The following is a 288,358-nucleotide window of genomic DNA, read 5'->3' on the forward strand; positions in this document are numbered from 1 at the left end:
TTCAACGAGGAAAAGGAATGGTTTAACCCAATTTTTGTGCTGTTTCCTGTGATGAAAGAGGTAGGAATTCATCTCTTTCTATTCCCAGTCTCCACAGCTACAGTTGAGCATTCCTTTTCCTCGTTGAATAGAATTTTGTGTTCTGAAAGAAGTCACCTTCTGCCTGATCATGAGCATATCATGAAGGACTGGAAGTATCTGACACATGAGAAGCCACCAAAAATGAATGTACTGCATTCGAGAAGTTCATTAACAGGGTTGTGCAAAATTACAACAAGAAACCAAGAAGGATGTAGATATAGTGCTTCATAGTAGGCTTGTATAGCCAACTTTATTTTGTGTGATGATTTAAAAACATGAGTTAAATCTAATAAAATGGTCATGAAACATTTTTCAGTTTTTACTATGGTGCCATACAGCTCACCTTTGCCCTAACAGTCCTCCTCCCTCCCCCTGTATTTTTGAACACCTCCCCTAATCTAAATTTCTGTGGAAAACACAGCAGTGAAATATTTTTACTGTGCGATACTTGTTTATATCACATTCTGTCAACTACAGGATTCAGCATCAATTATCCTCCTAATGTAAATAGCAGGGTATGTTTGTTTATTTTTCTAGGCTGCTTCACTGGCTCATTTGTTCACGGGAGTAGCATGAACCTCTAAAGAGCTATTCACCTCACCAAAAACACCACGTCAGTTCTTCAATAGAACTCTTTGCCTCCCCATTAAGGTTTGTCTGAGTTTGAGATCCTCAGTAGCAACAATTATAATCAACCTATGTCATGTTTCATAGAGATCATGAGCACTTAACCAGCTGCAGGCTCAGTTATGGCTCTAAAGCTTGAGCAATGGCGGGGAGGAAGAGAAGGTGGTGCATTTTCCACCAATGGTGGTAGGAGCGTGTTTGTGCTGGTGGAAGTCAGGGGAAGTCCTGGGGCCACAAGGAGCACTGTGGAGTGAGGGTTGCCCTCACCAGTACAGGATATATGTAGCAGCATACACTCCACACAGTGCATGGCTCCTCTGGGGTGCTCAGTACAGCTGGCAGTGCCTTCTGCCCCTACCCGTTTGCCATCAGGGTATTTAGGCAGCAGCAACATTAGGGCTTCCACATGCATGGGAGTGTTTGGGGAAGGGAAAGGACTTTTTGGCCCTCTTCTCACCTTCACCACCACTAATGCTTCTGTGTGATGGCAGCCATATTTTGACCCTGTAAGATATGGATAGGAACTGCTTCTGCCAGGAAAAATTCCAGGTGACCATAGATGGTCCTCAGTAAGGGAAATAGGAAATCCAAAATACTTCTCTTTCCTTTCCTTTCTATCCAGCCCCCAGAGAATAAAATATAGCTTCATGAAGACAAACCCATCTGGCTCATCTTTACCTTACAGACTTCAAAATCTCTTTCTGAACAAGCCCTTTCATCTCCAATGAGATATTAACCCAGGAGCTTGCTGGAATCCACATTTGCTTTGATCAGAAACCTCTCTCAGTCAAGGCAACAGGACAAGTGCATTGCTGCCTGTGCCTGCCTGCTGAGTTCATGAACTCTAATGGTCAGAGACTGCGAACGCTAAGGAAATTAAGAGTTTAAATTATCCTCCACATGTCCCAGGTTCCACTACAATGAATCTAGGCAGGGTTGTTTAGAAGCTGAACACTTTATGCTTCCATCCCACACCACTGTCAAGTTTTAGCATATTAGGACAAGTCAGCACATAAGAACAACCATATGTATCAGTAACTGCTAATGGTAACAATTCACTACCTCTCCAGGCAACAGGTAGCAAATTCCTACAGATATAAGGTGCATGAGACTGATATCTGTAGGAATTAGCTACGTCAGAGAGCACTGCTACAGGTAGCACATTCCAACAGATATTAGTTTCTTACACTATAAGGTGTGTGAAACCGCTATCTGTAGGAATGTGCTACCTGTAGCAGCAACAGTTCCTACTTTGCTAAAAACTGCTATCTGATGTAGAAAAAAAAACGAGGAGTACTTGTGGCACCTTAGAGACTAACACATATATTTGGGTATAAGCTTTTGTGGACTAAAACCCACTTCATCGGATGCATGCAGTGGAAAATACAGTAGGAAGATATAGATATAGAGAGAGAACATGAAAAAATGGGTGTTGCCATACCAGCTGTAATGAGACCAATTAAGTAAGGTGGGCTATTATCACCAGGAGAAAAAACCCTTTTGTAGTGGTAATCAAGATGGCCCATTTCAACCAGTTGACAAGAAGGTTTGAGTAACAGTAGGGGGAAAAATTAGCATGGGGAAATAGTTTTTACTTTGTGTAATGACCCATCCACTCCCAGTCTTTATTCAAGTCTAATTTAATGGTGTCCACTTTGCAAATTAATTCCAATTCTGCAGTTGGAGACTCGTTGGAGTCTGCTTTTGAAGTTTTTTTGTTGGAGAATTGCAACTTTTAGGTCTAAAATTGAGTAACCAACAATTATTTAGCTGGGGATTGGTCCTGCTTTGAGCAGGGGGTTGGACTAGATGACCTCCTGAGGTCCCTTCCAACCCTGATATTCTATGATTCTATGACCAGGGAGGTTGAAGTGTTGAAAAATCTGACTGATTTTTGAATGTTATAATTCTTGATGTCTGATTTGTGTCCATTTATTCTTTTGCGAAGAGATTGTCTGGTTTGGCCAAATATACATGGCAGAGGTGCATTGTTGGCACATTGGTAGATGTGCAGGTGAACGAGCCTCTTTTGGTGTAGCTGATATGATTAGGTCCTATGATGGTGTCCCTTGAATAGACATGTGGACAGAGTTGGCAATGGGCTTTGTTACAAGGATAGGTTCCTGGTTTAGTGTTTTTGTTATGTGGTGTGTGGTTGCTGGTAAGTATTTGCTTCAGGTTGGGGGGCTGTCTGTAAGTGAGGACTGGCCTGTCTCCCAATATCTGTGAGAGTGAGGGATTGTCCTTCAGGATAGGTTGTAGATCCTTGATGATGCGCTGGAGAGGTTTAAGTTGGGGGCTGAAGGTGACAGCTAGTGGCATTCTGTTACTTTCTTTGATGGGCCTGTCCTGGAGTAGCTGACTTCTGGGCATTCTTCTGGCTCTGTCAATCTGTTTCTTTACTAACTCAGGAACCTATCCTTGGTCGCAATTCTCCAACAAAAAAACTTCAAAAACAGACTCCAACAAGAAACTGCAGAATTGGAATTAATTTGCAAACTAGACTGTATGGCAACAAGTACTCCTCGTTTTTTTGTTTGTTTGTTTGTTTGCTTGTTTTGCTGATACAGACTAACATGGCTTCCACTCTGATATCTGATGTAGCTAATTCCTACAGATAGCAGTTTCACACACCCAACAGTGTAAGAAACTGCTGTCTGTAGGAATTAACTACACCAGATAGCAGCTTTTAGCAAATTAGGACAAGTCAGCAAATAAGAACAGCCTTATGTTCTTGGTGATGTTGGGGGACTTCAACTACCCAGACATCTGTTGGGAAAATAACACAGCAGGGAACAGATTATCCAACAAGTTCTTGGAATGTATTGGAGACATTTTTTTATTTCAGAAGGTGGAGAAAGCTACTAGGGGAGAGGCCGTTCTAGATTTGATTTTGACAAATAGGAAGGAACTGATTAAGAATTTGAAAGAGGAAGTCAGCTTTGGTGGAAGTGATCATGAAATGATAGAGTTTGTGATTCTAGGGAATGGTAGGAGGGAGAACAGCAAAATAAAAACAATGGATTTCAAGAAGACAGACTTTAGCAAACTTAGGTAAGATCCCATGGGAAGCAAGTCTAAGGGAAAAAACAATTGAAGACTGTTGGCAGTTTTTCAAAGACAAACTATATCACTGCATAGGAAAGATAGGAAGTATGGCAAGAAACCACCCTGGCTTTGTTATGCTTATAAGAAGCAAATGGAATATTTTTCAGGGGGAAAGGCAATATGCCACATTTATTGGAAAGACAACAATTAGCATATGCATTTAATCACACTCAAACACACACACACACTGTCCAGCCAATCAGTGTTATAGTTACCAGTCCAGAGTCTGGATCAATCTAGCGGCCAGCTATGTTGAGCATGGGTAGGGAGGAGCAGGGTTCTGTCGGTCATGACATGATGCTCCAGGGAAGTCTTGGCAAGACAAATCCAAAGTTTCATGGCAAGGCACCCTGTTTATATAGTAATTTTCCTTCATTGGGACCAATGAGTTTTGCACCATCATGCTGTAATCAATCGCCGTTTGACAAGTGCTTGTTTTCTTAAATTGTTCTTCTAATCTTTTATCTTGTTCTTTCATCAAGTTTCTCAGGGAGTTACCCCATGCTGGTTTTGATTACAGCTATCTTGTCCCCATCGATAGGTGCCTGTCTCATCTTTAGAGTTGTAAATCTGCCCTTCTCCGACATTTCAATAGGGGCGTGTTGCAACCGCCTGGTGCCCTTGCCTCTGTCTTTGGTTCCTCCCTAGAGGGGAGGGATAGCTCAGTGGTTTGGCCTGCTAAACCCAGGGTTGTAAGTTCAATCCTTGAGGGGGCCATTTAGGGATCTGGGACAAAAATTGGTCCTGCTTTGAGCAGGGGGTTGGACAAGATGACCTCCTGAGGTCCCTTCCAACCCTGACATTCTATGATATGATTCTATGAACATCTGGTTCAGTGATGGCTTTCACACTTCTCTCTTAACACACACATTCTCATTCACACCCAAAACAGAATTGATTTACACAGAACATTTTGAACGGGAACATCAAGTTGCAATGCAAAAGAAAAACAATCATTGCATTCTTTTACTTATTTTAAAATGCTAAACCTACAACAAAGTGGTGACCCTGAAAGGTTTGTTACTGCCTTGAAATCAGTCCAGACACAGATTCTGGCTGATGCATCTGTACCAATGGCCCATTAGGCCACTCCTTTCTGCTATTCAAAAAGGGTGGCTGGCAGGATACGGTCAAATCATACATCAATATATTTAATACAGGCTACATTATTATTTTTTATCCTTCATTCTAAATTATACAAAATACAAACATAAAATCCTACTACTACAGCTTAACCAGGAGATCTTCAATGATCTAAAAATCAAGAAAGAGTCCTACAAAAAGTGGAAACTATGTCAAATTACAAAGGATGAATATAAACAAATAACACAAGTATGTAGGGACAAAATTAGAAAGGCCAAGGCACAAAACAAGATCAAACTAGCTAGAGACATAAAGGGTAACAAGAAAACATTCTACAAATACATTAGAAGCAAGAGGAAGACCAAGAACAGGGTAGGCCCATTACTCAACAAGGGGGAAAAACAATAACAGAAAATGTGGAAATGGAAGAGGTGCTTAATTACTTCTTTGCATCAGTTTTCACCAAGAAGGTTGATGGTGATTGGACGTCTAACATAGTGAATGCCAATGAAAATGAGGTAGGATGAGAGGCAAAAATAGGAAAAGAACAAGTTAAAAATTACTTAGACAAATTAGATGTCTTCAAGTCACCAGGGCCTGATGAAATGCATCCTAGAATACTCAAGGAGCTGACTGAAGAGATAGCTAAACCATTAGCAATTATCTTTAGTTGCCCTTTTCTAGTATCCTGAAATCTCTCCCGTCTTCCATGACTTTTTAAAGTGCCAATCTATAGAAAAGGAAATAAGGACAACCAAGGGAATTACAGACCAGTCAGTTTAACTTATGTACCCAGAAAGATAGTGGAGCAAATAATTAAGCAATCAGTTTGCAAACATCTAAAAGAAAATAAGGTGATAAGTAACAGTCAGCGTGGATTTGTCAATAACAAATTGTGTCAGACCAACCTGATAGCTTTCTTTGACAGGGTAACAAGCCTTGTGGATGAGTGGGAAGTGGTCGATGTGCATAAAATTGTGTGGCATGACCTTCTCATAAACTAGGGAAACGCAACCTAGATGGAGCTACAATAAGGTGGGTGCAAAACTGGTTGGAAAACCATTCCCAGAGAGTAGTTATCAGTGGTTCACAGTCATGCTGGAAGGGCATAACGAGTGGGGTCCTGCAGGGATCAGTTCTGGATATGTTTCTGTTCAATATCTTCATCAATTATTTAGATAATGCATAGAGAGTACACTTATAAAGTTTGCAGCGATACCAAGCTGAGAGGGATTGCAAGTGCTTTGGAGGATAGGGTTAAAATTCAAAATGATCTGGACAAACTGGAGAAATGGTCTGAAGTTAATAAGATGGAATTCAATAAGGACAAATGCAAAGTACTCCATTTAGGAAGGAACAATCAGTTGCACACATACAAAATAGGAAATGATTTCCTAGGAAGGAGTACTGTGGAAAGCGATCTGGGGGTCATAGTGGACCACAAGCTAAATATGAGTCAACAGTGTAATTCTGCTGCAAATAAAGGGAATGTCATTCTGGGCTGTATTAGCAGGAGTGTCCTAAGCAAGCCATGATTAGGCCTTAGCTGGAGTATTGTTTTCAGTTCTGGGCACCACATTTCAGGAAAGATGTGGAGAAACTGGCGAAAGTCCAGAGAAGAGCAATAAAAATGATTAAAGGTCAAGTTTTCTAGACCTTATGAGGGAAGACTGAAACATAATAACCATTTTCAAGTACATAAAAGGTTGTCACAAGGAAGAGGGAAAAGAATTGTTCCCTTTAACCTCTGAGAATAGGACAAGAAGCAATGGGCTTAAATTGCAGCAAGGGAGGTTTAAGAAAAACTTCCTGTCAGGGTGGTTAAGCACTGGAATAAATTGCCTAGGGAACGGAATCTCCATCAGTGGAGATTTTTAAGAGCAGGTTGGACAAACACGTGTCAGGGATGGTCTAGATAACTTTGTCCTGACATGAGTGCAGGGGACAACAAAAGAGTGCAGGGGACAAACTGCTATCAGATAGCAGTTTTTTTTACCATAGCAGTTTCTTACAATCCATTACGTATCAGTAACTGCTACAGTTAGCACGTTTCCTACGCTACAACTGGCTCCAGGGCAGCGCGCTCCCGTCTCAGAGCTACGCCAGGCCAGGCCCCTGCCGCGCGCTCTTGGCCCTGCCTCCTCCCCGGGTTGTGGGTGTGGCCTACGTGGCGCCGAGAGTTCCCTTGGCCGGGAGTGGGACGGCGTTTGGTTAGGCGCGTGCGCGGGGCCGGCATGGCGGAGGCGCGGACGGGCTCAGGTAGGGCTTACGCGGGTCTTGGCTGTGACGGCGCTCCCCGGGGAAGGGCTGGGGACGGGACTTCGGCTCGGGGACCTGCCTGCCTGTCTGTCTGTCGAGCCTGCCCGTTGCGGGGTCTGGGGGCAGAACCAGCCCCGCCGGCGGCGCGGGAACCCAGATTGGCCGGCACGCGGCCCTGTGCGCTGCGCGAGCTCATGGCAGGGGTGGTTTGTCCGCGCGGGCACCAGCGAAGCCGCCTCCCCAGGTCTGTGCGAGCAGCAGCCTGCTCCTGGCAGGGCTCTTCTCCCCCACCGGGCCTTGCGCCCCGGCGCCGGGAGAGAAATGTTCCTGGGAAAGCATTAGGGGATCAGTGATTTGGTCTCCTAGAGCAATTTCTACGCCTCTGAGCTCGCTTCACAGCTCCTGCCAGCAATTTTTTTCCTAATAAAAAATTGTAGTCAAGTTGAGGGAAAAGTGAGTTTTTTCAAAGTTGAATTAACTGTAATTTTGCTGTATTGCAAAATCTTATCGGTGGGCACAAAGTATGATTTCACCATGTAACATAAGCAAAGACAAACAAATGCAAAAGTTTAGGAACACAATTATAAAACTGAGTATTTCAAAGTCTGGAATCTTCAGATGTCCTTATTCTTACAGCAACCTTGGTGCATAAGACAGTCCCTCTTCGTGATGGGATAAACGTTTGTTTCTAATCTAGTAAGTAGTGAGGTATTAGTGGAGGCCACTAAAATTCATTTTTAAATATTTGTTTTATTATCTGGGAATTTTATCTATATGAGGGAGTGTATGTGTGTGAGGTGGTGGGTGGAAGGAGCAGGCCCTGGGGGGTGGGGCAGAGGTTGGGGGGCGGGGGTTGTATTGCAGAAGGAGACTGACTCATCCTTACCACACAGCAGGAGATCCTGACCCATGGGACTGGGCCTAGCTCTCCACTTTTATTCCTAGGGGGATTCTGCATGCCTGCAGAAAATGTACAACCTCCTCCCCCAAATTCCTGTGCTTCCCTGCAGAAAACAATAGGGAAGCAAAGGGAACCCGTGCTGGGGGGGGAGGGAACAACCATGGGTGCAGGTTTTTTTCAGGGGTTGCTCCCCCAACAGAGGCGAGGCATGGGGTTACATGCCACTGCCCCCCCTCATTTCTGCAAGCATAGAACTGCTAAGCTGAAAGAGGCTGCTGCTGACTCTGCAGCTGAACGCCACCTCTTAGGTCCTAGTGCCAGTGGTGCTCCCCTTTTGCATCCTGGGAGCCTTCCTGTTTTCAGTGCAACCGTGAGTGTGGGTGGTGCGGCTGGGTAAGGGGGGTGAGGGGGTAAAGGGAAGGGATGGGGAGGGGTGGAATGGGGGAGGGGAATGGAGAAGGAAAGAGGATAGGAGAATTGCACAGGGAAGCGGGAGCCCAGCATGTGGCATCTCCTAGGCAACAGCTGGGGCTCCCTCCTTCAGCAGGCCCATCGAACCCTTACCGTGACAAGCCCTACACTTGGACCCCTCCAATGAGCCCAGACCCCCCATCCCACTCATCCCCAAGCGGCTGCACCAGGACCCCCACCCCTTCAAGCCCTACTCCCCCAGCACCTGGACCCCCTACTGGGCCCCATCTCCCCACATCCAGCCACCCGCCACCTTCCCCTCCCGCGTGGCCCCCCCCGGCTAAGCCCCAACCACCTTCATCTGGATCCCATGGAGCATCCCATTGCTCCTGCACCCAGAATCCCCCAACGAGCCCCTGTACATCCAGATCTCCCACTGAGCTGCCTGCACTCAGATTGCCCCACACAGAAATCTCTCACCCCACATCTGTATCCCCCCACACTAAGCCCCTCTGCACTTGGATCCTGCTGGGCTGAGCCAGCCCAACCACTTCTGGGGCAGGCCCAGGGTGTTTCTGGGGCAGGCTCACTGCCAAGTCCCTGTACCCTGGGGCTTCTGGTGTTCTCCCACCTAAATATAGCCAGTGGCCTATGCTCCCCACTGCCATGCTGAAGCCACATTTATTTATTGACATATAAAATTTGCAGAATTTTAAAATATGGTGTGCATAATTTTTGATTTTTTGGTGCAAAATTCCCTCAGGAGTACTGCTTTGCAGCTTGGGCTTTTCGATGTGGTAGAGACGGGTGTAACAAAATCCAATGGCTGAAGTTGAAGCTAGACAACTTCAGACTGGAAATAAGATGTATATTTTTAACAGTGAGGGGAATTGTTACAATGGTTAGTGTTGATTCTCCTTCACTGACAACTTTTAAATAAAGATTGGATGCTTTTCTAAAAGATATGCTCTAGGAATTTTATCGACATTCTGTTGCCTATGTTATACCGGAGGTTAGACTAGATGATTACAATGGTTCCTTCTGGTCTTGCAACCTATGGATGTGTGGGGTGAGTTTATTTTATTTCATGTTAGGTGTTATTTTTAAGCTTTCTATGGAAGAGTTATATTGTATGTTCTGAAAATATTAGTTGTTATTTCTCTCCCTTTATGTTTTTAATATTATGTTGCACGTAAGTAGTTAGGTTGGTGTCCTACGGTCATAAAAAATGAAAGACTCTGGTGATGGAGGTAAAGCTCAAAATATTAAAATCTTTAAGCTGGACTATAAACTGGACAGAAAGCTGGCTAGATTGTCAGGCTCAACGGGTAGTGATCAATGGCTCCATGTCTACTTGACAACCGGTATCAAGCGGAGTGCCCCAAGGGTTGGTCCTGGGGCCGTTTTTGTTCAATATCATATGATAACTCCTGTCCTCTTCCTGTCAGTGAACAAAGGGATTAGCTAGTACAACTGATATTGTTCCAGTGTTGTGTTGGTCTGAAACCTGATTGGGGGTGGTCAAAAGCTCTTGTAATTTGGTATGATTGGAGATGGCTTTTAGTTAGTTTTTTTGTTAAATAATTTTTTTAACTTCTCCTATGCTCCTCTGGGGAAGAGGTCCTAGTGACTGTAGAAGGTCATCAGGTTCTGCTAGCTCTGTCTGCAAACAAATACATGAATTTGTTATGGTAATGAATTATTATGTTCAGAATTTTGAAACCTGAAATTACTACCCAGTTACCTCTTTTTGTAATCTGCTGGTTCTTATCACAAATTTATCTATGGTTGTTTCTGGATCATGGAGATTTTTTTATTCTTTTTGCTACAGGTGATATACTGTAGCTATGTGACATACATAATGTGACTGAAACACTATCATTGGCAGATAACTCTGAAACTATATAAAATAAGGAGTACTAGTGACACCTTAGAGACTAACCAGTTTATTTGAGCATAAGCTTTCGTGAGCTACAGCTTATGCTCAAATAAATTGGTTAGTCTCTAAGGTGCCACTAGTACTCCTTTTTGTGAATACAGACTAACACAGTTGCTACTCTGAAACCTATATAAAATTACGGTGATCGTGAAGGTGGATAGTCTTCAGAATCCTGTATGTTGAGGATGGATTCTCCTAAACAAAATAAGTTAATGTAGTTATTTAATTATTATTACCATACTGCTCATTTGGTATTACTCATTGTATTCGCTGACACTCAGTACTGCTTTAAAGGTGAAATTGTAAAAGGAAGATCTGCGTATTTCAGCTTTTTTTTATCACAACTGTAGCTAAAATGATAGTACCATAGAGTAACAACTATATTTTTTGCTCAAACATGAGAATTCAGGAATAGTCTAGAAGGAAGACAGGCAATCCTTGAGAAAGAAGTATGAAATAAAAAAGTTTACAAACCTGAAGATCCTGCATGTTCAGACATGTTTCTTTCCAACTCAGCTGCCTCCTGTGAAGGTACACTTCTCATGATGTTGTTTCACTCGGGCAACTAGGCCTTGCATCTCTTTGCTGCGCTGTTTTCATTTTGCACACATGCCTGTTTTTACCCATAGCAGAGGAACTTCATTAAAATACTCCCAAACTGGGTCGTCTTTACAGCCTGCTGCTATTATAGGTTTTCCCTTCTAGTTAGAGAATGGTATGGTAGATCTCAGATCAATGAAGGCTACACTCAGAAAAGACCTCAAGACTCCTGAAATATGCTGTTCAAACAGTTTCACTTTTGTTTCTAGTGCCTACTCCCTTCTCACATTTATCTCCAGACTTCTTGTCCAGATCTGTTCAGCCCCAAACAATCTTCTATTCATTGAACTTTTTGAAACTTTGCACTTTTAGAGAGAGGTAAGGGATTGACTCTGTGTACACAAATTTGCAGAGGGACAATAACGTTGTTGTTTCTCTCCTCTATGTATGTATGTATTTATTTATTTTTAAAACATTTTTGCTGTTAACAAGCATGTTATCTCTGGAGACTCAAATCCACAGTTTGAGAACTGCAAAACTGAGCATCTCTGATGGTATCTTCCAGAGTGAGCACTGAGTCCCATTGGGTAGATAGAAAGATTAACCTACATAATCTTTTCAGAAGCCCCTGAAACTCCATAAGATTGGGTCCCTAATCCATGAACTATTGGAACTCATTTACAAAACTTTTCTTAAACATTACATGAATATATTCTCATACTATAGAATTAGAATTTATAATCCCTATTCCATGATGAGACATTTTTGAACTATAATGTATGTTAATTAAAACTATTTTTAGATTGATTTTTGAGGAAAAAACCTGATTTAAATTTTAAAAAATCCCATTTTTAAAATCATTTATTTTTATCCACACTGCTAAATACACAATAACACAGACATTATCTTCCCACATGTCTTTTGAGGGTCATTTATTTTGCAGAATGTTTAACCCTTTCTAGCCATGTATAACACTAGTCTGTAGAACCAGTTCCCACTCGCACAGAGGGAAGGACTTCTACGCCAAGTTCTTCCTGATACCGAAAAAGAACGGTGGTTGGAGACCCATTCTGGATCTAAAATCACTCAAGAGATCTGTAAAGATACAAAGCTTCAAGATGGTTACTCTTGCAACAATAATCCCATCTCTGGGCCAAGGGGACTGGTTCTTGGCCCTGGACATATAAGATGCTTATGCATATCGCGATCCATCCATCCCATTGAAAGTTTCTACAGTTCGATCTGGTGCACGACCACTTTCAATACAAGATGCTCCCATTGGTCTATCATCTGCACCAAGAGTGTTCTCAAAGGTCCTTTCTGTGGTAGCCCCACACCTTTGCACAAAAGCGATTATGATATTCTCATATCTAGACAATTGCCTGCTCTAAGCACTCTCCTTCGACACTTTGAGGGCCACAAAAAAGACCATGGACTTATTCCTTCAGCTGGGACTATAGGTAAATGTCCACAAGTCCACAGTAGTGCAGGACAACATCTGGAATTCATAGGAGCCTACCTAGAAGTGGTAGCGGCCAAAGCCTGCCTTCCATCACAAAGATTCAACACCTTAGCCAACTTAATCTCAACGATCCAGGCCAGCCATAAGACCTCTGCCAGAAACAGTCTTCATCTACTGGGACATATGTCAGCAGGCACCTTTGTAATAAATCATTCAAGACTTCACATGAACTGCCTTCAAGGATGGCTCAGAACAGCATACGTACCAAGCAAACACAGCTGAAACAAACTTCTGTTGATGCCCCCATCTGTGGAAAAACTCCCTTGACTTGTGGAAAAACCCTCACAGTATCTGTGCAGGGGTTCCCTTCACTCAACCACCCCCAACATTAATACTGACAACAGATGCATCCCTATTTGGATGGGAAGCCCACATGGACACCCACGCTATTCAAGGCAAATGTTCCCCTCTCAAATTCACACTACATGTCAACTTACTAATGCCTGCTCATGTTTCTTGCCGCTCATCAGGGGCAAGCATATAGAGATAGATAGGTTTCACATAAACTGTGAGGGAGGAGCAAGATCACCTTTCCTGTGTGGCAAGGCAGTGAAACTCTGGAATTGGTGCATTTGCCACCGCATCAACATCTCAGCAGCTTACCTCCCAGGCATACAGAACGCTACAGTGGATGCTCTCCAAGGGAATTTTTCTCAGGCTCATGAATGGGAAATAGACCCTCCATTTTCCACAGCATATTTCTATGATGGGGAGTCCCAAAGATAGATTTATTCACCACAACCAAGAAAAAGGAGTGCTTCCAGTTCTGCGCCAGGGCTAGCTTGGGTCATCACTCTCTCAGAGATGCCTTTCTCCTACAATGGAGCACAAGTCTCTTCTGTGACTTTCTGCCAGTTCCTCTGATATCCAAGGTCCTGTTTAAGATAAGAAGAAAGAGCACTTATAGCTCTCATCTGGGCAAGACAAACATTTGTCCGCCAATCACTCTCCAGTTTGTTCCTCATCTCCTCTTTCAGGATGCTGGCCGGATCCATCCAATATACAGGTTCTCCGACCCAAGGCATGGCTCCTCAATGGTTTTAAATCTTGGAAATGACCTGCTCTGAGGATATAAAGATTGTGCTGTTACATAGCAGGAAACTACTCATCACACATATATTCAAAAGAAGAAGAGATTCCAGCTCTCGTGTGACTTGAGGCACATTACTCCTATATCCTCTCCACTACACTTGTGCTACATTACAGCCTACAACTAAAAATGTCAGAATTATCTCTAAGCTGCATAAAAGTGCATCTTGCAGCCATCACCGCCTTTCATCATAAGATAGATGGTTATTTTGTGTTCGCCTATCCTACAATAAGATTTCTGAAGGGTGTGAGTAACCTCTTCCCACAAATCAGATGTCCCACTGTGGCATAGCATCTCACACTTGTGCTTAGGTGCTTTATGCGGCCTCACTTCGAACCCATGGCCACAGGCTTTCTTGTACACCTCTCTATGAAATCTGCATTCCTAGTGGCCATTATGTCTGCTTGGAGAGCAGGAAAGAGAGGGGCTCTAGTGGCATACCCCTATTTACAATCTTTTTCAAATATAAGGTTACATTATAACCACACCCCAAGTTCCTACTGATTTCAGATTTCTATATAAACCAGTTTATCCACCTCCCAGCTTTTTTTTTTTCCAAAACTGCACTGGAACAAAAGGGAGGCGACACTGGATGTCAGGAGAGCCCTAGCTTTCTATTTGGGTAGAACTAAGACCTTCAGGAAATCTCCTAGACTATTTCTTCCCATTGCAGACAGATCTAAGGGATCCTCAATCTCTAAACAAAGACTCTCTAGGTGGATATCGGATTGCATTACCTATTGCTACCTCGCTCATGACCTTCATTCTTTTTCTGGACTTCAAATTCACTCCACGAGATCTCTCTCCACTTCCATAGCCTTCGTCAAGAACATTCTGGTCACAAAAATATGCAGAGCAGTGACTTGGACATCTGCTCATATATTTGCTGAACATTGTGCAGTCACCCATAACTCCGCATCCAATGCCATATTTGGCTACACTGTCTTATCCTCAATACTAGACTCGACTGAAGCTCCACCACTCCATTAGGGGTACAGAGTCACCTAGAGTGGAGTGGCCCTAGGGACTTTACTTGAAGAAGAGAGGGTTACTTACCTTGTCAGTAACTGTGGTTCTTAGATACGTGTCTCTGTTTGTGCTCCACTACCTGCCCTCCTCCCCTCTGCTTTCTAGTTCTTACCAATGAGCTCTGCAGTAAAGAAGGAACTGAGGATGGTTTGCCCATGTGGCGTTATGTAGCCCTGATGCAGGGCACAAGACTGGGAGAGAACATCTTCAGGTTGAACAAACATTGCTATCTAAAATCTTTGTTCTGAGGTGTAGGGCGTGAATACACTTAGTGTGGCGAACCCTTAGGAACACACATCTAGAAGAACCAGAGTTATTACACAAGGTGAGTAATGCTCTCTTTTGTGAACTTTAGGTACTACAAAGCAGTGACCTACAAAATGATTCTAATAATAAAATATACCCTGCAGATAAAGGAATATGTGTTTTGTGTTCTATTTGAATAATACTTTTTTCTACTTAAAAATTTAAGAAAATTCAGAAACAAAAGGTTGTTTAACTTGAGTTGTGGTTTATCTCCATCAAACTTTAAGATTCAGGAAACACAAAATTAGGGATTGAACTTCAACTGTTTTTTTCTTGTATTATATCATCACAAAAATCACACCATAGCCTTAACGTCAACCAAAATATGGAATAACTTTTGTTTTCTGTTTAATATGTATATATTGAACATTTCCTTATTACACTTGTGTTTTAACTTACAAAATGAGTTAGCAGTTTTCCTTCCAAACAGTATCAAAAGGAGTATCAGCAAAAACAAAAATTCCAAAACAACATCATTCTATGGGGAGAATGTACTTTCTGCAAGTATGTTACTGCAAATATAGAAAGTAAAACACATAACTGAATATTTCTTCATATGTGGGATACTTTGCAGGCAGTACAGATATGAAAATCAGGGAAAATAAACCTTTTTCTAGGGAAGTTTATATACAAAAATATTTTATCCAATCTTTTAAAATCTACAAGCTGAATAAAATTTTCCCATTAGGAATTTTGCATTATGAACAACTAAGATAAAACATAACTCCTTGCTGTAGGGAAGAAACTCTGCATTTTCACACCTGGCCTGATGACTTTGTCTCAATTACCATATATACTCGATCATAAGCAGGTTTGTTTATAAGCTGACACCGCCCCCCTCCCCCCAAGATGGATAAGTAAAAATGGAAAATTTTTATGACCCATTTATAAGCCGACCCTATAATTCAGGGATTGGCAAACTTTGGCTCCTGGGCCATCAGGATAAGCCGCTGGTGGGCCGAGACTGTTTGTTTACCCCGAGCATCTGCAGGCATGGAGGTAAGCCTAAGTAAACAAAGTGTCCCAGCCCACCGACGGCTTACCCTGATGGGCTGGGACAGCAACTGGTGGGGAAATTTTGGGGGGCGGAGGGAGAGAAGCTGGGGGTCGGGGAGTAACCCCTGTGACCACCCCCCACACGACCCCACCCCTAGTCCGGGACCCCCACAGTCTCCCCATCCCATCCCTTCCCACCTTAGCTGGGGCGGGCCAGGGAAGAATGTCTCTGGCCTGGCTGGAGCTGCTCTCATAGACTGGGTGGCGCAGCTGCAGCCTGCTTTGGCGGGCTGGGCTGGGCGATGCGGCCGCACTCTGCCAGCCCCAGAGCTGCAGCTGCTTCGGAAGCTGGGGGGAGAGCATCGTTGCCAGAAGCAGAGAGACTCTGGCCCCGCCTCCTCCCTTCTGCCTTTGCTGGCTGTGCTGCCTCTCCTTGCCCCTTCTGTTGGGGGGAAGGGGTGTGTCCCACCTCTCCCTCTCTATACCTGTTCATTAGCCGACCCCCTTCTCTGATGCTTCCCTTTTTTACTAAAAAAAAATTTGGTTTATGAATGAGTATATACTTTGATTAGTATCACAATTAAATTAAAAATGGCACTTCTTTTCCTTTTAATTAAATGTAATTTTTTTATTATAAGGGGTACTATAACTTTTAATAATAAAAGCAATTAACAATAGAGTATGATATGTTGTGAACATTATATATTAAAATTTTAAAGCTTGAAGTTTAATTCAAAATTTTCAATTTGTAGTTTGGAATTGGGGATGGGTGTGATTTTTATAAAGATACAAAATACGATTTGTCTTGTTTTATGAATTGTAGTTGAAGGTTAATTCTTACCTGTGTCTCCTTTATAAGGTTTGATGGGGAGGAACTGCAACTACATTAAAAAATATTTATTATTTCTGATTACCTTATGAAAAACCCAGCTGCTGAAAACTTTTATTTTTCTTTGTCCTAGAATCATAGATTCAAGCTTGAAAGGGATTATTATTATCATCATCTAATCTGAAAAATCAGTAAAAAGCATACTGGTTTGGAAGCTTTTTGTACTAGTCTACCAAGGAGTTTCTAAACCTGTAAGGTCATGAGCTATTGAACATTTAAAATGTGGTTGTCAGTGTATTAAAAGTTTGGTCATGTTGTTTTACTTTATAAAAATTGACAGTTTCACATCTCAAAAAAAAGTTACTGTCTGATGTTTGTTCTGCGCGGGTGGAAAGTTCTATTGTCCACTGAAAATAGTAAACTATGTAAAAAGTACTCATTTTAAAATAAATTGAATGTCCATCCCTTAAGATTGAAAAGATAACATTACAAATGTAATCCAAGTGTGAACTAATACAGTGCTGTATTTCTAAATCTGCATGCAAATAGCTCCAGACCCTTTGGTGCTGTGCTTAGTTTTCTTAAGTTTCCGCACTGGTGATAACTGACGGTTGTGTTGTCTGATTTCACTGCCTGCTGTTCAAAAACCTGTGCCTATCAGTGAAACTGACAGAATTCAGATAGATTTCCCCCTGCTGCTGCTTAGGTAAAGTTTGAACAGTACAATCATTCAAGCTGTTCACTGGAGAGTAGGACTCAAAAACAGAGGCTGAGTTGAATGCATTCTTTTGCAGTACTGGAAAGCTGAGGGGTGAAACAGGGCACTCCCAATCCAACTATGTAGCAGCTAGTGGGCTCTGGGATGGGAGAGAATATTCCTTCTACTTTCTAGAAGCCAAAGCTTGTGACGAGAGGCAAAGGGAGGCTTCAAATTCAGTCATCTTCTAGCCAGAGTCTAATGGAAAGATGGAGCCTGGTGAGGGTCCAGGGACATTTCCCTGGCAGAAGTCCCAGCAGTTTCATTTTGTCCCAGCAGCTTGGGAGCATGGTGGCTGGCTTATCACCTGTGCATTGCCTGTAAATCTTTCCTTCCTCCATCTTTTGTGTCATACGTTGAGTAGTAGGTTTAATGATATCTATAACTTGTCACTGTGGAATCGTTACTCAACACAGAGCTCTGGCATTTAGTGGAGGTTCACTGTTGGTGAATTAAGTCTGAATGTTGCTGGAGTACGCTTAGATCTAGGTGACAGGGCTTGAAAAGCTCACCAGTATACGAGTGGATGTTTGTGAGGTGGAAAAATGCGTGATTCGAAGAAGGAGATGTTCATAAGAATGGTGGGAGGAGATTCTGGGAGGGAGGGAAGGAAGGAAGAAAGACAGGAAATACGAGGGAGGAGGTAGAGGACACAAAGTAGGGAAAGATGAGAGTGGGAAGAAAAGAAAAATGATAGTGGAAACTGCTCAAGAAAAGATAAATCATGATCTGAAATAGGAAAGTGGAGTGAAACCAGGAAGGGAAAGAAGTTGTAAAAGAAGCAGAAAAGATGTGGTAAGTTACATTTTAAAAAAAAAAGACATTATTTGACAATATTACATTTAAGTGTGGGTACTCAAACGTGCACAACTGTTTTGCTTGAAGTGTTGGGCCACGTGATGTGGCAGCACATTTACTTTTCACATAGGTAACTAAACTTTGTCCTTGAACTGAAACATATTGTTTTTTCTCCGGTCCCCCCCCAAGTTCTGTACTGTGGTTTCATCTTACAGCTATGCCAGAGGTTTTGTCTACACTAGAGATACTTGATGTAGTAACTACAATTTGAACTCACAGTACGTCTATAACACATTTTACTTCCAGTAGTGACAGTTGTCATACCACTGCTTTGTGCAGTGGAGTTCAGAAGGATTTAGTAGGCCAGAAGACATGTACCTTTTTCTCCAACTTTGTGCTACTATCAGTAGTGCTACTCAGAGAAAACTATCATACTGGTGTACTGCCAGCTAGTCTGAAGCCAGTGTTTGGTTGCTGGTGGCCATCTGAGGAGATAAGGAGGATCAGGACCAGTTGAACTGTCACTCTCAAGACTTTAGTATATAAAAATATGATTAGCTGAGAGGCGTATTACCTTGAGCAGCACAGAGATACTTTAGAGACTTAAGGCCTACGACAATAGCAGCTCTGGCTTGAGGCTGAAAATGTATCTATTCTGTAGTAATCTACACAGAATTCTTAGTGCTTGCACTTCTAAGCTGCCCTAAATGCTACAAGATAGCACAGAGGCAACTTACGCAGTGTGAAATAGAAAAATAACTGCTCTCTTAAACTGGTGGATCAGAGGGATGAAGAGCTGCACTGCAGTGTGTCAGTGGTGTTGCTGAGATCTTCGTGGGATCCCATCATCCAGACATGGCAGTGGAGATGGCAGCTGAGATTTTGTCAGGAAGGAGGGGAATACTGACAAAACTTTCTGTACTAGATATGCAGGTTTGATTATACTATGGACAGATTGGAGCTGTTTTTTCAAGCTTTGAGGCCAGAGAGAGTTTTCTGAGTTGTTACGAATGTTGCCATTAGTGTTTTGGTAAGCAAGCGGAGTGGAAGTATCCCCTTTTGTACTTGCTTTGCCATTTCCCACTCTGCTCTGCCTTCAGTTTTCCCTACCTTCCTGACATTATCAACAGCTGCCAGGCCCAGCACTTCTAATCTGGTTGTTCTGTAATTTCCAAACTTTCATAGATTCTAAGACGAGGAGGGACCACTGTGATCATCTAGTCTGACCTGTATGATGCAGGTCACAGAACTTCCCCAAAATAATTCCTAAAGGATATCTTTTTGTTTTTTTTAAATCCATCTTGGCTTCCAAATCTTGACTTTTTCCTTAACTCTTTTCTCCCTTTTGATGCATGAGCTGCTGTTCCTAGTTAAGATTGAAGTGCCTCGGTCAGTCTACATGTTGTTTGGCTGAGCCATATGTCAGGTACAGACTCAAAATGGTGGATAAACAGGGAAGATTATTGTAGTTATACAGTAGCCACAATTTAAATTCTTCCAATTTAATGCCTACAAAACAGTCCTAGGCATATAATGGTAACAAAGGGATGACACATGAAAGTAAGGGAGAGAGAGCTATATTTCCTATCCTGATAGTTGCCAAACCCAAAGTAAAGTTTTGGAAATCTAGCAGAGATACCAATTTTAAGACTTACTTTCCACAATCCTCGGTTGGATGTCTGAAACATTTCAGAAACCAATTTTTCAAACCTTGCAGTCATATTATGGGGGAAATACATGATTTCCCTCCACAGATACATAGGAGCTCACACTACCTTGCCGTTCATGGAACTGGTCCTCATATCCATGTGAATAACTCTAGCACAGATTTATCAATCTTTGCCCTGACTCTCAAATTGCCTTTTTTCTTGCTGTGCTTTGCCCTTCACAAAGCAGTTTGTGTGCTGTCTGTGTATAGTAAGTGACCATTAGTCCAGTTACACTGACCACCCTTTTCCTCTCCACTTTGTACCCACAACAGGATTGTTGAAGGGGATATCTTTTTACATGAGTAAACTTTGACATGATTTTCTACAGAGCCTCATGGTTGACAGAGTTGAAGGCTTTGGTCAAATTGATAAAGGCCATATACAGCTCCTGGTGGTGTTGACATTTTTCCTGGATCTGCCTGGCTGCGCAAATCATGGTGGTGATGCCTCTTGATGGTCCAAGGTCACACTGGGACTCTGGAAGTACTTCCTCTGCAAGAGGGAGCAGGCGATTCAGTAAGATTCTAGCAAGAATCTTCCCAACAATGGAGAGGAGGGCAATGCCTCTATAGTTGCCACAGATGGCCCTATCTCCCGTTTTGAAAATGATGACTATGTTTACATTACGTAAGTCAGTAGGGATTTCTTTAGTGTGCCAGATTTTGAGCAGCAGCAAATGAAGCTTGTTAGTCAGTGTTTCCTCCTCATATTCTGTACTTCAGCTGGTATTCCATCAGGACCTGATGCTTTTTGGTTCTTTATTTGCTTAATTGCTTTGCGGACCTCTTCAGGTGTTGGTGGGTTGGCAAGAGTTTCCCGGATTGGGTGCTGAATGATGGAGTTGATGGTGTTGTCAGTCACAGTCTATTCTCAATTTAGAAACTTTTGATAGTGTTTCTTGCAGTGCTTTTTGATGGGTTCGTTATCTTTAAGAAAGATACTACCATCTTCAGATCTTGGTGGTGTAAGGCCACATGAGCTTGGTCTGTAAAGGTCTTTGTCTCGCCAAAAAAGCTCCGTATATCATGTCTGTCAATGAATGATTGGATTTCTTGTACTTTGTCCTCCCATCAGTCGTTTTTGATTTCTCGGGTCCTCCTTTGAACTTCAGCTTTGTGCTGATGGAAAGAGCTTTGCTTCAGACTGGATAATAGATGGTTTTGCCAGATGCAGAAAGCTTTTCTCTTCTGGTCCAAAAGGGCTGTGATCTCAATGTTCTTGGCCGCCATCAAGACTTTGATGACAAATAGCAAGGCCGATGGATTCCTCATAAGTCTCATGGATGGTCTGTTTTAGGGCTTCCCAGTCTTCTTAGACACTTGTGTTTGTCATTTCAAGGGGTGCATATAGTCAGTTTTTCACTGAGGAGTTCTTGGTAGTTCTCTTGGCACACTGTGGATTGAAGTCTTTGGACGTTGTATTGCCATATGTATGGTTTAGATTGCTTTCTATGTTTTGATGCAATCTTGATGAACATGACTGACCTCAACAGGCGGTGGTCAGTCCATTAATTGTTGGCTCCTCTCATGATGTGGGTGATTTGGACATCTCTTAGAGCCTGTGTTCTTACAATGACTTAGTCTAGGAGGTGCCATTGTTTTGAGCGGGAGTGTTGCCAAGTTGTTTTGTACTTGTTGCTTTGTCTGAAGATGGTTTTTGTGATCACAAGGTTGTGCTCTGCTCATTTGCTGATTAGAAGGATGTCATTGGAATTGGTCTTGCCCACTCTTTTTTTCATAGAGCTACTCCATACATTAGAATCTTGGCCAACTCTTGCGTTAAAGTCCCCTAAGAGGATTACCTTATCTGTTTTTGGAATAGATGACTGACAAATCTATCAAGGTCAACGTAGAAGGATTCTTTCGGTTCTTCTTCAGCATTAAATGTTGGTGCATATGCACTGATTATGGTGGCAAATGACTTATTGACCAGTTGGATACAGCGGGTCCTAAGGTGCTTGTTAATGCCAATGGGGACCCCCTGGGGGGCCACGAGCAGGTAACAGAGTGTCCGCCAAAATAAATCAGCAAGCAGGGCTGGCATTAAATTCGCTGGGACCCAGGGCAAAGAGCTGAAGCTGAAGCCCCACCTCCCGGGGATGAAGCCAAAGCCCAAGCAACTTAGCTTCTTGGGGACCTGGGAAACTGCCCTGCTTGCTACCCCCTGCCACCAGCCCTAGCTTTTAATCTGCTGGATATGCAGAAAAACAGTTGCTGTGGCACAGGTGAGTTGTGGAATTTTTATAGCATGTTGCAGTGGCCTCAGAAAGAAAAAGGTTGAGAACCCCTGGTCTAGGTCACTGTAAAAAGTATTTGTAATGATCGTCTTGTCTTTCTGAGCATGCCACTTATTTAATATATATGGTTTGAATAGCTGATTACTGCTTAAGAAATGAGCATGTTTAAAAATTATCTTTGTACTTATGCATACATAGTGTATTATTGTTGACTTAAACATATTAAGAACACAAGAATGGCCATACTGGGTCAGACCAAAGGTCCATCTAGCCCAGCGTCCTGTCCTCCAACAGTGGCTAATGCCAGGTGCACCAGAGGGAATGAACAGAACAGACAATCATCAAGTGATCCATTCCCTATTGCTCATTCCCAGCCTCTGGCAAAAAGGAATTATACTAAGGAATGCTTTTTAAAAATGAAAGGCTTGCAATTTGCTAAGTTTAAAAATATACAAGCTTATTTCATCCTAAATCATAAGAAGCTGATGTTTTCATTTTAGAGTAAAGCATGAGCTAATAACTCCTACAAATGTTACCTAACTTTAAATATTCTTAAATGTGTGTTTAAAAACAAACCCATAGGTTTATCTCTTTCACAAGGCGGGTGGGGGAATAAGTTAATATACTTCATTAGCTGAAAACTGTAGTAAGGAACTTTTTTTGCCCTTTTTTCTTTCAGATCTTTCATAAAAGAAAGTAGATTAGGCAGAGTTTGTGTATCTGAAATGTTTAAGCTGTAAATTTCTGGGACACTGGCCATTTTGATCACATGCCTCTATGTCATAGTATGTATTGCTTTTTTTTTTTTGGCGCTGGAGGGTGGATTAAAGGAAATTAAAAATCATCCTTACATGACCCTTGCTTCAACCTCAACTGTGTAGAGGTTATCTTTCCATAACAAAGTGCACACACCTGCAGAGATAGAATTGGAAGACAAGACCCACAGCTTTAGAATACACCCCTTTCTGCCACTTGTTTTGACCACTTCTCTGTTTAGCAATGGAAGGACCTCTTTTAATGTTCTAAGCTGCAATATGCTCGTGCAAATTTTTTACCCACTCTTGCTCCAGTGAATTCAATGACAAAAAATTCCATGGATTGGAAATCAGTATTTTTGCCTATTACACCCCAAACCACCCACAACAAAAATAGCTGTTAACCTTATTTAATCACAACCCGATTTCTTCAATTAATAAAGCAGCTGCATGAGTTTTCAAGGAGATACATATATGTAAATCTGGAGGGTTAAAAAAGTCAAATGACACCCAGATTTGAATTTTTTACTTTAGGCTAAATTCTAAATGACCTGTAACATTATCAAACAATTTGAGTTTTCTTCATACTTCTTAAAAACATTCCCTTTTATCTTCAGAATAATTTTAGCAATTTTCTGACTAAACCAGTCTTCTAAGCAAGAGTTAGTGTGACTGAAATATGTCTCTGATTAGGGCTGTCAATTAGTCGCAGTCAACTCATGCGATTAACACAAAAAAATTAGTTGCAGTTTTAATTGCACTGTTAAACAATAGAGTACCAATTGAAATTTATTAAAATGTATTAAATATTTTGGATGCTTTCTACATTTTCAAATATATTGATTTCAGTTACCACAGAGAATACAAAGTGTACCATATTCACTTTATATTATTTTTATTACAAATATTTGCACTGTAAAAATGATAAAAGAAATAGTATTTTTCAGTTCACCTCATACAAGTACCATAGTGCAATCTCTTTATCATGAAAGTACAACTTACAAATATAGAGTTTTGCTGTTGTTACATGACTGCACTCAAAAACAAAACCATGTAAAACTTCAGAGCCTACAAGTCCACTCAGTCTGACTTCTTGTTCAGCTAATTGCTAAGAGAAACAAATTTGTTTGCATTTACAGGAGATAATGCAGCTCGCTTCTTATTTAGTGTCACCTGAAAGTGAGAACAGAGGTTTGCATGACATTTTTGTAGCCAGCATCATAAGGTATTTACGTCCCAGATATGCTAAACATTCAAATGCCCCTTCATACTTTGGCCACCATTCCAGAGAACATGCTTCCATGCTGATGACGCTCGTTAATTAAATTTGTGACTGAACTCCTTGGGGGAGAATTGTCTGTTTCCTGCTCTGTTTTACACCTGCATTCTGCCACATATTTCATGTTATAGCAGTCTTGGATGATGACCTAGCATGTTGAATACTTTAACTGCAGGTTTGACTAAACGCATAGAAGGTACCAATGTGAGATTTCTAAAGATAGCTACAGCACTCGACCCAAGATTTAAGAATCTGAAGTGCTTTCCAAAAGCTGATCAGGATGGGGTGTGGAGCATGCTTTCAGAAGTCTTAAAAGAGCAGCACTCTCATATGGAAACTACAGAACCCAAACCACCAAAAAAGAAAATCAGCCTTCTGCTGGTGATATCTGACTAAGATGATGAAATTGAACATGTGTTGGTCTGCACTGCTTTGGATCATTATTGAGCAGAACCCATCATCAGTGTGGACACGTCCTCTGGAATGGTGGGTGAAGCATGAAGGAACATACGAATCTTTAGCACATCTGGCACATAAGTATCTTGCAACACCAGCTACCACAGTGCCATGTGAACGCATGCTTTCACTTTCAGGTGACATTGTAAACAAGAAGCTAGCAGCATTACCTCCTGCAAATATAAACAAACTTGTTTGTCTGAGTGATTGGCTGAACAAGGAGTAGGATTGAGTGCACTTGAAGCTCTAAAATTTTATATTTGTTTTGTTTTTGAGTGCATTTATATAACAAAAAAAATTACCTTTGTTAATTGCGCTTTCACGGTAAAGAGATTGCACTTCGGTACTTGTGTGAGGTCAATTGAAAAATACTATTTCTTTTATCATTTTTACAGTTCAAATATTTGTAATAAAAATAATATACAGGGAGTACTGTACACTTTATTCTGTGTTGTAATTGAAATCAATATATTTGAAAATGTGAAAAACATCCAAAAATGTTTATATAAATAGTATTCTATTATTTCACAGCGCAATTAATCGCAATTAATTTTTTTAATCGCTTGGCAGCCATATCTCTGATAGAACATGGCTGCAACTTTAACTATAGAGACACTACTATCTCTTCTTCATATAAGACAGGAGTGGCAAACGTATTGCCTGCCCAAAGGACCCACAGCTCCTGTAGAAATTAACAAAGGAATCTGCCTATAGCTCTGCCACGGTATAAAAGGGTTGGGAGGGAGTTAAAGTCAAAGTGGATGGAGTGGAAGAGTGAGATAATGACTGAGCCCCTACCCTACCTCCCTCCGCATCAGTGCCAAAATGCCCCTCAGCTTTGGCTTAGGACAGGGTCCTTCCCAGGGCTCGCTGCCCACGTGGGTCACCCCTTGTCTCTTTCCCTCACCCCACTCAATTCCTGCTGCCACCAATCTCCCAGCACTGGGATCAGAAGAACCTTCTTTCCAGACTTCTCCCTCATTGCCATTGCTGAAGGGCCTCATACTACTAAGCACAAGGAAAAGGACGTTTTTAGTACTACTACTACTACGCTCCCACCTTCATCCAGGAACCAGAACCTGGCAGGCAGAGAGGAGGAGGAAGAGTGGGGAGAAGAATCAACAAACTGGGTAGGGCAGAGGAACGAGAGGGTAGGAAAAAGGGGCTATGGTGGAAAGGAAGTTGATTAGAAGAAGAGGACACAAGGCTGGGGGGAGAATGCCAAAGTGAGGTTGGGTGGGGAGGTGTTGTGAATGTCCAAAGTGGGACAATGGGTAGGGAAAAGAGGGGACATTCACATAAAGAATGGAAGTCATGGGGTGAAGAAAGGAGGTTTCAGAAATACAAAGGGTTTCTTGTGAAAAGTCTTTAAATCTGGTATTTTACTTGGCTAGCTAAAGGATGCTGCACTCAGAAGACTGCAGAATTTTCTTCCTAGTGAAATTTTTACACTCAGCCCAAAACTGAGAAGGTGCAGAACAAATTTAACATGCCTGTAAGGCAAATAGAAAATAACTGTTTTCATATAAGCAATGAAAACTCCCTGAAAAAATCGAATTTCTGGATATTGGTCCTTATTTTGCAATTTAGTGTTTGGAGCAGCTGCACTGTTCGGCCCGTTGTGTATGCAGTAGATCTTGCTGTGGTACATCATTAGAAGAATTTTAATACTTTATGCAGTTCTGAACTTCAGTAACTCTCTTTTTTGTTTTACTTTTTAGGTGTATTAAACTTCAATCCGGATGCAGCTGATTTCATTCCAAGAGAGAGAGAGACTCCTGATGTAAATTGGAGAAGTCTGGGTAGATTGGAATCCAATAGGAATCAGAACAGAAATGATACTCTACCACTTCCTAGTCAGTCTTCTGATAGAGGCACAGACTATGTAAGCTTTTCCACAAAGCAACACAGCTTTTATAGTCCAGAAAGCCAGTACTGTAGCCAGCAAGATTTTCTCCAGCTTGCTAGTACCAGTAAACCGCATAAGAATCCTAGTTTTCAAAGCCAGCGATGGCACAGATCTAGAAGTGATAGGACATATACAAGAAACCGGATAAGGCAATCATCTGATGGTACAACCAACATGACAATTGTAGATACCACATTAATACCAAGGTGGAGAGTCAATCCTAAAGAATACAATGACTTTTGCTCTTCAGAGAGTGACAAGGAGGTATCTAGTGCAGATAATAGAGGGGCAAAGCCAAAGAAAACACACGTGATGCCTGTATCTGGAAGAGGCCTCAAAGAGAAGGGGAAGCAGTTACATGAGCGGGATAAGAGAGTGACATCTAAACAGCAGGATGGTATGTTTGAAAACATACCATCTCTGGATCTGACTCAGTCTGACTCTTCAGAAGCATCTTTTGGCAAAGCATTGTACGATGGATATGCTGGCAATAGTGATGAACAAAGAAGATATCCATTTGCGAACAAGAAATACTCCAGGAAGTCCATGTGGAGTAAACCCCAGTTAGGTAAAGAAATCCAGAAAAAACAAGATACTCACCGCAGTAAAAATACAAAAGCAGTTAAGAAGCCGCCTCTTACTTATACTCAAAAAGATAAAATTAGTGAGAGGAGCAAAGAATCAGGTGTTCACAACAATGATCAAAACTTAGGGGAATCAGTCAAATGTGGTGGAAGACCGCTTCACCTGCAGGTGGGACACACAACCTCCCTTCACTGCAATTGGACTCGGTATTGGAAAAAGCAGAGTAATGTACCAAGGAACAAGGAAACTCATACAGGTAAGTTTCCTGGACTGGTTTAGACCTTCAAATTAACGGTCTGGTCCTGTGAGATGAACAGTTTCAACAGATATTGATGTTTGTTGGTTGAAGATTGTTGGCATTTCACAGGAGTTGCTGAACACCTCACAGGGTCTGTTTCAAAGGATGCAAAGGATATTTAACATTCCTGTATTATATTTAAATGCATCTGTTTGCTATGTGTCTGGTGATTTTCCATAATTCCCACTTCATTATAGAAAGGTGGCAGCCTTTTCACAGGTTTTGTTTAAAGCTGAATTTTGCATCTTTTGTAAATCAGACTTCAAAATGGAAGTCACGTCAGGGACAAGAGTAGAATTGGGGGGAAAACGTGAAGTGATTTGAACAAGTGTTCTAAAGCTGGAGCATACTTAAATGAAATTATTGTCAAAGTTGCAAAAGTTTTCTAATGTTTTGTTGCACACAGAGAGGAGCCAATTAAGGGATGAGTAAAATGAAACTCCTATTGTTGGACTCCCCTTGTTGAGATCAAGCATATGGTACCAATAATATGTAATATTGGAAATACAAAAAAAGATATTATGCCTTAGTTTTGAAACAGTGGAGTGGAAAGGTGTGGCACTGACCATCAATAAGTAGATCACCAGCACAGTGTTCAGACTTTGTAGTGGAACTTGTGGAATGTCTTCAGTTCCAGGCTTTGGAACTCAAACAGATGTGGAGGGGACTGACTACCCTCCAAAACCACAACACTGATTTCTATTTTTCATCTAAAGAAATAGCTCCTTCACTCAGGCCTGGCCTACACTACAAAGATAGGTTGGATGTTACTGTGCATCGACTTACATGTGTGTATGTCTAAACTCAAATTTGATTGCTACCTGTGTATGCGCCCTCGTAAGGGTGACATATTAACACCCCTGCCCAAATGGCATTGAGCCATGCTTGACATACTGTGATTGATGCAGAGCGAGTGTAAATGCTGTGTGACCTATCTTGACCCTAACTGTCCTTCAGCAGCTGTCCAACAATGATCGCTCTGGTCACAATTGTGAACTCCACTGCTCAGGGGTCACAGAGACCGGAAGCCATGTCTCCCCGCCTTTTAAATCCTCATCAATTCTTTAAAATGCCTTTCGGCAGTTTTCCCTCATTGTGTACAGCTGCTCAACCGACCATGTCGACTCCATGTGTGTCTGCCTGCAGTAGACATGAGGTATTGGATCTCCTAGACGTATGGGGAGAAGAGGCTGTGTAGGCAGAGCTATGGACTAGTCATAGAGACATGGATATGTATGAAAACATTACATAGGGGATGCAGGTAGCAGCAGCAGTGCCGCAGGAAAGCAAAGATGCTGCAGCAGGTATACTACAAGGCCATGGAGGCCGACAATTGAGCTGATGCCAAGCTGCACACCTGTTGCTTTTACTACGAGTTACATGCAATACTTGGCAGAGAACCCAGCAGCATCTGCAGACCACTGTGGATACCTTAGAGGAGCCTGAGACAGAGACCCATGTGATCAACAGCGAGGTGGAGATGGGAGACGTTGTAGGGGAATCCAGCTATGCTGCGAGCCATGTACTTCCAATACTCCATCACAGACTTGCCAGTCCTGCCAGCTGAGCACAGAGAAACCTGATGAAGTTAGCCAGACGCAGGTATTGACTCTTCATTGTTTTCCTTGTATGAGACGAGGTAGCAGTATACCAACCAGATAGTTGTCTGCTTCTCAATCCCCTGTATGGTTAGGTGGTGGTGGTGGCGGCGGCGGCGGCAGTGGCATGCAGAGCAGTTCATAGGAATGCTCTCAGGAAGATACAAAGAAATCTTCATGAAGACTTCATGGATGTACTCTGCAATCCCCTCCTGGAGGATTCTAGGAGTGGCTGCCTTATTTATTCCTCAATGGTAGGTCAGTTTCCCATGCCACTCTGTAATGACTTCGCCTGGCACCGTTGCAGTTCACAGGCTAGCGGCATATAGTTCTGGGCAGCTTTGGGACATCAGTAGCAGCTGTGCTTTCCGTGCCTTTGTTACCCTCAGGAGTGAGATATCGGCTAAAATCACTACCGCCTGTGGAAAATTAGTGCCACTACTCCGTACCATTGCCCTATGGTCGTACCCATGGAAATAAAGGTTGATGTTTCATTGTTTCATATAATGGAAACGTTCCTTCCTCATTTTTTCTCCTCCCTCCTCACCCTTCCCCCCCCCCCCCACCCCAGCTTCTATGCCCTTGGTGGGACATATTCCCGATGCCTGGGACTGGAGAGCTAGGGTGTGCAGAGGGACTCCAAAGCTGAAGTGTCAACAAGCATGGTTTTATGGGATTAAGAGAATGGGGTTCTGAAATGTATCTTTCACTTTCCACTGTGACTGTAAATCCAATGATACATTGTCTGTTTTATCTGTAGCTACTGCTATTGGGGCCCAGTGGAGTACCCCTTCCACACCCATGGAATGACTGACCCTGGTGAGGACTGAAAGAAGGGGACTGTGGAGGATATGTTCATTGAGATCCTCCAAGCTAGTGCTGCATTGGACTGTGAATGGAGGGTCTGCTATGTGAATGTGGCAGATCGCATAGAAAAGCCCAGAAGTCTCAGTGGGAAAAGGAGAGGGAGATGCACCGGGACATGAGTCTTTTTAGGCAGGAAATACAAATGCAGCAGACCTTTGTTGACCCACAGGTCCAACAATCATGAGCTCACTTCCCTGCGCAGTCAGTGGAGAACTCCATTTTAGCATCTCCCTGTAGGGAGGTGGAGTGGCCTCCCACTGAGCCAGAGGGGGCGGGACCACTCTCTGAGCCCAGGTGGGTGGAGCCAGGCTGTGCCCATCCCTCCCACTGGAAGTCAGGAGGCAAAACAGAAAGTATAAAGGGCAAGTCCTGGAGCTCAGTTGTGCTGCAGCCACCGGAGGAGACAGATGCCTCCCACCCCACCCTTTCCTGATGCTGAAAACCCTACAGGAGCCCTGCTGAGCTGAGGACTGGCCAGAGCTGCTCGCTGACCCGAGGCACTGAGGATTCGGCTACTGGCAGTCCCAGCATCTACCCTGAGGAAACTGTGTACTCCCACGAATCCAGATACGCCCCAAGGGGAGGAAGTGGCCAAGGGACAGCTGACCCAGTCTGGCTGCATTGCTGCTGGAAACCTGGTCAACGTGTTGTGGCTGGATTCCCCGCTGACCCACTGGTGAAACAATCACTGGGCTGGGACCCGGTGGAGTTGAATTCCTATCCCTGTTACTTCATTCCTGGGGACAGTAAGGACAACCAGAACTTCACATATATCCCCCGTGGCGCTCTCAGGTCAGCGTACGTGTAGCTGAAATGGACAGGAATGTTTTCTACTGTTCTAATTTTAAAGTTCTGTTTTGATAATTTTAGCAGTTTGTTTTTAATTGTACTTTTTGTCTTTTTTGCATTTTTTTTGGTATGCAATAAATTTTTATTTACTGAAAATAAGTTCATCTTTATTACTTCACAGCATGTACTCCAGGATGCCTAGTCCTACTCAAAGCATCTACTACTTGTAAATGTACAGGGCCACTGAATTCATAGGTACAGTTTTTTTTTAAGTATATTAATTACAAATGTACAGCAAACATGGCAAAATTCATAGATGCATTAAAAGACCATGTGATGTTCATAAATGGTACACCAAGCAGTACACAATTTCTAGCAGCCTCTAAAACTGCGGGCCAGGGCCAGCGCTGGCCAGCACAGCACATTACTGTGAGTGACCATTAAAGTGCTCCTTCAGTGCATAGATCCTCAATGAGATCTTTAATGGCCCTTGTGTCTGCCTGTTGAAAGTAATCAGACAGCCACTCCATCTCTGCCCTCTATCCCGGTGACATTTTTCCCCTTTTACTTCACAGATATTATGCAAGACACAACAGGCAGCTATAACGAGGGGGATATTTTTCTCACTGTGATCTAATCTAGTGAGTAAACACTGCCAGTGTCCCTTCAGTCTGCTGAAAGCACGTTCAAATGTCATTCTGCACCTGCTGAGCTGGTAGTTGAAACTTTGGTATGTCAGGGTGGCCAGAGTAAGGCTTCATGAGGAAGGGGTAGGATGGGTCTCCCAGGATCACTATTGACATTTCAACATTGCCAGTGTAATATGCTGGTTGGAAAAGCATGTCCCTGCTTGCAGCTTCCTGTGAACCGTCCTGTTGTTCTTAAAGATGTGAGCATCCCATACCTTCCCTGACCAGGCCATGTTGATATCGGTGAGGCATTCCCCATGATCCACCAACATTTGCAGAACCACAGGAAAGGAGCCATTTCCATTGATGTACCCTGTCAAGATGGATTGGTGCGAAATTAGGGATGTGTGTGCCATCTATCACCCCAACACGGTTCGGGAACTCCTTTTCTGCACATCCATCCACGATGTCCTGCTTATTGCCTAGAATTGCTGTCCTGTGTAACAGGAGATGCTAAATGGCCATATACGCTGGTGTGGTAACAGCCTCTGCTGTGGATTTTCCAACTCTAAAAGATTTCCCATTGACTGGTAGCAATCCAGCTTTGCAAGATTCTACTGCGTGATTGCCACTTACTACTTAACCGTCAATGCAGCTCTTATTCTGGTATTCATGCACTGGAGGGTGAGGGCCAGAAAAATGTGCTATGTGGGTGTGGCACACTTTACCTCCAAGCAGCACCCTGGAACCCCCATATTCACCTGTTGTATAATTGATATATTTCACACAAAGCATGTCATGTAAGATACCTTATGAAGGGTCATGATCTGCTGAAACCCATTCTGTCAAACGATGTCTATTGTTAGTGTGCATCAAGTTATGAGACTTTGCTGAGTGGTTGTTACTGAAATATGCTGTAAATTTGCTAGTGACATACAAAGGATGTGATCCCAGCCTAGGAGGATGTTCCACAACCATTAATTAGCAGGGGAGTTGTAATAAAAGTTTTTTACAATTCAGTGACAGTTGCACAAGACCACACCAGGGGAATCGCTCAACCCTGTGACTCAGCAAAGCCCACGAGGACATGTTTTGGGCTAGTATTTTCCAGACACGTGGACTGAGGGTATAAAATAAGGGACAGTAGCATCATGCCTTTGTCTTTCTCCTCCCCCACCTACATTGGAAACAACAAGAATACTGGTCCCAGGTTTGAGAGAGAGAGGCCTGTGCATTAAGAACCCTAACATCCAGTGGGGTGGGAAAACTGCTTGATCTAAATACTGCCTAGTGTAATAAGGTTTGAGACTTAGATTGTGTGCTTATCTTTTATTTTCTTTGGTAACTATTTCTGACCCGTTATACCTACCACTTATTATCACTTACAATCTTTCTCAAGTTAATAAATGTTTTATATTTTACCTAAAACTGTATTTTGGTTGAGGTGCTTGGGAAAATCTCAGCTCAGGTTACAAAGGCTGGTGTATGTCCTCTCCACATTGAGGGAGGGACAGACTGGGTAATAAACTTACACTGACCAGGGCAAGACACTACAGCTCTGGGGTGCAAAGCTGGGGAGATGGGGGGAATTGTCTGGTGCCGTTTTCTGTGTGATTTGTGAGTGGCTTTGGGAGCATTCACGAAATTTAGCTGAATGTGGCGCTCAACATGCTGTTGTGCTGAGTGATAGCAGCGCCTGAGGGGTTCGCTGCTTGTCACTAGCGAAGCATTGTGAGAGATGGCCCAGGTTGGAGAGTTAAGGGGGCACAGCAGTACCCCAGTTCCAGGTTGTGCCCTAGGGATCCTGTCACAGCAGGTTTGTGGTATTTAAAAAAGGCTTAACAACTATGGAATAGGGATGGTATTATGGGATGGAGAAAGTTAAATGATGTATGCTTGACTCTTGCCCTCAGCCACCCCAATGCCCATGCAGCTTGTGTGTACCCCACAACATGTTGCAACAATTTGTCAAAAGGTATTTCACTGAAGGGTGATGCAGAGTACCCTGGGTGTACCTCTCATGTACCGAAGTTTGTGTTGGGACAGGCACTTCTGGTGAGGATGTGTAGAATCAACCCAAGCAGCCATACTGGAATTGCGGCAGCTTTATGCTGACATAACTTGAGTCGACCAAAGTTTGTAGTGTAAATGTGGCGTTGCAGCAGCAGGCTGTCCTCCTCTAAAGCAGACCCACTATTAGATGATACCCCACCATACATGAGCCAGTGTTCTATACAACCACATAAAAATACTTAAGAGGGAAGGAAGTCTTAATAAGATTGAAGCCATTGTGGTGTTTGGTGGCCCTTTTGAAAGGGATATCTCTTTCACTGTTTTCAGTGGGACTGAGCATCTTGATTCCACCATCATCCCCAAGGGCAGGATGTGACATCAGTCCCATAGAGGATTGTGGGAAATGGTCATTTTGGAAGGGAAAATTTTTTTGTGCCAGGTAACTTGACAAATAAAAGTAAAAAATAACCATTAATCCTAAATGTCTTCAAAAGCCACCCATTGGACTGGATCCCGTCATCAGATAGGCCAGAAGGAAACGTGAAAGTACCATGTATGTGTGTGCTGCTAGGGAACTCAAATTACACTAACTATTGCCCTGTCACCAACTTTTCAAACTTCCCATATTAAAATTCTGTGCATTGGCAGCATTGTAATATTTCTTTTAGGTTTAATTGTTGTTTTTGCTCATTTTTTTTATAACTTAAAAATAGTAAATTTTCCTTCAGAAGAAACCTTAAATGTGCCCTGTAATGACACAGTGCAAAACCACTCAACTATGATTAAGTATTTTAGGTTTTGTGGACTCAGATTAGATTAAATTGACTTCTAAAGATGCCCTTGATTTTTTTTTTTTCTTCTTCTCCTCTCCTACCCCTACTCCCATGGGTTAGCTATAGGGCAGAATTAAGGTTGTTTGGCTGCCCTAACTATATTTGCACACCTTAATGTATTTTCAGACTTTTCCCACTATCTGTTTTTAGTTTCTTCCAGCTGGTGTTTGAGGTGCACTTCCCTCTTTGTTTTCAGGGTAGTCTTTGATGCTAATTTGCCTACTAAAGGGGTCCCACATTATGGCAACCATCCCTTTGGGCGAGAGTAGTTGAATGTGGCTCTGTCTGGAGCCCACCACTCTGTTCCTAAAACAGCCAGTTAGAAAATGCTTCCTCTTGTGGGTGGAGTATGAAGCCTTCTGTATGTTCCCAGTACTGCATCATTCAACTGGCCTGTAAATAATGCACAGGTACAGGATTTTAACTTCATTTAGATTGAGATTTGTATAGTGATGTATATGTTGCGGTGTTCTTTTTAAATAGTAGAAAAAAGCTAAATTCTCCCACTTAAGGTAGTTAGAACAAAAGACTTGTAAAATTTTCTTTTCTGCCAAATAAGAATCACTAATAGGTTTAAAGGAAACACCTGAACAATTTATTATTGCTTTTGCCCAAATTTAAGAGACTGACACACAAGGAAAGCAGAAAATTTGCACCAAATTTTTGGATTGGAATCTTTCAGCTTTTCTAACAGAAGAAAAAGCTTTGCATTATATCCACAGGAAGAAATAAATTCTAAAATTGCATTTAAAGTGTAGCATATTTTGGTGCCATTTTTAGTGTGAATAACTTGTGCATATTGTCTTGATTAATTTAGGTGTGTTTGTATTGAATTTTTTTTCAGGTTCTCTGATAGAGCAGCTGACCACAGAGAAATATGAGTGTATGGTGTGCTGTGAGGTGATCCGAAAAATAGCCCCGGTATGGAGCTGTCAGAATTGTTATCATGTGTTTCATCTGAACTGCATTAAGAAGTGGGCAAGATCACCAGCATCACAAGCTGAAGGTAGGTATTTTCTTATCAGATGTAGAAGTTCACATTTTTCATGGTATGTGGAAGAAGACAAATTCTAGTCCTAAATTACCTGTGCATTTAAGTTGATTAGTACAACTGCCTCTGAATAAAGCAAGCTTTAAATCAGAGATGGACAAATTTTATAGTTCTTCACATTACAACGCTAATGTTATTTTCTATACCTTTGGCTGAATGAACTTCCAGGAGAGAGAGAGAGAGAGAGTGAGTGAGAAAGTATGTGAGAGAATGATAGTGGCATGCCAGTACTGCTATGGTTACAGATGCATTGAGACATCTGTTTAACTGTTACCTTTTCTAAGTTCTCTAGAATTGACGTGCTTAGTTGGATTTATTTGAAATTTGCTGTGCTTCAGGAGGGTGCAGGATAGGGTTAGTCACCCATATATTGGAGGCATTTGTATGTAGTGTTCTGGCAATATGAGCCCTGAAAAAAATAGCCATTTTTAAAGAAACTTATGGGTGGGGTTTTTTTTCCACTCAGCGTTTGAGATCAAACTGTTGATTAGTGGATCAGAATGCAGTCAATCTGCTAAGATTTACCCAACGTAGTGATGGCAGCCTGAGAAAATTAAGATGTGCATTTTCTGCACTGTGCACACACCAATACAGAAAAATAGCTAGAGGGTTTCTATTCTTGTCGTTTTATATGGTTTAAAACTCAAAGCTTGTAAGCTGTCTAAAATCTGAATGTTTAATTGGATTGCTTTAAAGTTTGCGGTGCCTGATGGGGTGCAGGGTAGTGTGTATTAGTGATCCAAATTTGAGGTCATTTGACTCTGGGATTCCTGAGTTATGGGGCCTTCCCCAACCCCTTCCCCCACCACCTTCCTTCTGCTTCCTTGTACTGTTAAATGAAGAAGTATTAATCACTGGTAGAATCACATGCCTTGTTGAATTTGATGACTGAAGTCACCATCGATGGCTTTGAATTCAGCCTTCCATTAACTAAACTAAGGTTAAATTAATCACAAGCCCTCATCTAAGACAAAAGGAGTTTTGAACTGAGTGGCTGGACATTACATTCCCGCAAATAAAACTGCCACCCTGACTCTCAAATGGTAGTAATCATACTATTTTATGTGTGGTGGGTGTGGGAAATTAGACACGGGAATGCTTCTTGGGAGGGAAGGAGTACTAGGGGGTGGAGGAGTGAGGGAATGGTGGGGGATTTTAGGGAGAAGGATAAATGGGAATGGATGTTAAGGGGAGGCGAGAGATGTTGGGGGCTTAGGTGAGGGAGGCATTGCACCTCCTCAACTCTGCCAGTGCACTTCAACCGCCCTGCATCTCCCAGTTATGCCAGTGGACCCCAAATATCCTGCACACAGAGCTGTGCCACCTACCATGCACCCCAACTCTGCCAGTGCACCCCTGCCACCCCAGTTGTCCCAACCCCCCTGCATCTCCCAGCTCAGCCCATGGACCCCAACCACCCTGCAGCCACAGAAATCTTTGGAGGGAAGAAATTAGACATGAGAATGTTTTCTTGAAGGGGAGAGGGGTTACGGGGTTGGGGGTGCAATCCACACCAGTGACCCTGTAACCTGGGGTGGCTCTCAATGCTTTGCGGCTGTATTTCCCAGCCTCGGATGCTCGCAGCCAAACTGTCAGTACGCAGGTCACAGCCTAAGTGTCTGCGGGCTAGACAGCTCTGGTTTAGAAGCTCTGGTACCAGCAGCCTGCCAGCAGCACACCAAATATGCTCTTCCCTGGTCTCCACCAGGCTTGGGTACTGCTTGCAGGGTGACCCCAACACACTCCCAATCATGAATTTTTCAAAAGCCATGTGCTCCGTAATGTCTAACTCTCTCCTGGACAGTTCAGAGAAATAATAGGGTTTGTTTGTTCCTCTAAAAGCACACAACCTGGCAGCTTTCCACATTCACTTTAATTTAAATACAGTACTGGTGGTTCAGATTAAAAGTAAAACACATTCTTTAACAAAAGAAGATAGGATTTTAAGTGAGTTCAAGTATAAGAGAGAAAGTTAGAAAGGGTAACAAGCAAATAAAAGCGAAAATACACACCTGAGTCTAAAACTTAATTTTAGCAGGGTTCAGGGTTTGTTCAAGATGGTTTCTCTCACCAATCATCATTCTTCCTAGCCATGACAGACTTTTCCTCAGTCAGAACTGTACTTAGTCGTTGGCTGCGTGTAGGTGTGTGCGTGTGTATTGTTTCTGTGTGCTGTCTCAACTCAAGTTCCCCGGATTCTCTCTCTTCCCTTTTTTAAAGATGAGCACTATATTTGCCTTTTTCCAATCGTCCAGGACCTCCCCCAATCACCACGACTTTTCAAAGATAACGGCCAATGGCTCTGCAATCACATCCGCCAATTCCCTCACTGGGTTGCCTCTCCCATTCACTAAGGGTCCCACACTTTCCCTGACCACTTTCTTGTTGCTAACATACTGTAGAAACCCTTTTGTTACTGTTCACATCCCTTGCTAGCTGCAACTCCAGTTGTGCTTTGGCCTTCCTGATTACACCTCTGCATGCTCGAACAATATTTTTATACTCCTTCCTAGTCATCTGTCCCATTTCCCACTTCTTGTAAGCTTCCTTTTTGTGTTTAAGCTCACCGACGATTTCTCTCTTAAGCCAAGCTGGTGGTCTGCCATATTTGCTATACTTTCTGCATATTGGGATGATTTGCTCCTGCACCCTCAATAAGGCTTCTTTAAAATACACTTATACCCCTCGTATTAGCCTCCCAGTGGATCTTGCCCATCAGTTCCCTGAGGGAGTCAAAGTCTGCTTTTCTGAAATCTAGGGTCCGTATTCTGCTGCTCTCCTTTCTTCCTTTTGTCAGGATCCTGAACTCGACCATGTCATGGTCACTACTGCCCAGGTTGCCACCCATTTCTACTTGCCCTACATATTCTGCCCTGTTCGTGAGAAGCAGGTCAAGAGAAGCATGGCCTGTAACAAAGTGGCCTTTGCTGGGACACTACTGAGAATTCAGGACAAATTGCTTAGAGCAGGGTAGTCACAGCCCAAAGCTGGGGGTCCTTCACGACTAAGGCACACCAAACTAGCCAAACAGAGAGGACTTCGGTTTTACCCCACTGGCTAACCAGAAGTAATACAAGCAATTCCCTCAGACACTCCAGTTTCCCAGTATCACCACCAGCGGCACTCATGGGGATGAATGGTTATGAAAACCAATACCCCAGTAAAAGAAAACAGGTTCTCCCAATCCCAAAGGACCAAGCCCCAGACCCAGGTCAATATACCAGTCAGATCTCACCCACAAATCACGCTGTTGCCAATTCTTTAGAATCTAAAATCTAAAGGTTTATTCATAAAAAGAAAGAAATATAGATGAGAGTTAAAATTGGTTAAATGGAATCAAATATGTACAACAATTGCCAAGTTCTTAGTTCAGGCTTGTTTCAGGCTTGATGGGATTACTGCTGATTTAAGCCAATCAAGTCTCTCGAGTACAAACATCCCAGATTGGAGGGGTCGTTCAGTCCTTTGTTCAGAGCTTCAGTTTCAAGCACAGTTCCTCTAGAGGTCAGAAGCAGGATTGAAGACAAAATGGAGGGGTTTCCACAGCCTTTTGTATCCCTGCCGTGTGGAAGGAAACCCCTTTGTTCTTACTGTGGGAAGTCACAGCCGCAAGATGGAGTTTGGAGTCACATGAGCAAGTCACGTATCCATGCATGCCTCAGTTAGCAGGTGGCAGCCATTGCTTACATGCTACCTTGAACATCTCCAGGAAGGTTCTCAGATGTGGATTGGAGTCTCCCAAGGTCCACTGTCAATTAAGTGTTTCTTAATTGGGCACCTAATCTGAATAATTCTTTCTCAAGAAGCTGACCAAATGCTTCACTAATGCTTCACTATGTGTTAGAATCAAACACATTGAGATACAAGTACATAGCCCATATTCATAACTTCACATACAGAAATGATACAGACAGCATAATCATAACCAGCAAATTACAACCTTTTCATAGACACCTTGCTTGGCCTCCTTTTTACAAGATTTGGTGCAATTATAGGATCTTGGTTGCAACAATGATTTATACGGTCACAGTTCATGTCAATAACATGTCACAGTCCCTAGTTGGTTCCTCCAGCACTTACACCAGGAAGTTGTCCCTCCACATTCTCCAAAAACTTCCTGGATTGTCTGTGCACTGCTATATTGCTCTCCCAGCAGATATCAGGGTGATTGAAGTCCCCCATGAAAACCAGGGCCTTGGATCTGGAAACTTCTGTTAGTTGTCCAAAGAAAGCCTAGTCTACCTCATTCTTCTGGTCTGGTGGTCTATAGCAGATGCCCACCACGACATCTCCCTTATTGCTCTCGCCTCTAAGATTAATCCAAAGACTGTCAACAGGCTTTTCTCCAGTTTCATACTGGAGCTCTGAGCAATCATACTGCTCTCTTACATACAGTGCAACTCCTCCACCTTTTCTCCCCCACCTGACCTTCCTGAACAGTTTATGCCCATCCATGACAGTGCTCCAGTCTGCCCATTTGACCTAGTTAGTTACTATCCTTTACCTTGTACATGTTGATTCGATCAGAACATCTCTATCCATCACGCTGTTGTCGTGACCTTATCTTTAGGGAGGGGTCAGTGTGTTCCTGTTATCTTTGGGGAATGAGTTTGTACCACACCTGATATCGGGGTGTTCTGTTACCACCCTTATGGACTGTGGTTGCGTGAGTGTCCTGTGCCTAGCACTTCTTAGGAATGTGTATGTGTTTGCAATACCAGCCCTGTTTTTGCCAAGTTCTCTGAACTTGCAAGCAGGCATGTTTTATAACAGGGCCTGACTTCTGCTTACAGCCTGACTTTTGATAACTTTGTTTCATATCAGCAGGGCCAAAATACTACTTTAATTCAGGCCTCATGTTTTGTGCTCTCTTTCTACTACAAGGACCTTCCCCAGAAGCACAAGGGTTTGCTTCCCTTGTTGTCTTGGGTGAAAGATCTTGGTCTAGGATTGTTTCTCATCTGTATTCAATTTCTAAATACTTCAAACCCCCCTTTAATTGAAGGACCCATTTTTTGCAGCTATTCCTTTCTATCTAATTATGGATGCAAAAAATGACTTCTGTCCTTGCTTGTCTTGCTTGTCAGTATGATTTTGAACTGAATTGGGCCCACTATGGATGCCAGCCTACTCAAGGAGCAAGTTTGTTTTTGACCACCAAGAAGTTGCTGTGATCAGGTCCTGGCTCTTGCTACAAACATTGAGGCTGGATTCTGATGAAAACTCAAGACCAATACTGCTTTTATCCATCTGTGAGTGGCAAAGATGCAGTTTGGAAGGATGGTCTGCTACCGAAACTGGCCGAAGGGATCCCCTGTGTGTGGATTCTCAGGCTGCAGAGTGCCATGCTTAGTAGCCAAAGGATGTGCTTGTACTTCGGAAATCAAACCAGCAGGCCATGCACTTAGAATAATGGGCTACCACAAGGCTCTGTACTTGCTCCAATACACCAGTGATATGCATGAAACGATAGCGCAGAAGTTTGAGTATGCTGATGACTTGCAACTCAGGCTCATAGATTTAAAGAACTTGAAGTGAACCTTACATCTGACCTTAAGATCATGGAGGAGTACTTCCAGAAGTGGCAACAGAGACCAAATCTGAGTCAATCAGTAGTCTCTACTTTCCACCTTGATAATAGAATTGCACAAAATGCTCTAACTGTGGAGTTGTGTGGCGAAACTGTGCGTTATGACCGAAAACTAACATATCTTGGTGTCATCCTTGACTGTAGACTGACCTTTCATAATTACCTCAAGAAAGTAGCCTCTAACACGAAAACTTATTTCAAAATTATTCAGAAGTTAGTGGGAACAAGCTGTGGATCTACTGCCTCGGTGCTACAAACATCAGTCTTGGCCCTAGTGTACTACTTGCAGAGTACTGTGCGCCTTTGTAGACAAGAATCTGCCGAACCCAGCTTGTGGCTGGGCAGCTGAATCAGAACATACGAATCATCACGGGAACTTTTAAAATCAACGTCTCTACCACGGCTTTCTGTATTAGCTTGAGGTTCGATGTTTGCTATCTGCTGAGATATATCCACAGGACAAGAACTTAAATGTTCCAAAGAGTACCCAGAACTTCCCATTCAGTAGGTTATGGATAACATATCCCAACAATGCCTGAAATTGCAAAATTTAATGACCACCTAATGTCTTTGGCTCCGGCCAGGGAATGGCAAAGTTCTGGATCTCATCTACCTTCCAAACAAGCACATCGTTACTGACCCAACAAGCTGCCCTCTTGGTTTTAACCTGCCACGCAGACTTTGTGCCACATTGAACAACATCTGAACAAACCGCGGAAGATGCAGCTAATTGATGCGCAAGTGGAAAATTGGACTCCCCTTTGTGTGACTGAGGTGAGACCATCCAAACCATCGAACATCACGCATCTTTAGTTTGCCAACCCCACTGTTCACATCCTTTTACAGCCCATTCACACTCACCCACAGGATTTCATCTAGCGCTGTTAAATTAGAAAAGGAAGGAAAAGGTTGGTCTTGCCATTTTCTGTTCCTCTGGAGGTGGCAACAGCTAGGGGTAATTTATTTATGTACATTCCAGGTGTAGTCAGTGTGTCAGGTGTACCTATGTGAAATGGTGAAGGCAGTAGTAGGCCCTGCTTGGTAAAGTTGTGTTGGTGATATGAGGACTTCTAGATAACTTTGAGTTGTGTGATGGAGTTGTGGTTAAATGTTTTGCACCTTCTGTGTGAGCAAAGGGAAGAGCTGCATGAGTCTTCAGGTTCTACTGTGCATCAATGTATAGTTGTGTACATTATGGAATTAGCAGGGCACAGGTGTTTTAATAGAGTGCTTTCATATCCCAGCTTGCTACCAACAATTATCTATGCATTTATTATCTGCATATATTCCAGGTAAAGTGAGTGTGGTCGATGTCAGGTGTAGCTTGTTGGTAAATTGTCTAGTAAATTGCTTAACTACATTTTGGTTCCTTATGAAATATATTCAAGAGATGAAATAACCAATGTTAGTCAGGTTTAGTGCTATAAGCCAATAATGATATAATACAGGAAAATGGTTCTGTTCAATACCAGATTCCAGGAAGTCGTCTTATGTAGTATTGATGCATTCATCTCATGCAGAAGGTGTATGTGACGGGACCTCTGAGTACAGCCTGGGACTGTGGGACTGCTATGCACCCATAACTCTCCAGCCTGGGTTGTCTCTCACAGTGCTTTGCTAGTGTCAAGCAGCAAACCCTTCTAGGTGCTGTTATTACTCAGCCGCCACCATGCAGAGGCACACCCAGCTAAATTGCATGCATGTTCTCCAAGTCACTCATGAACTATGCACAGGGAAACATCAGCAAATCTCCCAAGCCACTAACCTTGCACCCAGGTGTGCTGAAACAATTTGTATAGTGGGGTTACTGAGATCCATTGAACCAAACTGTAAACCCTGTTTATGATGGAAACCACTTCAAGTCAGGGGATTTGGCCAGCACCCCTAATTCCAGCACCTATGCTTGCACTCCAGAAATATACCATCTTACACTGCTCAAGACCTTCTCTTTAACAGTGCAAACTCATTAGTTGGCCACTTCATCAAAGGAAAGTGGATGTGCACTAGCCTTTGTAAACTGAGCAGATTCTCCAAGCACTTTAGACAAACTCACTGGTAAGGGTAAAACATTAAGTTTATTAACTACAAAAAGATAGATTTCAAGTGATTATAAGTGGTAGGCATAAAGGTTAGAGATGCTTACTTTTTCTTTTCTAAAGGTAACTATGCGTTCTAAATCCTAAATTTTTAAACTAAGCAAGAGTTTAATCAAATAGTTTTTCTCATCCCACTGAATGTAGCAGGTAGGTTATAGTTCTTAATGCACAGGCTGAATTTCCTTCTCAGTCTGGGACTAGCCTTCTCAGTTCAGTCTCTGTCTTCTCACTGTTCTTGTTGTCTTCAGCGTAAGTGGAGAGAGGTGGTCTCATGATGCCACTGTCCCTTATTTTATACTCTCATTTCATGTGTCTGGAAAAATACTGGCTCAGACATGTACTAGTGGGCCTGCTGAGTCAGAGTTGAGCAATCCTCGTGTGCTGCTTTGCACAACTGAGTCATAGAGTTTAGGGTTATATGGGGAATATAAGAGAGGGCACAAGCATCCGTATCCACTATTTCTAGGCAGATATATTCAAGAACCTTTTCAGGACTACAAAGTGTTGATAAAAGATTCCCCTTCTGTGAGGTTTCACTAAGTCAAGCATTTGGCTAGTTGCTGGCTAGAACAGCGCACAGCTTAATACAAGGAATTTGCTGTGTGTCTTTCTGCCTTTCAGTGCTCATCTTTATCAAGCACTATAAAATGGATATAGTGTTTGTCCAATGTGGCATTTGGATGAAAGGTTTTGTAGTCTTTCATTCACACCCTTCATGCTATCATGGAAGCACTCAGTCTCATACAGGGACTGAATCCTTGGGATATTTTTTCTGCTCTGTGACCTACCTACAGTTGGGTCTTATGTTCTGTGATATTGCTTACCACTCAGGGTGTTGCCCATATCACAGTCACATGACACTCCAGTCATACACTAAGCTATTGGGGATAACTGAGTTCAGAAGACCATATTGCTGCTTGTTTACCCACAAAAGCATCATTGCCCATGTATCTTTCTCAGACCAACTGAATCTAGTTATGCTTTAGCTGCTTAAGAGCTCTTTACAGTTCAGTGGTTTGTCTCTGTTTAGGTGCTTATAAAATGTTTCCAAGTAATCTGCTAACCTTTACTTCAATAAAGTGATGTATTGAACTCCATTGCTAATTATAAAGTATTTTTTCACACCACATATCCATACTTGTGGCTCTTCTCTGAACCCTCTCCTGTTTTTCAGCATCTTTTTTTTTTTTTTTTTTGAGGTTTGGACACCAGAACTGGATGCAGTTTTTCCCATAATGGTCTCACCAATACCACGTACTGGGATTATTACCTTCCTTATATACTATCCTGTTTATACATCCAGTGATCATGTTAGCTCATTTTGACACATTGCTATGTCAGGAATTCGTGTTCAATTGATTATTTACTCTGACCTCAAGTCCTCCTCAATGCTGCTTTCCAGAATAAAGGCTGTCATCCTGCAAGCATGGCCTGTAATTTGTGTTCCTAAATGTGTGACTTTGTGTTTGATTGTATTTAAAATGTATTTTGATTGGCATCCATCATAATGGTGATCCAAATCACTTGGTAATATGCAGTCCCCATTGGTATTTACCAGTCCATCAATCTTTGTTTTATCTGCAAGCTTTACTGGCAATGAGTTTATATTTTCTTCCAAGTAATTGTTAAAAATAGAGTAACATTGGGCTGAGAACTAATCCCTGCGGGACCCCGATAAGAACACTACCACTCATTGATGATCTTGAAGTAGCAATTCTGTTTTGAGATCTATCCATTCATTTTTATTTTATTTATAATGAGTGACTAATTTTTGTATAGCACTAACTTATTAAACAGAATGTGACACATTACAAAATCAGATTTCGATAATGTGGTATAGTATTACTTGAAATGGTGAAACTAGTAAAGTCTAAAAAAAGTTTTCTGTCCTGTGCCACTATTCTAAATTATTTATCATCTGTCTTAAACGTATTTTAAGTTCTTGTATATTAATTTCTTTACAGATGGCAATAGTGGCTGGAGATGTCCTGCTTGTCAAAATGCTTCAACACAAGTTCCTACTACTTACACCTGTTTTTGTGGTGAGTGTATTTCATATTTACAGTTGGTATTCTTTAATTGATAAGTTCTAATACTGTTGAAGAATCTATCCTTACATCCCCAAAAGCTCTCTTTCATGGCTACTTTGTTAATGATATTGGAAGATAACTGCCTGATTTGTGTGATGTTTCATTACTATATAAAAATTACATATAACAAATATTTAGATAAATGTTAAAATAAAACCTTTATTAGGAATGTTGTGGAATCAGTATTGATATGAAGACATTTAGTAGGAAAAAATCTAGAAAACTGCTAGCATACATCGTTTCTAAGGTACAGGTAATTACATCAATTATTTAAACCAATATAGTTAAACCAATTCAGACTCCTGTTTGGACACTCTTATTTTGGCATAAGAGTGGCTTTATTGGTTTAATTTAAATTGATTAGAAACGGGATTAAATTAAACTGAAATAAGTGTTCACACAGGAGCTTGCACTAGTTCTAATTATATCAGTTGAAGAAAAGATTTACGTTAAACAGGAGCAACTTTCCTGTGTAGATCCAGAGCCTAGATCTCTACTTTACCATATGTAGGCTGATGCACAAAACATTGCAGAATCATGAGATAAATGAATTATGAGATATCTAAAGGTATGAAGTTATGTTTGAGACTTACACTCAATTTCCAAACTTCCGAGCAGCTTCAATCAGCTTCCACTTCTTAAAATCAGCCTGTCTTGGAACAGTTGCCTCCTATATTCTAAAAAACGTGGAATATCAACTCACTAAAAGTGACACCTCAAAGTCCAAGATGGTCGCTCCCTCATCATTCTCAGCATGTTTACCTTATCTTGCCTTTAAGTTCATTTTTATATTGAAGTATACAATGCTGTTCTGCATCAGATTTTTTGTTTTTGTTTTGCTTTTTAGGTAAGGTAAACAACCCTGAATGGAATAGAAATGAAATTCCACACAGCTGTGGAGAGCTTTGTAGAAAAAGAAGACCAGGTCAGGACTGTCCACATTCTTGTAATATGTAAGTAAGAGTGTTTCAGAATGTTTTGTAGTGATCTACAAGCATTTGTGAAATCTGTGGAAACAGATATTTGGATATTTGTATTTTTCTTTCAATTTGTCGGTCACTTAATTCTTAAAACCCCTGTTTTGATGGCTGTTTAGTGAATGAACAAAAGATTTGTATGAAATTGATTACTATGGAATGTGGTTTTCTTTACCAGTATGAAAAAGTTTCAGGCTTTCCGTGACTAATACCAGCTACTATTTGTTAAACATTTTTCAGGTTCCTTTAGGAAAGTGTAAAAATTTAAACTTTTTCAATGTCTTTAATTCTGAGCATAAAATTTATTTACATTTTATACATCACCGGATTGAGTATATTTTTCAGTAGAAGCGTGGAAGTTAGTATAGTGGTGCTTGTTGTTCCTCTTCACTCTGTTTTATAGAGAGGGGAAATAATAAGTGAATTTTCAGTTCTGATCTCGTTGTAAAAGAAATAAAATTACAGTGTAACCAGATATAACAAATGATAGAAATTTTTAGAAATATTAATCTTTGTTTAAAGGCTTGTGCTTATGGCTGAAAATTTTGGATTTTAAGTGTAACAGCCCATCTTTCATAGAACTGATATGTTTTTTGTATTGGGAATGAAAAATAAAATCAAATTTTTTAGGATTGGTTAGTTTTTGGTTCAGTCTGCTGAAATAGTATCTTTAGCATTTAAGTATTGCCACCAAGATCAAAGATTGTGCACCCTGTTTTATTAAAGAAAAACAACTTAAAAATGTTGACCACTGTGTGCCCCTTTACTGTTGTAAAGATAAACTTAGTAGGTAAATCTATAATTTCCCCACTTTCTAAAACTGCTTTGAAAAAGGCATTTCTAGCTTCCTAATACAATGATCATTAGTAGCTGCAGGTTTGTTTCCCCTTAAAAAATGAGGAAAGATGGTCAGTGGGTCAGGTGCTGGACTGGACATCAAGAGACCTAGGTTCTAGTCTCACCTTGGCCACTGACTTGCTGTGTGGCTTCTCGAACAGAAGTTACGGGCTTCATGCAGAATTTACTGGGTGGCGTTCTATGGCCTATGTTGTTCAGAGGTCAAAAAACGAGATCATAATGCTTCGTTCTTGCTTTAAAATGTATGAAACTATCTATGCAAGTTAGTGTGCTATAGAGATATTGTCAAGTTGAATCTTTTTTTATATTGACTGACTTTAAAATGTTCTCCCAGAAAAACCTTTAAACAGTATTTCCTGAAACTTCTTTTTTTAAAAGGTAGGGATATTTAAAAGGGTCATTTGGGCAGGCCCAGAATGCCTGTTGCTTTTTTAGTTTTAGCTTTGCTGCTGCTGTTACTAGTAGATCTGCTCTGACTGAGCCCAAGGAAAGGCATGCACCATCATCAAAACAGTCATGTTGACTCTACATTTAGCAGCACCTTATGAATAAATAAATACACTGATTAAATAAATTTTTCTTTAGTCTGTCTTAGTTGTGGTAATCTTCAGGGTTACTTATAACAATAGTGAGTGCAAAACATCAGATGGAAATGTGATTTTCCAAAAGCATGATATCCCTTTAAGTGACCTTGGAAGTAAAACTAAAATAAAGCTCCAATAATATCAAGAACTAAAAATATATTAAATATTTCTGTTCTATATAACATTATGGTATTCATATTTTGCTTGTATTTATTTGAGAACACAATGGCTAAAACTCCTCCCCACACGCTAATATTCTTATATGTCAATACAGATGTAATATGAGATCTTCTCAGAAGGTGGAAAGGAAACCAGTTAAAAGCGTTGTGGTATTTCTGTATAATGGGAACTGATCCAGCTTGAACACATTAGTTTCAAGAACTTTCAGAGGAACACATAATGGGGAAGAAGAGAATAAAAGCAAATGTGTACCCAGTGTTGCCTCAAATATTTAAAACGTGTTAGTGATCTAATATTGTTTGTAAATTTCTGGGGCAAAGATTTTTCTTTCTACGTGTTTGTGTGGTATCTGGCACGGTGGATCCCTAATCTTATATGGGCATTTGAAGAAGTAGTAATACATAATAATGAAAACAAGGAAAATTAATATACGATTATATAGAAATACAAACTAAGTAGCTTTGTTTAGGTTTTCATTATTAAATCAAATATCTTCATTACCTTTTTAACAGTGTATACCTAGTCTTGTACAAATTCCTACCTTTGTAAGACCAGAAGGGGACCATTATGATCACCTAGCCTGACTTCCTGCATAGTACAGGTCATATGAATTCTGGGTGGAATTCTGCATCAAGCTCATATCTTGTGGAGCATGTTTTTTTGGAAAGCTGGTCTTAATTCAAAGATTTCAAGTGATGGAGAATCCACCAAATCGCTGGGTAAATTGTTCCAATAGGAAATTATCCTCATTGTTAAAATGTTGTATGTTGTTCCTAACCTCAAATTAGATTAATTTTGCTTCCACACATCAGCACTTATTATGTCTTTGTCTGCTGTATTAAAGAGCCCTGTATATCCTTATGGAGGTACTTATGACACATGATCAAGTAATGTTTTAACCTTGTATCTGGTAAACTAAATAGATAGAGCTTTTTAAGTCTTTCACTGTAAGGCAGGATTTGCAGACCTCAGATCATTCTTGTAGTTCTCTTCAGAACCCTTTCCAAACTTTCAACGTTTATGTAGTGTGGACACCAGGACTGGACATACCATTCCAGTAACGGTCTCACCACAGTTGTGTGTACAGAGGTAGTATGATAGAATCATAGAATCTCAGGGTTGGAAGGGACCTCAGGAGGTCATCTAGTCCAACCCCCGGCTCAAAGCAGGACCAATCCACAACTAAATCATCCTAGCCAGGGCTTTGTCAAGCCTGACCATAAAAATATCTAAGAAAGAGATTCCACCACCTCCCTAGGTAACGCATTCCAGTGTTCCACCACCCTCCTAGTGAAACAGTTTTTCCTAATATCCAACCTAAACCTCCCCCACTGCAACTTGAGACCATTACTCCTTGTTCTGTCATCAGCTACCACTGAGAACAGTCTAGTTCCACCCTCTTTGGAACCCCCTTTCAGGTAGTTGAAAGCAGCTATCAAATCCCCCCTCATTCTTCTTTTTCGCAGACTAAACAATCCGAGTTCCCTCAGCCTCTCCTCATAAGTTATGTGTTCCAGTCCCCTAATCATTTTTGTTTCTCTCCGCTGGACGTTTTCCAATTTTTCCACATCCTTCTTGTAGTGTGGGGCCCAAAACTGGACACAGTACTCCAGATGAGGCCTCACCAATGTCAAATAGAGGGGAATGATCACGTCCCTCTATCTGCTGGCAATGCTCCTACATATACATCCCAAAATGCCATTGGCCTTCTTGGCAACAAGGGCACACTGTTGTCTCATAGCCAGCTTCTCGTCCACTGTAACCCCTATGTCCTTTTTTGCAGAACTGGTGCCGAGCCATTCGGTCTCTAGTCTGTAGTGGTGCATGGGATTCTTCCGTCCTAAGTGCAGGACTCTGCGCTTGTCCTTGTTGAACCTCATCAGATTTCTTTTCGCCCAATCCTCAAATTTGTCTAGGTCCCTCTGTATCCTATCCCTACCCTCCAGGGTATCTATCTCTCCTCCCAGTTTAGTGTCATCTGCAAACTTGCTGAGGGTGCAATCCACACCATCCTCCAGATCATTTATGAAGATATTGAACAAAACTGGCCCGAGGACCGACCCTTGGGGTACTCCACTTGATACTGGCTGCCAACTAGACATGGAGCCATTGATCACTACCCGTTGAGACCAACAATCTAGCCAACTTTCCATCCACCTTATAGTCCATTCATCCAGCCCATACTTCTTTAACTTGCTGGCAAGAATACTGTGGAAGACCGTGTCAAAAGCTTTGCTAAAGTCAAGGAACAATATGTCCACTGCTTTCCCCTCATCCACAGAGCCAGTTATCTCGTCATAGAAGGCAATTAGATTAATCAGGCATGACTTTCCCTTGGTGAATCCATGCTGACTGTTCCTGATCACTTTCCTCTCCTCTAAGTGCTTCAGAATTGATTCCTTGAGGACCTGCTCCATGGTTTTCCAGGGCCTGAGGTGAGGCTGACTGGCCTGTAGTTCCCAGGCTCCTCCTTCTTCCCTTTTTTAAAGATGGGCCCTACATCCAGGACTTCCCCCGATTGCCATGAGTTTTCAAAGATAATGGCCAATGGCTCTTCCATCACATCCGCCAACTCCTTTAGCACTCTCGGATGCAGCGCATCCGGCCCCATCGACTTGCGCTCGTCCAGCTTTTCTAAATAGTCCCAAACCACTTCTTTCTCCACAGAGAGTTGGTCACCTCCTCCCCATGCTGTGCTGCCCAGTGCAGTAATCTGGGAGCTGACCTTGTTCATGAAGACAGAAGCAAAAAAAGCATTGAGTACATTAGCTTTTTCCACATCCTCTGTCACTAGGTTGCCTCCCTCATTCAGTAAGGGGCCCACACTTTCCTTGACTTTCTTCTTGTTGCTAACATACCTGAAGAAACCCTTCTTGTTACCCTTAACATCTCTTGCTAGCTGCAACTCCAGGTGTGATTTGGCCTTCCTGTTTTCATTCCTGCATCCCCGAGCAATATCTTTATACTCCCCCCTGGTCATTTGTCCAATCTTCCACTTCTTGTAAGCTTCTTTTTTGTGTTTAAGATCAGCAAGGATTTCACGGTTAAGCCAAGCTGGTCTCGTGCCATAATTACTATTCTTTCTACACATCGGGATGGTTTGTCCCTGTAACCTCAGTAAGGATTCTTTAAAATACAGCCAGCTCTCCTGGACTCCTTTCCCCCTCATGTTATTGTCCCAGGGGATCCTGCCCATCAGTTCCTGGAGGGAGTCAAAGTCTGCTTTTCTGAAGTCCAGGGTCCGTATTCTGCTGCTCTCCTTTCTTCCCTGTGTCAGAATCCTGAACTCGACTATCTCATGGTCACTGCCTCCCAGGTTCCCATCCACTTTAGCTTCCCCTACTTATTCTTCCCGGTTTGTGAGCAGCAGGTTGGTTCCTTCTGCCCCTAGTTGGTTCCTCCAGCACTTGCACCAGGAAATTGTCCCCTACACTTTCCAAAAACTTCCTGGATTGTCTGTGCACCGCTGTATTGCTCTCCCAGCAGATATCAGGGTGATTGAAGTCTCCCATGAGAACCAGGGCCTGCGATCTAGTAACTTCTGCGAGTTGCCAGAAGAAAGCCTCGTCCACCTCATCCCCCTGGTCCGGTGGTCTATAGCAGACTCCCACCACGACATCACCCTTGTTGCTCACACTTCTAAACTTAATCGAGAGACACTCAGGTTTTTCTGCAGTTTCATACTTGAGCTCTGAGCAGTCATACTGCCCCCTTTCATACAGTGCAACTCCCTCACCTTTTCTACCCTTCCTGTCCTTCCTGAACAGTTTATATCCATCCATGACAGTATTCTAGTCATGTGAGTTATCCCACCAAGTCTCTGTTATTCCAATCACATCATAATTCCTTGACTGTACCAGGACTTCCAGTTCTCCCTACTTGTTTCCCAGGCTTCTTGCATTTGTGTATAGGCACTTGAGATAAGTCGCTGATCGTCCCTCTTTCTCAGTATGAGGCAGGAGCCCTGCCCTCTCGTGCGCTCCTGCTCGTGCTTCCTCCCGGTATCCCACTTCCCCACTTACCTCAGGGCTTTGGTCTCCTTCCCCCACTGAACCTCGTTTAAAGCCCTCCTCACTCGGTTAGCCAGCCTGCTTGCGAAGATGCTCCTCCCTCTCTTCGTTAGGTGGAGCCCATCTCTGCCTAGCACTCCTCCTTCTTGGAACACCATCTCATGGTCAAAGAATCCAAAGCCTTCTCTCCAACACCACCTGCGTAGCCATTCATTGACTTCTATGATTCGACAGTCTCTACCCAGGCCTTTTCCTTCCATGGGGAGGATGGTTGAGAAGACCACTTGCGCCTCAAACTCCTTTATCCTTCTTCCCAGAGCCACATAGTCCGCAGTGATCCGCTCAAGGTCATTCTTGGCAGTATCATTGGTGCTCACGTGGAGAAGCAGGAAGGGGTAGCGATCCGAGGGCTTGATGAGTCTTGGCGGTCTCTCCGTCACATCGTGAATCCTAGCTCCTGGCAAGCAGCAGACTTGTGACCTCTGTGTGTGTGCGTGTGTGTGTGTGTGTGTGGGCACACACACACCACCCCTCCCAGCACTTTGGAAAGTGGAAGGAGTGGTGCGCTCCAGTGGGATAGCATGGGTTCATCATCACATTCAGTTTCCGCAGGGAATGTTTGCAGCCGCTGCCATACATCTATTGTGTCTCCTCCCTCCATTCATGCTTCCTTATCGAGTGTTAGGCTACATTAACAACATGTTAACCCTTGAGGGCTCAGCAGAGTGCTAGTTCATCATTTAGGAGCAAGACATTCCCTGGGAAGTATGCCACCCTCTTTCACAATGTCTTTTGTCTGGTAAAAAAAATGTCCCTGGAACCTAAACCCTTGCCGCGCCCCCCCCATTAATTCCTATGGGGAAATTGGATTCACTTAACATCATTTCACTTAAAGTAGCATTTTTCAGGGACATAACTACAACGTTAAGCAAGGAGTTACTGTATAATTATCCTTATCTCTATTGACAGTAGATGTTTCTTATCAGTTGCTTAGATTTCTTAACTTCTGATTTATATCCATTGTCATCCACATCCAATCTTTTCCCATTTGTTTCATAATTTAAGTTGTGAATGTTTAAATGTTTAAAGCTGTCGTTTACATGCACAACATTAGAATGAAAATTTTTTTTTTACTCTGAGGAAGCGAAGGCTTTTCTTATGTCGTTTTTGAATACTGTGAATGAAATACAGTGAGGGTTTGGATGGTTTACAGAACAGTATTCCCACAGATTTTATCTTAGATTTTTAGTAAAATGTTCTATGTTATGGTAACATTTCGCTGTATATTAACATGACTTCATCTTATAGCCTCCATTTGCTATCATGTATTTCTTGTAGGTTTTTACTGTTTTTAGAAATGCTTGATAGCTCTTTTTTTTTTTTTTTTAACATAAACTTCCAGGTGATTTGAGAGATTTTACTTATCTCTGATGAAGGACCTTGTTAAAGCTTTCTGTAATTTTTAATAAATGGTGTCAACCAGTTCTTTTTTTATCCATTATTTTACTGACATGTTTGAATAATTAGAGATTAGAGAAACACTAGTTCCTTTTGCAAAAGCTGGTTAGACCATATTATAATGTGATTTTTCCAGATGTTTTGTTCTATTTTTAATGATCATTTCAACCATTCTGCGGGGTATTAAATGTAAGGCTTACCAGTGTCCAGTTCCCCAGATCACCTCTAGAATTTTTTAAAATACAGATACATTTGCTACACTCCAGTCCTCTGAAACTGTTTTCAGAGACTATCTAGTTTTGTTAGAAGCTAAGCCACTTCACATTGAGGCATCTTCAGAACTCTTGGGTGTACACCAGCTGGCCTGGTGACTTACTGCTTTTTAAATTATCAGCTTGTTCCAGCACCTTTTCTTCTAACGTAGTCTCTGATAACACCTCTTCTTTATTACCAGAAAAGAGCGGGTCTGAGGTAGGTATCTGCCCAACCTCCTCTCCAGAGAAGAATGGTGCAAAAAAATCATTTAGCTTCTCAGCAATAACCTTCTCTTTACCTGAGAATCTCAGCTTTCATTTTAAAAGTAAATTTCTAACCTTCATGGTTGTAGAGAGGAGCATGAGAATAACTAGAATGATTCGGGACATGGAAAAACTCTCATACGAAGAGAGTGAAAAGGTTTGGGATTGTTTACCTTAGAAAGGAGACTAATAAGAGAGGACAAATGATAATATGTATAAAATAAATGATACAGAGAAGGTAGATCAGGATCTTCTGTTCTGTCCCTTTAAGAATAAGGGGACCTTCAATTAAATTAAAACGTGGCAACTTCAAAACTGATTGAAGAAATACTTTTTTACGGAGTACATAATTAGACTGGAACTTATTGCCATATGAAATTGTGGAGGCCAAGAAATTAACCATATAGATGTCCAATCTCATTTTGAATCTTGATAATTTCTTGGACTCCATCTCTAATATCCCTTTCTCTAATAGCCCTTCAACAATGTCACCTTTCATTGCAAACTAGATACCATTAGCTTGAATTTGAACATGGTTTTACAAAAGGTAGATCATGTCAAACCAACCTCATCTCCTTCTTTGAGACGGTAACAGATTTTTTTTTAGACAAAGGAAATGCAATGGGTCTAATTTACCTTGATTTCAGTAAGGCATTTGATATGGTTCCACATGGGGAATTATTAGCTAAATTGGAAAAAATGGGGATCAATATGAAAATTGAAAGGTGGATAAGGAACTGGTTAAAGGGGAGACTACAATGGGTCACACTGAAAGGTGAACTGTCAGGATAGAAGGGGGTTACTAGTGGAGTTCCTCAGGGATCGGTTTTGGGACCAATCTTATTTAATCTTTTTATTACTGACCTTGGCACAAAAAGTGGGAATGTGCTAATAAAGTTTGCGGATGATACAAAGCTGGGAGGTATTGCCAATACACAGAAGGACCGGGATAGCATACAGGAAGATCTGGATGACCTTGTAAACTAGAGTAATAGTAATAGGATGGGTTTCAGAGTAGCAGCCGTGTTAGTCTGTATCTGCAAAAAGAACAGGAGTACTTGTGGAATCTTAGAGACTAACAAATTTGAGCATAAGCTTTCATGGGCTACAGCCCACTTCATCAGATGAATAGAATGGAACATATAGTAAGAAGACAGACAGACACACACACACCATGAAAAGGTGGAAGTTGCCATACCAACTGTAAGAGGCTAATTAATTAAGATGAGCTATTATCAGCAGGAGAAAAAACAAAAACACTTTTGTAGTGATAATCAAGATGGCCCATTTCAGACAGTTGACTGAAGGTGTGAGGATACTTAACATGGGGAAATAGATTCAATTTGTGTAATGACCCAGCCACTCCCAGTCTCTATTCAAGCTAATGGTATCTAGTTTGCAAATTTAATTCCAGTTCAGCAGTTTCTTGCTGGAGTCTTTGAAGCTTTTCTGTTGCAAAATTGTCACCTTTAAGTCTGTTACTGAGTGACCAGAGAGGTTGAAGTGTTCTCCTACTGGTTTTTGAATGTTATGATTCCTGATGTCAGATTTTTGTCCATTTAGTCTTTTGCGTAAAGACTGTCCGGTTTGACCAATGTACATGGCAGACGGGCATTGCTGGCACATGATGGCATATATCACATTGGTAGATGTGCAGGTGAACGAGACCCTGATTGCATGGCTGATGTGATTAGGTCCTATGATGGTGTCACTTGAATAGATATGTGGACAGAGTTGGCATTGGGCTTTATTGCAAGGATAGGTCTCCTGGTTAGTGTTTTTGTTGTGTGGTGTGTGGTTGCTGGTGAGTATTTGCTTCAGGTTGGGGGCTTATTCCTTCACCCGCTTACTTCCATGGTCCTTCTCACATGAACAGAGAGCAACAATACCCGAAGTCCAAAGATGCAAAGAATTCGATGTTTTTTGGAGTGAACTTCGAGCAAGCATGATTCCAGTTTCCTTCCTTAGTGTCCCCCTTCCCAGCTCTGACACCACAGAGCCTTACCTGTGTCCCTGTTCCCATTCCCCCCCTTAGTAAAACATGATTCCAATTCCCCACCCCCATTCCGTTCCCCGCCCCCCACTTCCTGATTGACTGCAGACTATATAGTAAAACTTGAGTTCTGCTTAGCTATACCTTAACCAATCATTTTACTGAATTTTAACTCGCCAATCCTAACATATTGTAACATGATCATTTAACCAATTATATCCCACCACCTTAATTAGTTTACACCCAGCAAAATTAATTATATAGCAGACAGAAACAATCACAGAACCGGACAGAGACCATGCAAATAAACAATATCAAAGTGGGAACTATAATGACAAAACAATACAGAAGTGAGGATTTCACAACTACATCTATAAAGACATAAGGGTTTCCCAGCTGTGTCTATTGATAAGTGAGTTCTTACTGAACAGAAAACTATCAAACTAAACTTCCTTTTACATCCTCTAGGCTCTTCCCTTTCTCTGGAGGTGATAGATCAGATCACCTTTCTAACAGCCCCAGATTGCCTTATTTCAGTGTGACTAGTTTGGAATGTGAGGATGTGACCATATGCTTCCCAGGTTATGGCTGCCTCTGCTGCTTAGCCAGAGATCTTAGCCTAAGAACAGGGCCTCAAACTGTCACAGTAAGAGAAGGCCCTTACACCAGCAGACAGTGATTTTGATTTTCTTTCTTTTATACCTCTATAACTAGCTAAGTGATAAGAATACACCTAAATTCTTAGCGTATAGGCCTTTAGAGTCTGGCCTGAATATCTATATCTTAACAGGGTTGTCCATAAGCGAGGACTGGTCTGTCTCCCAAGATCTGTGAGAGCGAGGGATCGTCTTTCAGGATAGGTTGTAGATCTTTGATGATGCGCTGGAGAGGTTTTAATTGAGGGCTGAAGGTGACGGCTAGAGGCGTTCTGTTATTTTCTTTGTTGGGCCTGTCCTGTAATAGGTGACTTCTGGGAACTCTTCTGGCTCTGTCAATCTGTTTCTTCACTTCAGCAGGTGGGTATTATAGTTTTAAGAATGCTTGATAGAGATCTTGTAGGTGTTTGTCTCTGAGGGATTGGAGCAAATGCGGTTGTATCTTAGAGCTTGGCTGTAGACAGTGGATCGTGTGGTGTGTCCTGGATGGAAGCTGGAGGTATGTAAGTAAGTGTAGCGGTCGGTAGGTTTCCGGTATTGGGTGGTGTTTGTGACCATCGTTTATTAGCGCAGTAGTGTCCAGGAAATAGACCGCTTGTGTGGATTGGTCCAGGCTGAGGTTGATGGTGGGATGGAAATTGTTGAAATCATGGTGGAATTCCTCAAGGGCTTCTTTTCCATGGGTCCTGATGATGATGATGTCATCAATGTAGCGCAAGTAGAGTACGGGCATTGGGGGATGAGAGCTGAGGAAGCGTTGTTCTAAGTCAGCCATAAAAATGTTGGCATACTGTGAGGCCATGCGTGTACCCATATCAGTGCCGCTGACTTGAAGGTATACATTGTCCCCAAATGTGAAATAGTTGTGGGTGAGGACAAAAAGTCACAAAGGTCAGCTACCAGGTTTGCCGTGACATTATCAGGGATACTGTTCCTGATAGCTTGTAGTCCGTCTTTGTGTAGAATGTTGGTGTAGAGGGCCTCTACATCCATAGTGGCCAGGATGGTGTTTTCTGGAAGATTACCGATGGATTGTAGTTTCCTCAGGAAGTCAGTGGCATCTCGAAGATACCTCGGAGTGCTGGTAGTGTAGGGCCTGAGGAGAGAGGATGAAATTTAATAGTGAAAAGTGCAAGGTCATGCATTTAGGGATTAATAACAAGAATTTTTGTTATAAACTGGGGGCACATCACTTGGAAGTAACAGAGGAGGAGAAGGACCTCGGAGTGTTGGTTGATCACAGGATGACTATGAGCCGCCAATGTGATATGGCTGTGAAAAAAGCTAATGCAGTCTTGGGATGCATCAGACAAGGTATTTCCAGTAGAGATAAGGAGGTGTTAGTACCGTTATACAAGGTACTGGTGAGACCTCCTCTGGAATATTGTGTGCAGTTCTGGTCTCCCATGTTTGAGGGATGAATTCAAACTGGAACAGGTACAGAGAAGGGCTACTAGGATGATCCAAGGAATGGAAAACCTGTCTTATGAAAGGAAAATCTGTCTTCTGAAAGGTTTTCAGAGTAGCAGCCATGTTAGTCTGCATTCGCAAAAAGGAAAGGAGTACTTGTGGCACCTTAGAGACTAACAAATTTATCTGAGCATAAGCTTTCGTGAGCTACAGTTCACTTCATCGGATGCATTCAGTGGAAAATACAGTGGGGAGATTTATATAGAGAGAGAACATGAAACAATGGGTGTTACCATACACCCTGTAACAAGAGAGTGATCACTTAAGGTGAGCTATTACCAGCAGGAGAGTGCGGGGGGGGGGGGGGTGTACCTTTTGTAGTGATAATCAAGGTGGGCCATTTCCAGCAGTTGACAAGAAAGTCTGAGGAACAGTGGGGGGTGGGGAATAAACATGGGGAAATAGTTTTACTTTGTGTAATGACCCATCCATTCCCAGTCTCTATTAAAGCCTAAGTTAATTGTGTCCAGTTTGCAAATTAATTCCAATTCAGCAGTCTCTCGTTGGAGTCTGTTTTTGAAGTTTTTTTGTTGCAATTCTTCAACTTTTAGGTCTGTAATTGAGTGACCAAAGAGATTGAAGTGTTCTCCAACTGTTTTTGAATGTCATAATTTTTGATGTCTGATTTGTGTCCATTTATTTTTTTATGTAGAGACTGTCCAGTTTGACCAATGTACATGGCAGAGGGGCATTGCTGGCACATAGAATCATAGAATATCAGGGTTGGAAGGGACCTCAGGAGGTCATCTAGTCCAACCCCCTGCTCAAAAGCAGGACCCATACCCAATTAAATCATCCCAGCCAGGGCTTTGTCAAGCCTGACCTTAAAAATATCTAAGAAAGAGATTCCACCACCTCCCTAGGTAACGCATTCCAGTGTTTCACCGCCCTCCTAGTGAAAAAGTTTTTCCTAATATCCAACCTAAACCTCCCCCACTGCAACTTGAGACCATTACTCCTTGTCCTGTCCTCTTCTACTACTGAGAATAGTCTGGAACCACCTCTCAGGTAGTTGAAAGCAGCTATCAAATCCCCCCTCATTCTTCTCTTCTGCAGACTAAACAATCCCAGTTCCCTCAGCCTCTCCTCATAAGTCATGTGTTCCAGACCCCTAATCATTTTTGTTGCCCTTCGCTGGACTCCTTCCAATTTATCCACATCCTTCTTGTAGTGTGGGGCCCAAAACTGGACACAGTACTCCAGATGAGGCCTCACCAATGTCAAATAGAGGGGGACAATCACGTCCCTCGATCTGCTCGCTATGCCCCTACTTATACATCCCAAAATGCCATTGGCCTTCTTGGCAACAAGGGCACACTGCTGACTCATATCCAGCTTCTCGTCCACTGTCACCCCTTGGTCCTTTTCCGCAGGACTGCTGCCTAGTCATTCGGTCCCTAATCTGTAGCTGTGCATTGGGTTCTCCGTCCTAAGTGCAGGACCCTGCACTTATCCTTATTGAACCTCATCAGATTTCTTTTGGCCCAATCCTCCAATTTGTCTAGATCCCTCTGTATCCTATCCCTGCCCTCCAGCGTATCTACCACTCCTCCCAGTTTAGTATCATCCGCAAGTTTGCTGAGAGTGCAATCCATACCATCCTCCAGATCATTTATGAAGATATTGAACAAAACCGGCCCCAGGACCGACCCCTGGGGCACTCCACTTGACACTGGCTGCCAACTAGACATGGAGCCATTGATCACTGCCCGTTGAGCCCGACAATCTAGCCAACTTTCTACCCACCTTATAGTGCATTCATCCAGCCCATACTTCTTTAACTTGTTGACAAGAATATTGTGGGAGACCGTGTCAAAAGCTTTGCTAAAGTCAAGAAACAATACATCTACTGCTTTCCCTTCATCCACAGAACCAGTAATCTCATCATAGAAGGCGATTAGATTAGTCAGGCATGACCTTCCCTTGGTGAATCCATGCTGACTGTTCCTGATCACTTTTCTCTCATGTAAGTGCTTCGGGATTGATTGATTCTTTGAGGACCTGCTCCATGATTTTTCCGGGGACTGAGTTGAGGCTGACTGGCCTGTAGTTCCCAGGATCCTCCTTCTTCCCTTTTTTAAAGATTGGCACTACATTAGCCTTTTTCCAGTCATCTGGGACTTCCCCCGTTCGCCATGAGTTTTCAAAGATAATGGCCAATGGCTCTGCAATCACAGCCGCCAATTCCTTTAGCACTCTCGGATGCAACGCGTCCGGCCCCATGGACTTGTGCACGTCCAGCTTTTCTAAATAGTCCCTAACCACCTCTTTCTCCACAGAGGGCTGGCCATCTATTCCCCATGTTGTGATGCCCAGCGTAGCAGTCTGGGAGCTGTCCTTGTTAGTGAAGACAGAGGCAAAAAAGCATTGAGTACATTAGCTTTTTCCACATCCTCTGTCATTAGGTTGCCTCCCTCATTCAGTAAGGGGCCCACACTTTCCTTGGCTTTCTTCTTGTTGCCAACATACCTGAAGAAACCCTTCTTGATGATGGTATACGTCACATTGGTAGATGTGCAGGTGAACGAGCCTCTGATAGTGTAGCTGATGTGATTAGGTCCTATGATGGTGTCCCCTGAACAAATATGTGGACACAGTTGGCAACGGGCTTTGTTGCAAGGATAGGTTCCTGGGTTAGTGGTTCTTCAGCCCCCAACTAAAACCTCTCCAACGCATCATCAAGGATCTACAACCTATCCTACAGGATGACTCATCACTCTCACAGATCTTGGGAGACAGGCCAGTCCTTGCTTACAGACTGCCTTCCAACCTGAAGCAAATACTCACCAGCAACCACACACACACAACAGAACCACAGATTAACATGCGGGCACAGATTAACAGAGCGTGTCTGAGACGACTGGGTTAATCAGCACTCCCAAGCTGGAGTCCCTGGACTCAGCAGACTGGGTCAAACAGCACCTCCAAGCTGTCACTCTCATGCTATGGGCCCTGCACTGGAATAGAGCACGCCTGAGCAGGCTGGGTCGAGCAGCACTTTCAGTCTGGCCCCTCATATGCCCCTGGACTCAGCAGAGTGGGTTGAGCAGCACTTCCAAGATGCCACCCTCATATGTTCCAGGTTCAGCATGTCTCTATCCCCATTTTCACATTACAATTGTTGTGGAAGTAACCCACTTGATGAGCAAACCCCACAGGATTTTTGAGTGCTGCAGGGATCTTTAAGCTTAGGTACAAGGAGCGTTGCTGCAGAGTGAATGAAGAAACCAAAAAACACCCACGAGGGTGGCAGAGAGAGACCGAGAGAAGCAATCGGCTTAATCATGCCAGATGATAACCATGGGGAAGCCAAACAAACAAAACAGTTATAATATTAAATCTAACTTAAATTTGATTATAAAAGTCAGGTTTACAAAACTATAACTTATCACAAAAGTCAGGGTCAGAAGGCTATACTTAAAGAGAGAGCGAGATGGATTCTCACCTCTCCATGAAGCTTGTATCAATTGGAGATCCCAGGTGGTGGTGGTGGCTGAGAGTCCGGAGTGCTGGAGTCAGTCAGAGCCCCCAGCACGATTAGTGAGGAGAAGATGAAGTCCCTATGGAACTGATACAGATTTTGGATCCAGGCATCAGAACACTTATTTGAGGATAGGTAGGGGTTTTTGTAGAGAAACAACAATGGTTCAAGGGAGAACACTAGATTTGTTTATGTGTAAACAAGGGAGCATACCAAAGTTGTTGTGTTCAGGCTATACCATGGGAGCTGATCATTCCTGGTTTTGGGCGGGGTTCCTTGGAGGGAGCTCACAACGCAATTAGGGAGCTTCGCTATTTTGGATACCAGTAAAGGATTTATTACTAGAATTGGTCTGATAACTACTGAGCTGGGTGTGTGTAGGTGTGGGTTCATTAATATCTGGAGCAGAGATTGCCCATCATGCAATGCTTCCCTGCTTTTCTGGTCCCAGAGTTCCATGGGTTCTTGCCTTGGAATCTCTGTTCTCCATTCTGTATGCTACTGGAGATGCTTCCTTGCAAATGAGACTCGGGGAGTTTCTTAATCCTATCATCCTTATTCCAGGGATTTAGGTGCGTCTCCCACTGCCTTTTCATTGCTTTTTGTAAATCTTTCTTCTGATGCAGATTTGGTTCAAGCAGAAGCTGGGGGTGGGGTGGGGTGGGGGGCGGTCTTTCATGAGTCAGACAGGCTGCATACTGTGCCTTGGTTCCCCAAGAACACAGAGCTTCTAGGTAACAAGTCTCCCCGTTGATGAGGTGCTTGCGCTGAACGAGTATCCCTGTCATATCCTTACTCTGTGGTACCGGGTCTGATCTTCAATCCATTGCAGTCGCTGGATCCAGCAAACCAGTAGAACCAGACCAATTGCTAGTATAATTTGGAAACCGATCATCACCACAATGGGGTGAAGCATGATATTCAAAAGACCTGTTGCACTAGGGCTCCACCCAAGAAAAGTCTCCCACCAGGAGTGATGGCCTGTGTTTCTAACTGTAACTGCTACCCTAGAGATCTTCTGGTTGTGGTGTTGAATCTTGAGTTTGCCATTCTCCCCCAAAGTTCTAAGCTTCTGCAGCTCAGTTTGTAAGGAGGGATGAGTTAATAGTTCCTCAATGGCAGTGAGACCCATTCCCTGGGAAATGGGGGAAACCTCCTTGTAGAGCTCAGGATAAGCTTTCAAATGTTGTAAATTCCATATAGGCACAGTAAACTTAATATCACAACTAACAATAGTGGTTACATTACAGAAACCATGATTAATAAGGTACTGTACGTTGAATCCAATGTCCATTAATCAATGCAATATTACATCTTTCTTACACACACACACACGCTTTACCATCACAGATAATAAAATAACCCCTCTTCCTGGATAACATCAAAGGAACGGTGAGACTTTTTCCCAGGTTGTGGGAAGAGGCATTCATCATGTTCCTCTAATGCTTGGTCTTCTCAGATATAGCCCAAACCTTCGTTTCTCCTACACCCCCTTACATTTACTGTGTTCCACAGATTATCTTTCTTCCAGGCCCAAGTGTTAGGATCTCTGGAGTACATTACTGAGTTATCATTAATCCAGGGGTGGGCAAATGTTTTGGCCCAAGGGCCACATCTGGGAATAGAAATTGTATGGCGGGCCATGAATGCTCACAAAATTGGGGTTGGGGGTGCGGGCTCAGGGGTGGGGCCAGAAATGAGAAGTTCACGGTGTGGGAGGGAGCTCCAGGTTGGGGCGGGGGAGTGGGATGTGAGGTGAGGGGTGAGGGCTCGGGCTGGGGGTGAGGGCTCTGGGGTGGGGCTGAGGATGAGGAGCTTGGGGTGTAGGAAGGTGCTCTGGGCTGGGACTGAGGTGTTTGGAGGGCAGGACGGGGATCGGGGCTGGAGCAGGGGTTTGGGATGTGGGAAGGGGTACAGGCTTTGGCTGGGGGTGTGGGCTCTGGGGTGGGGCTGGGGATGAGGGGTGCAGGAGCATGCTCTGAGCTGGGATCGAGAGGTGTGGAGGGTGGGAGGGGATCAGGGCTGGGGCAGGGGGTTGGAGCATGTGGAAAGGCTCAAGGGTGCAGGATCTGGGTGGCACTTCCCTCAAGTGGCTCCCGTAAGCAGTGGTATGTCCCTTCTTCAGCTCCTATGCAGAGGCGTGGCCAGGCAGCTTGGCGCACTGCCCCTGCAGCTGGAGGGGGCCTTTGGAGTGGAGCCATTGGAGCACGTAGGAGCCAGAGGGAGGACATGTGGCTGCTTCCAGGAACCTTGTGAAGCAACCCCCGACCCTGTGCCCTGGCCAGAATGCCAGAGCAGGACCATGTGGCTGCTTCCAGGAGCCGCGTGGAACAATCCCCCAACCCTGCTCCCTGGTTGGAGCGCCAGAGTGGGACAAGCTCCAGACCCTGCCCCCCAGCAGGAGCTCAAGGGCCGGCTTAAAATGACTGGCAGGCTGGATCCGGCCCACGGGCCTTAGTTTGCCTACCCCTGATTAACCTGTAATCCCAGTGGGACTACTGGGTGGATTACTCTAATTTCCTTGTACCTGCCACGGTTATCAAGAATAACTGAAAGCTTTGCTGGTGGTAATTGTACAAAGCATTAACTAGTCTCCACCAGGGCCAGAGGACTAATTCTTCCTCCGTTACATGAGGCCGAATCAAGTTGATTGCCTCCATGGAAATTTGTCCTGCTCTGGCTTGCCAAATCATTCCTATGATTATATTCCGGGTAAGAGCCTGAGCTTGCTCACACGCTGAGGTCAATGTGACATTATTCTGGAGGGACTGTACACCAGACATCATTAACTCTTCATCTTTTTCTATGAGTCTTTCCCACCCAGGAAATACCTCACTTCTTAATTGCTGTTCCTCACTGAATTGTTTCAAAGATGCTATTAATGGGGTTCCCATCTTTCCTACATTTTCGGTGGCATCAGATATTTTATTAGCCAGAACGTCTATGTTTGCGGCGTCAACTAAAGAGATTCCTTTTCCTACAAGTGCAATCCAGTCACTTAATTTCCTTTTTACTCTATTTACATGGTCAGCCCCGTGCCATATTTTTACCCATTCATCCCAACCCTTATGGCTAGTTCCAATCAAGGGAGTGCATACAGGTGCTATGTGAGAGAGATTCATGCCTTTTAAGTGGATTTGAACCTCCTTTAGAGAAGTGTGAGGTTGAAGAACCAAATGGTCTTGTTGATCCAGTTTTAACACAGGGGTCCTGAAATTGGGGCTCTTAAACGTCAGAGGGGAGCGAGGTTTGTGATCAGAGGGTCAAAATTTAAAATGTTTTTTTGTTGTTGGCCCAATTCCATTCTGTACAATCCAGGCTCATGGAATCCCTCTGAAATGGCAGTGTGCCCATAGAATTTAAACCAAATTGTTGGCATGAGCTTATCACAACGTGTGCCCTTTAATGGAACTACCCAGTCTGGGGGACCTGGCTGAATCAAGTCATGTCCAGCTAAAGTTCAGTTCAGCGGTTCCCAGTTTATGAGGAACTATGTGATAATATTCTTGCCTGCTGGCAAGATCAGAGACCGCTGCAGTTCATCTCTGGGTAACAGAGGTGTCTGGGTTCTGATGACAACAATGACACATGGGGCGTGGTTGCTCCCCAAACAGCAGAGGAGACCAGGACTATCCTGCCACTTGGGAAGCTGTTACTGGTTGCGTTTGATGGTGTATGTCCCTTTCGAGACCACAGTGGCTTACAGAAGAATGGGACAGAGTCTGGTGTGGTCTTAGTTTCATAACAAAACTTGAGTGACTCCCTGGTGGCACTCTGCATACAATTGGCAACACTTTTCCAGGGGCAACCCGAGGAGCTGCTAACAGTGTAGGGGGTTGCTTCCATTCCTATAGAATCCATGCATGTGGCACAGCAATTTTACTTCCTGGGCTCCAGCTGGCAAGCACCTCCAGAGTTCAGAGGGATCACAGGTTCAGCATAGAGCCTGGACAGCATCGGACTCTAGACACTTATGAACAGCAGAGTTCTGGTGCAAAGGTGGGATGTCATGGCTCATGTTTGGGACCTGTGCGGGGAAAGAGAAGAGAGAACAAACTCCCACGCTCCTCTGGTATATACTGGGAGAGTCTGAACCAATATTGCAGGGTGAATATGAAGCAGTGACCTACGTGAGGGTGGCCATAATAAGTCGAGGACTTCTCTGGCCTTTTCCTGCCTCAACATCGGGGTAGGCACTGACAAACCCACCCGACGCGTATTTTCCAACAGCCCCAAGCCATTCCTTCTTGCTAACCAAGAAGGGAGGCTAACAAGATGGAGAAGACGGTTATAATAATCCTTGAGGGTCAAGTGGTTTACCCTTCTGCTCTTTGAGCTGTGGAATGAAACCATTTCTGCCATGGTTTCCCATTTTTTCCATTCAGGATTTCTACCTGATAAACCCTGGGGCTGGCCAGATTCACAGTAAGGCAGGGGCCATCCCAGGTGTGTGTCAAAGAGTGCTCCTTTGCTGAAAACTTCCTGTACATTACTGGTTGGCTTAATTCCCATATTAATGGAGGTTTTCCCCAGCCTAATTTTTGTCCATATTTTGCTGTATTATGTCTAGCTGTGCTGACACTCACTTGTGTAATGCAGCTCTCACCTCTACTAAGGTTTGTACCCATTCATCTGTTGCCACTCCCAATCCACCAACTTTCAGGTATGCGCATTTGCCTTCCAGTCACAACTTCAAAGGGAGTGTACCCATGTATCGCCTTAGAGCCTCTTAGCCATTAAGATGATTGGTAGTTTTTCATCCCAGTCCCTCCCTGAGCTCTTTATTTGGGGTTTTGGTTTTTTTAAAGTTTCCCTTAGTGGGTGATTGGTTTGTTCAACTTGTCCGGAGGACTCAGGGTGTCCAGCTATGTGGAAATGTTGCTTAATGCCTAAACCCTTACATAGCTCTTACATAACATCTCCCACAAAATGAAATCCCAAATCTGAATCAATTACTCTGGGAATTCCTACTCTTGAGAAAACTGTGTTAAAGAGCTGCTTAGCAGTGACTGAGGCAGTGTTGGTTTTAGTAGGGATGGCTTCCACCCATTTAGAGAAGAAATCTACTATTACTAGGCAGTATTTATTCCCTCTACTGGTGGTGGGTAAAGGGCCTATGTAATCTATCTGAATCTGGGACCAGGGACCCTCTATTCTTTGCTTCCCCAATGCATTTTTTCAAACCTGGCGATTAGCATTAACCATGGTGCACTGCAGACAGTTATCACACCACTGATTTATATTGGCTTTCATGCCTGCCTCCCACCCTGTATCTTTAACCTTATTTAAAGTATCCTGTTTTCCTTTATGCCCTTGCTCTTGCACAAACAGAATCAAGTTCCCCCGTACCTGGCTGGGGACTATCCAGTGCCTTTGACCACCTGCACCCACTGCCCACCGGACATCTCCAACCTGCTCAATCCTGTATTTTCCTGTGGGATCTTTAACTGTCTTGGCTAAGGACAGGATTTCTGTATCACCATCCTGAAGGGTACTTAAGTCCAAGGTATCTATTCCTTTGCCTAATTTTTTTCCCCAGGTAGTTACTGCCTCTATTTGTTCTACCTGGTCTGTGTCTCTAGTGTGGTTACGAGTAGCAGCAGCTTTGGCTAAGACATCAGCTCTATTGGTCCAGTGTGCTTCTTCCGAGTGATTTTTCTGATGCCCCTTTGTGTGCGTCAGCAAGGTGTCCCCAGTTCTTTCCTTGATCAGATTTGCTATGTCTCCATTTGTCTGAATGAGAAATGGAGCGCCCATCTGTGGCTATCATTTCTCTCTTCAATCAAAGGGGGAGCCACGCAGTGATTACTCTGGCTATCCAGTCAGTGTAAATAGTAACAGAAGTGTCCCAGGTTTCATAAGCTAGGACAGCTCTAACTGCCTCCACCTGGGCTGCTTGGGCAGAATGGGGGTGAACTCGTCCTTGGAGCATCTCTCCATCATTTACACAGATGGCTCCATACCCTCTTCAGGGATGACCCGTATGGTAGAAACTTGAGCCATCTGTAAACCAAATTGCAACCTCCTTCTGTTTAGCATCTGCAAGCTTCATGCCTCCCTTGACTGGTGTTTCCTTCTATAATTAGCCCACCTGGGGCTGGTGAAATGCCTTGATCTTTTTTTAAACTCGACTCCTTGGTTTACTAAGGTGAGGGTCCATTGAGCAATGCGTGGGTTAGAGACCTGGCCATCCTCTATTTTCCCCGATATGATGTAGTTGAGAGGGGACTGCACTATCTGAACAATGACCTTGACTGTCCAAGAATAAATTCCCAATGCATGAGGCTCCAGATCAATTCAAGACACTCCTTTTCACAGGGGGTAAAGCCTGGCTTTGTTTGATCAAGGAGCCTGGAGGCATATGCAATAACTCTGAGCTCTTTGCATTGCCTTTGGTTGAGAGTAGCTCCGACACTTGTTTCTGAGGAGGCCAGTTGAATCACAAAGGGCAGGGCAGAGTCAGGTTAAGCCAGGGTAGGAGCACTAGCCAAACCTTATTTCAAGGTGGCCAGGGTATCCTGTTGGTTTGGCCCCCATTCCCAAATCCTGTTTTTTTTTTTTTTTTAAATAATTGATACAGAGGTTTGGCTTTGTAAGAGAACATTTCAGTGAACTCTGTGGAAAAATTAAAAGTTCAAGAGAGCTCGTAGGGAGTGCGCGTCAGTGGGAGCAGGTAGCTTTCCTATCATTTCTATCCTTTGTTGATCGGGAGTCCGGCCATCCTCCCCAAGACACACCCCCAAGTATTTCACTTGTTGCTATACTGACTAAGCCTTTTCTCTATTTACCTTCAATCCAGTTTCCTACATTATAGTCAACACCTCCCTGGTGATTTCCTTGATCATTTTCGAAGTGGGGCGTGTGTATTAAAATGTCATCCACATATGAAATTACGCGTGAGTGGTGGTCAGGGCACAAATGGTTCCACTTTTTAGTGACATGGGCATGACAAATACTAGGGGAAGAATGGAAACCTTGGGGAGTCCAGCTGAAGGCATATTGCTGTCCCCTACAGGTAAAAGCAAAGTTATACCAATATGAAGGATGGAGGGGTATAGCCATGAAAGCATTAGCCAAATTGATCACAGAGAACCATTTTGAGTCAGCTGCTACTGCTGCTATGATTTCATTGTATTTAGCTACTACAAGAGCTGCTGCAGGGGTGACTGCATTTAATGTACGGAAGTCTATTGTCATTCCATAAGTGACCCCGTCCGCCTTAAGAACTGGCCATACTGGTGAATTGCAGATACTTTGCTTAGGCACGAGCACCCCTTGTTCCAAGAGACTGTCTTTAGTATTTGTAATGCCTTCCTCTGCTGCAGCTGGGTACTTATATTGCCTTTGAGGAGGGGGATCTTTTCCCTCAATCAAAACTTCAACATCTATTTTTGCACACTCTGCCTTATTTTTAGTCCATACCGTAGGAAATTCTTGTACCCACTAATCACTAATGGACGTTAGGGTCGCTGTGGGTGCCTTTATAGTAGCACTAAGATGCACAGCAGAGATCTCTGCAGGCCCCCATTCTAACCTCCATAACACACCATTAGCTAGATCCACAGTTAGCTGAAATGTTCAGAGGAAAGGTACATTTTAGGATTCCCTTCTCGTTTCTCTCATGAGCCCAGCATTCTACTTGCCCCTGTAGTCTGTCAATTTGCAAGGGAACATCCTGCCAGACCAGAGCTTCCTGGATTTCTCCCCCAAACCCGCTGAGCTGAACCTGTTTAGCAGTGGATCTCCCTCTGGAGAGCCACTGGGGACTTAGAATGTTTACTGATGCTCCAGTGTCCACTAGCAGTTGGGCTAATATCCCTGGGTTTTCCCACTGTAGCCTTCACAGTGGGTCTCCCCCATACATCACACTGAAGTCTTGCGATCAGCTGGGGAGGCCCAGGGGAACCAGGCACACCTACTGATCGGCCGACTCTCTCAAGAGCCTCCACTCAGAAGAGAGGGCAGGGATTTGGTTTTAACAGGGAGTGGGCGTGGGGGACGCACTCTGTACTGGGGCAGTGGGCCAAGTAGGGCTCCCTGCATTAACTCTGTTCTCTGCATGATCTGAGACTAAGCATAAATTAGAATGCTGAGGGGCTGACTATCATATTTTCCCATATCCTCCCCCAACTTCACCAGCTCCATCCAAATCATGTTCCTAAGGGCATGGCTACACTTGCAGATGTAGAGCGCTGTGAGTTAAACCAACCCTCAGAGACCGCAGAAGGGAAAGCGTTGCAGTATGTCCACACTGACAGCTGCAAGTGCACTGACATGGCGACATTTGCAGCACTTGCAGTGGCATTGGGAGCTGTGCATTGTGGGCAGCTGTCCCAAAGAGCACCTCTTTCCATTCTGGCACTGTGGCTAGTGGGAAGGGGATGTGAGGATGTGTGGCATTCTCGGTCCTGTCCCAATGTGTTGCATCAGTTCGCATCCCAGCAATCCCTGTGCTTCCATCCACACTTGGCGCCATCTTTCAACGTTTTTTGTACTGCGTGCTCTGTCTTTCCTTTTGGTCTGTGGGAATGGATCCCGAACTACTGAGGAATATGCTGATGGGTCTTGCCAGCACGTCACGAATTGCAGTCAAGTTACTCCTTAAGCTACGAACTAGCAGTGAGGAGTCCGAGGATGATGTTGACTCACATAATGCATACGACATGAGATTGCTTGTGGCATTCACGGACATGCTCACCGCTTTTGGGCTTGGGAAACAAACACTGAGTGGTGGATCACATTGTCATGCAAGTCTGGGAGGATGAGCAGTGGCTGCAGTACTTTCGGATGAGAAAAGCCACTTTCAGGGGACTGTGTGATGAGCTCACCCCCACCCTGTGGCGCAAGGACAAGAGATTGAGAGCTGCCCTACCGGTGGAGAAGCGGGTGGCTATTGCAGCCTGGAAGCTGGCAACTTCAGACAGCTACCTATCGGTCGCTAACCAGTTTGGAGTGGGAAAGTCAACCGTTGGAATTGTGTTGATGCAAGTTTGCAGGGCCATTAATCACATCCTGCTCAGAAGAACTGTGACTCTGGGTAAGTGCATGACATTGTGGATGGCTTTGCACAAATGGCTTTCCCTAACTGCGGAGGGGTGATAGATGGCGCACACATTCCAATTCTGGCACCAGCCCACCTAGCCTCCAAGCAAGTTAATCGGAAGGGGTATTTCTCCATGGTTCTCCAAGCGCTTCTGGATCACCGTGGGCGTTTCATTGACATTAACGCAGGCTGGTCCAGAAAGGTGCATGACGCACGCATCTTTTGGAACACAGGCCTGTTCAGGAAGCTGCAAGCCAGGACTTTCTTCCCAGAAAAGATCACTGTAGGGGAAGTTGAAATGCCCATTGTGATCCTTGGAGACCCCGCTTACCCTTTAATGCTGTGGCTCATGAAACCCTACACAGGGAGCCCTGAAAGCAGCAAGGAGCAGTTCAACAACAGGCTGAGTCGGTGCAGAATGACTGTGGAGTGTGCTTTTGGCCGTTTAAAGGGCCCTTGGCGCTGTCTGTATGGGAAGCTGGACCTGGCCGATGCCAACATCCCCACGGTTATATCCGCCTGCTGTACCCTCCATAACATTTGTGAAGGGATGGGTGAAAGATTCACTCAGCATGGAACTTGGAGGTTCAACACCTGGAGGCTGAATTTGAACAGAGAGCAGGGCTATTAGAGGGGCTCAGCGCAGGGCTGCAAGGATTAGGGATGCCTGAGGGAGCCATTTGAGGCTGAAAGCCACCACTAACGTTTGGTGCCCTGCACAAGAGTGAAGTGCAGTGGTTCCAATGTTAGTAGGAATCTGTGTTTGCTACGTATGATGCACTGACTTGCAGTGCCTGTTGCTTTAATGGGTTACGGTATCTTTTACTTAATGCAATAATAAAGAATGTTTTCAAAGCCAGAAAATTCATTTATTGAAAAGAAACAAAACTTCTTGGGAAACAGAAAGGGCATGACACATCTGTGCTGTGTGGGATGAGGGAAGGGGGTGCGGTGGGGAATGGGACATCACAGATTTGCATATGTTCTGTTATAATAATGAGTCTTTCTGTCTGGAGTGCCGCGCAATGAGTGCTACACTTCAGGCTGGCTAAAATGCATAGTAACGGGGGTTGAGTGGCAGTGGGTAAGGGTCGTAGTTTGCAGGGTTGGGTGGTGAAGCCACAGGTGTTGAAAGCAGCTGGTGATGATAAGAACCCGGATGTTGGGGAAAGTGGGTTGGCGGTGACATAGCAGCACAAGGGAAAGAGTTTTGGGACAAGGGCTGCATGGGGGGTGGGGGGGGGCGTGGAAGTGCTCCACCTGCATTGCTATGAGCGCCTGTATTGAGTCCGCTTGGTGTTCAGTTATGCTTATCAGCTGCTCCGTGATTTGATGCTGGCGATCCTCATTCTGCTGGCAGATCTTCCTTTCGCTCTCCTGCCACCCCTGCACTTTTTGATTTTCGTTAATGGACTGCTGCATCACTTCATGCAGCATGTCCTCTTTGGTTTTTTGAATATGCTTCCTGATTCTTTGGAGTCTTTTGGCTGTTGATAACAAAGACAGCTGGGATCTCAAGGTTGCATCTGTAAAGCCAAAATGCAACACTTAACAGAGGCAGCATTGTTCACACCAGACAGATCAATGATTCGGCCGTACTTAAAGACAAGCACAATAGCAGAAATTGCCTGTCCGAAAGCGAGCGCACATAACCCACAGGAGCCCCAAAATGGTGAGTAAGCACAGAGGCAGGGGAGACTGATGGATTGTTTCACGGTCATACTGTCCTCTGGGGTTCTGTGCCTTGGGGAGAGCCAACAGCTGCAGGGAGCCCCTATTCTGAACACTGTCCCCACAATTTCCACAGGAGTTCGTCCTGGAAGGTATCTCGCTGCTGAGAGTGACCTGGGAAGCAAGGGAAGGTTTTCTACTATAATGTGGTTTTTGTAGAGAAGAAACAATGGTTCAAGGGAGAATACTAGATATGTTTATGTGTAAACAAGGGAGTATACCAAAGTTGTTGTGTTCAGGCCATACCATGGGAGCTGATCATTCCTGGCTTTGGGCGGCGTTCCTTGGAGGGAGCTCACAATGCAATTAGGGAGCTTCACTATTTTGGATACCAGTAAAGGATTTATTACTAGAATTGGTCTGATAACTACTGAGCTGGGTGTGTGTAGGTGTGGGTTCATTAATATCTGGAGCAGAGATTGCCCATCATGCAATGCTTCCCTGCTTTTCTGGTCCCAGAATTCCATGGGATTCTTGGCTTGCAATCTCTGTTCTCCATTCTGTATGCTACTGGAGATGCCTCCTTGTCCCATCTTCGATGCAAATGAGGCTAGGGGAGTTTCCTTAATCCTGTCATCCTTGTCCCAGGGATTTAGGTGTGTCTCCTACTGCCTTTTCATTGCTTTTTGTAAGTCTTTCTTCTGATGCAGATTTGGTTCAAGCAGAGGCTGGGGGGGGGGTGTCTTTCATGACTCAGACAGGCTGGGTGCTATGCCCTGGTTCCCCAAGAACAGAGGTAACATTCTAGGGAATCCTTTAGAATCATAGAATATCAGGGTTAGAAGGGACCCCAGAAGGTCTTCTAGTGCAACCCCTTGCTCAAAGCAGGACCAATCCCCAACTAAATCATCCCAGGCAGGGCTTTTTCAAGATTGACCTTTAAAACCTCTAAGGAAGGAGATTCTACCACCTTCCTAGGTAACCCATTCCAGTGCTTCACCACCTTCCTTGTGAAAAAGGTTTTCCTAATATTTAGATATTGCTCCCTCATTTATTTGGCCTAGTCTGTCTTTTACTGTGTTGTAACCAGGTATTATGGTATCCAACTGATTTTTGACATTCCACCATATTTCCACAGTGCCAGCGAAAGATATTCTTGTTCTTTTAATTTTTGCTTTAGAGTCATGTTCATGTAGAGAAATTAATCTGTCATTTTTATTTTTTACCAAGCATCTGTTTTAACTGCCTAATCTGACAGCTTGATGATTTTACTGAAATTTCATGTGTTCTTGTCCTGTTCTTATCCTCTAGTTCAATTGTAATTTTGCTTCCTATTCTTTACTGGATATACAGATGCAGTTGTACTGTGTCCCTGTCCATCGATGTGCTCCTTAACTCCTGTTAGCTTTCCCCCACCTCATAGTTTAAACGCTTCTCCAGTATCCTATTTTACGTGCTTGCAGTCTGGTTTCATTTTAATTAAAGTGGCGCCCCCATTCCTTCTCTACAAGCTTCCCCTTCCAAAAAATCTTCCCAAGTGCCTAGTAAACTTAAACTTGTCCTCTTTACACTGAAGTTCTCTGTGCCTAGTTGGACCAGGCATGGACTTGAAAGCATTTCAGAGAAGGCTTCCATGGAGGCCTTGTATGTAAACCTTCTTCCTAGTAGTCTAAATTTAGCTTCCAGGATTTCTCAAGTAACATGACCACAGACTTCTGATGATTTAATTGGGGATGGGTCCTGCTTTTGAGCAGGGGGTTGGACTAGATGACCTCCTGAGGTCCCTTCCAACCCTGATATTCTATGATTCTCCACAACAATCATCAGAAGTCCATCTAGGTTTCTTGTGATGTCCACAGACTTCTCACAGGCAGGCAAGTTTCCCAACTGTTTTCTCAGTCACCTTATACCCAATATATTCCCATATCTCCTATGACCATGGCCTTTTTTAGTCTCCCAAGAGTTTCTCCTCCCCTGGAGAGCAGCAACCTCAGTACATGAGGAATTGTCAGTCTAAGTGGGTTCCAGTTAAGGGTGAGTGTTTAAGAGTCTAATGGCTAATCAAAAACATATATGTGCACTGGAGATCAGTTAATGTCACTGAGACATTGAGCTTTTTTGCATTTCCTTACTTTTGTGATTTTAATTTCTAATTCTAACGTTGCATTGTTATAAAACAAACTAACAAAGTTAGTTTTGACTGTTTTTAAAATATGCCATGTGACAAAATTTTTCCTACAATCTAATGCTTTAATTTGTCATACTTTTCTCTGAATACACTAGAAAAATGCCTGCTAAAGATTGCAACATGTTTTTAAACTTTAAATATAAAAGTTGTCTTGAATGTTGATATTGACATAGTGTTACTATTCAAGGTTGTCATTGTTACCGATGACATATAATGGTTAACATGGAAGTTAATGTTGACACAGTGTTGCTGAGGACACAAGCTATAATTATAACATTAGCATTATTTCCACAACGGCAGAGGGATTAGGAGAACATAGTGCACCAAGTATACTAGAGAACTTTAGAAGACGATGTTGTAACCCACCCTGACAAAGTGTAGTCTTTAGTGACCTTTAGGGACTAGATCACAATTAGTAGCTTGAGTCTGCACCTGGTTCTGTATTTCAAGCACTAGAGATTCATACTTTTAGATTCAGAGATCCCTGTTTCAATCCCTACAGACACAGGTGGGCTTGGCTGAATTTGATTTTTGTTTTTAAGCATTTTTAATTTGTATTGATTTTAAATTTTCATGGTTGTGCAAAATTATGAGTTTTAAAGCATTCTATTTTTTACTTTAAACTTTCACTGATGCAGGAAACTATAGGAGGGTCGGACAATGGGGGATGGGTCAACAACAATTATTTAATGACAGTAGGTGTTGAAATTCAAACACAAACTGTCAAGATCATATGTCAACATATATACAATAAATATTAAATCAAACAAAGTTCTCAAGCAGCATTTATTTTACTGTAAATGTCTATCAGTAAATTTCATTATTATGATGGAAATATTTTTTCATCAGTTTGTGTGAGTACAGTGAAGTCAATATTTACTGAAATTTACAGATACAAATCTAATTCTTTCATGCCTGCTTATAGGATTTAAAGTGCTATGGTCATTTGGACTTCAGAATGAGAGGTTCCCTGTCAAAGCGAGCGTACAATCTACAATGACACAGCATGGCTTTTTGACCTCCTTAGTAACTTGGCATTGTGTAATGATGCCCCTAGTCAGGACAGCTGTATGGAAAGAATCCTGGATTTCTGGATTTAAAAGAATCAGCTACTGTTCTTTGAGCTTAATGATAGAGCCTTCAAGTTAAAAACAGATTTCACAAAGGGTATGCCTACACTCCAATCAAAGGTGTGATTGCAGCTTGTGTGTAACCCACACAACTTTAGCTAGCACAGCTAAAAATAACAGTGCTGCCATGGTGGCAAGAGCTTCATTGCATGCTAGGAATGTAAGAATATAGCCAGGGTCCCAGGTGGGCTTGTACAGCCTATGCTGAAACTTGTGCTGCCATGGTTTCACTGCTATTTTTAGCCATGTTATGAGTGAGTTAGATTAAAGCTAGACTAAGTATCTTTACACAGTCTGAAATCACCTCTTCACTTCAATTTTAGTGTACACGTTACCCAGGCCTGCTTGGGTGTGGCACTCTGTCCCCGTCTAGTGGCACCTAGCCCAGCTAGAGATTGATGAGTCTGCTACAGCTTTAGCTATAGCCATCTGGCTTTTAGCTCATGCAGTAGAGGCTCATACACGAAACTTCAGAGATTCCGGGTTCAATCCCGCCTGCCTATGGTCTGTTGGCATTACACACATACCCAAAGGTAAATGTTAGTGAGAGTTAAAAACAACTGTGGAGTCTGAAATAAAATGTTATTAAAATGTATGCCAAATGTCTAAAAAGTTTAGAGGGTTGATGTCACAGAAGAGAAGATTTGAAAGGTAGGTACGCCTTTTGCTAGAGTCCAGGAGTGTATCATCAACAGTGTTGTAGTTGATGTGAAGGTGGCAAAGAATACTGGAGACCTAGCCCTTAACTTACTTCCATTCTCTCAGGGATTTGGGTGAGTGGTGTAGATCCTGAATTGTCACTAAGTTTTTTTGTTAGTGTAAATATAACTTTGTAAAACACTTTAGGAAAAATATTAATATACAAATATTCTGATAATGTACTGTTGTGTTTTAAATTTAGAAGCCTTTTGTAACGCTGCAGACTGTAGAAACTTTTTCTCTGACAAGTGAAACAAGTTTAAAAATAAAGATACCATACATTTTTTGTGACTTATTAAAATGTTTTCATTTTTAAGCCTCTGCCATCCAGGTCCTTGCCCATCATGCCCTGCCTTTATGACAAAAACATGTGAATGTGGGCAAACAAGGTGAGATTATTTTGATTATTTTTTGTACAAACAATAAGAGGGAATTTTATAAATACAAGTTGTAATAAATTTCCATTCTTTGAGGTAAAAAGAAAAGGAGTACTTGTGGCAATTTAGTTTCTAAGGTGCCAGAAGTACTCCTTTTCTTTTTACGGATACAGACTAACACGGCTGCGACTCTGAAACCATTCTTTGGGGTATACTTCCAGTCTGGGTATTGGGAATGTCCAAAGCTATTTCTTACAACTTTGGTGAAAACTAGATGCAATATATTTGAAATCTACTCTGTTCTTAAAAAATCTAAATAGGGACAGAAATAATATCTGAAATAGAGTCATCCTGGTAATTTTTCATTTTTACAATTACATTTTCATATATTTTTAAATTCTCTTCCCTTTTTTTGTATGAGATCCACAGAAACAGGGAATGGAAACTGAAATTGATATATACAGAGAAAAAATTCTAATTGTTACAGTAATCTTAAATATTATTTGTATTAGGTAAACGATTGAGATAATTTTTAGTTGATGTAAACATGTTGCTCTAAACCAGGTGTTCTCAAACTTCATTGCATTGCGACCCCCTTTTGACAACAAAAATTACTACATGACCCGCAGGAGGGGGGATCGAAGCCCGAGCCCACCCGAGCCCTGCTGCCCAGGGTAGGTGGGTGGAGGGGATCCAAAGCCTGAGCCCCACTTCTCTGGAAGGGCAAAGCTGTAGCCTCAGGCTTTGGCCCCAGGTGGTGGGGTTTGGACTTGGGCTTCGGCCCTGGGCCCTGACAAGTCTAAGCAGCCCAGGCAACCCCATTCAAACAGGGTCACAACCCACTTTGTGGTCCTGACCCACAGTTTGAGAACCACTGCTCCAAACCCTGTAAACAGTCTTTAAAATTTCAGTAGAAGCAAAAAATGTGTTGCTATTTTTAAAAAATTCAGTTAGTGCCATATTTTAACGAAATTGCATTACTAAGATCTTGTCATGACGCTCAATGTGAGAAACAAAATGTGTACAAGAGTTTTTAGGATTTTTTTTTTTTAAAAGTTTGTGTTTGTGAAGTAAGAATTAGATGTTAATATATACTCTGGCATTTCAGTAGTAAAAATCCTAATCAGAACCAAGATTTGGGCTTCTAGTTAGTTCATGACTGAAAGTTCTGTAGCTTTAGAACTCCAGAACTGTTCCACCACATCATTAGTGGACAGCATATATCTTCAGAGCAAGTACAACAACTTCCTATTGCTTCTAACTTTTTCCACCACTAATGTCAGGTGAATGCCCTTTCACAGCTGCTGCCACTGTGGAAAAGTGGATGTGTTGGGTTGTTGGCCAGACTTGCTTGATTCTTTCAGCCATACCTCTTCTAACCTTGATTTTTACTGTCGACTTTTCAAACTCTCCAGTAACTCCAGTTCTAACAGTTTTCAGAGTAGCAGCCGTATTAGTCTGTATTCGCAAAAAGAAAAGGAGTACTTGTGGCACCTTAGAGACCAATTTATGCTCAGATAAACTGGTTAGTCTCTAAGGTGCCACAAGTACTCCTTTTCTTTCAGTTCTAACAGTGTTTACTAGTACAGATCCCTGAATCCCAGCCTCAGTTTCATCTCATGCAAACTGATGAATCTGTCACCTCACAACTTTGTCTGTATTGGTGACACAGACGCTTCATCTGTAGCTGGTCAAATCACTGTCCTGGGACAAAGCCTGTCTCCTATGCTTCAAATTTGCATGGCACTTCTTGCTCCAAATCTGATTACACCCTGATGTATTTATAGAGCATAAACAGCAAGGTGGGAGAAGACCTGTTTGAGACAATGGCCAATTTGGTACAAGAAATAATGGGTATATACTGGTCATGAATACATTTAGGCTGGTAATTAGAAGGTTTCTAACCATCAGAGGAGTGTGATTCTGGAATAGCCTTTCAAAAGGAGTAGTGGGGGGCAAAGCACTTAACTGGTTTTAAGGAGGAGTTTGATAATCCCATTCATAAACTTATATGAAGGGGTTACCTCTGATCATGAGGGACTGGACTTGGTGACCCAGGAAGTCTCTTCTAGTCTATGTTCCTGTGTGCAAAGCTACAAATTAGTTTTGAAAGTCTCATCAAATTGTCATGTCAAATTGTCCCGCTTGAGACAGCTCTTATAATCACAGAATCATAGAATATTAGGGTTGGAAGAGACCTCAGGAGGTCATCTAGTCCAATCCCCTACCCAAAGCAGGACCAACACCAACTAAATCATTCCAGCCAAGGCTTTGTCAAGCTGGGCCTTAAAAACCTCTAAGGATGGAGATTCCACCACCTCCCTAGGTAACCCATTCCAGTGCTTCATCACCCTCCTAGTGAAATAGTGTTTCTTCTTCGAGTGCTTGTTCACGTCCATTCCACATTAGGTGTGCACGCAACGCATGCACAAGCATCGGAAACTTTTCCCCTTAGCAGCTCCCGTCGGGCCAGCGGAGCCCCCTGAGTGGCGCCACTGCTCCATGCACATAGACCCCTGCCACCCGACCCCGTCCAGTTCCTTCTTACCGTCCGTGGCTGCATTGGAACAACCTCTCTCTCTTGTATGAGAGCAGTCCCTTAGCCTTTCTCTTAGATAGCTGTTATAAGTTAGTTAGCATACCTTTGTTGTGGACACTTACGTGATTAGGCGCTTGGAGGCTTCCAGCATGCCGCAGGCCTACGGGTTTAAGGCTTGTGCCACAAGCCTATGCTAGTTAGTGACTTCCATGGCTCGTGACTATGTTGCCTGAGGGAAGAACATCAAACTTGACCGGTGTAAGATTTGCAAGGCGTTCAAGCCGAGAACAAAGAAAGAAAGAGACTTTCATTTGAAGCAGTTGTTGATGGAAGCCACCTTGCAGCCACCAGGCCTGGAGTGCTTGACGTTAGCTCCAGCTTCCTTGGTGCATAGTGCCGCGGAGTCGTTGGGAGACCTGGCACCGGCTAAACACCGAAAGCTGTCGGCCCCAGAGCTCCAGACTAGGCCCCGGCACCGCTCGTCCTCCCCGGTGTGGCCCACAGCACGGCCAAAAGGAAGATGCGGACATTCCCTGCACAGGAGGCCGGCATCTTCCAAGGCCCCGAGCACCGATAAGAGCGGGAAGGCCACTGTACCGGCGCTAGCACCAATGGCTGCAGCACCACAAGCCCCACTGAGCCCAGGCCTAAGTGAGCTCAGTGCAGACGATGGGCTCGAGGACTTAATGGATCAGCCCTCCACGCCTGGCACCTTTGAGGCAGCAAAGGACCTCATTGAGCTGTCGGCGACGAGCCCCCTCCTGTACAGGGAGAATCCTCCGGTACCCTTGCCACAGGTGCCGTTGAGGGGTAAGCCAGCAATGGTGTGCTGTTTGAGGACACCGTCCTGGCGTTGCTCCCGGAGCTGGTCCCAGTCAAGCTCCATGTCTGCGGACTCCCAGTTACCTGCGGCTCAAAGGAAGTCGCAGTACCGGGAGTCGTTCGGCGCGAGGAAGTAACAGAAGAGGCACAACGCTCTCTAGCACTGATTAGAGACTGGCACCGGGAGGGGTCGAGATGGCCCTTGCTGGAGGACTCCCGCAGACGCCAATCCTGGTCCCGAGAATGCCGGCGCTGATCCCAGTCCCAGGAATATCAGTGCTGGTCTTGCTCCCATTCCGTTAGGAGCCGCTCGTCAACCTCCCGCCAGCACAGATTGTTGGCACCGCCATGGCCTTTGCGATCGGTGTCGCCACAGTCCAGTGCCAACTCCAGCCGTTACAGTTACTTGCAACGTGCCCTGGACAGCAAGGACCCTCAGATGGGGTGGCACCCCCAATGGGGGCCGCCAGGTCATTGGCCCTTCTGGACTCCTTGGGCCTATCAACAGCGCCAAAGGGCCCCATCCAGGGCGAGCTACTCGGTGCAGTGGTCCTGATCCCTGCACCGACATCCAGCAGCGCTGGAAGCTACAGTATCCAGGCCTCCAGCATCCCCCGAGGATAAACTGGAGAGACCAGCACCGAGTCCGGTGCCGCCCCAAGGTTTCCCGCACCGGTCCAAGCCGGAGGCCCCTCCCATGGGAGAAGGGGAGCAGGAGGACCAGCCAGAGGGGGATGAGCAGCTGCTAACCTTCTTGTCATGCCCGGATGAGGCAGTGGCGGAAACAGCGGCATCCAGCCCTCCACCCATAGACCACAGAGCCCACCAGGAGCTACTGCGTAGGGTCACCCAGAACTTGAGGTTGCAGGCCAAGGAGATGGTTGAGCAGGAGGACCCCATGGTGGACATTTTGATCCCCGAAGGTCCATCTAGAACAGCGCTTCCAGTCATTAAGACCATCCAATCGAATTATAAGACTTTATGGCAGACCCCGGTCTCCAGTGCTCCAACGGCCAAAGGTGTGGAGTGCAAGTACTTTGCCCCGTCAAAGGACTACGAATTCTTGTTCTGCCACCCAAGTCCATGCTCCCTGGTGGTCTCTGCAGTGAACAAAAGGGAGCTCCATGGACAACAGGCCCCGGCATCTAAGGCCAAGGAGGCAAAACGCCTGGACCTTTTTGGCAGAAAGGTATCCTCATGAGGGGCTTTCAGTTGGGGATTTCTAACCAGCAGGCCATCCTCAACAGGTATAATTTTAACTTCTGGGTGGCAGTGGGAAGTTTAAGGACACCTCCCGCAAGGTTCCCAATAGGAGTTTGCGGCCCTGGTGGACGAGGGCAAGGGAGTAGCTAAGACCTCTCTCCAGGCCTCCCTGGATTCAGCAGACAATTTGGATTCGGCCAGAACAATCGCGTCGGGGTGGTTATGAGGCACTCGGCGTGGCTGCAGGAGTCTGGCCTGCCGTCTGATGTCCAGAGTACGCTTCAGGACCTCCCCTTTGAAGGGTCCGGGCTCCTTTTGGACCAGAGAGATGAGAGGCTGCATAGCCTCAAGGACTCGAGGGCTATATTTAAGTCGCTGGGTATGCACACCCCAGTGACACAAAGAAAGCCCTTTAAGCTGCAGCCTCCCCCTTAGCGCCAGTACCAGCCTCGTCATAGGCATGAGCCTTACTGTAGGCAAGGCAGGGATAACATGCAACGGCGCAATAACAACAATAATAATGTGCCGGGTCAGAACCAAGGTCAGCACAAATCCCAGCCAGGCACTAAGCCAGGCTTTTGAAGGTGCGCTCGAGGACAGCGTACCAGACCAGTCACGAGATCTGTCTCCTTGTTTCGTGAACCGCCTGTCCCGTTTCTCCTATGCATGGTCCAGCATTACATCAGACAGTTGGGTCTTATGCACGGTATGGAACGGGTACTTGCTGCAATTCTCTTCCCTCCCACACCCCTTCATGGACCCCTCTCACGAGCATCTTCTAGAGAAGGAGGTATGCTTGCTGCTAGAGGCGGGGGCTGTAGAGGCGGTGCCGTACAGCCTAAGGGGGAAAGGTTTCTACTCCTGGTACTTCCTCTTTCCCAAGGCCAAAGGGGTCCCATTTTAGACCTGCGTGGGCTCAACAAGTTCCTGGTCAAGGCCCGGTTCCGCATGGTCTCTCTGGGCACCATCATCCCTTCCTTGGATCCGGGAGGCTGGTACGCTGCCCTCAACATGAAGGACGTGTACTTTCATATTGCCATCCACCCAGCACATCGGCGGTTCATGCGCTTCACCGTGGGCCGTTACCAGTTTGCGGTTTTTCTGTTCGGTCTAGCTGCGGCCCCACGGGTGTTCACGAAATGCATGGCGGTGGTGGCGGCCTCCAGGTGTACCCGTACCTTGACGACTGGCTCCTGGCGGGTCGATCCGAAGCGGAAGTGCGGGGCCACGTGGAGGTGGCCCTCTGATTGTTCCATGAGCTAGGGCTCCTGGTCAATGTCCCCAAGTCCACCCTCGTGCCAACTCAGAGAGTGGAATTCATAGGGGCGGTCCTGGACGTGGTGCAGGCCAGGGGAAGCCTTCCAGTGTCCCGATTCCGGGCTATCCAGCAAGAGGTGGCCTCCCTGCACCAGTTTCCAAAGACAACGGCCAGGTGCTGCCTGCGGCTGCTGGGCCACATGGTAGCATGCACGCATGTGGTCAGGCATGCCAGAGTGAGACTCAGGACTCTGCAGGCGTGGCTCGCTCCGGTGTACCGCCCAGGCGGGGACCCCCTGGACTTGGTAGTGACAGCCCCAAGGGACTGCTGTGGTGGCAGTCCAAGCCTGTGGTTTGCGAAGGCATCCCCTTTGCCACCCCACAACCGGACCTGATTCTGGTGATGGACACGTCAGACCACGGATGGGGGCGCTCACCTGGGGGACCTCAGGACTCAGGGCTTGTGGTCCAGAGCGGAGCGGTCGCTCCATATCATTTTGAAGGAGCTCAGGGCGGTTCGTCTAACCTGCCAGACCTTTCACGCCACTCTGAGTGGTCACAGCGTGACAGTTCTGACAGACAACACTACTGCCATATTTTATATAAACAAGCAGGGTGGGGCCCATTCCTCGCTGCTCTGTTGCAAGGCCTCTCCTCTTTTGTATAGTCCATGCCATTCACCTCGAGGCGTGGTATCTCCCAGGGGTGCAAAATGAGCTGGCAGATTACCTCAGTAGGTCGTATCACATGCACCAGTGGACGCTCAGAGCGGATGTCGTGCTTTCGCTCTTCCGCAGGTGGGGGTTTCCCCGGGTAGACCTGTTTGCCACCGGGGCCAACGCCCAGTGCCCGCAGTTCTGCTCGTTCCAGGGCCACAGCCCAGGCTCAGTCGCAGACGCGTTTGCAATCCCGTGGGGAGGGGGCTTGATGTATGCTTTTCCCCCACTCCCCTTGGTACACAAGGTCCTGCTCAAGGTATGCAGGGACAGGGTGGCGGTGGTCCTCATCGCCCTGGCGCGGCCCCGCCAGCACTGGTACACAACACTTCTAGAGCTGTCGGTGGAGGCCCTGGTAATCCTGCCCCTACACCGGGATCTCATCATACAGGACGGCGGGCGGCTTCTCCACGCCGACCTGCAGTCACTACACCTGACGGCATGGAAGCTCTGTGGCTAAAAGCCTTAGAGAGCCAGTGCTCCCTTTCTGTGCAGCAGATTCTGCTTGGCAGTAGGAAGCCCTCTACCAAGGCTACCTATGTGGCCAAGTGGAAAAGGTTCTCGTGTTGGTGTGAGCCCCGACAGGTGCGGCCGTGCCAGGCCCCGGTGCAAGCCATCCTCGAGTACCTCCTGCACCTCAAGCAGCAGGGGCTGGCCCGTCCTTACTCAGAGTGCACCTGGCAGCCATCTCTGCCTTCCATCCAGGGTTTTTGGGGGGCTCGGTGTTTTCGGAGTGGTGGTACAGTTCCTTAAAGGATTGGAGAGGATGTTTCCATACTCACGCCCCCCAGTCCTTCCTTGGAACCTTAACTTGGTTCTCTCTAGGCTCATGGGACCTCCGTTCAAGCCCCTCGCTACCTCCTCCCTCCTCTACGTTTCCTGGAAGGTGGCATTTCTGTGGCCATTACCTCGGCCAGAAGAGTGTCTGAGCTGAGGGCTCTCACCTCTGAGCCACCGTATACAGTGTTTCACCAGGATAAGGTGCAGCTCCGACCACCCCCCAAGTTCCTCCCTAAGGTGGTCTCGCAATTCCATTTGGGCCAGGACATTTGTCTGCCGGTTTTTTTTCCAAACGTTCATACGGACCCGAGCCACCGCAGCCTACACACCTTGGATGTCCATCGAGCGCTGGCATTCTATTTGGAGCGCACCAAGTCCTTTCGTAAATCCACGTAGCTGTTCGTGGCCGTAGCCAAGAGGATGAAAGGCCTCCTGGTGTTGGCGCAGCAGATCTCGTCTTGGATTACAAGCGGCATCCGGGCGTGCTATGAGCTTGCAGGTGTTCCAGCCCCGGCAGTCACGGCCCACTCGATCAGGGCGCAAGCGACTTTCACGGCTTTCCTGGCACAGGTCCCGATCCAGGAGATCCGCAGAGCAGCCACCTGGTCCTCGGTGCACACCTTCACGACCCATTACGTGGTCAACCAGCAGGCCAGAGAGGACGCAGCAGTTGGCAGAGCGGTCCTCCAATCAGTTGTTTCATGACTCCTACCCTCCTCCAGAGGTAAACTTGTGATTCACCTAATGTGGAATGGATATGAACAAGCACTCGAAGAAGAAAAAACGGTTACTTACCTTCTCGTAACTGTTGTTCTTTGAGATGTTCACGTCCATTCCACCACCCACCCTCCTACCTCTCTGTCGGAGTTGCCGGCAAGAAGGAACAGGAGGGGGTCAGGCGGCGGGGTATATATGAACGGCGCAGTGGCGCCACTCAGAGGGCCCCGACGAGAGCTGCTAAGGGAAAACGTTTCTGACACTCATGCACGCAACACGCGCACACCTAATGTGGAATGGACGTGAACAACACATCTTGAAGAACAACAGTTACAAGAAGGTAAGTAATCATTTTTTCCTAGTATCCAACCTAGACCTCCCCCCCTGCAACTTGAGATCATGGCTTCTTGTTCTGTCATCTGCCACCACTGAGAACAGCCTAGCTCCATCCTCTTTGGAACCCCACTTCAGGTAATTGAAGGCTGCTATCAAATCCCCCCTCACTCTTCTCTTCTGCAGACTATATAACTCCAGTTCCCTCAGCCTCTCCTCATAAGTCGTGCCCCAGCCCACTAATCATTTTTGTTTCCCTCCACTGGACTCTCTCGAATTTGTCCACATCCCTTCTGTAGTAGGGGAACCAAAACTGGACACAGTACTCCAGGTGTGGCCTCACCAGTGCCAAATAGAGGGGAATAATCACTTCCCTTGATTTGCTGGAAATGCTCCTACTAATAGAGCCCACTATGCCATTGGCCTTCTTGGCAACAAGGGTACGCTGCTGACTCATATCCAGCTTCTTGTCCATTGTAATCCCCAAGTCCCTTTCTGCAGAACTGCTGCTTAGCCAGTTGGTCCCCAGCCTGTAGCGGTGCATGGGATTCTTCGTTCCTAAGTGCAGAAGTCAGCACTTGTCCTTGTTGAACCTCATCAGATTTCTTTTGGGCCCAATCCTCCAATTTGTCTAGGAATGCACTAGAATACTGCAGAATTTTTTGGGGGGGAACTACAGGAAATCCACTTCCTTCTCACAAAATGCTATTGAACCTACTCTACAGGGTGAAATATGGAAGAAATTTTATTCCAGCTTGGTACTAAAGGTTAGGAAGGATATGATCAGTCCTGGATTTCATGATACCAGGTCACTGTTTTTTTTTGTTTTTGTTCTGTTTTGTTTTTTTGCACTATTTATGTCAGCATATAAAGTCATGTAAAGTTTAGCATTCTCAGACTGTCATCTCAGCATCCAGAACACAGAGTGCATGTGCAAACATGATTTAAAAGTGATTATTTTTGAGATGGAAGAAAAGATTAAAAACAGCTACCATTCTGCGGATACAGTTGTAGTCAGGGTTTGAGGTCAGCTTGTTAGCAGGCTAACCTGGAAGGGGATGTGTAATTCACTTACATTTGCTATAGCAACATTAATTTCACTGGGGAGTTATAAACAGTATTGGAAATACTGTTTTACTCTCAGAATTCCAGATCCATTTCATTTGTTGTTCTGACACGCTGTACTCTTTCAGTATTCAAGTTGTCCAGCCTGCAGCTTGCTCCTGTGGTACTGTACCTAGCCATTTAAAAAAAAAATGTTTTGTCAGGATCCCCCTTCTCCCCCCTGCAACTCTGAACTCTGGGGTACATGAAAGACCCCTTAAGCTTATATTTTACCAGTTTAGGTACAAATTTCTCTAAGGCACTAATTCCTTAGACTGATATTGCTGCCACCACCAAGTGATTTACACAAAATATTCAGGGAAGGGTCACTTGGAATCCCTATCCCCCCAAGCCCCTTCGCCCCCTTTCCTGGGGAGGCTTGAGAATAAACTACCAACCAGTTGCCTTAGCAATGTGAGCACAGACCAGACGCTTTGTCTTCAGGACACTGAAATCAATCAGGTTCTTAAAAGAAGAACTTTATTGATAAAGAAATAAGTAAAAGAATCACACCTGCAAAATCAGGATGGAAGGTAATTTTACAGGGTAATAAAAAGATTTAAAACACAGAGGATTTCCATCTGGACTCAGCTTCACAGTTACAAAAACAGGAATGAAACTACCTCTGTAGGATAGGAAAATTCACAAGCCAAAATAAAAAATAACCTGACGCATTTCATTGCCCTACTCGCAGTTTCTGTGGTTTCAGATGGATTATTCCACATGTATTTTCAGAAGATATTGTACCTGCTTGGCTTCTCCCCCTTCTCCCCTCTTGAAAGTATCTTTTATTTCCTCATTGGTCCTTCTGGTTAGGTGCCAACTAGGTTATTTGAACTGCTTAACACTTTACAGGTAAGGCAATCCAGTACAGCTGCCAAGGATACTTAAAGGTTGCTACCCTTTCCCCTATATTCATGACAAGATTATACACATGACCATTCATCTGGACATCGGATATGGATTCAAGATGACTGTAAGCGTAAAGTCAGTTACCAAATTGTGCAAAATCAGTGCATCTAGAATTCTGTAATCAGTGGATTTTACAACTAGGACACTATAATATTAGCATTACTAACCTTTGCATGTATCCCAGACAAAAAGTTAAAGCTTAGAGAATGTATCTAATTTAAGAGAAAAAAAAATTACAGATATTGCCTGATTGATTGTGTATTAATTATATTGACTATTAAGAATTTCTAGTTAACGCTCTGAAGTTTGATAGGTTCTTGTTCCAAGATCAGGCCTAGTATTAACATTACTGTTCAGTTGGGAGCCCTGATGTGCACAATTTCAACATTCACCCGCAGGAATACCCCTCTGGGTTTGTAATAGCTTGATTAGTACAGTTCACAAAGTCACCAACACGCTGACCCAGCAAAGTTGATGGAATGTACATCTGAGCATCCATATACTTACACTATCCCTTGCAGAACAACCTGCAGTGTTAGTCATTATATTCCTCGTTACCATCACCAGTGGCTGTAATCGTGGCACCTCCCAAGGGCTACATCTCTCCCTCTCCAAGCACATAGACTGGTATACAACTTCTATAATATGCTGTGGTGACACCACTATGCCTAATGCATATTCAGTAAGGGTTTCTCTACTCTTCTTTATTTGTATTTCCTCACTTTAATAATGTGGGGTGTTCTTACTCTGTAGGTTATAATATTAATGGTTTCAGCTTATTACCATATTCGTTAAGTCATTGTCAAGACAAACTTACGGTTAAGCATTTGCCAAAATTTAATCCTAAAATATCCAAGCCTAGTATCAGTTCAATGTTCTTGCAGTTACCTGGTATCATTTTGTACGAATTTTCCCTGTAAACACACCTTTCCGAGTTCCCTCAAAACTGTCTGGTAACTTGCTCTTCCTAAGGCCATGGGCCTCAAAGCCTTATGCTAACTGCTCAAGCGAACGTCTTACAGGATGTAGATCTGTAGGCTCGTTGTTTTACTCCTTAACTTATGCCGGTGCTTTACTTAGCAAATACTTAGGCTACACAGGGATATTGTAACTATCCCAAAACCATGCATTATAAACTCAGCAAATTCAGAGTTAAGGCCACACTTAAAAGAAATTCAAATATCTTAAGGTAATGCACTGTTTTCCCCCAGAATATCAAATCAAGTGCAAAATCATATTCTGCATTTTAAATACTACACTACACCCAGTTAGTGTGATGTCGAACACCTTTCTCTATGTTGAGATGTAAGAAGAGTCTAAGGCCACAGCATTATTCCTGAACAGAATTATGTATCTGTCATTAACAAATAGAACTTGTTTACTTTGAATGTTGCAGCATATATTGTAAAGGGGTTATTTGAAGATATAAATATGTGAAATGCTTAAATCCAGCTAAAAGATACTATACTAACTACAGTATCATATTTATCTACAGTCATTCAGTTCGCTGCGGCCAGTCCAACACAATTCATTGTTCTAATGTATGTGGGAATACTTTAAATTGTGGTAGGCATAACTGTGCCCAGGTGTGCCATGTGGGAAAATGTCATCCTTGTCAGCTTACAGTACAGCAAGGTAGGTATCAGACATGTGGAAATGTACTTAGATTTGTATGTTCAGTAGAGCTGTTTTTCAATTTCTTTAAGTTAGCTAGCTGCAAGTAAACAAATAAATTAGAGTATAATAGTGAGCAAAATAACAGGTAATGATTAAGGCCAAGATTTAAAAAAAGACTACTGTAGTTGCACTTAATTTAAAACAGGTCACTAGCCCTTATTCTTAATATATGCAAGTACATCTTAAACCTTTTTATTTAGTGATTATTTCCTGAACACTGAAACAACTTAAAATTCATTTTAATATTCCCCAGGAACATGTCTCAGGTTTGTCCTTTTGCTGATGCAGCTATATAAAGAACTTATTTATTCCAGTAAAACCCAGAATTAGGCACTTCACCTGCTGGGTTTTAATCTAAAATTTGGATAGTGCATAAAGTCTCTTCCAGTATAGTGGGAGTGGTGACTGCCATAGCTTTGTAACCATTCAGTTGCTTATAACATCTTGAATTTCACCTTTTGGGATTAAATTTTTCAGGCTCAATCTTTTCCTGAAGTTAAATATTTTGGGGAAAGTTTAAGCAAAAAACGATTCAGCCACTTTTGAGAGTGGAAAAACAAAATTAAAAAACAAAACAAAAACACTGGAATATTATTTTGATTACTTTCAACAGTAAAAATGGTAGGAAGTTGAATTATAGTATAGAAATAGTTTACATTAAAGAGAAATGCCTTTGTTCCACTGAAATTTGATTTTGTGTTCCTTAAGTTATGAGCCTTTTTAAAATCACAATCTTGAATATATGCAGTACATTTTAAAGACTGGTTTTCCACGAAATTTGTAAAATGCACAGCTAAGGAAGGCAATTAGCACATACACAAACTAGTTTTCTGCATAGCGAAAAGTGTACTGATGGTGCCAAAAGGTGGAAAGAGAGCTGCTTTCATCCTCTTTAATATTGGCAGTAGGGAACTTTGCTTCAGTGCATCTTCAGAGCTCTACAGCTGGGGAAATTCAGACAGCCTGCCTTCTCCTGTTGTGGACCTCCAAAAGTATGTGGACAAGAGTGGAGCAGATAGAGCAGCCAGTGAGTGGCCAATAGTCAGTCTCCATTCTGCCCCTGCTTACATCACGGCAACTCCTGTTCCTACTTAATATTGCAGTGAAGAAGAAGGTGTGATGGTGAGTTTGGCCAGTTTTTCTTGCTGGCCCAAATTTTAGGGATGAGCACAAATGAACAAGGGGAAGGAGACAAAGGAAGTCAGCTTCCCCAGAAGATGTGGAAGGTAAAAAGGTTTTTAAATGGTACATGCATCCAACATTTTAGGGAAAATTATCTATTTGCTTAAAAGTGAGATCTTCTTTTCCCTAAGTGTATACTAATCCCCCACTGACAATCATTTTAACTCATGGGACAGGAGTTTTCTTTCTATAAATCTCAGCTCCACTCAATATTTATGCTCTAACCCATTTTGCTGTTACCTGTTTAGCTTTGTCATTCAAGTTGTTTCTATACTGTCGTTGCTTAAGTGTCCTTACTTCATTACATTGGAACCTAAAAGACATCTTCACTTTTGTTAAAGTCAAGCACAGCTTGCCTGAAGGCTATCCCCTTGACAATTTTAATGTCCTATGGAAGATTGAGTGGTTCCAAAAAAGTCAAAAGAATTTTTTGTAATGGACAGTGGCATCCTAATTATAGGGGTTGGTGCTGTGCCTCTTTTAATTAATATTGTAAAGGATTTGCTATTATGGCAAGTTCTATAAATCAGTAATTCTATAAATTATATGTACGATGAGTACAGCGAACACCTTTCCATCTGAAGGCTGAATACATCCTTATCTTTTATCAGTGAGTTTACTTCCAAAATTGAGAGAAGTCTTGCTTCAGACAGGCACTTAATTTTAATTTTTTTACTTTAAAAAAAATGCTTCTGCAAGGGTTCTATAAATCAAAACAGGTGATATACCACTGTTACAAGATATTTTAAATACTAATTTACTCTTGAATAGGAAAATATTACTTATGTGTGACCCCTAGGACTTTTTTAATCAGTAGTATTGAAAAGTAACAGAAAACCTATATAAAAGCACATTTAAAGTAGCATACTTAAATAAGCACCCACACTTTTCAAATGGCTAAAAGTATTTTACCTCTGGTCTGATAGGCCATGTGGCTCCTATGATGTCCAGATGTCTAGTACAGTATAATATTGGTACATTTCTTTGTGATATTTACAAAGAAAATGCTTGCATTTCTTTTTGATGTAAATTTTTTGAAGTTTAGTTTAAGATAAAAGTTCTCATTCAAGATTAATTTGCATTATTTTTTGATTAAGCCCTCTTTTGCAAATAGTTTGTCCTTTTAATTGCTCCTCATTTTTATTAGCAAAAGACACTAATAAAAGAAATATAGAAACTCAGCCTGTACACAGCTACAGAAATGTACACAGCTAAGTCAAGTCTAAATAGAACAACTAAAGTACACTTTTAAAGGTTGTTTTAATACATTTTGAATTTTTAAGTTCAGTTTTTCAAATTTAGTATTGTCCTGCATATAGAGTGTTGAGCGTTCCTTGTTTGTGGTAATACTGGTTTTTTTCTTTTCTTTTTCTTATTATTTGTTCTCCCTTAGTCTGCTACTGTGGGAGTACCTTTCGAGATGTATTGTGTGGAACAAATGAAGAGTTTTCTGATGGATTTGGAAAGTTCTCCTGCCAGAAGACATGTGACAAGTAAGATCCTCTTTCTCCCCAAAAACCTAAAGCAAAAATTACATTTTATTCAACACTTAGTGACTGTGATATCCTTATAATTCCTTATATATTTCTTTTTTAGAAAATTAAATTGTGGAAGGCACAGCTGTATGCAGATATGCCATCCTGAGCCCTGCCAACTTTGTCCACGACTTCCTCAAGTAGTGCACTGCTGTCCTTGTGGGCAGACTCCTCTTAGCAGATTACTAAAACTAGGATGTACTGAGCGTAAACTGTGCACGGATCCGATCCCATCGTGTGGAAAAACATGTGGCAAACCTCTACCTTGTGGGAGCCATGGTAACTAGAACTTTCTGCTTTAAACACTTACAAATGCATTCCATTATTAAAGAGGCAGGTAGTCCAGATTCATATTTCTTTAAAAAATAGATTCAGAATTAACAAAAATCCAGTATGAGTAGAAAGTGTTCATGACTGCGTGGTTGTAGTCAAGTTGAATTTATAAAAGCCTCCGTAGAATTTGCAACCCAAATCTTGAATAATTGTAATTGTACTTGAGAACCAGAAAATCCGCTGTCTAGAAACAAATGAAACTGACCAGCTTCTTTAGCATTGCCTTTGTGGATCCCCACTGTAGGTGGTACACATGTTGTGGGAGGCAAGTGCAGAAATTTCTAGAAAACAAGAGTCCAATGGGACTGCATATGAACCCTGCCTGTGTCCCCAGGTCCTTAGTGCCTCCAGATCTCTCTGGCCAGCCAGCTGAGTTCTACAGTGTGTCATTTCCCTGTCAGTCCCCTTCATCCTTTACAGAAAAGTTAACTATAGGCAAACATCTATATACAATAAAAATAAAACTTTTAAATGGCATTAGCTCTGGTGCTCTTATGGGCCTGCCGATGAGGGCCTTGCACTTTTTGCCTCGCTGCTCCCAGGGTTAGGGTCCAAGGTCCATTCTGAGATCACTTATTGAGCGTCCTTCTGTTCACCATGGATTAGGTGCGGCAGCATCTACTACTTGAGTGACTCCTTGCTGATGGGTCCCTCCAGAGATAGGTTTATTCCCTATGGATATAGTGGACTTATCTTAGATTTGTTGAGCTCCATGGGCGCAGTTGCCCATATTGCAGAAGACCCAAGGACAATTGTGCAGAAGAGGAGAGGAATAAAGGCTTATATCAGCAAGATCTCCTTTGCCTAAGAGCCTTCTCACCAGCAATTCTCTTCTCCAGCCCTCTTTATCATCAGTGTAACGGGAAGATGAAGTTCTTCGAGTGATTGCTCATGTGTATTCCACAATAGGTGTGCGTGCTCATCACGTGCACCGGTGCTGGAAGTTTTTCCTCTAGCAGTACCCGTAGGGGGGAGCGCCCCAGCAGCCCCTGGAGTGGTGCCTCCATGGTGCGGTATAAAGGGAGCAACGCGCTCCCCCAACCCTCAGTTCCTTCTTGCCGCCAGTGAAGGTGCATAGGAACTACTCTGCTCCAGCTTTGTTGTAGCTTGTCCCCAGAACTTTTTGTTCATTAAGTGTTAGTACCTGTAGTTATTCAGCTGTTCAGTTAGTTCAGTTAGTTTGAGTGCCCGGGCCGGAGCACGCCCTGCTCCCCGGGTTTTAAGTCATGCGACACTTGCAGGCAATCTATGCCAAGGAGTGATCCGCACGCAGACTGTTACGCTGTTTGGGAGAAACCCATATCAGTGATCATTGCAAGATTTGCAAGTCATTTAAACCTTGGACTGAGAGATTAGGCTCCGGGCTATTCTGATGGTGTCAGTGCTGACCCCGAATCCGGTGCACTGCTCCGAGTCAGCATTGGGCACTGCGGCATCGGTGCACAGCGACCTTCCGGCGTCTTTGACCAGTTGGCACCGCTCCCCGTCCACGGGGCACAAGGAGACAAAGAAAATGCCTTCTTTGCAGCAGCACCGAGGGAAACCAGGAACAGAGAGTAGACCCATGTCGGGCAGTCCTCGACCCCCTCCGGCCACTAGGCCTCCAACTCACATACAGCGGAGTAGCCCAGCCACTTCGGACCAAGCCTCCCTGGATGTCCGATGCCCTCCTGTGTGCTGCAACCTTCCGGTGCCTTTGACCAGTCGGTACCGCTCCCCGTCCACGGGGCACAAGAAGGCAAAGAAAATGCCTTCTTCGCAGGGGCACCAAGGAAAACCAGGGGCAGAGACTAGACCCATGTCGGGTGGTCCTCGGTCCATCCCCTCCAGCCTCTAGGCCTCCGACTCACGTGGAGTGGAGTAGCCCGGCCTCTTCGGAAACGTCGGAGGTCCTGCAGGCAGCCCGGGACGTCATATCCATTCTGGTACATGGGCAGGGTGGGATAGCTCAGTGGTTTGAGCATTGGCCTGCTAAACCCAGGGTTGTGAGTTCAATCCTAAAGGGGGCCATTTAGGGATCTGGGGCAAAAATCAGGGATTGGTCCTGCTTTGAACAGGGGGTTGGACTAGATGACTTCCTGAGGTCCCTTCCAACCCTGAGATTCTATAAATGTTCTATGAATGTAGCAGGAGTGCTGCCGAAGTCGGCACCATGCTCCAAGGGCAAGCCACCGCTGGGTTCTCCGCAGTCGCTTCCAGCTCGGCACCGGTCTTCGTCCAGGGAACATTCCCAACGCCGTTTGCCGCCAGCAACAGTTCAGCGTGTAGTCCATGCGAATCGCCCTCAACTCCCACCAGACTGTTTGGTTGGGTGCCATCCGACCGAGACTCTCAGCACCGCTCCACATCACGGAGTGAGTACTGACGGGACCGAAGCCCACCAGAGGTCCTCGTCTCATAGGGATTACCACAACCGGTCACAACATGGACGTTGACACCGTTCCCACTCGGAATCCTGCTCTAAGACTCCGCCAAGGCATCGCCTTCACAGCCCAAGGCATCGATTGCCGGCACCTCGCTGTCATGGGTCCGCCCGTCGGAGCCGATCGCGAAGCAGCAGCTACAGATGGTACCGGTCCTCCACATTGAGGTCGTGGTCCCTGGGGCAACGTCGCTTCCGGCACCGCCGTTCCTCCCAGTCCTGAGACAGCAGCAGGTTGTTTGTCAGCCCAACCTCTGCTCATAGTCGCCCTTCCATGGGACAGGCCAGCTAGGCCAAACAACCAGGCCCATTAGTGCCACAGCCAGTGCAGTGGCACTGGGCTCTGTGGCCCGCCCAATGATATCAGTGGGCACCGTTGGGGCCCACTCAGCAGCTGGAACCTCAGAGGCACCATCAGCCTCCCTCTCCAGACCTCTGAGGAGGAGGTTGGTGGGACATACATCCTCAGCACCATGCCTGGAGTCTGACCAAGTGGTGCATCCTCCGGTGCCAGCGGACACCCAGAGCACCGTGCCGGCCCCCTCCCTCTCTCCAGGTGAGGTGATAATGACCCCACCCCCCTCCGTCCCGCAGGAGAACTTTAGGGCCCATCAAGGTCTTTTAAAAAGAGTGGCATCAAGCCTCCACCTCCAGGTGGAGGAGTTGGAGGAACCCTCCTACTCCCATTTCAATGTTCTGTCGTCTTTGGCACCGGGCAGGTAGCTTTGCCCCTCCATTAAGGGGTGGCAAAATTTCAAATGTCTTGTGGCAAACACCAGCTTCGCTGGCCCCAATCTCTAAGAGGGCGGATCGCAAGTACTTTGTACCCACCAAGGGGCACGAGTACCTCTACACTGGTCGAGTCGGTCAACCACAGGGAGCGGCAGGACCAACTAGCCCCTACCCTGAAAAATAAAAGATTCACGGAGGCTGGTCTCTTTCAGGAGAAGGCTTTATTCTTCCTCGAGTTTTCAGTTTCGGGTGGCAAACCACCAGGCACCCCTGGGCAGGTATGAATTCAATTTGTGGGGTTCCCTGCCCAAGTTTGAGGATTCCCTCCAGGAGCGTGATAAGAAAGAGTTCAAGGCGCTGGTGGAGGAGGGTACACCGGCTGCCAGGCCATCCCTGTAAGTGGCTTCGGATGCGGCGGACATGGCAGCATGGTCTATGGCCTTGGCAGTGTCCATGAGAAGGGTGTTGTGGCTCCTGCTGTCCAGGCAGTCTAGTGAAGCACGGGCTGCCATGCAGGATCTCCCGTTTGACAGCAAAGCTCTATTTGTGGAACAAACGGATACAAAGCTACATGGCATGAAGGACTCCCACACGACTCTCCAGACTCTGGGTCTCTATGTCCTGGCTCCGGCCAAATCTAAGTTTAGGCCGCAGCAGGCTCCCGATCAGGCCATCCAGTCGAAGTACGAGGCTGCCTATAACAAGTCGAGGGTCTATAAAAGGCACCCTCAGAGGCAGTGGCGGCCTGCCCCACAACTTGGGTACTCCAAGGGCAAACAAGCAGGGAAAAGGCGGTTTTGATGGGACGCTTGGGGGCACCCTGCCAGTCCTCCCCAGGGTTCCCCCCTCAATGAAGCTTCCCTTCTACAATCGGTTGTGTGCTTTTTTCCCGGCGTGGTCATGGCTGAAAGGCCAAAGGAGGACTCCAGCCTCACCATGAACTGGTTTAGATCCCGCAGGTCCAGGGTGGGCGTAAGTTCCGCATGGTCTCACTGGCCTCCATCGTCCCCTCCCTGGACCCCGGCAGCTGGTACGCTGCCCTCAGTCTGCAGGACGCATACTTCCACTTTCACATTTTCGAGGGGCACAGTCGCTTCCTCCGTTTCCTGGTGGGGCAGAATCACTACCTCCTGATAGTCCTCCTGTTTGGCCTATCCACTGCCCCCAGAGTATTTACAAAATGAATATCAGTGGTAGCGGCCTACCTCAGGCACCGGGGGGTCCAGATCTTTCCTTATCTGGATGATTGACTGGTCAAGAGTGTTAGAGGGCTTATTCCTTCACCCACTTACATCCCTGGTCCTTCTCACATGAACAGAGAGCAACAATACCCGAAGTCCAAAGGTGCAAACAATTCGATGTTTATTGGGGTGAACTTCCAGCAAGCATGATTCCAGTTTCCTTCCTTAGTATCCTCCTTCCCAGCTCTGACACCACAGAGCCTTACACCTGTGTCCCTGTTCCCATTCCTACCCTTAGCCAAACATGATTCCAACTTCCTTACTCCTATTCCCTGTTCCCATCTCCCCCTTTAGCAAAACATGATTCCAATTTTCTTACTCCCATTCCCTGTTCCCATCTCACACACCCACATGCTCACCCCCACCCACACCCAGTCACTTCCTCATTGACTACAGATTATATAATAATACTTGAGTTCTGCTTAGCTATACCTTAACCAATCATTTTCCTGAAATTTAACTAACCAATCCTAACATATTGTAACATGATTATGTAACCAATTATATCCCACCACCTTAATTAGTTTACACCCAGCAAAATTAATTATACAGCAGACAGGAACAATCACAGAACCAGACAGAGATTATACAGATAAACAACAGCAAAGTGGGAACTATAATGACAAAACAATACAGAAGTGAGGATTTCACATCCCAGCTATTGATAAGTGAGTTCTTGCCAGACAGGATGCTATCAAACTAAGTTTCCTTTTACATTTTCTAAGCACTTCCCTTTCTCTGGAGGTGATAGGAACTATCGGGACAGGATTGTATTCCTAACAGCCGAATAGCACCTTATTTCAGTGTGACTAGTTTGGAATGTGAGGATGTAACTGTTTGCTTCACAGCTTATGGCTGCCTCTGCTGCTTAGCCAAAGGCCTTAGCCTAAGAACAGGGCCTCAGACTGTCACAGTAAGAGAAGGCCCTTACACCAGGAGACAGTGATTTTGATTCTTTCTTTTATACCTCTATCACTAGCCAAGTGATAAGAATACACCTAAATTCTTAGAGTACAGGCCTTTACAGACAGGCCTGAATATCTATATCCTAACAAAGAGCAGCTCCTGGTCGCAGGTGAGGGATCACTTGATGTTTCTACTGTCCACGTGCGCTGCCCTGGGCCTGTTGGTAAATGACGCCAAGTCCATGTTAGTCCTGGTCCAATGCATAGAATTTATCAGGATGCTCCTGGACAACTCGTGGGCCACAGTCTCTCTCACAGGTTCGAGACCCTGAAAGGGCTCATTGACACAGTCATAAGGTTCCCAGTGACTACAGCCAGAGCGTGCCTCCAGCTCTTGGGTCACATGTTGGGTCAACTGAGGGTGGGTCAACTGAGGGTGGTGTGCACATACATGGTCCGCAACGCCAGACTCCCAGTGAGGCCCCTTCAGCTCTGGCTGGCCTCAGAGTTCTCCCAGGCCAGGGACAGGTGGACCTGTTCGCGAGGTGGCAGAACCGGTGCTGTCGCCAGTTCCGCTCCAGGCGGGGAGTGCTGTCTCTGCCTTCCTCCTGTCCTAGTCAGGCCAGTTTCTCTGTGCCTTCCCCCAATTCCCACTGATCAGCAGGGTCCTAGAGAAAATAAAGACGGACAAGGCACGGGTCCTCCTGATTGCCCCAGTGTGGCCCAGGCAGCATTGGTACAGGACCCTCATGGGCCTGGTGGTTGCTCTGCCACAGCCGTTGCTGCTCCACCCAGACCTGCTCTCCCAGGATCGGGGTCGCCTCCACCACCCCAACCTAGCAGCTCTCCACCTCATAGTATGGTTGCTCAATGGTTAAGTAGAGTTGAAAGGACATGCTCGGAAGGGGTCCAGCGTGTCCTCCCGGAAAGCAGACACCCCTCCACATGCCGTGCCTACTTGGCAAGATGGTCCCAGTTCTCCAGATGGGCGTCCGAACAGGATGTCTCCCTGGTGGCCGCCCCAATCCATCTTATCCTGGACTACCTTCTCCACCTTAAAGCCCAGGGCCTGGCACCCTCATCAGTCAAGGTACATCTGGCGGCCATATCGGCCTTCCATCCGCCAGTGCAGGTGCACAAGTATTCCCCCATGCTATGACTGGCCGGTTCCTCAAGGGGTTATACCGTCTTTTCCCATATGCTAGGCCCCCGGTCCCGCAGTGGGACCTGATCCTGGTGGTGTCCCATCTCACAGGGCTCCCGTTTGAGCTGCTAGCCATGTGCTCCTGGTCCCACCTCTCGTGGGAGGTGGCCTTCCTGCTCGTTATCACGTCAGCAGGGTGGGTCTTGGAACTCAGGGCCCTGACCTCTGAGCCCCCGTGCACGGCTTTCATAAGGGCAAGGTTCGGCTCTGACCACACACTGTGTTCCTCCCTAAGGTGGTCTCCGCCTACCACATCAGTCAGGACTTTTTCCTGCTGGTCCTCTGCCCCAAGCCTCACGCGTCCAGTGAGGAATGCCGCCTCCACACGCTCGACGTGCAAAGGGCTCTGGCTTTGTACCTTGAGCAGACTAAGCCGTTCAGGAAGTCCTCCCAACTGTTCGTCGCCTCAGCTGAGCACATGAGGGGTCGGTCGATCTCCACTCAGTGTCTCTCAGTGTCACTTCGTGCGTTCGCACTTATGATCTGGCGGGTATTCCCCCGCCACCGATTGTGAAGGCGCACTTGACTCGAGCTCAAGCCTTGTTGGCTGCCTTCCTGGCCCACATCCCCATCCAGGACATTTGTAGGGCCTCCACATGGTCTTCAGTTTACACGTTCACCTCGCACTATGCAATCGTCTCGCAAACCAGGGATGACGCCAGGTTCGGCAGGGCTGTACTCCATCCTGAGAACTTGTGAACTCCTACCCACCTCCAACAGATATAGCTTGGAATCACCTATTGTGGAATACACATGAGCAATCACTCGAAGAAAAGAAGTTACCTTTTCCGTAATTGGTGTTCTTCGAGATGTGTTGCTCATGTCTATTTCACATCCCGCCCTCCTTCCCCTCTGTCGGAGTTGTCTGGCAAGAAGGAACTGAGGGTGGGTGGAGCACGCAGCTCCCCTTATACCACGCCATGGAGGCGCCACTCCAGGGGTTGCTGGGGCGCTCCCCTACGGGTACTGCTAGGGGAAAAACTTCTGGCACCGGTGCACATGGCAAGCATGCACACCTATTGTGGAATGGACATGAGCAACACATCTTGAAGAACACCAGTTACGCAAAAAGGTAACTGACTTATGCTACTGACAACCTTACCTTTATTGCCAAATGGTTGTCAGTGTTGGCACGCTCTTCCTCCCTGTTCTGTTCAAGGGTTTTTAAGAGTTTGTCTCCATTAGTCTCCCAATAAACCTTGAACTTTTGAAGGCCAACTTAAATTCACGTAGTATAACAGATCTGTGGAGAGTAAGTCATCAGCCTATTTGTCATTTTGAAGGCAGAACCAGTCCTGCCAGTCTCTGGCAAGAAGGTGTATGGCCCAGTCCATGAAGATCCAACCATTTTTTCTTTATTATTCTGCCTGTACCTCTGCAGGCAGTTACAGACACACTCTGCTGCTGAGGAGAAAAGGAAAGGAAAAAAAATCTTTAAACTTCAGCTGCAGAATCATTAAAACTGTGCTGTCAGTTTTGCCCTCTTACAGAGGGAAATCCCTCCTTTGTGTTTGCCTGAGACTTCAGCAGCTTGACCCCATGCTTATCTTTATGGAGCAGTATCTGATGGACGAGCCCAGGAAGAAGACAGAATACACATTACAGACCCTTTGCAAGCAGCCAGTCTGAGCAGGGGACCCTTTGACCCCCTTACCACACAAATGGTCTCAGATGTCATTAGGCTGGCAAAAAGGCATGCTAAATAAACTGCAGTGTCTGGTATTCCTGCTAAACCTCATGGTGGGTAACACAAAGAAGAATGAGCTATGAGCGGCATCAATTTCTCTGCATCCTTCAGTGGATTGATAGAGTTTTTTTTTCTTTTGCAGTCCAAAGTCCCTTCGGGGCATGTTGCCTTAGACTCACTCCTTGATACGTTGTACAGTACAGTCCCCTCCTTTAATCCTCTCTATCTTGCCGCATGGGTGGGGCAAAAGGCCTAAACGACCTAAGAAGAGCCAGAGCAATTTCAGCTCTGTGCAGTGGTGGCTTGGGGGAAGAGCGGTAGCATGCATCATGGGAGTGGTCATCTGGTCATCGTCTGACCTATTTAGAGTTCAAATTAATGTCTAGTCTTTAGCTGACCCTTGGGGTGGAGGGTGCTTCAGTCTGTAATAGGTTAATAGGAGGATTAGGTTTAGAAGTGTGAGCAACAAGGGTGATGTCGGGGTGGGAGTCTGCTACAGACCACTGGACCAGGGGGATGAGGTGGACGAAGTTTTCTTCCGGCAACTCATGGAAGTTACTAGATCGCAGGCCCTGGTTCTCATGGGAGACTTCAATCACCCTGATATCTGCTGGGAGAGCAATACAGTGGTGCACAGACAATACAGGAAGTTTTTGGAAAGTGTAGGGGACAATTTCCTGGTGCAAGTGCTGGAGGAACCAACTAGGGGCAGAGCTCTTCTTGACCTGCTGCTCACAAACCGGGAAGAATTAGTAGGGGAAGCTAAAGTGGGAGGCAGTGACCATGAGATGGTGGAGTTCAGGATCCTGACAGAAGAAAGAAAGGAGAGCAGCAGAATTCGGACCCTGGACTTCAGAAAAGCAGACTTTGACTCCCTCAGGGAACTGATGGGCAAGATCCTCTGGGAGAATAACATGAGGGGGAAAGGAGTCCAGGAGAGCTGGCTGTACTTTAAAGAATCCTTACTGAGGTTACAGGGACAAACCATCCTGATGTGTAGAAAGAATAGTAAATATGGCAGGCGACCAGCTTGGCTTAACAGTGAAATCCTTGCTGATCTTAAAGACAAAAAAGAAGCTTCCAAGAAGTGGAAGATTGGACAAATGACCGGGGGGAGTATAAAAATGTTGTTCAGGCATACAGGAGTGAAATCAGGAAGGCCAAATCACACTTGGAGTTACAGCTAGCAAGAGATGCTAAGAGTAATGAGAAGGATTTCTTCAGATACGTTAGCAACTAAGAAGAAGGTCAAGGAAAGTGTGGGCCCTTACTGAATGAGGAAGGCAACCTAGTGACAGAGGATGCGGAAAAAGCTAATGTACTCAGTGCTTTTTTTGCCTCTGTCTTCACGAACAAGGTCAGCTCCCAGACTACTGCACTGGGCAGCACAGCATGGGGAGGAGGTGACCGGCTCTCTGTGGAGAAAGAAGTGGTTCGGGATTATTTAGAAAAGCTGGATGAGCACAAGTCCATGGGGCCGAATGCGCTGCATCCGAGAGTGCTAAAGGAGTTGGCGGCTGTGATTGCAGAGCCATTGGCCATTATCTTTGAAAACTCATGGTGATCGGGGGAGGTCCCGGACAACTGGAAAAAGGCTAATGTAGTGCCCATCTTTAAAATAGGGAAGGAGGAGGATCTGGGGAACTACAGGCCAGTCAGCCAACCTCAGTCCCTGGAAAAATCATGGAGCAGGTCCTCAAGGAATCAATTCTGAAGCACTTAGAGGAGAGGAAAGGGATCAGGAATAGTCAGCATGGATTCACCAAGGGCAGGTCATGCCTGGCTAATCTAATTGCCTTCTATGATGAGATAACTGGCTCTGTGAATGAGGGGAAAGCGATGGATGTGTTATTCCTTGACTTTAGCAAAGCTTTTGATATTGTCTCCCACAGTATTCTTCCCAGCAAGTTAAAGAAGTATGGATTGGATTAATGGACTATAAAGTGGATAGAAGGCTGGCTATATCGTTGGGCTCAATGGGTAGTGATCAATGGCTCCATGTCTAGTTGGCAGCTGGTATCAAGCAGAGTGCCTCAAGGGTCGGTCCTGGGGTCGTTTTTGTTCAATATCTTCATTAATGATCTGGAGGATGGCACTGATTGCACCCTCAGCAAGTTTGCAGATCACACTAAACTAGGAGAAGAGCTAGATATGCTGGAGGGTAGGGATAGGACACAGAGGGACCTAGACAAATTAGAGGATTGGGCCAAAAAAAATCTGAAGAGGTTCAACAAGGACAAGTGCAGAGTCCTGCACTTAGGACGGAAGAATCCCATGCACTGCTACAGACTAGGGACCAAGTGGCTAGGCAGCAGTTCTGCAGAAAAGGACCTAGGGGTTACAGTGGATGAGAAGCTGGATATGAGTCAACAGTGTGCCCTTGTTGCCAAGAAGGCCAATGGCATTTTGGGATGTATAAGTAGGGACATTGCCAGCAGATCGAGGGATGTGATCGTTCCCCTCTATTCGACATTGGTGAGGCCTCATCTGGAGTACTATGTCCAGTTTTGGGCCCCACACTACAAGAAGGATGTGAAAAAATTGGAAAGCGTCCAGCAGAGGACAACGGAAATTATTAGGGGACTGGAACACATGACTTATGAGGACAGGCTGAGGGAACTGGGATTGTTTAGTCTGCGGAAGAGAAGAATGAGGGGGGATTTGATAGTTGCTTTCAACTACCTGAAAGGGGGTTCCAAAGAGGATGGATCTAGACTGTTCTCAGTGGTAGCAGATGACAGAACGAGGAGTAATGGTCTCAAGTTGCAGTGCGGGAGGTTTAGGTTGGATATTAGGAAAAAAGTTTTCACTAGGTGGGTGGTGAAGCACTAGAATGCTTTACCTAGGGAGGTGGTAGAATCTCCTTCCTTAGAGGTTTTTAAGGTCAGGCTTAACAGAGCCCTGGCTGGGATGATTTAGTTGGGGATTAGGTCCTGCTTTGAGCAGGGGGTTGGACTAGATGACCTCCTGAGGTCCCTTCCAACCCTTTTATTCTATGATTCTATGAAATCATCCCAGCCATGGCTTTGTCAAACTGGGCCTTAAAAACCTCTGAGGATGGAGATTCCACCACCTCTCTAGGTAACCCAGTCCAGTGCTTCACTGCCCTCCTGGTGAAATAGTTTGTCTTAATATCCAAACTAGACCTCCCCTACTGCAACTTAAGACTATTGCTTTGTGTTCTGTCATCTGCCACCACTGAGAACAGCCTAGCTCCATCCTCTTTGGAACCACTCTTCAGGTAATTGAAGGCTGCTATCAAATCCCCCCTCACTCTTCTCTTCTGCAGACTAAATAAGCCTAGTTCTCTCAGCCTCTCCTCATAAGTCATGTACCCCAGCCCCCTAATAATTTTCATTGCCCTCCGCAAGACTGTCTCCAATTTGTCCACATCCTTTCTGTAGTGGAGGGCCCAAAACTGGACACAGTACTCCAGATGTGGCCTCATCAATGCCAAATAGAGGGGAGTAATCACTTTCCTCGATCTGCTGGCAACGCTCCTTCTAATGCAGCCCAATATGCTAACCTTCTTGGCTACAAGGACACACTGTTGACTCATATGCAGCTTCTCGTACACTTTAATCCCAGGTCCTTTTCTGCAAAATTGCCGCTTATCCAGTTGGTCCCCAGCCTGAAGCGGTGCATGGGATTCTTCCTTTCTAGGTGCAGGACTCTGCACTTATCCTTGTTGAACCTCATCAGATTTCTTTTGGCCCAATCCTCCAGTTTGTCTAGGTCACTTTGGACCCAATCCCTACCTTCCAGCGTATCTACCTCTTCCCCCAGCTTAATGTCATCCGCAAACTTGCTGAGGGTGCAGATTACTGTAGTTAACTGTATCTAGAACTGAATGTGAAGATGATGCATAGGTTCTAGCTGGGACAGAAGGGTGTACTTGCCTGTTCTGTGGCTGAGGCTATTGTGAGCACATCAGGAACCAAATACATCCCCTGGCTCCTGGTCAGCTTTCAATGCCAATTTAAGTCATTGGCCCTAATTTTCAAAGTAATTAATGGATTGAGCCTCCGCTGTATCAAATACTTAAATTCAATCTGTGAACTTCTTGGGGCTGATGTTCTGTTGGAAACTGGGATTCACTGTATCTTTTGATTCAGCTGAGAAATTTTGAAGTTTTTGCTTAAGCTATGAGGTGCATAAATAGTTATTCTTGAAATGAATTCCATATTAGTCTTCTGACCGTTTGGTTATCTTTTGCTGTGGATTTTATTTCAAATTGGCAAGCTATTTAGGGGTGGGATCATTTCCTTCCAGTGACTGACAGGTCTGGTTTAGTCTTCAAACTGCAAATTAGGCTGGGGTCCCACTGTAATGGATCTATGGACCTTATTATCTGGAGAGAGGAAATTTTCAGATAAACTCAGATACATTTTTGTGTCTGTTCAGTATTCTTCACATGAAGCAACTTGCTCTTTAGAGCTGGGCAAACTTTTTTCTCCAGTAGATGCATCTCTCTAAAGAGCGCCAAGTTCATGCACACGAGCACTATGTCTTTCATACAGTTTGGATCCATGCAGGCAATCATTATGAAGAACCACAGATATGATGGGAAATGGCTAATTTTTGTTCTCCTTTTCCAAGCTAAATAACCTACAGAAGGTCAGTATACATAGTGAAAAATGAATTAGTTTAATTTTTCTCAGTTTAAAAAAAAAAAATCAGATTATACCAATAGGGAAATCTTGTGTTTAAAATGGTTTTTAACATAGTGCTCCTCAATTGTTCATTTTGTTAAATCACACCACATTAAATCACAAGTTTGATTCTATATATTTATATGAAAAGTGTTTAGCAAAGTGTCTATTTTTAATACTACTAGTATAAAAATTGTGGAACTGAAACTCTACAGGCCATAGATTTACTAAAATGAACAAGCACAATTTTAGCCTTTTTTTAAAATATTTCAAAGCAATACATAACTTTAAGTTGCAAATCTTATAATGCACCTAATTCTTTTATTTTTTTAACATAAAATCTGTAACACGTCCATGAGAAATATTAAGGGAGGATGATTTGAAGGCAGTGTCTTGTGCCTGCAGCTCCGAACTCATGCAGAAGCCGCGGTGTGACCACTGATGTTCATATGACATATATATAAAGTACCAATATGTTAAATTAAAAGGTTTAATTTACGAATCATTTTTACATTTTCATTTTTGATAGATTTCATTCATACATGTGAAAATCTTTGCCATGAAGGAGAATGTGGACCATGCTCTCGTACATCAAATATTTACTGTAGGTGTGCCTTCAAAACAAAGGTAAAACTTTAAACACTAATCTCTAGTAACAAGCTCTCTTAAAAATTATCTGGGGGAAGGAGGCGCTATACACTGTAGTAGCAAGTAGTACTGCTAGATTTGTAGAACCAGTGGGAAATAGCTAGCTCAACATGCGGGTCATTTACTTATATGTTTCATCAAGTTCAGGAGTGTGCTTTTCAGTTTATATGTACATGATTTTATTCATTAATTTAGCTGTGGAAAATCCATCTTCTCCCACAAAACTACTACAATTCAGTTAATGTTACTTCCACCAAAAGCATTAGAAGTTAGAAGTATGTCATGTGCATGGTGATTTGATGTGGAATTTTGGAGAGTGGTGGTTGTGCTGTGGAACGTTGCTAGTGCTGCCATATTAATGCTGCTAGGGCTGCTGCTCTTGGAGCTCTGATTTTAGCTGCACTAGAACAAAATGCAGCATATTGATTCATTAGACCTCGGTCTTATTCCTAAAGAAAGACCACATGCTCAGTTTGGTGGCAAAGACACTCAACCAGGTTTGCTGTCAACAAAGTACAGTCCTAGTGCCACATAGGCGCTCAGTCATGGAATTAAACATGTATACCCCTTACAAGGTACTAGTTCAATCAACAGAACAGGATGCTATCTCCTAAACTAGTACAAAGATGCCCTGCATGACTTCTCTTTTCATATATTGATACAGACAAGTTACATATTACATTCCATATGCTTTTCATTATAATCCTGTACCTTGTACCTGTCAGTTGGAACAAAACGTCTTCATCCATTTTCCTGTCCTTCCCTCCTTACCTTATGAGGGGTCTGTGGGTCCATGAGTGTAGCATTTCCTAGAAATGTGTTTCTGCAGTTACTTGAGAACTCTGGGCATTTCTGTATCATCCTCTCAGGTCAGGAATGTGCTTTCTAATACCTAGTGTGTTGCCATTCTGCCAAGGCCTGGCATATGCTGGTTCACAGCCTTTGGCTCACACTGTTAGTTATGCCTAGGGCTCCCGCAAGGCTTACGGGGGGAGTCATTTGTTTAGCAGTCTCCATTTCTTCCTCACTCTATACATTTGTACAGTGATCCAGCAGATTGTCAGTTTGTATATTGCCAGTAACAGGCCAATTGTTTTATTATTATTGTGTGGAACCCGATCTTTGAAGCAATTTGATAGTGTTGGAGCCTTAATGAATGTGACATCCATGTGTTCATAGTAGTATCTTTGTATATCTGATGTTTCTGTGACTTTGCCGCCAAGGTCCAATATGGTCCCTGCAAACTTGCTTTCCTGATAAATGTTTGGGTGAAAGGCCTAGGATTATCTCTTACTGCTGTGAGTTCCAGCATAGCATCTTCTAGCTTTTGCAGCTCCTCAGAGAACTCGAGATCCCGTCCTTGAAAAGTAAGAGTGGTAAATCACCAATGTGATTGAAGTCTATCATGAAATACCACATGTCCTGAAAATGGCATTTTAAGAGCCTGAGACAAGGGCCATGTCCAGACAACACTCTCAAGTCCGCAATTTGAACCTATGGAAACATGTATAACAATACCTACAGCAAAACTTCCCCCTCCTGGGGGTATTACAGCTCACTCCATGTGAGCAGAAGCTGCTTTCACATCATCCTTATCGGACGTTCTGCTGCAGAGCAGCAACTTGGAGGTCTGTCCACATGTTCATAACACACTATGCTCTAACTCAAGCTGCAACTGTATACCAGCTTCCTTGCACTCTCTGCTAGTCAACCACGTGTGGAATAAACACAAGGACAATCACTCGAAGAAGAAATAGAGGGTACTTATTGTAACTGGAGGTTCTTCAAGATGTGTGGTCCCTAACTGTATTCCCCTACCTGCCCTCCATCCCCTCTGCTTTGGATTCTGTAAAAAGAGGAACAGGAGAGGCACTGATCCATACTGCCTCTTATACCCTCAGTCAGGAGCACGAGAGAAACTGTTGCGCATGTGAGCGTTAAGAGACACTGCTTTGAAGAATTTCTGGACTTGGGCACATGGCACACGTGTACCCACTTGTGGAATACAACGGATAGGGACCACACACTTTGAAAAATCTCCAGGTACAGTAAGTAACCTCCATTTACTCACCCTTTGCAGTAACTGTGGTTCTTCGAGCTCTGTCCCCCTGTTGATGATCACTACCTACCCTCCTTCCCCTCTGCTTCAGAGTTTCCTCTATGGAAGATTGTGGTAGAGAAGGAGTTGAGGGTAGTTTGCCTGCACAGACCTCTGTGTGGGGCACAAGAATGTATGGGACAGATGCACAGGCCAAGTGGATGCTAATAAAAATTTCCAATTGAAGTTGCATGGGGCGCGCACGGACGCGTGCAAACACCCACCCACCCACCCTCTGAAGTGGAGTACCTATGGGGGGCACATCTCAAAAAAGTAGTTTTTAACTGCACAGGGTGAGTTACCTCTCCTTATGTGTGTCATCTGTTATTGGCTGTGTGTGTGTGTGCTTGCTGTGTGCTGCTTTTGCTCTGGCCAGATAGCCTGTCCAGCAGGCTCCAGTCCAAGAAGACCACAGGCTCCATTCAGTAGCGAAGGAACTTGGCCAGGTTTATTGTCCACGAAGCACTGTCCTAGAGTCCTGGCTCAATGGTTACAGGTATGTTAACACATGTATGCCCATTACAATGGATTCAGCTCTGTCAACAGCGGGACTTTCTATTCCCCCCTCGGCTAAACATAACACCCTGTCTGTGACCCCTCTTTTATACACTGATACAAATAAATTACCTATTGCCCCTCTGATGTGGTTAGTTACCACCCTTTACATTGTACTTCTTGGTTTAATCAAAGCATCTCTATCCATCATCCTATGATCCTGACCGTATCTTTAAGAGGGGTCAGTAAGTCCCTGTACCATCTTCAGGGAGTGTGTTTACACCATAACCTTGTATTGGGGTTTTCTGGCACTACCCTTCTAGAATGTGCTTACATGACTACTTAGTTCCTAGGCGTGCTTGTGTTTTTGCAACGCCAGCCCTGTTCTTGCCAAGTTCATGTATTGGACGGTGAACCCGCAAGCCGGCATCTGCTTTATAACAGGGCAGGGCTTGACTTTTGTTTGGGCCTTAGGTCTTACACCAGGCCCTTATACCAGGCCTCATGTCTCAGGCTCTCTCTTTCTACTACATTCCCCCACTTTTTGCCTTTTTATGGGGAGGATATTTTAACCATTGTCACGGAAAAAGCATAATGCATGGACTGAAGATGTCCCAGTGGGCTAAACACTGTTATAGGGCCACCTTATTTTACCTTCTCCACATTCATTCCCCATCTGTTCATTGGTCTGCACATTCCCTCGTATGACTGGTGGACAGATTTTAAGTTCCAGTTATGTCTTAGTTCCTTATGGTGGGCCTGGGAATGTTAGCTCAGGAACTTTGAGGAATGTAATTTTATGTTTGAGATTTGGGCACACACACCCATATTATATATATGGGAATATATGTATAGTATCACAGAATATCAGGGTTGGAAGGGACCTCAGCAGATCATCCTGCTCAAAGCAGGACCAATCCACAATTAAATCATCCAACCAGTTTTTGCCCCATATCCCTAAATGGCCCCCTCAAGGATTGAACTCACAACCCTGGGTTTAGCAGGCCAATGCTCAAACCACTGAGGTATCCCTCCCCCCCGTGTACATGTGACACTGCCTCATATTTGAGCATCACAATCCTTTTCTAATCTGCTGTTGTTGTCTGGCCCTTTTACTTTGGTTCTGCAGATAGCAACACACTCATATTAGGGCAATTACAGTTACCATCTGTATTATCATTAGTAGTAGGATGAGTGTTTTGGAATACTGGGATAGGCATTATTTCAGGGTGTCCCACAGTGCTATGTATATAAGAAGTAAAACAGAAGTTTGGAGTAGACACATCACAAATGAGGCCTTTATATATAAATATTTTGTAATTAGTTACTAACTACATAATACTGTACATCCATGTTACAGGTTACCCTTACTGCTGATTGTCACCCTCTATTCCTGAGGGAATTCAGCACCAAAAAACTAAAAATTTCTGTGGACACTATTTTAAAATTCTGCATATTTTATTTGTCAAAATAACATAATATAATCACATGAGTTTCAATATTTTGGTAATTTTATTTCAAAATACTTGTCAGCAAGTATGTCTGTAACAATACAGACAAAAAAGATTCAGGAAATGTGTGTTTAACAAATAGATTCCTTACTAGGCATGTTAATACAGAACTTTGAGTAATTAATTTAAACTACAAAAAAGAAACTTATTTCCTGCACCCCTCAGAAGAAGTACAAAGGCTCGGGGGTCAGAGGTAATGGAGGAACTGAGGGAGAAGGAAGGAGCCTGGGAGTGAACCAGGAGGGTTGTTGGGTGTGGATAGGAGAAGTATGGAACATTTTCTTTTTGGAGGGATTGCTAGGGAGTTGGGAAGCCCAACTATGTAGACCCTGGCTCTTCCATTCAGTCAGACACGTCTGTCCCTGTCCCTGAGTGGGCCTGCACCCACTGTTTCCCTGTGCCCCTCCATTCATCCCCTGATTCAATACTGTCACCCCACAAGCTCCTGTGCCCCTGATCCAGTCTGTCCCGCTCCCCCCACTAGCCCTTCTGAACCCCAGTCTGTGATCTCCCAGCAGCCCTGTGGGCCCCACTCTGCTTCCTAACCTGGCTCCACAGGCAGGCTGCTGTGATGAACGCAGCGGCTAGCTGTTACTGCTGGTCAGCTGGCTGTTCTGGTGCCACAGCGGCCTCTGGTGGGCGAAAGGTGGAACTGCAGCACTTTTTCAGCAGACTGTATTTTCGAGGGGGTAGGGGGGAAATTCTGCATCAGACACAAATTCTGCATGTTTGCAGTGGCATAGAATTCCCCCAGGAATAATCCTCTGATCAGCTTCTCTAGGCAGGAAACAGGAACAGCTAGTTTCTGTGTTCCATTGGTTGCATACCTCTGATACACCAGTAGTTGACGTAGATCCAGTTATTTCTTATAGATGCTGTCTTCCAGATAAACCTACTGAATGGACAGTAACCAATTTACCAAATATTGCTGTGTCAGAATTTAATTGTTAACCAGACACCGAACAAGAATGTTTTGAATAACCTGCTTCATTTAGGATGCAGTGTCACTGACCCCAAATTTTGACTGTTACTAACAGGGAATTTGTTTGCATAATTTGACATATTGCCAACTCATTACTGTTTTTGTTATACACCAGCAATGCCAATGCCAGCTAGCTGTTTGTTTCTAATGAGGTTAGGTGATTAAAAAAGGAAAATATTTCCTAATGAGTTGGTTATGGTAGTTACTATGTAACTTCCATAAACAGTACAAATAACTTCTTTGCTGGTTTGTTGTTTCCTTGCTTTGTTGTTGGCTGCCATTAGTTTAATTTTTACCTGTGTGTTGGTTAAACAGTTTAGCAATGGCGTTTACACAGTAGCTAAATTCATTCATATTTCAATGGTAAAGATTTAAAACCACCAGCACATGAACTCACTTTGCTTAATAATATACAATTTAAATGACAGTTAGACCTGGTCCAGCTAGTGGTATTTAGCTGATTGCCTACCTAATTGTCCATATATAGTAGACTGAGGTGTAGTTGGCTAGTCTGTTGTTTATAAAGCACTTCATTTTTCTTTTCTTGATGCCTGGGGGTTTCTTCACTGTGTACTGATGTCTTCTGGTGTCTTCAGTCAGTGGGATGCAACCATAAACAGCTTAAGTTGATTAACAGAATAAAGTTTTTACATTCCTCTTTTTTTCAGTAACCCAGATTTAATACACAGATTAACTTAGTGTGCATTATTAATTTTTTATATACTAAATATAGTGCTTAACTGCTGAAATAGATGTACACGATCTTCTGTGAGAGGGAGTACTGCTCTCCCCTGCTGAGCACTCTGTTTTAGCAAAGGAGTTAGTAACAGAATTTTTATCCAAGCTTTCTAGAGTTAATTTGCTTGTGATACCAATTCCACTTCTGCTAACTGTTTAGAAGCACAAACTTTAACCACCACTACTTCTCTTTAACATAACATTAAAGAAAGAGTGTAAACATTAAACCAAACTGAATTTTAAATGCTGGTCTATGAAAACACATTGAGAGTATTAAACTTTCATAACACTTAGATGTATTTGGGGAAAAAAAGGTGTTAATGTGTTGAAATTATTTGGTTAGCTTTAACATTTTGGAACATAACCAGACATAGTTTATATTGATATCTTTTTTACCATTTTTGCTATAACATTCTTATAACTATATTTTAATACTTAATAAAGGTGCAAAGAAGTTTATAAAAACCCAAACAAGAAATTGACATTTTGTTAATATTACTGTTGTTGAATTACTGGTGATGTTTCCCTTTACATTTTTTCCTTTGACTAAAAAATCCCCTTGTGATTACTAAAAGAGAATTCTTTTTGTTTGCAATTGCATTATTTGTTGAGGCAGAAATATATGTACATATATTTATAACTGAGGCCTTTTTGAGCTTTTGCAAAAAAAATTAATTGGTTAATACTGTTACGATGGTTATACCCCAACCATAATATTAAAATAATGTAGTACCATTTATATTTTTAAAAAGTATAAAAGTGACTCTTGTTGTAACAAAATAAAAGAAAAAAGTGGTCACGTGACACACAGCACAGAGCAACATACAAGATATACAGGACAAAATTACAATTAAAACTGAATGGCACCAGAATTATATTTATAACTATACAAGATAAGGCATTAAGAACCTTAGGTATTAAAGCAATGCATTATAGAAAATAAACAGGTGAGTAAAAGAGTTAAAGATCTAACTAAGCAAGTTATTACCGTTTCATTTTAAACTTTTAATAAGAATTGATAAAAATTCATATGAAGTTATTTTCCCCCTTTGTTGTATTAGATTAATAAGTTAAGGCATTTTCCATTTCTTTATATTACTTTACTTTAAAAACTCTTCTATATGGAAATGTTTCAAATATTAGTCAGTGGTTAAAATTAGAAGCAGAGTCTGCATTTCTGTTGCTTGGCAACCATATCTTCAAGAAAATTAGGAGTAATTCCAGCTGTTGATTCCTGAAGAGTGTAAATAATTAATTTACTGGATTTATTTAAAGTAAAACTTTTACCTAATTTTCTCTGTTATTTTGTTCTGTTTTCAGTTGTTTTTGTCTTTTTTAGCAATGGTGATTTTTGGAATAACTATAACTTTTAAAACAGAGAGAGAAAGCAGAAGTGAGAAGAGGCGGGGAGTGCAGGGGAAGGGAGGGATACCTGAGCCAAGAGAGATTAACTCTATCAAATTATCTTAAAGTACAGGCAGCAGCAGTGAGTTTAGCAAACTGAGAGAGGATATAAGGGAAAACTTAACTGAAGTAAAAATATTTGAGAAAGAAGATTATATTATTAGATCTGAGCTGAGGCTCCGTGGGTTAAAGCAGTTGGGAACCTGCACCCCTGGTTTTTATCCTGGCTCTGAGATGAGAGTAGGGGTCATTACTTGCTCTTGCAATATCTGAATTTGTTCCCCCAGTGTCTGTTGCTTTTGTCCTCATGCCAAATAGATTGCAAGAGTGCCCTTGCCTGCTACAGTTAACTGTTTTGGGGCAACTCTATGTATTAATGCATCAATTTTAGGTATTAAACTGCTCACTCTCAGTATTTCACTTTGAAATTCTTTTTTGTCCACTCCCCCATGATAAAGTCGCAGCTCCAGTTTCCTAATGTGCTCTGTGAACTGTTCCATTTTTTCCTTCATCTGATTTACCAATACAGTGAAAGTATTGTTTGCTACTTCTCCCTCCTGTGCACTTTTCCTGTTCTGACAAACACCAGTCTAGGACTCAGTTTAGCTTTTAGTGGAACCTGGCTTTTATCAGACAATGCAAGGGCCCGTGGCCAGTTTGGGTCATTCCCAGAGGCCCCATTGCAGCACCCATTCCAATCACTCCATGTTACATCTTTTAATTTTTCTCAGGCCACCTTTTTCCATTTCTGTTTCCATTCTTCAGGCACTATATAGGTACCCGAAACCCATTGCTGACCAATATTTATAACCGGGGATGGCACTTCTATTTTTTGAAGATTCTTTACAGCTATTTCCAACATTTTATTCTGTTCCTGTGCTTTCTGTAACGTATAATGTCTCTGAACTGCTTGCCACCCTGCTAGGAGAGCAGAAGCATTTCAGATCTCTGTTGCTTCTCTTGCTTCTTTTTTTTTTTTCTTCTGTTAGTTGCCCTGCCAATTTTGTGGCCTGTTGTGTACATTTCTTACTCTTATTATTTTCTAAGGCTATAGTCTTTGCCCAACCTTATAGATTCCATTCCATGTTTCTTCCCCCTATCTCTTTTAAATTCATATGGACCTCCTTTACTGGCAGTCCAACATGTCCATACCTTATGAAACTCATCAAAAACATTGTTGCAGGTGGTTTTGGGTACATGTCGTCAGTCGCCCCTCCCTCCGTGAAAGCAATGGCAGACAATCGTTTTGCGCCTTTTTTCTGTGCAGACACCATATCACGGCAAGCATGGAGCCTGCTCAGCTCACCGTCACCGCTGTTGTGTCCTGGGTGCTGCTGTTAGCAGACGGTGCAACTGCTAACCGCCATCATCCACCACTTCCGCTGCAACTCTACTCTCCTGCTCTTGTAAATGAGCTCAGTCTCAATAGCAAATTTCTCCATGTTGTCGACATCCACCGCTTCTGCTGCAACTCAGCTTTCCTGCAGATGCCAAACCACGGCAAGCAAGGAGCCCACTCAGTTCACCGGCACTGCTGCTGTTGTGAGCATTGTAAACACCTCATGTGTTATCCTGGAGTATATACATAACCGGGCTAAGAGACACCAGCACAAGGACGATTTTGATGAAGATATGGACACAGAAGTTCGTGAAAGGATGGGCTGTGGCAATTGGGACATCCATGGTGGCAGTAAGGCTGGTTGATACAGTGGAACGCCAATTCTGGGCCCGGGAAGCGAGCACAGACTTGTGGGACCGCGTAGTGTTGCAGGTATGGGATGATTCACAGTGGCTGTGAAACTTTCGCATGCGTAAGGCCACTTTCCTTGAACTCTGTGAGTTGCTTTTCCCCGCCCTGAAGCACAGGAATACCAAGATGAGAGCTGCCCTGACAGTTGAGAAGTGAGTGGCGATAGCCCTGTGGAAGCTTGCAATGCCAGACAGCTACCGGTCAGTCAGGAATCAATTTGGAGTGGGCAAGTCCACTGTGCAGGCTGCTGTGATCCAAGTAGCCAGTGCAATCATTGACGTTCTGTTATCAAGGGTAGTGACTCTGGGAAATGTGCAAGTCATGGTGGATGGCTTTGCTGCAGTGGGGTTCCCTAACTGTGGTGGGGTGATAGACGGAACGCATATCCCTATCTTGGCACCGGACTACCTTGCCAACCAGTACATAAACTGCAAGGGGTACTTCTCAATGGTGTTGCAAGCACTGGTGGACCACAAGGGACATTTCGCCAACATCAACATGGGATGGCCAGGAGAGGTGCATGATGCTTGCATATTTAGGAACTCCAGGCTGTTCAAGCAGCTGCAAGAAGGAACTTACTTCCCAGACCAGAAAATTACTGTTGGGGATGTTGAAATGCTAATAGTTATCCTTGGAGACCCAGCCTACTCATGAAGCCTTACACAGGCAACCTGGACAGTAGTAAGGAGCAATTCAACTATAGGCTGAGGAAGTGTAGAATGGTGGTAGAATGTGCCTTTGGACATTTAAAAACTTGCTGGTGCTGTTTGCTAACTAGGTCAGACCTCAGCACAAGCAACATTCCCATTGTTATTGCTGCTTGCTGTATGCTGCGTCATATCTGTGAGAGTAAGGGGGAGATGATTATGGCGGGGTGGGAGGTTGAGGCAAATCGTCTGGCATCCGATTTTGAGCAGCCAGACACCAGGGTGATTAGAAGAGCACAGCTAGGCGCACTGCACATCAGAGAGGCTTTGAAAACCAGTTTCATGACTGGCCAGGCTACGGGTGCAACCATTGTGTGTGTTTCTCCTTAATGCAAACCCGCTCCCCTTAGTTGATTTTAATTCCCTGTAACCAAACCACTGTCCCTCCCCCTTTCGAAATAAAGTAACTATTGTTTTGAAACCATGCATTCTTTCTTTATTAATAAAATAAAAAAGTGAGTTAACTGACAAGGTAGCCTGGGTGGGGTGGGAGGGAAGGACAAGGCCACATTGCTTTTTGTAGCCACGCTACAAATCAAACTGTTTGAATGACAGCCTTCTGTTGCTTGGGCCATCCTCTGGAGTGCAGTGGCTGGGTGCCTGGAGCCTCCCCCCACTGCGTTCTTGGGCGCCCGGTTGAGGATGATATGGAACTTAGGGAGGAGATCACGCGGTTATACAATGGATGCAGTGGGGGTCTGTGCTCCTGTTGGCTTTCCCGAAGCTCCACCAGATGCTTCATCATATCCGTTTGCTCCCCCATTAGCCTCAGCATCGCCTCCTGCCTCTGCTCTTCGTGCTCCTGCCTCTGCTCTTCATGCTCTCTTAATGCTTTCCTGGCCTCTAACACTGAATGCCTCCATGCATTAAGCTGTGCCTTATCAGTGCGGGGGGACTGCATGAGCTTGGAAGACATGTCATCATGAGCATGTGCATTTTTTTCGCTTTCTAATCTGCAGTAACCTCAGGGATGGAGATGATAGGGGGAGCATAGAAACATTTGCGCCTGGGGGTGGGGGGGAGATAAAAAGGGAGATTAAAATTTAAGATGGTACATTTCTGAGAACAAAAGGGATACTCTTTCACAGTGAATCCAGCAATTCACAGTAGACAGCACATGTGCTTTAGGTACAAGGTCACATTTTTCCTTTTATATTGAGAGCCTGCCAGTATGGTGACACATCACACACGGCTGGGCAACAGAATTCGGTTTCCAGGCAGCCATGGTGTCATAAATATAAAGGGGGAGGGGGGGAGGCGGCTTTTGTCTGTCTGTGTGATACCTTTGCTGGGAACCGGGAACAGATCAAGGATGCAAGCCCTCCAACTCCTGTAAAGTTAGTTAGTAATCTAGCTAGAAAATGCATTAGGTTTTCTTTGTTTTGGCTTGTGAAATTTGCTGTGCTGGAGGAAATGCGTATTCCTGTTTTTGTGCCTTTTTGTAACTTAAGGTTTTGCCTAGAGGGATTCTCTATGATTTGAATCTGACTGCCTGTAAGACTACCTTCCATTCTGATCTTACAGAGTTGTTCTCTTTATCTTTTTTTTTGTTCTAATAATAAAGTTCTATTTTTTAAGAACCTGATTGGGTTTTTTGGATCTTAAAAATCCAAGGCTGGTCTGTGCTCATCTTGTTTATTCTCAAGCCTCCCCAGGAAAGGGGGTGTAAGGGCTTCGGGGGGGTATTTTGGGGAAATAGGAACTCCAAGTGGTCCTTTCCCTGTTCTTCGTCTAAATCACTCGGTGGTAGTAGCATACTGTTCAAGGACAAGGCGAAATTTGTGCCTTGGGAAAGTTTTTAACCTAAGCTGGTAAAAATAAGCTTAGGGGGTCTTTCATGCGGGTCCCCACATCTGTACCCTAGAGTTCAGTGTGAGGAGGGACCCCTGTGACACATGGCTTACCTGGCGCACAGGGTACGCGGGGTTGGCTTCTTATGTATACCAAGTGGGAATGGTTTCAAACTGCAGCGCCATCCTTTCCCATAGCAAGCAATGGGTTGGGTTTCACTTTTAAAAGGAGGGGTTGCTGCTTTTGGGTGGATGTGCAGCACACACCTCCCCCCACCCCACCTCATGGCTATTCTCTGGGATGATCCCTTAACCCCTCCCCCCCGCCGCTTGGCTATTCTCCAGGATGATCCCTTTTAGCCAAGCACAAACAGCCCAGCATGAACGGGGTCCTTTTACTGTTCCCTTACAAAAATTTGCCTATTTCAGGCAGTTGACCATGAAAGATATCGCTTTCCTGAGGCTAACACAGAAAGATATAGACCAAATGTTGCTTGAATGCGACCAAAACCTAGGGCCATTCGCTGCCATGCTTTGTGCTGCAGTGATTCCAGAATACTTGCTACTGGCTTGCCTTGGTAAAGTGTCCTACTGTGGAGGATGAAATAAGGCAGCCCTTCCCAGAAACCTTCTGCAATGGCTTTCAGGGTACCTCCAGGAGAGCTTCATGGAAATGTCCCTAGAGGATTCTTGCTCCATCCCCAGACATGTGAACAGACTTTTCCAGTAGCTGTACTGACCGTGAATGCATCTCAAGTCTTCAGGGCAAATCAAACATGAAACAGTATTGCTTTTAAACCCTGTACTGTAGTTACAAATGTGTACTCACCAGAGGTGCCTTCTCCGGCTTCAGGGTCGGGGATTGGCTTCAGGGTGATGAAAAGGTCCTGGCAGCTGGGGAGAACGGATTCACCGCTTGCCTGCTGCACATTCCCCTCCTCCTCCTCTTCCTCATCCACAAAATCCTCTTCCCTGTTGCATGAAACTCCCCCCTTGCAGGTGTCCACGGACAGTGGTGGGGTAGTGGTAGGGTCCCCCCTAGAATGCCGTGCAGCTGATTATAGAAGCGACAGGTGTGGGGCTCTGACCCAGAGCACCCGTTTGCTTCCTTTGTCTTTTGGTACGCTTGCCTGAGCTCCTTAACTTTCATGTGGCACTGCTATGTGTCGCTGTTTTAGCTTCTGTTCATCATGCCCTGTGAGATTTTGGCAAATATATTGGCATTTCTTCTTTTTGATCGGAGTTCTGCCTGCACAGATGCTTCTCCCCATACACCAATCAGATCCAGTGTCTCCCTTTTGGTCCATGCTGGAGCTCATTTGCGATTGTGGGAGGACTGCATGGTCACCTGTGCTGCTGAGCTCGCCACGCTGACCAAACAGGAAATGAAATTCAAAAGCTCCTGAGGCTTTTCCTGTATACCTGGCTAGTGCATCGGAGTTCAAATTACTATCCAGAGCGGTCACATTGGAGCACTCTGGGATAGCTCCCAGAGGCCAATACCGTCTATTTGAGTCAGCACTACCCCAAATTCAACTCAGCAAGGTCGATTTTAGCGCTACTCCCCTCGCTGGGGAGGAGTGATCTTAAACACAAAAAAGAAGCTTCCAAGAAGTGAAAGATTGGACAAGTGACCGGGGGGAGTATAAAAATATTGCTCAGGCATACGGGTGTGAAATCAGGAAGGCCAAATCAGCCTTGGAGTTGCAGCTAGCAAGGGATGTTAAGCGTAACAAAAGGGTTTCTTCAGGTATGTTAGCAACAAGAAGGTCAGGGAAAAGTGTGGGCCACTTACTGAATGGGGGAGGCAACCTAGTGACAGAGGATGTGGAAAAAGCTAATGTACTCAATGCTTTTTTCGCCTCTGTCTTCATGAACAAGGTCAGCTCCCAGACTACTGCACTGGGCAGCAAAGCATGAGGAGGAGGTGACCAGCCCTCTGTGGAGAAAGAAGTGGTTCGGGACTATTTAGAAAAGCTGGACAAGCACAAGTCCATGGGGCCGAATGCGCTGCATCCGAGAGTGCTAAAGGAGTTGGCGGCTGTGATTGCAGAGCCATTGGCCATTATCTTTGAAAACTCACGGTGATCGGGCAGGTCCCGGATGACTGGAAAATGGCTAATGTAGTGCCCATCTTTAAAAAAAGGGAAGGAGGAGGATCCTGGGAACTACAGGCCGGTCAGCCTCACCTCAGTCCCTGGAAAAATCATGGAGCAGGTCCTCAAGGAATCAATCTTGAAGCACTTAGAGGAGAGGAAAGTGATCAGGAACAGTCAGCATGGATTCACCAAGGTCAAGTCATTCCTGACTAATCTAATTGCTTTCTATGATGAGATAACTGGCTCTGTGGATGAGGGGAAAGCAGTGGATGTGTTATTCCTTGACTTTAGCAAAGCTTTTGATATGGTCTCCCACAGTATTCTTGCCAGCAAGTTAAAGAAGTATGGGCTGGATGAATGGACAAAAAGGTGGATAGAAAGCTGGCTATATCGTCGGGCTTAGTGGGTAGTGATCAATGTCTCCATGTCTGGTTGGCAGCTGGTATCAAGCGAAGTGCCCCAAGGGTCGGTCCTGGAGCCGGTTTTGTTCAATATCTTCATTAATGATCTGGAGGACGGCTTGGATTGCACCCTCAGCAAGTTTGCAGATGACACTAAACTGGGAGGAGAGGTAGATATGCTGGAGGGTAGGGATAGGAAACAGAGGGACCTAGACAAATTAGAGGATTGGGCCAAAAGAAATCTTATGAGGTTCAACAAGGACAAGTGTAGAGTCCTGCACTTAGGACGGAAGAATCCCATGCACTGCTACAGACTAGGGACCGAATGGCTAGGCAGCAGTTCTGCAGAAAAGGACCTAGGGGTTACAGTGGACGAGAAGCTGGATATGAGTCAACAGTATGCCCTTGTTGCCAAGAAGACTAACGGCATTTTGGGGTGTATAAATAGGAGCATTGCCAGCAGATCGAGGGACGTGATCATTCCCCTCTACTCGGCATTGGTGAGGCCTCATTTGGAGTATTGTGTCCAGTTTTGGGCCCCACACTACAAGAAGGATGTGGAAAAATTGGAAAGAGTCCAGTGGAGGGCAACAAATTATTAGGGGACTGAACACATGACTAATGAGGAGAAGCTGAGGAAACTGGAATTATTTAGTCTGCAGAAGAGAAGAATGAGGGGGGATTTGATAGCTGCTTTTAAGTACCTGAAAGGGAGTTCCAAAGAGGATGGCTCTAGACTGTTCTCAGTGGTAGCAGATGACAGAACAAGGAGTAATGGTCTCAAGTTGCAGTGGGGGAGGTTTAGGTGGATATTAAGAAAAGCTTTTTCACTAGGAGTGTGATGAATCACTGGAATGCGTTACCTAGGGAGGTGGTGGAATCTCTTTCCTTAGAGGTTTTTAAGGTCAGGCTTGACAAGCCCTGGCTGGGATGATTTAGTTGGGGATTAGGTCCTGCTTTGAGCAGGGGGTTGGACTAGATGACCTCCTGAGGTCCTTTCCAACCCTGATATTCTATGAGTCTATCCCTTCAATAGCAGGGATACTGATCAAGTTGTTTCTTTTCTCCCATTTAAGTCTCCATTTTCTCTCATTCCAAACATCTGTTTCTTGGGATAGCAAGAATTAGAGCATCTTCTGAAAAGAGATCCCCTCTTCTCCTCATAGACAACCCAAGCCTGCTGACAGTGTGGGGACACAGCCCTGGAACACCCCCTTCCCACCCTCATGGCCGCCCTCCCCTCTCCAGGAAAGCAGCGGCCTCTCCAGGCAGCTTCCTGCCTCTGCCTCTACCTCTACCTGCCTGGCGAAGCTCAGCTGCTCCACAGGGAGGGAGGCCCACTACTCCATGTGACCGAGCAATCTCGGGGGGGGGGGGGGGTTGTATATGACCCAGCATGCCCCCTCCCCACTCGTCGCCTCTGCTTCCGATCCCTTCTTTTCTTGATAGACTGCTTGCTACTGCATCTGGCATGGCTTTCTGACTTAATATGAGAGTAGACAATTTAAAGGTGATCACAACTTAGTTGAAAGTTTTTTGACTGGACTATGATGCTTTTGTTGGGTGCATATGGGAGGTAGTTCAAGCAACGAAACTCTGACAATATTGATTGCCACTGTGGACATACGGGTGTGGTTAACCCTTCATTCATGGATTTCAGACTTGAGAATTTCTTGTTACGAGATGTCATATTTTTGGTAAGATTTAAATTGACTATTAATGGAAACTTTTGTTCTGGGATATGAAATAGGATTCCCAACAGTGCAGCAAAATGGTACTGAAGCAAAATAACCGCAACAGTTTACAGTAGAATTTTTTAAATTAGTGCATTATTTTATTATTATTAATAGATCTCCGGTGAAAGTGCAAAATATCTCTTCCATTTTCTCTCCCATTAGTTTTTTAAAAAATGGATTTGGATTTATCACTTGAATCTTTGAAAATAATAGACAAAAACAGTCAGATGTGCTGTAGCTTTTTTTTAGAAGCAGGAAAATAAAATATTCTTCTGGATAGGTAAAAGGGATGCTCTGCTAGTGTTTGCTTTGCAGTGTCTGTCTGTTCCCTTCATAGATGTTGTCACCATTAATATAGCTAATATTTCTTTGGGAATGAGGTGAGGAGGTAAAAAAACGGTGCACTACTTTACTGTTTGTGTTGAAGAACCTCTAAGAAAAAGAGTAGTTAAAAATTGGTGTGATATGTAAACATAAAATAAAATGGGTATTTTGAGGTTCTTCTTTGACTGCTTTGTCCTATGTGTATTCCACATATGGGTACACGTCCACCCCATGTGCGTGAAATTGGAGGTTTCTAGCAAGTAGTGTCCGTTGACCCGCACCTGTGCAATTGACCTGTGTTCTGAATCAAGTGCACAAATGGTGGGGTAGACTGACACCTCTCTATTTCCTTCTTACTGCCACGTGGCTTGAGTCAGAATCTGCTATATCCACAGATTTCTCAGTGCTGCTTTCTTCTTCAAACCTGTAAATATATTGTACATAGTTTTGCTTTAATATTTTAGTGTTGTTTGAGTTTTTAATCTTAGTAAATCTTAGTGTCTCCCCTGTGGGTCCAACAAGCAGCAATCATGCCTTCTGTCCTCCAGTAAAAGGATATTCCATTCTTACTGACCCAACAACAATTAGATTCTTGAAAGGTCTAGGTAAGATCTTCTCATAAGTGGTGAAAACTGCATTACAATGGGACATCAACCTTGTACAGTCAGTACTTACCAAGTCACCATTTGAATCATTAGCAACATGTTGTATGATGCACATTCCCATGAAGATCACTTTTTTAGTTGCTATCACATTGGCCAGAAGCCAGAGCCAACTGGGAGCACTTGTGGTTTTGCTATTTTCATCAGCAGGTTTCCCTTTGCCTTCACCTTCACCTGACATTCGTCCCTAAAGAAATTTCTGAGCTTTGCATCAATTGACCTATCTGCTTAATGGCATTCTTTTCAAAATTTCATACTTCCAAAGAGACGAGGAGACTTCACTCTTTGGACATCAGACAAGCTGTAGTGTTCTACTTGCAAAGGACAAAATCAATTAATAAATCACTAAGACTGTTTGGCACTATAGTGGAATGGTTGCGAGGGCAGGTATAAACTGCTCAAAGACTCTCTAACTGGATCTCTGGCTGCATCATTCTGTTTGTCCAGTTTACACACTTCTCCCCTGAATGTGGTAAGAGCCCATTCCACAAGAGCACAAGCAACCTCGACAGCATCTCTTCAAGAAGTACCTATACTGGACATCCATGGATCGGCTACCTGGAGTTCTGTGATACATTCACAATATATTAGGCCTTAGTTCAAGCATCCTCTACAAATGTAGCTGTTTGGACTGTGGTATTACAAGCATCTATACCAACTGCCTCCTCATACCCCCTCCTGTTAAACACAGCTTATCAATCACCCACAGGTAGAATACACTTAGGGACTCGTGTTCCAAGAAGAGATAGAAGTTACTGACCTGTAACTGGAGGTTCTTTAAAATATCTGGTCCTTATCTGTATTCCACTACGCAGCCTCCTTCCCCTCTGCTTCAAATTCTTCTGCTTAGTGGTAAGAGAGGAACTGGAGAGGCATTGGTCTGATGCCCCTACCATCAGTTCGGAGCATGAGGAGAAAAACTTGCAGGACCAAATGAGCACTACTTGCTAGAAATCTCTGATCACAAGCACATGGTGTGCACACCTACCCTTGTGTGGAATACAGATAGAGACCAGACCATCCTGTTACAGGTCAGTAGCCTCCATTTTTTTCCCTCCTTTTATGATCAGGTTTTTTGTCCCACTTACTGTGTATGCGAATATTTGTAGTAGCTAAAAACCAATTGCTTGACTTTTTTTTTTTTCATTTGTTATACTGTCTGTAGTTGTTCGCTTTCTAGAACATTAAGCTCTCACTACATATCATTTGCTGTGATTTAATCTTTTCCTATCTGTTTCTTAGGAAGTCCCATGTGCCCTCCTCAAAAATAAAGGTAAATAGTTGTAATATACTAACCGTGAAATAGAAGCTTTAAAAACATTCTACTCAAACTGATGTATTTTTTGTGTTTGTTACTTCATATATTGAATGAAAGTATGTGGATGAAGAGATCAGATGCCAGTGGAGGTTGTATGAAGTATAGTGTCAATTTCATCCACTACACAATACTCTGATTTCATGTGCAAAGTTGGTGGTCTTGGGTTTTACGTATTTTTGCTACCTTTTTGTACTATATTATTTGCTTTGATTGCTCTTTTTAAGTTTATTTTAGATATTTAACACTCTTGTTCACTTAAATAGGGTCAAAATCTTTAAATTCTTTGGAATCAAAGCATGGGTGTGTATATATTTATATGCTGATTCATCAAATTGGTAGAAGGATTCAAATAATAGTAAATACATCAATATACCTTTCTATGTGCTTTCAGTGTTGGAAATTTCCAATGCAAATAGTTGGTTTATTCTCCTTCTGAATAGATCTTTTATTAAATCTATACTTGTGACCTCATGGAGGGGAAGCCCGTTAGAACTTTTCAGACAAAAAAAAGTCACCACCACTTACTTAACCTTATTTACTAAAGTTTTTCCCCCTTTTTCTAGTATTTTCACCGTTGTGTCAAATGCACTTGCGCAATCTTAACCCTAAGTTTAGTGTTTTAGATCAGAATAGTTGTTTAAAATAGTTAACAAAGTGTGCAGCATAAAATGTATCTGAGTTTGTTTCTCCTCCTGAAATTCTTAATGTTTCAAGTTTCCATAAGCAATATTTTCTAATTGGATTGTAGTTCCAATCCATATTAAGCCCAAAGACTTCATATAGTCCAAAACGTTTCAGTCCTCAGCAGACTATACTGTGTCCCACAGGCATAGAACAGGAGAGACCAAGCTGCCACCAGTGGCAGAGGCCCCTGCAATGGAAGGGAATTGATTAGGTGAGATCTGCCCAGATGATCCCAGCAGGTGAACCCCATGCTACAAAGGAAGGCAAAAAAAAAACAAAAAAAACCAAGGTCCCTTGCAATCTGACCTAGAGAAAAATTCCTTCCCAACCCCAAATCTCATGATCAGTATAACACTGACCATTATGAGCAAGAGACACTAGTCAGTTTTCTAGAATGAATTCTATGTACCACCTCAGAGCACTGGTCCACCCCATCTCTAATGCTTCAGAGGAAGGCAAAAATAAAAAACCCACAGAATACGTCTAGCCAATTGCTTATTGGTAATGGGTCTACCCTTTTATTTCTACTGAATGGTCGATTTTAGACCAATAGAGCGGTTTTTAACTTTTCAATCTTTTAATCTTCTCTTTGTTTTATTAGAGGAAATTTCCTGTGTTGTTGGGGGAGGCTTTAGTCACTGGTGTTTAACCATTAGGAATAGTGAAGGCTGTTCATCTTGTGGCTCAACATTTCCCATTTCAGACACTTGTATTCAATTCTTGACATGCTTGGCATTTGCCAATTTAGTGCTGCTTTTTCTAGATTTTCATTTGTCAGAAGCATTGCATGTCCCAGCTAGGATCCACGTGATACAGGAAGCCATGAGAATTTTGAGGACAGGTTCAGAATAAGAACTGATTCCAGGCTCTTTTGCACACTTTCAACCTTAGAGACTCCAAAGTCCAGTGCTGAAAAATTCTTGGTTTTCAGGGAGTCTGGATTGTCCAGTAGGCCGCAGAGTTCTGCAGTGTTCTTACTTAGTGCCAAAGGACCATTAGAAGAAAAAAGAACGGCAGTACCACTGTTCTTCACATGCGCACAAGACTGAAATCTTTTGACCTGCACTATCCATTGGGGCTGTGCCTTTGCCCTGCATGTGTTTGTGTCCCTCAACCGAGAGGTAGAGTAGGAAATTGTAGTGCTGCTTTTCCTGCTGCTCAGGCTGATGAACTGGATTTGTGATTCTGTTTCACAACCACTCTTCTGTTGCTGGTTTTGATTTGATGAGCCTATTAGTGATTAGTGCTTCCCAGTATCCTGGACCTATTTTCTCCAGATCCTGTTTTACATTTGCATTCATTTCAATCTGGCTTCATTCAGCTTGAAGGGAGCCATTTCTCAAAGCGAGGCTTCTCCACTGTCTGGAGAGCAGCAGAATGTATGCTCTCCTGCTCTGAGCTGGAAATGCTTTGTGGCCTGATATGGCACCAAGATATTTTGGATTTGCCTCTGTTGCCATTCAAGAAATGGTTTCAAAGATGAGTGATTCATCCTGTGATCCTCAATGGAACTTGATCCTCATCCACGTCAATTTTGATGCAACCAACTCTCATGGGAGGCCTTAGGACAAAATTATTTTCTTTAAGATGGTTTTTCTTTCCAGAGTGAGTGAATGAGTTGAACTCCCATCTTCTCTCCTCCTTATCTCCCTCGTTTTCCAGAAGGATATTTTTTGGCTTTGTTCAGAATTTGTTCACAAGATGAATACCAAGTTCTATCTATTGTTATTCTCCTTTCAGTCCTAATCTAGTATTCCCCACCCATGACTAGAAGCTGCATTTATTGGATGTTAAGCATGTTGTCAACTTTAATCCTATTCTGAGAGTTTAGAAAGTCAAAGCAGGGTTACAAAGGTAATGCTGCATCTACCATAGCTTTTGCTAGGTGGATCTTATGTTGTATTCTTAAAGCATATGACCAGACTGTCAGATAAACTTGTCAGATTCCACGTAGCTAGATAAATCTTCATGAGCAGTGAACATGCTGAAGCTTTCATGAACAAGGTGTGTAAGACAGCAGCATGATCATCTCCTCACCTCCTTTATAAATTGTCATCAATTAGGTATCTCCACTTCTCAGGATACTTCCTTTGGCTGCAAGGACCTGATAGTGGCATGTTAAGGTAGTCCCACCTCCTCAGGTTACTGCTTGCTGCATCCTCTTTTTGTGCCTTAATCCAGTGTTGTAGGATAGAAGAGAAAGACACACAACAAAGGCAAAAATTACCAGTAATTCTGTCTGTCTTCTCCTCTTCTATACTATATCTCATCCACCTCCCCTTTGGGTTTGTTTTGCTGCTTGTTTTATTTCTTTCTGTCTTTCATGCTGTTTCCTTCTCTATAGATCTGGAAGTTCTCTTCCTGATGGGATGCAGTTGTGGCTGAGACTTATGGAATCAGGGGCAGGGCTTTAGAATGCTTTGCCTCAATGCTTCCAGTAGGTGTCACCATAACACTGTCTTTGAATTCAGTGTTGTAGGATGGGAGTTGAGGAGACTACAACAGTGTCACCGGTAACTAACATTCCCTACTTTATGTAGCAACATAAAGATGGTCAAGTTTTCAGATTTTTAAAATCTATTAGCTGTTTCATAAACCACTTTCTTAATATATTTAAGTAGTTCTAAGTATGTTAATGTAAACTTCCAAATTATGTTTTTATCAGTACTTGTCACTATTCTGCGGCATGCTTAGGTACTGCTGTAGGTATTTGGATGTAAACTGAAATGCACCCACTTTGGAGGTACCTCACAAGTGACTCCACTTCTCCTGTAACTTGCTGTTTACAGGGACTTTTTGCTCCGAACATTCAATCAGTATATTGTCAGTTTATAATCTGTCACCAGTTTGAATTGTCTAAGAATCAAATGGTGGTATTTTCTTACCAGGAACGTTCCCCTTAATTAAAGACTAGTGGTGGTCATTTTAATACTGACGCTATTAAGCAAGAAGCCAAAATACAACCACCAGGCTTATATCTCAAACTAATTATAAAAGACAGTTTGGTCCAGTGTCTCATTATATTAGCCTCTCTATACAGTAATTTGTGCTGCCTCTGTAAGAATGTACTCTCTTTTCTTCATTTCATCATATTATTTTTAGTGTGGTCTTGCTACACACGTTTACTTATTGCAATCGTATAATATGTAGTCAAAGGTTGAATGTTTAAATAAATATAAACACATTTTTTCTACTGGAACAGCTGATATTACATTTATGTGTGACAAGCGATGTAACAAGAAACGGTCATGTGGACGACACAAGTGTAATGAAATTTGCTGTGTGGTAAGTTCATTTATACAGTATAAGAAACGGTTCAGTGTAAAATGCTACATCTGTACCTTCTTTTTTTTTTTAAATAGTATGTGAAAAGGCTGCTGAGATGTAGATTCCCTGTTTTGTAATGTAAAATATTCATCCTTGCACTTTGTTCAAAAAGTCTTTAGGATTAATGCTGTGCACCCAAGTGTGATTGTGTAACTAAGACAGTGGTTCTCAACCCAGGGCCCGCAGGTCACATGCAGCCCAATTAGCACACCGCTGCAGCAGTGTAGAGAAGTGCTAAAGGCCCTAGGGCTCAGGTCCCGGCTGCCCAGGCCCCACAGGGCGGGCTCTCGGGTTCCAGCTGCACTGCCACCTGGCCGCTACGGGGCCGGCTCTGGGGGCCTGGCTGCTCAGCCATGGGGCTGGCGCCCGGCCCCAAGCTCAGGGTTCCACTCCTGGCCCCACTTTCTGGAGGGGTCTCTGAGTGGGGTTGCTGGGGTTAGGGGTCTGTGAAGGAGTTTGGGGGGGGGGGGGCACACTGTGGTTCTTAACCTGCAGCCCAGGTAACATATTTTAGGCTGCATATATGAAAATAGGTTGAGAACCACTGAACTAAGAGCTTGTCAACACACAAGCTGTACTACTTTAACTATGTTAGTATACTTAAAGCAGTACAACCCCTTAGTATGGATACAATTATACCAGTATAAATGTGCTTTATGCCAGTATAGCTATTCCCTTATGGGAAGCGGAGTAAACTATACTGATGTAAGACATCTATATATCAGTATAACTGTGACCATGCTAGAGGTTGTACAAAATAACTTTGTTTTTTAAAAAAAAAACACTCCCCTAACCAAATACAAATCCTATACCAGCACAAAACTTTGTGTATACTAGTCCTAGGTTGATAAAATTCCAGTTGATCAATGAGAGACTCTCATAGATCTACAGGATTGGTGCTATGACCCCAGCTTTGGAGTAGTCTCAGGGAGGATCCCTTCAGTATGCCAGACCCCCTTGGGGTCTCACTCTTCCTCCAGGGTAAGCCATGTGATTTCACTGCCTCCTTAGACTTGACCTCTGGGCCTTCATCACACCATGAGCTCCATTTTAGCGAGTCCCACTGAGACAGACCCCTGAGGGAGACTTGTACAATCTTAGGGAGCAGTGCATCTCCACCAGCATCTGCAGTGACACTCAGCCAGTGTTATCAAACTGTAGGGTTTAATAGTTGACTAGAATGCAGCATAGGAAGACCTTGGTTAGCAAAGAGAAATGAATAGGGCCCTACCAAATTCATGGTCCAATCTGGTCAATTTCACTTTTAAAAATGTTTGTATCTGAAATTTCATGGTGGTGTAGCCATGGGGATCCAGACCCAAAAGGGGGTTCTGGGGAGGTTACAAAGCTGTTGTAGGGCGGTCACGGGATTGCCATCCTCACTTCTGCAGTGCGTTCAGAGCTGGGCTCTGAAGGCAGCACCCCTGGAGCTTCCTGCAGCCACAGGAGGTTTCCGGAGGTGGAGATGGGTCTGATCTCCCCTGTGCTACTGGGAGTGCCCTAGCTGGGGGCTGCTAGCTGCTAGTCCCAGCCAGGCTAGGGAGGGATAGGACTTGCTCTTCCCCTGCACCGCTGTGCTTGCAGGGAGATCTTCACCCTCTAGCTCTTAGCTCCCATCTCACATCGCCCCGGTCCTTTGTTCCCGAACTGAGGAAATGCTGCTTGGCTTCCTGCAGACAGGTGGGACAATCTGTGGTCGTTGGTTGCCAGGTTTCAATATCCCGGTGATTTGCTGTTGTCTTTATGGTTTCTCCACTGTCACAGGGATTAAGGCCCACTTAGTCCCAGACAGCTAGGCTGCTGACAAGCAGGTTAAAAGGTTCCACTAACACCTGTCTCTTAAGTCTGCCCTGAGAGCATACAGACTCTTCTTCTCCCCCCTTTTCCCCCCCCCCCCAAAAAAAAACTAGGTAACACTGCAGTATGTGGGGAAACTGAGGTATACATAGTCTTCATAAAAATATTGGAGAAAATTCCCACTTAGTCATAGATGCTCAGCATGTGGTATGAAAAGAATCTTAATGACTGTTAATTTCTTCTATCCTTGGGTACAGTAATATGGCCCTGGCCAGTAGTGGATTTTAATCATATTTTGCCATTTTGGGGGGCATTTTATGGGGGGGAAAGCATTGATAATGTAGTAATTTTTCATAAATATTTTTCCCAGGACAAAGAACATAAGTGTCCCTTGGTTTGTGGACGCAAACTCAATTGTAGCCTTCATAGATGTGAAGAACCTTGTCACCGTGGCAACTGTCAAACATGCTGGCAGACAAGTGAGTATACTGCACTACATATGTTCATGTTTAGAAGATTAGTGCGCTGTAGACATTTTAAACTCTGATCCTTTAAGAGGTTTATTCGCTTACTAGATGTATTATTGAAAGTGCATTATTTTTCTATAATAAAAATTCAAATACTCAGTTATGGAGATGATCATGATTGTCATATTTTGCCATGGGTAACGAAGTTGTGTAATTGAATTGTATGGATTTATTTTATTAATTAGATTTAATAATTTCACTACAGAATTTATATTTAAAAAAAATTAATTTCAGTAAACTTTACTAACAGTTCAAGGCCCTGATCCTGCAGTCATTTAGGAACAAGATTTACTTCATAAAACACAAGCAGTTCTTCATAAGAATTAAGGTCCCAGTTGTGTTTCACCAGTTTCTTTTCACAAGCACTAGATTTATTTTAAAACGTGTCAAATTGAAAGTGTTGCAGACTGAAGTCTTTGTTTAGCTACAGAACCAGACTGTATAAATCATAGAATCTCAGGGTTGGAAGGGACCTCAGGAGGTCATCTAGTCCAACCCCCTGCTCAAAGTAGGATCAATCCCCAATTTTTGCCCCAGATCCCTAAATGGCCCCCTCAAGGATTGAACTCACAACCCTGGGTTTAGCAGACCAATGCTCAAACCACTGAGCTATCTCCCCCCACACACACACCATACTGGCCCAATCATGTACCTTAACCCTAGCTGAGTGGGAGCACCAGTAGGAATGGAAGTTATGTCATCTCCATGCCTCTTGAATTCTTGAACTCTCTGCTCAGATGTTGAATTATGGAAACTTCTGTGGAATCAACACCTGTCCACTGGGTACTGCACTGAGACCAATACACAGCCATCAAATAGTAACAATTTTTGGTGATTACTAAAATCCTACAGATTCAGACAGGTGTCTTGTATGTGATGGAGTTTGATGTACATTTAAAAGTTAGATCAACATAAATAAGTGTCAGTTGGGAGTGTGAAAAAACCCCACACCCATGATCGACATAGCTATGCCAACCTAACTCCCAGTGTAGATCCAGCTTCTTCCATCAATGTAACTACTGACATCCAAGGAGGTGGTGTTCCACATAGACAGAAGAACCTTTTCTGTCATTGTAGGCTGTGTCTGTTACAGGATAATGCATGAATAGCTATGCCAACATGGCTATGCTGGTGTAATCTCCATAGTGTAGCCATATCCAAGGTTTTCATCTTCTTCCTTGTCCCCATAAACCCAGTCTCCATCTTTCTGTATTTAAATGCATTTTGCTACAGAAATGACTCTTTAGTTAGTTAGGTAGTACCCATTACGCCTCCACTCCTGTCTTTTTCTGGCAAGTATTTCCCCAGCTGTCCCCCAGGTTTTTCAGCTCAGCTTCCACAGTTCTTCGTCAAGGAAAGTGTAGGCCCCTTACTGAACGAGGGAGGCAACCTAATGACAGAGGATGTGGAAAAAGCTAATGTACTCAATGCTTTTTTTGCCTCTGTCTTCACGAACAAGGTCAGCTCCCAGACTGCTGCACTGGGCAGCACAGCATGGGGAGGAGGTGACCAGCCCTCTGTGGAGAAAGAAATGGTTCGGGACTATTTAGAAAAGCTGGACGTGCACAAGTCCATGGGGCCGGATGCGTTGCATCCGAGAGTGCTAAAGGAGTTGGCGGATGTGATTGCAGAGCCATTGGCCATTATCTTTGAAAACTCATGGCGATCCGGGGAAGTCCTGCACGACTGGAAAAAGGCTAATGTAGTGCCCATCTTTAAAAAAGGGAAGGAGGAGGATCCTGGGAACTACAGGCCAATCAGCCTCACCTCATTCCCTGGAAAAATTATGGAGCAGGTCCTCAAGGAATCAATCTGAAGTACTTAGAGGAGAGGAAAGTGATCAGGAACAGTCAGCATGGATTCACCAAGGGCAAGTCGTGCCTGGCTAATCTAGTTGCCGTCTATGATGAGATAACTGGCTCTGTGGATGAAGGGAAAGCAGTGGACGTGTTGTTCCTTGACTTTAGCAAAGCTTTTGACACTGTCTTGCACAGTATTCTTGCCAGCAAGTTAAAGAAGTATGGGCTGGATGAATGGACTATAAGGTGGATAGAAAGCTGGCTAGATTGTCGGGCTCAACGGGTAGCGATCAATGGCTCCATGTCTAGTTGGCAGCCAGTATCAAGTGGAGTGCCCCAAGGGTTGGTCCTGGAGCCGGTTTTGTTCAATATCTTCATAAATGATCTGGAGGATGGTGTGGATTGCACCCTCAGCAAGTTTGCAGATGACACTAAACTGGGAGGAGAGGTAGATACGCTGGAGAGTAGGGATAGGATACAGAGGGACCTAGACAAATTAGAGGATTGGGCCAAAAGAAATCTGATGAGGTTCAACAAGGACGAGTGTAGAGTCCAGCACTTAGGACGGAAGAATCCCATGCACCACTACAGACTAGGGACCGAATGGCTAGGCAGCAGTTCTGTAGAAAAGGACCTAGGGATTACAGTGGACAAGAAGCTGGATATGAGTCAACAGTGTGCCCTTGTTGCCAAGAAAGCCAATGGCATTTTGGGATGTATAAGTAGGGGCATTGCCAGCAGATCGAGGGACGTGATCGTTCCCCTCTATTGGACACTGGTGAGGCCTCATCTGGAGTATTGTGTCCAGTTTTGGGCCCCACACTACAAGAAGGATGTGGAAAAATTAGAAAGAGTCCAGCGGAGGGCAACAAAAATGATTAGGGGACTGGAACACATGAGTTATGTGGAGAGGCTGAGGGAACTGGGGATGTTTAGTCTACGGAAGAGAAGAATGAGGGGGGATTTGATAGCTGCTTTCAACTACCTGAAAGGGGGTTCCAAAGAGGATGGCTCTAGACTGTTCTCAGTGGTAGCAGATGACAGAACAAGGAGTAATGGTCTCAAGTTGCAGTGGGGGAGTTTAGGTTGGATATTGGGAAAAACTTTTTCACTAGGAGGGTGGTGAAACACTGGAATGCGTCACCTAGGGAGGTGGTGGAATCTCCTTCCTTAGAAGTTTTTAAGGTCAAGCTTGACAAAGCCCTGGCTGGGATGATTTAATTGGGGATTGGTCCTGCTTTGAGCAGGGGGTTGGACTAGATGACCTCCTAAGGTCCCTTCCAACCCTGATATTCTATGATTCTATGTTGTTTACGGGGGACCACATTTTCTCTTGCCTTCAGGTGTATTGCTGGTGATGGAATCAGTTTCCATCCAAAGCACATGGCCGTTCCATCTCCAATGCCTCCTCATAGTGATGGTGCTCATCTTCTCTTGGCTGCATTGTGTGAAATTGTTCTGGACCAAAAGATCTTTAACTTTACCATTATTTACTTACAAATCGAAATTATAGAGGTTGGGGCAAGAGGGGAAGGATCATGCAGTTCACCTCCTTCAATTTGGCCATGTATCCTCTTACATTATACTCAGGTGAACAGGTAATCTCTTTTTAATCCTGTGTCTTCATTGATGGTGCTTTACCTACCTACTGGCAGCTATTTTATTTCTCACTTCATTTAAGTTTTTTCTTTGATCTAAAACCAAAGGACAAATTTGAGATAAGGGCATCACTTCTTTGTAAACTGTGAATATATCTTCCCTTTCCTAATAGTTTCATCTCAAATATTTTTTTAGCACAATCCTTCCCTTTCTTTCCTTATGTTAAGGTTACGATTCTGTCAAGGGTATGTTTAGTAAGTCAGGGACAGGTCACAGGCAATAAACAAAAATTCATGGAAGACCGCAACCTGTGCCTGACTTTTACTAAAAATACCCTGGTGAAGGCAGGTGGGGGTTGAGGGGAAAAGACAAAGAGGCAGGGATAGAATCCAAATCTGCAGGGCAGCATTCTCATTTGTCTAAAACACAAGACCATTATTTCTCTTCCAGCATTTCCTTCCCTTGTTCATACATACCTTTCAACTTCTGCAACAAATGATGCAGGTGAACAGCCTTATTCACTGAATAACCCCTGATTCATTCCCTGAGCACTGTAAATCCTGTGCACTATGACAGGGATCCTGTGGGGGGAAAAATAGCACCTGATCATGTAATTAAAGACTGTATCATAATACATGCACAGCAGTGGGATAAATTAATGTTCAGGCAGCATTAATTCTGGCATATCCTAACTTCTGAGTGCTTGACTTTGCAACCTTTATAATGTTCTTTTAGCGTAGGGCTTTTTGTGTGTAACTTGCTTGATTTCTTAAAAAAGAGTTTGTTTAATGTAGAGCCATACAACATGGGTTATCGGCAGAATCAGAAGAACCTATAGACCACAGGACAGACCTCTGTTACTAAGGCTATGTCTACACTAAAAACTTCGGTTGACCCAATTTATGTCGGCGTACAGCAAGAGAAGTTTGCATATCCCTCAGGCACATGCATACTTAGTTGCTTGCGCTGGCACTGGATGTACTTACCAGGAGTGCTACACATAGATGTGTAGATGCAAAGTGCAGTGCACCACAGGTAGGTATGCCAGTGCACTATGCATTGCTTTCTGGCATAATGCCTTTTGCAAAATGTGAACCATGTGTTGTGGGGTAGAAATGAGTCATGCCAGGATGTCTGGAACTTAAGGGTCAAGTCCCCAAAATGTAATTTTCTCCATCCCATAATGACATCCATGGCCTATAATTTTCATGTCTTTTTATTAAAATCCCACAAACCCACGTGACACTTTTCAGTGTCCACCCTCTGACACACAGCAACATTAGATTGCTACTGGCCAGTGGGAAATCATTTTGGAGTTGGAAAATGCACATAGGGGACATTGTCATGCAAGTGCTATGCAGGACTGTGACACTCAGCAACATGCCTCCAGACTAGAGCAGCCCCAGTGGAGTGTCTACCCACTTTGCTCCAGATCTCAGCCCAAGGACCAACGGCCAGTGCATAGCAGGGTCCCACCACCATGCTAATTGGCTCTTCTGGAGTCCATGAGGCATCCCCATATGCTCTACAGCATCCCTATTTCCTTCCTGCCCTCCCACATTGAGTAGGCACTAGAAGCATGTACAACATGGTCTCCATTCCCCCTTTGCTGGGATATGCAAGGGCAATTGCTTACTTAGGACTTCCCTCTCCAATTCTTGTTAGATGAGGATCTGCCTTAACACCCATTGGTCTTTTTCTGTTCATCACCAGATGAGGCAGTACTCTCGGAGTCTACCTCACCCCCTTCAGATGATTTCAGGGCCCACGAGGACTTAATAAAAAGGGTGGTTGCGGCTCTGCTTATCCAACCAGGGAAGGTGCAAGAAAAGTTACACAGATTGGTGGATATTTTGACCTTTGTGGGGCCCTCTAGGGTAATTCTCCCTATAAATGAGGCTATCCTAGAGCCCATCAACATCTTATGGCATATCCCATCCTCCTTTCCTCTCACTGTTAAAAGGGGGGAAAGGAGATATGTCCCTTCTTATGGATATGAATATTTTTACAACCACCTGGTTCGATGATAGTGTCTGCTGCAAACAGGGAAAGAAGCAAGAAAGCTGGACCTCTTGGTGGGAAGATTTATTTCACAAGAGAGTTACAACTGAGAATCACGAACCAGCAGGTTCTGCTGAGTCAATCTGATTTTAACTTGTGAGAAAGTTTCCTAAAGTTTGACAAGTTTCCAGATGAGGCTAAGCAGGAGTTCACCACTCTGGTAGATGAGGGCAAATTAGTGGCCAGATCACGCTGGAAACGGCTGACTCAGCGGCTTTTGTTATGGCTTCCACCATTTCCATGCAGTGTTCATCTTGGCTGCAATTGGCAGGTCTACCCCAAGAGATGCAGCAAACCATACAGGACCTCCCATTTGAATGCTCCTCGCTCTTTTCTGAGAAGACAGATGAGAGGCTTCATAGCCTTAAGGACTTAAGAGCAACACTTGGGAACCTGTATGCTGGCGGAGAAGAGCAAGCCGTTCTTCCTGCAGCAATCAGAGTGGTTCCACCATTCATTCCTCATAGTCAGGATCTGTCGAGAAGAAGGCTAGAGGTTATAAGAGATGGCCTCTGCCTTCTTCCTCCTCTGCAACTGCCAGTTCGAGACAAAACAGATCATCAAAGCAATCATTTTGACCTGTTGGTTGAAAGCAGCCTATCACTTACCAGAGTACCATCATTCCCTTTCCCTGTTTTTGCCAATCACCTATCCCACTTACTAAGTGCTTGGTCCCCTGTCACCAGTGGGTTCTAAGCACAGAGATACAGGGATACACCCTTTACTTCTGTCCCCACTTCACACACCCCTTTCCTGTTCCTCTTCAGAATCACACTCACAAGAGCATGATATTCAGTCTCTCCTCTTTGTGGGGGCCATAGAGGAAGAGGATTGTATTCCTGATACTTCCAAATCCTGAAGGCAAAGGAGGGGCTCCGGCTTACTTTAGATCTAAAATAGCTGTTCTCAGACTATGGGGTGGACTCCCCACGGTGGCAGCAGCAGTGCAGAAATGAGGGTGGCAATGCGGCACTAAGTCTGCTATGAAAAATGATGACAAATATCACTTTTCACATTCTCTCCTTTACTTCTGTGTTGCTGCATCCTTACTTCTAAGTCTGCTGTGAAAAGTGATATTGATGAATATCATTTTTCACATTGCCACCTTTACTTCTGTACTGCTGCTGGTCAGTGCTGCCTTCAAAACTGAGTGGCTCGGTATATGTACTTGGGGGAAGGAAGAGAGTTAACGACTACAGACACAGAGAAGGGGGGCCCGATCAAATAAGTTGGAGAACCACTGATCTAAAGCAACTAAACAAGTTTCTGAAGAAAACAAAATTCTTGATGGTTACTCTTTTACTTCTGATATCCCTTCCTTAGAGACTGGGGACTGGTTCGCTGCTCTTGACTTAAGGGACACTTTCTTTCATGGGGCAATTTATCACAGCACAGAAATTTCCTCAGATTCATGGTTAATGAATCCTACCACCAGCTCACAGTTCTCCCGTTTGGCCTGTCAACAGCCCCTCCCGTGTTTACAAAATGCATGGCAGTAGTGGTTGCATTCTTGTGCAAGTAAGGAATCCATGTGTTGTCTTACCTGGATGATTGGCTATTGAGAGACCAGTACAGGTCCCAGATACTCTCCAGCAAGGCCACTATCCAGTCAGCCTTCCACACACTAGGACTCCTAATCAGCGCAGAAAAATCTATCCTGACTCTACTCTCTGAACAAGAATCTATCCTCTGTACTCCTGGACACCACACTGGCCAGTGCATTCCTGCCACAAAAGAGGGTCCAAGTGTGAAGAAGTGGGGATTTTCCCTTATGTTGTATGTGAGCCTATGTGAGTCTTACTGTTTTGCATCAATGCTATGTGTGCCTCAGTTTCCCTGTGTATTGCATCAATGTCTAGGTGGTGGGATGTGTGATTTTTGCAGTGGCTGCTCCAGCTGCCTGCACAGATGCTATGGCCACCCCTTCGTAACCTGAGACCAGGGAGGGGGATGCGACCAGGTGAGTCTTGGCCCGGGAAGCGAGACAAAGGCTGGAGGAGGAGCAATGGGCAGGGCAGGGTCCAGGCAGCTGGAAGTGAGTCAGCCTCGGCTGGCTTGGGGCGCAGTGAGAGGACTGGAGCCCTGGCTCTGGGCTCCCCTCCCGCCAATATGGACTTGTCTGAAAGTCGCGGATTTCTGTGCTAACAAGTTTTGTTCTACGCTGTGTTCCTGTCAACTAATAAACCTTCTGTTTTACTGGCTGGCAGAGAGTCATGTCTGACTGTGGAGTTGGGGTGCAGGGCCCCCTGGCTTCCCCAGGAGCCCCACCCAGGCACACTTGCTGCGGGAAGCGCACGGTGTGGAAGGGGATACTGAATGCTCCGAGGTCAGACCCAAGAAGGTCAAAGCTGTGTAAGCTTCTTGCCCTGGAGACAGTATGCTCCAAGAGAGGAGGCATGTTTCCCCAGATTTCTGACTGGCTTTGTATGGAGTAGTTCCAGAGCATCACCCCGATGTCTCTGTGACACCAAAATGCAGCTCATTGTACTAGATCTAAATGCTCATCCTCTCACTACAGTTCGAAAATGCCTTAAACTTCTAGGGCACATAGTTTGGCATGCAGGACTGCACTTCAGAGAACTACAGGCTGGCTCACCTCAGTATACTCTTCAGCCCACCATCATATGGATACAGTAGTTGAGATACCTGCTTGAGTCTTGTCCTCCAATGACTGATCGATAGACCCATCAGTCGCTGGCACAGGAGTCCCCTTTGCTCCTCCTCAGCAGACACTCATTGGATCTAGGTTGGGGAGTTCGCTTAGGTCCCTGTCAAACTCTGGAGCTTTTGTCTTCCCAGGACCTAAGTCTCCATATAAATATCAGAGAACTCAGGCCAACTGTTTGGCTTTCATGGCCTTCCCCCCACATATCGTGGGGCAGAGCTTTAATACTTAATGACAGCACAACAGCCATGTTTCATGTAAATAGACAAGGATTCCAGTCGACAAAGTTATGCCAGGAGGCAGTCTTGCTTTGGAGCTTTTGCATCAGCCTCAAAGTGGCTTATCATCCAGGGGTTCAAAACATTCTGACAGACCGTGGAAGCAGATTGTTTGCAGGCCACCATGAATGGTCCCTTCATCCAGATGTGTCCGAGGCCATTTTCCAATAGTGGGGTACTCCCCTAGTGGACCTGTTCACAACAAATGAAAACAAAAAATATCTCTTTTGTTCCTGGGTGGGATAATTTCCTCCTAAACTGGTCCAAAGCCCTGCTGTATCCCTCCCCTCCAGTTCTGCTACAAGGTCTTGTCCAAGGACAAGCAAGATTGTGCTCACATTATACCAATAGCCCCAGTGTAGCCTTGACGATATTGGTTTTCATCTCTACTAGCCCAATTGGTCAGACCCCCTCTGTCGCTCCTGAGAGATGCATATGTCATCTCCCAGGACAACAGCTGCATCCTCAATCACAATCTATAGGCCTGTCAGCGTGGATGCTTCATGGCTGATTTCCTCTGAATGGTGTTGCTCTATTAAAGTAGAAGAAATTCTCCTGAATGTTAATGCTTCAACCAGGTCTACTTACCCTCCAAAATGGAAGAAATTCTCTGTTTGGCCTATGCAAAGAGGTATCCACCCAGCCCAAGCTTCAATTCCCCATATCCTGGAGTATCTCCTGTTCCTGAAGCAAGGACTTGCCTTTAATTCCATCAGAGTCCACCTGGTGGCTGTCTCAGTTTTCCACCTTCAACCCTTTTCTCTTCAAACCCTATGTCCGTTAGATTTCTAAAGGTATTGGATGCGCTATACCCACAGACCCATAGCCCAATTCTGCAGTTTAGTTCTGCAGTTTAAAGTTTAAAGATTAATGGCTCCACCCTTTGAGCCACTAGCAACATATTCCTGTTACACCTATCTATGAAAGTGGCTTTCTTGGTCATGATTACCTTGGCCAGGAGAGTAGGAGAGCTATGATCCCTGGTGTCAGAACCTCCCTACACAGTATTTTTCAAAGATAAGGTTTTCCTTCGATCTTATCCAAAGTTCCTGACTAAAGTGGTTTCTGATATTTTCACATTAGTCAAGAAATTTACTTACTACCCTTCTTTCCAAAGCCTCATTCAAGTAGGTGGGAAGAGAAACTCCATTCTCTAGATGTTAGAAGTGTTAGTCGGATCCAGGCTTTTTGTCTGGATCGGACTAGCCCATTCAGATCATCCTCACAGCTATTTGTTGTAATTTCAGAAAGAGTAATGGGCCACCCAGTGTCCACTCAGATAGTCTCCTCCTGGATTTCTGGATGTGTATGTCTATATGTATATGTCTGTGCTACCGTTCTGTGGATCCAGAACCTCTATCTGAAGTGGTGACTAGCTCAACTAGATCAGTGGCGGCTTCCACAGCCTTTCTCGCTTGGGTGCCTATCCTTGATGTTTGTAAGGTGGCATCCTGGTCTTCAATCCACACATTTACCTCCCACTATGCCATCACTCATTAGTCTAGAGACAATGCCAGATTTGGATTCGTGGTCCTGCAATCCCTGTTCAAGTAGACTCTGAACTCACCTCCAGCTTGAACTGCTTGTGAGTCCCCCACAGTGAAATGGACATGTGCAATCACTCAAAGAAAACAATGGCTACCTACCTTTCTTTACTGTTGTTCTTCGAGCTGTGTTGCATATGTCCATTCCACAACCCACCATCTTTAAGAACATAAGAAAATAAGAATGGCCATATTGGGTCAGACCAGTGGACCAAGATCTAGCACAGTATCTTGTCTTCCAACAGTGGTCAATGCCAGATTCTTCAGAGGGAATGAACAGAACAGGGCAATTGTCAAGGTTCCTTCCCCACTCTGAACTCTAGGGTACAGATGTGGGGACCTGCATGAAAGACCCCCTAAGCTTATTCTTACCAGCTTAAGTTAAAAACTTCCCCAAGGTACAGACTTTGCCTTGTCCTTGAACCGTATGCTGCCACCACCAAGTGTTTTAAACAAAGAACAGGGAAAGAGCCCACTTGGAGATGTCTTCCCCCAAAATATCCCCCCAAGCCCTACACCCCCTTTCCTGGGGAAGGCTTGATAAGAATCCTCACCAATTTGTACAGGTGAACACAGACCCAAACCCTTGGATATTAAGAACAATGAAAAAGCAATCAGGTTCTTAAAAGAAGAATTTTATTTAAAGAAAACGTAAAAGAATCACCTCTGTAAAATCAGGATGGTAAATACCTTACAGGGTAATCAGATACAAAACAGAGAATCCCTCTAGGCAAAACCTTAAATTACAAAAAGACACAAAAACAGGAATATACATTCCATCCAGCACAGCTTATTTTACCAGCTGTTAAACAAAAGGAAATCTAACACATTTCTAGCTAGATTACTTACTAACTTAACAGGAGTTGTAAGTTGCATTCCCGGCAAAAGCATCACACAGACAGACAAACCCTTTGTTCCCTCCCCTCCAGATTTGAAAGTATCTTATCCCCTCATTGGTCATTTTGGGTCAGGTGCCAGCGAGGTTATCTTAGCTTCTTAACCCTTTACAGGTGAAAGGGTTTTGCCTCTGGCAGGAGGGATTTTATAGCACTGTATACAGAAAGGTGCTTACCCTTCCCTTTATATTTATGACAGCAATTATCAAGTGATCCATCCCCTGTCATCCAGTCACAGCATCTGGTAGTTAAAGGTTTAGGGACACCCAGAGCATGGGGTTGCATTACTGACCATTTTGACTAATAGCCATTGATGGATTTATCCTCCATGAACTTATCTAATTCTTTTTTGAAACCAGTTATAGCTTTGACCTTAACATCCCCTGGCAATGACTTACACTGTTTGACTGTACGTTGTGTGAAGAAGTACTTCCTTTTGTTTGTTTTAAACCTGCCGTATATTAATTTCATTAGATGACCCCTGGTTTTTGTATTATGTGAAGGAGTAAATAACATTCCCTTATTCACTCTCTCCACGCCGTTCATGATTTTATAGACATTTATCATCTCTCCTTAGTTGCCTTTTTTCCAAACTGAAAAATTCTACCCTAGTTACAAGGAACTAAAGATAATTAGTTAGTTATCTAACTAATCTTCATAATCTCTCCTCATATGGAAGCTGCTCCATACCCCCAGTTGTTTTTGTTGCCCTTCACTGTACTTTTTCCATTTCTAATATATCTTTTTTGAGATGGAGCGACCAGAACTGCATGCAATATTCAAAGTATAACCATACCATGGATTTATATAGTGGCATTATGATATTTACTGTCTTATTACCTATCCCTTTCCTAATGATGCCTAACATTGTTAGCTTTTTTGACTGCCATTGCACATTGAGCAGATGTTTTCAGAGAACTATCCATAATGACTCTAAGACCTCTTTCTTGAGTGGTAACAGCTAATTTAGAACCCATCATTTTGTATGTATAGTTGGGATTATGCGTTCCAATGTGCATTACTTTGCATTTATCAACGTTGAATTTCGTCTGCCGTTTTGTTGCCCAGTCACCCAGTTTTATGAGATCCCTTTGTAACTATTTGCAGTCTGCTTTGGACTTAACTATCTTGAGTAGTCTTGTGTCATCTGCAAACTTTGCACCTCGCTGTTTACCCCTTTTTCCAGAACATGTGAATATATAGAACAGCACTGGTCCTAGTACAGATCCCTGGGGTACCCTGCTGTTTGCCGCTCTTTGTTGTGAAAACTGATGATTTATTCCTACCCTTTGTTTCCTGTCATAGCTTCAATTACATGTACAAATTAAACACCTGTAATGCTTTTGCTGTCAATTAGAGAGCAGGACAGTTATTCTCTGGCCCTCAGGGATGTTATGTAGCCTAGTAATCCTTTCAAAGATGGTCAAATATTCCTCAGTGCAATCAGTTTCCTTGTAACTAGGGTAGAATTTGTCCCAGTCGTGATCCTTGGAGAGGAGTGCTTGCTGCCTGAGGGTTTTGTATCCATAGCACCAGCAACCTGTGTTCATGATTTCTCCTCCCACTTCCAGTCCTCTAGTTCTGTGGCTCACTAATGTGCAGCTATTTCTGCTGCCTGTTTCTGCATCTCAGCTTCCAGGGCTCTTTGGTGTGCTGCTTCCGCTGACTCCCACTTTTCCTTTTCTGCCTACAGGGTTCTCTGGTGGGCTTCCTCTTGTGCTACCTGTTTCTCTTTGGCTGCTTACATCTGGAATTCTCGTTCCTTTGCCACCTCTAACTTGGCCAACTGTAACTTCATGGCTGTTCTGCTGATGGCTGCCTTAGGCTGATTTTCTAAGCCTTTGCCCTCAGGACCTTTTATTGCATCAGTCTGATCTTTGGACCATTTATCCTGCTGGCTCATTTTTTACTTTTAGTTCTATTTTCTTTACCCAAAATAAACTAATGGAAAATAACTAACTGTAACCTTTCATTTGTCTGTTCCCTAACCTTCTCACTTGTGAATCTCTTAGAATCTAGTTTACAAGTGCTTGGGGTCTGATCCTTAGCTAACCAGTAAACTGTGTAAATCCTGGCAATTACATCATTATGAAGGTTATTAGGGTACCCAGGACCATAAGTCACCTTGTTAATTCCCTCCTTCCAGCATGAGGATGCCTTCCTTATGCTTATCTGGGTGCTACCCCTCTAGCCCAAACACTCTCCTGATATCACCCAAACACTCTCATCTGGGCAATGTTAGCCCTTACTTTGCTTTGCAGGTTAACAATAGATGCACTCCAGTCACCCCTTATCTACTGAACACTCCCAGAAATATCAGGTCTGCTGTCTCTAAGGAATCAGTGTACACAGCAGCTTGCATGATTCAATCCATGCATGGGGACATCCTGAGCCCACCTTCAATCCCTCTTACTGGCCCTAGCCCATGGGACCCATAAGCATGATACTCCAGGTCAGAGCAGTCTAACAGGGAATCACTCTCCCTACTGCAAGAGAGTAATTAGAGCTTCCACTTGATCCCCATGAGCTGGATCCGCTAGTTCTGCCAGTACTGGCAAGGTTATCCAAGGCAGTCATCCCAGCTTCACCATTCCCTCTGGGTGACCATAAGCAATTTTGAGAGCTGCTACGTAGGGTGGCAGAGGAGCTCCAGATGTTCCTGGAGAAGGTTCAGGACACACAACTCAACACAACTCCTGGACATCCTACATCACATAGGGTCCAGGCAGAGAGTACTGGTGAATGAAGCCGGATATGTCCAGCATATATTGGCAATGTGTATCTCTACCCCCAAGAGGGCTAAGAAGCACTACTTTGTCCCAGCTAAGAGAGCAGAGTTTCCGTTTAGCCACCTTGCACCAAACTCCCTACTTGTTCAGATTGCCACAGGAAGATGTAGCCACCCACTCTGAAATTAGGGAGGCCAAGTAACTGGATCTGTTGGGAAGGAAGGTTTTTACATCATCTAGTTCAATATTCTGAACTGGAGGCTATGTAGTGCTGTTGGCCAAGTATGATTTTCTGAATTATTGACAGTTCTTGGATTTTAAGAACAAATTTCCCCAAGCAAGACATGGCTCAATTTCAGGCCCTTATTGATGAAGGCAGGTTGGTGTCCAGAACTGCATTTGCAGAGAAACTATAACACAATGGAGTATTTGCCCTTCAAGACCAACATTTTCAGCAAAAAGACTGAGGAGTCTTTGCCCTCACTATAGGACTTCAGGGCAACCCTCCATTTTCTGGGTATATATACACCTGCCCCAAAGATCCACGAACATCCTGACAAAACAAGAGCTGTGCCTCAACCATTTTGCCATCAGTGATTCTATGAACCTCTTTGTGAAGGGCAGTGTACACAAAAGCCACGATACCTACATCCTACACATCCGTCACATCAATCCAACCTTATTTCCCAGGCATAAGATACTATTGATACCATCTCCACCCAATCCTCACATATGCTTTGGTAGCTCTTTTTCTGCAACTGGAGTGCAATAACAGTGGACAAGTTGGGTGCTGAATATCATCCATTCTGGCTATACCAATACATTTCTCTTCTTACCCCCATCCAAAATGCCCTTCCCCATCCTTCTTTGAGACCATTCTCATGAGGAGATCCTTTGCCCAGAGGTAGAATCCCTCGTTAAAAATGTTTACTAGTTCCCAAAAAGAAGGGAGGGTGGAGACCCACTCTCCATCTGCACCAACTCAGTGTCTTTTTTTTTTTATTATTTGCAAACTAAAATTCCATATGGTTACACTGGCATCAATATTTTCATCCCTCAAAAGTTGCACAGCTTTCAATATGAAAGATGCATACTTTCATGTGGACATTGACCCCTTCCACACAAGATTTCTGTCAGGTTTATGGTGGGTCCTGACCAGTACCAATACAGGTTACATCCATTTGGCCTAGCAACCACACCCAGCATCTTCCTCAAATTGTTTCTAGTAGTAGCAGCACAGTTCAGATGCAGCAGCTTCTGTTTTCCTGTATTTAGACTATTGACATCTTGTTGAAAGGACACATGAAAAAGCCCTTACATGACCATCATCTCTGCTTCACCTTCTCTCATCCCTAGGAGTCTGTGTGAACATGGAAAAATCTACCCTGATTCCAACTAAGACTTCAGAATTTATAGGAGCAATCTTCATTGGCCATTGGCCATTATCTTTGAAAACTCGTGGCGAACCGGGGAAGTCCCGGATGACTGGAAAAAGGCTAATGTAGTGCCAATCTTTAAAAAAGGGAAGAAGGAGGATCCTGGGAACTACAGGCCTGTCAGCCTCACCTCAGTCCCTGGAAAAATCATGGAGCAGGTCCTCAAAGAATCAATCCTGATGCACTTGCATGAGAGGAAAGTGATCAGGAACAGCCAGCATGGATTCACCAAGGGAAGGTCATGCCTGACTAATCTAATCGCCTTTTATGATGAGATTACTGGTTCTGTGGATGAAGGGAAAGCAGTGGATGTATTGTTTCTTGACTTTAGCAAAGCTTTTGACACGGTCTCCCACAGTATTCTTGTCAGCAAGTTAAGGAAGTATGGGCTGGATGAATGCACTATAAGGTGGGTAGAAAGCTGGCTAGATTGTCGGGCTCAACGGGTAGTGATCAATGGCTCCATGTCTAGTTGGCAGCCGGTATCAAGTGGAGTGCCCCAAGGGTCGGTCCTGGGGCCGGTTTTGTTCAATATCTTCATAAATGATCTGGAGGATGGTGTGGATTGCACTCTCAGCAAATTTGCGGATGATACTAAACTGGGAGGAGTGGTAGATACGCTGGAGGGGAGGGATAGGATACAGAAGGACCTAGACAAATTGGAGGATTGGGCCAAAAGAAATCTGATGAGGTTCAATAAGGATAAGTGCAGGGTCCTGCACTTACGATGGAAGAATCCAATGCACCGCTACAGACTAGGGACCGAATGGCTAGGCAGCAGTCCTGCGGAAAAGGACCTAGGGGTGACAGTGGACGAGAAGCTGGATATGAGTCAGCAGTGTGCCCTTGTTGCCAAGAAGGCCAATGGCATTTTGGGATGTATAAGTAGGGGTATAGCGAGGAGATCGAGGGACGTGATCGTTCCCCTCTATTCAACATTGGTGAGGCCTCATCTGGAGTACTGTGTCCAGTTTTGGGCCCCACACTACAAGAAGGATGTGGATAAATTGGAGAGAGTCCAGCGAAGGGCAACAAAAATGATTAGGGGACTGGAACACATGACTTACGTGGAGAGGCTGAGGGAGCTGGGATTGTTTAGCCTGCAGAAGAGAAGAATGAGGGGGGATTTGATAGCTGCTTTCAACTACCTGAAAGGGGGTTCCAAAGAGGATGGCTCTAGACTGTTCTCAATGGTAGCAGATGACAGAATGAGGAGTAATGGTCTCAAGTTGCAGTGGGGGAGGTTTAGATTGGATATTAGGAAAAACTTTTTCACTAAGAGGGTGGTGAAACACTGGAATGCGTTACCTAGGGAGGTGGTAGAATCTCCTTCCTTAGAGGTTTTTAAGGTCAGGCTTGACAAAACCCTGGCTGGGATGATTTAACTGGGAATTGTTCCTGCTTCGAGCAGGGGTTTGGACTAGATGACCTTCAGGGGTCCCTTCCAACCCTGATATTCTATGATTCTATGATTCAACTCAGTCAGGGTGAGCGTTTATCTCCCGATGGATAGATTTCACACCATGAGTAATGTGATAGACCAGGTAATGTGTGCCTCTTGAACATAATTTCAGACTTTCCTTTCTCTCCCGGAATGCATCATGGACTTATGTCACACTATTTACCAGTCTCCACTTCCATTGCCCACAGACTTAGTTCCAAACAGTATATACACCAACCAGTCACAGCATGAACACCATAGTGACACTTTCTACCTGGATGAGGACCTCATTAATTGGTGGAAAAATCCTGAGTAAGTGTGTGTAGGTATTCCTTTCCTAGGCCCACACCTGAAAAGATGATCATTACAGATGCCTCCATGATAGGCTGGGGACCTCACGTGAACAGTCAGATGGTGCAGGGACTTGGATGTCTCGGGAGCCCAGAATGCACATCAGTCTTGTGGACTTCCGGGCAGTCCAGAAAGTTTGTGACGCCTTTCTACCGTTCATCCAGTTTCACCATAAACAGGGTTGAGTGAGATCCATCCCCCTGTGTGTAGAAGCTGTCACCTTATGGAACTGTTGGATCAAAAATCATATTACCCTATTGACAGTGTACTCTCCAGAAATCCAGAATTAATTGGAAGACAGCCTTAGCCAGTAGTGAACAGCATTTTCACTCAGTGGGGAACCCCCATTTCAGGCAGGTGAACAGGAAATGCAACATGTACTTCTCCAGGGGAGCTCAAGAAAAGCACTCCAGAGGCAATATTCTCCTTCTGATCTGGTCAGATTACTTGAGCTATGCCTACCCTCCCATCATGATACCACCTCAGGTTCTATAGAAGATTTAGCAAGACAAAGCACAAGTCATCCTCATTGCTCCCAAATGGCCCAGACAGTTCTGGTTTCTAAGCCTCCTACAAATGTCACCCCATCCAACAATCAGCATGCAATCCTTTCCAAATCTCTTGACTCATGAGAATGATAGCATCTACCATCTGAAAGCACTTCATCTCATGGCTTGGCATTTGGATGGGTGTCAAGCCTGGAAAATACCTGCTGTGAGGCCATGCAACCATTCTTAATAATAGCAGAAATGACTCCACCAGAAAATGCTACCTAGCTAAGTGGAAACATTTCTCTATCTGGGCCCAGCAAAAGCACATATCTTCAGAGACAGCAGATAGTCCCGCTGTTTTAGACTTACTATGAAGGCATCAGTTCTTTCCCTTAATTCACTGCAAGTCCACCTGGTGGCAATCAGCATGTGTCACCTGCCATCAGATCTTTACCCAGCCAGTAACCAAATTCTTGAAAGGCCTGATGAGAACCTTTCCACCAGTAAACAAACAAAATCTTCAACATGACCTTAACTTAGTACTTTTGGCACTCACTAAGTCACCCTTTGAACAACTAGCTATGTGTTCCATGTTTCACCTCTTGATGAAGGTAGCATTCCTCATTGCTATCACCTTGGCCGGAAGGGTAAGCGAACAAGGGGCACTCACAACTGATCCTTCATATGCAATATTCCATGAGGACAAATTTTTGCTGTGACTACACCCAAAATTCCCTCCTAGGTTAATTTACTTACATTGGCTAGTTCACCTACCTGTTTTTTGGGGGGGGGGGGGGGGTTGGTTTTTTTCCCCTGAAGGGTGAAGCCCCATGCTTCTGATAAGGAGAGGATTCTTCATTTCATTGATGTGTGATTTTTACCTGCTGAAAACAAAACAGATCAGAAAGCCTCCTAGGGTATGTCTACACTGAAATTAAACACCTGTTGTTGGCCCTTGTCAACTGACTCAGCTACAGGGTTGTTTAATTTGTGGTGTAGATGTTTGTGCTTGGGCTGGAACCCTGGTTCTGTGACCCTGTGAAGCGGGAGTGTCCCAGGGTTCAAGGCCGAGCCCAAACATCTACACCACAATTAGACAGTCCCATAGCCTCAGCCCAAGTCTGCTGACCAGGCCGACTGTGGGTGTTTAATTACAATGTAGACATACTCCTAGACTGTTGGTTGCCATAGCAGAACGAGTTCAAGGTCAAGCTGTATCCTTCCAGAGAATCTCTAAGTCGGTCTCTGGCTGTATTGTACTCTATAGTTGACACAACTCCCTCCCCGTATGGGGTATGGGCTCATATGCATAAGAGGCATCACTTCAAGAGGAATCCCTGCTTGATATTTGCGGTGCAGTTACATGGAGTTCCATCTACACATTCATGGGACATTATGCCTTGGTCCAAGACTGCTCCGCTGACGCATGCTTTGTGGAAGTGGTTCTACAAACATACTTGCACCCTCCTCCTCTCTAGGTACTATTTTGTCAGTCACCCACAGTAGAATATGCACTCGAAGAAGAAAGGGAAGTAACTGGAGTTCTTCAAGGTATGTGGTCCCTATCTATATGCCACTACCCACTCTCCTTCAGATGATAGAGTATCAGGGTTGGAAGGGACCTCAGGAGGTCATCTAGTCCAACCCCCTGCTCAAAGCAGTACCAATCCCCAGTTTCTGCCCCAGATCCCCTCAAGTATTGAACTCACAACCCTGGGTTTAGCAAGCCAATTCTCAAACCACTGAGCTATCCTTCCCCCCGATCATGACTGGCTTTGCCATAGACAAAGGAACAGAAGAGCCAGTTGGTCTGCCCTGCCTCATTCTTTATACCCTCAGTACAGAGCACAAGGATAGCAGGGGCTTGGGCATAGACCAACAGACACTGCTTGCAAGAATTCTCTGTTCTCAGGCACTTGTATACCTACAGTGGTATATAGATAGGGACCATGCATCTCAAAAAACTCCAGTTATAAAGGTAAGTAACTTCCCTTTGTGCATTTCTCTGGATCTCCCTCAGTCTCTCTCCTGTATCACCTTAATTCCCTTCTGGTCACAGCCAAAATCCACATATTGAATGTACTTGATGAACTTGTATCAACCAGAATTGTAGTCTTGTTTAAGATCTTGTCAAAGTAATTTGATATCACTTTTCTAAGGAAGGGGAAAAGCAAGCAGCAAGAGACTTTCTACAGAGTCAGAAGCAGGAGAGAATGTCTTAGCTTCTGTCTGTACAGAATCTTTCTTGTTTCTCTTTCTTTGCTTGACATAAACTGGATGAATGTCTTCTGATTATCCTTTCTATTTTCCACACTCTCATGTTCCCTTAAAACCAATTCATTCTCTAGTGGATCTGTGGTGGTGCTGCCCTCAGTTGTCCAGCAATTCTTCTGTCTCTCTTAGTACAGTGGGTTATCAGCTACACACCAAGACAACAGATCTTTTTCTCTAACGCAGCCATCAACTTGAACTTTATGCACAGAAAGCCTCTTCTATCAACAGGCAGGAAACAAAATGTGGCTTGTAAGGGATGTGTCATAATAACTGTTCCATCACTGGTCAGCTTGTGTAGAATTGTACCTGGAGAAAAAGCTTCTACACACTCAGGCCTAGTCTACACTGAGTGGGGTATCAATCTAAGATACGCAACTTCAGCTACGAGAATAGTGTAGCTGAACTCTACATACTTAGATCATAGAATCATAGAATATCAGGGTTGGAAGAGACCTAAGGAGGTCATCTGGTCCACCCCCCTGCTCAAAGCAGGACCAATCCCCAATTAAATCATCCCAGCCAGGGCTTTGTCAAGCCTGACCTTAAAAACTTCTAAGGAAGGAGATTCTACTACCTCCCTAGGTAACGCATTCCAGTGTTTCACCACCCTCCTAGTGAAAAAGTTTTTCCTAATATCCAACCTAAACCTCCCCCACTGCAACTTGAGACCATTACTCCTTGTCCTGTCCTCTTCTACCACTGAGAATAGTCTAGAACCATCCTCTCTGGAACCACCTCTCAGGTAGTTGAAAGCAGCTATCAAATCCCCCCTCATTCTTCTCTTCTGAAGACTAAACAATCCCAGTTCCCTCAGCCTCTCCTCATAAGTCATGTGTTCCAGACCCCTAATCATTTTTGTTGCCCTTCGCTGGACTCTTCCCAATGTATCCACATCCTTCTTATAGTGTGGGGCCCAAAACTGGACACAGTACTCCAAATGAGGCCTCACCAATGTCGAATAGAGGGGGACGATCACGTCCCTCGATCTGCTCGCTATGCCCCTACTTATACATCCCAAAATGCCATTGGCCTTCTTGGCAACAAGGGCACACCGTTGACTCATATCCAACTTCTCTTCCACTGTCACCCCTAGGTCCTTTTCCGCAGGACTGCTGCCTAGCCATTCGGTCCCTAGTCTGTAGCTGTGCATTGGGTTCTTCCGTCCTAAGTGCAGGACCCTGCACTTATCCTTATTGAATTTCATCAGATTTCTTTTGGCCCAATCCTCCAATTTGTCTAGGTCCCTCTGTATCCTATTCCTGCCCTCCAGCATATCTACCACTCCTCCTAGTTTAGTATCATCTGCAAATTTGCTGAGAGTGCAATCCATACCATCCTCCAGATCATTTACGAAGATATTGAACAAAACCGGCCCCAGGACCGACCCCTAGGGCACTCCACTTGACACCGGCTGCCAACTAGACATGGAGCCATTGATCATACCCGTTGAGCCCGACAATCTAGCCAACTTTCTACCCACCTTACAGTGCATTCATCCAGCCCATACTTCTTTAACTTGCTGACAAGAATATTGTGGGAGACCGTGTCAAAAGTTTTGCTAAACTCAAGAAACAATACATCCACTGCTTTCCCTTCATCCACAGAACCAGTAATCTCATCATAGAAGGCGATTAGATTAGTCAGGCATGACATTCCCTTGGTGAATCCATACTGACTGTTCTTGTTTCCTCTCATGTAAGTGCTTCAGGATTGATTCTTTGAGGACCTGCTCCATGATTTTTCCGGGGACTGAAGTGAGGCTGACTGGCCTGTAGTTCCCAGGATCCTCCTTCTTCCCTTTTTTAAAGATTGGCACTACATTAGCCTTTTTCCAGTCATCCGGGACTTCCCCCGTTCGCCACGAGTTTTCAAAGATAAGGGCCAACGGCTCTGCAATCACAGCTGCCAATTCCTTTAGCACTCTCGGATGCAACTCGTCCGGCCCCATGGACTTGTGCACATCTAGCTTTTCTAAATAGTCCCTAACCACCTCTTTCTCCACAGAGGGCTGGCCATCTATTCCCCATGTTGTGATGCCCAGCGCAGCAGTCTGGGAGCTGACTTTGTTAGTGAAGACAGAGGCAAAAAAAGCATTGAGTACATTAGCTTTTTCCACATCCTCTGTCACTAGGTTGCCTCCCTCATTCATTAAGGGGCCCACACTTTCCTTGGCTTTCTTCTTGTTGCCAACATACCTGAAGAAACCCTTCTTGTTACTCTTAACATCTCTCGCTAACTGCAGCTCCAGGTGCGATTTGGCCCTCCTGATTTCATTCCTACATGCCCGAGCAATATTTTTATACTCTTCCCTGGTCATATGTCCAACCTTCCACTTCTTGTAAGCTTCTTTTTTATGTTTAAGATCCGCTAGGATTTCACCGTTAAGCCAAGCTGGTCGCCTGCCATATTTACTATTCTTTCGACACATCGGGAAGGTTTGTCCCTGTAACCTCAACAGGGATTCCTTGAAATACAGCCAGCTCTCCTGCACTCCTTTCCCCTTCATGTTAGTCCCCCAGGGGATCCTACCCATCTGTTCTCTGAGGGAGTCAAAGTCTGCTTTCCTGAAGTCCAGGGTCCATATCCTGCTGCTTACCTTTCTTCCCTGTGTCAGGATCCTGAACTCAACCAACTCATGGTCACTGCCTCCCAGATTCCCATCCACTTTTGCTTCCCCTACTAATTCTTCCCGGTTTGTGAGCAGCAGGTCAAGAAAAGCTCCCCCCCAGTTGGCTCCTCTAGCACTTGCACCAGGAAATTGTCCCCTACGCTTTCCAAAAACTTCCTTGGAAACCCACTTGGAAAAGGTGGAAGCGATTCTGGACACGCTAAGACGGGCTGGCCTCACAGCCAACCCAGCCAAGTGTGCTATAGGGCTAGCCGAGGCTAAATACCTTGGCTACATTGTAGGAAGGGGCATGGTTAATCCCCAGCTAAACAAACTAGAGGCTATCCAAAATTGGCCCTGGCCTAATTGGAAAAAGCAAGTCCGGGCATTCCTGGGTGTGGTGGGGTACAACTGACGATTTATTCCCCATTTTGCTACCAGAGCGAGTCCCCTGACAGACCTGATAAAAGCCCGGGGTCCGGACATGGTGAAGTGGACAGATGCCTCAGAGAAAGCATTCATGGATATATGGACAGCCCTCTGCAGTAACCCCATGTTTATAGCCCCAGACTTCAACAAAGAATTCATTTTACAGACAGATGCATCTGAAGTAGGATTGGGAGCCATCCTATTGCAGATGGTCGGAGATGAACACCCAATCCTCTACCTCAGCAGGAAACTCCTTCCGAGAGATCAGAAGTATGCCATTGTTGAAAGACAGTGCCTAGCTGTGAAATGGGCCACGGAAACACTATGTTATTACCTTCTGGGACGACGGTTTACCCTTGTGACCAACCATGCACCCCTCCAGTGGATGCAACAAAATAAAGAGAAGAACGCAAGGGTGACCAGATGGTTCCTATCCCTACAACTTTTCCAATTCACCATACAACACCGGGCTGGAAGCCACCGTGGTAATGCAGATGGCTTGTCACGGGTACACTGCCTGACGTCCCAAGTTGCCCAATCCTGTGGTGTTGAGCAGAGGGGGGGATATGTGACAGGGTCGGGCCAGATGGCTACAGGAGAATGGTAGAAGGCAAATATATTACCCCAGGTTAAGTAGGTCCCTTTTCCTTGAGTAAGGTAACAGGGAAGGTTCCAGAACAATCAGGAACTTTCCAGAAACAATTAAGTCAGACAGCCTGATTAGAACACCTGCAGCCAATCAAGAAGCTGCTAGAATCAATTAAGGCAGGCTACTCAGGGCACCTGGGTTTAAAAAGGAGCTCATTTCAGTTTGTGGTGCACATGTGAGGAGCTGGGAGCAAGAGGCATTAGGAGCTGAGAGTGAGAAGGCATACTGCTGGAGAACTGAGGAGTACAAGCATTATCAGACATCAGGAGGAAGGTCCTGTGGTGAGAATAAAGAAGGTGTTGGGAGGAGGCCATGGGGAAGTAGCCCAGGGAGTTGTACCTGTCATGCAGCTGTTACAGGAGCCACTATAGATAGCTGCAATCCACAGGGCCCTGGGCTGGAACCTGGAGTAGAAGGCGGGTCCAGGTTCCCCCTATCCCTCCAACTCCCTACTTAATACCGGAGGAGTTGAACTGGACTGTGGGTTCCACCAGAGGGGAAGGTCTCTGGCCCGTTCCCCAATCCACTAGGTGGATCAGCAGAGACTGCGGGGATTGTTCTTCTTCCATTCCCTATGCTGGCCAGTGATGAGGCTAACTGAGTGAACAGCAGATTTGAGCCACGAAAGTGGTCAAACTGAGGGCTGCCATGAACCTCTGAGACGAGAAAATCCGCCAATAAACGCAGGACCCACCAAGGCAGAGGAGGAACTTTGTCACACAGGGAAGGATTAACAGCTCAGACTTCAATCACATAGCCTGAACAAAGGATCAAGATCCCCAGTCACATGGCCCATAGAGAGACAAACAGATCAAACATACACTCACTATGTCAAAGCAAATCGCAGGTTCTGCAGCTGCTACTCAAACTCCCCTTAGCCTCTCCCTTTTGCCTTAGGTCTTAACATGAGTACAATACTTAAAATTTTTGTTCAGGGCCTATTTTCCAGTGACCAGTTTTCAAAGATGTATTAAAAAGTTAATATTAACAGTCTGGAGAGCACCCCTACTAAAGCTTTTAAACTCTTGGGTGTAAGTTCTGCTAATTTAAAGGACCTGCAATTTTAAAAATCTTTAACTTTAGTAGCTGCTGTGTAACATGCCCTTTAGTTACTGTTGGATTAAAAAGGACGTCATCATTATATAGTATGAATACTATATATAGTATTCGACATTGGTGAGGCCTCATCTGGAGTACTGTGTCCAGTTTTGGGCCCCACACTACAAGAAGGATGTGGATAAATTGGAGAGAGTCCAGCGAAGGGCAACAAAAATTATTAGGGGTCTAGAACACATGACTTATGAGGAGAGGCTGAGGGAGCTGGAATTGTTTAGCCTGCAGAAAAGAAGAATGAGGGGGGATTTGATAGCTGCTTTCAACTACCTGAAAGGGGGTTCCAAAGAGGATGGCTCTAGACTGTTCTCAATGGTAGCAGATGACAGAACGAGGAGTAATGGTCTCAAGTTGCAGTGGGGGAGATTTAGATTGGATATTAGGAAAAACTTTTTCACTAGGAGGGTGGTGAAACACTGGAATGCGTTACCTAGGGAGGTGGTAGAATCTCCTTCCTTAGAGGTTTTTAAGGTCAGGCTTGACAAAGCCCTGGCTGGGATGATTTAACTGGGAATTGTTCCTGCTTCGAGCAGGGGGTTGGACTAGATGACCTTCAGGGGTCCCTTCCAACCCTGATATTCTATGATTCTATGAATACATTATCCAGCTTGACTCCAAATATAGAACAGAAATATTTATTGAACTTGTTTGTATTGTGTACCTCCTTATTCAGTTTTATCTTCATCTAGTAATGGATCTATATCATTCCTGACATGTTTTGTTCCTGATTTTTGTAAAACCCTTTCTTACTGATTTTTAACCATATTGGCCATAAGTATATTGATACCTTTAACTTCTAATATCAATTGCCTATATTTTTAACTGATTTGTATTAATTACAATTTTTCTCTTTTTTTCCCATTTGTTACATAATTTCTTATTTTTTTATTGTTCCTTTTACTTTCTTAAACTGGATTTTTTTTTTAACCAAGGTTATATTTTTTTTTATGATGTAGGAGTTCTGGCTTTTAGGATGCTTTATGCTAAATAGAATCTCTAATATCAACTTGTTAAAACATTTGCTTTTTTTTTTTTTTAAGCAACTCAAAACTTAATCCTACGTGACTAAACTTCAACTGTATTTATTAGTTGTTTGGTTTGTTTTGCTTTGTCAGGTTTTGATGAGCTAACTTGTTACTGTGGTGAGTCGGTAATTTATCCTCCTGTTCCTTGTGGTACTCAGCCACCAGAATGTAAAAACTCATGTACCAGACCACATGAATGTGATCATCCAGGTAAGTCATAGGTACACCCATATAACATTTTTAAATTGTCCAGTGTCTACATTTTTCTGTGTTCTCAGATTTATTGTTTGGTGTTCGAAAGATGAACCAGATTTAAACCTTTCCTTTCCATTAATATGTTACTTTTTTTCCAAGTAAAATTGTTGGGGTTTTACACACCATTCAAAGTGTCTGAAGAATTTTTTAGCCATTCAAATAAACAAATCTCATTTTAACCTTGAGTTTAAATAGCATATTCTGAAAAGTAAGCACATGGTGACCTCCCCTTCTTGTAAAAAATGAGAAGAATGTGTCTTCACTACAACTGTAATATCTCATTTTATTATTTGGGACTACTATAATTAGTAGTAGATCTGCAGCAAATTGATACAAAGCATAGTACAGAACAAATTGATCAAATTACTGACAAATGCTTTCTTATGCCATGCTCTAGAACAGTGGTTTTCAACCTTTTTTCATTTGCAGACCCTTTGGAAATCTTAGACATAGTCTGCAGACCCCCTGATGGTCCAAGGACCATAGGTTGAAAACCACGGCTCTTAAAGCTAATACTCAGAATGTCCTACCGTGCAGCACAGGAACTCCAGGAAGGAAGGAATGTCTATGCAGCTAAAGTCATCCTGATGTTAAAGAATTTAAACATAATAGAATACCACACAAACATAAATTGTGTGGTTCTGAAAGAAGAAATTAGAATATAAAAGGCTCTGTAATATAAAATGTCTGAGTGAACTAAAGTATTTAAGAATTGTTTCCTGATTTTATATTCCTATGTCTGCAGTGTACCATACGTGTCATAGTGAAGAGAAGTGCCCACCCTGTACATACCTCACTCAAAAATGGTGTATGGGCAAGCATGAAGTAAGTGTGGCTGCTATTGAACAAATTACAATGACATTTTTAATTACAAATGAGTGATAGCCTTATGTGGGCTGTTATTTCTAAACTACATGTTACTTTGTGACTTGATATTTGCTTCTCTAAGGCTACTCCCCAAGTAGCCACAAAATTGATACCCACAGAAACTACAAACTGGTGGTGTTTGTAGGTGTTTGTAAGTGTTTGTTTCATGCAGTTTAAAATGATGAGATGCACTTTTGCTTTCTTTAGACCACGTGTACAGACTTGATCCAGTATTTCCAGGTATAACATATCATATATATATATATGATACATATATACACATACATACACACACACACACACACACACTCAGGTTTGTGTTTAAAATAGATTGCAAAGAGCTTAGTGCAAAACCATAGATAATTTTCTTCTAAAAATCTATGCTCTATTAAAATATGGACATGATTAAAAGTATCTGAGAATACACACTTTACAATAACACATTCACTGTTAGTTATGATGTCTTTTTCCCTTTCCAGCTGCGGAACAATATTCCCTGTCATCTCACTGACATCTCTTGTGGTCTTCGCTGCAATCAAATGTTAAAATGTGGAATGCACAAATGTAAAAGGATTTGTCACAAAGGAGTGTGTCTCATAGATGAAGAGTGCAAACAGCCATGTACTAATCTGAGACTATACTGTAATCATCCCTGTATGGCTCCATGCCATCCGTCTTTACCTTGTCCTACAACTTCTTGCAACACAAAGGTGATGGCTCTGGAACAAAGAACGTAATTCACAGACAGACAAATTGTACACTAACAGGTTTCAGTCAATAATGAAAGATTAAAAAAAATTCAAATACTGACATTGAAACTTTCAAGATAATGCAATACTATCAGTATGCAAGTTTTGATATGAATTATTATATTAATGTGATAAAGCATTATGTATTTTATGGTTATTTTGTTTTTCAAAATTGCCACTATTAGAATGGCTAGTAGTTTGAGCAAAAGTACCTGCCAGATTTCTATCTGTTAAAATATTTGTCCCAGATCCTCAAATGTGATCCATTCACTTTTTGCTCCTGCATAAGCTAGCTCTCTATTGCTTGTGGGGATTTGGTATGGGTACGGAAATGTGGCGGAGGAGAGTTGTATCTGTCCTCGCTTGATATAAAATCGTAGTGACCTTAAGCTAGTGACATAACATAGAGCAGCCTGCTGGGGGCAACCACATAGAACAGACTCCTTCACACACCCACATCATCTGATCTTTGCTCAGAAGCAGGGAAAATCAAACTCTATATATTTCACTATAGTAGATGTGAACAAAATAACCACCCAAATCTCCCAATAAAAATGGTGGTTCTTCGAGTGCTGGTCCTTATGTGTATTCTACTGTGAGTACATGTGTTTGATGAGCCTGAGATTGGAAGATCTTGCTACTAGTGTCCATTGGTCCGTAGCTGCACTCTTGTCTCCTCGTGCTCTGAACCTACGTTGTAAGAGACCCTGCAGCCAACCACCTCTCTGTTTCCTTCTTACTGCTGCGTGGTCTGAGACGGAACACTCTAGTGTCCTCAAAAGTTCTTTCTTCAACTTTATCTGTAAATAGTTTTAAAATATTTTTTATTAGATAGTGTATTATTTTAGTATAATTAGTTAGGGAATGAGGAGCCCTTTTTCCCCTTTAGAGGCTTTCCCCCAACCCTATCTCTCCACCCTCTTCCCAGCATGAAGACTGAACTATGTTGGGAGTACTGGGATTCAAAAACTGCATCTCCTGCCCATGAGCCTTCCTGGTCAGTAAATCATCAGAGGTGTGTATGCTGTCTGGGAGAAGTATATTTCTCTACCAGGTACAGTATCTACTGCTCCTTTCCTAGCTGGACCTGCCAGGTGCAGGACTTCAGGCTCAGAGTACATTCTATGGAGCAGGCAATGAGACCTTAGTCTGATGCAGGCCAGATAGCCCTCCCATATATTGGTCAAAGCACGTCCCCAGTTACCATTATTTTTGATACCCGGGTGAATAGGAATACAGTTAAGGACTCCTCCACTCAAGAGAAGCAATCTCTATGCTTGAGAGAATACTCTTCCTCAGAGTCCCCTCCCCAGCTGTCATTTGAATCATCATGCTCTGGTTCCAAATCCCCAAAGGCCCATCATACTTATTCTGAGGCTCAGAAGACTAACACTTCTCTGGCCACTACCACTTTGCCATTGGTACTGAGCAAAGAAAAATGCCATGAGTCTCGACCTCCACTACCAAAGAATTCTAAGAGCTATATGCACTGATGGTACTGTCATGTTTGCATTTGGAATCTAAGACTTCCAAAAGACTTCCTACACCAGCTCAAGTATGAGGAGACAAGTTACCATCATCCTCCATCTGGAAAGAAGTATATCACTACCGAGCATATCACTATCTAGTCCAGTCCATATATTCTCCCATCATTTCAGCACTGGTTCTCAACAGGGAGATGTTGACAACATTGGTGCAGGATTGCTACAAGGACAGAGATCCTTCTCTGCTACCATCCACCATCAATGATACCAAGGGCACCGCCATTAGAAATGGACCCCACATTTTCATTGGAAGTGTCAAACGTTGAGCAAAGCCCATCATCACCCCCACTGAGGTAGGTTACCCCAGACACAGGATCCAGACCTCCTGGGTTTCTCCACTAGACCATAAGGTGGCATACCTCACCAGGACTATTGGTCATGCCTTCGGAACTACCACAACCCATAATGGATCCTTATCACTGTCCATAATGGGGACCATGGAACCCATGTACCCGTTATCCAGAGCCAGTGCAGTCACATAGAGAATCACATCATTCCCCCCACCCCCGTTCCACAAGAGACCAGCCTGAGCTCCTTCTAGAACCCATGGAAGAAGGGGGGAGAAGAACTGGATCTTGTGGTACTACCCATCCCATTGGGTGTATCATCTTCCTTTCCTAACAAAGTGGTCGCTGTGTCATTGTCTTCTCCATCAGAGGACCACAGATGGTTCCAGGAGCCTATTAAGGGTGGCTGAGATGATTCCCTCAGGAGGAGAGAGTTATCCCACAAACTACTGGATATTCTCCAGAGTGTTGGATGGAGTAAGATGATGAACCCAGTGAATGAGTCTATCCTAGAGACAGCCCAGGTGGTGTGGCATACTCCAACTATATGTGCACCTACATGTAAAAGGGCAGAGAAAATATATTTGTCCCATCTAATGGAGCAGAGTTCTTCTTTACTCCATCATGCCTCAAACTGCTTGTGGTGCAAGCTGCCACACAAAGGAGTAGACAACAGCAAAGCAGATCTGCCCCTTCAGAAAAGGAAGTGAAATGTCTGGACCTTTTGGAAAGGAGGGAATTTACATCAACTAGCTTGCAATTCCACATAGCCAGTATCCAAGCACTTCTGGAAAAGTATCATTTTGCCAACTATTCCAAGTTTTAGGAGTTTAGAGACAAGTGCTCTGCCTTCCTTGGGGGGGCAATTCCAGGCCCTTTATTGAATAAGGTAGACTGGTGGCTAGATCATTCCTCCAGGCAGCAGTAGACATGACTGATACAGCTTCTAGGTCAATGGCTACCAACATTGTGGTGTGAGGATAATACTGGTTTCACTCCTCAGGATTCCCCAGAAAAATCCAGGCCACTGTGGAGGACTTACAGTTGAAGGAGACAACTTATTCAGACAAAAGACTGATGAGTCATTACCCCCATTAAAAGACTTGAAGATAACCCTCTGTTCCCTGGGTTTATATAGACCAGCTCTCAGAAGGAAATATAGCAAATAATCCTACAAACCTAGACCATCAGCTCAGCCCCTGTACCATTGGAAAGGGTACAAACTGCCACAAAAGAAGCAGTATATGCAAAGACCCAAGCAGAATGCTGCTTCTTCCAGACTCCACCCTCAACTATCAGTCAAGAAATACAGGACCTCCGAGAGCAGCCAACTCATCCAGAGGCCATGTTCTCCCACCCCTGAAATTCTATTTGGTGGCTGACTGGCCCAATTTTTCCATATATGGCAAGCACAGCAGACAGAAGGGTCTTCTATGTCATCTGCTTTGATTACACAATGGTTCCTTTCCCTTCCCCCTCCAAAATGCCCTTTCCTCTCCCTTTTCAGGTACCACTCTCATGAGAGAGCACTCTTACAGAATGTACACTCTCTACTTCATCAAGGGTCCATAGAGCAGGTGCCACCTCAGCACGAGGGAAACCATTTTTATTCCAAATGTTCCATGATCCCCAAGAAAACAGGAGGATGGAGACCCAAGTTAGACCTCCATCACTTCAGTTTCTTTGTCTGAACATTAGGATTCAGAATGGTCACTCTGGCATCAATAATCCTGTCTGAACAGAAACAAATGATTCACAACTCTTGACATCAAGGGTGCCTATTTCCACATAGACATCTTTCTGTCCCACAGGAGGTTCTTCAGTGGTAGGTACGAACCACTCTCAACACAGGTTGCTTCCCTTAGAATTAGCAACACCCAGAGTATTCCTAAAAATGCTTTCAGTAGCAGCAGCACACTTCCATCCATATCCATATTCAGTAGTAGCAGAACTCAATAGCCCATCTTTCTTATGGGAAAGTCTTGTCAGAAGGCACCCTCAGTCCTCTTTAACTCCAACACAGACCATAGATTTCATCAGAGCAAATCTAGACTTACTCAGAGCCAGAGTTTATCTCCCCATGGACAGGTTCATGAACATTCTGATTAATCGGCTCAGAAAGACTCCACTGACATTGATTCAGATATGCCTCATCCTCCTGGGTCACGTGGCATCTTGCACTTTTGACCCCCTTTGCACGATTAAAACTCTGCTGCCTACAAGCCTGGCTTCAGACAGTTTACATGCCAAGTAAGCACTGCCTGGACAAGTTTTGTTATGATCCCTCACAGTGTACATGACTCTGTAGCTTGGTGGCAGGACAAAGAACAGCTGTGCATGGGAGTTCCCTCACTCCCTACTCCTCAGAAGATATTGATGGCAGATGCCTATCTCAAAGGCTGGGGCACTCATCTGAACAAACACACAGTACAAGGAATATTGACCCCTCATGAGTCAAGGATGCATATAAATCTGTTAGTCATTAAGGTGCCACCAGACTCCTCGTTTTTGTAGATACAGACTAACATGGCTGCCCCTCTGATATCAATCTCCTGGAACTGAAAGCAGTTCAGGAGGCCTGCATATGGTTCTTACCGTTTATCGTCTCCCAACATGTTCAGGTAATGGACAACATGACTGTATTCTATATCAGTGTTTCCCAAACTTGGGAAGTCGCTTCTTGAGGGACAGCCCCTGGTGGGCCGGGCCAATTTGTTTATTTGCCGTGTCCTCTGGTTCAGCCTATTGCGGCTCCCACTGGCCGCTTCCCACAGCCCTCATTGGCCTGCAGCGGCAAACCGTGGCCAGTGGAAGCCACGATCGGCCGAACCTGTGGACACGGCAGGTAAACAAACCAGCCCGGCCCTCCAGGGGCTTTTCCTGAACAAGCAGCATCCCAAGTTTGGGAAACACTGTTGTATATGAACAAGCAAAGGGCAGGGGGAGCAAGATCTGCACCCCTTTGTATAGAGATGGTCCACCAATAATTGGTGTATTCATCACCAAATTATGCTGTCAGCAGCACACTTTTCTGAAATACACAATACTCTAATAGAAAACCTTAGCTGCCACTTTTCAACAGAACACTATTGGGAGATTCATGACTCAGTGGTAGGATGCATATTCCAACAATGGGGATCCCCATTTCTAGACCTGTTTGTGTTGCAGGACAACAAACAATGTGCTGCTCAAGGGGGCGAAGGGACAGAATTCCAGAAATGATGCCCTTCTAATCTCATGGTTAGACAGTCTGATGTACGCCTTTCCCCCCATCCCACTCTTACTTCAAATTCTCAGGAAGATCTGAGAGGATGAGGCAATCATCCTCATCACTACCAGGTAGCCAAGACAATTTTGGTTTCCCGTTCTTCAGCTGTCATCCCATCCGCCAGTCAGCGTTCAACCTTTCCGAAATATCCTGAATCAGGACAAGAGCAGGCTCAGACATCCAAATCCAGGGACAGCTTGTCCGAAATCCAGGGACAGTACTCACAGTGCAGTATTTAGACAGGCATCAAACCTAGAGTAGAAATGTTGGGCAGCTGTTAGTCATTCTTAGTAACTGCTGGAAAGAGTCCACCAGCAAGTGTTTCTTCGTTAAGTGGAAAAGATTCTATGGTTGGGCCCTACACCATCTTATGTCCTAAGGGGAAATGAATATTCCTACTATTTTGGACTGTCTACTGACTGTGAAATCCTCTGGGCTTTCCATTAGCTTGCTATGCATTCATCTGGCAGTGATCAGTTCCTGCCACCCTCCAATCAGCAACTGATCCATCTTCATGCATCCAGTTACTGGTTGCTTTTTGAAAGGTTTACTCAAACCTTTCTGGTGGCCATCACTTCAGCTAGAAAGGTAAGCAAATTGGGGGCCCTCATAGCCAATCCACCTTATACCATATTCCATAAAGATAAGGTTTCCATAAGACTCCACCCTAAATTTGTCCCCAGAGTAGTCTCCAATTTCTGCATGAATCAGTCCATACGCTTACCTGTGTTTGTCCCTAAGCCTCATACCACCAATGAGGAACAGAGACTCCATTCTCTGGATGTGTCTCAGGCATTGGTATTGTATCTTCAAAGAACAAAATCCTTTAGGAGGTCACCCAGGAGGTCACCCTTTTATGTCTTCGTTGGCATTGCAGAACACATGAGAAGGCAAGCAATCTCGTTATAAAGATGAAGTGGATATCGGGGTGTACCTTGCTCTGTTACCAGTTACTGAAAACTCCTCCACTGCACAGAGTGAGGGCCCACTCCACCAGAGCAAATGCTGCTTCAGTAGCTTCATTTAAGGTCGTACCTCTTGTTGACTTATGTAAAGCAGCCACATGAAGTTCTGTTCATACCATCACAGGAGTCTGCACCCTGGTGCACACCACCTCAGCTGTTGCATCCTTTGGGACCATGGTCCTTCGAGCCTCAATACCATCTCACACACCCCTTCTTCTTGAGTACTATTTGTCAGTCACCCACAGGGAAATACACATAGGGACCAGCACTCAAAGAAAGAATGGTTACCTACCTTCTGTAACCAGAGTTCTTTGCAATATGTGGTCCCTCTCTATATTCCATTACCTGTCCTCCTTCCCCTCTGCTACAAGGCATAGACAATGTGTGGTAGAGAAGGAAGTGGAGAGATAGTTGGTCCGTACCGCCTCTTATGCCCTCGGGTCAGAGCATGAGGCAAGCAAGAGTGCAGGCACGGGCCAACAGATGCCACTAGCAAGAATCTTCAGTCTTGGTCACTTGGGGCGCATGTGTACCCACAGTGAAGTACACATAGGGACCACACATCTTGAAGAAAAACTCCAGTTACAGAAGGTAAGTAATCTTTGTTTTCTTTCTTTAGCTCATGTCTACCATAGAAACTGTATATAGAAATCAATTGAACTTTTAGTAAAAAAACAAGTTTTCAATATTAGCATTTTATTAAGTCAGTATAATGTTTTGGAAGACTAGATTTCCAATGTATTTGTTACAAATAAGGAGAAAAAATTGATTTACTGCTTTTATGGCATAACAGGTTGATCTTCAGTGTGAATGTGGCAGAAGAAAGGAGAGTATGATTTGCTCAGAAGCATCTAGTACATATCAAAGGTTTGTACTGGTTATTTTATTTTGTCCTTTTCTCGACTTACTTTCTTCTACAGTTCATCAAAGTTAGGGTTTTTGAGTTTGCCTTTTATATGGTAACCTATTGGATTCACCTGCCCTGTTATATACACTTTCCCCAAATCAAATGAGCTACCCTATAGTTCTTTTTTCCCCTCCTAGTCTTCTGAACTTATATGCTCACGAGTATATACTGAAAGATATTTCTTCTGTCATTGTTGATTGGAGGTAGAGCAGAACTTTGGTTGCATATCAGGGCTAGGATCTCCCATCCCTGGAACTGTACAGAGTTGTAGTCATCCAGAACTATTTAGATGCAGACTAGAGGTCTTCATTTATAACAACGACCTTGGCTCTAAATTACTTCTAAATTTCTTCATTCTCTTATTTATTTACATTTGGATTACACTAGAAAAAACAGGAGACTGGGGACTTTTTAAATCCTAAGGTACAATTACTGCTGGGCAGCACTCTTTTCTCTTCCTTTCAAGACTATGACAAGGCTTGAAAAATAAAGGGGTGGAAATTGTGTCTGTGTAGCTTCTTCCCTCACTGCCAGGTCAAATGCATGGGGAAGAGATCCCTAAAGTGTGTGGAAAAGCTAGATGCCTTTGTAGTCTTCAGAAAGAGGAGCATGTAGTTCCCAGTCATCATGTAGATCAAGTCTCCATGAAGCTCTTGGAACAGGCTGTGGGGCCATTCCCTGTACTTCACAATACAGTATGTGTCTCACAGACCACCAAAAAGGTGCAAGCGTGTGCCGAACATTGTTTAATTAGTCCCATTAACTTCAATGAAACTACTCATATGCTAAAGATTATGTGTTGAATCAGGTCCCCAGCTTTTTATAATGGATCACTGTCCAGAATGGTGTGTCACATGCCAGGGTCATCTGTCTTATTGATCGCAATTGCTTCCTTGAAGGATCACAGGATCATCTCCCACATGTTGTTTTTAGTTGTGGCATTGGACTAGTAGTTGGAGAGAATATAATATACAAGGAAAAGATTACACATTCCATTCTCACACTGCAAAAACTATCAGCAACTGTTACCTTTATCACCAACACTTTAATAGACAAAATAACCCATACCAAAGTCAGAACAGTGACATTATCAAAGCATGCATCAGTTTGATATGAATTGATTATTAGGGACAAGAAACTGCAACTATCTGAATATCGAGTGGTTTGTTACTGAGTGACTCCTATGAAACTGACAAAGGAATACTTTGATGATAATACACACATGCCTTTAACAGGTAAGGAGACATATAATAATACACTCTTCTCATCTGGAAAGAATATAAGAGAAAATGTACAGGTGCAAAGAGATTTATAAATCAATATATGTAAATTGGAAAGACATTTTTTAGCATACTGACAGGGTGTGAAGGAACATGCTCTCACTCTGTTGGAGAGGAGACTAACGAGCTGTTCTGGGCCTGTTCAGCATTAATGAGGCAACCTGTAAGACTTGTTCTGCCTGGAAAAGGGGGGAGCTTAAAAACAGAAATCTACCACAGGAAGAGGCAGTGAATAGGAGGGCTACTCCACCTCAGAGGTTGCTGACAACAGAGACAGGTCAGCTGAGAGGGAGACAGGCCTTACCCCTCCCAAAGCTACATGGACTAGCTACAAAGCAAGATGCCCCAAGAGGAGGAGCAGAGAGATGTGAGGCTGCGTCGCCTGAAGGTCTCTTAGGCCACCTTGCATTCACTAGGTCTTTACATGCCGCAAGCTGCAAAAAAGCAGTTCCAGCTGGCTCCTCTGCCCACGTCCTGGGGGCCCCCTTGACAGGGCACCGACAGACAGTTTCTCTGATTTGTGGTGGGCTAGCGCCATTTCCAATTCACAGCACTACTCCTCGGCCTCTCATCTGCCCCGAGAGTATTCACAAAGTGCATGGCACCAGTGGCCACTTACCTGAGGAGTCAAGGTGTACAGGTTTATCCGTATCGCAACAACTGGCTCATCACGGAAAGTTCTCAGGCCCAGATGAAAAGGAGTCTCGATCTGGTGTGCTCCACCCGTCACGATCTGGGTCTATTAATAAACCAAAAGAAATCAACTCTGATCACTGTGCAGTCTATAGAGTTCATAGGAGCAATACTCAACTCTACACAGGCCAGAGCCTTTCTCCTGGAGGCCCGTTTCCAGACTGTGTTCAACCTGATCTCTCCCATGAGGACTCACTGCCACCCGCATGTGCCTCAAGTTGTACTTACGTGGTATGGTACATGTGGCTTCATCTCAGACTCCTGCAAGCATGGCTGGCGTCGTCAGTCTACATCCCCAACAGACACAATCTGGACTGGTCAGTCATGGTACCAAATCATACCTGGTCATCCCTGGAGTGGTGGTTGGACACCAGCTCAGTGTTAGAGGGAGTTCCCCTCGTGGCCTCACCCCCATCAGTGACTCTGGCCTCCGATGCTTTGGGACTAGGTTCGGGAGCTCACCTCAGCAATTTCAGCATGCAGTGTCACTGGTCGCAAGATGATTGCTCTCTCCACATAAATGTCAGAGACCTCAGAGCAGTGCGCTTGGCCTGCCAGGCATTCCTGCCTCACCTGAGGGGCAAGGTGGTCCAAATCCTAACAGACAATATCACTGCAGTGTTTTATATCAACAAGGAAGGCAGAGCCTGTTTGTCAGACCCTTTGCAGAGAAGCAAAGTTGTGGGACTTTTGTGTTCAGGATACCATTCATCTCGTAGCCTCGCACCTGCCAGGGGCCAGGAACACGTTAGCAGATCACCTCAGCAGGACTTTCTCGTCTTGCTGCGAGTGATCACTCCATCCAGAGGTGGTAAGCGTGATCTTCTAGAGGTGGGACTCACCAGGTGGATTTATTTGCATCCAGGCAAAACAGGAAGTGCATGGCTTCTGCTCAATTCGCAGGATTGAGAGAGGCTCCCTGTCTGATGTCATCTTGCTCCTGTGGTCAGGGGCTGTGATGTATGCCTTTCCACCAGTGCCAATAATCCACAGAGTCCTCATGAAGATCAAGCAGGACAAGAATGTAGCCTTTTATTTTATTTAAAGAGAATTTTGTAATGTAGTATTACATCATCATGGGTTCGGCTCTGGCGGCTAAAGTTCCAAGCTAAAAAGGGTGAAAGTTACCTCTGCTACTTGCTTAAGAGTTAGTCTCTAGGAACACACACAGACCAAGGGTAGTGACCACACGTACATTCACAAGTACAAAGTCTAGTCTATTTTACAAGTTTTATCAAAATTAGGATCACCCAAGCATATATAAATTCTATTCAGATCTATGCACAAGTTACAAATATAGTTATACTCACATCCTTAACAATAGTGTTAGGGTCTGATGGGTCTTCCATGGCTTGATCATCAGTAGAGAGTGGTTCCTGCTGGAGTGTCCCATAGGGAGCTCAATTTTCCCTTTATGAGCATTCCCTTTTTATAATGTGATTCTGTCTATACCTGCATTCTGCATGTCCATAAAAGTGTCAACTCTCTTTTTTTCTCTTATTGGTCTGTGTGCCCTGGAAACTTAGGGGACCCAAATTTTCTATAGGCTGTGTAAGTTCCCTTGTTCTCTTTAGCACTGACGCACAACCTGTATCCCGTGGTTAAGACATGTCTGAGACAGATGTGCCTTTTTATGATCTAATATTAATTTGGGTAATTTTGCGCAATATTACTCCTTGGTGGTACTTTTCCCATAATCTTAAAGCATTGGGTTATTTCTCAGTCATTGGCTTAAGTCATCATTTCTTGTCTCCAAGGCCTAAAATAGCTAAGCTAAAGTCTTGTAGGCCTCAACCTACAGGTTCTTGCATTTCAGCTCGTCTTCCTCATGTCTAATACTTAGTTCCTTTTAATACTAATCAATCTTGCGCTTTTATAATCATACAAATTAACTCTAACATACAATGAATATATGTAATATAACATATTGATTAATTATAACATTACACAATAAATGCATAATAAACTAAAATCATTGGCTATAAGGTGAAGGTAATCCTGATAGCTCTGGCTTGACCTCTCCAGCACTGGTTTGGCACACTGCTAGAGCTCTTGGTAGCGGCTCCGCTACAACTACCACTCTGGCCAGACTTCCCAGAACCATGGCCGGCTACTGAACCCGAATCTAGTGGCTCCACAAATGATGGCTTGGTTGCTGCATGTTTGACTGCAGAGGAGCAGGCATGCTCTGCCCGCGTTCAACAGGCTTTCTCATGGGTAGCAGAAAGCCCTCCAGCAGGACAACCTACCTGGCCAAGTGGAAGCAGTTCGCATGTTGGGCCTTGGACCAAAATCTTCCGCTCAAAAAGGCCTCACTCCAGTCGATCCTGGATTACTTTTTGCACCTCAAGCTCCAGGGCCTGTCTCTTTCATCAGTCAAAGTTCACAAGGCACTGTTTCAGCCTTCCACCCTCCAGTTCAGGGCGGGTCAGCCTTTGCTCATGATATGACAGTCCAGTTTCTAAAAGGTCTGGACAGGCTCTACCCGCAAGTCCATGACTCTGTCCCACCTTGGGACCTGAACTTTGTGCTGTCAAGGCTCACGGGTCCTTGCTTTGAGCGATTGGCTTCTTGTTCCCTTCTGCTGCTCTTGTGGAAGCTCTCCTTTCTGGTGGCGATAACGTCAGCACATAGGGTCTCTGAAATTCGAACACTTATCTCAGAGCCACCCTACACAGTGTTCTATTAGGACAAGGTTCAACTGCAGCCACAACCAGCCTTTCTGCTCAAGATTGTTTCACCGTTTCATACTAACCAGGACATATTTTTACCAGTCTTCTTTCCGAAACCTCATAACTCAAATGAGGAGCATAGACTACACTCTCTGGAGGTCAGGAGAATGCTAACCTTTTAAAATGAAAGGACTAAGCCATTCCATAAGTTAATGCAGCTCTTCATCATGGTGGCAGACAGAATGAAGGGCTTTCGTGTGTCTGCTCAGAATATTTCATCATGGATCACTCGCCTGTTCATAGCAAAACCTGATGCAGGAAAAGTGCCACCGCCGGTGATCATAACCACCCATTCAGCCGGAGTGCAAGCCTCCTGGCCCAACTGCCTATTCAAGACATCTGCACGGCTGCTACTTGGTCATCCATCCATGCGTTCACGTCCCATTACATGATCATTCAGCCAGGCCTGCAATGATGTTGGCTTCGGTAGAGCAATGTTGCAAGCTGCACAACCTGCACAAAGTGAACTTTGAGCCAACCTCCAGGAATGCTGTGTCTGAGTCATCTAGAATGGAATCAACATGAGCAAGCATTCAAAGAAGAAAAAACAGTTACCTACCTTTCGTAACTGTTGTTCTTCAAGATGTGTTGCTCATGTCCTTTCCATTACCCCCCCGCTACTCCTCTGTCAGAGTTACTGGCAAGAAGAAAGTGAGAGGGCATAGGGACAATGGTGCCCCTTATACCAGTGCATGGATTGGTATAAACTGTTCAGGAAAGACAGGCGGGGGAGAAAAGGTGGAGGAGTTTCACTGTACGTAAGAGGGCCATATGATTGCTCAGAGCTCCAGTATGAAACTAGAGAAAAGCCTGTTGAGAGACTTTGGATTAATCTTAGAGGTGAGCACAACAAGGGTGTTGTCGTGGTGGGTGTCTGCTATAGACCATCAGACCAGGAAGATGAGGTAGACGAGGCTTTCTTCGGACAACTAACAGAAGTTTCCAGATCACAGGCTTGGTTCTCATGGGGGACTTCAATTGCCTGACATCTGCTGAGAGAGCAATACAGCAGTGCCCAGACAATCCAGGAAGTTTTTGGAGGGTTTTGGGGACAACTTCCTGGTGCAAGTGCTGGAGGAACCAGCTAGGAGCCATGCTTCTGTTGACCTGCTGCTCACAAACAGGGACGAATTGGTAGGGGAAGTAGAAATGGGTGGCAATCTGAGCTGCAGTGACCATGAGATATTCAAGTTCAGGATCCTGACAAAAGGAAGAAAAGAGAGTAGCAGAACATGGACCCTGGACTTCAGAAAAGCAGACTTTGACTCCCTCAGGGAACTGATGGACAGGAACCCCTGGGAGACTAATATGAGGGGGAAAGGAGTCCAGGAGAGCTGATGGTATTTTAAAGAAGTATTATTGAGGGCTTAGGAACAGACCATCCCAATGTGCAGAAAGAATAGCAAATATGGCAGGCTACCAGCTTGGCTTTACAGAGAAATCTTCGGTGAGCTTAGACACAAAAAGGAAACTTACAAGAAGTGGAAACTTGGACAGATGACTAGAGAGCAGTATAAAAATATTGCTCGAGCATGCAGGGATGTAATCAGGAAGGCCAAATCACAATTGGAGTTGCAGCTAGCAAGGGAAGTGAAGGGTAACAAGAAGGGTTTCTACAGGTATGTTAGCAACAAGAAGGTCAGAGAAAGTGTGGGACCCTTACTGAATCGGGGGAGACAACCTAGTGACAGATTATGTGGAAAAAGCTGAAGTACTCAATGCTTTCACAGACAAGGTCAGCTGCCAGACTGCTGCACTGGGCAACACAATATGGGAAGGAGCCCTCAGTGGTGAAAGAACAGGTTAAGGACTATTTGGAAAAGCTGGTATTGCAGAAGTCAGTGCATCTGAGGGTGCTGATGTGATTGCAGAGCCATTGGCCATTATCTCTGAAAACTCGTGGCGATTGGGAGAGGTCCCAGACAAGTGGAAAAAGGCAAATACAGTGCCCATCTTTAAAATAAAGGAAGAAGGAGAATCCGGGGAACTACAGCTGGTTAGCCTCACCTCAGTCCCTGGAAAAATCATGGAGCAGGTCCTCAAGGAATCCATTTTGAAGCACTTGTAGAGGAAAGTGATCAGGAACAGTCAACATTCACCAAGGACAAGTCATGCCTGACCAACCTGATTGCTTTCTATAATGAGATAACTGGCTCTGTGGATATGGGAAAAGCATATGTGGATGTGATATACCTTGACTTTAGCAACACTTTTGATACAATCTCCCACAGTATTCTTGCCAGCAAGTTAAAGAATGGACTATAAGATAGATAGAAAGCTGGTTAGATCGTCTGGCACAACAGGTAGTGATCAATGGCTTGATCTCTAGTTGGCAGCCGGTATGAAGTGGAGTGCCCCAGCTTTCGGTCCTGGGGCCGTTTTTGTTCAATATCTTCATTAAGGATCTGGATGATGGGATGGATTCACAGATGACACTAAGCTGGGAGGAGAGGTAGATACGCTAGAGGGCCCAGAGTGACCTAGACAAGTTGGAGGATTGGGCCAAAAGAAATCTGATGAGGTTGAACAAGGACAAGTGCAGAGTCCTGTACTTAGGATGAAAGAATCCCATGCACTGCTACAGGTTGGTGACCTTCTGGCTAAGAGGCAGTTCTGCAGAAAAGGGCCTGGGTACTACAGTGGTCGAGAAGTTGGATATGAGTCAACAGTGTGCCCTTGTTGCCAAGAAGGCTCATTGGATATTTGGCTGCATTAGTAGGAGCATTGCCAGCAGATCGAGGGAAGTGATTACTCCCCTCTATTCGGCACTGGTGAGGCCACATCTGGAGTATTGCATCCAATTTTGGGGCCCCCACTACAGAAAGGAAGTGGACAAATTGGAGATTAGGGGGCTGAGGCACATGATTTATGAGGAGAGGCTGTGGGAACTGGGGTTATTTAGTCTACAGAAGAGAAGAGTAAGGGGGGATTTTATGACAACCTTCAACTACCTGAAGGGGGGTTCAAAAGAGGATGGAGCTCGGCTGTTCTCAGTGGTGGCAGATGACAGAACAAGAAGTAATGGTCTCAAGTTGTAGTGGGGGAGGTTTAGGTTGTATATTAGGAAAACCTATTTCACTAGGAGGGTGGTGAAGCACTGGAATGGGTTACCTAGGGAGGTGATGGAATCAACATCCTTAGAGGATTTTAAGGCCCGGCTTGACAAAGCCCTGGCTAGGATGATTTAGCTGTGGTTGGTCCTGCTTTGAGCAGGGGGTTGGACTAGATGACCTCCTGAGGTCTCTTCCAACCTTAATCTTATAAGATTCTATGAGTATGGGATTCCAGAGGGCACCAGAGCCAGCCCTATGAATACTGCTAAGGCAAAAAATTCTGACAGCGGTGCATGTAGGCATGCACAAACCTAGAATGGAATGGACATGAGTAACACATCTCAAAGAGCAACAGTTCTTCTTTGAGTCCTTGCTCGTGTCGATTGCAATTACGTGTGTCCATGCCACGTGCACAGTAGCTGGAAGTGTTTTTCCCTCGCGGTTCCCATTGAGTCGGTTCGGTTCAGGTGTTCCGTGGAGTTGTGCCTCCATGGCGCCATATACAGGGTCCTGCCAACTCATTGCCACTTGAGTTCTTTCTTACCACCTGTAAGCTGGAACACTCATTTTCTCTTGCTTCGGCAAACCTTCTCCATAGTGGTCATAGAATCATAGAATATCAGAGTTGGAAGGGACCTCAGGAGGTCATCTATTCCAACCCCGTGCTCAAAAGCAGGACCAATCCCCAATTAAATCATCCCAGCCAGGGCTTTGTCAAGCCTGACCTTAAAAACTTCTAAGGAAGGAGATTCCACCACCTCCCTAGGCAACGCATTCCAGTGTTTCACCACCCTCCTAGTGAAAAAGTTTTTCCTAATATCCAACCTAAACCTCCCCCACTGCAACTTGAGACCATTACTCCTTGTCCTGTCCTCTTCTACCACTGAGAATAGTCTAGAACCATCCTCTCTGGAACCACCTCTCAGGTAGTTGAAAGCAGCTATCAAATCCCCCCTCATTCTTCTCTTCTGCAGACTAAACAATCCCAGCTCCCTCAGCCTCTCCTCATAAGTCATGTGTTCCAGACCCCTAATCATTTTTGTTGCCCTTCGCTGGACTCTTTCCAATTTATCCACATCCTTCTTGTAGTGTGGGGCCCAAAACTGGACACAGTACTCCAGATGAGGCCCCACCAATGTCGAATAGAGGGGAACGATCACGTCCCTCGATCTGCTCGCTATGCCCCTACTTATACATCCCAAAATGCCATTGGCCTTCTTGGCAATAAGGGCACACTGTTGACTCATATCCAGCTTCTCGTCCACTGTCACCCCTAGGTCCTTTTCCGCAGAACTGCTGCCTAGCCATTCGGTCCCTAGTCTGTAGCTGTGCATTGGGTTCTTCCGTCCTAAGTGCAGGACCCTGCACTTATCCTTATTGAACCTCATCAGAATTCTTTTGGCCCAATCCTCCAATTTGTCTAGGTCTCTCTGTATCCTATCCCTGCCCTCCAGCGTATCTACCACTCCTCCCAGTTTAGTATCATCCGCAAATTTGCTGAGAATGCAATCCACACCATCCTCCAGATCATTTATGAAGATATTGAACAAAACCGGCCCCAGGACCCTGGGGCACTCCACTTGACACCAGCTGCCAACTAGACATGGAGCCATTGATCACTACCTGTTGAGCCTGACAATCTAGCCAACTTTCTACCCACCTTATAGTGCATTCATCCAGCCTGTACTTCTTTAACTTGCTGACAAGAATACTGTGGGAGACCGTGTCAAAAGCTTTGCTAAAGTCAAAAAACAATACATCCACTGCTTTCCCTTCATCCACAGAACCAGTAATCTCATCATAGAAGGCGATTAGATTAGTCAGGCATGACCTTCCCTTGGTGAATCCATGCTGAGTGTTCCTGATCACTTTCCTCGATGTAAGTGCTTCAGGATTGATTCTTTGAGGACCTGCTCCATGATTTTTCCGGGGACTGAAGTGAGGCTGACTGGCCTGTAGTTCCCAGGATCCTCCTTCTTCCGTTTTTTAAAGATTGGCACTACATTAGTCTTTTTCCAGTCATCCGGGACTTCCCCCGTTCGCCACGAGTTTTCAAAGATAAGGGCCAATGGCTCTGCAATCACAGCCGCCAATTCCTTTAGCACTCTCGGATGCAACTCGTCCGGCCCCATGGACTTGTGCACGTCCAGCTTTTCAGACTGTGCTCTGTAAATAGTTAAATCAGTTAGTTGTAGTTAGTTTAGTCATTGTATAGTTAGAATCCCAATAAGGAATTGTTCTAGGGGTTACCCCCCGTTTTCTCTACTTTCTCCCCGGTATGAGGGTATGCCTCGGTCTCCAGGGTTTAAACCCTATGCGGCTTGTAAAAAGCCTATGCCCAGCAGTGACACTCACCTTTCCTGCTTGAAGTGTCTGGGTAAATCACATTAGGAGGACTGTTGCAAGATCTGTAGGGGATTCCGCCCCAGGACTCAAAAAGAAAGAGACCAACAGTTAAAAATCCTTATGAGGGGGGCCACCCTCTGTCCCCACTCAGAGCCAAGTTCAGCTGAACTGACACCTAGTGCCTCAACATCTGTGTGCAGTGCTCTGGCATCGATACAGGAAACTTTGGAGCCAAGAAATGACTCTGATAGAGAAACTCGGCACTGGCAGGGCTCCCTGCACAGGGGCTCCGCACATGGTAGTGCGCGGCACCACTCCACAAGAATAAGAAGCCAGACTCACCCACAATGAGTCTGGGATTGAAAGACTCAAGCATAGTGAGACCTGCATTGGGCCACTCAAGTACTGCACCACCTACCCCGGCACAATTGACTCCTGCTCTACCAAGGGGTCAGTCAAGTCTGGTTCCGCAGGACTCCCCTCCCCAGGAGAGTCACGGAGAGGCTTTGGAGGCACCCTCCACGCCTGAGACCTTCAAGGCGGAACACAAGTGGAGTTGCGTGTGAGCCTGATAAGATCAACTTTCGATAACCTTGGCCTTCTACTGAATGTGCAGAAATCAATCCTGTTCCGCACTCAGAGGGTAGAGTTCATAAAGGCAGTGTTGGACTCAAGACAGGTGAGTGTGTTCCTACCAGAGTCATGGTTTCAGACCCTTTGCAGCATCATACAAGGTATCGGACGATTTCATACCACCACGGCAAGGAATTGCCTGAAGCTCCTCGGCCATATGGCCGCCTGTATTTATGCAGTGAAACATGCCAGACTGAGGCTCTGACCCCTTCAGGCATGGCTAGCATCAGTGTATTGACCAAACCAGGACAGTCTAGACAACGTAGTTACTCTTTTCCAGCTGGTTCTCAAGTCTCTCCTATGGTGGCTCAACTTGCAAGCTGTGTGTGTAGGGATTCCCTTCTCCAGACCTCAACCACCTCTTTTCCTGGTCACGGACCCATCAGCGATGGGTGAGGAGCACATCTGGGGGAGCTCAGGACTCGGCCTCTGGTCCCGAGCAGAGCTCTCACTTCACATCAATGTCAGGTAGCTGAGGACAGTCCGTCTGGCATGCCAGACCTTCCAAACTCACCTGGAGGGGAGATGTGTGTCAGTCATGACAGACAATACAACAGCGATGTTTTATATAAACAGACAGGGGGAGCATGCTCCTCTCCCCTGTGCCAGGAAGCTCTCAAACTGTGGGACTTTTGCATAGCCCACTCGATACACTTGGAGGCATCTTATCTCCCTGGAACTCAGAATGAGTTGGCAGATCATCTCAGCAGGTCCTTTCACAACCACGAGTGGTCCATCCACCCAGACATCATGAACACCATCTTTCAACAGTGAGGAACTCCCCAGATAAACTTGTTCATGACAAGAAACAACAGGAAGTGTCCACAGTTCTGTTCCTTCCTGAATCACAGCCCGGGCTCGATCGTGGACATGTTCCTTCTCCCTTGGAAAGACCACCTCCTTTACACACTTCCACCCATTCCACTGGTTCACAAGTGCTACTCAAGGTTCGGAGGGATGAAGCCTCTGATATTGGTAGCTCCAGGCTGGCCACATCAGCACTGGTACACGTCTCTTCTGGAGCTGTCAGTAGAAACTCCTATGATGAGATGTTTGGCTGTGTGTGTGTGTGTGTTCCCTTTGTGTGCTGCCCCAGGCCTGTGCAGACAGCTAGCATGGCAGAGCTCAAGCAAACCACCCAATGATCACAAGATCCGTTAAGGGATGAAAGCACCAAGCCAGATTTATTGTCTACGAAGCATAGTACTAGTATCCCGTAGACTCTACCGAACCACTAATACATGTATGCCTGTAACAATGGACCAGCTCAGTGAACAGTGGGACTTTCCCATTCCTCCCTAGGCTAGACAAAGATACTCCCTCTGAGATACATCTTTATATCTTGATACAAGCATGTGAGTACTGCCCCTCTGACGTAGTTACAGCCTCCTCATTAGTTATCACTCATCATCTTGTACATGATGGTTTGATCAAAACATCTGCATTATGTACTGTCATCCTTGACCTTATCTTTTAGGAGGGGTCAGTGTTATCCTATTATCCTTGGGGAATGTTTTTATACCATCTTTGATATCAGGATGTTCTGGTACCACTTGATATCTGGAAATGTTTGTGTGAGTACTCTGTGACTAGCACTTCTTAGGAATGTGTATTCCTGTAATATCAGCCCTGTTCTTGCCAGATTCTGTGAGCAGGTCCTGCCTCATACCAGGCCTCTGATACAAGGGCTTATGTCTCATGCTCTCTTCCTACTACAACTCCGATCACACTGCCACTGCTCCCGGACCTGATAACCCAGGACCACAGCCGCCCTCAGCATTCCAACCTCAAATCTCTCCACCTCACGGCTTAGAAGCTCCATGGCTAAATCCGATTGAGTTTGCTTGCTCTGATCCATTTAGGGAAGTCCTCCTTGGCAATAGGAAACTGTCTACTAGGGCTACCTACCTAGCCAAATTGAGGAGATTCATGATTTGGTCATCGCAGAGAGACACGTCTCCTATGCCCTCATCAATACCTCATATCTTGGATTATCTTCTGCAGTTGAAGCAACAGGGGCTCTCTGTGTCATCAGTAAAAGTCCACTTGGCTGCCATTTTCTGCCTTTCACTCAGGCACATCTGGCCAATAGGCTGTCACCAACCCAATAGCTGGACACTTTCTTAAGGGACTTGAAAGGCTATATGACAACCAATCCCAGCCTGGGACCTTAACCTTGTTCTTTCCAGACTAATGGGGCCCCCCTTTGAACCACTAGCAACATGCTTGTTGCGCGCGCATGCTCTCTCTCTCATGGAAGGTAGCATTTCTGCTGGCAATAACCTCTACCAGCAGGGTTCCCAAGCTTAAGGTCTTAACATCTGAACCTACTTACTATAAGGACAAGGTTCAGCTTCCTCCTGAAGGTTGTCTCCCAGTTTCATGTTAATCAGGACATTTTTCTTCCAGTTTTTTTATCCTAAGACACACGCAAATAGCTGGGAGCAAAAACTCCACTCTTTGGATGTTCGCCGGGCGTTAGCTTTCTATATCGAACAGACAAAGCTGTTCTGAAAATCTAAGCAACTACTTGTCGCAGTAGTAGACAGAACGAAGGGGCTCCCAGTGTCTTCTCAAAGAATTTCATCATGAATCACATCCTATATCTGGACATGCTACAATCTGGCTAAAGTATCTGCCCCATTGCTGACAGTGCACACCACGAGGGTGCAGGCATCTTCAGCAGCATTCGCCACCCAGGTTCCAACCGAAGAAATTTTCAGGGCTGAAACGTGATCATCAATCCACACTTTTACCTCTCACTATACCATTACCCAGCAGGCTAGGGACGATGCGGCCTTCGGCAGAGCAGTGCTTCAATTAGTGAATCCATGAACTCCAACCCCACCTCCAAGTTCCTGCTTGGGTGTCACCTAATTTGAATCAACATGAGCAAGCACTCAAAAAAGAAAAAATGGTTACCTACTGTGACGATGTGACTCAGCAGGGAGGCGGGAGTGTTGACCTGGGAATGTGCCCTGGGGATGGGAGACCTGAGAGCCTGTCACCTGAGCCGGGAGGGGGAGGTAACACCTCTGCCCAGGAATGTAGACGGAGACTGCAGCAGGGAACCTGCTGTGTGGGTTTAGTTTTCAGTTTGGGGCTGGGTGGAGGAACACAGGGAACCCCAGGGCTGGGGTCTAAGCTCCCTGCTCCCCCAGAAGGACGTGATTGAGGGGTCCTGGGTGTACCCACAAGCTCTGTTTTGGACTGTGTTCCTGTTGTCCAATAAACCTTCTGTTTTACTGGCTGGCTGAGAGTCTCAGTGGATCCCAGGAAGAGGGGTGCAGGGCCTGGACTCCCCCACACTCCGTGACATCTACCTTTCATAACTATTGTTCTTCGAGATGTATTGCTCATGTCCATTCCAAGACCCACTCACCTACCCCTCTGTCGGAGCAATGCCGGCAAGAAGGAATTGAAGGACCCTATATATGGCTCCATGGAGCTCTCTAAGAGCACCTGAACCAACCCTAGGGGAAAAACCTTCCGGCTACTGTGCACACAGCACACACACACTTAATTAGAATGGACATGAGCAACATCTTGAAGAACAATAGTTATGAAAGATAGGTAACCTTTTTTTACAAAAGGTAGGTAACCGTTTTTCTGCTTCACTTCTAATTTGCCTGGAGTATTGAAAACACAGTAGTGACAGTCTCCCTGCTCTCAGTTCATGTGTCCACAGACACAGCAACACCTGGCATCTGGGAGGAGCAAGTTCATGGAAAGTCCTGCTTAGCTTTATAGCCTTGGGCTGGAGCATGCTCGTGGTAGATGCAATCTTCAGAGAATATAGACTCTGGGAATGCTCTACTGAGCGTATGAAAAGTGCCATTTTCAAATGCTTATAACTTGGTGAAATATGGGTGGATTTTCATGGTGAAAGCAAAAAGCACATCTTGGGCACCAAGGCAACTCTCTCTGCCAAATTTCAATTCTGTGCTCCCAATATTTCAATTCTATGCTCCAGGCACTGGAATTGCTCAACTAAACAGTTGTAAGAATTTTTTAACATGGACAAAATATTTTTCCCTAAACTGATTCTGAGAAATGACTGAACAGTTTTGGCTAAAATTTAAAAAAAAAAAAAAAAAAGGCAGCAGCAACCTGGGTTACATACCCACTGTGGAAAATTTCAGCCCAAACCGTTAGTTTGACAAAGTTTACAAGCAATTGAATCCAAGGTCTTATAATGGTACGTGGTGGGTAGCGTTAACTGTAGGTGACACTACCAGCTCATCTATAATAAATGCATGACCTCTTAAATGAATATTGTTATACTACTTTAGCTTAAAGCTATATATCTAGGTCTCTCAAATCTGGTATCCATTCTAATGATGAGCTTTTCTGGAGCTACCTGATGGTGGGTTCCAAAATGGGATACTACCATTGACTCTGGACTGAGATCTTTTTATACTGATTTGCTACAGTTGCAGGCTGGAAGCGAAGCAAGATTTATGCAGAGTATCCATGCATGACTAGCCCAGGAGTAAAGAAGTTTACTGTAGGAGAGGTGTGCTATTGTTTGACAAATCAGTGACAACTATATTCGCTACTCTCTTCTGAAGTAAAGATTTTGTCTTGGACAATGACCAGTGCATACTGTAGATAATGCAACTTTGTGAGGGCAGTACATTTGCTCGCTGTTTCTAGTTTGCTCAAGGTCATGTTCCTGAAGGTATTTAGCAGAGGTGCTAGACCATGCATAGTACTGACCTGTGAATCGGACCTTAGAAGACGGCCATCCAGACAAGGGTAATCACGTGTTCCTTTCACTTAAAGGGAGGGATAACATGATCTTTGTGAAATACCTGTACAAGAAGCTGAGTCTTTGTAGTGAAAAAGTTTCCTGCTGTAGCAGAAGATGAAGTGTCTGTGGAAACTCTCTTTGATCATATCTTCAGTAGACCTCCAGGAGGTTTATCTTCATATTCTGAAGTCCTGTGAGAGCAATGCAGTAATGATGAATTTCACTATTTCCATCTGGAATATTAATCCCTTTACATACTTCTTGAGAATTAGAATGGCCTGCATGTGATCTTTTCTCTTTGTTCCACAAAGAATCTTATGCACTTTCCAAAATCTCTCTCTATACAGAACTGGCTTTGTTGTTGTGATGTGTAGGAGATAGACTATATCATCCTTCATCTTCTGATGTGTCAAAGGATTTTGGTGCTGACAATATTGTTTTTGTTTATTTTAACGTTAGGGAAAGAATAAACTTGTTCTGGATTCAGTGAGTAAATTCTATAGAATATCCTTTTTCTGATCTTTTCAAGTATCAGTTTTCTTGAGGTGACTGACTATCAAGAGAGAGTGATGCTGGGGAAGATCTCCACTGATTTGGGAAATGAAAACTCAAAGTCAAGAGAGGCTTTGGGAGTTGGATGATTTTCCAGAGAAACCCAGCCTTGATTTTCCAACTTTCAGAAATCAGCCTCTTCCTAATGCATAATCGCTACACTAGCTTCTGGAGGAGCAGCAGCAGCTTCAAAAGGAAAAACCTACTGAAGCAAGGTTGTCTGAAGATTCTCTGACTGGAAGAAGAAAGGGGATATTTCCCTTGTTCACAGACGCAGTGACAGTTTTGTTTATATACTACCCAAAGATTTTACTCATAGAATATGTGGAAGGGTGTCAGTCTGCAAGTCCAGTTTCTGCAGGTGGAGCTGCAGTAGTCCCCAGGCAACTACATTAGAATTTTGAACATTCAGTAAATCTTAAGAATCAGGTGAAGCATAAATCCCAAAAGAAGCAGTTAGCAAAATCCAGTTTCAAGTAGATATTATTTAGGTTCTCATTTTTTTTCCCTGTATGCTCCCAATTGAGAATCACTCTACAAAATAAGAGGTCACAGTCAACACTCCCAGGGCTAAGGCCCCTGTATCCAACTTCTGTCTGATTAATTCTTTTATATGTGGGTTTGGCAGGATGGTATGATTGTGCTCCTTTATGAAGGAGGCTGCATTAGGCTCAACCTTAGACTGGGTGATTAAGTCCTTTTGGTCCTTCGGGTGCAAGCAGGATTCCTGAATCTTACTCACATCCTCATAAAACCAGACAGGGAAGAAAGAATTAGACAGCTCTTCTGCAACTCAACAAGAAGTTTTGTTTTCTACAACACACACAAACCTACAAAGTTAGATTCCCATCTGCGCTAAATTCTGAGAGCCTGAGGTATCTTTCTCATTTAAACGTTTCTTCCTTTCTTTAGAAGATATTTCAGGGAAGAACATCTTGTGAGGGGTTTTAAGACTTCAAGGGGAGCCCTAATGGCAAAAGGATAGCCTGATTTACAGATGGTATAGACATTTTGCTGTCCCTTTAAGAACCACTTTCCTTGGCCGGGGGATTTTGAACTCTCAATGATACATGAGTTACACATATTTTGTCAAACATGATAGTTCTTTGAACTGACCAAGACTTCATTTCCAAGGTCACCATCATCTTCCTCCTATAATAGAAAGTGGTGTTGTCACTCTGGTAGTCACTAAGGCACGGGTAGTCAATAGGTGGACTGCAGGCAAAATTTGGACCACCAGACACTTTTGAACAGACCCCAAAACCTTTTCATTTACTTATCATTGTTAGGGGTTTTTTTATTATTTTCTGTGGAGTCTGGACCTTGACCAAGAAATTTGGACATTGACAAAAAATAATTGACTGCACCTGTTCTAAGGTAATGGAAGAGCATTAAGTTGGATGTGAAAAGGCTGTCTGGGGTAAAGGTGTTTGGGTATACGCAAGGCATTCAGAGCTCCTTCCAATACTGCTTACTCTGTGGAAGGAGCAGCAATTTCATGGGTGAGGAGGTCTGTAAGGGCCATTATATGGCCTTCCATCCATACTTCCTCAAAATAGTATAATCAACATCTTTTCCTCTGCTGATGCATTTAGTAGAAGTCTGTTATGGAACATGGTGCCTCCCAGTGTCTTAATTTTTTACATAATTGACTTGTATCCTCCCCTCCCTCCCTAAGGATGATTAACTGCTTTCTGCATGCCTCTGTGAAAGCTGCCATATGAAGGAAATGAAGAAGGGAAAATTCTCTTATCTGAGTATTTTCTTTCTAGGGCCCTCCATCTCAGATAGTCTGACAGTGGCTCTCCACTGTGGAGACTGTCTGACATGAAGAGTGGCAAGAGAGAAAATTCTCAAGTAAGACAAAATTCTTCCCTTTCAAATTTATTTTAAAATTGACATGCCATATTAACTTCAATTTTTCTTTAGAAATTCACCTGTTAAGATTCACTATAAACATGAGAAATTTCAGGAAGAAAATCAATGTTGTTTTTTCTTCACAGAAAGTTAGATATTGGTGGTCAGGGTGATCAAGACTAGAATTAGAATGGAAATTGTCTCGAACTTTTACCTATAGAGTTGATACTGTTTCATTAGTGTTTGTGTAATGCTTTTCTTCCTAAAATGTTCCCAAAGTGTGGTGTTAACTGTATTTTCAGGGATTGTTATTCACAATTAAAATATAGTGTTATGAGGGTTGAAATGTGACAGTTGTTTTACACTTTTTTTTAACAGGGATATGAAGAATTTTTTTCACAAATGAAACTGTAGGGATATTAGTTAGGCAGATAGAAACATAGAATATCAGGGTTGGAAGGGACCTCAGGAGGTCATCTAGTCCAACCCCCTGCTCAAAGCAGGACCAATCCCCATTTTTTGCCCCCGATCCCTAAATGGCCCCCTCAGGGATTGAACTCACAACCCTGGGTTTAGCAGGCCAATGCTCAAACCACTGAGCTAACCCTCCCCCCAAATGATACTGACATTTGACCAGAAAGTGGGTTAACTTCTTTACTCTTCTGCAAAGTGCCATGGGGTATTTAAGTGACTCTGGTAAGAGTCTTAGTTTTACATCACGTTTTAAAGTTAACACCTCCAGTAGCATGTATTCAATAGCATGCAATCTGCCGCATCTCCCACACCACTTTCTGAACACCCGGGTTTCCTTTGATATCTTCAATCAAAGCATAAACCAGGCTTCATCCAACTTAGCTTTAGAATGTAATTGTGCAATCTTCCCAGTTGACACGTTACATTTTTACCAAGATGCAACATAAATGCATTTTGTGTAAAATCTACAAAAATGATGATTTCCCTGACATCTTTCATTCCTCGGCTTTTCTGCATGCATTCCTTGTTTGCGTCTCTCTCTCTTGGTGTTTTCTCTACAAAGGGTAGTTAGGAGTGGAGTCCTGTTCTTGTATAGCTTAGAGTCTTGCATGTCAGCCACCACTTCCCACTCCCACAAATGCCTCTGACTCTTATGCTGGTGTATGTCCCCTACTATCTCAGCTGGCCACACAGTTTAAAAAGTCTTGCCTTTTCCACACTCCATAGTAGTGGTATGGAGTACACTGGCAGGCTCCTTGAACTTATTTATTTCTCTGGTGTCTCACCTGGACTACTAGTCTGTAGTTCCATGCTATTTGACAAGTGATCTTTTTGCATACGAATTAAGTAAAATCCAATTTTTTTTCCTTCCAGAATAGCTGCTATATCCATAGCCACTAAACTAACAGACCTGCAACTTGGAGACTCCGTGGAAATTAGTAGGCTGATTACCAAAAAAGAAATGAAGCAAACAAGGTAATCATGAAGAATCAAGCATGGGAGGGATTCTAGCAGTCTATAAATGTTGAACTGAAATGTGCATGTCCTGAACTACTATTTTCTCTACCGGGGGCTGGTGACCTCCTCCCCATACTGTGCTGCCCAGTGCAGTAGTCTGGGAACTGACCTTGTTCTTGAAGACAAAGGCAGAAAAAGCATTGAGTACATTAGCTTTTTCTATTTAGAAAAGATGGATGAGCACAAGTCTATGGGGCCAGATGCACTGCATCCAAGGGTGCTAAAGGAGTTGGCAGATGTGATTGCAGAGCCATTGGCCATTATCTTTCAAAACTCATGGCAATTGGGGGAGGTCCCGGATGACTGAGAAAAGGCTAATGTAGTGCCCATCTTTAAAAATGGAAGGAGGAGGATCAGGGGAATTACAGGCCAGACAGCCTTACCTCAGTCCCTGGAAAAATCATGGAGCAGGTCCTCAATGAATCAATTTTGAAGCACTTCAAGGAGAGGAAAGTGATCAGGAACAGTCAGCATGGATTCACCAAGGGCAAGTCATGCCTGACTAATCTAATTGCGTTCTGTGCTGAGATAACTGGTTCTGTGGATGAAGGGAAAGCAGTGGACGTGTTGTTCCTTGACTTTAGCAAAGCTTTTGATATGGTCTCACACAATATTCTTGCCAGCAAGTTAAAGAAGTATGGGCTAGTTGAATGGACTATAAGATGGATAGAAAGCTGGCCCAACAGGTAGTGATCAATGGCTCCATGTCTAGTTGGCAGCTAGTATCAAGGGTCGGTCCTGGGGCCGTTTTTGTTCAATATCTTCATAAATGATCTGGAGGATGGTGTGGATTGCACCCTCAGCAAGTTTGCAGATGACACTAAACTGGGAGGAGAGGTAGATGCACTGGAGGGTAGGGATAGGATACAGAGGGACGTAGACAAGTTAGAGGATTGGTGCAAAAGAAATCTGATGAGGTTCAACAAGGACAAGTGCAGAGTCCTGCACTTAGGAAGGAAGAATCCCATGCACCACTACAGACTAGGGGCCGAATGGCTAGGCAGCAGTTCTGCAGAAAAGAACGTAGGGGTTACAGTGGACGAGAAGCTGGATGTGAGTCAACAGTGTGCCCTTGTTGCCAAGAAGGTTAATAGCATTTTGGGCTGTATAAGTAGGAGCATTGCCAGCAGATGGAGGGATGTGATCATTCCCCTCTATTCAGCATTGGTGAGGCCTCATCTGGAGTACTGTGTCCAATTTTGGGCCCCACACTACAAGAAGGATGTGGAAAAATTTTAAAGAGCCCAGCAGAGGGCAACAAAAATTATTAGGGGGCTAGAGCACATGATTTATGAGGAGAGGCTGAGGTAACTGGGATTATTTAGTCTGCAGAAGAGAAAAATGAGGGGGGATTTGATAGCTGCTTTCAACTACCTGAAAGGGGGTTCCAACGAGGATGGATCTAGACTGTTCTCAGTGGTAGCAGATGACAGAACAAGGAGTAATGGTCTCAAGTTGCAGTGGGGGAGGTTTAGGTTGGATATTAGGAAAAACTTTTTCACTAGGAGAGTGGTGAAGCACTGGAATGGGTTACCTAGGGAGGTGGTGGAATCTCCTTCCTTAGAGATTTTTAAGGCCCGGTTTGACAAAGCCCTGTCTGGGATGATTTAGTTGTGGATTGGTCCTGCTTTGAGCAGGGGGTTGGACTAGATGACCACCTGAGGTCCCTTCCAACCCTGATATTCTGATTCTGTGTTGCTGAAAAAATGTGCAGCATTATGGGTAAAGTCCCAAATAAAATCAGGAAAACTTCTAACAGCCTGTCTGTATTTAACAATACTGGTATTTTAGGATTCTCATTCAGTTTCCATAAGAATCTTCAAATCTTTTTTTGTAGGGTTTGTTCGTTTTTTGGGGGGTTTTTTACTATATAGAATGATTTCCCTACTTTATTGAATGCAGGCATGCTGCTGTCCGAATTGTATTTCAGATATGGAACAAAGGATGTGTGCTTCTGAAAATTACACATTTAACATTTCCTGTGTTGTTTTTTTTTTACACCAGACGGATAACTTTGTGGTCATCTCAAAACTGGGTTTGTCACTTAGTCATTAAAAAACCAGCCTAAGAGCACCAAAAAAAAAAGTCAGAATTTTTTTGCAGCCCAGGGCTACTAAGTGTAAGGCAATTTACACTCCTCACATGCCCCCTCACCACACCTTATTTGTACTCTCACCTATCTGGCCAGGGTGTAGGGATTGCATAAATTGTTTCTCAGCTGTGGTGCCTGCTGAGCCGCAGGGAGGCAGCCTGTCTGCTGTTTCTTTGCACAGTGAGCAGATTTTTACTGCAGCTTTGTTTGCTGACTCTTGGATTTTGACAGTCTCACTTCAGAGGCTCTCCTCTTTTGAGGAAGTCAGACAGATAGTAAAGGCTCCTTGTTATGATTCCAGGGAGGCTGGAACCGTAAATACCTTGGAAACAGAAGGGGCCCGAGTGCCATAGAGCAAGTTGTTATTGCTGGCACCAAGACACAGGCTGGTGCTCACATTGTTGCCTCTGGTTTTGCAGTGGAAGGTATTCCCCCGCATGCAAGTATACTTTGGTGCATTTATTGAATTCCCTACTGTTGCAAGGTTTGCCTCAATCTCTTACACAGCATAGGTTCTCAGATCAGTTCCTTACCTAGAACCAACAGTCTTGATTGATTAGTGATGATCCAAATGAGTCCTTTGTTTCACAGGAGGAAATTTCAGTTCACCCCAAAACCAAAGCCTATAGTTTCATTAGTTCTGAAAATTCACATACAACACCGAATGTGCGGGTTGTCCACACCTCTGACTCCTGTTCCAAAGCATCTCAACCTTTGAAAAAAAAAAAAACACTTGGTTCCTCACTCTGAATCCAGGTATTTGATGTGATTTTCATCTCCTTACCCTTACCCACTGTAAGAGCTTTTCCCCCTGCCTTACCCTTATGGAGGTGGACCTCGATGGGGTGTCTTGTCAGCATGGACCCTCCTTCATAGGAACCCCCAGACTAACTACTCTGTTATGAAAAAAGAAAAGGAGTACTTGTGGCACCTTAGAGATTAACAAATTTATTTGAGCATAAGCTTTCGTGAGCCTCAACCAATGCAAAATTTCTGAACCACAATCACTGAAAGAACCCTAGAGCAATTATACCTCTAGCACCTACAGTTCATAAATAAACCATAGTAGGTTCAGCTCCAGTGGTATTAAGAATAACATCAGTCATGGTTTCATCAGCACCTCAGGTAGAGAACACAGGATCTTCCTGTTTAGATAACAAACTGGAGCAGTGCCTGTAGGCCAGAATCCTCAGAATTCCTTCTCTTCTCCCAAGGATAGCATGATAGAGTACTCCAGTTTCTCCCTTAGAAGATTTCAAATAGTTTCAAGATATTCTGACTCTAATAGCAGAAGCATAAGGTATTGAGTAATCTACAGTCCAAGAAAAACTCCTTATCAGGGTCCCATTCTCTCACATTTTATCCTAAACTTTTTCATCTTAAAGAGATCAGATTGCACCATTTGAATGTTAAAGAGCAATCAAATTGTACCTGGACAAGACTAAACCTTTTCAAAAATCAGATATTTGTCTTCTCTGCTGGAAAGAACACACTCAAAGTACTGGGACAACCCTCTCCAGATTAGTCTGTTTATGCAAAAGGTAAAAAGTGTCTAGTCTGAGAATATTTTACAAGATCTCTCTGCTTCTTGGGCACAACCCAGCTGGTAATTTCTACGTACAAAGCAATACAAAGTATATGTAACGGCTTCTTCAGATACTGCACTTGGTCACTGGGTCCTCCAATCTGCTATTTTCCCTTGAAATCTCATTTCCTTCTTTCTTTTCCCTCCCCAACCTTTTTTTTTTTTCCTTTTTTTCTTGGATGGACTGCTTGCTAATTCTCATCAGTCTCCAAAAAAAATTTTCAGTATGTGAGAACAAACAACTTGATCTTATTGCAAATGTGTCCTCTCAGAACTGAAGAAACCTCTGGTTTGGATTATTCCCACATTTGCATATAGTTAACTTTTTGTCTAGTTTACTAGGGCAGTGATTCTCAACCCGTAATCTGCAGACCATTGGTGGTCTACAAATGAGCTTTGGGGAGTGCCCTAATTGACTTCTTGGCAATTAACCATAGAAATCTTTGAAGCATAATGGTTTTTATTGAAAAAATCTGTACAAATTAACCATCTCATTCTTCTTTTATGTGGAAGAAAGGAAAGTTAGATATTGTAACAAGTCTTTTGCATGATAGGCCACTGAGCTTCTTTCCCTCTTTCCTCTCAGCAGGAGAGTCTGTTTATTATAGAGACAGTGCCTGCTTTGGGCCAGACACTGCTCCTGAGGAAGTTTGCAGCACTGCTGCTTGTCTGTTAGAGAACCATTGCCTGCTTTGGGTCACTGCTGTTGAGGAAGCACACACTTTTCTCCTCAAAAAGAAAAGGAGTACTTGTGGCACCTTAGAGACTATCAGTATTGTTGGATACTGTAATCAAAAGAGTAATTATCAGGAATCTCTCAGATACTGGCATCTCTCAGATACTGCCAGGGAAACTGTTTGTGAAAAGGCAATGTATTGAAACGTGGAACTGAAATGTGTGAATCAAAAACAAAACAGATGGAAAGAGTAAGACATGATGTGACTTTGTCGATACATTGAAGAATTCTGGAACTACATGGCTGCACAAGTAGTAATCATCAGTTATATAATCAATTACCTCTTTCAACAAATTGATCACACTGAGCAGTGACCGCTATTGTAAACCCCAATATATCGGGTTGGTTTGGTTGGGAGTGATAAATAATGAAGAGGAAAGGTCACTGATTCAGAGCAATCTGGATTTGCTTGATAAACTGAGCACAAACAAACAATATGGATTTTCCTATGGCTAAATGTATATATCTAGCAATGAAGAGTGTATGGCATACGTACAGGATGGGGAACTCTATCCTGGGAAGTAGTGACTCTGAAAAAGATTTGGGGATCATGGTGGGTAATCAGCTGAATGTGAGCTCCCAGTGTGATGCTATGGCCAAAAAAATTAATGAATAATCCTGGGATGAATAAACTGGGAAATCTTGAGTAGGAGTAGAGAGGTTTATTTACCTCTATATTTGGCATTGGTGTGACCGCTGCTGGAATACTGTATACAGTTCTGATATCTACAGTTCAAGAATGATGATGATAAATTGAAGAGGGTTCAGAGACAAGCTAAGATATCTGCTACCAGAATTCATCTTCCTTCTTGCTGCATCAGTCACAGATCTTCTGTAAACCCCCAATGTGACCTGTGAGAAAGAAGCCATTGATAGTGTGATCTGGATCCATCAGTTTCAGAGGGTGGATCATCAAAACAAAGTCCCAGGTCTAAACCTTCGGAGGTAATGATACAGGGATAGAGTAGCTAACTTCCTCATCCATAGTCCCAACCCAAATACTAGGTTAAAGGCAACAACCATTTAAACCAATAACTACCTGACAGAGGCCTTTGGTGACTATCAAATCATGAGCTGATTCATGAAGCTTATTATCTGTATGAATGTTAAAGCCACCAAATCTTGACAACATCAGCAGAGCACTGAGAAACTTTGCCACCTCACATCCGGACTCTGCAGCACAGCAAGGCCATCTGTTCACCAATGTTAGTCCTATTCTCATTTTATGCCTGCTCTTACATATGAGATTGACCAGTTTAGTTTTGCAGAGAGACACATAATGCTCTTTAGTCTGATCTCCTATATGTCCTAGGCCATAGAATTTCACAGTTACCCATGAACTGAGTCCAGGGTAATCTTTAGGTTGAATGTAGGTAGCACAGACTGAGATGCACAATAGCTGCGCTCTATTCCTGGCTTTGTCACAGACTTCCTGTGTTGTATTGGATAGGACTCTGTCATAGGCTTTGCAGAAGCATGCCCTTAAGAAATACACACAAGGGAGCTGAATGAAGATTCCATAGTCAACTTTAATTCTAGCATTTCTTAAATTTTGAGCCCCTTAACTTTGCAACCTTAATCTTCTTTTAGCATAGTGAGAGAGAGTGTGTGTGTGTGTGTTTGTTTAAATGTAAAAGTTTGTTTAGATTAGAAGCAAGGAGCTAATTGTTTAGGACCTGATTCAATACACATTGAAGTCAAGGGAAACTTTTCCATTGCTTTCAGTGGATATTGACTCAGACCCTTTAACTGCTTGTAATTGTGTGAATGTAACCAAATAATCTTGCCATAAAAACATGATTGATTTTATTGGGTCATCATAGAATCGTAGACTATCAGGGTTGGAAGGGACCTAAGGAGGTCATCTAGTCCAACGCCTCGCTCAAAGCAGGACCAATCCCTAATTTTTGCCCCAGATCCTTAAATGGCCCCATCAAGGATTGAGCTCATAACCCTGGGTTATCTCAAACCACCGAGATATCTCCCCGCCTTGAAAGCTTACTTAAAAGCATACAGAAATGTTTTAATGTTATTTTTTTCTTTGATAATCCAGGTTGCAGTGTAATGAAGAGTGTTTCGCCCTTGAAAGGAACAGGTGGGTTGGTATGCTTTTTCACAAAAGTATTAACTGGATGTATCTAAACTGTATGAAAAAGATCATTTTTCCATGTGAAGCAGAGAACTGATAAAATGTCAAGATCATCCCCATAGTATTCTGTACTAGACGATCAATAAACTATTAATTTTAGAAACATGTTCTAAAATCTTACACCTTTCCCATCAAAAGTCTTCTCAAATTATTTCTAATTTAATGAAATAGCTCCAAATATATCAACTAGGAAGTTTCCTGCAAAAAGCTGTTTATCTGTAGCATTGGTCCCTCTCTGTAGTGGATAAGTTGGTCATTGAAAAGCCATCTTTACATTTAAAATTTTGTTTTCTAAATTGCAGACGCTTTGCTGAAGCTCTCCATATCCATGATAATTCTGACCCTTTTAATATCCGTTCTTCTGGATCAAAATACAGTGATAATTTAAAAGAAGATGCAAGGTATATGTTGGAATACATGGTTACAACATTGTTGCTTTTGCACCCCATAGCTGTCACTGTGTGTTAAGGTTTTATTAAATAGGCTGACATAACTATGTATATTTATTCAGTTAACCCTTGTAATTTGTTATGGGGTTGCCCTTGTCATACTACAGTTAACATGGAAGTTTTGCTCAAACTTAAGAAACAATGCTTGAAAGTGCTTTAAAATCCATGACTCAGGTATACAAACAGGCACCTAGTGGAATTGACAAAAGCACATGAATAAGTTAGCTTACCTCCTTTTGAGGTCACTGCTATGGGGTGGGGAGCTGACAATGGACATGCTCCATACATGCCACAAGTGCCCATTGCTGTGACTTGGGCAGGGAACTTAGACTGGGCATCTCTCACTACCTGCCACAGCCACAGTGCTGAGAGTGGGGGAGGAGTGAGGTCAATCATTAAGATCATAGAATCTTAGAAGATCAGGGTTGGAAGGGACCTCAGGAGGTCATCTAGTCCAACCCCCTGCTCAAAGCAGAACCAATCTCCAATTTTTTCCCCGGATTCCTAAATGGCCCCTTCAAGGATTGAACTCACATCCCTGGGTTTAGCAGGCCAATGCTGAAACCACTGAGCTATCCGTCCCAATGGTCATCTATGCTAAAAAAGACAAGTCCAGGGTCTCATTAACACCCTTGCTGTGAGAACAATACAAAAGAGACACAAAACTGACAAGCAGTAGCACCTGCCATATTTCCAATCAATATCCCTTCCAATATATTGAATTTCCAAAAGTCAAGAATGCTTTATCTAGGCTACAGCCATTCATCAGGGTTTGTACCTTCAGATCATTTGGACTTACGTTCATAAGTCACATAAATGCTTTTGAAAACCTTTCTTAGATACCTCAAATCTAAGGGAGCCTAAATTTAGGGCCCTCTTTTTGAAAAAGTTGGGCTATGTATATAGAAAACTTACATATTAACCAAGTTATAGTGTGAAAATCTGTTTAGCTTTTCATTGTTAATACTGATGCATTCATGAAGTTTTTCAGCAGTTAATTAACCTAAGCGTGCAGAAAAAAATGGAAGTTTACAAAACCAGTTTTATTTCTTAACCTCCATTTGAAATAATAAGTTGCAACTAAAATGTCCTAATCTTACTTACAAAACTGTTTTGCAAGACAATTTCCCCTACCAAACAGACGGAAGATAGGAGAAGGGAAAAGAGACTAAATTGTCTTTTTGGTTCAGAGGAAGGTAAATATGGAGTTGTGGACCTCTCTTTGTATAGACAAGATCTCTTGATCTCTTTGAGGTCAGTTTGGAAAAGCTGGATTGGGTGTCCAGGACCATTGCTGGACAAAGTACCCTCTCACAGTGATAGGTGTCAGTGTCTGATCAGACAAAATCAAATGTAGGACTGGTTATGGTATATTGATAAAATCTCAAAAACATCATTCCCTGTGATTCGTTAGGCTTGATACCAATTACCTGGAGTCTTCTAAAAAAAAAGAAAAAAAAAACAGCCATCCTCTGAGTTTTCCAGTAGCTCTTTTTCCACTGACAGGCTTAACTCAAAATCAAGGTAACTTTAAGCAATTTTGACACAATCTGAAATATAGCAAAAGTTCAGTTCTTAAACAAAATTCAAGCAAGTTTTTAACATTCATCAAGTTCCCCCAACATGATACTGTTCAGATGATTTTCAGTCTTGTCCCATAGTTCCAAAACAATAGCCAATAACTCATAGAACTTTAAATATGTTGGTCTTAGAGGCAGTCCAAGTCAGTTGGTCCTATTGTCGTGACTATTTTTCCAATTTTTTAAAATAAAATATAAAATATCCTCTTTCAGAAACAAAGATGCACATTCTTGTTGAGATCCTAATGTATTGCACTTAACCTTCTCTGATTTAAATGGTAATTTTTTTTGTAGACATTAAATATAAATGATGTACATGTGAATAAAATGTATAATCTTGCTCCTCTGGGTGCAGTTCTCTTCAGCAGCCTAACTATTAAGTTATTAGGATAGATAGGTTAGTGCTGCCCTTGTTTCCTTGCCTATTTTGTGTTGGAATTCTGTGAATTGCTCTCCATGTCTACAATGTGCCCCTTCTGAAAATTAGTCCTTGAAGTAATATAATAAGAGTGGTTTTTTTAGTTCCAAGAGTGCTTTTTTTTTCTTATTACATTAGTTCAATCCTTTAACATTCAAAGATATCGGTGTGTCTCTCTTTTAAACTGGTAATAATTTGACATATCCAAAATGTAAATATGGGGGGGCGGTTACATACACATTATATACACCTTAGGTCTGATCTTGAATAGATTATCACTAAAATCATCAGACCAACTAACTTTTTTCCCTGACCCAATACCAGTTGAGGTCAATGGAAGTATTTCCATTCACCTGAGTGAGCTTTGGATCATAGACAATCCTTGGGCATTAAACACTTGAAGAGGCTATCTGATCATATAAACCCTTTATGGCAAATGTCCTATTATTAAGTGTATTGTTTTCATAACTGTATATGTGCATATGACACAAACATCTGCTTGTAAATTTTCATAAAGAAAAATATCAATCCCTCACTGCCTCCCTAATTCCCTCCTGTCTCCCATAATCTCCTTCTGTATTCATTCCATTTGTATTCCCAGTTTTAAATCCCCAAATCAAATACCAAATGACTGATCTGCTTTATTGAATCTCCCCTTGAATACTAGGTATACCTTTTGCAGATCAAAAAGTACTTACTCTACCAACTGGACCCCTCAGATCAATTCCTTTTCATGAGATTAGCATGGGACGTTCGTTGTTTTGTATTATGCTTTTAAGGAACTACAGTTTGGACTCACTGTCATATCAAGAATCCAAGTTTGGCCTGTCGGTGATGTATTGGTGTCCCAAACCCCTTTTTATGTTATGAATACTCCCATTCTCTAGCCTTTTGTGTACATAATTTTGAGTGGAGAGAATATTTTTATAGTTTTGTGTCTATTACTTGCTATTTGATGTCACACTGTGATTTGTAGACACCATTGCTGGTTTTGCTGTCTTCCTAATTCCAGACACCCCCCAGAGTTTCCTTGAAAAAAAGAAAATTACTTACCGTAATTCTTGTTCTTAGAAGATATATTGGTTACTATGTGCTCAAGCCTGCAAGATGCCCTCAACTCCCACTGGGAGGGCACTTGAGACTTCACAGGATGCAGTTCTAGGATTCCCATCCACTCATTCACCTTTCCCTCAGATTTGGGGATGTAATTTCTGTGTCTTGTTTTGCCTAACAAAGGGATGACTGAAGCAGTTAACCCCTGTTATGCCTCATTAGTATGCAGGTAAACACACCAGCTGCTATTGAAGTAGTTTAATAGCTTGAATTCTGAGCTCTGAAACATTCCACACTCAATCACATAAGTAAGGCATGACGCAAAGAGTGGAGATCTAATATAACTTTTAAATTCATATATTGTATTTCACTTAGGTAACGTTATTTGGACCATACCATTTTAGATTTTTTTTCAAGAAGGGAAAGAAGATAATTTAACATTTTGTTAAATGTGATGGATAGTCAATGTGTGTGGAAACGAATTTTAAAATAATATTCAAACAATTAAGATTTCAAAGTAAAACACTGAAAAAATAAGTGCCGAATTAGGGATGGTTGTGAGAACTTAACTTTGCCTCATCACTGCTGTACTGCCCAAGGGTTGTCCTTTTTAGCGGAAATAGATCCATCCTTTCTCTTTGGCTGAGAACTCAGTGGCCTCAGTCCCTGCTCTGTTTCACAGAGTGCAGCTTGGTGGACAAAGATAGGATGCAGCCTTGTTATAGGCAGGGTTTACCTCAGCATCTACTTCCCTGAGCACAATGGGTCCCAGGTGGCATTAGACCAGGAAAAAAAATTTCATTGCTTGGTACCCCACCCATGTTCACAGAGTGCACTATAAACCCAGAAAGAACAAGCCACAAGTTTGCACTGATTCCTCTACACTCAGCCCTAGTCTACACTACAGGGTTAGGTCGAATTTAGCCATGTTAGGTCGATTTTATAATGAATGCGTCTACACAAGCAACCCTGTTCCGTCGACCTAAAGGGCTCTTAAAATTGACTTCTGTATTCCTCCCTGGCAAGGGGAGTAGTGCTAAAATCAACCTTGCTGGGTTGAATTTGGGGAAGTGCGAACGCCAGTAGATGTTGTTGGCTTCCGGGAGCTATCCCAGAGTGCTCCAATGTGACCACTCTGGACAGCACTTTCAACTCCGATGCAATAGCCAGGTACGCAGGAAAAGCTCCGGGAACTTTTGAATTTAATTTCCTGTTTCGTCAGCATGGCAAGCTCAGCAGCACAGGTGACCATGCAGTCCCCCCAGGAATCACAAACAAGCTCCAGCATGGAGCGAACAGAGACACTGGATCTGATTGCTGTATGGGGAGAAGAATCTGTGCAGACAGAACTCTGATCAAAAAGAAGAAATGCTAATATATATGCCAAAATTGCAAAGGGCATGATGGACAGAGGCTACAACAGGAACACACAGCAGTGCCGTGTGAAAGTCAAGGAGGTCAGGCAAGCCTACCAAAAGACAAAGGAGGCAAAAGGTCGCTCTGGGTCAGAGCCCCATACATGACGCTTCAATGATCAGCTGCATGACATTCTAGGGAGGGACCCTACCACCACCCCACCGCTGTCCATGGACACCTGCAAGGGGGGAGTCTCACGCAACATAGAGGAAGATTTTGTGGATGAGGAAGAGGACGAGGAGGAGGAGAAAGCACAGCAGGCAAGTGGTGAATCTGTTCTCCCCGGGAGCCAGGACCTTTTCATCACCCTGGAACCAATACCCTCACAAGGCGGGATCCCTGACCCTGAAGGCGGAGAAGGCACCTCTGGTGAGTACACATTTGTAACTACAGTACAGGATTTAAAAGCAATAGTGTTTCATGTTTGATTTGCCCTGAAGACTTGGGATGCATTCATGGCTAGTACAGCTACTGGAAAAGTCTGTTAACTTTGTCTGGGGATGGAGTGGCAATCTTCCAGGGACATCTCCATAAAGCTCTCCTGAAGGTACTCTGAAAGCCTTTGCAGAAGGTTTCAGGGGAGGGCTGACTTATTTTGTCCTCCACAGTAGGTCACTTTACCACGCCAAGCCAGTAGTAGTCTGGAATCGTTGCAGCACAAAGCATAGCAGCAAATGGTCCTGGGTTTTAATCACATTCAAGCAGCATTCGGTCTTTATCTTTCTGTGTTAGCCTCAGGAGAGTGATATCATTCATGGTCACCTGTTGAAATAGGGGAATTTTTGTAAGGGAACAGTAAAAGGACCCCGTTCATGCCGGGCTATTTGTGCTTGGCTAAAAGGCATCATCCCATAGCCACGCGGTGGGGGAAGGGTGAAGGGATCATCCCAAATAGCCATGCAGAGGGGTTGAGGGAAGTGTGTGCTGCACATCCTCCCGAAAACCACAGCCCCTCCTTTTAAATGGCAAACCCAACCAGCATTGCTTGCTATGGGAAAGCAAGGCACTGCAGTTTGAAAACATTTTGACATGTTATGAAGGCATTAGAAGCCAAGTACCCTTTGGCTTACCATGGCTGCCTGGAAACCAAATTCTGTTGCCCAGCTGTGTGTGATGTGTCACCATACCAGCAGGCGCTCAATATAGAAGGCCAAATGTGACCTTGTACCTAAAGCACATGTGCTGCCTGCTGTGAATTGCTTGATTCACTGTGAAAGAGTCTCCCTTTTGTTCTCAGAAAAGTATCATCTTAAATTTTACACTCTCTTTTTATCCCCCTGCAGGTGCAAATGTTTCCGTGTTCCCCATATCATCTCTGTCCCTGAGGTTATCGCAAATTAGAAGGCGAAAAAAAGGCACTCGCAATGACATGTTTTCCAAGCTCATGCAGTCCTTCCACACTGATAGGGCATAGCGGAATTCATGGAGGCATTCAGTAGCAGAGTTCAGGAAAGCTTTAAGTGAGCACTATGAGAAGAGGCAGGATGCAATGCTGAGGCTAATGGGGGAGCAAACGGACATGCTCAGGCATCTGGTGGAACTGCAGGAAAGCCAATAAGAGCACATACCGCTGCTGCATCCACTGTACAACCGCCTGCCCTCCTCTCCAAGTTCCATATCCTCCTCACCCAGATGCCCAAGAATGCGGGGGGAGGCTCCGGGCACCCAGCCACTCCACTCCAGAGGATGGCCCAGGCAACAGAAGGCTGTCATTCAAACAGTTTTGATTTGCAGTGTGGCTACAATAAGCAATGTGCCCTTTTCCTCCCCGTCTCCCTCACCCCACCCTACCCCACCCGGAATACCTGATCAGTTATCCCCCGCCCCTTTTTTTTTTAAATTAATAAAAAAAGAATGCATGGTTTCAAAACCAATAGTAACTTTATTTCCTTTGCCAGCTGTGATCGAAGGGGGGAGGGTGGTTGGCTTATGGGGAATTAAAATCAACAAAGGGGGCGGGTTTGCATCAAGGAGAAACACACAACTGTCACACTGTAGCCTGGCCAGTCATGAAGCTGGTTTTCAAAGCCTCTCTGATATACAGCGTGCCTACCTGTGCTCTTCTAATCGCCCTGGTGTCTGGCTGTTCAAAACTGGCAGCCAGGCAATTTGCCTCAACCTCCCACCCTGTCATAAACATCTCCCCCTTATTCTCACAGATATTATGGAGCACACAGCAAGCAGTAATAACAATGGGAATATTGGTTGTGCTGAGGTCTAACCTAATCAGCAAACAGTGCCAGCGAGCTTTTGAACTTTGTGACAAAGTTCCTCCTCTGCCTTGGTGGGTCCTGCGCTTTTTGGCGGATTTGCTCGCCTCAGAGGTTCACAGTAGCCCTCAGTTTGGCCACTTCTGCTAGAGGCTCAAACCTGCCGTTCACTCAGCTAACCTCCTCACTGGCCAGCATCGGGGAAATGGAGAACAATCCCCGCAGTCTCTGTGTCCCACCTAGTGGGTCTGGGACAGGCCAGATCCCTTTCCAAAATACACCTTCTGTTCTGGTGTTTCTCACAGACCAGGTCAACTTGTCCTGTGTCCGATCAGGAGTTGTGGGGATGAGGGGAACCCAGGCCCACCCTCTACACCGGGTTCCAGACCAGAGCCCTGTGGATAGCAGCTGCCTACAATGTCCCTTGTATCAGCTGCATGACAGCTACAACTCCCTGGGCTACTTCCCCATGGCCTTCCCCCAGCATCTCCTTTTTCCTCACTGATGCCTGATCACGCTTGTACTCTTCAGTCCTCCAGCAGCACACCTTCTCTCTCCCTGCTCCTTGTGTACCCCCCGACTAACTGATGGGAAGGCCTTTTTAAACCAGGTGTCCTGATTAGCCTTCCTGCCATAATTGATTCTAGTAAGTTCTTAATTGGCGCCAGGTGTCTTAGCCCTGGTCTACACTAGGACTTTAGGTCGAATTTAGCAGCGTTAAATCGATTTAAACCTGCACCCGTCCACACAGTGAAGCCCTTTATTTCGACTTAAAGGGCTCTTAAAATCGATTTCCTTACTCCACCCCTGACAAGTGGATTAGCGCTTAAATCGACGTTCCCAGCTCGAATTTGGGGTACTGTGGACACAATTCGATGTTATTGGCCTCCGGGAGCTATCCCAGAGTGCTCCATTCTGACCGCTCTGGACAGCACTCTCAACTCAGATGCACTGGCCAGGTAGACAGGAAAAGAACCGCGAACTTTTGAATCTCATTTCCTGTTTGGCCAGCGTGGCAAGCTGCAGGTGACCATGCAGAGCTCATCAGCACAGGTGACCATGATGGAGTCCCAGAATCGCAAAAGAGCTCCAGCATGGACCGAACGGGAGGTACGGGATCTGATCGCTGTTTGGGGAGAGGAATCCGTGCTATCAGAACTCCGTTCCAGTTTTCGAAATGCCAAAACCTTTGTGAAAATCTCCCAGGGCATGAAGGACAGAGGCCATAACAGGGACCCGAAGCAGTGCCGCGTGAAACTGAAGGAGCTGAGGCAAGCCTACCAGAAAACCAGAGAGGCGAACAGCCGCTCTGGGTCAGAGCCCCAAACATGCCGCTTCTATGATGAGCTGCATGCCATTTTAGGGGGTTCAGCCACCACTACCCCAGCCATGTTGTTTGACTCCTTCAATGGAGATGGAGACAATACGGAAGCAGGTTTTGAGGACGAAGATGAGGAGGAGGAGGAGGAGGAGGAGGTTGTAGATGGCTCACAGCAAGCAAGCGGAGAAACCGGTTTTCCCGACAGCCAGGAACTGTTTCTCACCCTAGACCTGGAGCCAGTACCCCCCGAACCCACCCAAGGCTGCCTCCTGGACCCAGCAGGCGGAGAAGGGACCTCTGGTGAGTGTACCTTTTAAAATGCTATACATGGTTTAAAAGCAAGCATGTGAAAGGATTACTTTGCCCTGGCATTTGCGGTTCTCCTAGATGTAGTCCTAAAGCCTTTGCAAAAGGTTTCTGGGGAGGGCAGCCTTATTTCATCCTTCATGGTAGGACACTTTTATCACTCCAGGCCAGTAACACATACTCGGGAATCACTGTAGAACAAAGCATTGCAGTGTATGTTTGCTGGCATTCAACCAAAATCCGTTCTTTCTCTCTCTGTGTTATCCTCAGGAGAGTGAGATATAATTCATGGTCACCTGGTTGAAATAGGGTGCTTTTCTTCAGGGACACATTCCTGCTGTGCTGTTTGCCTGTGGCTGAACAGAAATGTTCCCCGCTGTTAGCCACGGGGAGGGGGGAGGGTTGAGGGGGTAGTCACGCGGTGGGAGGAGGCAAAATGCGACCTTGTAACGAAAGCACATGTGCTATGTATGTAATGTTAACAGCAAGGTTTACCCTGAAAGAGTGTAGCCACTGTTTTATAAAATGTGTCTTTTTAAATACCGCTGTCCCTTTTTTTTTCTCCACCAGCTGCATGTGTTTCAATGATCACAGGATCTTCTCCTTACCAGAGGCTACTGAAGCTTAGAAAGAAAAAAAAACGCACTCGCGATGAAATGTTCTCCGAGCTCATGCTGTCCTCCCACACTGACAGAGCACAGACGAATGCGTGGAGGCAAATAATGTTAGAGTGCAGGAAAGCACAAAATGACCGGGAGGAGAGGTGGCGGGCTGAAGAGAGTAAGTGGCGGGCTGAAGAGAGTAAGTGGCGGGCAGAAGACAGGGCTGAAGCTCAAATGTGGCGGCAGCGTGATGAGAGAAGGCAGGATTCAATGCTGAGGCTGCTGCAGGACCAAACCAGAATGCTCCAGTGTATGGTTGAGCTGCAGCAAAGGCAGCTGGAGCACAGACTGCCACTGCTGCCCCTCTGTAACCAACCGCCCTCCTCCCCAAGTTCCATAGCCTCCACACCCAGACGCCCAAGAACGCGGTGGGGGGGCCTCCGGCCAACCAGCGACTCCACAACAGAGGATTGCCCAAAAAAAAGAAGGCTGTCATTCAATAAATTTTAAAGTTGTAAACTTTTAAAGTGCTGTGCTTAATGTGCTGTGTGGCATTTTCCTTCCCTCCTCCACCACCCCTCCTGGGATACCTTGGTAGTCATCCCCCTATTTGTGTGATGAATGAATAACGAATGCATGACTGTGAAGCAGCAATGACTTTATTGCCTCTGCAAGCGGTGATTAAAGGGAGGAGGGGAGGGTGGTTAGCTTACAGGGAAGTAGAGTGAACCAAGGGGCGGGGGGTTTCATCAGGGAGAAACAAACAGAACTTTCACACTGTAGCCTGGCCAGTCATGAAACTGGTTTTCAAAGCTTCTCTGATGCGTGCCGCGCCCTCCTGAGCTCTTCTAACCGCCCTGGTGTCTGGCTGCGCGTAACCAGCAGCCAGGCGATTTGCCTCAATCTCCCACCCCGCCATAAACGTCTCCCCCTTACTCTCACAGATATTGTGGAGCACACAGCAAGCAGTAATAACAGTGGGAATATTGGTTTCCCTGAGGTCTAAGCGAGTCAGTAAACTGCGCCAGCGCGCCTTTAAACGTCCAAATGCACATTCTACCACCATTCTGCACTTGCTCAGCCTGTAGTTGAACAGCTCCTGACTACTGTCCAGGCTGCCTGTGTACGGCTTCATGAGCCAGGGCATTAAGGGGTAGGCTGGGTCCCCAAGGATACATATAGGCATTTCAACATCCCCAATAGTTATTTTCTGGTCTGGGAAGAAAGTCCCTTCCTGCAGCTTTTGAAACGGACCAGAGTTTCTGAAGATGTGAGCGTCATGCACCTTTCCCGGCCATCCCACGTTGATGTTGGTGAAACGTCCCTTGTGATCCACCAGAGCTTGCAGCACTATCGAAAAGTACCCCTTGCGGTTTATGTACTTGCCGGCTTGGTGCTCTGATGCCAAGATAGGGATATGGGTTCCGTCTATAGCCCCACCACAGTTAGGGAATCCCATTGCAGCAAAGCCATCCACTATGACCTGCACATTTCCCAGGGTCACTACCCTTGATATCAGCAGATCTTTGATTGCATGAGCTACTTGCATCACAGCAGCCCCCACAGTAGATTTGCCCACTCCAAATTGATTCCCAACTGACCGGTAGCTGTCTGGCGTTGCAAGCTTCCACAGGGCTATCGCCACTCGCTTCTCAACTGTGAGGGCTGCTCTCATCCTGGTATTCATGCGCTTCAGGGCAGGGGAAAGCAAGTCACAAAGTTCCATGAAAGTGCCCTTACGCATGCGAAAGTTTCGCAGCCACTGGGAATCGTCCCAGACCTGCAACACTATGCGGTCCCACCAGTCTGTGCTTGTTTCCCGAGCCCAGAATCGGCGTTCCACAGCATGAACCTGCCCCATTAGCACCATGATGCATGCATTGGCAGGGCCCATGCTTTCAGAGAAATCTGTGTCCATGTCCTGATCACTCACGGGACCGCGCTGACGTCGCCTCCTCGCCCGGTATCGCGTTGCCATGTTCTGGTGCTGCATATACTGCTGGATAATGCGTGTGGTGGTTGATGTGCTCCTAATTGCCAAAATGAGCTCAGCGGCCTCCATGCTTGCCTTGGTATGGCGTCCGCACAGAAAGAAGGCGCGGAACGATTGTCTGCCGTTGCTCTGACGGAGGGAGGGGCGACTGACGACACGGCTTACAGGGTTGGCTTCAGGGAGCTAAAATCAACAAAGGGTGTGCCTGTACATCAAGGAGTATTTCAGGCAGGACTGCACGGAGGGTTCCAATAAGAAATGGTGCACCAAAGTTATCGTTCTTATTGGAACAAGGAGGTTAGCCTGGCCTCTGATTGATACATGGCTAGATTAACCTCGCTGCGCCTTCTCTGTGACTGACTGCAGTGTGATCTAGACAGGGGAGGAGGAAAATGAGTCCAAAACAAATCTGGTCTATGTCTTGTTCTGACCCACTCCATCGATCCTTTACATCTTTGGCTGGCAGCAGACAAAAAAGGCGCGAAATGATTGTCTGCCCTTGCTTTCACGGGGGGAGGGAGGGTGGTAACGGGGTCCTGACGATATGTACCCAGAACCACCCGCGACAATGTTTCAGCCCCATCAGGCATTGGGATATCAACCCAGAATTCCAATGGGCAGCGGAGACTGCGGGAACTGTGGGATAGCTACCCACAGTGCAACGCTCCAGAAGTCGACGCTTGCCTCGGTACTGTGGAAGCGCTCCGCCGAGTTAATGCACTTAATGCACTTAGAGCATTTTCTGTGGGGACACACACACTCGAATATATAAAACCGATTTCAAAAAAACAGACTTCTATAAATTCGACCTAATTTCGCAGTGTAGACATACCCTTAATTAGCTTGCCTGTCTAAATTGGTTCTAGCAGGTTCCTGATTGCTCTAGGTCAGCCCCTGCTCTGGTCACTCAGGGAACAGAAAACTATTCATCCAGTGGCCAGTATATTTGCCTTCTACCAGACTCCTGTATCCCACTGCTCTGGGTCTGTCACAACATCCAAAGGCACATTCTACCACCATTCTGCACTTGCTCAGCCTATAGTTGAACCGCTTCTTACTACTGTCCAGGCTGCCTGTGTATGGCTTCATGAGCCATGGGAGCAAGGGATAGGCTGGGTCTCCAAGGATAACTATTAGCATTTCAACATCCCCAACAGTAATTTTCTGGTCTGGGAAGTAAGTCCCTTCTTGCAGCTGGTCAAACAGCCCAGAGTTCCTAAAGATGCGAGCGTCGTGCACCATCCCACATTGATGTCAGTGAAACGTCCCTTGTGGTCCACCAGTGCTTGCAGCACCATTGAGAAGTACCCCTTGCAGTTTATGTACTGGTTGGCAAGGTGGTCCGGTGCCAAGATAAGGATATGCGTTCCGTCTATCGCCCCACCACAGTTAGGGAAACCCATTGCAGCAAAGCCATCCGCTATGACCTGCACATTTCGCAGAGTCACTACCCTTGATAGCAGAACGTCAGTGATTGCATTGGCTACTTGAATCACAGCAGTCCCCAGAGTAGATTTGCCCACTCCAAATTGATTCCTGACTGACCGGTAGCTGTCTGGCATTGCAAGCTTCCACAGGGCTGTCGCCGCTCACTTCTCAACTGTCAGGGCAGCTCTCATCTTGGTATTCCTGTGCTTCAGGGCGGGGGAAAGCAACTCACAGAGCTCTAGGAAAGTGGTCTTATGCATGCGAATGTTTCGCAGCCACTGGGAATCATCCCATACCCGCAAGACTGTGCGGTCCCACCAGTCTGTGCTTGTTTGCCCGGCCCAGAATCAGTGTTCCACTGTATCAGCCAGACTCACTGCTGCCATGATGTCCCAATTGCCACATCCCGTGCTTTCAGGAACATCTGTGTCCATGTCCTCCTCACAATCGTCCATGTGCTGCTATCTCTTAGCCAGGTTCTGCACATGCTGCAGTATAATGCACAAGGTGTTTACAATGCTCACAACAGCAATGGTGAGCTGAGCGGGCTCCATGCTCGCCGTTCTATGGCGTCTGCACGGGTAACCCAGAAAAAAAGGTGCGAAATGATTTTCTGCAGTTGCTTTCGCAGAGGGAGGGAGGAAGGGTGGGGAGACTGACGACATGTACCCAAAACCACCTGCGACAATGTTTTTGCTCCATCAGGCATTGGGAGCTTAACTTAGAATTCCAATGGGCAGCGGAGATTGTGGGAACTGTGGTATAGCTTCCCACAGTTCACCGCTCCATGAGTCGATCCTAGCCACGGTAGTGAGGACGCACTCCGCCAACTTAATGTGTTTAGTGGGGACATACACAATTGACTGTATAAAATCGATTTCTAAAAATCTACTTCTATAAAATTGACCTAATTTCATAGTGTAGACATATTCTCAGAAATTTTTGTATTTTCTGCAACCAGAAAACAGGGTCCCGCACAATAGATCTCTCTGGAGCAAGATTCACTTTAGCTCCCCTTCCTTCACAAGGTGCGGCACAGACAGCCTAAAACAAGGAGACATCCTTCAGCAGGCATCTCCCTGGTTTCTCAGGCAGTGGGGACTGTGTCTAAAGAGAGCCAGAGTACATCCATTACTGGACCCAGAACTGTGCAAGGGAACCACACCACACCACACCCTCCCTCCCTCCATGGTTGAATAGGACCCAGGTGGTGCCCCTTTAAAGAGAAGAGCCAGCCATACATTCCAGCCTGTAGGAGCAGAAGCACGCTAAGCAGATACCTCCGAACACAGTACTTCCTACAGTTCTGCCTGAACATTCTCTGCCCTGTGCTGATTGGCTGTTCACTCTAACCCTCTCCCTCCTAATTTATTCAATGATATTGCATTTATCAATGTACATATGTGGTAGGTAAATGCTACATTTATCTCTTATCTTGTATACTAGGTGAATTATAATTCTTTATTATTTCAGGAAAGATTTAAAGTTCGTCAGTGATATTGAGAAGGAAATGAGAACACTCGTGGAAGCTGTAAATAAGGTTGGTGGCCAAAGAATTTGCTTTACACAGAGTGTTCATTTAAAAGAAATAGTGTGTTTATTGGAGTCGATGTTAATGACACCGTTGCTTCAACTTCCAACCATTGAATTTTAAACAAATTCAGACTAGAAATAAAGTGCAAATTTTTAACAGTGAGGGTAATTAACCCATGGAATAACTTACCTAGGGTGGATTCGCAATCACTTGAAGTCTTTTAAATAAAGATTGGATATGTTTTTAAAAGATGCTCTAGTGCAACCAGAAGTTATGAACTTGATGCAGGGATCACTGGGTGAGATTCTTTGGCTTGTGTTATGCAGGAGGTCAGACTACATTATCATAATGGTTGCTTCTGGTTTTAAAAATCCATGAATTTTAATATAATTTTGTGAGGTAGAGGGAAATAATCAAGTAATGATAATTGTATATTTTCATTTCAATGAATATGAGCATTAGACTCTTTGACTTTGTTTTTTATGGTTACCGAATTTTGCTCTTTCAGCAAGTTTTTATCAAAATTCAAATAAATTTCATTTTGCTTATTTGCAATATTGAACTCTGTTATTTCCTAATGCTAAATTTAATTAATCTAATAGTTTCTTGGTTTCAGTATGTCAAGCCTTTGTTCTAAATTCTGAAACATTTTGGTGATATTTTGTCTCATCTTTACTTGACATTTGGAAAATGTTATTTAACAGAATGTTTATTGTTTGTATGCCAAAAGAAGATGAATAGTATAGCAGAGACAAACTAATATCTTTAGTTCAATCTTTCTGAAAATGCTCTATCTGCTGTTACTGAAATTCTTTTTCAAGTGATTGCGCCCGAGGAACAAATATTTAATAATGGACTCTTCATAAGAATGACCATACTGGGTCAGACCAAAGGTCCATCCAGCCCAATATCCTGTCTACTGACAGTGGCCAATGCCAGGTGCACCAGAGGGAGTGAACTTAACACATAATGATCAAGTGATTTCTCTACTGTCATCCATCTCCACCCTCTAACAAATAGAGTCTAGGGACACCATTCCATACCCATCCTGTCTAATAGCCATTAATGGACTTAACCTCCATGAATTTATCCAGTTCTCTTTTAAACCCTGTTATAGTCCTAGCCTTCACAACCTCCTCAGGCAGGGAGTTCCACAGGTTGACTGTGCACCGAGTGAAAGAAGAACTTCCTTTTATTTGTTTTAAACCTGCTACCCATTAATTTCATTATGGTGGCCCCTAGTTCTTATATTATGGGAACAAGTAAATAACTTCTTCTTATTCACTTTCTCCACACCACTCACGATTTTATATACCTCTATCATATCCCCCCTTAGTCTCCTCTTTTCCAAGGTAAAAAGTCCTAGCCTCTTTAATCTCTCCTCACATGGGACCCATTCCAAACCCCTAATCATTTTAGTTGTCCTTTGTTGAACTTTTTCTAATGCCAGTATATCTTTTTTGAGATGAGGGGACCACATCTGTTTGCAGTATTAAAGATGTGGGCGTACCATGGATTTATATAAGGGCAATAAGATATTCTCTATCCCTTTTTTAATGCTTCCTAACATCCTGTTCGCTTTTTTTGACTGCCACTGCACACTGTATGGACGTCTTCAGAGAACTATCCACGATGACTCTAAGATCTTTCTCCTGATTAGTTGTAGCCAAATTAGCCCCCATCATATTGTATTTATAGCTGGGGTTATTTTTTCCAATGTGCATTACTTTACATTTATCCACATTCAATTTAATTTGCCATTTTGTTGCCCAATCACTTAGTTTTTGAGTTCTTTTTGAAGTTCTTCACAGTCTGCTTTGATCTTAACTATCTTGAGCAGTTTAGTATCATCTGCAAACTTTGCCACTTCACTGTTTACCCCTTTCTCCAGATCATTTATGAATAAGTTGAATAGGATTGGTCCTAGGACTGACCCTTGGGGAACACCACTAGTTACCCCTCTCCATTCTGAATGTTTACAGTTTATTCCTACCCTTTGTTCCCTGTCTTTTAACTAGTTCTCAATCCATGAAAGGATCTTCCCTCTTATCCCATGACAACTTAATTTACATAAGAGCCTTTGTTAGGGACCTTGTCAAAGGCTTTCTGGAAATCTAAGTACACTATGTCCACTGGATCCCCCTTGTCCACATGTTTGTTGACCCCCTCAAAGAACTCTAATAGATTAGTAAGACATGATCTCCCTTTACAGAAACCATGTTGACTTTTGTGCAACAATTAATGTTCTTCTGTGTGTCTGAGAATTGTATTCTTTACTATTGTTTCAACTAATTTGCCAGGTACTGACGTTAGACTTACTGGTCTGTAATTGCCAGGATCACCTCTAGAGTCCTTCTTAAATGTTTGCGTTACGTTAGCTATCTTAGAGTCATTGGGTACAGTAGCTGATTTAAAGGACAGGTTACAAACATAGTTAATAGTTCCGCAATTTCACATTTGAGTTCTTTCAGAACTCTTGGGTGAATGCCATCTGGCCCTGGTTACTTGTTACTGTTAAATTTCTCAATTAATTCCAAAACCTTCTCTAGTGACACTTCAATCTGTGTCAATTCCTCAGATTCGTCACCTACAAAAGGCGGCTCAGGTTTGGGAATCTCCCTAACATCCTCAGCCATGAAGACTGAAGCAAACAATTAATTTAGTTTCTCTGCGATAACTTTATTGTCTTTAAGTGCTCCTTTTGTATCTCGATCATCCAGGGGCCCCACTGGTTGTTTAGCAGGATTCCTGCTTCTGATGTACTTAAAAAACATTTTTGTTATTACCTTTTGAGTTTTTGGCTAGCTGTTCTTCAAACTCCTTTATGGCTTTTCTTATTACATTTAATTTGGCAGTATTTCTGCTCCTTTCTATTTACCTCACTAGGATTTGACTTCCACTTTTTAAAAGGTGCCTTTTTATCACTCACTGCTTCTTTTACATACTTGTTAAGCCACAGTGGCTCTTTTTTAGTTCTTTTACTGTGTTGCTTAATTTGGGGTATACATTTAAGTTGAGCCTCTATTATGGTGTCTTTGAAAAGTGTCCATGCAGCTTGCAGAGATTTCACTCTAGTCACTGTACCTTTTAATTTCTGTTTAACTAACCTCCTCATTTTTGCATAGTTCCCCTTTCTGAAATTAAATGCCACAGTGTTGGGCTGTTGAGGTGTTCTTCCCACCACAGGAATGCTAAATGTTGTTATATTATTGTCACTATTTCCAAGCGGTCCTGTTATAGTTACCTCTTGGACCACATCCTGTGCTCCACTCAGAACTATATCGAGAGTTGCCTCTCCTCTTGTGGGTTCCTGTACCAGCTGCTCCAAAAAGCAGTCATTTAAAGTATCGAGAAATTTTGTCTCTGCATTTCGTCCTGAGGTGATATGTACCCAGTCAATATGGGGATAATTGAAATCCCCCACTATTATTGAGTTTTATTTTGATAGCCTCTCTAATCTCCCTTTGCATTTCATTATCACTATCACTGTCCTGGTCAGGTGGTCGATAATAGATCCCTACTGTTATATTCTTATTAGAGCGTGGAATTACTATCCATAGAGATTTTATGGAACATGTGGATTCATTTAAGATTTTTATTTCATTTGATTCTACATTTTCTGTCACATATAGTGCCACCTCCTCCACCCCGGCATGCCCTGTTCTGTCCTTCCGATATATTTTGTACCCCAGAATGATTGTGTCCCATTGATTGTCCTCACTCCACCAGGTTTCTGTGATGCCTGTTATATCAATATCCTCCTTTAACACGAGGCACTCTAGTTCACCCATCTTATCAATCTATCAGAGAAGGATATAACACGATAAAATGGTTGGAGCTATGGAAAAATTCTGACTAAAAATAAGGTGTGAATTCTTAACAGTGAAAGTAAGTAACCATTGGAACAATTTACCAAGCTTCGTGGTGCATTCCGCATCCCTGATAATATTTAAATCAAGACTGGATGTGTTTCTAAAAGTTAGGAATTATTTTCTAAAAGCTAGGGATTATTTTGGGGAGGCCTGAGATCAGACTAGATGATTACAATGGTCCGTTCTGGCCTTGGAATCATTGAAGATTAGGGTTGGAAGAGACCTCAGGAGGTCATCTAGTCCAACCCCCTGCTCAATGGACCAACTCCAAATAAATCATCCCAGCCAGGGCTTTGTCAAGCCAGGCCTTAAAAACCTCTAAGGATGGAGATTCCACCACCTCTCTAAGTAACCCATTCCAATGCTTCACCACCCTCCTAGTGAAATAGGTTTTCCTAATATCCAACCTCAACCTCCCTGTGATGTTCCCCTCTGGTGTTGTCTGGACCAGTGATCTGCTAGGTCACTCCAATCCTTGACTCTGGGAGCCAGCCTTACCCTGCTCAGCTGTGAGAACCCCCACTCCTGAGCTGTTCACGCACAGCCTCTGGCCTGTAAACTCATCCCAGTTACTTGCAAGCGAATGACACTAGCCAATACCATTGGTCCCAGACACAGCCCTAGGAACCTCCGTCTTCCAGTATCCAGTTATGCCTGCTGGACGCTGCAAGCTTATATGAGTTTGTCAATTTAACAAAGAAATTGATATGCACCAGGCTTATTATCCCAAGGGGAGTCTCTGTCACGCTTCAAACCAAATGCACTGCTTCAGGTAGAATAAACAAATAGATTTTAAGTGATTATAAGTCAAAACATAATGGGTCAGATTTGATCAAATGAAATAAAAGCAAAATGCATTCTAAGCTGATCTCAACACCTTCAGTGCCCTTACAAACTTAGATGCTTCTCACCACAGGCTGGCTGGTTGCTCTTCAGCCAGGCTCTCCCCTTTGATCAGTGCTTCAGTAGCTTGATGTGGTGTCTGTAGATGTAGGTAGAAGAGAGAGGAAGAGCATGGCAAACGTCTCTCCCTTTTATCATTTTCCTTCTTCCCTCTTGGCTTTGGCCCCTCCACCCCACCCTTCAGAGTCAGGTGAGCATTACCTCATTGCAGTTCCAAACTGACCAAAGGAAGGAGGGTGACTCCCTTGAGAGTCTCCCAGATTCTTTTGTTGCTGTCTAGGCCAGCATCCTTTGTTCCTGTGAGGCTGGGCTGGGTTTGTCCCATACATGCCCTGATGAGGTGTGAACTGCATCTCAGCTCTTGGAGAATTTTTTGCCTGGGCTTATTTTAAGCCATGAGGATACATTTTCAACCTCATAACTACATTCATGAAATTATAACCTATAACCTTACTATAACAACAATGCTCAGTGCATCATGAGCCTTCCAAAGATACCCAACACGACAAATTTTGCATTGGATACCATGCAGTCATTTTACAAGGATGAATATGGAGGTTCTGGATGTCCCCCCAAGTGTCACACCTCCCCTCTTAGTTTACTGAAAGACGGTTAGTCATTGATTAGCTCAAAGGCAGTTTGTGTTATAGTTCTCTTGGCATCCAGCCATTAAAGCCATGAGGCAGTGTCCCTCAGTTTCCCCACCCACACACAGGAAGCCAGGTTTTTTATGGTTTCTCTACTGAGATAAGCTTTAAATCTGTTTACAGGTATTAATTAAGCCCTGCCTCTACCAGATCCATCTTTGGTGTCAGACTGGTCCTCAGAACAGGACCCAGCCTTCTCGCCAGCTCATTCCAACAGCCCAGATCCCCACTGCCGGCCCTGTCTGCCTCACTATGACCCAAAAGCTGAACCATGGCTCACCTATCCACAGGGATGCCCATGCCAGGCAACCCTTATGCCTTGCCTACTGGTCCGCCTGGGACCCATACTGCCGCCGTGGCCTCTCCTCACGCCCACGCCACCTCCCATCTTTGCCTTCTGTGGACCCACCCTCTGTCTAGGAGGATCCCTACAGAGCTTCAAACTCTTCCAGTGCCCTCCATACCACCAGTATTGCCGGCACCATTGGCTCTCTCAGTCCCAACTGGGGCTTCTTCATCACGTGATGATGTCATCATTCCACCTGCACTCACCTCTAGATGACCATGTTCAATACCAGAACCTTCTCCACCATATGGCAACGTCCCTTAACCTCCCTTTGGAAGATGTCCAAGACCCCCACGATCAGTTCGTAGACATTTTGCAGCCCCCTGGACTCTCCCCCACCACCTTGCCCATACACTATGTCATTCTCCAACTAGCACAAATTGTTTGGCACACCCCTGCCTTCTCCACCCCTACTCCAAAATGAGCTGAGTGCAGGTACTTTGTCCCAGCAAAGGGGACAGACTTCTTGTTCTCCCGCCCTCCTCCAAACTCCTGGGTGGTTCAGGTGGCCACAGAACATGCCCGCCAACAACATCTGCATTCCACCCTCCTGAACCAGGCGGTGAACAAGCTTGACCTTATTGGCCATAAAGTCTGTTCCTCCGTGGGCCTTCAGTTCCGCATTGCCAGTTACCAGGCCATTCTGGCAAAATACAACTTTCTTTCCTACACACAAATTGCAGACTTTCAAGCTTTCCTGCCCCCTAATTAAAAGCAAGATTTTCAACACCTTATGGAAAAGGGCAAATTAGTCGCCAAGGTGGCCCTTCAGACCACGGTCGATGCTGCTGATACCGCCTCCCACTCCCTGGCTTCCGGCTTGACTCCCGGCTACAGTCCAGTGGATTCCCAAAGGAGGTCCAAACCACACTTGAGGGCCTCCCATTCAACAATCAAAAACTCTTCAATGATAAAACTGATGAGTCCCTTCACTCTCCCTATCTCCTCATACCAAAGAAAGGGGGTGGCCTCTGCCCCATCCTGGATCTCCGCTCTCTGAACAAATTCATTTGTAACTTCCATTTTCATATGGTCACACTCCCCATTATCCTCCCATGCCTTCCCTGTGGCTCCTGCTTTGCAGCTCTTGATATGAAATACGCCTACGTTCATGTAGACATCCATCCTGCCCATCGCATATTTTTACATTTCATGGTGGGCGCCTCCCATTATTAGTTTTGGGTCCTCCCCTTCAAGATTGCCACTGCTCCCCGACATCATCACAAAAGTCTTCACAGCTGTGGCACCTTATATGCATTGACTAGGGCCCTCCCCCTTTCCCTACCTTGTCAACTGTCTTCTAGTTGCACTCTCGCACACCACTCTCCTCAACAGCATCCGGACCCCCTGTGCCCTCCTGGACTACTTGGGCATCTGTATCAACAAAAACAAATTGGTGCTTGTCCCCATGTGCACCTTCACCTTTATTGGCTCATGTCTGGACTCAGCTGAGCCTTTCTCCCTCTGGACCGCTTTGCAGCCCTGAGCGCTCTCATCGCACGCCTGTGCCATCGGCCAAGCACGCATGTCTGCCTGTGCCTCTCTCTCCTGGGCCACATGGCTGCCTACACCGCGGTCATGCCATTCGCTTGCTTGCATATGCGCTGCCTCCAACTGTGTCTCTGCTCAGTCTACAACCCACAGACGGACACTCATCCCTCCCTCCATCCTTGCCTCCCTGACCTGGTGGTGCAATCCGTCCGCAGTCCTCGCAGGTATTCCTTTCGCACCACCCATGTCCCACACTACTCTCACCACCGATACCTCACTGGTGGGCTGGGGAGCCCACTTGGACGGCCAATGGCCTCTGGTCACACCGCGAGGCAAGGATGCAATCAGTGTCCTCGAACTGTGCTTGCAGTTCGTTTCTGCCACCTCCCTGTCCAAGTGTTGTCCCACAACATGGTGGTGGTCGTATATGTCAACAAGCAGGGCAGAGCCCGATCCCTCTGCCTCTATGTGGAGACTATCCTCCTTTGGAATTGGTGCCTCCAGCACATCACCCTCCACGCCGTACACCTTCCGGGCACAAGCAACTCCCTCACAGACCAGCTCAGTCACTCCTTCCATGTGAATCACGAGTGGGAACTCCACGATCCTATGCTACGCTACATCTTTCATGAGTGGGGCACGCCTCACTGGAACCTCTTCGCCACAGCAACCAACCATAAACTTCTACTCTTCTGCTCCAGGGGAGCCCTCAGTCCCAGTTTGCAGGGAAATGCCCTTCTCATTCCCAAGACTGACCAGCTCCTTTATGCCTTCCCGCCCATTCCCCTACTCCCCCAGATCCTCTGCAAAATCTGCTGGGATCAGGGGATAGTTCTCCTTGTGGCCCCTGCTTGGCCCTGCCAGTATTGGTCTCTGGACCTCCTTCATCCCTCCACTCATTCACCATCCATGCAGTTCTCATTTCCAGGACACTACAGGTAGAGGGTTTCAGCTTTTATCCAATTTCCTTAAGATCTAATCATGAAGGTCTGGCATCTTGTTTGATTGCCACCTATAACACTTCCTACTTGTATGTTATGTCTTTGATGACACCCAGACAGTCTTTATACAGTGGGTTGTAGACATATAAGACTGAGGGCATGGCTACACTGGAAACTTCAAAGCGCTGTCGCAGGAGCGCTCCCATGGCAGCACTTTGAACTGTGAATGTGGTCGCATGCAAGTTCTCCCAGCACTCCTAGTAATCCATCTCCACGAGGGAATTAGCTCCGAGCCTGTTTACATTAGCACTTTAAAGCGCTCTGACTTGCTGCACTCAGGAGGGTGATTTTTCACACCCCTGAGCCAGCAAGTTAGAGTGCTATAAAATGTAAGTGTAGCCAAGCCCTGAGAGGCTGTGGAGGGTTCGAAGTCTAAACTGATTTGGCCCTTAGAGGATTAAAACTATTCGAGGATTTAAATAGAGCACTTAAGGCCTGATCTACACTACAAAGGTAGGTCATCTTAACTACCTCTTTCAGGACTGTGAAAAATTTCACACACACACACACCCCTTGTGATGCATTTAAGCCAACCTAAGCCCCAGTGTAGACACTGCTAGGTTATTGAGAGAATTCTTCCACCAATCTAGCTACTGCCTCTTGGTAAGGTGGAGTTACTGAAGAGCCCCTTCTGTAGTAAGTGTCTACACTACAACCCTACAGTGGCATGGATGCAGCTGTGCCACTGTAGCATTTCTTCCTTGCATTCATCTTTTGTGCCTGCCACAGAAGGGGATTTCCCTAGGATATTTCATTAAATTTCTTTCAGGACTTTGCCCCTCAAAGTTTCTCAGTACCGACCGGGCCAAAGAATATCTTTCAAAAAGACACTCAGACCTGATCTGAAGATATCTTTCCTTAATAATTTGTTCCAATAGTTAATCCCCTTCTCTGTTTTTGTTTTTGTTTTAAATAAATAAATAAACGTGCCTGATTTCTCATTTGAATTTGTCTGGCTTTATGTTCCAGCCATTGGCTCTTGTTATTCCTTTCTCTGCCAGCTTTAATAACTCTTTAGTATCTGGTATTTTCTCCCCATGAAGATATTTCTACACTATAATCAAGTCACTTCTTGTCCACCTTTTGGATAAGCTAAATGGTAAGTTTCAGAGTAACAGCCGTGTTAGTCTGTATTCGCAAAAAGAAAAGGAGTACTTGTGGCACCTTAGAGACTAACCAATTTATTTGAGCATGAGATTTCGTGAGCTACAGCTCACTTCATCGGATGCATACCGTGGAAACTGCAGCAGACTTTATATACACACAGAGAATATGAAACAATACCTCCTCCCAGCCCACTGTCCTGCTGGTAATAGCTTATCTAAAGTGATCATCAGGTTGGGCCATTTCCAGCACAAATCCAGGTTTTCTCACCCCCCAGCCCCCCACACAAATTCAGGATAGGATGGGCTATCACCAGCAGGAGAGTGAATTTGTGTGGGGGGGTGGAGGGTGAGAAAACCTGGATTTGTGCTGGAAATGGCCCAACCTGATGATCACTTTAGATAAGCTATTACCTGGTTTTTGGGAGGGGGGTGAGGGGGTGAGAGAACCTGGATTTGTGCAGGAAATGGCCCAACTTGATTATCATGCACATTGTGTAAAGAGTTGTCACTTTGGATGGGCTATCACCAGCAGGAGAGTGAATTTGTGTGGGGGGGTGGAGGGTGAGAAAACCTGGATTTGTGCTGGAAATGGCCCAACCTGATGATCACTTTAGATAAGCTATTACCAGCAGGACAGTGGGCTGGGAGGAGGTATTGTTTCATATTCTCTGTGTGTATATAAAGTCTGCTGCAGTTTCCACGGTATGCATCCGATGAAGTGAGCTGTAGCTCACGAAAGCTCATGCTCAAATAAATTGGTTAGTCTCTAAGGTGCCACAAGTACTCCTTTTCTTTTTGCTAAATGGTAAGAACTCTTTAAGTCTCTTGTAAGGGATTCTTTTAAGCCCTCAAATCATTTTTGTGGCTCTTTTCTGTACCCTCTCCAATTTTTCTACATCCTTTTTAAAATGTGGACATCAGAAATGAATGCTGTATTCCAGTATCAGTCTCACCAATACTATATACACCTCCTTACTTTTCCTTATTAATCCCATGTTTACTCATCCAAGGATCACATTAGTCCTTTCAGCCACAGCATTGCACTAGCAGTTCCTGTTCCATTTTGTCTGTCCACTATAACCTCTAAATCCTTCTGAGAGTCACTGTATATCCCATTCTTTATGACCTGCATTTTGTTCCTAAATGTATGAACTTGCATTTGAGTATATTAAAATGCATTTTGTTTGAATGGGCCCACCTTGCCAAAATATCCAGATTACTCCAAATGACTTCCCCTACCACTCCAACATTCTTTGTGTCCTCTGCAAATTTTAGTAAAAGTGATAAAATTCCTTACTGTAGCCAATACAATGCTGGCCAAAAGAAGGTATTTTTGTAGTTTTTCCTTTTTGGCTGGCATGGGGATTTTATTCCTGATACTTCACAGTATAAATGCATGGAAGAATTCTATATTTGTGCCTTCTCAGTCTGAGAGTCTGGAAAGAGAGGTTTCATGTGAAAACTCTCAGGTCCATCCTTCAGGCCATGCACGAGGTGGTTTCCTTTGCTCAGAAGGATACATACCTTTTATATTTCCATTTGTCCAGATCTTGGTGTTCTTCAAGAAGTGTCCCTGTGGATGCTCCACTTCAGGTCAAGGTGTGTCCCAGCACCTTCGATCGGAGATTTCTACAGTAGTACCCCTGCGGGCTGCGCACACGCTGTGCCTGCCTCTCAAGCTGTCAGTGTTTGAATAGCGCGTGCACAGCCCGGACTCCTCAGTTCCTTCTCTACCATCCCTGGCTAGAGATGGAGTTCAGCAGTGCTCTTTGAGATTAGCTAGCTAGTTTGTTTCTCTGTTTAGTTAGATAGTTTTTAATCATTAGAGTTACTATTTAGAAAAGTTGCATTACCTGTTACATTTATTTTTGGTGGGGAAAAAAAACTCTGCCGTTATGGACATGCCTGGCTCCCCAGGCTTCAAGAGATGCGCCTCCTGTAAGGATGCCATCCCCATCTCAGATGGGCATTCACAGTGTGTACACTGTTTGGGGGAGTCTCATGTACCCCAAAAAGGCATCCACTGCAGCAAATTGAAAGCGCGGACCCGCAAGAACAGGGAGCTCAGGCTTAAAATGCTGTTCCAGGAAAACTCCCTCAGACCTGCTTCTGACCCTGGCCAGCAAACCTCTGTGACACCCTCCAGAGGCAAAGCAAAAGCAAAAAAAACAGCCAGCTTCCTCTCCCTCAGGAGTCATTCCGCAGGGGAAAAGTTAAAACCGGTAACTCCTGCTCCACAGTTCAGCACCTTTCACGTTGCAAGCACCTCAGGCACCGACTGTGAGTCGGCTGCCCCTCTACAAGGTGCCAAGACTCGGGGCTTTCAGTTGCCCACCTCTTTCAGCTCTCCCTCAGCCACCTCTCTCAGTACAGTGCCGAGAGCTGCTACGGTGCCAACAATACAAGTGGCAGCTGCGGCACCGTCCTTTGATCTTGCGCACTGCTTTTGCAGCCACTGCTCTCGGCACCGAGCCCCCTGAGGTCTCCAGCGTTTATTGCAGTGCCTACCACAGGGGCACCTACTCCGCAGAGCCAACCTGCACCCCCGGCATCAGCAGATGCCCCAGCAGACTCTGCCTCCATCAGCTCCACCGCAGTTTTTACAGCCAGAGGAGTTAAGGGTGTCCCATGCTCCTGAGTCTCCTCTTCTCAGCACCAGTTTATTACTGAGACCTTTAGCACCCTACCTTCAAGCCCCTCCAATGAAGTGTGGGAGGAAGAGGAATACGATGACCAGATGTTTTCCTCTCAATACTCTCCCCAGATTCAGTTACCTACAAGTGGGAGATGCACTACAGCATGATGTCCATATCCTCAAGGCTATCCACACTAGTATGGCAATCCCTGGATGGGACCACCTATGCCTCCCACCTGAGGCAATGGCCACACTGGGGTCCATGGACCTACACCACACCACACTCAGGTGTTCCGCGGGCTGCCCGGAGGAAAGCTGTCAGATACTCCCCACTGCCGGCTTACACTGAAACCCAGATAATACCTGAAGTGGCCACCACCCCTACAGAGGACACTACCCCGCACACTTCCTCTCCAGCAATAACACCACAAGATGCCACAGTTCCCCCACCACCTCCCACTACTGATGAGCTCGCTCACTTTCAAGAGTTGTTTCAGAGAGTGGCAGAAGAGCTCAAGATTACCCTGGAGGAGGAGGTACCTGAAACACACCATGAGCTGACCGACATGCTGCAAGCTATGACCTCCTCCAAAATAGCCCTACCAATTAATAGGGCCATTATGAAACCTGCTAAAACTATTTGGCAGACCCCAGTCACAATAACACTCACTAGCAAGAGACTGGACCGCAAATATTTCATAGAATCATAGAATATCAGGATTGGAAGGGACCTCAGGAGGTCATCTAGTCCAACCCCCTGCTCAAAGCGGGACCAATCCCCAATTTTTGCCCCAGATCCCTAAATGGCCCCCTCAAGGATTGAACTCACAACCATGGGTTTAGCAGGCCAATGCTCAAACTACTGAGCTATCCCTCCCCCCCATCTAAGGGTTCTGAATTTCTATTCACGCATCCCTCACCTAATTCGCTACTGGTCAATGCGGCCAATCAGAAAAACAAATACCAACACTTCCGATCCAACCCATCGGACAAAGATAACAAGAGACTGAACTCATTCGGCCACAAAAGTGTATTCTTCTTTCACTTTGCAGTTTAGAGTAGCGAATTATGCGGTGCTCTTAGCAAAATATGAACACAAAAATTATGCTCAGGTAATGCAATTTATTGATGTGTCAGAGGATAAATGACAACTATTTAAAGCAGTGGTGTCCGAGGGCCAATTGATCTCCCACACAGCTCTTCAAGCCGCCCTCAATGCTCCGGACGCAGCCGCCAGATCCACGGCCATCATCATGCAGTGGGCATCATGGTTTGTTTCTTCCTCCTTTCCGAAGGAGATACAGTATACGGTCGAAGATCTCCCCTTTGATGGAGACAAGCTCTTCGCCTCTATGACTAATGAGGTCCTTCACTCCATGAAGGACTCACGTGCCACACTCCGATCCTTAGACATCCAACCACCTGCCTCAAAGAGGAGACCATATAGATATCAGCCATACCAACGACCACATTACCATACCTTTGCACGACATCCACCTTTAAGTCAATATGATACGCAACAACGACGACATAGGCCCAGGAACCAACGATGTCACCCTCCACAATCAACGGCGACCCACCCTCCTAACCCAAATAAACAAATTTGAAGTCTTGGTCGAGGGTATAAAAAAACTCGCACCCTCTCCAGTGCCAACTCCAATCAACCATTTCTTTGGACACCGTTTGCAGCCGTTCCTGGCCAACTGGAAAACCATAAGTACGGAAATTATCAGATTGGGTTATGACATCCCCTTTCTCTCGTTACCTCCCATCCACCCTCCAACCCCATCCCTCTTCAGGGACCCCTCTCATGAACAATTGCTCTGTCAGGACGTACAACACCTCATACATCTCGGAGCAATAGAGGAGGTACCCCTTCAACACAGAGGGAAAGGGTTTTATTACCCCTACTTCTTCACGGAAAAGAAAAATGATGGTTGGTGCCCTATCCTCGATCTTTGACGTTTGAACAAGTTCGTCAAGAAACAGAAATCCGGATGGTTACTCTCCCAATGATAATTCCGACGCTGGAGCAAGGAGATTGGTTTTCAACCCTTGATCTCCCAGGCACGTATTTCCATGTCTCTGTCCACCCTTCCCATCAACGTTTCCTCAGGTTTGCTGTGGGAGCACAACACTACCAACACAGAGTCCTCCCATTTGGTCTCTCCACCACACCACATGTCTTCTCCAAGGTGGTCGCAGTTATAATAGCACATCTCAGAAAAAAATGGAATCCTCATATTTCCTTACCTGGATGACTGTCTCCTCAAGTCTCCCACTCAGAAGCAAACCACGCAACTCTTGCAGCCCTTCACTGCTTCTACACCTTGGGCCTGCAAATAAACAAAAACAAATCTACCTTACAGCCTACCCAACAAATTGACTTAATCGGTGCCCACCTCAGTTCCACCATCGGTTTTGAATCTCTCCCCCAGGACAGATTCCACACAATGGGCAACCTTATTACCCAGATATGTGCCAGCCCACAGACTACAGTCTGAGACTCCCTAAAGCTCTTAGGACATATGGCCGCTTGCACATCTTTGATCGCAAATGCTGGCCTTTACATACGATGCCTTCAGGGTTGGCTAGCCATTGTATACAAACCAAACAAGCACAGGCGAAGCAAGTTAATAATAATGCCCCAGAAAGTCAAGGACTGACTTCTGTGGTGGACCTCTCCCATCAGCTTCTGCACTGGGATTCCATTCCGACAAGATCCCCCTTCGATTACCATCGCCACAGATGCATCCCTCACAGGATGGGGAGCACACATCGGCCACCTCACCACTCAGGGTCTCTTGGCCACTTCGGAAATGAAGCTTCACATAAATTTGCTAGAGCTCTGAGCCGTACGCAATGCCTGTCTCCATTTCCTTCCCATCATCCAAAACCACAGAATTCGAATCATGACTGACAACATCACGTGCATGTTTTATGTCAACAGACGGGGGAGCCCAGTCACACTCCCTCTGCACAGAGGCGGTAAAACTTTGGAACTGGTGCCTTTAACACAATATCCATATCTCCGCCTCATACCTGCCAAGTTCTCAGAATACCACCAAAGACAAGCTCAGCCGATCGTTCCCCATACAACGCAAGTGGGAACTCAATGACACCGTTCTTTCCAACATTTTCCAGACCTAGGGTTATCCCCAACTGGATCTATTTGCCACAGCAACAAACAAAAAATGCCTGACATTCTGCTCCAGAGCAGGCCTGGGGAAACGCTCACGGGGGGACGCCTTTATGCTCCCATGAACTGAACTCTCATATGTGTTCCCACCAATGCCTCTATTTCACAAAGTAATTCAGAAGATACAAACAGACATAACCAACATCATTCTCATAGCCCCAGCATGGCCCAGACAACCGTGGTACCCATTTATCCTGCGCATGTTGATCAAGCTTCTCATCCTTCCCCCACTCAGCAACCTCCTGTCACAACGGCGGGGACAACTATTTCACCCCCGACATACAACCTCTACATCTGAGGGCCTTGCTAATCAATGGTTCTGTAATGCGGAGTTAACATGTTCGGACCAAGCACGCACTGTGTTGCTACACAGCAGAACACACAACACATGCACTATCTACCTGCATAAATGGAAACGGTTCACATCTTGGTGCACTGACAAACAGACCTCTCCAGCTTCTGCTTCACTCCCACTGATACTGGATTGCCTGTTACACCTTGTCAAGGTTCCTCCCCCACTCTGAACGCTAGGGTACAGATGTGGGGACCTGCATGAAAACCTCCTAAGCCTATCTTTACCAGCTTAGATCAAAACTTCCCCAAGGTACAAAATATTCCACCCTTTGTCCTTGGTTTGGCCGCTACCACCACCAAACAAATACTGGTTACTGGGGAAGAGCTGTTTGGAAACATCTTTCCCCCCAAATACTTCCCAAAACCTTGCACCCCACTTCCTGGACAAGGTTTGGTAAAAAGCCTCACCAATTTGCCTAGGTGACTACAGACCCAGACCCTTGGATCTTAAGAACAATGAACAATCCTCCCAACACTTGCACCCCCCCCTTTCCTGGGAAATGTTGGATAAAAAGCCTCACCAATTTGCATAGATGACCACAGACCCAAACTCCTGGATCTGAGAGCAATGAAAAAGCATTCAGTTTTCTTACAAGAAGACTTTTAATAGAAATAGGAGTAAATAGAAGTAAAGAAATCCCCTCTGTAAAATCAGGATGGTAGATACCTTACAGGGTAATTAGATTCAAAACATAGAGAATCCCTCTAGGCAAAACCTTAAGTTACAAAAAAGATACACAGACAGAAATAGTTATTCTATTCAGCACAATTCTTTTCTCAGCCATTTAAAGAAATCATAATCTAACACATACCTAGCTAGATTACTTACTAAAAGTTCTAAGACTCCATTCCTGGTCTATCCCCGACAAAAGCAGCATATAGACAGACAGAGACCGTTTGTTTCTCTCCCTCCTCCCAGCTTTTGAAAGTATCTTGTCTCCTCATTGGTCATTTTGGTCAGGTGCCAGCGAGGTTACCTTTAGCTTCTTAACCCTTTACAGGTGAGAGGAGTTTTCCTCTGGCCAGGAGGGATTTTAAAGGGGTTTACCCTTCCCTTTATATTTATGACACACCTTAAAACATCTGGCCTCTCTACAAGCTCACTCAAGGTCCACCTCGCAGCAGTCATCGCCTTCCATCATAAGATTGACAACATTACGGTCTTTGCCTATCCAGTCACCAAAAGGTTCCTGAAGGACATCCATACATTATACCCAGACGTGAAACCGCCTGCTACACCTTGGGATTTACACCTAGTCCTGAAAGCCCTGATGGATAAACCCTTTGAACCGATAGCTACCTGCTCTCTTCTCCACTTATTCATGAAGACCGCCTTCCTCATAGCAATCATGTCTGCCAGACAAGTAGGAGAAAGGGGGGGGCTTATGGCGGACCCTCCGTATACCACATTCTTCCGCAATAAGGTCACACTCTGCACACATCCAAAGTTCTTACCTAAGATACACTCTTCCTTTCACCTCAATGAACCTATACACCTCCCAACATTTTTCCCAAAACATCATGCTAACACCTTTGAAACAACAGTGCACACTCTTGATGTGCACAGAGCATTATCCTTTTACCTGGATAGAACAAAACCGTTTAGAAAACTCCCGGACTTTTTGTATCTACTACTCAGTACTCACAGGGAAATGCTATCTCTACACAGAGACTTTCCCAAAGGATTGCTGACTGCATACGCCTTTGTTACCAACTCAGGCAAATACAACCTCCTACATCAATTAGGACACACTCCACCAGAGCTCTCTCCACCTCCACGGCCTTGCTCCGTAATGTCCCAGTGTCCGACATATGCAAGGCAGCTACCTGGGCATCAAACCTTACCTTCGCTAATCACTACGCTCTCATCGACACTGCAGTGTCCGACACCAGATTGGGTGGCGCTGTCTTGTCAGCAGCCTTCTTGCCTCATCCGAAATCCCAACCATCCTAATGAATACTACTTTTCAGTCACCTGAAGTGGAGCATCCACAGGGACATCTCTCTCTCGAAGAGGAGGTTACTCACCCTGTGCAGTAACTGACATTCTTCGAGATGCTCCACTACCCCCCTCCTCCCTTCTATTTTGGAATTCATAACGCACTCCGTTGTAGAGAAGGAACTGAGGAGCCCAGGCTGTGCACATCCTATTCAAGAGGCAGGCACAGCGCGTGCGCAGCCCATAGGGGTACAACTGTAGAAATCTCCGATAGAAGGCGCTGGGACTCACCTTGACCTGAAGTTGAGCACCCACAGGGACACTCATATCGAAGAATGTCAGTTACTGCACAGGGTGAGTAACCTCCTCTTATCTGTACTACCCATTAATAACTTTTATTTATAGTTTTTGCACCCTTTGGGAAATTTGCTTCATCTCACCTGGACAAAGGATCAGTAAAAAATTGAGGAACTGTAGCAGCAATGTGCTTGAGTTATAGGTAAGGTGAGATTTTTGTCATGGTTATCTTTAGTTAAAAATAACCAACAGTTTGCAGGCAATAAACAAAATTTCACAGAAGCTTGTGACCTGTCTGTGACTTTTACTGAAAAAAATTGGTGGGGGAGGCTGACAGGAGCTGACTGAAACCCGGGGAGGGGCGGGGAGGGGCGGGGGATGAGAGCCCAAACCCTGCTGCGGGGTGGGGGCTCGGAACTCTAAGGTTTCCCCGCCACCCGCAGTGGCTCACAGCTCCAAGGTTCCACATCGCCCACAGAGGCTCACAGCTCTGTGTTCTCTGCCTCCGGTAGTGGCACACAGCTCTGGGACCGGTGGCTAGGAGCTGTGGGGGGGTCACTTACTGTCTGTGTATGCTGAGAGCTGTCCCCACCAACTGACCGCTCTGGCTCTGCCACCCTGGGGCTGAAGCGGAAAATGTCACAGAGGTGTCTGTAAATCACAGAATCCATAATCTCTATGACATAGATAATCTATAGCTAAGAATAAGATTATCTGACTCTGCTTGTCTGGGAGCCTCTGTCAGCCCACCACCATGTCCTAATGCATTGCAGCAATTGTTCAGCAATGGTGTGTGAACAGAAAAGGAGGCATTCCCATCTCCTTCCAGAAGCCCTTTGCATATGGTCAGAAACTCACCTCGCTTTTCTGAGCCTTATACCTCAAGCCATTCACTTTCTCAAAAGGAAACTTCATTCCCTTAAAGTAAAATGGGTACAAAAGTTCTATAGGTCTGTCATCCAGACATTTCTGTTTTTCGCTTCAAGGACTGTAACTAAGGCAAGCCTTGGCAGATTGCCTTCTCTTGGTGAGTAAAAGACTGCTTCCTGACAGAGTATGTTAAAACTGGAAAACCTTAGCTTCTGGAAGACCTTGACCACAGTTTATCAGATCCTTCCTAAATTATTTATCTTGTGGGCTTGAGAGCCAAGGTATCTCTCCTTCTGCAAAGCAGCCATATAGTCACTTCTGCTTCACATATATTATCTGCTACTGTCAGTGGAATTTGTCTGTGGCAGACTCTGAATTTGGTAGAGCAGTACTCCAAATGCTCCCTCATCTCTGGATTCCACCAGTTGCTACATCTACTGATCATCATATCTGTTTCTGGATAGGATGGGCAAAGACAAGACTATGACAAATAAGATTGCTGTTGAGAAGTCTTTTCCATTAATTAAATATCAGAGGCAAAGTTCAAAGTGCACAGATTTAAGAATTTAACTGTTAATATTTACAACATAATTGTCTAAACATCTCTTCCAAAGATTTGATTCTCATTAGCTATGGAATTGCTCTACCTCATCTTATATAGAAATGGAAATTTGTGGATTGAACAGTTTGATTTGAATGCTTCCCAGATTATTAGAAATTGGAGATTGTGCAAAACTGTAATTAACTAAAAATTAACACAGTTAACAAATTAATTTTGCCTAGATTTGCACTAGTGTTTTGGCTGTGTCCTCAGATTTATCATAATATTTTGCCCATTATTTGAAAAACAGGCATCTCTGCTAGTACTTAACGATTTAGACAAGAATTTTTACATCATTTGTAAAGCCATTACCTTTTAGCACACCACTTTTCAATGTGTAATCTATATGCTAATTAGGCACTTGCATTTGTAAATTACAGCTACTATAATACGTTTCAGAAGACATCTGTTCAACTGGGTAATTTTTTGTTTACCTTTAACTAAAAGCTAATCCATTTGTCTATTTCCTGTTGACACAGTATTGTTTTATCAGATGTCAGTGTCGCTATATTTTGTAAAAGGGATATAACCAACAGGGATATGGCAAATCCTCTTTATATACAGCATATACATTGAAAAAACAAAATAAAAATAAACAAAAATTGTCCAATCTAATACCAAGTCTACAGTTATCTTCCAATGTGTTGTTCTAGCCCTGCAGGGATATGGAATATGGTTTAAAAAAAAAAAAAAAGATTTTGTCAAACCATTCATGGTCTCCTCATGCATTTTCAGAATCTATATAAAAAAAAAATTATAGCTGTGCAAACCAACGTAGAATGAGTGTGTGTGTGTATGTATAATGTGAATTAATAGGAATTTTGTATGCACATGGTTTTCATCAACAGTATATAGTTCTCACTGTGCTTGCAAACTGACTTTGTCACTGTTAGAGAAGTATAGACAATAAATCATATATTGTAATCTTGTCTATGAAAATAATCATAAACATGCCATTTATTTTTCTCTTAAATTCAGGGAAAGCATTCAAAAAAGAGTCACTGTTATGCACCCATGAACAGAGATCACCGCAGAATCATCCATGAGTTAGCTCAAATTTATGGCATTGAAAGCGTGAGCTATGACAATGAACCAAAGCGTAATGTTGTTATCACTGCAGTGAAGTATGTTATATTAATCTTTTTTATTTTAGTTTGCAAAGTAATTAACATCCATTCAGTAGATACAAATATTGTGTTTTCTATATTTTGTTCTGAGTTTTATTTTATTTACAACTTGCAAAATACATCCTTTATACTTAGTAAGTTCTATAGAAGCAGCTTTTAAATGGTTGGGGTGGAAGGGATGCATAATCTCACATGATTGTATTTCCATCAGTTTGGGGTATTTCTTCTGATTTCACCTCAGTCTCCCATTTTTAAGTATGACAAGACTATCCAATTATAGTTCCTTTGACTCCCAGCTGTGTTTTTGCTGTAGTTCTTACTTCCGGTCACGAGAGGTTGCTGCTCTCACTACCGCTGAGTAACCCACAGGCATGAACTCCTGCTCCTGATGATGATCACTTTCTCTCTTGCCAGCTTCCCCATTGTCTGTTTTATCTTTTCAAGAGAAGGGGAAGAGGCATCAGCTAGATGCAGGGAGGAATGGGAGGAATTTTTAATGGGGGCAAAAAGAAGGGAAGTCTTAAGGTGAAAAATGAGGGGGGAGCAACACCTGAGAGGGACTAGGATCAGAGAAAGGGAGAGAAATTGAGTGAAAAACAAAAGGGAGTTGCCTCATAAAGATGCAACTTTATGGGATCAGGCCAACTCTGGAAGTGGATAGCCAAGTCATTAAAGTTTCTAGTGCAGAGGAAACCAAGCCTTGTTTATGGGAAATTTTTGGTTGATTGGCTTTGGTTTTTGTTTTGGTTTTTTGTAGATGAGTTACCTCCATAGATTTAGGGAAGCATCTGTATTTTAGGATATTTATCAAATGCTCAACCTTTAGGGTTTGTTCATTGCTGGCTTTACAAGGATTTCTGCTGCTCATATGCTTTTGCATTGTTACATCATTTGAACAAATAATCAGTTTCTGATTCAAAATCATCATGCTATATATGGGGTAGAGACTGTATATTATAGTGGGCTTTTGGTCTACTAGGAGAGCTTGAAAATTTATATTTAAAAAAAACCCCTAAAATTCACAAGAATTCACAATCTTATTTGGAGAATTGATTGAAAATATGAATGTTGATTTTTTTTTTAAAGCAGGGATTTAGTGGTAAGGTGCATTTTCTTGCTTGTCTGACAGCATGAAATTTCAGTACTATAGAATTCTCAAGGCATTTGCAAAAAAAAAAAAAAAAAAAAAAAGTAAGAGAATATGAAGTAGGTGACCCTGAGTTCAGAATTCTTGTGATTGATAACAAGTGTGCGCGTGCACACAAACGCACTTACTAGTAAGAAAAATTTTCCTTATCCCTATTGTCAACAGATTTTGGAATCATTTCCAATTTTTCTACTATGCCAGGTGGACCATTTTGAAATGAATCTGAAATCACATTTAATAGAAGGATTTGATGTGATTAAGAAGAATATTTTGATATGTTTTCATGCACAACAAATCCACGAATCTGGAGTATTGATTCTGCTCTCTCTGTATGAGCGTGGGAAAAAAATGTCTCAGGCTCAGTTTCCTGTCTCTGTCTCTCCAGAAGCAGTTCTCTGTATGTTTCTCCTGTGAACTCCGAGGGAAGGCCACCGACCTTTACGGTTTTGTGACAGTTGAAGTTTTTCCTCACCTCGTCCCCCAGTACCTCCAGACCTCAGAGAGGAGAAATTGATTGTAGTCAGCATTGCTGTGTGCTGCAAGCCTGTGACTGTCACCTCTGACAGCATGGCTCTACACTATTCTTCACCCCGACTTGGAGTCACAGTGACCAGTGGAGAAAGAGGCACTTCTTAGCTCATAAGTGAACAGGCTATTAAAGGCTCCACCCTTGAGGGTATCCACATAATGATAGAGTTGACTTTTGCAGCTTGACAATGGTCAATTGAGACTATGGATCAACAGTCAATGGAGCTGAGCTACTTTAGGGGCCGTGGGGCATATGGCCAGACACTCGCCAAAGAGAGTCCACCTGCCCCTGTGAACTTACAGTGCCTTTGGATGTCCAAACTATGCCTACCATAATGGTCACCCCAATCCAAGCTTCTCCTTTGAAACCCGCATCACATTACATTACAAAAGGCAAAAGAACTGCTTGTCCATATCTCTTTCTCTGTTTAAGTATCTAAATATATTTAGATGCAGCCTGTTTTCTCCTCTGTTCCAACATAGTTAGGCGACTCCTTTCGTTATGCTCCTGGGATGTAGGCATTATTTTCAGGTTTGGCCTACTTCAAGCAACATTTGAATGGGCTTTTGGGACAGGTTTTTTGGACACAGTTGTCAGTGAAACTGCAGATCAGAGCGAGTTGCACATGCTTCAGGAAAAGATGGGAAAACGCTTCTACATTAGACGTAAGATAGACAGCAAAGGTAATTCTCATAGCTCCTTATTGGCCTTGCAGACCTAGCTCTAGGAGATGTCTGTATGTCCTCCCTGGCAGCTACCCACAAATAAGCTCTGCTAATACAAAGTCAGGATCCAGGCAGGCTTCAGATTACCTTTTGGAATTTGAATGGATGAAGCTCTGACTTAGATACCTTGATCAACCAGTAGATGTTAAATTTCAATCCAGGAAGGATTCTATATCTACATTTTTATAGCAACAACTGGAAAAATCTTCAGACACCACTGTTCTCAATTTAATGTTAAGTCAATTTCAGCTTCCTGTTTTATGACTTTAATAAAGGGTTCAGCCATACCACTTCATAGGTTCAGTTAGAGCTTTTTGAGTACCCACAGGTACTCAGCAGCACCTCATATTTCATGATTCATCAAGACAGTAATGAAGTTTCTTTGTTCTGTTGAATTTTCTATTGTTAGCGGGATGCTTAACTTAGCTCTGGAATAACTGATGGAGCAGCCCTTTTGAATCTGGCCTCTACATCCTTGTATTTCCTTTCTCTTATAGTTGCCTTTCTAATCACAACCATTTCTGTTAGGATGACTCGTGAATTAAATGCATTGTCTATTAAAAATTCCTTTTTTCTCCAGAGTTGATATTCTGCACCAACCCAGACTTTGTATTTAAGGAACTTCTTCTGTCTTATCTCAATCAATACATCACTTTTTACATTTTGTTTTTTATTAAACCTACTCATCCTCATGAATCAGATGCCATCATCTGGCTGTTTGCAGATCAATCAAATCCTAATTAAACAGGATTAATTATTGCTTTATAATGGGAAAAATCACAGATCTGAACTCTTTAAAAAACAAAATTGTCAGTGGATCTTGGCAGCTATATCAGAAGCATATAAGTAAGCCAAAAAAACTCCTCCTGAAAGCCTCAGCACATTCAGTGAAGTCTGAATTCACATTTTAGGCAAAAAGAAAGTTTCTTATGAGCAAGTCTGCAGATGGACTACTTGGAAATCTCTGTTCCTTCACCAGACATGACTACAAAGTCGATATTGCATTTTTAGCAGATACTGCTTTTGGTCTATAGATACCATCCACTATTTTTCTTTTGTCCTGTCTCAGCTCTGCTGTCCCTCCCTTTTTTCTGGTCATATTGCTTGCTGCTTTCCAATCGTCCTCCAGTGTAGTATATATGAGAAAGACAGCTTACTCCTACTTCTCATAACAGGAAATTCACTCATCTGGATTTTTCCCTCCCTTGTATATACATGTGTGACAGGTTCAGTCACAGAGACCCCCCTGGGGCTATCACCTGACATGCTGGAATTACCTCTGAGCCCATTTTCCCTACCTGCCTGGGACTTCAGAAACCTGCCTCGTTGAGCCAGACACACTAGCCTGCTGCAACACAGACCTAGGTCTGGTCCACACCCCCAAAGCTGCAGGTTTTAGGTGACCTGCTGAGCAGTTTTTGGTTATCTCCAGCACCCAGACACCCAGTTCCCAATGGGATCCAAACCCCAAATAAATCCGTTTTACTCTGTATAAAACTTATACAGGGTCAATTCATAAATTGTCCCCCCTCTATAACACTGGTAGAGGGAGATGCAGAGCTGTTTGCACCCCCAGGTGTTAATCACTTGCTCTGGGTTTACTAATAAACAAACGTGATTTTATTAAGTATAAAAAGTAGGATTTAAGTGGTTTCAAGTAATAACAGACAGAACAAAGTAAAACACCAAGCAAAATAAAGCAAAAACACTCAAGTCTAAGCCTAATATATTAAGAAACTGATTACAGGTAAAATCTCACCCTCAGAGATGTTCCACTAAGCTTCTTTCACAGACTAGACTCCTTCCTAGTCTGGGCCCAATCATTTCCCCAGTACACTCTTTGTTAGTTCCAGCAAACATCTTAGGTGGAAAGCAGGGGTGTTCACATGATTGACAGCCCCTTTGTCCTGTTCCACCCCCTTTTATAACTTTGGCACAAGGCGGGAATCTTTTGTCTCTCTGGGTCGCCACCCCTCCTTCTAAATGGAAAAGCACCAGGTTTAAGATGGATTCCAGTATCAGGTGACATGTTCACATGTCCTGTGAGACCCCAGCCTCCATTCTTCCTGGGCTGGCTCCAGGAACATAGGAAGGCTTGCAAGTAAACAGAGCCATTTATAACAAATTGTCCTAGTCAATGGGCACCATCAAGATTCTAAACCACCATCAATGGCCCACACTTTGCAAAATTACAATAGGACCTCAGAATTATATTTTATATTTTTAGCTCCAAATACAAAAATGATACATGCATACAAATAGGATGAACATGATCAATAGATTATAAGCCTTGTAATGATACCATACAAGAGACCTTTTGCCTAAGGCATATTCCAGTTATATCATATTCATACTTATAAGCATATTTCCATAAAACATATGGAGTGCAACGTCACAACATGTTTGTAGTTTTAGGGTTTACGTGTTGTAAGTTTGCACTTTGATCCACTTTACAGGCTCACACAAAGGGAGCAGTTCAAGCACCAAGAATGTTATGCAGGGAACTGTCTATGGGCTTTTATTAGCCTAGTCAACCCTGAAAGCTTACAGACTAGTGGGTATCTTCTTACGTTAAGACATATTTATAATAAGAAAGTAATCTATTTCCTCTATTTACTGTCTCCATTGTTCAGTTTAAATGGTGCTTGTGTGTGTGTGTAGATTGTTTTAGGCAAAGAAGAAAAACATTAAATCAGAATGCTGGGCTGCTTTGAGTCACAGTGTGTTAGAAGCTCTTCTAACACCTCAGTATTGGATTTGCTGTGAGATAACATTGGATCTTCAAGTCTCAAACTGTCATTTACACTAGATTTAAATCTTAATATTTGTCTTGATTTTTTTAATATAGTGCATGATTTTTTTATTTAAACGTGGACAATAACATCACAAATAATATTTGTCAACATTCTCATCCTTTAGAGGGAAATCCGTTTGTCCAAGTAATACCCTAACATCTGTGCTAGAGAGGGAAATGCAGACAAGGCCTCCACCACCTATTCCTCACTACAGACAAACAGATAAGTAAGAACTGTTATTTATTTAAATGTTTTTGTTAAATTAATGTTTAATAAAGTGACAGTATGTGCCAGAGCCCTCACAATTTTGTCAGGGCATCTCAGTTTTGAATTGCCATACTCAATACATTCATTAGAGACTGTATATGCCACTCTGGTTTTTAATCAAGAGCAGTAGTAAACGTTACATGAGTGTTTTTGTTGTGTTTACACTATGTGGCATATTATTTATTACTTTGGTGCAATAAACAATTTTTGAAAGATCTTGTATATATTGATGCATTCTGAACATCAAAGATCGTCTGGGAGGGAAAAAACTAGAAATCAAAGGTATTTGCTCACTAAACATGTCCGCCCACATCATTGCAGCAGTTTTTTAAAAAACAGACAAATAGAATGTATGGAAGCAGTAGAAAGGGATAGAAGATCTTTTATACAAAAATGTAATCTACATGAATCTTGTGTCCAAGTTTGGTTGCCTCATCAGAAGAAAGGTATAGAGTAAATGGGGGAAAAATGAATCAAAGCAGTGAAAAATCTTAGCTATTTACCTAGTTACAGTTCCCAAAATTGCAGAGACTGTGTCTATTTAACATGGAAAGGAGTTATTCAGAATTAAAATTTAACTGAATTGACCCTTCTCTCTACCTTTCTCATAATGAGCATAGGGGGTCACTCATTGAAATAAAATGGGAATAAGTTTTGTCAGCAAAAATAAATACTGCTCTTATGCTATATAGTCAATCCGTGTAATTTATTGTTGCAAGAGGTAGACACACATTCTGTAGCTAGATTTTTAAAAGACTGGATACTTTTATAACTATTTCTAACTATTCTTTGCAAACTGAGATATGGGTAATTAGTTCATGGCATATAATGGTTGTCTGTGGGGGTCACTAAATATTGTTTCCTCTTTAGTGGCCAAAGAGGGCAAAAGTGGGGACTTCACATTCCTTGGGTACTGACTGCTGCTGGGGCAAGATACCAGACTCTTTCGCTGTATGGTCTTATCTAACATATCAGCTCCTGTGTTTGTAAGACACAGTGGCCTTGAGTGTGCATAGGCTTTTAACATTCTGGGCTTCACAACCACGAGTTATATTTGTTCAATTTTGGGTCTCAAAATGTTTTGCTGAATCTGGATTTAAGATGCTCACACTCTTCACACATTCCACTGAATGCATCCGAAGAAGTGAGCTGTAGCTCACGAAAGCTTATGCTCAAATAAATTTTAGTCTCTAAGGTGCCACAAGTACTCCTTTTCTTTTTGCGAATACAGACTAACACGGCTGCTACTCTGAAACCACTCTTAAAAGGATATTGGGAAACCACAGGCTTTACATGCAGGCAATGTCTTCTGTTCTAGATTTTGACAGTATCTAACAGAATAGGGGCCTAATTCTGCTTGGTGCTTTCAGGGACTACCAGAATACAAATGAATAACAATAATAGGCAGTTCATTCCTTGAGAAGATCCAGTTCATCAGCATGTAAACTAATGGATTCAAGATTAAAATCCAGCCTAAACCACCTGCAGGCATGCCTAAAACAAGGCTCTTAAATCAATGCTTAGGAGCATATATAAAAGTAACCTGATTTTCAGTGGTGCTTAGCTCCTTCATCTCCCATTTACTTCAGTGGGATTCATTGGAAATTAGCACCTCCTGAAAAACCAGCCTGCTTATATTTAGGCACTTAATTTGAGGTGGCCAGGTTTGAAATTCTTCACCTCTGGATTAGAATTATTTGTAAATAAAGCATTCATTTAATATTGAAACATTGAAATTTTATTGGAAACAAAGAAGTTTTTGAAAGCCCTCATGTCGCTGTCTTCAGATATATGCAGTGGTATTGTAGCCATGTTGGTCCCAGGATATTAGAGCAGGGGTGGGCAAACTTTTTGGCCCGAGTGCCACATCGGAGTTGTGAAACGGTATGGAGGGCCAGGTAGGGAAGGCTGTGCCTCCCCAAACAGCCTGGCCCCCACCCACCCCCTCTCACTTCCTGCCCCACTCAGAACCCCCCACCTATCCAACCCCCCCACCCCCCGCTCCTTGTCCCCTGACTGCCCTGACACCGATCCACACCCCCACCCCCTGACAGGCCTCCCAACCCTATCCAACCCCCCTGTCCCCTGACTGCCCCAACCCCTATCCACACTCCCAACCCCCCCCTTGTTTCCCCAGGACCCCACCCCCATCCAACCCCCCTGCTTCCTGTCTCCGCCCCATCCAACCACCCCCTGTCCCCTGACTGTCCCCTGGACCTCCTGCCCCTTACCCAACCCCCCTTCCCCCAACCTCCTTACCTTGCCGCTCAGAGCGGCAGGAAGGCTTATATGAAAGCCTGAGGTGGGTGGGCGCAAGCTGTGCTGCCCGCGCAGCAGCATGGCTGCAGGGAAGGGGGGACAGTGGGGGAGGGGCTGCGGCGAGCCTCCACGGCTGGGAGCTCAGGGGCCAGGCAGGACGGTCCCACGGGCTGTAGTTTGCCCACTTCTGTATTAGAGAGACAAGGTGGGTGAGGAAATGTCTTTTATTGGACCATCTTCTGTTGGTGACAAGCTCAAAAGCTTGTCTCTCTCCAACAGAACTTGGTCCAATAAAAGATACTGCTTCACATACCTTGACTGTCTTCTGATGACAGTTAAATAGCATATTTGAATAATTATCTATACTACACAGTCCGTGATTTCACTCATTTTTATCCTTTGTTTTTATATGTAGCTGAAACTTGACCTGCAACTATCCCTCACTTCAGAGATAGTCTTTTGCTTTTTTGCATATATTTCTGAAAAAGACAATATTCAGAACATTGGCTTGTCTGTAACAAAGTTTTCACTTGCAAAATAAATTACCTAAATTTCATTGTGTTGTAGATAAATTGCTTGTGGTATTCTATCTTAATGTTGGAATGGCTGAATTGCTGCTAATAGTATTTATGAAAAGCACAGTTAATAAAAGCTATTTGTTCAGTGGGCACTGAAATGTACATTAGAGTGAATACAAGATTTATTTGATTTCTGTAAAACTTTGTAACAGCTTTCTAATGCCTGGTGTTTATTGATATTGCTGTCCAATGGCATAATATACCATGAGATGTTATGGTGTTTTTGTATCCGTTTGTTAGTTTGAGAAAGTCAGTGTGTAATCCTGTCTTATGTAACTGTATCTTTCATTTAACTGAGAGTTGTGTTCTGTAATATTTTATGGTTTTAATTTCAGGAATAATGGAAACAGTGGCTTGCAGAAAACATTAAAAGCGGAGCCAGTGATTGACTACTTTGATGTCCAAGACTGAAATGATCAATCTTAAAATATTATTTAGAAAAATGGACGTGAAGATACAGATCTATCATGCAGGATGCTTTGTGGCTAATTAAATGATTAACTATTCAATATATTCAAAGTTCAAAATAGTAAAAAAGCATGGGTGAGTTAAGTTTATGAGCAAAATAGCTTTGTCTAGAAATTAACTAAAATATGAGCTCTGAATATTGCAAGATAAGCTCTTAAAAGCCAAATTCTGATCTCAGATGGATGTGCACAGCTCTTATTGAATGCACTGAGAACTGCATGCGTTCATCTAAAGCCAGAATATGGCTTATCATTTTTATATCAATGAAACTGATATTTTAAATTTTACTGCAAATATTCAGCTGCTTTGCATATTTTTACATAAGTTGCAGGTGCAGGTATTTTTCACCTCAGGCTGGTAGATTTTTCTTTTGTTTGGAATCAGAATATCTTTAATGATGTGAACCTGCTCATCCATTAATTTGTAGCTGAAAAAACTGGTAATTAAACTGATTCTATTGGGGTAGTGATATTAGTGGCAAACATTCCAAAGATTTATACTGAGGGATCCAACTATATTGTTAAAAAACAACAATTAAATCACAGATCGCTATCATATAATCCTAATGGATATATTTTCAAGGAGTTTTCATGTGATTTTAATCATTCCATTTCTATTGCAAATATATCGAATTTGGGAGTGAAGTATCTGAGTTATTCACACATGGAATAAAACTAAAAATTTAGCTCAACTCTACAATATGTTACATATTCCCAGTGCTTAGCACACTGACACTTGCTAATGGGGAGTGCATCTCATGTTCACTAGCATTTGAGGATTTTGGTACTTTCCAGTTCTTGTTCTTGAGGTGGAGGAGGAAAAATGTCGTTTGTTTGTTTGTGGGTTTTTATTAAGTAAAAGAATAATGGTTTCGTTTTCTTTGTGTTTTATTTAGTTTGTATATTTAAACCAAATAGAGGGATTAAAGTAAAAATGAAAAAAAAAATTAATTCAAACTCTTGAACAGTCAGAACCCCACGTATGGCTTTGATGTTCCATAGAGATTGAATCATATGTCTAGGATTAAACTGCTGACTTCGCTAGTTTAATCTTTTCCTCAGTACAAGCTTAGAGCAGTAGGTTTGTGCTAGGCTTTTGTTGGAATATGGGTTGAGTTTGCAGCAATTCTTGAAAACTTCATAAGAAAGTCTGGTATGTTATATCCCTCTCAATGAAAACAGCCTTTTAATGATCACATTACACTTTAAATATATTGCTTTAATATATATATATTTCTTTACACAATTCAGTTGCCAACACAGTCTCCTAGATTTCAGATTGTTTCACGTTAATGGTTGTCCTCATGAGGAAGGAGAGTTGAGGACCTTTCTGGGGAAGATGCTAGTGGACCAGATCTTTAGCTAGTGTAAATTGTTATAGCTCCATTGACTTCACTTGAGCTACAACAATTTACCCAAGTTGAGGATCTGGCCCCTTATGCTAATAAGCTCCTTACTCCTCACACTATGCTCTGTCTGTCTCACCCCTCCTGACTGCACACAGGCCTAGAAGTTATTTCTTTGTGCAGCTCTTTGTGCTCAGGGGCAGCCTCTGTTTGCATGTCCCAGAGAGCTTGTGGAACTTTTGAGGGCCATTAGCCGCAGAGGCTCATTTTCGGGTGGGTATGTATCACAACACATTGATTTAGACAATTGTAATATTCTACATTGTCAAAATGTTTCAGTTTTTATGGCTTTTTGTTGATGTATGTGTTTAAAACTTATTTCATTTAGGAAATGACAACACAATGTAATATGTTTCTAATTAAATATTTGAGATACATTTTCCCCACTTAAAAGAACACTGTCAAGGACTGTTGATCTTTTGTGTGTGTGAGAGTCTTCATACAATGAGTTTCACATACAATGAAAATAATTTTCTTTACCTTTTTCCTTTCATTTGGTGAACAGAAATCAACCTTTTTTAATGAATGAATCTTAAATGAACTAGCTGTTATGGTTTGGCATGACAGTGCACAAAATTCTTAAGCAAGTTGAGCCCTAGTCTTGCAAGGTGCTTAATGTTTTCAATTTCTGCTGACTTCAGTGGATGAATAGGTTGCTCAGCATCTTTCTAGAAGTGTGATCTTGCAGACACTTACACAACTAAGTAGGCCTAACATGTGAGAAAGAGTCTCATTTATTTCAGTGTCACTGCATGACTGAATGAGGGTTTGCAGTATGGCCCATAGTTTGACCCTACAGTAATTTACTTTAACACAGGACTTCATTTAAAATAGCTAAAACATCACCTACATACTTGTTTGAAATTTGCATGAGGTTTTCATAGCAGTATGTCTAGTTCATGCACTTTAATTGGTATTTTTAACGAATTATGATTTGCAACTTAAATGTGAGGCTGATGAGAAGTAGTCTAGAAGATGTTCAGGTTCTGAATAGATCTTTTAATACTTCCAGCTTTTAATCAGAAGAATAGGGAATTTTCAGTTTGCAAAATAAGACTAATAAATATTGTGAATTCATATATACGGATTAATCATAATGCCCCTTATGAAATGTCTAACAAAAGTTTTGCTCAGTTGTGAATATTCACATATGTCTAAGCCTATTTTAATACCAAGGAGGTCAAAGCCTATACAACAGCTTTTTAAAAATCACTGACACACAAATGTTTATTGAAAATTTCTTATTGTAATAGTTCCATTAAAAAAATCATTCATGCACTTCTCTGGGGAAGCAATACCAAAACAAGTTTTTTCCAAAGTATAATTTTCCATCTTTAAAAATGAATTCGACTAGATTTAATTGTGGTGTTCTCCCTTCTCTTCTGGTTTGCTTTGGATCATTTTACTGCATATGTGTGCCTAATGGGAATGCTTTTCTAATATACCATTTTGTATTTCTTCTTATTCTGAGTCTATTTATCTAAGAGAAAAAAGAGTGAAGTCAGTGGCATTGACTTCAGTGGAGCCAGTATTCCATCCTTGGTCTGTCAATTACATTGCACAGGTCTCAGAACAATACTGTATTTTGTAAATTGTTCTGTATTGAGTACATTACAATAAACAGATTGTCTTTGAAGTAAACTGTGAGGAACAGCAAATTGGTTACAATACATTAACTTTACCAAGTGTTTTTAAATTATTGTATATAAAATACAGGTAGAATTTTGGCATTGGGTCTGTGTAACTGTTCAATAGTTTAATGTGTTAAGAAGTGCTCCAATTATTCCGTGCTTAATGTACATTAATCTGTGCATAATCTAAAATCCTTGCTGTGTAAATTAGCTATGGAGACCACTGTTTTGTGGCAGTTTTACAATATGTGCCTCATGATGAAGTAAGCAAAAGAACATTGCTCTAAAACACTCTTTTAATAAGTTATTTGGTGACAGCTATATATCTATATCACTTGAATCTTTTCAAGTTTAGTGGTGTAATAGGTGACTTACTGTCTAAAGCTGTAATAAAATTAAGTTTCAATTGCTATGCTTTGTAGTTGTTTGAAAACTTTTAGGTAGGCATACATATATTGGGAGGGTCTTAAAATGCTGTAGGGAGGCAAATATTTGAATGGAACATCTCGGGGGTGGGGGGGGGGGGCCTTGCCTCAAATTCTAAAATGTCAGGTGCAGTTTTCTTCCTCCATGTCAACATTTTTAAACAAACACTTTGGGGGGGGAGCTCCATACCAAAAGGAGAGGAGAGAGAGGGGATTATCTGCTATTTATGTAGCATTTAAGAATAATTTTATGCTAACTCCAAGATTTTATCACAAGTCTCACAATCTGTGATCCTTTTTTGAGTGATGACCCCCGTATTGTATTCCACTGTGGTTTATGCATGCACACCATGTGCCCAGAGTCGGCAAATTTGAATGTCGTGACCATTGCACCGCTACAGACTAGGGACCGAATGGCTAGGCAGCAGTCTTGCGGAAAAGGACCTAGGGGTGACAGTGGACGAGAAGCTGGATATGAGTCAACAGTGTGCCCTTGTTGCTAAGAAGGCCAATGGCATTTTGGGATGTATAAGTAGGGGCATAGCAAGCATATCGAGGGACGTGATCGTCCCCCTCTATTCGACATTGGTGAGGCCTCATCTGGAGTACTGTGTCCAGTTTTGGGCCCCACACTACAAGAAGGATGTGGATAAATTGGAGAGAGTCCAGCGAAGGGCAACAAAAATGATTAGGGGTCTGGAACACAACTTATGAGGAGAGGCTGAGGGAACTGGGATTGTTTAGTCTGCAGAAGAGAAGAATGAGGGGGGATTTGATAGCTGCTTTCAACTACCTGAGAGGTGGTTCCAGAGAGGATGGTTCTAGACTATTCTCAGTGGTAGAAGAGGACAGGACAAGGAGTAATGGTCTCAAGTTGCAGTGGGGGAGGTTTAGGTTGGATATTAGTAAAAACTTTTTCACTAGGAGGGTGGTGAAACACTGGAATGCGTTACCTAGGGAGGTAGTAGAATCTCCTTCCTTTGAAGTTTTTAAGGTCAGGCTTGACAAAGCCCTGGCTGGGATGATTTAATTGGGGATTGGTCCTGCTTTGAGCAGGGGGTTGGACTAGATGACCTCCTGAGGTCCCTTCCAACCCTGATATTCTATGATTCATTGGTCTACACATGCGCCCTGGCTCATCTCGTGCCTCCAACCCAGAGGATAAGGGGAGGCCAACCAACTCACTCTCCAGTTCCTTCTCACCGCCTCATGGTCTGGGTTGGAACCTCCAGTGTCTGTAGCTTCAGCTTTATCCTACAAAATAAGATTATTCAAGTGCTTGCTCATGTTGATTCCATTCTAGGTGTGTGCGCACCCATGTGCATGGTTGTCAGAGATTTATCCGAAGGGCTGACCATGGTGCCCCCTTGAGTGCTGTGCCCGTGCGCTGGTATATCCAGCACAGTCGGCCCTACTCCCTCTCAGTTCCTTCTTACTGTCCGTCGTGATTAGTCGGAGCGCTTTTCCTTGCTTAGCAAGGCCTAGTGGTTTTTTCTCCTTTGGACTGCATGCCTTAAGGCTTTGTATATAGTTGATTCTTCAGTAGTTAGTGTTAAGTACCTGTTAAGTGTTTAGTTGTTAGTAGTTAGAGTCCCAACGGGACTTTGCCCCTAGCGGGGCATGACCCAGTCTCCGGGGTTAAAGCCCTGCGTAGACTGTAACAGGCCTATGACTTTTAGTGACTCTCACAGCAGCTGTCTCAAGTGCTGGGGGAGGCACTTGTAAAAGACAAGTGCCAAATCTGCAAAAACTTTTGTCCCAGTAAGCTGAAAGAGCTGGACATTTGACTGGGCTCTTCTGATAGAGTCCGGGCTCTTCTGATAGAGTCCGGGCTCCAAGCCGTCTCGGCATGATTCACCAAGCATCTTGGCATCAGTGCGAAGTACACCCCCAGCACCAAGCTCCGTTCAGCGCCATTCCCTGTCGCCAGTACTGAAAAAGAGAAACAAGAAACAAGGCTCCCTGGGGCCAGGAAAGAACCACCATGTGGCAGCGGGCAAAAGACCTGCCTAGGGACATCCTTATAGTCTAGAGTCCCGTGGCCTTCTCCTGTTGGGGACGTTAGCCCCGTGAAAGGTCCTCCTCCGACTCCTGTGAGCAGTATCCCCTGCCGGCACCGATGCCCTTGCATACGCCCGTGGCATCAAGGAACCAAAGGCCGCCGACGCAGCAGGGGCTGCAGGCTTCAGCTAAGGCTCCTTCAGAGGGCAAGTTAGCCAATAAAACTCCTCAGATAGCAGTGGAGTGCCACTGATCCCCGAGGCAATGAAGCACTCTCCACCTCCACACCACCAGTCACCGGATCCACCACCGAAATCATCTGGGGCTTCCCAGCGATCATCGGCACTGTGATCATGGTCCCCATCATCTCGATGTCTATCACCGAGAGGGAGGCGTAGATCCCCTTACTACCAGTACCGATTGCTTCCCCGTCGGTTGCATCTCGTCACCGATCCAGGTCACCTATGCTGCGGGAGCATTCTCCGTCCCGCCTCTGGTCTCCCCAGTACCAACACCAGTCTCCACTGTTAACTGTGGGTCTCTAAGCAGACCCAGGCATCTGCGGCCCCTCCGTGGTCCCTGGAAGGTGGTTCCTCCGGTACTGAGGGATGGTTTAGCCCCTTGCCTAGAACCCAACAGCACGACTGGGCAACAGAGGCAACAGCGCAGTGGCAGCCGGGTCAGTGGCCCATGCAGTGACCGTTTTGGAAAGCATGGGGAGTTCCGATCATGGCTATGTAGCCATTGCTCCACTCGTCGGCTGCTGCCTCGGAGCAACAGCTGTCAGCACTGATGGCACCAGGCTCGGTGCAGGAAGCACACCCAGAAGCCGAGGCTGAGGAGAATGTGACCCCACTCCTAAGCCGCCCTCCCCCACGAAGGAGGAGGACAAGGGCCCCCTGCCTGCGGTACAGTCCTAGCCTTTGTCCTCAGATAAGGCAGTCACATGCCCCTCCAGAGCCAGTCCACCGGATGACCTTTAATGATCACCAGGCCGTGCTTCATCGGGTGGCTGAGAACTTGGGACCGTAAGTGGAGGAGATGGCTGAGCTGATGGACACCCTATTCAACATCCTTTCGGCCTCTACCTCGGCCTGCATCGCACTACTGGTGCATGATGGGGTCCTCAAAATTGCCACGTCCATCTGGCAAACCCCTTCCTCCATCTCTCCCACCTCAAAACGGGCTGAAAATAAATACTTTGTCCCAGCCAAAAGTTTTGAATACTTGTATATCCATTCTCCCCCGGCTCGCTGCTGATCTCAGCAGCCAATGAAAAAGAAAAGCAGGCACAATCCAGGTCAACCCCAAAAAATAAAGAGGCCAAATGACTGGATTTGTGTGGGAGGATAATTTATTATTTCGCCAGTTTACAGTTTCAGGTGGCGAACCATCAGGCCCTCTTGGGCCATTACAACTTTAATTTATGGAACTCCCTCCGTAAGTTTAAGGAGTCCCTTCTGCAGGATTTGGCCCTACAGTTTGATACTCTGGTACAGGAAAGCTCTGCGGTGGTCCGGTGCTCCCTGCAAATGCCATGGGATGCGGCGGACGTGGCAGCTAGAGTGGTAGCGTCTGCGGTGGTAATGAGGCACAGCTCCTGGCTTCAAACCACCAAACTCCCCAAGGAGGTGCAGATTGTCATCCAAGACCTCCCATTCAATGGGAACGTTCTGCATGGGCTGAAAGACACCAGAGCCACCCTTTGCTCGCTGGGCATGTACACGCCGCAGTCAGCTCATAAGCAGTTCCAGCCGCCTCTGCCACCAAGGCCTTGTCTGGGGTCTGCTAGAAAAAGGGACAGAGACACTCGGTTTAGTCGTCTTCGCCCTTCTACCTCCTGCTCACCTGCGCAGCCTGGCCTGGCAAAACAGTCTGGAGCCAATCCCCGGATCCACTGTTCCTTTTCCTCAACCATCTTTCCTCACTACAGTTCAGCCTGGTCACGGGTCACCTCGGACAGCTGGGTACTGGACACGGTATATCTGGGCTATACCCTGCAATTTTTGGCTACCCCTCCCTCTATCCCCCTCCCCTTCTCATGAGCAATTTCTCGTTCAGGAGGCTGAGAAACTTCTGTGGCTGGAGGTGGTAGAGGAGGTTCCTCGGGACAGGAAAGGGAAGGGGTTCTAGTCCCAGTTCTTCCCATTGCCTCAACAAGTCTCTCAAGAAGTTGAAGTTCCACATGGTTTCCCTGGTCTCCATCATCCTCTCGATTTACGGGATGCTTATGTCCACATTTCCATATTCCCGGGTCACAGGCATTTCCTCTTCTTCATAGTGGGTGGGAGCCATTTTCAGTTTACGGCACTGCCCTGTCTTTGGCCCCAAGGATGTTCACAATGCATGGCACCAGTGGTGGCTTACCTGACACATTGAGGGGTCCAGATTTTCCCATATCTCAATGACTGACTCATCAAGGGCAGGTCTCGGGTGCTGGTACAGAGGAGCCTTGATCTGGTGAGTTCCACCTGCCATGATCTGGGCCTGTTAATAAAACAAAAAAGTCCACATTAACGCCCTTCCAGCACATAGAATTCATCAGGGCGATCCTCAACTTCACGGGAGCCAGAGCCTTCGTTCCGGAAGCACATATTCAGGCCATGTCGGACTTGATCTCCCATTTAAAGAACCACCCGCTCACTACGTCCCACACCTGCCTATGTCTGATGGGCCACGTGGCTGCGTGCATGTACGTGGTCACCCATGCTTGACTCCATCTACAACCTCTGCAAGTATGGCTGGCCTTGATCTATATCCCCAACAGACACAGGTTGGACTGGGTGTTCAGGGTGCCGAACCATGTCTCGTCCTCCCTGCATTGGTGGTTGGACTCCAAGTTGGTGCTGCAGGGAATTCCCTTCGCAATCCCATCGCTGACCCTGGTCTCCGACGCTTCAGATCTGGGCTTGGGGACCTGCCTGGGCAAGCTGAGCACCCAGGGCCACTGGCTGTGGGATGATCTCGTCCTCCTTATCAACATCAGCTAAGCATGGATGAGCGGGCGTGCTCGACCCATGTCCAACAGGTCTTGCTGGGTAGCAGGAAACCCTCCACCAGGAAACCTACCTGGCTAAATGGAAAAGGTTCACGTGCTGGGCCTCATAGCAGCGTCTTAGGGCCAAGCAGGCCTAGCTGCAGGACATATTGGATTATCTGCTACACCTCAAACTCCAAGGGTTGTCCCTCTCTTCAATCAAGTTTCACCTGGCCGCCATTTTGGCATTTCATCTTCTGTTCCAAGGCAGGTTTTTCTTCACCCATCCTATGATGGTGTGGTTTTTGAAGGGACTGGAGTGCCTCTATCCACACATGCGGGACCCAGTCCCCCCAGGTCCTGAATCTTGTGCTGTCAAGGCTCATGAGACCTCCCTTTGAGCCTCTGGCTTCCTGCTCCCTCCTGCTTCTCTCCTGGAAGGTTTCGTTCCTGGTTGCCATAACGTCAGCTTGCAGGGTGTCTGAGATCAGAGCGCTCACCTTGGAGCCACCCTATATGGTCTTCTACAAGAACGTCCAGCTGCGCCCACATCTGGCGTTTCTACCCAAGGTCATTTCTCAGTTTCATACTGGCCAGGACATATATTTATCGGTCTTCTGTCCAGAGTCCCATGTGTCTGACGAGGAACGCAGGCTTCACACCCTGGACATTAGGAGGGCATTGGCATTCTACATAGATAGAACAAAGCTGTTCTTTAAATCAATGCAATTGTTTGTTGCAGTGGCAAACAGAATGAAAGGTCATCCAGTGTCTGCCCAGAGAATCTCATCCTGGATTACAGCCTGCATCTGCCACTGCTATGAGCTGGCAAGGATGCCCCCATCAGCAAGCGTGACAGCGCACTCAACGATGGCACAGGCGCATTATCAGCAGCCTTCCTGGAACAGGTGTCGATCCAAGAGCTCTGTATGGCCGCTATCTCATCGTCGGTCCACACGTTTGCATCGCATTATGCACTGACCAGGAAGCTCGAAACAATGCTGGCTTTGGCAGAGCTGTGTTGCAAGCTGCAAGACTGTGAAGTCTGAGCCCACCTCCGTTGATGCTGCTTGTGAGTCACCTAGAATGAAATCAACATGAGCAAGCACTTGAAGAAGAAAAATACCCACCTTTTGTAACTGTTATTCTTCAAGATGTGTTGCTAATGTCCATTCCATTATCCGCCCTCCTATTCCTCTGTTGGAGCTGAAGGAACCAAGAGGGCGTAGGGCCAGTGGTGCCTGATATACCAGCGCATGGGCGCAGCACTCAAGGCAGCGCCACGGCCAGCCCTACTGATACTGCTAAGGCAAAAATCTCCAACGGCCGCGCACATGGGCACGCATGCACCTAGAATGCAATGGACATGAGCAACACATCTCAAAGAACAACAGTTACAAAAGATGGGCAACCGTTTTTTGGTTTTTTGTTTGTTTGTTTTTTAGATTTAGCTCTGTAAATAGTTTTAACACTTTGTGCAGGAGTTATAGTTTATAGTGTAGTTAGTGTTTTATAGATCTTAGTGTTTAGATTTACTCCCTTAGGGGGAAAACCACTCCCGTTCCCCGCTCAGGTACTGGACTACGCCCAGAACTCTGGGCTTCAAATTCAGCACTTCCTGTCTTCGTCTTAGTCCTTCTTAGTCAGCAACGACCACCAGCGCTGCCTCTACTGTCTTGGGAAAGCCCACATCATGGCAAGGTGCAGTATCTGCCAATAGTTCCCCAGCCATACCAGAGAAGGGCAGGAAATTCATCTCCAGAAATACCTCATGGAGAATGTTAGAGGGCTTTCCCTTCAACCTCTCCTCTGGTTCTTGTCTCACAGGCAGAAAGCAGAAGACCAGAAGTCCAAAATGCAGGCAATGCAATGTTTATTGGGGTTAATTTCCAGCAAACATGTATACCATAACTCTGACGCCAGAGAGCCTTGTTTCCCAGTGTCCCATTCCCAGCTCTGATGCTGCAGAGCAGTTACTTAATAATAGGCCAACAGCCATAATGATCCACAGTAATATTGTGAGCCCTGACCATTGTAATATAGTCCAACATCCAGGCCACCACCAGAAACACTGCTTCTCCTCCTTTGACAGGGTTAAGATCTTGTAACACTATTCTGGAGTGTATATTTTAAATGTGTCCAGTTGTTGGCAGTTGCAGTGAGCTGCTTCGGCAGTGTTCACGTGCTCTTGTCCATATCATAAGTCCACTGGATATTCACACAAAAAATGGGGTATTGTCCAAACCAGCTTGACCGCTTGGTATGGAATCAGATAATATTGCGCTGGTTTGATTTTTCACAGCAATGAGTGCCACAGTTCCATTTGTGTACCAAAGTCCCAATGGCAAGGTGTAGATGTGTGTAACTTGGTCATGTGCTGGTGTAATTTTGCCCCCTAGTATTGTGTACATTCCCAGCAAAACACCCCATAACCCATATACATCACCCCAAATGGCCCCCATTGGCAACAGGCCATTAATTCTGCCCCTCCCTGGCAATTGGGAGGGACACCTTCAAATATTTTCTCTGGACAAACTATTACTTAACTGAATTATTGTCCATTTTACACCATTCCATCCTTCCCATCTATCCCACAAGTGGTTCCCAGCGAGCTCCTCACTGTCTCATTATTTCCATAGGACTCATGGGGACCACCTTAGTTGCCATCCCCTGCCAAGGTACCATGGTAACTATTACACAGGTGCTAGCCCCCTAGTTGAGCATTTTGTATTCCCATACACACCTCCCCCTCCCAAGTTAGCCTTTTGAAGCCATTCTCCACCCATGTCATGAGGTTTCTTGTCCATTGAGTTAGCCGCAGGTTCACCTCTGCTGCCCTCTACCATCCCGTTGCGATTACAGACAATTGCTGTGCCAGTAGCTCATTGATTTGCCACTGAAGTTTTATATTTTGGCTTATCAGTTCTTGGTTACCCCACTGTCCCCCAGATTCCATATACCCAACCCTGTGTTTTGTTCTATAGGCAGACTAGTGAGTTATTCCATGAAATGCATGAAGTGGTGTACCTCAGTTTCCCCTTTTGTACAACAGACCAGGTTTGTAACGGTTTGTCTGCTATGCCAGACTTTAAGTTTATTCACAAGTAAAAGCTGAGAGACAGTATTGCCATGAGCCCTTTGAACAAGAGTTTTGATTTCAATTACCATTTTTAGCATGCTTAAAATTTTCCCCCCCAAATCATACACATTATACATATTTTACAGGGTTACTCACAAGCATTTACCCCAAGGTTTAACATTGTGACAGTTTGATTATTCAGAGCCATCTTAAGGCTCAGTGTTTCTGGCATTGATTCTTTTGTACATTTCACCCCCTCCCTTTGCTTCAGAGGTGTACTGTCTTTTAACTTTTTGTTCCTCTCCTGCAGTTTTTAGCTGCTATTTATTACCAAAAAAACAGCCAGAATCTCACCTCATTCTCTTGGTTCTGGCTGCACCAGCCAGGGCCACGCTCTTTCGTCCTTATTTAAAAAGATATTAAACTTCATAAAAACATGGAAGTAAACCCAAAGGGCTAAATGCTAAATAGCAAAGACCCATCACACTTGCTGCCGGTGTGTGGCACAAGGATCTGTCAGTGTTGCAACTTGTAATGAGAGATTCAAATAGAGTTTTAGTGGCTTTTTAAAAAATTCTCTCTACAGCCAGCAGCAGTAGTATAGAAGTGCAGGTCATGAAATACCAAATGCCCATTGTGTACGTATGCCTGACACTCGCCTCCCGAAGCATGTACTCTTCTCTCAGCTAAGTCTACTTGGCAGCTGGTATTAAATTGGGTATAATGGGATGATCAGAGTCATTATAGGCCTCTCAGCCTGACATCAATCTGAGGAATGATAAGGGAGAGGATGATAGAGGATTTGATTGATAGAGAATTAAAAGAGGGCAATATAATACATACCAATCAACACAGAATCATAGACCTATATGGCTGAAAGGGACCTCAAGAACAAAAGTCCAGCCCCCTGCGCTGAGGCAGGACCAAGTAAACCTAGATCCTCCCTGACAGGTGTTTGTCCATCCTCCTTTTAAATGGCCTAGAGAGAGAAGTCCTAGCCTTAGAACCACTAACCCTAATGCCAAGTGGCCTACCCACAGTACCCCTAACCCTAGAGAGGAGGGCACTACCCATAGGAACCCTACACTTCGGGCAGGGAGCGCTACTGACAGAAACAATAACCCTATTTCAAAGTGGTCTACCAAAGAGGCAAACAGTGGTCTACCAAGTGGCTTAGCTGTAGGAACGCAAACACCATGGCATGGGCACAAATCCATAGCAACCCTAAGACTATCTGTAATTCCACCATTCCATGTGGAATTAATTACTAGCAGTGATCAGTAGTAACTTTCTCATTTTTAGTAATTTTCAGTAAACGATACCTACCAAATGATCAGGGGACAATCCTAATGGCTTTGTCGGATGATTCCATGAGAAATTTCTTAGAAGCCCTGATGAGGAATTTCTTTCTCATTATTTTAGTAATTTTCACTAACTGAGCTGCACCACTTAACCAGAAGTGAATCGTATGAGCATTCTCCTTCAGAAATTAATTAATCGCATACATCAATGATGAATTTCTCATTTTTAGAAACTTTCACGAACCGATTACTTCCAAATCACAAGCAGAGAATGGAAAAGTTTGTTGGAAGATGATTGCTGGAGACTTTATCACAAGTACATGAAAATAATGATTTTCTCATTTTGAGTAATTTGCATGAACCGATCTGTATCAAATAACCAAGATACTGCAATTGGTTTTCAGGTGAATGATTCCATGTGCAATTTCCCAGAAGACTGAAGAAGAATGAATTTCTCATTCTTAGTAATTTTCATGAACTGTAATTTTTTCCAAATCACCAGGGAAGGATTTTCAAGGATGATTACATGTGTAATTAATTACTAGCATAGATCAGAAATAACTGTCTCATTTTTAGTAATTTTCATGAATCGATCTCTATCACATCCCCAAGAGAGAATATAATTGGTTTTTATGTGGATGATTCCACGAGAAATATAGCAAGAGACCTGATGAGGAATGACTTTCTCAAATTGAGTAATTTTCACTAAATGAACTGTACCATATCACGAGAAGTGAATCCTAGGGGCTTTCAGGGAGATTCCATCTCAAATTTGTCTGTCACACACATCAATGAATAATTTCTCATTTTCAGTACATTTTAGGAACCGATTTTTTTTCGAAATCACCAGGAGAGAATTGAAAAGGATTTTGGAGGATGATTCCATATGGAGTTAAGTTCAGTGACCAGTAATAACTGTTTCATTTTTAGTAATTTTCATGCACTAATATCTACCAAATGATATGGGAACACTCCTCATGAATTTGTCAGCTCTCTTTAAAAGAAATTTATTAGAAACCTTGATGTGGCATTATTTTCTCATTTTCTAGTAATGTTTACAAATCAATCTCAACCAAATCCCCAAGAGATAATATAATTGGTTTTCAGTTTATGATTTTATGATAAATATATCAAGAGACTGATGAGGAATGACTTCCTCATATTGAGTAATTTTCAGGAACTGATCCTTATATGACTAGAAGTGAATCCTAGGGGCTTTCAGGGAGATTCCATCTCAAATTTATCTGTCACACACATCAATGAATAATTTCTCATTTTTAGTATATTTCACAAACTGAAATCTTCCAAATTACCATCAGAGGATCGAAAGCATTTTGGTGAATGATTCTAAGAGAAATTTATCACTAGTACTTATCAAAAATGAATTTCTCATGAGTAATTTTCTAGAACTGATCTCTACCAAATGATCAGGCGAGAATCCGAATTGCTTTTAAAAGAAGATTGCATGAGACAGCAATCGCTAGCTCTCTTTAGAAATGAATGTTTCATTGTTAGTAATTTACACAAACTATACCAAATAACCAGGGGTGTAGCTAAAAGGTCTTTGGAGGATGATTCCAGGAGGTACTATTTATTACCAGTGATCAGTAATAAGTGTCTGATTCTTAGTACTATTCACGAACCAATCTCTACCAAATCACCAGGCGAGAATCCTAGTAGACTTTTAATAGAGGATTCCATTACAATGTATCAGAATGAGGAATTAATGAGGAATTAATGTCTCATTATTAGTAATATTCACAAACCGATTATTCCAAATCACCAGGAGCGAATCTGACAGTACAACAGAGGATCATTACATGATGAATGACTGACTACCCCAATCAGTAAATAATTTATCATCTTTCAGACCTTTCATAAACAGATATCTAATAAATCACCAGGAGAGAATCGGAAAGGCTTTTAGAGGATGATTGCATAATTACCAGGCGTGACCAGTAATAACTGGCTCATTTCTAGAAATTTTCACTGACCGGTATCTGCCAAATGACATGGGGATACACCTAATGACTATATCGAGTATCTTCAAAAGAAATTTCCTAGAAACCCTGATGAGGAATTACTTTCTCATTATTAGCAGTTTTCACAACCGATTTCTTCCAAGGAGCGAATCTGAATGCATTATAGAGGATGATTTCATGAGGAATGACTGACTACCCCTAATTGGTAAATGATTTCTCATCCTTTGGACTTTCCATGAATTGATCACTGGCAATTCACTAGAAGTGAATCCGAAAGGCTTTTGCACGATGATTGCATATGGAGTCAATTACTACGAATGATCAGTAATACTTGTCTCAATTTTAGTACTTTTCGCCAATTGATCTCTACCAAACGATCAGGAATACACCTTATGGGCTTTTTTGTGGATGATTCCCCAAATCACCAGGAAAGGATTTTGGAGGATGATTCCATGTGTAATTAATTACTCGATCTCTACCAAGTCCTCAAGAGATAATATAATTTTTTTTTTGGTGGATGACTTCATGAGAAATATATCAGGAGACCTGATGCGGTATGACTTTCTCTCTAGTACTTGTCAATCATGAATTTCTCACTTTGATTATTTTTCACAAACAGATCTGTACCAGATGACGAGAAGTGAATCCTAGGGACTCATCCTCCAAAATTCTTTCCTGACGGAAAAACAATTTTTCATCAAGTGTTTCATGAATAAATTAATTTTTCATGACATTTATATTTTTTCTTTCAAGAAATAATTTTGGCAGTTGAAATCCTGGGGGAAAGAGTTTGCATTCGAAGGAAAACTCATTTCGCCCAAAACTTGATCAAAAATATAATCAAATTCTTTGGGGAAAGATAATCAGCTATTCAAACTAAATCTACCCCAAAAACCTATTGCTCAAAAGAAAACATAAATAATAAGCTGTCAAGTGCGATTTTTAGGTGTACGAACAAATTTGCGCTGAAAAATATGCGTAAAGTGAAAATCTGATAATTCTGTGTTTGCCAAAGAAAAGGGAAAGTGTAAAATTATATTTTCATGGAAAAATCCATTTTTGGTAGAAAATTATTCAATTACTATTTTGAGGACGCTTTTACTCGAAAAGAACCAACTTTTCACCAAAATTTTTACCCCCCAGCCAAAAATTTTTGTGCAGCAAAGAAGCTTGGGGAAAAGAGGTTTCATTCGAAGGAAAACAGATTTTAGCAACACCTATACTTTTTGTGATCAAAAACATCAAGATTTTCTTTGCGGAGAAAAATGAGCTTTTCAGACAAAAAAGATATTTTTCTTCCAAAATATTGGCTCATAAAATATACTCATTTTCAAGAGTATTATTTCTCATTGGGAAAGCGTGTTTCAGTAAAAGTACTATGTTTTGCTAATATGCCTCATCAAAAAAATGACTGACGCATTTCTCTCCCGAAAACGATTTTCCAAGTAAATATAGTTTAACAAATTCCTTTTCCATGGGAAAGCACCAAAAGTATAAGTTTATGATCAAATACAGGAAAGAAAATTGCTTGAGAATCCACTTCCTTTTTCACCAACAGCTCTCTTCGCGAATTTGTTCATGCACCTAAAAATGACTCTGAGCCTAAACATTCTCTTACCCAAAAACATTCCGCTAACCTTCATCCCAAATCTCCTGTAAAAGCAGAAGAGCCCAAAAGGTGCTATCAATGTAATTCCACTGATCACCAGAAGAATAAACGCCCTGGGCTACGAGGAAGCAGGCAACCAATAGCTAATGTTAGTTCTGCTGTCCTCAACACAGATACCCCCCAAGCAATTGAAATCTATCATATTGGTTTCTGAGATTAGCCTCTGCAGAACCAGATATGGAGCACATTAAGGCAGTCCAAATTGATGGCAGGGAATACTTGGGGCAGAGGGATACAGGGGCACAGATCTCTCTGGTTGAGCAGATCGTGGTCCCAAAGGCCTGTATGCTACCTGGCCAAATGGCAGAGATTGTGTGGGGTGGGCAAAAGCAGATTCCGCATATCACTAGCTAAAATCCATGTGGTGTGGGAAGATCTGGAAAGTGTTTTAACTGTGGGGGTAATAGAAAACCTCCTAGTTGACCTGCTTCTTGGTAATGATTTTTTTCTGTGTAGCTCAAGTTAAAGTACTTGCTTGCAGCAGGGTTGAATTTCATGCTGGGACCCTGAGGGAAAGGGTAAGGTCTCAGGAACTGCTGAGAGAATGGGAGAGTCTCCTTTATTCTTCTACAGTGCAGGAAGACACATGCTTCCAGGTGGGAGGGTGGTTGAGACCAACTCCTGCACTGCAGCTGGAGGCAACACCACATTAGGAAGGGATGGGGGTGTAATGCCTGCCAGGGAGAGAACTGTCCAGGTTGTTAGTTGCCAGCAGATTACACCTGAACCACAGGCAAAACTGGCTCTAGGGAGCATAGAGAAATGTGTCCTAGAGGAGAGCCCAGAGAAGGGGCAGGGGAGCTCAGAAACCACTGAGGTGGGTGAGGATTCCTGTGACTATGTAACACAGGGAAGCAGGATGCTTCCAAGTATGGGAGGGGCTGAGACTAGCTTCTTTCCAGCAGAAGGCAACATGCCCTTAGGCGCAGAGACAGGAGAAGTGTTGTCAGTGATTAAGCAAACTGTCCCAGTTGTTAGTTGGCAGAGCTTTAGCTGAACAAGAGACAGAACCCTTCCTAGGAAGCACAGACAAATGTGTCTTAGGAGGGGGCCCAGAGGAGGAAACTGGGATAGGAATAGTGGGGGTACAGGAATATCTCCTCACTAGTCACTTGGGGCAGGATGCCCAGCACACTAGGAGGATGGCTGAGCCAGCATCTCACAGCACTCAGCCTGTGACCCAGAATTTGAGAAGGACTGACCTCCTGGAGGGGAGCAATCACATAAATGACTTCTCAGGGATAGAGAAAGTGGTGGCAGAGGTACCCTAATCCAGGTCAAAATTTTTCCAAGTGCTATTTCTGATAAATTTTTGGAAAACAACTGTGTGTCTTTAAATCAAGATGCAGCTCCAATGCCTGTGAGAGCAAAGGAGTTGAGACCAGGAAATTGGCAGGTGGTAGTTGTGAGAACACAAATGACACAACTGACAGAGAAGGGGGTGTTCTCCCCCAGGCTGGTGAGAGACAGGAAGCAGTTATGGAACAGGTGCTGGGAAAAAGTGCATCTGATCAAAGAGTAAGCACACCTAGCCCAGAGAGCACAGATCACAGCTCTCTAGGGGGCAGGGAAGGACTCAGTGCTGGGAGAGGGAGATACAGGGTAACCCCAAAAGGGGAGCTGAATTGTCTGCATATGTACAGTCCTGGGGTTGGGAGACTGCTCCCGAAAAGCCAGCCAATGTGCAGGATCCCCCTGAACACTTGTCTTGCCAGACCCTGAGATTTCAAAATGCCAGAAACATGATTAAATTAAGAGCCCATACAGAAGCAAACACTGGAGGGAAAGAAAAGCCAGTGACTGATTACATGGGACAGCATCAAAAGACACCATGGGTAGTAACAAACTTACCTCATACTACACTACCTGAATAGAGGATGTGTTACCATAGAGATACTTGTAAACACCCATCTGTGAGAAAAATCTTGGTATTAATGTTAAATTTTGGGGTAAGAATTTTGTTACTAATGTTAAACCTTATGATAATGCTACTTTTCAGTTAATACCTGTAAACAGGTGTAAAGCTTATAAAAGTAGAGAAACCATAAAAAAGCTGTTTTGCTGTGTGTGAATGGGGAACTGAGGCAAACCACCTCATGACCTTAATGGCTGGATGCCAAAAGAACCATAACACAAACTGCCTTCGAGATTGTCAGTGAATCTCTTGCAGTAAACTAAGGGGGGATGTGTGATTTCTGTACCCCAGGGGAACACCCAGCACCCCCATGTTCATCCTTATAATATAATTGTGTGGTATCTAATGCAAAGGTTGCCATGTCAGGTGTCTTTGGAAGACTCATGATGCACTGAGCATTGTTGTTATAATGATGTTATAGTAATTGTTGTTACAGAAATGTTATTAGGTTATAATTTAATGTATATAGTTATGAGGCTGAAAATGTTATGGCTTTTAAAAGCAAAAACTCTCCAAAAGTACAGGGGCAGTTCACACCTCATCAGGGCATGTTTGGGACAAACCCAGCCCAGCCTCACAGGAGCAAAGGAGGCTGGCCTAGGCAGCAACAGAAGGATTTGTTGGACTCTCGAGTGAGTCATCTCCCTTCCTTTGGTCAGTTTGGGACTGCGATGAGGTCATGCTTACCTGACTCTGAAGGGTGGGAGAAGCCAAGAGGGAAGAAAGAACATGATAAAAGGGAGAGATGTTTGCCATGCTCTTCCTCTCTCTTTCACCTCCATCTACAGACATCACCACCAAGTGACTGAACTGCTGATCAAAGGGGAGAGCCAGACTGAAGGCCAACCAGCCAGTCTGTGGTGAGACGCATCTAAGTTTGTAAGGGCATTGAAAGTGTGAAGATCAGCTTAGAATGCATTCTGCTTTTATTTCATCTGACCCAATTTGACTTATGCTTTGACTTATAATCACTTAAAATCTATTCTTGTAGTTAATAAATCTGTTTGTTTATTCTACCTGAAGCAGTGCGTTTGGTTTGAAATGTACCAGAGACTCCCTTGGGATAACAAGCCTGGTACATATCAATTTCTTTGTTAAATCAACAAACTCATATAAGCTTGCAGTGTTCAGCAGGGATAACTGGACACTGCAAGATGGAGGTTCCTATGGTTGTGTCTGGGACCAGACATATTGGCTAGTGTCATTCAGTTGCATAATCCAAGGAGCAGCTTACATGCCAGAGGCTGTGCGTGAACAGCCCAGGAGTGGGGGTTCTCACAGCAGAGCAGGGTAAGGCTGGCTTCCAGAGTAAAGGATTGGAGGGACCTAGCAGATCTCTGGTCCAGATAACACCAGAGGGGAACATCATACACACACAGTGAGGAAGGGAGAGGAGCCACCTGTGAGGAGATTCTGAGATGATGGCTACCCCGGCACACAAACAATTTGAACCCATGAGGCTGGCAGCCTGAAACCACTTAACCTACGCCGGCAAGGAATAGTTCTACCTGGCAGAGGTGGGGGGGAGGCAGTGAGGGAGGTCAACAAGCATAGACACAGACGAAGGGAGAGGAAACCCCTGAGGCGATTCAGAGATGATGGTTACCCCAGCACAGATTATTTGAACCCGAGAGGCCAGCACCCTGACCCCTGTGCTGCGACCCATTGACCTACGACCTGGCAGAGAGGAGAGGCAGGATGGGAGGGAGGTCAAAAAGCACACAGACACACACAAACACGCTGTGAGGAAGGGAGAGGAGCCACCTCTGAGGAGACTGTGAGATAATGGCTACCTTGGCACACAGACAATTTGAACTCGCAAGGCCGGCAGACTGAGTGCACTGCTGCGACCCACTGATGTATGCCTAGTTCTACCTAGCAGAGGGGGAAGTGAGGGAGGTCAACAAACACACGCACACCCACACAGAGGAAGGGAGAGGAGCCACACATGAGTAGATTCTGAGACGATGGCTATCCTGGCACACACACGATTTGAATCCACGTGGCCAGCAGCCAACACCCAGTGCTGCGGCTTCTTGGCTTATGCCTGCAGAGCCAAGTTCTACCTGGCAGAGGGGGGCAAGAGGCAGGGAAGTCAACACACACTTTGGAAGGGAGTGGATCCTCCCATGAGGAGATTCTGAGACAATGGCTACCCTGGCGCACACATGATTTGAAGTAGTGAGGCCGGCAGCCTGACCCCACCTCTATGACATCTTGACCTACGACTGCAGGGTATAGTTCTACCTGTCAGAGTGGGGAGGGAGGTTTACAAACACACACACACACACGCTGAGGAAGGGAGAGGAGCCACTGGTGAGGAGATTCTGAGATGATGCCTAACCCAGCACACACATGATTTGAACCCACGAGGCCGGCAGTCTGACCTCACTGCTGTGACCACTTGACCTACACCTACATGGCCTAGTTCTACTGGGCAGAGAAGGAAGAAGGTCAATACACACACACACATACACAATGAGGAAAGTAGAGGAGCCACCCATGAGGAGATTCTGAGACGATGGCTACCTCAGCGCACAGACGATTTGAACCACACTGCTTTGACCTATTTACCTACGCCTGCAGGACCTAGTTCTACCTGGCAGAGGGGCAAGGGAGAGAGGTAGATCATCAAACACACACACACAAATGAGGACGGGTGAGGATCCACCCATGACTATTCTCTGAGACAATGGCTATCGTGGGAAGCGCATGATTTTAATCTGCAAGTCTGGCAGCCTGACCCCACTGCTGCCACCCTTTGACCTATGCCTGCAGACAGGTCTACCTGGCAGAGAAGGGAGGGAGGTCAACACACACACACAGACTGAGGAAGGGAGAGGAGCCATCCATGAGGCCGGCTGTCTGACCCCACTGCTGAGACCCTTTGACATATGCCTGCAGGGCCTAATTCCCCCTGGCAGAGCGGGAAGGGAGGGAGGGAGGTCAACAAACACAAACACAGACTGAGAAAGGGAGAGGAGCCACCCATAAGGAGAATCTGAGACGATGGCTACCCTGGCACACATATGATTGGATTCTGTGTGGCTGGCATCCTGGCCCAACTGCTCTGACTCCTTGACCTATGCCTGCAGGGCCTAAACTTAACTGGCAGAGGTGGGAGGGAGGAAGGTCAATAAACACAGACACACACAGACTGAGGAAGGGAGAGGAGCCACCTGTGAAGAGATTCCAAGATGATTTCTACTATGGCACACACATGATTTGAACCCACAAGGCCAGCAGCCTGAAACCACTGCTGCAACCCTTAACCTACCCCAGAAGAGAATAGTTCTACCTGGCGGAGAGGGGAGGGTGGGAGATCAACAAAGACACACACAGACTCACACACATTGAGGAAGAGAGAGATGAGCCACCTCTGAGGAGAGGCTGAGACACTGGCTACTTTGGCACACACATTATTTGAACCCGTGGTACCAGCAGTCTGACACACTGCTCTGACCCCTTGACCTATGCCTGCAGGTCCTAGTTCTATCTGGGAGAGGGAGGAGGTGAACAAACACTTTAAAAATAACACAAGAAATAGGGTACAACCAAAATACTTAGTGGTTAACACCCAAATAGGCATGAAGCCCAGACCCAGGACTTAACAAAAGGTATTAAGCAAACAGTTTACTTCACCAATCTTTCACATAAACTGTAGGGAGCTGAAACTGGAACCAGGGGAAATACACAAGACCAATGAAATAGGAACCACAACGAGGACGACAGTGAAGGCAACAGGAACAAAGTAGGTGTCAGGAACAGGTATTGTGGGATCTTCTTACTTCTGATTTTCTTTGATGAAATTGAAGGCAAGCACAGGCAGCCACTGGGGCGGATAGCACCCTTTGTACTGTGCAGAGCCCTGAAGTACGCTTCTATCAAGGGGCAGATTTTTTCTGAGGTCAGGTGACCCTTTCCATTTTTCTTCTAGGTTTCCGGCCACTATCTCGGTTGCTAGGCAGATCTTCCCAGGCTTGCCCAATCAGATTAACAACAAGGGTTAACAACAGAGTGCCAACAAGGCAACAAGGAGGAGAACCAATATGGAGGATAAAAAAGCCCAAAATGGTGAATTAAGCGTAATAATTTTGTGTCACAGAATGCCTAAACAATGACAAAACAGCTGGACGAAGTGTCCCCTTTATAATTTTTAGACCATTGCTAACCAATGGGCAGTGGTTCCCAAACTTTAACAACCCATGAATCCCTTTCACTAAAAAGTCTCAGGAACCCCCTCCTAAAAAGGAATATGTCCAGGGATTTTCAACCTTATCTAAACACAAATGATAGAAGCAGTGATCTTGGAAATATAACATTTGTTTTTATGTCATGCTTATTACACACTATTTATTAATTATTATTTATTGTTACAGTATTTTTATTACATTACGAAAACGGCAACACTCTTCCAAGATCTCACTTGTAGCTTGTATCACTTTTGATTAAGTTGGTTATAAGACAAGGCTCCTATCAGAGGCACCAGTAGAAACAAGGGGTGTGGGGGCGAAGCCCCTGTACACCCCGGGGTCTGGGGTGGGGGAGGACACTGCCGGAAAAGTGTGTGTGTGTGGGTCCATGGGGGGCTGCCGGGAAAAAAAGGGAGGGACCCATGGGGAGGTGCCAATGTTGGGGTGGCACGTGACCCTTGTTGCCCTCCTGTACTGGAGCCTCTGACTCCTATGTTTCATCAAGAAGTATCAGATGTGAAACAGCATGAAGGTATTTAAGAAGCCAACTCATAGAGTTCCTCCTACACAAACATTCAGGTCTTGAGCAGTCCAGGCAAACAATGCACATTACAACAAAGCTTAAACTTGTTCTTCATAATAATTTAAAAACAACACTAGCAGCCTATTTAATTTTAAAAACAGCAAAAAATATCCACTTCCCTTTCTATTTTGTATAAGGAGTCTTGAGTTTAAATCTCCTCAGTGTGATAGATATGCTTGCTTTCATCTGCTTAGCTCTTGGAAGTCCCAAACTTCCATGCTGCTGGCCCCGTGCTGCCTGGGGCCCCTATGGACAGTTCTGTCTGCCATTAGGGAATTTTTTCCTCGAAAAACCACTGTAACATTTGGTGAACCCCCAGGGGTTCACGAACCCCAGTTTGGGAACCACTGGGTTAGGGCATTCACCTGGGATGTGGGATACCCAGGATCAATTTTCCCTTTGTTTGATGTGGAGAAGAAATGTGAACTTTGGTCTTCAATCTCCCATGAGGGAGCAGTAACTACTGGGCTCGGGGGTTTTCTGGGGCAGGTGGGTCTCAGCCTCTCCTGTTAAAGTTATTCCACTGTGTATAAATAATTAAATAGGCATTGGAGCAGGTGCATTAGAACATATATCTCAGGTGAGTGCCCTAACCACTGGGTTCAGTCACTCTCCCTCTCCGTGAATATTTAATTAGTTATAAAAAAGTGGAACAGCTTCAACAGGAGAGATTGAGAAAGACCTGGCCCAGAATACTCCACTGTCCAGTGGTTATGGCACTCTTCTGAGAGGTGGGAAACAAGTTCACATCCTTTTTCCACTCAGGAAGAGAGGGGAATTGATCCTGGGAGACTGCCCTAACAACTGGACTAAATGTTGAGAGGGACAGAATAGGGAGGTTGAGGGGGATCTGCTCTTCCTGCATTTTTTGTGAGAATTGGTTTAGGCGCCTAACTCCAAGTTCACAGCTGAGAAAAGACAGGCACTTCCATCTGGCTCACACTTATGCATTCAACTCCCTCTGAAGGGTGGGGCTTAGGAACCACCCTTCACTTTGGATATCCTATTAGCTATTTTAGGTGGGTTCCCCCCTTAGCATTCTGGCTTTTGTGGATTTCATTCTTAGGCAACTGACTCCCCCGCCCCATGTATTGCATGAAGAGCCTGGGGCGCCTAACCCTCAGCAGGGGATTCCATTGCATGGCAAGATGGCTAAAAGTTAGGCATTACAATGTTGAGCCCAGATCCTCAGAAGGTACTTAGGCACCTAACCCTCATTGATCTGGGTCTTAGACTCCTCCCTCCACTTGGAAGTCTGAGCCATGAACCCTCTCCAGGAGTTAGATACCTAAGACAGACAAGGCCAGATTTATACCTTGCATGCCCCTAAGCACAGCAGCTTCAGTGCTCCCCCTGCCTACAACTGACCTTTGTGTTTTCCAGAAAAAATGACATGAAAAGAAATATAAATGATAATTTAAATATTTATACAATTAAATAACAAAAAATACATGTAATTAAAACAATCTCACAGGTAGCAGGTAGGGTCCCCTGCTATCTGTAGGTTGGAGTTGCAGGGTACCCCCATTGCACGGCGGCGGCCGGGAGCTGCAGGGTGCCCACACTACCCAGAGGCGTCCCCCGCCATGTGCGTCCCTTGATAACTAGGGGCTAGATCTACAAAAGGACTTACATCTGTAACCTCTTTAGCCACCTATATCCATCATTTAGGTGCCAATGACATTCTCAAAACCCCTTCTCAGCTGCCACCTAAACCTGTCGGCACCTAAAGTTGCTGTGCAGTCTAGGTATCTGCTGGTAGACATGCAGGTATCTGCTGGTAGACATCACTACTTATCTGCTGGTAGACATGCAGATAAGTAGTGATGTTGCTCCCACAGCTAACAAGTTGCTTGTTACAGTCATAGCCACAGTGGGATACTGAAACTAGGTATTCCTTTGCCTATCTCACCTGCAGAGCGGATACGATTTGGATTCTGCACATAAAACAGCCAAGGGACAGCATATCAGGAAAAAAATGAATGGGTGCTTAGCACTAGCTCCTCCCCCTCCCTCCCAGCACCTCCTGCCCACAGCGATCAGCTGTTCCACAGCATGCAGGTGGTGCTGGGGCAAGAGGAGGAGCGGGGATGGGAGGTGATCAGAGGAGGGGGAGGAACTGGGAGGAAAGAAGTGGGGCAGAGCAGCGGTAGAGTGGGGTCAGGGCCTAGGGTGGAGCAGAGGCAGGAAGAGGTGGGATGGGGCCTGGGGCAGAGCGGGGGGTTGAGCAACCCCAAAGAAAGGAGGAACCTGGTGCCTGTGGTCTGTACCTGCCCAAGGTTGTCATGCAGTGTTAGGGACAAGATTTAGTCTGGGATAAGATGAGACAAGTTTGGAGAGAGCTGTTGTATCTCCTTCCTGAGTGAATGCTGTAGAGAAGCCTATGAAGTTCTCCTGCACACGGAGCACCATTCCTCCTTAGCCCTCTCCACTTCAGCAAGGCTGCACAAGCCATTTATATCAACTAGCATCTTCTGCAGGAGCTCCTGAAAGACAGCATAAATAGAAGTTAATTTTGGTAGCAAACCTCTAACAAGCTCTCCTATGCATGTTCAAATTTTTGTGTCTTGTAACATAGCCAAAAGGATTTTCTTGGAGAAAGCAGAAGGAACCATGTTGAATTTAAGACTCTCACTAATTTTGAAGTTTCTAACCCAACTCTGGAGCTCTTTACAAATTGGTTAACATCGGAAAAACTACCTACTTCCCTAACCTCATTCTCCAAAGTGGCTGAAACATTCCTGGTGATACTTGTGATGTTATTGACATAAACTGTGACTGTATAGATCATTGTTGCAACCGGGGACCTATGGTTGCACCAGGTCTTGTTCAGAGGAGGCCAAGTGGGTTGTGTATGGGAAGGTTGTAGTTTGCTGGTTATGATTATGCTGTCTGTATGAGTGTATCATTGTTGTATACCAAGTTATGAATATTCGCTATGTACTTGGTTGAGTCTAAGTAGCTTCAGTGAAGCATTTGGTCAACTTCTTGAGAAAGGACTATTCCCAGTAAGTGCCCAATCAAGACACTTAACTGACAATGGACTTTGGGAGATGCTTATCCACATCTGAGTTTTCCTGGAAAAATTCAAACTAACAATGGCATCGGCCTGCAAAAAGCTGAATCATTCATAGACATGTACCTTGCCCAGGTGACTGAAAACTCCATCTTGTTGAGGGTGTTGGGAACACTGGGGCATGGCCACTAGGTAACTCGAGGGGATGGAAGACCACGAGTGTCGATGAAGCCCCCTCGTACTAGGCCCCAGTGTCCTTGCCCCCCCCCCCGCCTGGTGGCACTCGCAGCAGCTTTGCATACTAGGCCCAAGTGTCCTTGCCCCCTCCCCACCTGGAGGCACACACAGCAGTTATGCTGAGAATCTGCAACAATATGTTGCAGAGTCAGACTGCCTGAAACTAAGCAAGGCCAAACAGGGGAGCTATGGAAGAACAATGCTGAATAAAGCAGCTTTATGTATAGTTTAACAAATGATACAGAGAATCGGGGAACTAGCTGGGAACTGGATTGGCTGGCTATATGGATACTTGGGGCAGCTTGCTATTGGATAAGTATGCTGGGAAAAAGGATGTATAAAAGCCTGTGTAACTTCCTGCTCTGTTGTGCAGGATTTGAGATTTTATTCTCCCTGTACCTTTTTGCAGCTGCAAATAAACTTTTCTGCTTCTCCACCCCGTTGTGATTATTGGGTGTAGCACACCGGGTAACGAACCAACTCAAGCTGTTGTTCAGCCTCTCAGCACTGGGTGCCGGCAACAAGGGGATTTTACACAGGAGAACAAAGGGGTTTCCACCCACAAGAGAAAGACTATATAAGACCCTGGAAACCCCTCCATTTTGTTTTCAGCTGTCTCAAAATAGCCTCTCCACCCCAAAAAGATGCCTGAAAGAAAGTGGAACAAATGACAGTAACTACGGGCTGTGTGAATGATTGCTGGACCCAGACTATGAAGGAGTCTAGTCTGTGAAAGAACATCTGTGAGGGTGAAACTGGAACATCTGTGAGGGTGAACTTTACCTGCATTTAGTTTCCTACTCTATTAGGCTTAGACTTGTATGTTTTTGTTTTATTTTGCTTGGTAATTTACTTTGTTCTGTCTGTTATTACTTGGAACCACTTAAATCCTACTTTTTATATTTAATAAAATCACTTTTTACTTATTAATTAACCCAGAGCAAGTAATTAATACCTGGGGGATAAAACAGCTGTGCATATCTCTCTATCAGTGTTATACAGGGTAAACAATTTATGAGTTTACCCTGTATAAGCTTTATACAGAATAAAACAGATTTTTTTCGGGTTTGGACCCTATTGGGAACTGGGTATCTGCGTGCAGGAGACAGGAGCAATTCTTAAGCTGTTTTCAGTTAAGCCTATAGCTTTTGGGAGATGTGGTTCAGACCTGGGTCTGTGTTTGCAGCAGGCTAGCGTATCTGGTTCAAAAAGACTGGGTACTGCTTCCAGGGAAAATGGGATCAGAGGTAGTCTCAGCGCATCAGAAGGCAGTCTCAAGGGGGTCTCTGTGACCCAACCCAACCCCATACTCTACAAAAGAACCATGCCTGAGCCAAAGACCAAACAGAAAGCTTCAGCTCAAGCCTTCGAAGTCTGGCAAAAGCGTAAGCAATTGAAAGATAGTGGTTAGAAAAGGAAATGTTTGGTAGCCTTTGTGATGGAGTCACCACCACCAGTTCCCCCAGTGGCTGCAGGGATTTCCCTACACCCCCACTGAATTTCACCAACACCCCCTGTCATAAATATAAAGGGAAGAGTAAACACCTTTAGATCCCGCCTGGCCAGAGGAAAAACCCTTTCACTTGGAAAGGGTTAAGAAGCTAAAGATAACCTCACTGGCACCTGACCAGAATGACCAATGAGGAGACCAGATACTTTCAAAGCTGGTGGGGGGAACAAAGGGTCTCTCTGTCTGTGTGATGCTTTTGCCTGGGCCAGAGCAGGAATGCAGGTCAGAACTCCTGTAAAGAGTTAGTAAGCAATCAAGTCAGATATGCGTTAGATTCTGTTTTGTTCAATGGCTGATAAAATTAGTTGTGCTGAATGGAATGTATATTCCTGTTTTTGTGTCTTTTTGTAACTTAAGGTTTTGCTTAAAGATGGGAGACCACGGGCCAGGAAAGCTGGGAGCTCCAGTAAAGTTGTCATGAGCACTTACTTGGTGAAATGTGGTAAAAAGTCACATGACATCAGTACAAAGGAAAATACTCCCCAAGTCAGCGGATCAGGCCACGGGGAGCGGTTGTTTCCATATGCGCTCGGGCGGGGTAGGGGCTCGCGCACACAGAGCTGGCAAGGGAAGAGCTGAGGCAGGAAACTGAGGTCACGGCGCCTTCCCGCGTGCAGCTCTGAAGGACTGAGGCCGCGAAAACTTTCCTCTCAGTTTCAGCTTCGAAGCAAGGCCGGTTACATGAGCGGAAGGTATCGCAGGCTGGGGGAGGCTGAGACATCGCAAAAAAACAGGTGTTGCCCCACCCACACTCTGCCACTAGTCCCCCTCTTGCTTCTGTGGCTCTTCCCCTGTACTGTGGCCCAGCGCTCCTGGTTAAGACAGGGTCAGGGGTGGTAGGTTTGTATAAATTTTCGTGGTACCCAGAACCCGCCCCTGTCGAAACTCCACCCCCCTCCACCTGCACCTGCCCAAGGCTCTGGGAGGGAGTTTCGGTGGGGGAGGAGGTCTGGGGAGCATCAATCGCTAGCACTCATTAGCAGTGAATGTCTCATTGTGAGTAATTTACACAAACTGTCTCTACCAAATGACCAGGAGTGTAGCGACAAGGTCTTCGGAGGATGGCTCCATGAGCTGCGAATTCCTACCACTGAGCAGTAATCACTCTCTGATTTTTTGTAATGCTCACGAACCAATCGCTACCAAATCGCCCGGAGAGACTCCTCTGGGCTTTTTCGTGGATGATTCCATGCCAATGTCTCAGAAGACTTGGTGAGGACTGAGTTTCTCCTTCTTAGTCGTGTTCACGAACCGCGTGCTTCCAAATCACCAGCAGCAACTGTGAAGGGGCGATAGAGGATGATTACCTGAAGCATGAATGACTACCACTAATCGCTACGTGATTTCTCCTCTTTCAGAATTTTCATGAGCCCATCCTTAACAGATCGCCAGGAACGAATCTGAAAGGCTTTTGGAGGATGCTCGAACGTGGACTTACTTCCTAGCGGTCATCAGTCACAACTGTCTCCTCTTGAGTGAGTGGCAGTAACCGATAGCTAGCGAATGATCAGGGGCTATAATGCTAAATGGCTTTGTCCGAGGACACCTTGAGAGATGTCTTAGAAGAAATTCCTGAGGAGGAATTGCTTTCTCATTTTTTAGTCATTTTTACGATCTCACCACATGACGAAAGAAGCCTGCCACGGGCTGGCAGGAAGATTCCTGGAGAAAGTTGTCAGCCGCACACGAAACAATGATGAAGTTCTCCTTTTGAGAAGTGTTCACCAAACGATTTCTTCCGAGTCACCAGCAGAGAACGGAAAAGTTTGGTGGAAGCTGGAGATTTTACGCTAGCACTTGTCAATCCAGAGTTTCCCAGTCCGAGTCATTTCACGAACCGATCTCCGCCTCACGAGGAGGCGAGAATGCAATGGGCTTTCTGGTGGATGATTGCATGGGAAAGTATCACGAGACTGAGGAGGAATGAATTGCTCATGACTAGCAATTTTGCACGACCCGCTAGTTCTCCAAATCGCCAGGAGAGAATCGGAAAGGATTTTGGAGGCTGATTCCCTATGGCGTTAGTTACCAGCCGTGATCAGCAATAACCTGCTCGGGTTTGGAAATGTTCACGAACCGGGGTCTGCCAAATGACATGGGGATACACCTAAGGAACATGCCGCATGTCGTCAAGAGAAATTTACTAGAAACCCTGATGAGGAATTCCTTGTCATGAGTCGGAGTTTTCACAGCCCCATTTCTTCCGAGGAGGGAATCTGAATGCACGAGAGAGGATGATATTACGAGGAATGAGCGATTACCCCGGTCGGTTACTGATTGCTCATCCTTTGGAGTGTCCATGAATCGATCACTGGCACTTCACTAGAAGTGAATCCGAAAGGCTTTTTGCACGATGACTGCTCACTTTCAGAAACGTTCAGGCAATGATTTCTTCCAACTCCCCAGCCAGGAAGGGAAACGTTTGGTGGAAGATGATTGCTGGAGACTTGATCACTAGGACTTGTCAATGATGAACTGGGTAATTTTAACGAACCGAACGCTTCCAAATCCCCACGAGAGCATGCAGTTGGTTTTTGGTGGATGAGTCTATGCGAGAACTCGATCAGGAGACCTGAAGAGGCATGACTGTCACAGATGGAGTAATTTTCACGAAATGATCTGCACCGTAGGAGGCGAAATGAAGCCTAGGGGCTCTCAGGAAGAGGCCGGCTCATAGTTATGCCTCCGGTACACCTCAATCGTGACTTTCTCATTCAAAGTACTTTTCTCCAACTGACCTCTTCTAATCACCAGCAGAGACTCGAAAGCATTTTGACGACTCATTCCTGGAGTAAGTTGTCACTTGCACTTGTCAAAAATGAATGTCTCATTATGAGTAAGTCTCGAACCGCTCTCTATCACCTGGTCAGGCGAGAATCCGAATGGCAATGAGAGGAAGAGCGCATGAGACATCAGTCGCTAGCACTCATTAGCAGTGAATGTCTCATTGTGAGTAATTTACACAAACTGTCTCTACCAAATGACCAGGAGTGTAGCGACAAGGTCTTCGGAGGATGGCTCCGTGAGCTGCGAATTCCTACCACTGAGCAGTAATCACTCTCTGATTTTTCGTAATGCTCACGAACCAATCGCTACCAAATCGCCCGGAGAGACTCCTCTGGGCTTTTTCGTGGATGATTCCATGCCAATGTCTCAGAAGACTTGATGAGGACTGAGTTTCTCCTTCTTAGTCGTGTTCACGAACCGCGTGCTTCCAAATCACCAGCAGCAACTGTGAAGGGGCGATAGAGGATGATTACCTGAAGCATGAATGACTACCACTAATCGCTACGTGATTTCTCCTCTTTCAGAATTTTCATGAGCCCATCCTTAACAGATCGCCAGGAACGAATCTGAAAGGCTTTTGGAGGATGCTCGAACGTGGACTTACTTCCTAGCGGTCATCAGTCACAACTGTCTCCTCTTGAGTGAGTGGCAGTAACCGATAGCTAGCGAATGATCAGGGGCTATAATGCTAAATGGCTTTGTCCGAGGACACCTTGAGAGATGTCTTAGAAGAAATTCCTGAGGAGGAATTGCTTTCTCATTTTTTAGTCATTTTTACGATCTCACCACATGACGAAAGAAGCCTGCCACGGGCTGGCAGGAAGATTCCTGGAGAAAGTTGTCAGCCGCACACGAAACAATGATGAAGTTCTCCTTTTGAGAAGTGTTCACCAAACGATTTCTTCCGAGTCACCAGCAGAGAACGGAAAAGTTTGGTGGAAGCTGGAGATTTTACGCTAGCACTTGTCAATCCAGAGTTTCCCAGTCCGAGTCATTTCACGAACCGATCTCCGCCTCACGAGGAGGCGAGAATGCAATGGGCTTTCTGGTGGATGATTGCATGGGAAAGTATCACGAGACTGAGGAGGAATGAATTGCTCATGACTAGCAATTTTGCACGACCCGCTAGTTCTCCAAATCGCCAGGAGAGAATCGGAAAGGATTTTGGAGGCTGATTCCCTATGGCGTTAGTTACCAGCCGTGATCAGCAATAACCTGCTCGGGTTTGGAAATGTTCACGAACCGGGGTCTGCCAAATGACATGGGGATACACCTAAGGAACATGCCGCGTGTCGTCAAGAGAAATTTACTAGAAACCCTGATGAGGAATTCCTTGTCATGAGTCGGAGTTTTCACAGCCCCATTTCTTCCGAGGAGGGAATCTGAATGCACGAGAGAGGATGATATTACGAGGAATGAGCGATTACCCCGGTCGGTTACTGATTGCTCATCCTTTGGAGTGTCCATGAATCGATCACTGGCACTTCATTAGAAGTGAATCCGAAAGGCTTTTTGCACGATGACTGCTCACTTTCAGAAACGTTCAGGCAATGATTTCTTCTAACTCCCCAGCCAGGAAGGGAAACGTTTGGTGGAAGATGATTGCTGGAGACTTGATCACTAGGACTTGTCAATGATGAACTGGGTAATTTTAACGAACCGAACGCTTCCAAATCCCCACGAGAGCATGCAGTTGGTTTTTGGTGGATGAGTCTATGCGAGAACTCGATCAGGAGACCTGAAGAGGCATGACTGTCACAGATGGAGTAATTTTCACGAAATGATCTGCACCGCAGGAGGCGAAATGAAGCCTAGGGGCTCTCAGGAAGAGGCCGGCTCATAGTTATGCCTCCGGTACACCTCAATCATGACTTTCTCATTCAAAGTACTTTTCTCCAACTGACCTCTTCTAATCACCAGCAGAGACTCGAAAGCATTTTGACGACTCATTCCTGGAGTAAGTTGTCACTTGCACTTGTCAAAAATGAATGTCTCATTATGAGTAAGTCTCGAACCGCTCTCTATCACCTGGTCAGGCGAGAATCCGAATGGCAATGAGAGGAAGAGCGCATGAGACATCAGTCGCTAGCACTCATTAGCAGTGAATGTCTCATTGTGAGTAATTTACACAAACTGTCTCTACCAAATGACCAGGAGTGTAGCGACAAGGTCTTCGGAGGATGGCTCCGTGAGCTGCGAATTCCTACCACTGAGCAGTAATCACTCTCTGATTTTTCGTAATGCTCACGAACCAATCGCTACCAAATCGCCCGGAGAGACTCCTCTGGGCTTTTTCGTGGATGAGATCGCCAGGAACGAATCTGAAAGGCTTTTGGAGGATGCTCGAATGTGGACTTACTTCCTAGCGGTCATCAGTCACAACTGTCTCCTCTTGAGTGAGTGGCAGTAACCGATAGCTAGCGAATGATCAGGGGCTATAATGCTAAATGGCTTTGTCCGAGGACACCTTGAGAGATGTCTTAGAAGAAATTCCTGAGGAGGAATTGCTTTCTCATTTTTTAGTCATTTTTACGATCTCACCACATGACGAAAGAAGCCTGCCACGGGCTGGCAGGAAGATTCCTGGAGAAAGTTGTCAGCCGCACATGAAACAATGATGAAGTTCTCCTTTTGAGAAGTGTTCACCAAACGATTTCTTCCGAGTCACCAGCAGAGAACGGAAAAGTTTGGTGGAAGCTGGAGATTTTACGCTAGCACTTGTCAATCCAGAGTTTCCCAGTCCGAGTCATTTCACGAACCGATCTCCGCCTCACGAGGAGGCGAGAATGCAATGGGCTTTCTGGTGGATGATTGCATGGGAAAGTATCACGAGACTGAGGAGGAATGAATTGCTCATGACTAGCAATTTTGCACGACCCGCTAGTTCTCCAAATCGCCAGGAGAGAATCGGAAAGGATTTTGGAGGCTGATTCCCTATGGCGTTAGTTACCAGCCGTGATCAGCAATAACCTGCTCGGGTTTGGAAATGTTCACGAACCGGGGTCTGCCAAATGACATGGGGATACACCTAAGGAACATGCCGCGTGTCGTCAAGAGAAATTTACTAGAAACCCTGATGAGGAATTCCTTGTCATGAGTCGGAGTTTTCACAGCCCCATTTCTTCCGAGGAGGGAATCTGAATGCACGAGAGAGGATGATATTACGAGGAATGAGCGATTACCCTGCTCGGTTACTGATTGCTCATCCTTTGGAGTGTCCATGAATCGATCACTGGCACTTCACTAGAAGTGAATCCGAAAGGCTTTTTGCACGATGACTGCTCACTTTCAGAAACGTTCAGGCAATGATTTCTTCTAACTCCCCAGCCAGGAAGGGAAACGTTTGGTGGAAGATGATTGCTGGAGACTTGATCACTAGGACTTGTCAATGATGAACTGGGTAATTTTAACGAACCGAACGCTTCCAAATCCCCACGAGAGCGTGCAGTTGGTTTTTGGTGGATGAGTCTATGCGAGAACTCGATCAGGAGACCTGAAGAGGCATGACTGTCACAGATGGAGTAATTTTCACGAAATGATCTGCACCGTAGGAGGCGAAATGAAGCCTAGGGGCTCTCAGGAAGAGGCCGGCTCATAGTTATGCCTCCGGTACACCTCAATCGTGACTTTCTCATTCAAAGTACTTTTCTCCAACTGACCTCTTCTAATCACCAGCAGAGACTCGAAAGCATTTTGACGACTCATTCCTGGAGTAAGTTGTCACTTGCACTTGTCAAAAATGCATGTCTCATTATGAGTAAGTCTCGAACCGCTCTCTATCACCTGGTCAGGCGAGAATCCGAATGGCAATGAGAGGAAGAGCGCATGAGACATCAGTCGCTAGCACTCATTAGCAGTGAATGTCTCATTGTGAGTAATTTACACAAACTGTCTCTACCAAATGACCAGGAGTGTAGCGACAAGGTCTTCGGAGGATGGCTCCGTGAGCTGCGAATTCCTACCACTGAGCAGTAATCACTCTCTGATTTTTCGTAATGCTCACGAACCAATCGCTACCAAATCGCCCGGAGAGACTCCTCTGGGCTTTTTCGTGGATGATTCCATGCCAATGTCTCAGAAGACTTGATGAGGACTGAGTTTCTCCTTCTTAGTCGTGTTCACGAACCGCGTGCTTCCAAATCACCAGCAGCAACTGTGAAGGGGCGATAGAGGATGATTACCTGAAGCATGAATGACTACCACTAATCGCTACGTGATTTCTCCTCTTTCAGAATTTTCATGAGCCCATCCTTAACAGATCGCCAGGAACGAATCTGAAAGGCTTTTGGAGGATGCTCGAACGTGGACTTACTTCCTAGCGGTCATCAGTCACAACTGTCTCCTCTTGAGTGAGTGGCAGTAACCGATAGCTAGCGAATGATCAGGGGCTATAATGCTAAATGGCTTTGTCCGAGGACACCTTGAGAGATGTCTTAGAAGAAATTCCTGAGGAGGAATTGCTTTCTCATTTTTTAGTCATTTTTACGATCTCACCACATGACGAAAGAAGCCTGCCACGGGCTGGCAGGAAGATTCCTGGAGAAAGTTGTCAGCCGCACACGAAACAATGATGAAGTTCTCCTTTTGAGAAGTGTTCACCAAACGATTTCTTCCGAGTCACCAGCAGAGAACGGAAAAGTTTGGTGGAAGCTGGAGATTTTACGCTAGCACTTGTCAATCCAGAGTTTCCCAGTCCGAGTCATTTCACGAACCGATCTCCGCCTCACGAGGAGGCGAGAATGCAATGGGCTTTCTGGTGGATGATTGCATGGGAAAGTATCACGAGACTGAGGAGGAATGAATTGCTCATGACTAGCAATTTTGCACGACCCGCTAGTTCTCCAAATCGCCAGGAGAGAATCGGAAAGGATTTTGGAGGCTGATTCCCTATGGCGTTAGTTACCAGCCGTGATCAGCAATAACCTGCTCGGGTTTGGAAATGTTCACGAACCGGGGTCTGCCAAATGACATGGGGATACACCTAAGGAACATGCCGCGTGTCGTCAAGAGAAATTTACTAGAAACCCTGATGAGGAATTCCTTGTCATGAGTCGGAGTTTTCACAGCCCCATTTCTTCCGAGGAGGGAATCTGAATGCACGAGAGAGGATGATATTACGAGGAATGAGCGATTACCCCGGTCGGTTACTGATTGCTCATCCTTTGGAGTGTCCATGAATCGATCACTGGCACTTCACTAGAAGTGAATCCGAAAGGCTTTTTGCACGATGACTGCTCACTTTCAGAAACGTTCAGGCAATGATTTCTTCTAACTCCCCAGCCAGGAAGGGAAACGTTTGGTGGAAGATGATTGCTGGAGACTTGATCACTAGGACTTGTCAATGATGAACTGGGTAATTTTAACGAACCGAACGCTTCCAAATCCCCACGAGAGCGTGCAGTTGGTTTTTGGTGGATGAGTCTATGCGAGAACTCGATCAGGAGACCTGAAGAGGCATGACTGTCACAGATGGAGTAATTTTCACGAAATGATCTGCACCGTAGGAGGCGAAATGAAGCCTAGGGGCTCTCAGGAAGAGGCCGGCTCATAGTTATGCCTCCGGTACACCTCAATCGTGACTTTCTCATTCAAAGTACTTTTCTCCAACTGACCTCTTCTAATCACCAGCAGAGACTCGAAAGCATTTTGACGACTCATTCCTGGAGTAAGTTGTCACTTGCACTTGTCAAAAATGCATGTCTCATTATGAGTAAGTCTCGAACCGCTCTCTATCACCTGGTCAGGCGAGAATCCGAATGGCAATGAGAGGAAGAGCGCATGAGACATCAGTCGCTAGCACTCATTAGCAGTGAATGTCTCATTGTGAGTAATTTACACAAACTGTCTCTACCAAATGACCAGGAGTGTAGCGACAAGGTCTTCGGAGGATGGCTCCGTGAGCTGCGAATTCCTACCACTGAGCAGTAATCACTCTCTGATTTTTCGTAATGCTCACGAACCAATCGCTACCAAATCGCCCGGAGAGACTCCTCTGGGCTTTTTCGTGGATGATTCCATGCCAATGTCTCAGAAGACTTGATGAGGACTGAGTTTCTCCTTCTTAGTCGTGTTCACGAACCGCGTGCTTCCAAATCACCAGCAGCAACTGTGAAGGGGCGATAGAGGATGATTACCTGAAGCATGAATGACTACCACTAATCGCTACGTGATTTCTCCTCTTTCAGAATTTTCATGAGCCCATCCTTAACAGATCGCCAGGAACGAATCTGAAAGGCTTTTGGAGGATGCTCGAACGTGGACTTACTTCCTAGCGGTCATCAGTCACAACTGTCTCCTCTTGAGTGAGTGGCAGTAACCGATAGCTAGCGAATGATCAGGGGCTATAATGCTAAATGGCTTTGTCCGAGGACACCTTGAGAGATGTCTTAGAAGAAATTCCTGAGGAGGAATTGCTTTCTCATTTTTTAGTCATTTTTACGATCTCACCACATGACGAAAGAAGCCTGCCACGGGCTGGCAGGAAGATTCCTGGAGAAAGTTGTCAGCCGCACACGAAACAATGATGAAGTTCTCCTTTTGAGAAGTGTTCACCAAACGATTTCTTCCGAGTCACCAGCAGAGAACGGAAAAGTTTGGTGGAAGCTGGAGATTTTACGCTAGCACTTGTCAATCCAGAGTTTCCCAGTCCGAGTCATTTCACGAACCGATCTCCGCCTCACGAGGAGGCGAGAATGCAATGGGCTTTCTGGTGGATGATTGCATGGGAAAGTATCACGAGACTGAGGAGGAATGAATTGCTCATGACTAGCAATTTTGCACGACCCGCTAGTTCTCCAAATCGCCAGGAGAGAATCGGAAAGGATTTTGGAGGCTGATTCCCTATGGCGTTAGTTACCAGCCGTGATCAGCAATAACCTGCTCGGGTTTGGAAATGTTCACGAACCGGGGTCTGCCAAATGACATGGGGATACACCTAAGGAACATGCCGCGTGTCGTCAAGAGAAATTTACTAGAAACCCTGATGAGGAATTCCTTGTCATGAGTCGGAGTTTTCACAGCCCCATTTCTTCCGAGGAGGGAATCTGAATGCACGAGAGAGGATGATATTACGAGGAATGAGCGATTACCCCGGTCGGTTACTGATTGCTCATCCTTTGGAGTGTCCATGAATCGATCACTGGCACTTCACTAGAAGTGAATCCGAAAGGCTTTTTGCACGATGACTGCTCACTTTCAGAAACGTTCAGGCAATGATTTCTTCTAACTCCCCAGCCAGGAAGGGAAACGTTTGGTGGAAGATGATTGCTGGAGACTTGATCACTAGGACTTGTCAATGATGAACTGGGTAATTTTAACGAACTGAACGCTTCCAAATCCCCACGAGAGCGTGCAGTTGGTTTTTGGTGGATGAGTCTATGCGAGAACTCGATCAGGAGACCTGAAGAGGCATGACTGTCACAGATGGAGTAATTTTCACGAAATGATCTGCACCGTAGGAGGCGAAATGAAGCCTAGGGGCTCTCAGGAAGAGGCCGGCTCATAGTTATGCCTCCGGTACAACTCAATCGTGACTTTCTCATTCAAAGTACTTTTCTCCAACTGACCTCTTCTAATCACCAGCAGAGACTCGAAAGCATTTTGACGACTCATTCCTGGAGTAAGTTGTCACTTGCACTTGTCAAAAATGAATGTCTCATTATGAGTAAGTCTCGAACCGCTCTCTATCACCTGGTCAGGCGAGAATCCGAATGGCAATGAGAGGAAGAGCGCATGAGACATCAGTCGCTAGCACTCATGTCTCATTGTGAGTAATTTACACAAACTGTCTCTACCAAATGACCAGGAGTGTAGCGACAAGGTCTTCGGAGGATGGCTCCGTGAGCTGCGAATTCCTACCACTGAGCAGTAATCACTCTCTGATTTTTCGTAATGCTCACGAACCAATCGCTACCAAATCGCCCGGAGAGACTCCTCTGGGCTTTTTCGTGGATGATTCCATGCCAATGTCTCAGAAGACTTGATGAGGACTGAGTTTCTCCTTCTTAGTCGTGTTCACGAACCGCGTGCTTCCAAATCACCAGCAGCAACTGTGAAGGGGCGATAGAGGATGATTACCTGAAGCATGAATGACTACCACTAATCGCTACGTGATTTCTCCTCTTTCAGAATTTTCATGAGCCCATCCTTAACAGATCGCCAGGAACGAATCTGAAAGGCTTTTGGAGGATGCTCGAACGTGGACTTACTTCCTAGCGGTCATCAGTCACAACTGTCTCCTCTTGAGTGAGTGGCAGTAACCGATAGCTAGCGAATGATCAGGGGCTATAATGCTAAATGGCTTTGTCCGAGGACACCTTGAGAGATGTCTTAGAAGAAATTCCTGAGGAGGAATTGCTTTCTCATTTTTTAGTCATTTTTACGATCTCACCACATGACCAAAGAAGCCTGCCACGGGCTGGCAGGAAGATTCCTGGAGAAAGTTGTCAGCCGCACACGAAACAATGATGAAGTTCTCCTTTTGAGAAGTGTTCACCAAACGATTTCTTCCGAGTCACCAGCAGAGAACGGAAAAGTTTGGTGGAAGCTGGAGATTTTACGCTAGCACTTGTCAATCCAGAGTTTCCCAGTCCGAGTCATTTCACGAACCGATCTCCGCCTCACGAGGAGGCGAGAATGCAATGGGCTTTCTGGTGGATGATTGCATGGGAAAGTATCACGAGACTGAGGAGGAATGAATTGCTCATGACTAGCAATTTTGCACGACCCGCTAGTTCTCCAAATCGCCAGGAGAGAATCGGAAAGGATTTTGGAGGCTGATTCCCTATGGCGTTAGTTACCAGCCGTGATCAGCAATAACCTGCTCGGGTTTGGAAATGTTCACGAACCGGGGTCTGCCAAATGACATGGGGATACACCTAAGGAACATGCCGCGTGTCGTCAAGAGAAATTTACTAGAAACCCTGATGAGGAATTCCTTGTCATGAGTCGGAGTTTTCACAGCCCCATTTCTTCCGAGGAGGGAATCTGAATGCACGAGAGAGGATGATATTACGAGGAATGAGCGATTACCCCGGTCGGTTACTGATTGCTCATCCTTTGGAGTGTCCATGAATCGATCACTGGCACTTCACTAGAAGTGAATCCGAAAGGCTTTTTGCACGATGACTGCTCACTTTCAGAAACGTTCAGGCAATGATTTCTTCTAACTCCCCAGCCAGGAAGGGAAACGTTTGGTGGAAGATGATTGCTGGAGACTTGATCACTAGGACTTGTCAATGATGAACTGGGTAATTTTAACGAACCGAACGCTTCCAAATCCCCACGAGAGCGTGCAGTTGGTTTTTGGTGGATGAGTCTATGCGAGAACTCGATCAGGAGACCTGAAGAGGCATGACTGTCACAGATGGAGTAATTTTCACGAAATGATCTGCACCGTAGGAGGCGAAATGAAGCCTAGGGGCTCTCAGGAAGAGGCCGGCTCATAGTTATGCCTCCGGTACACCTCAATCGTGACTTTCTCATTCAAAGTACTTTTCTCCAACTGACCTCTTCTAATCACCAGCAGAGACTCGAAAGCATTTTGACGACTCATTCCTGGAGTAAGTTGTCACTTGCACTTGTCAAAAATGCATGTCTCATTATGAGTAAGTCTCGAACCGCTCTCTATCACCTGGTCAGGCGAGAATCCGAATGGCAATGAGAGGAAGAGCGCATGAGACATCAGTCGCTAGCACTCATTAGCAGTGAATGTCTCATTGTGAGTAATTTACACAAACTGTCTCTACCAAATGACCAGGAGTGTAGCGACAAGGTCTTCGGAGGATGGCTCCGTGAGCTGCGAATTCCTACCACTGAGCAGTAATCACTCTCTGATTTTTCGTAATGCTCACGAACCAATCGCTACCAAATCGCCCGGAGAGACTCCTCTGGGCTTTTTCGTGGATGATTCCATGCCAATGTCTCAGAAGACTTGATGAGGACTGAGTTTCTCCTTCTTAGTCGTGTTCACGAACCGCGTGCTTCCAAATCACCAGCAGCAACTGTGAAGGGGCGATAGAGGATGATTACCTGAAGCATGAATGACTACCACTAATCGCTACGTGATTTCTCCTCTTTCAGAATTTTCATGAGCCCATCCTTAACAGATCGCCAGGAACGAATCTGAAAGGCTTTTGGAGGATGCTCGAACGTGGACTTACTTCCTAGCGGTCATCAGTCACAACTGTCTCCTCTTGAGTGAGTGGCAGTAACCGATAGCTAGCGAATGATCAGGGGCTATAATGCTAAATGGCTTTGTCCGAGGACACCTTGAGAGATGTCTTAGAAGAAATTCCTGAGGAGGAATTGCTTTCTCATTTTTTAGTCATTTTTACGATCTCACCACATGACCAAAGAAGCCTGCCACGGGCTGGCAGGAAGATTCCTGGAGAAAGTTGTCAGCCGCACACGAAACAATGATGAAGTTCTCCTTTTGAGAAGTGTTCACCAAACGATTTCTTCCGAGTCACCAGCAGAGAACGGAAAAGTTTGGTGGAAGCTGGAGATTTTACGCTAGCACTTGTCAATCCAGAGTTTCCCAGTCCGAGTCATTTCACGAACCGATCTCCGCCTCACGAGGAGGCGAGAATGCAATGGGCTTTCTGGTGGATGATTGCATGGGAAAGTATCACGAGACTGAGGAGGAATGAATTGCTCATGACTAGCAATTTTGCACGACCCGCTAGTTCTCCAAATCGCCAGGAGAGAATCGGAAAGGATTTTGGAGGCTGATTCCCTATGGCGTTAGTTACCAGCCGTGATCAGCAATAACCTGCTCGGGTTTGGAAATGTTCACGAACCGGGGTCTGCCAAATGACATAGGGATACACCTAAGGAACATGCCGCGTGTCGTCAAGAGAAATTTACTAGAAACCCTGATGAGGAATTCCTTGTCATGAGTCGGAGTTTTCACAGCCCCATTTCTTCCGAGGAGGGAATCTGAATGCACGAGAGAGGATGATATTACGAGGAATGAGCGATTACCCCGGTCGGTTACTGATTGCTCATCCTTTGGAGTGTCCATGAATCGATCACTGGCACTTCACTAGAAGTGAATCCGAAAGGCTTTTTGCACGATGACTGCTCACTTTCAGAAACGTTCAGGCAATGATTTCTTCTAACTCCCCAGCCAGGAAGGGAAACGTTTGGTGGAAGATGATTGCTGGAGACTTGATCACTAGGACTTGTCAATGATGAACTGGGTAATTTTAACGAACTGAACGCTTCCAAATCCCCACGAGAGCGTGCAGTTGGTTTTTGGTGGATGAGTCTATGCGAGAACTCGATCAGGAGACCTGAAGAGGCATGACTGTCACAGATGGAGTAATTTTCACGAAATGATCTGCACCGTAGGAGGCGAAATGAAGCCTAGGGGCTCTCAGGAAGAGGCCGGCTCATAGTTATGCCTCCGGTACAACTCAATCGTGACTTTCTCATTCAAAGTACTTTTCTCCAACTGACCTCTTCTAATCACCAGCAGAGACTCGAAAGCATTTTGACGACTCATTCCTGGAGTAAGTTGTCACTTGCACTTGTCAAAAATGAATGTCTCATTATGAGTAAGTCTCGAACCGCTCTCTATCACCTGGTCAGGCGAGAATCCGAATGGCAATGAGAGGAAGAGCGCATGAGACATCAGTCGCTAGCACTCATGTCTCATTGTGAGTAATTTACACAAACTGTCTCTACCAAATGACCAGGAGTGTAGCGACAAGGTCTTCGGAGGATGGCTCCGTGAGCTGCGAATTCCTACCACTGAGCAGTAATCACTCTCTGATTTTTCGTAATGCTCACGAACCAATCGCTACCAAATCGCCCGGAGAGACTCCTCTGGGCTTTTTCGTGGATGATTCCATGCCAATGTCTCAGAAGACTTGATGAGGACTGAGTTTCTCCTTCTTAGTCGTGTTCACGAACCGCGTGCTTCCAAATCACCAGCAGCAACTGTGAAGGGGCGATAGAGGATGATTACCTGAAGCATGAATGACTACCACTAATCGCTACGTGATTTCTCCTCTTTCAGAATTTTCATGAGCCCATCCTTAACAGATCGCCAGGAACGAATCTGAAAGGCTTTTGGAGGATGCTCGAACGTGGACTTACTTCCTAGCGGTCATCAGTCACAACTGTCTCCTCTTGAGTGAGTGGCAGTAACCGATAGCTAGCGAATGATCAGGGGCTATAATGCTAAATGGCTTTGTCCGAGGACACCTTGAGAGATGTCTTAGAAGAAATTCCTGAGGAGGAATTGCTTTCTCATTTTTTAGTCATTTTTACGATCTCACCACATGACCAAAGAAGCCTGCCACGGGCTGGCAGGAAGATTCCTGGAGAAAGTTGTCAGCCGCACACGAAACAATGATGAAGTTCTCCTTTTGAGAAGTGTTCACCAAACGATTTCTTCCGAGTCACCAGCAGAGAACGGAAAAGTTTGGTGGAAGCTGGAGATTTTACGCTAGCACTTGTCAATCCAGAGTTTCCCAGTCCGAGTCATTTCACGAACCGATCTCCGCCTCACGAGGAGGCGAGAATGCAATGGGCTTTCTGGTGGATGATTGCATGGGAAAGTATCACGAGACTGAGGAGGAATGAATTGCTCATGACTAGCAATTTTGCACGACCCGCTAGTTCTCCAAATCGCCAGGAGAGAATCGGAAAGGATTTTGGAGGCTGATTCCCTATGGCGTTAGTTACCAGCCGTGATCAGCAATAACCTGCTCGGGTTTGGAAATGTTCACGAACCGGGGTCTGCCAAATGACATGGGGATACACCTAAGGAACATGCCGCGTGTCGTCAAGAGAAATTTACTAGAAACCCTGATGAGGAATTCCTTGTCATGAGTCGGAGTTTTCACAGCCCCATTTCTTCCGAGGAGGGAATCTGAATGCACGAGAGAGGATGATATTACGAGGAATGAGCGATTACCCCGGTCGGTTACTGATTGCTCATCCTTTGGAGTGTCCATGAATCGATCACTGGCACTTCACTAGAAGTGAATCCGAAAGGCTTTTTGCACGATGACTGCTCACTTTCAGAAACGTTCAGGCAATGATTTCTTCTAACTCCCCAGCCAGGAAGGGAAACGTTTGGTGGAAGATGATTGCTGGAGACTTGATCACTAGGACTTGTCAATGATGAACTGGGTAATTTTAACGAACCGAACGCTTCCAAATCCCCACGAGAGCGTGCAGTTGGTTTTTGGTGGATGAGTCTATGCGAGAACTCGATCAGGAGACCTGAAGAGGCATGACTGTCACAGATGGAGTAATTTTCACGAAATGATCTGCACCGTAGGAGGCGAAATGAAGCCTAGGGGCTCTCAGGAAGAGGCCGGCTCATAGTTATGCCTCCGGTACACCTCAATCGTGACTTTCTCATTCAAAGTACTTTTCTCCAACTGACCTCTTCTAATCACCAGCAGAGACTCGAAAGCATTTTGACGACTCATTCCTGGAGTAAGTTGTCACTTGCACTTGTCAAAAATGCATGTCTCATTATGAGTAAGTCTCGAACCGCTCTCTATCACCTGGTCAGGCGAGAATCCGAATGGCAATGAGAGGAAGAGCGCATGAGACATCAGTCGCTAGCACTCATTAGCAGTGAATGTCTCATTGTGAGTAATTTACACAAACTGTCTCTACCAAATGACCAGGAGTGTAGCGACAAGGTCTTCGGAGGATGGCTCCGTGAGCTGCGAATTCCTACCACTGAGCAGTAATCACTCTCTGATTTTTCGTAATGCTCACGAACCAATCGCTACCAAATCGCCCGGAGAGACTCCTCTGGGCTTTTTCGTGGATGATTCCATGCCAATGTCTCAGAAGACTTGATGAGGACTGAGTTTCTCCTTCTTAGTCGTGTTCACGAACCGCGTGCTTCCAAATCACCAGCAGCAACTGTGAAGGGGCGATAGAGGATGATTACCTGAAGCATGAATGACTACCACTAATCGCTACGTGATTTCTCCTCTTTCAGAATTTTCATGAGCCCATCCTTAACAGATCGCCAGGAACGAATCTGAAAGGCTTTTGGAGGATGCTCGAACGTGGACTTACTTCCTAGCGGTCATCAGTCACAACTGTCTCCTCTTGAGTGAGTGGCAGTAACCGATAGCTAGCGAATGATCAGGGGCTATAATGCTAAATGGCTTTGTCCGAGGACACCTTGAGAGATGTCTTAGAAGAAATTCCTGAGGAGGAATTGCTTTCTCATTTTTTAGTCATTTTTACGATCTCACCACATGACCAAAGAAGCCTGCCACGGGCTGGCAGGAAGATTCCTGGAGAAAGTTGTCAGCCGCACACGAAACAATGATGAAGTTCTCCTTTTGAGAAGTGTTCACCAAACGATTTCTTCCGAGTCACCAGCAGAGAACGGAAAAGTTTGGTGGAAGCTGGAGATTTTACGCTAGCACTTGTCAATCCAGAGTTTCCCAGTCCGAGTCATTTCACGAACCGATCTCCGCCTCACGAGGAGGCGAGAATGCAATGGGCTTTCTGGTGGATGATTGCATGGGAAAGTATCACGAGACTGAGGAGGAATGAATTGCTCATGACTAGCAATTTTGCACGACCCGCTAGTTCTCCAAATCGCCAGGAGAGAATCGGAAAGGATTTTGGAGGCTGATTCCCTATGGCGTTAGTTACCAGCCGTGATCAGCAATAACCTGCTCGGGTTTGGAAATGTTCACGAACCGGGGTCTGCCAAATGACATGGGGATACACCTAAGGAACATGCCGCGTGTCGTCAAGAGAAATTTACTAGAAACCCTGATGAGGAATTCCTTGTCATGAGTCGGAGTTTTCACAGCCCCATTTCTTCCGAGGAGGGAATCTGAATGCACGAGAGAGGATGATATTACGAGGAATGAGCGATTACCCCGGTCGGTTACTGATTGCTCATCCTTTGGAGTGTCCATGAATCGATCACTGGCACTTCACTAGAAGTGAATCCGAAAGGCTTTTTGCACGATGACTGCTCACTTTCAGAAACGTTCAGGCAATGATTTCTTCTAACTCCCCAGCCAGGAAGGGAAACGTTTGGTGGAAGATGATTGCTGGAGACTTGATCACTAGGACTTGTCAATGATGAACTGGGTAATTTTAACGAACTGAACGCTTCCAAATCCCCACGAGAGCGTGCAGTTGGTTTTTGGTGGATGAGTCTATGCGAGAACTCGATCAGGAGACCTGAAGAGGCATGACTGTCACAGATGGAGTAATTTTCACGAAATGATCTGCACCGTAGGAGGCGAAATGAAGCCTAGGGGCTCTCAGGAAGAGGCCGGCTCATAGTTATGCCTCCGGTACAACTCAATCGTGACTTTCTCATTCAAAGTACTTTTCTCCAACTGACCTCTTCTAATCACCAGCAGAGACTCGAAAGCATTTTGACGACTCATTCCTGGAGTAAGTTGTCACTTGCACTTGTCAAAAATGAATGTCTCATTATGAGTAAGTCTCGAACCGCTCTCTATCACCTGGTCAGGCGAGAATCCGAATGGCAATGAGAGGAAGAGCGCATGAGACATCAGTCGCTAGCACTCATGTCTCATTGTGAGTAATTTACACAAACTGTCTCTACCAAATGACCAGGAGTGTAGCGACAAGGTCTTCGGAGGATGGCTCCGTGAGCTGCGAATTCCTACCACTGAGCAGTAATCACTCTCTGATTTTTCGTAATGCTCACGAACCAATCGCTACCAAATCGCCCGGAGAGACTCCTCTGGGCTTTTTCGTGGATGATTCCATGCCAATGTCTCAGAAGACTTGATGAGGACTGAGTTTCTCCTTCTTAGTCGTGTTCACGAACCGCGTGCTTCCAAATCACCAGCAGCAACTGTGAAGGGGCGATAGAGGATGATTACCTGAAGCATGAATGACTACCACTAATCGCTACGTGATTTCTCCTCTTTCAGAATTTTCATGAGCCCATCCTTAACAGATCGCCAGGAACGAATCTGAAAGGCTTTTGGAGGATGCTCGAACGTGGACTTACTTCCTAGCGGTCATCAGTCACAACTGTCTCCTCTTGAGTGAGTGGCAGTAACCGATAGCTAGCGAATGATCAGGGGCTATAATGCTAAATGGCTTTGTCCGAGGACACCTTGAGAGATGTCTTAGAAGAAATTCCTGAGGAGGAATTGCTTTCTCATTTTTTAGTCATTTTTACGATCTCACCACATGACCAAAGAAGCCTGCCACGGGCTGGCAGGAAGATTCCTGGAGAAAGTTGTCAGCCGCACACGAAACAATGATGAAGTTCTCCTTTTGAGAAGTGTTCACCAAACGATTTCTTCCGAGTCACCAGCAGAGAACGGAAAAGTTTGGTGGAAGCTGGAGATTTTACGCTAGCACTTGTCAATCCAGAGTTTCCCAGTCCGAGTCATTTCACGAACCGATCTCCGCCTCACGAGGAGGCGAGAATGCAATGGGCTTTCTGGTGGATGATTGCATGGGAAAGTATCACGAGACTGAGGAGGAATGAATTGCTCATGACTAGCAATTTTGCACGACCCGCTAGTTCTCCAAATCGCCAGGAGAGAATCGGAAAGGATTTTGGAGGCTGATTCCCTATGGCGTTAGTTACCAGCCGTGATCAGCAATAACCTGCTCGGGTTTGGAAATGTTCACGAACCGGGGTCTGCCAAATGACATGGGGATACACCTAAGGAACATGCCGCGTGTCGTCAAGAGAAATTTACTAGAAACCCTGATGAGGAATTCCTTGTCATGAGTCGGAGTTTTCACAGCCCCATTTCTTCCGAGGAGGGAATCTGAATGCACGAGAGAGGATGATATTACGAGGAATGAGCGATTACCCCGGTCGGTTACTGATTGCTCATCCTTTGGAGTGTCCATGAATCGATCACTGGCACTTCACTAGAAGTGAATCCGAAAGGCTTTTTGCACGATGACTGCTCACTTTCAGAAACGTTCAGGCAATGATTTCTTCTAACTCCCCAGCCAGGAAGGGAAACGTTTGGTGGAAGATGATTGCTGGAGACTTGATCACTAGGACTTGTCAATGATGAACTGGGTAATTTTAACGAACCGAACGCTTCCAAATCCCCACGAGAGCGTGCAGTTGGTTTTTGGTGGATGAGTCTATGCGAGAACTCGATCAGGAGACCTGAAGAGGCATGACTGTCACAGATGGAGTAATTTTCACGAAATGATCTGCACCGTAGGAGGCGAAATGAAGCCTAGGGGCTCTCAGGAAGAGGCCGGCTCATAGTTATGCCTCCGGTACACCTCAATCGTGACTTTCTCATTCAAAGTACTTTTCTCCAACTGACCTCTTCTAATCACCAGCAGAGACTCGAAAGCATTTTGACGACTCATTCCTGGAGTAAGTTGTCACTTGCACTTGTCAAAAATGCATGTCTCATTATGAGTAAGTCTCGAACCGCTCTCTATCACCTGGTCAGGCGAGAATCCGAATGGCAATGAGAGGAAGAGCGCATGAGACATCAGTCGCTAGCACTCATTAGCAGTGAATGTCTCATTGTGAGTAATTTACACAAACTGTCTCTACCAAATGACCAGGAGTGTAGCGACAAGGTCTTCGGAGGATGGCTCCGTGAGCTGCGAATTCCTACCACTGAGCAGTAATCACTCTCTGATTTTTCGTAATGCTCACGAACCAATCGCTACCAAATCGCCCGGAGAGACTCCTCTGGGCTTTTTCGTGGATGATTCCATGCCAATGTCTCAGAAGACTTGATGAGGACTGAGTTTCTCCTTCTTAGTCGTGTTCACGAACCGCGTGCTTCCAAATCACCAGCAGCAACTGTGAAGGGGCGATAGAGGATGATTACCTGAAGCATGAATGACTACCACTAATCGCTACGTGATTTCTCCTCTTTCAGAATTTTCATGAGCCCATCCTTAACAGATCGCCAGGAACGAATCTGAAAGGCTTTTGGAGGATGCTCGAACGTGGACTTACTTCCTAGCGGTCATCAGTCACAACTGTCTCCTCTTGAGTGAGTGGCAGTAACCGATAGCTAGCGAATGATCAGGGGCTATAATGCTAAATGGCTTTGTCCGAGGACACCTTGAGAGATGTCTTAGAAGAAATTCCTGAGGAGGAATTGCTTTCTCATTTTTTAGTCATTTTTACGATCTCACCACATGACCAAAGAAGCCTGCCACGGGCTGGCAGGAAGATTCCTGGAGAAAGTTGTCAGCCGCACACGAAACAATGATGAAGTTCTCCTTTTGAGAAGTGTTCACCAAACGATTTCTTCCGAGTCACCAGCAGAGAACGGAAAAGTTTGGTGGAAGCTGGAGATTTTACGCTAGCACTTGTCAATCCAGAGTTTCCCAGTCCGAGTCATTTCACGAACCGATCTCCGCCTCACGAGGAGGCGAGAATGCAATGGGCTTTCTGGTGGATGATTGCATGGGAAAGTATCACGAGACTGAGGAGGAATGAATTGCTCATGACTAGCAATTTTGCACGACCCGCTAGTTCTCCAAATCGCCAGGAGAGAATCGGAAAGGATTTTGGAGGCTGATTCCCTATGGCGTTAGTTACCAGCCGTGATCAGCAATAACCTGCTCGGGTTTGGAAATGTTCACGAACCGGGGTCTGCCAAATGACATGGGGATACACCTAAGGAACATGCCGCGTGTCGTCAAGAGAAATTTACTAGAAACCCTGATGAGGAATTCCTTGTCATGAGTCGGAGTTTTCACAGCCCCATTTCTTCCGAGGAGGGAATCTGAATGCACGAGAGAGGATGATATTACGAGGAATGAGCGATTACCCCGGTCGGTTACTGATTGCTCATCCTTTGGAGTGTCCATGAATCGATCACTGGCACTTCACTAGAAGTGAATCCGAAAGGCTTTTTGCACGATGACTGCTCACTTTCAGAAACGTTCAGGCAATGATTTCTTCTAACTCCCCAGCCAGGAAGGGAAACGTTTGGTGGAAGATGATTGCTGGAGACTTGATCACTAGGACTTGTCAATGATGAACTGGGTAATTTTAACGAACTGAACGCTTCCAAATCCCCACGAGAGCGTGCAGTTGGTTTTTGGTGGATGAGTCTATGCGAGAACTCGATCAGGAGACCTGAAGAGGCATGACTGTCACAGATGGAGTAATTTTCACGAAATGATCTGCACCGTAGGAGGCGAAATGAAGCCTAGGGGCTCTCAGGAAGAGGCCGGCTCATAGTTATGCCTCCGGTACACCTCAATCGTGACTTTCTCATTCAAAGTACTTTTCTCCAACTGACCTCTTCTAATCACCAGCAGAGACTCGAAAGCATTTTGACGACTCATTCCTGGAGTAAGTTGTCACTTGCACTTGTCAAAAATGCATGTCTCATTATGAGTAAGTCTCGAACCGCTCTCTATCACCTGGTCAGGCGAGAATCCGAATGGCAATGAGAGGAAGAGCGCATGAGACATCAGTCGCTAGCACTCATTAGCAGTGAATGTCTCATTGTGAGTAATTTACACAAACTGTCTCTACCAAATGACCAGGAGTGTAGCGACAAGGTCTTCGGAGGATGGCTCCGTGAGCTGCGAATTCCTACCACTGAGCAGTAATCACTCTCTGATTTTTCGTAATGCTCACGAACCAATCGCTACCAAATCGCCCGGAGAGACTCCTCTGGGCTTTTTCGTGGATGATTCCATGCCAATGTCTCAGAAGACTTGATGAGGACTGAGTTTCTCCTTCTTAGTCGTGTTCACGAACCGCGTGCTTCCAAATCACCAGCAGCAACTGTGAAGGGGCGATAGAGGATGATTACCTGAAGCATGAATGACTACCACTAATCGCTACGTGATTTCTCCTCTTTCAGAATTTTCATGAGCCCATCCTTAACAGATCGCCAGGAACGAATCTGAAAGGCTTTTGGAGGATGCTCGAACGTGGACTTACTTCCTAGCGGTCATCAGTCACAACTGTCTCCTCTTGAGTGAGTGGCAGTAACCGATAGCTAGCGAATGATCAGGGGCTATAATGCTAAATGGCTTTGTCCGAGGACACCTTGAGAGATGTCTTAGAAGAAATTCCTGAGGAGGAATTGCTTTCTCATTTTTTAGTCATTTTTACGATCTCACCACATGACCAAAGAAGCCTGCCACGGGCTGGCAGGAAGATTCCTGGAGAAAGTTGTCAGCCGCACACGAAACAATGATGAAGTTCTCCTTTTGAGAAGTGTTCACCAAACGATTTCTTCCGAGTCACCAGCAGAGAACGGAAAAGTTTGGTGGAAGCTGGAGATTTTACGCTAGCACTTGTCAATCCAGAGTTTCCCAGTCCGAGTCATTTCACGAACCGATCTCCGCCTCACGAGGAGGCGAGAATGCAATGGGCTTTCTGGTGGATGATTGCATGGGAAAGTATCACGAGACTGAGGAGGAATGAATTGCTCATGACTAGCAATTTTGCACGACCCGCTAGTTCTCCAAATCGCCAGGAGAGAATCGGAAAGGATTTTGGAGGCTGATTCCCTATGGCGTTAGTTACCAGCCGTGATCAGCAATAACCTGCTCGGGTTTGGAAATGTTCACGAACCGGGGTCTGCCAAATGACATGGGGATACACCTAAGGAACATGCCGCGTGTCGTCAAGAGAAATTTACTAGAAACCCTGATGAGGAATTCCTTGTCATGAGTCGGAGTTTTCACAGCCCCATTTCTTCCGAGGAGGGAATCTGAATGCACGAGAGAGGATGATATTACGAGGAATGAGCGATTACCCCGGTCGGTTACTGATTGCTCATCCTTTGGAGTGTCCATGAATCGATCACTGGCACTTCACTAGAAGTGAATCCGAAAGGCTTTTTGCACGATGACTGCTCACTTTCAGAAACGTTCAGGCAATGATTTCTTCTAACTCCCCAGCCAGGAAGGGAAACGTTTGGTGGAAGATGATTGCTGGAGACTTGATCACTAGGACTTGTCAATGATGAACTGGGTAATTTTAACGAACTGAACGCTTCCAAATCCCCACGAGAGCGTGCAGTTGGTTTTTGGTGGATGAGTCTATGCGAGAACTCGATCAGGAGACCTGAAGAGGCATGACTGTCACAGATGGAGTAATTTTCACGAAATGATCTGCACCGTAGGAGGCGAAATGAAGCCTAGGGGCTCTCAGGAAGAGGCCGGCTCATAGTTATGCCTCCGGTACACCTCAATCGTGACTTTCTCATTCAAAGTACTTTTCTCCAACTGACCTCTTCTAATCACCAGCAGAGACTCGAAAGCATTTTGACGACTCATTCCTGGAGTAAGTTGTCACTTGCACTTGTCAAAAATGCATGTCTCATTATGAGTAAGTCTCGAACCGCTCTCTATCACCTGGTCAGGCGAGAATCCGAATGGCAATGAGAGGAAGAGCGCATGAGACATCAGTCGCTAGCACTCATTAGCAGTGAATGTCTCATTGTGAGTAATTTACACAAACTGTCTCTACCAAATGACCAGGAGTGTAGCGACAAGGTCTTCGGAGGATGGCTCCGTGAGCTGCGAATTCCTACCACTGAGCAGTAATCACTCTCTGATTTTTCGTAATGCTCACGAACCAATCGCTACCAAATCGCCCGGAGAGACTCCTCTGGGCTTTTTCGTGGATGATTCCATGCCAATGTCTCAGAAGACTTGATGAGGACTGAGTTTCTCCTTCTTAGTCGTGTTCACGAACCGCGTGCTTCCAAATCACCAGCAGCAACTGTGAAGGGGCGATAGAGGATGATTACCTGAAGCATGAATGACTACCACTAATCGCTACGTGATTTCTCCTCTTTCAGAATTTTCATGAGCCCATCCTTAACAGATCGCCAGGAACGAATCTGAAAGGCTTTTGGAGGATGCTCGAACGTGGACTTACTTCCTAGCGGTCATCAGTCACAACTGTCTCCTCTTGAGTGAGTGGCAGTAACCGATAGCTAGCGAATGATCAGGGGCTATAATGCTAAATGGCTTTGTCCGAGGACACCTTGAGAGATGTCTTAGAAGAAATTCCTGAGGAGGAATTGCTTTCTCATTTTTTAGTCATTTTTACGATCTCACCACATGACGAAAGAAGCCTGCCACGGGCTGGCAGGAAGATTCCTGGAGAAAGTTGTCAGCCGCACACGAAACAATGATGAAGTTCTCCTTTTGAGAAGTGTTCACCAAACGATTTCTTCCGAGTCACCAGCAGAGAACGGAAAAGTTTGGTGGAAGCTGGAGATTTTACGCTAGCACTTGTCAATCCAGAGTTTCCCAGTCCGAGTCATTTCACGAACCGATCTCCGCCTCACGAGGAGGCGAGAATGCAATGGGCTTTCTGGTGGATGATTGCATGGGAAAGTATCACGAGACTGAGGAGGAATGAATTGCTCATGACTAGCAATTTTGCACGACCCGCTAGTTCTCCAAATCGCCAGGAGAGAATCGGAAAGGATTTTGGAGGCTGATTCCCTATGGCGTTAGTTACCAGCCGTGATCAGCAATAACCTGCTCGGGTTTGGAAATGTTCACGAACCGGGGTCTGCCAAATGACATGGGGATACACCTAAGGAACATGCCGCGTGTCGTCAAGAGAAATTTACTAGAAACCCTGATGAGGAATTCCTTGTCATGAGTCGGAGTTTTCACAGCCCCATTTCTTCCGAGGAGGGAATCTGAATGCACGAGAGAGGATGATATTACGAGGAATGAGCGATTACCCCGGTCGGTTACTGATTGCTCATCCTTTGGAGTGTCCATGAATCGATCACTGGCACTTCACTAGAAGTGAATCCGAAAGGCTTTTTGCACGATGACTGCTCACTTTCAGAAACGTTCAGGCAATGATTTCTTCTAACTCCCCAGCCAGGAAGGGAAACGTTTGGTGGAAGATGATTGCTGGAGACTTGATCACTAGGACTTGTCAATGATGAACTGGGTAATTTTAACGAACTGAACGCTTCCAAATCCCCACGAGAGCGTGCAGTTGGTTTTTGGTGGATGAGTCTATGCGAGAACTCGATCAGGAGACCTGAAGAGGCATGACTGTCACAGATGGAGTAATTTTCACGAAATGATCTGCACCGTAGGAGGCGAAATGAAGCCTAGGGGCTCTCAGGAAGAGGCCGGCTCATAGTTATGCCTCCGGTACAACTCAATCGTGACTTTCTCATTCAAAGTACTTTTCTCCAACTGACCTCTTCTAATCACCAGCAGAGACTCGAAAGCATTTTGACGACTCATTCCTGGAGTAAGTTGTCACTTGCACTTGTCAAAAATGAATGTCTCATTATGAGTAAGTCTCGAACCGCTCTCTATCACCTGGTCAGGCGAGAATCCGAATGGCAATGAGAGGAAGAGCGCATGAGACATCAGTCGCTAGCACTCATGTCTCATTGTGAGTAATTTACACAAACTGTCTCTACCAAATGACCAGGAGTGTAGCGACAAGGTCTTCGGAGGATGGCTCCGTGAGCTGCGAATTCCTACCACTGAGCAGTAATCACTCTCTGATTTTTCGTAATGCTCACGAACCAATCGCTACCAAATCGCCCGGAGAGACTCCTCTGGGCTTTTTCGTGGATGATTCCATGCCAATGTCTCAGAAGACTTGATGAGGACTGAGTTTCTCCTTCTTAGTCGTGTTCACGAACCGCGTGCTTCCAAATCACCAGCAGCAACTGTGAAGGGGCGATAGAGGATGATTACCTGAAGCATGAATGACTACCACTAATCGCTACGTGATTTCTCCTCTTTCAGAATTTTCATGAGCCCATCCTTAACAGATCGCCAGGAACGAATCTGAAAGGCTTTTGGAGGATGCTCGAACGTGGACTTACTTCCTAGCGGTCATCAGTCACAACTGTCTCCTCTTGAGTGAGTGGCAGTAACCGATAGCTAGCGAATGATCAGGGGCTATAATGCTAAATGGCTTTGTCCGAGGACACCTTGAGAGATGTCTTAGAAGAAATTCCTGAGGAGGAATTGCTTTCTCATTTTTTAGTCATTTTTACGATCTCACCACATGACGAAAGAAGCCTGCCACGGGCTGGCAGGAAGATTCCTGGAGAAAGTTGTCAGCCGCACACGAAACAATGATGAAGTTCTCCTTTTGAGAAGTGTTCACCAAACGATTTCTTCCGAGTCACCAGCAGAGAACGGAAAAGTTTGGTGGAAGCTGGAGATTTTACGCTAGCACTTGTCAATCCAGAGTTTCCCAGTCCGAGTCATTTCACGAACCGATCTCCGCCTCACGAGGAGGCGAGAATGCAATGGGCTTTCTGGTGGATGATTGCATGGGAAAGTATCACGAGACTGAGGAGGAATGAATTGCTCATGACTAGCAATTTTGCACGACCCGCTAGTTCTCCAAATCGCCAGGAGAGAATCGGAAAGGATTTTGGAGGCTGATTCCCTATGGCGTTAGTTACCAGCCGTGATCAGCAATAACCTGCTCGGGTTTGGAAATGTTCACGAACCGGGGTCTGCCAAATGACATGGGGATACACCTAAGGAACATGCCGCGTGTCGTCAAGAGAAATTTACTAGAAACCCTGATGAGGAATTCCTTGTCATGAGTCGGAGTTTTCACAGCCCCATTTCTTCCGAGGAGGGAATCTGAATGCACGAGAGAGGATGATATTACGAGGAATGAGCGATTACCCCGGTCGGTTACTGATTGCTCATCCTTTGGAGTGTCCATGAATCGATCACTGGCACTTCACTAGAAGTGAATCC

General features: G+C 44.5%; 1 protein-coding gene across 2 annotated transcripts; it reads left to right on the forward strand.

Moving 5' to 3' along the window:
• Positions 1-7,089: 7,089 nt before the first annotated feature.
• Positions 7,090-236,370, forward strand: NFX1 (nuclear transcription factor, X-box binding 1). Of its 2 annotated transcripts, XM_084619772.1 has the most exons (24): positions 7,090-7,158; positions 26,433-27,461; positions 35,077-35,238; positions 44,934-45,011; positions 45,907-46,012; positions 76,293-76,364; positions 88,231-88,370; positions 90,988-91,087; positions 91,191-91,408; positions 104,835-104,932; positions 122,893-122,923; positions 126,855-126,937; positions 129,147-129,255; positions 154,782-154,901; positions 155,692-155,771; positions 156,293-156,523; positions 163,420-163,493; positions 182,780-182,881; positions 189,390-189,431; positions 189,788-189,886; positions 203,735-203,801; positions 224,035-224,180; positions 229,504-229,605; positions 232,819-236,370. In XM_084619772.1, exons 1-24 carry the CDS (start codon positions 7,134-7,136, stop codon positions 232,892-232,894), a joined length of 3,390 nt encoding a protein of 1,129 aa, XP_084475898.1. In that variant the 5' UTR covers positions 7,090-7,133; the 3' UTR covers positions 232,895-236,370. The 2 variants fall into 2 exon arrangements, with proteins under 2 accessions (XP_084475898.1, XP_084475899.1); XM_084619773.1 differs by lacking the exon at positions 76,293-76,364.
• Positions 236,371-288,358: the final 51,988 nt, after the last annotated feature.

The sequence above is a fragment of the Lepidochelys olivacea genome, assembly GCF_965140295.1.
Source record: "Lepidochelys olivacea isolate rLepOli2 genome assembly, chromosome: 2".
Lineage (NCBI taxonomy): Eukaryota > Metazoa > Chordata > Testudines > Cheloniidae > Lepidochelys > Lepidochelys olivacea.

What these genes read in the sequence shown, in the direction of transcription:
- NFX1 (XM_084619772.1), top strand. Translation starts at nt 7,134, where the DNA reads ATGGCGGAGGCGCGGACGGGCTCAG. An exon ending in TGTGAATGTGGGCAAACAAG is followed by an intron (nt 76,365 to 88,230) that starts GTGAGATTATTT and finishes ATTTATCTACAG; the next exon opens with TCATTCAGTTCGCTGCGGCC. An exon ending in TGCCCTCCTCAAAAATAAAG is followed by an intron (nt 122,924 to 126,854) that starts GTAAATAGTTGT and finishes CTACTGGAACAG; the next exon opens with CTGATATTACATTTATGTGT.